Here is a 288,358-nt window from a genome sequence, read left to right on the forward strand (position 1 = left end):
AGCAAACACGAAATGCCCTAGGGTTTTGTGACACTGCCACGCTGGTCTCAGAGCAGGCCAGGTCCAAAAGTAATTACAGCAGGATATTTCACAGGCCTTGCTGGGGTTTTGGGCCCTGTGAGTGTCTTTAGCAGAGACTAAATTCATTCAAGGGGGAAGTTCTGCCAGGGTCAGAGGATGAATTTCTTTGCAACAGGGATCAGATAGGGGCATTTTCTTGCACAACTTCAGGTTGAAAAACGTCAGGGTCTTTGGAGTTACAGAAAAGAAATTAAAATCATTAATCCTTCTGGTGTCTGATACCCTTCCACCATATGGGACTCCAGCCTCAGTTATTCTTGCTCCATATTCCATACAGTTCAATAGATCTTTAAATCACTCTGCATTAATTTACAATCAGCTGCCTACAATCTGTATATTGTGACTGGCACATTATCTTCTGTGATGTTCATTGTAGTGATTCATTTAGCTCCACCATTAATTTAATTTAGATGACAACAATATTAAATACTGAATCTGGGGACCTAGCACGGTAATTTTTATGTTACAGATTTGCTGAATAATGTTAGACATACAGCAATGTAAACTAGTCTGACTCTGGTGCAAACCCCAGCCCCCTAAGAAAGTTAATGCAGAGGAGTTGAGGCAAGGAGGAGAAAAACAAGTGCATGTTTACAGTTCTGTACCCAGCCCAACCCCATCTCACTTTTGCATTGTAAGGTGAATTTTCTTGTGCAGACTGCAATGAAAAGATGTGGCCCGCAGGGCTGTTGCACGTCCCGTAAATTGAAAGGCAGTCTCAAATGGGCCATTAGAGCTGGGAATAAACAGTTGGATCCAATCTAGTCAATCTCCCTGCCACTTCAGGGCTGTTCCCTACCATACTTTCTGTAGTGCTTAGTCCAGTCTGCCATGCTGTGATCCAAATAATGGGGCTTCTATTACTTCCTTTGGGAAGCTGTTCCACAGTTCAGGAGACTTTTATGCATCAATTTGAAGTCTGTTGGAATTTTAGGATTTTTGTGATGAAAGGGTTGTTGCTGTATGGCCTTTGGAGACTAGTACAGTTTACATATAAAGTGAGTTATGTATCCTGATCAAAGAAAGAAAAGGATAGTTTATAAAAAGTAGTTTTCAGATTTTTCACATTAAAGTCTGCATTTAACTGCTCTTATACAATGTCTTTCAGCTGAAGATCTAAAAAGACCTTATGACCATCACTATAAGCTTCAACCCACAGAGAGAGTTTGATATCCCCCTTTAATCAAATAATAAAAATGAAGTATAGAGAGGCTACACAGCATTTCTCAAACTTTTTGCATTGGTGACCTCTTTCACACAGCAAGCCTCTGACTGTGACCCCCTTATAAATTAAAAATGGGAGTAATTTAATGGAGACTCAGGGATGTCAGCCCCATGGAGCTGAAAGCTCACAACCCCCTTAACCACCTTGTGACCCCCTGAGGGATTACAACCCCCAGTTTGAGAACCACTGGGCTAATGGGTATTAGCATACACAAGTCCAACTCAAGTCAATGGAGCTGTTGAGACAGCAGTTTTATCACTTCTGAAAATCATGTCTCTAATAAGCGACCTGTCTAAAGGTTGCACCAGGTGAGTAGTGGCGGATTGGGAATGGAAAGCAGAATGTTTGACTCCCAGGTCTAAGCACTAGAGTCTGAACTTTATAGAGCCATGCATTCACCCACTGTAATCTGTTATGTTCTGCATTGCTTGTTTGAAAATTTACAAAGGTTTGATCCATTGGACTGAGTATAAGCCTGGGGAAAATAAATTCTTAAATTCTGATCTTGGCTCTGGCACTAGCTTGTGTGGAATAAAGACAGTCATTTAACCTTTCTGTGTCTTAGTTTCCCAACCAGTAAAATGTAATACAAGTGTAAAAACTATTGAGGTTGTTGGCTGTTAGAATCCAGGGCAGCTGGATAGCTCATATTGTATGTGGCTATTAAATCTTACAAAAATTCCAAAAAAAACACACATGCCCGGGATTGGGTCATTAAGGGTGTCTGGAGTGTGGAGTACATCTGCTTACACCCTAACAGAACTTGACTGATTTACTTTTCTTCATTCCTGTCTCATTCCACACATGTTCCATAACCTTGCCTTTTCCCCCTTATTTGTTACACAGATTGTCACCACTACTTACAATTGTAAGTGGTCAGGCAGTTGCACCTCTCCAAGTTACAGTACACATTGAGGATATAGCACACATTTCTCTCTTGTATAAGTGAAAGATATTAATTCTACTACCGCTGTTGACCAAATCACTTAATGGCTAGTGGTCAGTTAAAGATTAATTCATTTATATTAAGAAAAAATTTAAACTTGCAGATTATGCCCATAACACTCACTGCATTTCCTCAGGTTCCTGTCATTGTTACTTTGATTTGCCCTCTTAAAGAACATCAAGAGGTACTTACTAAGACAAGAAAATGGAAGGGATGTAAACTCATGCTTCAGAGTATACGCCAATCTCTAACCGAGGAAGTTAAAAAAAAACACCTTTCCATATGGACAGATTATTCCATAACTGTTTCTTGCACCTTCCTCTGAAGCAGCTGATACTAGCCAGTGTCAGACTGCATACATGAGCCGGCAGTATGGTAAACAAATGGCTATTCTTACGTTTCCTTAATTTGTGCGCCACCCATCTGTTACACCTTGTCCATATGCAGATTAGAAGTTCCTTAGATAAGGACCATCTTTTTTACTCTGTGTACATACAGCACCCTGCACAATGACGCCTCAGTGCTGTAGGCGGGGGTGGGGGGAGCACTAGGCACTTCTGTAATGCAAACAACAAGTAAGAACAACTACTTAAGAGCTGAATGGGAGATGTGTGATATAACTAGAGCCCTTCCAAATTCATGGCCGTGAAAAACACGTCAGGGACTGTGAAATCTGGTCCTTTGTGTGCTTTTACCTGCTGGAGAGCAGTGGATGCTGGCTGGGAGCCTAGCTCTGAAGGAAGCGCTGCAGCCAGCAGCAGCACAAAAGTAAAGGTGGCAATATCGTGGCTGGTGGCACTGCCTTCAGAGCTGGGCTCCCAGCCAGCAGCTGCAGAGCTTCCTGCAGCCCGGATAGGTTCCGAGAGGTGGCAGTGGCCCCTGCAGAAGAAGGGGAAGTCCCAACCCTCACCAGCCTGGCCAGGACCAGCAGTGGAGCCCCGCATATGGTAGGAGCCCTCAACCAGGGTGCCCCTGGCCCTACCCCTCCCTGGCTCTGGGCCCAGCAGTCAGGATTTAAAAGGGCCTTGGGCTGGGGTGTGTGCGCGTGTGCGTGCTGGGATGACCACGGAAACCTCCTCCCCCCACACACAAACACAGCACCCTGAGGCGGTCATCTACGTTGCCCACCCTGAAGGCCAGCCCTTCCCCCCCAAAAAAGTGAGGACCTCCCCATACCATACCATTCTCTCTGCTGTGCTGCTGCTGGCAGTGATGCTACCTTCAGAGCTGGGTGCCTGGTCAGCAGCCGCTACTCTCCAGCTGCCCAACCCTGAGGGCAGCACTGTCGCCAGCAGCAGCACAGAAGTAAGGGTGGCAATACCACAACCCCCCTACGATAGCCTTGCACCGCCACAATCCCCATCACCCCCCTTTTGGGTTGGGATCCACACTGTGAAATTTCAGATTTAAGTATCTGAAACTGTGAAATTCACTATTTTTAAAATCCTATGACCGTGAAGTTGACCAAAATCAACCGTGAATTTGATAGGGCCCTAGTTATAACTAAAGAAAAGCAGGGGTATCTGCTTATAGATTCCAAGACCAGAAGGGACCATTGTGATCATCTGGTTTGACCTACTATTAACACAAATACTAGAACTTCCCCAAAATAATTCCTTTTGAATTAGAGGTAAAGCATGCAATCATGATTTAAAAGTTGCCAGTGAAGGAGAATCTACCTTGACACTTCATAAATTATTCCAATGGTTAATTACTCTCACTTAAAATGTACACCTTATTTCTCAACTGAATTTCCCTACCTCCAGCTTCCAGTCATTGGAACTTAGCATCTCTTTGTCTGGTAAACTGAAGAGACGGTTATCAAATGTTTGTCCCCTGTTACGAGAGAACTGGATTTGATCTAATTCACAGCTATCTTGTGCACTTAGTCCCCATGAACTGGAAGTGAGGACATCACAGCATCTGGAAAATCTGGCCTTGCTTAGGCAGACAAAAACAACTACACAGTTGCAATATGTTACTAGCAAGGACAGATTCATGAGAAGGGGGAGGTATGTGAATTCTGGGTGCCTGTATTTGTAAGCTTGATTCTGGGTGCCTGTGTTTGTAAATTTCTTACTGGAAACTGCTTTTCTTATAAGTAGAAAATCTGAGTTTTTATGCTGTTGTTAGGGATATCCCAGCCTATTAGTTGTTGTTATGCTTCGTTCTGAGTTACATATAAAATAGTTTAGTTACAGTGTGCTCTGGAGAAGCTTGGGAGAGAAGTTTGAGAGGATTTCTACAAGCCAGGAAACTGGCATCAAACTCCCCAATAGCTAAAAGAAAGGCTGGCCCCCAGAATTCTGCTGCTGAATTTATTGATACCACCTTAGACTTTGGGTAAATATATTTGGGGTGCTTCTAGACTATTGCTACTTTTGATATGTGCTTTGTACTCAATAAAATAAGGATTTTTGAGTGAAAGCATTCTGGCATTCTCATTTATCAGACAGAGGTGCTGTGTTCCCCTCTGATTTATTTCCTGACACTGCCTGGAAAACACAGATTAGTTACCACAGCTTTGAGTTCAGAGAGCAACGAGGAACACCCCCTGTAGGTACTGTGATCAATTCATCCCTTAACTTCTCTTTTTAAACATAAATAGAGTCTCTTGCTATAAGCCACGTTTTCTAGTCCTTTCATCATTCTCATGACTTGTGCATACCAGAAGTGGATACGGTATTCCACCAGCAGTCACACCGGTACCAAATACAGAGGTAAATAAACCTCTCTACGCCTACCCAAGATTCCCATCTTTATACATCCAAGGACTGCATTAGCCATTTTGGCCACAGCGTTGCACTAGGAACACATGTTCAGCTAATTATCCACCATGACTCCCTATTCTTTTTCAGTGTCACTGCTTCCCAGCATAGAGTTCCCCATCCTGGAAGTATGGCCTACATATTTGTTCCTAGGTGTATACATTTACATGTACCCATATTAAAACACATAGTGTTTGCTTGCACCCAGATTACCAAGTGATCCACATTACTCAATATCAGTGACCTGTCCTCTTCATTACTTACCACTCCCCCAATCTTTGGCTCATCTGCAAACTTTCTCAAGGATGATTTTATGTTTTCTTCCAGATTATTGATAAAAATGTTAAATAGAGTAGAGCCTCAAATGAATACCTATGGGACCACACTAGGAACACACCCGTTTGATGATGATGCCCCATTTACAACTACATTTTGAGACCTCTCAGTTAACCAGTTTTTAGTCCATTTAATATGTGCCATATTAATTTTATGTTTGCAGTGTTTGTATAGCTGTATTGGTCTCACGATACAATAGAGACAAGGTAGGGTAGGTAATGTCTTATATTGGACCAACTACTGTTGGTGGAAGAGACAGGCTTTTGAGCTTCACAGAGCTCTTCCTGAGGTGTGGAGAAGGTAACCAGAATGTCCAAGCTAAATACAAGGTGGAACAGATAGTTAAGCACAAGGGGTTCACACATGTTGTGGGAGACCACTTAAAATGAAGTGGGGAGTTAATAACACTGTAGTCGTGGGACAATGAAGGGTTAACATTCTGTCACCGATGGTCAAACACTGTTCACAAAGCACTCATTCCATATCTCACCACTCAGTCCTCACCTTCAGGGAAACGTGCACACACTTTCAAAAGACAAGCCTGGAAGTTTAAATTTATAACTCTGCTGGACACTAAAAACCATGGACTTAAAAGAGACAATGGTTTTATGGCTCATTACAACAATTTGTAACAAACCCTACTGCCTGCTAACCCTCCTATGCCTGCAGAGTTATTAAGTGCAATATGTGCAAATCCTTTATGCTTAACTATCTGTCTCACTTTGTATTTATCTGGGGCATTCTGGTTACCACAGCGGAAGAGCTCTGTGAAGCTCAAAGCTTGTCCCTTCCACCAACAGCAGTTGGGTCAATAAAAGATATTACTTATGCTACCCTGTCTTTCTCATGTTAAACTTATATCATTCTAGTTTTTTAATCAAAATGTCATGTAGTACCAAGTCAGATGCCTTACAGAAGTCTAAGTCTATTACATCAACATTATTACCTTTATAAAAAGTTTGCCAGGCTCTACAAACCCATATTGCTTGGCATTAATTGTATTACCTTCCTTTATTCTTTATTAATTGAGTCCTGTATCAGTCACTCCATTATCTTGCCTGGGATTGATGTCCTACAGGATCAAGCTCCTGTGTCTACAACTATATTTATCTGTTTTATGCATGCTGGCACTAGGGCAACCTAGAAGAACTGGAAAATCCATATAAATACTTATTGAAAAATGATTTTGGTAACAATTGAATAATGTTGAAATGATATTTTCCACACAGTATTTTAACCATGTTTTAATCCCCATAATTCTAATTTACATTTCCTTTCCATATAAATAGATTGCTTTTGCAGTATTGAAAGTGCTGCATGTTAAAAGTGTTAGGTGAATATTTTATGGATTTTTCACACCATATTTCAAATTAGCTACTTTTTATAAGGTAGCAAGGGGCTCTATAATTTTCCCTCAATGATTTTCAGATCAAATGTGCTCAGTTTACAAGTAAGAAGATTTTTTTCTAATTGCCAGCTCAGCAGATACAGCCTGGCCTCAAAGTCGAGCTGCATCCTTTCCTTTCATACTTCACAGATCATAAAAGGAATACTGGCCAACTGATGTCATTGACATCTGGGCAACCTCAAGACCTCCAGTGGGGTTGCAAAGGTGTAAGTGGTTAGTAAACAATTCTGTGGATGGTGCACAAGATGGACAAAAATCCAGCTCCTTCACAAAGAAGGCCTTCAAGGCCAACAAAATTAAAAACTAGCAAAAAAAAAATTTTTTTCTCCCACCAAAATCAGCAGAAGTTACTTGGATTAGAGTCACTTTTCAGAGTAGAGTTGCTCTTTTGGTGTGAAAAGTATAGTAATTCAAACTAGTATCTGCATCACAAGAACCACAATCACAGTTGGACTCCTTGGTATTTCTCTCAGTTGACCATCAGGCCACAGCAACTGAGGCCAAGATTTTCAAGCTTGTCATTTTGGGTGCTTTAATTTTCAGCTGCCCAATTTGTGATGCTTTAAACGTGCTCAATTTTCAGAAAAGTCTGAGCACCTATTCACTGAAATTGAGACATCTGAAATTGCTAGTCACTTTTGAAAATTTTATCTTAAATTACTCTTGTTCCTTGAAGATGTTCTTACTAGGCCAGGGTTGAGACACATTGTCACAGCAGCATAAGTGAGTTTACACTGCTTCTGCCTGTACTGTTTTTTGAGAAATAGAGCTCCCTCCCCAGCACCCTTCCCAAGTAATAAATTCTCTCTCTCTCTCTCTTATACACACAGAGCAAAATGAATATATTAATTAAATTACTGCAGATGGTTCTGTTATTCCTGATTTGACATATGAAACCAGTGACATCTTGCTTTACATAATATTTCTCCTTTCCATTCATTGCCATCCCACACCCAGTAAATTTCCATATGGAATGTATACAAAATGCTGCAGAATTAATCTCAATTAGTTTAATCTTTCAAGATTTCCCTCCTTGTTTTACACATCTTTTCTTAATTTGATTGACGATACCTTAACAACTGCTTCCTATAAGTTTATTGCTGGAGAATTAACATTGGTTTTGCTATCCATAAACAATATTTCAAACTGAGCTGCAAGCAGCATAGTTAACATCTAAAAGGCACCAATTTCCTGTCTGTGCATGAAGTTTAAAAAAATTCCCACGAGGAGCCATAAGGTTTTGCAAATCTTCAGTCAATTAATAAATGTTCAGTTGAGTAACTCATTCACAGTTGTCCTTTGGGCAAATCCCAGCTACAGCGGAGTCATTTAAAAAAATGCCTTTATAAGTAAGAAAAATCAAGAGGGGTAAGTGCCTGCCAGTCACATATTTTCATACGTCCTTCATCTGCGCAGGCACGATAAAAGGCTGAAAAGCAACCAGCATTCCTGCATAATTTTCTTTGCTGCAAAGGTCCCAGCTACTAAGTATCTGTATTCATTTTCCATTAATATGTCCATTTAACATGTTCTTGGTATTTAACATAACCTGGAATCAAGCACTATCAGATTGATATGCTGAGGCAAGGATGAACACTACTCCCCCAAGCATACAAAGTCTCAGTTTTGCTGGGTAACTACTAATAGTGTCAGTAAGGTGCAATTCTGCTACTTCATGTTTGTTGTTGTTGTGTTGTGAGATCAGCAGTGTCCAGAAAACAAACAGACCAGCACAATCACATTCTTCAGTCTCCTCTCCTAAGCAAACTGTTGGTTTGGTGTTGGCACAGTGACACTCCACAGTATCATAGAGGATCCATGAGGGTACTACCCTGTCAGGAATCTACCTATGATGATCTGTACCATTCATTGGTGGTGAGGGGTATTTGCCCAGGAATATATTGTGGGTACATATCAACACTGTGAAGTATAATGGGGCCCATTGGTAAGTGAGAGGTTGAGAAGAAGTGCAGGGGGTCTTGGAATGGGGAGAGAGAGAGAGTTTAAAGAAAGAAGGAGAGAGCTTGGAGGTGCAAGGAAGGTAAGATGCCTTGACGGAGAAGAAATTTTTGAGTCTTTACATTTTCTCCCTTTCATATTCTTCTATTCTGAGTTAAGTCAAAGATTAGTACTAGACAACTGCTCATTAGGTTCAAGAGCTCTTGTGGGATCTTTTACTGTATCTCCCTTTCTCTTGACTGAATACAGGCAGAAAAACAGGGTGCCCAACTCCCAAAAAATGGAATGGAATTTTTGCCATTGACTTCAGAGTATTGGACCACTGTGAACTTTCAAAAGAATTACATTCAAAATAAACAGTGTGTTTGAAGATCAAAATAGGCACCAATGATGTCAAAATAAAAATGGACTTTTAGACTTATTCCTTTCATTCATAAAGATTAGTTTGGTGAGATTTTGATTGTTTGTTTAGAAATGGATCCAGAATATTAACAGTCTAGTTCTACCTAACAGATTTCTCCCCCTTTGGGTTCACCCATGATTCTTTACAAAGCTAAGTCAAGTTTTGATAAAAGAAAAGAGAAGGTGCATGCTTAATAAATTGTCAGCATTTGGAGAAACTAATAATAATGATTATATTATATATATATATAAACTTGGAGATGATTTTAGCTGACCACGTGCACTCAAATTGATTAAGTGATGTGGAACACTTATTGGAGATAAGCTATTCAGTATTTACATTTCAATTGCTCCCTTGGAATGTTTGATAAGCAGCAAAACACAAGAGGTATTCAGATAGAAAAACTTTACTTGCATTCTCTCATCAGTACAATATCAGCAGTGTAATCAGACTGTGTAAAGTTCAGTATTCTAAATGTTTAATGCTGCAACTCGTATTGATAAACTTGATGACAATGGGTTAAAAATTGACAGATTGGTAGCCCTGTGCCTTAGAGATTAACAGCAATAATAAACTAATGTTGGAAAACTTGTCAATTTGCACTTCTTGTAATTGCTCTGTATAATGGACTCCACCAAAATTTTAAATATAAAATGAACATTTTCTTCTATCACTGAGCAAGGAACTTTATTAGAATAAGGAAAATGATATTATCTGTAATGATACAATGTCTGTGGTTCACAGCTGAGTTCTTGACTGGCCCAGGCCCTCATGCCAGACTTCTTACTACAGATTTAATGAAACAATACACATTCTCTCCATTATTTAGTTTATTAGACATTTATAAAACATGTACCTGTGTCAGCTTGCAAGAGTTGTGCTGATGCACGATTATCATTGATCAAGAAAGCTGCACTGCAACAGACAGATCTTGAAAGGATCATTTCAAACTTTTATGTGGTATTAAAATTTATGGGAGGGTCAATAAAGAGAAAAATCCAAGTAGGAGACAGTTCCATTATTTAATTAAATTTTTAAGCAATTTTCTCAGCTTAAAAAAGCATGTTATAACATGCTAGACAGAAGTAAATCCTGCTGAACTTTTTTTGAAATCACTTTATCCAACTTAATGACATGAAATTAAAAAGGAGGGCTTTCTTTCCTGCCAAAAAGGAAATGGTGCAAAGCACAGGAAATCTTCCCTGCAGATGATCTAGAGTTGTGGTAACGGTTTCAGAGGTTAAAGATACAAGTTGGATCTCTTCTGAAACATGATAAATACTGGTATTAAATTGTCACTGAGTTTTTGCCAGCTGGGTTACAAAGAAAATACTGACCTTCTCTATGGGATGAATAGATTCTTAACCATAGGTTTGATTCTAGCAAAAGAATGGCAGTTATTTGAAAGCTCAAAACTACCCCATAAGGAATAAGTGCTATATTTAAACAGATATTCTCAAACAGAAACATCATCTGTTCATTAACCCATCAATATATTTGGCAACCTGTTCTGACTGATGTGAAATGCATGGGCTGTGACAACTGTTCGTTCTGTCACAACAGTTTATACTTTTACATATGTGAAGATGAAGGAATCTGGATCTGCACAATCTAGATAATTAAATACTTGTAAACTGGTTGGAATAGTAATGGGATATACAACAATACTCAAAACCACCTTCACCAAGCAGGGACACTCCACCAGAGAAGTAGATCACATAATGGAATGGACCATCCAAATACCCCCCCAAAACTGCTTCAATACAGAAATAAAACCTGATCCAACACATCCTTAGTTGTCACCTACAACTCCACACTGCAACCCGTTGGGGTATCATCTCCAACTACAACCAGTTCTCGATGGGGGACCCTATCCTGAAAGAAATCTTTCCTGAACCTCCTCTTCTGGCCTTCAAACAACCCTCCACCTCTCCAAGCTCATAATCAGGAGCAAGTTCCTCATAGACCAGGACACATCAACTCAAAGTGGTACCAGACCCTGCCAGAACAACAGATGCAAAACCTCCAGACAGATCTCCACCGCTACAAGGAACAACACCCCCACCCCCTACGTCTTTCAAGATCCAGGGATCCTACACATGCCTATCACCATATGTGATGTACCTTATCCAGTGAACTAAATGCCCACATAACAACTATGTGGGTGATACCAGACAATCACTATGCTCTCTAATTAACTGACAGAGGAAAATGATAAAGGACAAAACACCCTATCACTCGTGGGTAAACACTTTTCACAAGTGAGCACGCTATATCTCACCTATCAGTCCTCATCCTTAAAGGAAACCTGCACTACACTTTCAAAAGATGAGCCTGAGAGCTTATATTCATAACTTTGCTAGACACTAAAAATCATGGATTTATGGCTTATTACAACAATCTATAACCCACTAATCACACACCCCCCACACACTTCCCCTGCCTTTCCTTTGATTGGAGGAAGTGTTAATGGGCCACTTCACCTTGAATGATCCTTTGAAATGTGTGTTAACTACTTATGCTCAACAATCTGTTTCACCTAGTACTTATCTGTGACACTCTGAGTACATTTCCAAGACCTGAAGAAGAGCTCTGTCTAAGGCCTTGTCTACACTGGCAAATTTCTGCACAGTAAAGCAGCTTTCTGCAGTGTAACTCCTGAGGTGTACACACTGCCAAGTCACCTAGTGTGCAGAAACTGCACAATTGCAGTGCTCTAAAAAAAACTACCTTGACAAGACTTCTGCACCGGGGGCTACAGTGCCATGGTACCAGTGTAGACACACTGGTCGATTACAGCACGATTGGCCTCTGGGAAGTGTCCTACAATGCCTGTTCTCACCTTTCTGGTCATTGGTTTGAGCTCTAGTGCCCTGCCCTCAGGTGACCAACTGTGAGCCCCACCTCTTAAATTCCTTGGGAATTTTGAAAGTCCTCTTCCTGTTTGCTCAGTGACGCATGCAGTGGTCTCAGCACATCTTTCCAGGTGACCATGCCTGCTCCATGCACCATGTCAGGAATCTACCTATGGCGATTCCTCACTTGGAGCAATGTCAAATTACTAGACCTTATCAGCATTTGGGGAGAGGAAGCTGGTCAGTCCCAGCTGCGCTCCAGCCATAGGAATTATGATACCCATGGACAGATTTCACAAAGCATTACAGAAAAGGCCATGACTGAGACACACCACAGTGCAGGGTCAAAGTGAAAGACCTGAAGAACACCTATCACAAGGTGTGGGAGGCAAACCGCCACTCCGGTGCTGTGCCCACGAGCTGGCGGTTCTACAAAGAGCTGGATGAGATACTTGGTGGCGACCCCACCTCCACTGCAAAGGCCACTGTGGATACTTCGGTGGCTTGCGTGCCATTCGAGAGTGGACTTAGGAGGAGGAGGAAATCTTGGACAAGGATGTGGATGGGGAGGGGAACCCAGAGGCAGAGGATGACTCAGTGGTCAGAGATGCATGCAGCCAGGAGCTCTTCTCTATCTCGGAGGAGGCTAGCCAGTCATAGCTGCTGGAGCTTGGTGAAGTGCAAACAGGAGAGGAGGCACTTGGTAAGTGGCTTTGATTTTGGGAATCGCTGAAGCGAGTTGTTGGGGGCAGGATTGCAGAAAGCAGGCTTGTGTCTGTCTGATGTGCATACCACCACATGCCTAGTCTGAGCAGGGGAATGGGGTGTTGACCGACTCTCTCACTTCGTGGGAATCTCCATCAGAGATCTCCAGGAAACCCTCATGGAGATACTGGGCAATCCACTGCTACAGGTTCTTTGGCAGAGCTGCTTTGTTTCTTGCACCGTTAAGGGTAACTTTCCCACGCCACTCTGCCATCACTGGCAGGGGACCATTTCTGCACACAGGCGAGCTGCATAAGGGCCAGGGCAGAAGCCGCAGTCTTGGAGAAGACCCTCCCTTGAGTCCTGGTTCACCCTCAGCCACAAGATATCTTTCATAATGAACACAGCCTGTGGAAAATGTGGGGACAGTAATGATTATAAGGCCCCCCCCACTAGAGAGCTGGCTCTCCCCAAGAGCCACATGCCCAGTGTACAGCATGGTCCTGGAACTCTGATTTCCCCTGCCCCTGTGGCTACTCACCATTTTGGGAATCTTGTGGCTCATGTGTGCTTGCCTGGGGTCAGCCAGTCAATGACAGGTATGTAAATAGTGGCTGTGTTTTAAATCACTGAATCAGTGATCTGTGTGTTGCAAACAATACTGCTTCTGTAAAATGTTGCATTTTGGCTTCACATATATGACCTATGCACGTGTTGCCAAAGTATTATTGAACTGCGTCAAATCTATGATCCATTTTGAAATGCTCTCTTCCAATTTGCAGCACAGAGTAGTTGGGAGGAGACTGCAGCAATGAAACAACAATTCAGCAGAGCATTTGGATAATCCTCAGGGAGAGTGAACAAGGGCAGTGGGTAAGAAACTGATGAGTGCGGGAACTAGCTTATCAAATGAACTTGTCTTATTATCATCGTAAAATAACATCCTGTCTTTAGCACATAGGAAATCATTCCCTGTTTAAGAATAGACCATTTACACAGGTGTGAGTGGCACTTTACAGCTAGAAGGCAAAGTCCCTGGTTTGAGGAGATACAAACTAGTTGAGACAGGAACAGATGTCAAGGAACAAAGGGATGAGGGCATAGTGAGGTGACCAAAAAAATAAAAGTGAAAGGGGAATAACTGTAGGGAGAGCTAGATGACAAACGGCTTGAGCTGTCTTGAGGCATTAATTTATGGATTTTTTTAAAAATGGTTTTTATTTTTCACACATTTATCATCAGACAATGATGCAATGGAATGGAAAATAATGTTGATTTAGATACCAATATGGCTCCGTTAGGCATAGCGTCAGCATCTCAGTGGTAGACTGTTAACTGAGGGCTTCAAGTTTTGAGGAGAAGAGGGAAAATGTGTCTCTTTTCACATCATCCTCTACCCCAGGAAAAGAGTACAGAGAGAGAGGAGAAAAGACCACAAGTAAAGGATCAGTGGACTAGATCTTCTGTATGCTATTATCTTTGTTTTCATAGTGATCCATCATAATTTATATGGAAAGATAGAACTGGGACTTAAGGTCATTAAAACTTGACATGTCCTCAGACTGATCAAACGCCCTAAGAATTCAAGAGTGATTTTAGTTATAACAGGTAGAACTTCTTCCACAAACCAAGGCAAGACGATATTACACCTGTCCCTTCCTGACACAAGCAGCACCTCATCAAACTACATTATTAAGATAATATGTGATAGGATAGAAGGCATCTGCTAAATTTAACTAATCCTGAAGCTACCACTTCCTGAAATAATTCTGAAAACTAATTCTTAAAGGAATACTGGTGTTAAAGAATACAATAATAACTGTTTATGTTAGGATACTTCCAAGCAGGGGCGGCTCTAGGTATTTTGCCTCCCCAAGCACGGCAGGCAGGCTGCCCTCGGCAGCTTGCCTGCGGGAGGTCCCCGGTCCCGCGGATTTGGTGATACACCTGCGCGAGGTCTGCCGAAGCCGTGGGACCAGCAGACCCTCCTCAGGCATGCTGCCGAAGGCAATCTGCCTGCCACCCTCACGGCTACTCCATGGCTTGTCACCACCAGGCATGCGCTTGGCGTGCTGGTGCCTGGAGCTGCCCCTGCTTCCAAGATGTGTTAAAAGGGATACTATATAGTGTGAAAGGATACAGATAATACTATCATCACATTTCTCCTGAATAACGTACCACTATTCACATCTAATGTATACTTTAGAGACTCTCAAAGACTTCACAATATTTCAGGAATTAACCTTCAATATCCTTGTTAAGCAGGTGTTATAACCATATTACAGATAGATACATTTAGGCAGAGAGTGAGGTTAAGTGACTTACAGAAGGTCATGCAAGGAGTAGGTGGCAGAGTGGGGGAATTTATGTGTTCTGACTCCTAGTCCCTAGCTACAGTGCCTCTCAGCAATGGTCCTTTACCCACAAATTGAGATTAGCAATCCTACTCCTGCAACTGGCATAATCTTAATTTGAACTCATTTTTTGATATAAGCAGTAAATGGCCTCTTCCCTCTTCAAAGGGGTAAAGCATGAATACTTTTCTCCAGTATGCAGTGCTTTGCGTCAGTAATTCAGCATCTAGACATTCAGAAGTTCTTGGGGACTGAGATCTAGAAGACTACCTCAGTTAATAGGACCCCAAAGGATAAAGATTTCGAAGGTTTTCTGTTCCCAAGAGCAGGATCAACCTTTCTGCAAGAAAAAAGATATTAAGATATCAAAAGACAAACTACCTTTTTTGCACCACCTAATTACTTTCATCAATGCAAAAAAAGAGATCCATGTATTTTTAAAGTAAATATCAGGAGGTGAGATATTTCAAGCAGAACATTCTACTTTGTGATCAAACAGTGTTCTGGGGATGTGCACGTCTGACTGGGAATGACTATGCAATAGCCTCTGACAAAGGGATCAGTCCTGCAAGGCACTGAGTACTCAACATAAGATGATATAGTTTGAAACACCCTTCTATTCTAAACAAGAAGATGGCAGAGCTTTTCGAGTAGTTGAAAACAAGACAAGGTAAATGTATGGCGGTAGTGTACGAACTTCATGGTTGATACAGGAGAATGATCTAGATAATGACAAAAAAACAGCCACCCCAAACCTTCTCGCACCTTAAAGTTATATAAAAGGTTCTATCTTTGGGTCTGCCACCAGTTCCTTACGTGATCTTGGGTAAGTCACTGATACCCCGTGAGCCAGAGATACCCTATCAGGACAAATGAGTATAATGAGTAGTTACTTACCTCACAACGGTTTGGAGAAGATAAAGCACTTGGGAAATCAGAGGGAAGGCACTATACTCAGAGCCCTTGACTTCCCTCCCCTTCCTCCAGAAAAAATATTCATAATTAGCTATAGGCACAAATTATATTTCTCTTTCCAAGAAAAGAAGCATATTGTATTTTTACAAATCACATTTAACACTACATATTTTCTATACATCTGTGGGTTCAATGAACAAGACTGAATAAAACCTAGAACATCTCCACAAATCTTATTGAGGTGACATCCTCGAGTGTATTTTTCATAGTTAATTTCTTGCTATGTAATGGTTCAAACTGGATTATTTGAGCAGTTCTTCATATTAACCAGCAGATGGCACGATAGGAAAACCAGTGGCATGTGTAGTAAGAGACTATTTCTTTTACAAAAAATTGCAATTGGTATTGTATTTTCTCTCTTCAGTACATTCTGATAGTTCCCCTCCCTGTTAACGACTTACATGCACCCCCACTGGAGGAGAGACCTAAGACGTTAAGAAAAATGGCATTAGAAACTAACTAGCATTTCATCATGATGAATTAGGCTAAGTGTCCGTGTTTTATTTTATTCTGTTTCCTTAAGGAAAATTTATCCACATTACCTGAACATTTCTGTTCTTTGAGTAATAAGGTCCACAGATCTGTTACAATGAGTACATCAGTCTGCTTGCAGCTTGGGAGCAGAACCAGACCTGCCAGCCACTGGCAGAAGGGGAATGCCCTGCCTCTTGTAATTCCCTCCTTAGGGTTGCCAGGTGTCCAGTTTTTGACCGGAATGTCCAGGCTGGTCAGTAGTTACCTGCAATAACCGGCCTCCACCACAGAGTGGGTGGGAAGAGCAGCAGCTGCTGCTAGAGCCTGGAGGAGCGGTTCTGCTTAGCAGCTGCTGCTCTTCCCACCTCCCCCTCACCTGATGGAGAGAACTGGCTGGCTCCCGCACCAGGCTCCAAAGTAGGTACTGGTGCTGCCCGGAGGGCGGGGGGTAACCTGTCTGCCCTCCCACCCTATTTGCCCCGATTTACTCAGCCCATCACTCCGGGGACCCCACGCCCTGCTGTGCCTCAATTTCCACACCCAGCCCCTCACTCCAGGGACTGACCCCTACTGTGTCGTGATTGGGCAGACGGGCAGGTTCCACACCAGCTCCTCCCAGCCTGGCTCTGAAGGTGAGCCCCGGGGAATGGGAGAGCAAGTGTGTGTGTGTGGGGGGGAGACAGGTGGGGCAGGAGGCACGGTCTCAGAGGAAAAGGTGGGGCATGAGGTGGGACCCCGGGGAAGGGGTGTTCGGTTTTCAGGGATTAGAAATGTATTTCCTTTCTTTTTGGATTTAATAAAATTTACCTTTTTTAAGAACTGGATTGGATTTTTGTGTCCCTAAGAGGTTTGTGCCTATGTTGTGTAATTAGCTGGTGGCAACAACCGATTTCCTTGGTTTTTTTCTCAGCTCTTCCAGGGAAGGCGGGTGAAAGGGCTTGAGGATACCCCCCACAGGAAGGAATTCCCAAACGTTCCTTCCTGGGTTCTCAAAAGGGGGGTGGTGGTTGCAGTTGGGTGGTGACAGCATCTACTCATCCAAGGTCAGAGAGAAGCTGTGACCTTGGGAGTTTAATACCAGCCTGGAGTGGCCAGTATTAATTTTTAAAATCCTTGTGAGTCCCCACCTTCTGCACTCGAAGTGCCAGAGTGGCGAATCAGCCTTGACATAGGTAAATTCAAAGTGAGGCAGACTGTATATAGAATTTCTCTTCTATCAAGTGTGAAGAAGACTTAAGAAAGAAAGAAAGAAAGAAAGAAAGAAAGAGGCATTGGCTGAGACTGGATGACCAGTATGCAGAACTTTGTGACCTATTAGCCTTCTATAAGATCTTAATGCTGGAGACATGACTATACCCTGAAATTGTCAGTGCTCCTAAGAACTAGACTCTGATGCTTATCTGAAGGGGAAATATTTCTTGAATTTATTAAGGGATTGAATGCTATGACAAGGGTGAGGACTGCCTATGTGACAAGAGATTTTGCCACAGTTGCATGAAAAGCCTTGTATCACTTTAAACTGAAGGTTTGCACAAACACCTCAGAAGGGGTTTAAATTCTGGAAAAATTACAACTTGCTTAATTGGACATAAAAAGGGTGGTGGTAGAGTCAGGACCCTTTGGCATGCTTAGACTAGTAATTAGTTTTAAGAATAGGGTTTTAATTAAATAGAAATTAATAGTAGTTTAATTTAAGAAAATCCTGTAATGGCAGCTATAGGGTGATGCAGTGAAAGACTTCATAGGTACACACAGAGGCCCATAAGAATGTATAGGGATGATGCAGTCAGGAGACGGTATTGTATCATCCTCTTGTGGGGAATGACTCAGCAAAAGCCTCTAGAGATACTTGTAGCCCATAGGAATACATGGGACTTTAGCCAGGGTTCATCCAAAGGTCAGTTAAGAAAAGCCCCACAGGAATACATAGGAGCCAAAAGGGATATATAGAGATAATGCAATTAGGAGGTAGGATTGCACCATTACCGGGTGATACAACAGAGGCACGGCGTTGCATCAGCAAAGTGCCACAAAGATACATTGTAGTCCCATAGAAGTCACGGAGGAGGAGGAGCTACCTATCAAGAACAGAGCTAAGAAAAGTTGGAAGCTGATTGGCTGAGCTTGGGAGAACAAACAGTAAGTAAGATCGACAGCCAACAGGCCAAATGTTGTAGTGGGATCAGGGATCTAGAAGAGAGGAGAAGATACAAGGCACCTGCAAGGAAGAACACACTTGCGCAGGAGAAACCACCTGAGAAACATCAGCGGAACCCTGTAAAGCAGAAATCTGCTTGAAAAGCAGCTATTGCAGCAGCAATATTAGCAGCCCACTTGTTATCCAGCCAGCAGGAGGCCACCACAGCAGCTACCAAGCAGGCTTCTGTCTCTGCCACCACACAGGGCTTTTTTACCTAGAAGCAGCGGCAGCAGCTACTCAACGGCCATTCACCGACAATAGATGATAATGCTCCCGAATTAGAGACAGAGCAGAAGGACGTTTTGAGATGGTCTCCGAGGGAATTGAAAGAAGCTTTTTGTCAGTGTAATTTCCTTTTGCTTGATGTCCTAGAGCATATGGGTTTCGATTGTAAATAAAGCTGAGTGAGTGAGGTCTGAGTGCGTCTTCCTCTATCCATCTAGAAAGCGCTTGGCCAGCACTTACTGGATGTTTAAAGTATTTAGTACTGAAGGATTAACTGATATATTGTTATACGCTTAATTGTTAAAATTGTTATACGGTATAGAGTATTAAGTGAATGATTACATTGCTATATTGTTATGTGTTATGATAATTGACAGTGTTATTGTAGTGTTGTCTTTATTTGCGGCACCGCTTCAGTCCTGTAACTGTAACTTTTATTGTATTTGGTCCTACTTATATCTCTCTCTATTCTTTTACTGTAACCACTCATTCCTAAATAAATATTTTTGTTTTTGAAGATTTACTGCTTACTTGTCTATTCTTGATCAGAGGGCTGTATCAGTGTCCTTTCAAGAGAAAGCAAGCTAGTGCAGCTTTCCCTGGCAATTCTTTTAGGGCGGTACACAAACTTGGTTACCGGTTTAGATAGTTAAAAAGAAAAGGTTTAAAATTAAAGGCATTATTTTAGATAACATCATTGATTTAAAATAATTCAATTCAAATATTTCGGTAATAACTGTCTGAATTCAAAATACAATATTGGGTTTCTTTGGAGAGAGCTCCCAATTTCAAATAAAATCTCAGCCGATTAGTGAAAGTAGTCATCAGGAGGTCTAATCTGTAACACCTCCTGCAGGGGTTCAATCTGGGTAGTGCTGTAAGGAGCAGAATGAGACCTTATGGGGTTGAAATAAGGATGGTGCCCCAAGGAAGCATTTGATATTTGGATTTGTACAAATGTTCTTTCCTTGAACATGCTGAGAATATATACTGTGGAAACTTGACCTTTTTGCTTGGACACCCTTACTCACCCTCAATAAAGATCTCCTGAAGGAAAGGTTATATTTCACTTGTTTTAACATGGTTATGGACTTTGCACCAGCCAGTAGAATAAGTCCTGTTTGTTGACTTCTCTTTTGGGGTCCATGGGAGCAATGACTACTTCATCCAAGTATTCGTTTTAAATCTGTCTGGGCCAATGAATGACTGGTCTTGCGATAGCAGACCACCTCTGTGAAAGAGACATATCTGAAGATGCAATGCTACGTTAACCAGGCCTGAGAGCCCTTGCTTCTTCAGTCAGCAAGGTATAAACACTATCACTGCCAATGTCTCATTCCTATCTTTTGTATGACCCTAGGGAGCAGCAGAAATGGTGGGATGACATATAGCAGAGACCCTGCCCAGCTTTGCAAGAGGTCATTCACCACCTCACATCCCAGGTCCTGACAAAGCAACAGGCTGCAGGGCACTTTATTTAGTGTTTCCCGATGCAAAATGTTTCCATCACCAAATTGATTTAGGATGAGCAAAATATTTCTAGGTGCAGCAACCACTCTGCTAAACCCACTTCTGCCATAAGTCTTGGTGTTCAGCTCCCCCTTGGTGGAGAGTGCACACAGATAGGAAATTTGCTCTGCCCAGAACAGGATAATTTATCTCAGGAGTAGAGCTGATCACATTTTTTCCATTTATTATGAAAACTTCACCAGACATGGTGACTCTCATGACCAAAAAAATTACTTCTTGTAACTGCTGTTCTTCAAGATGTGTTGAATAAGTCTATTACACTAGATGTGTGCATGTCTTGTGCACCAGGGCTAGAGAGTTTTCCCTAGCAGTACCCAGGGGGTGGCCAGACCTCAGTCCTGGCATCTCTGATGCTCCAAGTCAAGGGTGTAATGGGCAGAGCCCACCCCATCCATCCTTCACTTTTTTTGTACTGAAATCTTAAAATGATAGACTCCAATGCACTGGGGAAGGAGGCTGGGTCATGTAATGGGCATATACAACTCATCTTGAAGAACAACAGTTATGAGAAGCAAATAACCGTTTCTTCTTCTTAAAGTGATTGCATACATCTATTACGCTAGGTGAGTCCCAAGCTGTTTTTGATGGAGTGGGTCTAGGAGTCTCATTGGAAGAGGGACTGTAGGATCACTTTCCCCACATTTGCATCTTCCCTTCATACAGTAGTAATTGTGTAATGTCTAGCAAATGTGTGGACTGAAGACTATATTGCTGCTCTGCAGCTGTCCACAATAGAGATGTTTCCTACAAACACCATGAAGGCTGAGTGTGCTATGGCTGAATGCGCAGACAGCTTCCTTGGGGTCATGATGCCCTTGGCCTTGTAGCATATGACAATGTAGCTGGTGATCTATTTGGAAAGCCATCGCACTGTGGCAGGAGGTACGCATTCGTTCTGCATAGGAGTCAAACAGTTGGGAAGAAACCCCAAAGGGTTCTGTTCCATCCAGGAAAAAGCCAGGGCTCGGCAAACATCCTAAGTATGCAGCTAACCAGAGTGGTTAACCTCTGCACTGAGGAGTACTGTACTGAGGACTTTGAGGAAGTTGAAACCATCCTCTTCTTAGGCTTTGGAGACCGAGGGTGCTCCCAGTGCTTATGCTTCTTTGAGGATTGCCCCAGTGAGGGGAGATATTCTTCTGCTTCTGTCTGCAGGTAAGCTCGGCGGAAGAACTCCCAGAAGAAGTCATTGAGGAGCTCCCTCAACCCAACTGAGCCAGTTCTGATGCCAGTTAAAGAACTGCCTCCATGAGGATGTATCTGAGATGCTCTTCTATTTGCTTGTTTGTTCTAGTTTTGAAGCTCTGGAAGATCGGATACTTGTCCCAGATGTGACCCTCAACCACGCACTTCTACAGTGAGACTCCCTCATGGGCATCTGTTTGTGACACTGGGAGCATGGCTTGAAATCAGGGAACTTTGACATAGATTCCACCAGTACCAGGCAGAGCCTGGAGTGTACTGACTATTGACAATAAAAGAAAGAAAAAGGGGTCCAAGGGACCAAAACTAATACTACTAACTACAACAAAGCTAACAACTAGCTTTAAAGGCACATTCACAAGAGGAATGATCTCACACACAGTATACTTTGACCACTGGCAATGGATGGTAAGAAGAGCTGAAGAATGGGTAGGATGGCTTTGCCTTTTATGCCCTCAGCTTGGAGCATGAGGGTCACCAGTAACTTGTTCTTTGAGATGTGTTGCACATGTCCATTGCAATGTAGTTGTGTGCTCGCCCTGAGCACAGCCACTGGAAAATTTTCCCTCAGTGGTATCCACTGGGTTGGCTCTAGTGCCCCCTGGAGTTGTGTGCTCATAGCCCCCTCAGTTCCTTCTTGCCAGCAAACTCTGACAGAGGAGTAGAAGGGAGGGTCTTGGAATGGACATGTGCAACACGTCTTTAAGAACAACAGTTACGGAGACATTATTAACCATTTCTTCCTCTTCTTCGAGTGCTTGCTCACGTCCATTCCAATATAGGTGACTCTCAAGCAGTTGTGCAGGAGGAGGGTTCGGAGTTTATTGACATGCTGATTGGAACACCGCTCAGCTAAATCCAGTATCGTGTCTAGCCTGTTGGATGATAGTGTAATAAGACACAAAAGTGTAAACTGACAGCCACGTTGTTGCTCTATAATGTCCTGGATAGCAGCTTGTGCTATGAATGCTGCTAACAATACTTGGGCCCTTGTGAAATGTGCTGTCAGGGCAGGTGGGGCATGAACCTTTGCCAGGTCGTAGCATGTGTGGATGCAGGATATGATCCACGATGAAATTCTCTGGGATGAAACGGGAAGATCTTTCATCCTGTGTTCTATGGCTATGAATAGCTGAGTAATTTTAGGAAACAGCTTAGTCCTTTCTATGTAGAAAGCCCGTGCACATCTGATGTCTAGCGAGTGAAGCCTCTGCTCTTCCTTGTTGGTATGTAGTTTGGGATAGAACACCGGCAGGAAGATATGCTGGTGACTATGCAACTATGAAACCATCTTTGGAAGGAAATCTGGATGAGGACACAATTGGACCTTGTGCTTGAAAAATACCATCTATGGTGGTTCTGAAGTGAGGGCACAGATCTCTGAGACCCTTCTGACAGAAGTAATGGCCACTAAGAAGATCACCTTTCAGGACAGGTAGAGCAGAGAGCAGCTCAAATGGGGGTCCTGTCAGTTTTGATAATACCAGGTTGAAGTCCCAGGGAGGAATTGGTTGACATACCTGATGGTACAATCTCTCAAGGTTATTAAGAACTTGATTACAGATGCTGTTTGAAAACATGGGACAGCCATTCACCTATGAGTGAAAAGCTGAGATTGTGACTAGATAGACCCTAGTAGATGACATGGTTAGACCTTGTTGTTTCAAATGTAGTAAGTAGTTCAGAATGAATGGTATTGATGATTGCGTAGGTGAGACACCCTTCTGTATAGACCAGATCAAGAACCTCTTCCACTTTGCCAGGTAATTAGCACTGGTTGACAGCCTCCTGCTCCCTAATAGGACCTCATGGACCTGCCTTGAGCATGCTAGGTCTGAGGAGTTCAGTCATGGAGCTTCAAGGCTGTCAGATGAAGGTACTCAAGGTTCAGGTGATGTAGGCAGCTGTGGTCCTGAGAGATCAGGTCTGATGCTCAGCAAGACCTTGTGTATGAGAAGAATGAAAGGAAATGTATAGAAGAGATGACCTATCCAAGGGAGGAGGAAGGTGTCTGCAAGAGATCCAGGGCTGTGACCCAGGAGGGAGCAGAGCTGGAGACACTTCCTGTTGTGCCTTGTTGTGAACAGATCTCTCTGGGGAGATCCACACCTCTGGAAAATGGGGTTCATGACATCTGGACAAATGGACCATTCATGGTGGTTGGAGAAGGATCTGCTGAAGTGATCTGCTAGCTCGTTCTGTGATCCCAGAAGACAGGAGGCCTCGAGATGGACTGAGTGGGCTATGCAAAACTCCCACAAGCCAAGTGCTTTCTGGCACAGGTGAGAGGAATGCACTCCTCCCTGCCTGTTATAAAACATCACTGAACATTATCAATGAGAACTGACACGTTCTTGCTGTCACATGGGGCTGGAATGTTTGGCAAGCCAAGTGAACTGCCCTAAACTCCCTGACGTTGATGTGCAGTTAGAGTTCTTCCAGAGACCAGACCCTGAGTTCTGAGGAAACCCAAGTGAGCATGCCAGCCCATCGCTGAAGCACCTGTAATGAGACACTCTGATGGTTGGGGTCTTGAGAACAGGATTCCCATGTGAACCGCTAGTGGGTCTAGCCAACAGTTGAGGGAGGTGATCACTGATGGGAAACTGTGATAACTGTGTCCAAATGGTGTTGTTTTGGCGAGTATACAGATGCCAGCCATGCCAGGAGAGGTCTAAGTTTTGCATACTGCACCACAGAGGTGCAGAAGGCCAGGGGGCCCAGCAGCTTCAAGCAGTTCCTCACTGTTATGATGGGGTGATCTTTGCGGCTCTCTGTAAGCATCACTATTGCTTGGAACTGTGCTTCTTGGAGGAAGGCTCTGGCTTGGACAGAGTCAAGGATTGCCCCAATAACTCTATCCTTTGAACTGGGGAGAGTGTAGACTTCTGTGCATTTATCAGCAGATCTAAATCCTGGAATGTTGACTGGATTAACTTTATATCTGACTCCCCCTGGTCCTTTTGACCAGCCAGTCGACGTAAGGATAGATCTGAACCCCTCATCTCCTCAGGAAGGCTGTGACAACCACATGCACTTTGTGAACACTTGAGCTGTTGACAGGCCAAACGAGAAAACGGCAAATTGGTAGGCACATGGTTCACGATGAACCTGAGGAACCTTCTGTGTCCCTGAAAAATCAAGTAAGCATCCTCCAAGGGCAAGGTCCATCAGATCCAGGGAGGGGATGATGGAAGCGAAGGAGACCATGCAGAACTTTAGCTTCTTCATGTATCTGTTGAGCTTTCACAGGTCCAGAATCAGTCTGAAACTGCTATTAGCTTTCGGGAACAGGAAATATCCGGAGCAGAACCCTCAGTCCCTAAACTCTGGAGGAATCTCTTCCAGAGCTTCCACCCTTAGGAAAGACTGCCCCTCTTGGGCTAGAACTTGCTCCTGAGAAGGGTCCATGAAGAGAGATAGGGAGGGGAGGTGTGAGGGGGGAAAAACTGAATTGAAGAGTATATCCCACTACTATCATGCTTAGCATCCATCGGTCTGTTGTAATATGGGCCCATGCCTGACAGAAATGGGATAAACGGTCTGCAAATATTGGGGACGTTAAATCCAATTTCCATACCGGTACATCTTCCCCAAGCGTCCCTCAAAAGGCCTGCTTAGACACACCAGAGTGTCTGTGGGAAGCAGGCATAGACATGGACGAAGATTGGGAAGGAGGTCTTCTCGTAAAGCCCCTGCTTCTCTTCCTGTGATCGTCCTGCCAGGCAGGTGACGGGAAGAATTGAGAGGCCAGTTTAGGCTTATAATGTTTCCTAGTGGGTGCTGGTGTATAAAGTCCTTAGGACTTTAAGGTAGCCCTGGAATCCTTTAGGCCAATGGTTCTCAACCAGAGGTACGGGATCCCCTGGTGGGGCTGCAAGCAGGTTCCAGGGGCCCTGCCAAGCAGGGCCGGCATTAGACTTGCTGAGGCCCAGGGCAGAAGCCAAAGCCACACCACATAGAGCTGAAGCCCCAGGCCCTGAGCCCTGCTAACCAGGCCGAAGCCTTAGCTTTGTGGGCCCCCCCATGGTGTGGTCTTAATGCTGCCTCCATGAAGATAAGTTTCAGTCTAGTGTATCTATCCTGAGAGGGAGTGAGCATAAGATAGTCGAGTTCAGAAGAGCAGCAGAATACGGACCCTGGACTTCAGAAAAGCAGACTTTGACTCCCTCAGGGAACTGATGGGCAGAATTCCCTGGGAGAATAACGTGAGGGGCAAAGGAGTCCAGGAGAGCTGGCTGTATTTTAAAGAATCCTTATTGAGGTTGCAGGAACAAACCATCCCGATGTGTAGAAAGAATAGTAAATATGGCAGGCGACCAGTTTGGCTTAACAGTAAAATCCTTGCTGATCTTAAACACAAAAAAGAAGCTTCCAAGAAGTGGAGGATTGGACAAATGACCAGGGAGGAGTATAAAAATATTGCTCAGGCATGCAGGAGTGAAATCGGGAAGGCCAAATAAACTTGGAGTTGCAGCTAGCAAGAGATGTTAAGAGTAACAAGAAGGGTTTCTTCAGGTATGTTAGCAACAAGGTGGTGGTCAAGGAAAGTGTGGGCCCCTTACTGAATGAGAGAGGCAACCTAGTGACAGAGGATGTGGAAAAAGTAATGTACTCAATGCTTATTTTGCCCATCTTAAACAAGGTCAGCTCCCAGACTTCTGCACTGGGCAGCACAGCATGGGGAGGAGATGACCAGCCCTCTGTGGAGAAAGAAATGGTTCAGGACTATTTAGAAAACCTGGATGAGCACAAGTCCATGGGGCCGGATGCACTGCATCCAAGGGTATTAAAGGAGTTAGTGGAGGTGACTGCAGAGCCATTGGCCATTATCTTTGAAAATTCATGGTGAGTGGGGGAGGTCTCAGATGACTGGAAAAAGGCTAATGTAGTGCCCATCTTTTAAAAAAAAAAAAATAAAGGGAAGGAGGAGGATCTGGGGAACTATAGGCCAGTCAGCCTCACTTCAGTCCCTGGAAAAATCATGGAGCAGATCCTCAAGGAATCAATTCTGAAGCTCTTGGAGGAGAGGAAAGTGATCAGGAACAGTTAGCATGGATTCACCAAGGGCAAGTCATGCCTGACTAACCTAATTGCCTTGTATGATGAGATAACTGGCTCTGTGGATGAGGGGAAAACAGTGGATATGTTATTCCTTGACTTTAGCAAAGCTTTTGATATGGTCTCCCACAGTATTTTTGCCAGCAAATTAAAGTAGTATGGGTTGGATGGACTATAAGGTGGATAGAAAGCTGCCTAGATTGTCAGGCTCAAAAGATAGTGATCAACAGCTCCATGTCTAGTTGGTAACCGGTTTCAAGTGGAGTGCCCCAAGGGTCAGTCCTGGGGCTGGTTTTGCTCAATATCTTCATTAATGATCTGGAGGATCACGTGGACTGCACCCTCAGCAAGTTTGCAGATGACACTAAACTGGGATGAGAGTAGACACACTGGAGGATAGGGATAGGATACAGAGGGACCTAGACAAATTAGAGGATTGGGCCAAAAGAAACCTGATGAGGTTCAATAAGGACAAATGCAAGCGTCCTGCACTTAGGATGGAAGAATCCCATGCACTGCTACAGACTAAGGACTGAATGGCTAGGCAGCAGTGGTGTAAACATCTACTTTTTGAGGTCAACTCAAGCTTTATAGATAGGTCACATTGTCAAATAGTGCAGCTGTAGTATCTCTTATTTTCAGTGTTTACAATGGAGCAAAATATTGGTATTTACATTTCCCAAAATTGTTTCTGTAGTGGAGAAAAGCTTTTGCCTTAATGAGTTTTGATTTCAATTTAGCTAGCAGGTGGAGAGTATTTCTTTCATTTGGACTAGTTTATTCAAGGTTGACAAACCAACGGGGAATTGAAAGAGGTAGGAAAGCTTGTGTTCATGCTTCCAGTGTATGAATAAGAACCAGGTTGGGAAAGGATGGGATCTAAATCTAAAAACTTGAAGGATGTGAGGCCTGAGTCTCAAACTTTTAAGTGCCTAAATATGTAGATAGGTACTTTTGAAAATCCCACTAGGCAGCTGAGCAGGTTAAGTGCCTAATTTCCATTTCAATGTACACACTTTGCAGTTTTTTGCATTTATTTATTTGGGGAGGGAGGAGTCTGAAATTGCTTTGGACTCATTTAAAAAAAAAACAAAACACCTTTCCTCCTCCACACTCACCTATAGTAGCATACAGCAGTAATCAGTCAAAGATAACAGAACACTGTTCCATTTAGATCTCAGCAATACTGCTCTTCAGAGAGAACTTTTAGTGAGTAATATGCTAATGCTCCAAAGGGCAGAAAGCACTGAGCTCAATGTTTCAATTCCTGCTTCAACAGGTTTCCACCTGGCTGTTTTTTGACAAGCCTGGCTGGTTTTTCTACTACCTTGCCGGTTGCCAGTCATAAGTAATGTGCTGGTTATTTTGCTGAGCTATGCCTGGCACAATCTCAACTACCAGCTACACATGTTCTACTCTGTATGGGCAGCTTGCATGAGGCAGACACCAGCCACTGGGAGAACTAGCACCCTTGTCCCGCCCCCAAATGCCTCCAAATCTCAAGTAGCTTTCCAAGAGCTCAATCCCTTCCCATCGTTTCCCCCAGCCTTGGGGCCTGGCCCCACCCAGAGAGCAGCTGGTTTTCCTGTGCCTCAGAGTTGGCAACCCTAGGCTCACACTAACATTAGGGCTGTCACGTGATTAAAAAAATTAATTGCGATTAATTTCACTGTTAATTGCACTGTTAAATAATGAGAATGCCATTTATTTAAGTATTTTTGGATGTTTTCTACATTTTCAAATGTATTGATTTCAATTACAACACAGAATACAAAGTGCACAGTGCTCACTTTATTTTTTATTACAAATATTTGCACTGTGAAAAACAAATAGTATTTTTCTATTCACCTAATACAAGTACTGTACTGCACTCTATTATGAAAGTTGAACTTACAAATATAGAATTATATGCAAAAAAAACCCCTGCATTCAAAAATAAAACAAGGTAAAACTTTGGAGCCTACAAATCCAATCAGTCCTACTTTTTCTTCAGCCAATCGCTCAAACAAACAAGTTTGTTTACATTTGCAGGAAATAATGCTGCCTGCATCTTATTTACAATGTCACCTGAAAATGAGAACAGGCATTTGCTTGGCACTGTTGTAGCCAGCATCGCAAGATATTTAATTTTACACTGTTTTGGTTTTGAGTGCTATGTAAAAAAACCCAAAACGTACATTTGTAAGTTGCACTTTCATGATAAAGAGATTGCATTACAGTACTTGTATGAGATAAATTGAAAATTACTATTTCTTTTATCATTTTTACAGTGCAAATATTTGTAATAAAAATATCAAGTGAGTACTGTACACTTTGTATACCGTGTTGTAATTGAAATGGATATACATTTGAAAATGTAGAAAAACTTCCAAAAATATTTAATAAATTTCAATTAGCATTCCAATGTTAAACAAAGCAATTAATCGCGATTAATTTTTTAATCAGAATAAATTTGAGTTAATCGTGTAAATTAACTGCGATTAATCAACAGCCCTAACAAACACATAGTGATACTTATATGTATCTATGAATTACCCATAAAGCACCTTCTTTGTCCGTTTCCCTCTGCCTCCCACAGGAGTGCATCTCTCTGCTACTTCCAGAAATACTTCCTCCGCAGAAACTGAATGAAACTGAAAAGATTTCCAAGAGGGCAAGAAAATAGGAGTCACTGCCAAATTTACACCCATGCGATACAATAACTGCACTAGCTCATGTGCATCAATAATGTGTGTGTTTAAACACTTCATTTTCAGCACCTCTCTAGAGGTTCCCTCTTTATCTACCCACTTCCACAGACTGGCTGCCACATACGAATTAGAATCCGTAACTGTGAAACACTGCAGATGCCACACAACTGCATGTTCTTGGAAGGAGGTTCTGTTCAGAAGTGCTTACGGAACTATTGTGTTGATATATCCTCTAAAACCATTTTAGCAGACCACCAGAATATCAGATAACCCTATTGGAGGAAATGCTGAATGGTGTTTGATAAGGCTGTGAACTGTAATACTTTTATCATCATATACAGAGTGATAATTTTAAACTAATGGTGGTGATCTGGTCAGATTGCTCAGTTCTAGAAGCTTGAAGAAAATTTGTTATGACCAAAGATTTTCCTTTATTTTTTTTCCACAAGATGACTGCTAAAGAAGGGGAACTTCCATTTTCAGACATGTACTTATATAACTGGAAAGAAACTTGTTTGCATTATAAATACAAAGCAGCTTTCTAATTTTGTATCATTAAGAAATGGAAAACAATTTTTATTAACAGGTTTTACATGTACAATCTTTTATTAGCTAATCAACATCAACATGCAAAAATAAGCGCTAAATACAAACCTCTACAATATGGTTTTGTTTAAACTACAATGGTTTATTCTCTTGAAAAAAGTCATAAGGATGTGTTCTGTAGTAATTAAAACTGAACTATTAGTTTCAGTAATTAATACTATTTAGACCCTAAAATTATGTAATCATCCTGCAAGGCATCTTCCAAAACTTTGCCCAACACTTAAGGATACCAGTTGATTTTCATGTGAGTACATTCTCAAAGCAAGAAATAAGGCAGTAGCACTAATGATTTGATATTGAACCCTATGCACATAACTAATAACTTTAGAAGGACTTTAACACTATGGTAAACTGGAAAAAGAACATCCAAACAAGTGGTGTATTTTGCCTGAAATGTTCTCCATTCCTCTTGATATTTATGCAACCTCCTTAAAATATTTGGGTTTGGGGAAAAAAAGATTTCATACTCCTTCAAACCAGTCTCTCATTGATCCTCCAGTGAAGCCAGTCTTGCATCAATGACATCAGTGTCTTCCCATGGAACTAATTACAATGACCCAATTCAGGATTATTACTTCACAAGAGGATCAGAAAAGAAGGCAAAGAGCAGCTTAAAGGAGAACACACTTGTATTAACTGAAATCTTCATTAACAAAAGGGCCTTGGACAATTGTGAAAAATGGAGGGAAGAAAAATGGATTTAGTTTCAAATCTATTGTAACGTTTTCCCCAGTGCAAATGTCCATCTTCAAAGAAAATTCTCCTTTGAAAGATGAAAGTATTTTTGAGATGAATCCAATTTTTTACCTTGTGTTACAAAACAATAACAATCAAAATTTGTGTGGTTCCCCCCCCCCCCCCGCCCCAAGTACAAACTTAAGTCATATTTCCTCTCTTTTTAAGAGTGTGTACTGTTGCTCATTGATCTTTGGTCGCAAGAAACAATAATGCCACCGACAGGTCTGATCCCCAAGGTGGCAGATTTTGCTTCTTTGCCACACATAAGGCCCTGTTCTCCAGGGCATGCCAATAAATCCTGTGTCAAAATTCCAGCGGCACTTCATCATATATTTTATGGACCTACATGATATAGACTTTCTCAGCCTGTGAGAAGTTGAAGACTTCTTTGGTTCTTGGGCAAATTACTTTGTCATCTTGACGAATAGAAAGCAAGGACTGAAAAAAGAGCCATGAAAAGAGTGATTAGATTTTGAACAGTAAATATAACTAGTCAATACATTAATTTTCAACAGTTAGTGAACAAAATGTATGTTTGTAGTAGCTACTTTGCAGCATAAAGATCTTTCACAAAAACCTTGCTGAGTAACTTTTAGTGTTTAAGATTTAAAGATTCATCTCAATCCCATTTGGTTTCATTTAAATTCATATTTAATAATTTGCTGATCAAATATTAAAAATAAAGTCTCTTAAAACAATGTTATGAGAATCAATAGTTCACTCCATCCTTTAAACATACAAGATGCCTCAAGTTTGCCTTCAAACAAATTCAAGAGCTCTCATACGCTACAGGAAGTATACCCACCTGCAGCTCAGACCTCCAGGAGTCCCTACATGAAACACTTACATTGTATCCATAGACATATCCGTTTGGCAACATCATGGGAGGATTATTTTCATTCATTACATCCCCTGAAATCTTGCAGACTAGTCGGGAGTTGGCACAATGTGCCATAGGCAGAGGCTGAGCCAGCTTGTTCAGAGATTTGCTACACACGGGGCAGTCTGGGTTTTTTGAACTGCCATCCTCTTTATAACACTGTCTGTATAACAGCAAGTCAAAGAACAATAGTCATTGAATGAGTCAAGAGTTAATTTGTTATGGCACAGAGTGAAAATGGCTGATAATTTCTCTGCTGTACAAGTGAGGTACATATTCTTAAGCAATTTACAGAACTTCAGTGACCAATGAGTTTCTTTGTTTCAACTTCACAAGCACATAAAGGGTAGCTGATTTTGTACATTTCAAAACAAACAAAAAAACCACCAAGAGTGAGCAGCAAGTGTCTGGCATTTAGTAGGGGTAGAGCTTCTGATGTAGGAGAGGAATCTTCAAGAATCTTGTCTATTGTGAGTATGAACACTATGGTCAAAATTCCCATTTTAAACGTTCTGCGGGAATGCTTGGTTAAGAAATTCAAAGACTTAGCACACTTTCTTGTATATTCACATACGATGCATTAGGGTAGAGAGCATTTTATGATGATAAAGGAATTTTTAAAATTCTGATTCTAATCAACATCCACCGCAAATGTATTATTCCTAGGTCAAATAACCAGACCGCAGGCCAAGTTTAACGTGTATACATTGTATGTAGTATCTATTGTATTTAGGGGTTGGGGGTTTTTTGGCACGTTTTGTTTAATTGTCTCCATTTGTTTTTACTAACATTTTTGTTTTAGCAGAGATATGGCCATTTAAACTCACATTTTACAAATGAAAAGTGAAAGTATTCAAATTTCACACATATTCCTCAAAGAATTTTTCTACAAGACAATTTTTTTTTAATGCTTTTCACATTGCTTTTCTGCATTAAAGGATACGGTGTTTTTATAGCTGAAAGGCCTGCCTGAAGTGTTATAGTAAAAACAGAATTGTTCCCCAGCTGATGTAGTCTGTAATTATCATATCTAAACTGCTGAATCAGCATTCTCCATCGTGCAGGGTCCAAGAGATCCTGGTAGAAAAAACACAGTAGTAAGTATTTTCAATATAGTTCTTGCAGAAAACTGTTTCAAAAGTAGCAAATTACATACCACACTCCCATGACTGAAATTAACATAAAATGAAGAGATAGCATCTTATAGTGCTGGTGTATTAGGAAAAAGTAAAAATGTTTTACAAAAAAAATCTCAGTTTTAAAACATGCTTTCCACTTTATACATATAAATATAGTTGTATAAATATGACACCATGGCTCAAAGAAAATGCTATAGTTTATATGGAACACACAATAGAATCAATTTATAGAAAAAGTTTAAGTAAATGATTGTTCTCAAAGATGCTTTGTATTTGTGCACACGGTATATAAGCTCATCCTTGCCCCCACCAAAACCAGTGATCTTTGGGTGGTTCTAGATATTTTCGACTCCTTTTCTATTAAAGGAGATTATACAAACCCACGAGTTTTTGCAGGCTCTTTAATGCCTGCTACCATTGTTAGTATTTAATTTTCTGGAACGTTGGCCCATTTATGAAACAAAATTAATGCTCTGGAATGTCTATTTTAAAGCCACTGAACAAATGTCTGTTGAAAAGGCATGAACTTTTCCATTTCAAGTCAGACTAACCCTGCTGATACTTGTTTGCAAGACAGGACTACATGGATGGTAATAAACGGTCTAATGCAGGCCATACAGCTCAGTCTTTTTTTAAGCATTAAAATTCAACAGAAAGGATGATTAGTTTCAGAAAAAAGCCTTTGTTAATTTGAAAGCTTAGCATAATTTTGGTTTAGAGAAAATGTATGGTATGAGTTTGTTTCTGTTAAAGAATTCCCTCCCCTGGCCCCGGCATCCTTACAAGTACATTGTAACCCTGTGGAGTACATTAAAAATTAAAAAAAGAATGGTAATTACAAAGTCATTCATTTTCACAAAAAGAAGATAGGGATGCTACACTTTGTAACTGGAGTTCTTTGAGATGTGTGGTCCCTATCCATATTCTGCTGTGGGTATTCATCTGCTCCATGTGCCTGAGACCAGAGAATTCTAGCAAATAGTGTCTGTTGGAGTGAGCCCTTGTTCTCCTCAAGCTCCATTCTGAGGGTATATAAAGGAGCAGTGTGGACCGATGCCTCTCCATTTCTTCCTCTTATTGCAAATCAGAGATGATTTGAAGCAGAGGGGAGGGAGGGCAGGTAGTGGAATACAGACAAGGCCCACGCATCCTGAAGAACTCCAGTTACAAAGGTTAAGTAACTTCACTTTCGTCTTTGAACGCTGGTCCTTGTGTGTGTTCCACTCTGAGTGAATGACAAGCAGGTGGTACAGAATCACAGAAATGCAGGGCTGGAAGAAACCTCAAGAGGTTAAGTCCAGCCCCCTGTGCTGAGACATGACCAAGTAAACCTAGACCATCCCTTGGAAGTCTGTTCCAGAGTTTAACTACCTTTGTAGTTAGAAAATTTTTTCTCATATCTAACCTAAATCTCCCCTGGCTCAGATTAAGCACATTATTTCTTGTCCTGCCTTCAGTGGACATGGTTGCTTGTAGAACCACTGTCCTAAAGGATGAGACAGTGGAAGAGGCTTGGTCCAAGGCATGATGCCTCATGAATGTGTGAATGAAAATCTACCCTGCTGCCTTGCAGATATCAAGCAGCTGTATTTCTGGAAGTGATGTTACTGAGGCTGCCTGTGCTCTTGCAGAGAAAGCCTGTACTCTCCGTGGGGGAGGAAGGTGTGGCAGCTGATAAAACAGGATATAACCAGGGATGCACTTGGATATCCTCTGGGAGGAAACAGCTTGTCATCTGGCTTGTTCCACTATGGCAAAAAACAGTCTAGGTGACTTTCTGATCTATTTTATTCTCTGAAGGTAAAATGCCAATTTCATTGCCCAGTACTGTGTCTTAGTTGGTGCCATGGTTGGTGCTTGATGACGATGCAGTGAATGATATTAAAGGAGCTTTTGTCCTATATGCCTTCTGATCACAGCCACATGGCTCAGGAGGACTTAAGTCCTTGTGTCCCGTGTGCGAGGACTTGCCCGACTTGCATGAGGTTGGGAATGGATCCCTTCTCCTAGTAAATCTAGGAGGGGATCTATTTTTATGATTAGGAGAGTGCCCTTACCCTCACAAGAAGGCTGAGACAAATGGTCCTTCAATCCAGTCATTCCCACTGCTCAGTCAGACACCAAGCTAAGAGGTGCACTTCTGTGTGTGTCAGACTGAAGTACAGGGAGGTCTATCCAGCCTGGAGCCTCATGGTGAGTTCCATTAGATGCTTCTGAAACGAGAGTTTTCCTGCCTACCATGTTAGACTGGGAAAGAAGTGTCAGATACCGCACTTAGCGGAGATACAAGTTTCTCTGAGGCAGTAGAGGCAGTACTGTTGATCATCGCTGACTGAAAATATGCAGGGGCAGGAGACACAAAGATTATGCCCAGGCTTTAAGACAAGTCCCATTCTGGATTTCCCAAAGTAGGAATTGTAACTAAATTATTAATCAAACTTACAAAAAAAACCTATAAAAACTTTGACAATTTTTTCATGCACATTTTTCAAAGTGTCAATTCTGGACACTGGAGATTCCAAGCCAGGTGACACAGCAGTAAGAAGGAACCAGAGAGGTGTTGGTCCACACCATCCCTTGTACCTTTGGCACAGAGCACAAGGAAAACAAGAGAACAGGTGCAGACCAGGGGACACTACTTGCTAGAATTCTCCTTTCTCAGGTGCATGAAGTGCATGTGTACCCATAGTGGAATACACATAAATGACCAGCATTTGCAGAACTGTAGATTGCTCACAAAAATAAAGTTTATTTTGTACTCCAAAATTCTGGCTAGAAAAGTTCTGCAGCAAAATGAAAACATATTGCTTATTAGTTTCTCTCCACGAGTTTATGTATGTCACACAAAGCTAAGGAGTTCATCTTCTATGGTCTTTTTAAACACACCTTCCCTCTCTTTGTAGGTGTATGTGTAACCAAAGTTATCACATGAAGTCTCTTCTACAGTGGTCACATTTTAGAAATCAACTAAGCACAAAGAATATCACACCTGTATACACTACTTCATTTCTAAATGATGCAAAATTTGGTATCAATGGAAATGGATCACCAGCTAGAAGACACTACTGCAGCTAGAAGACACTGCGGCTAGACAGTCTACTGCTTAAGCAATAGATTGTGACTACCTCACCATTTTAATAGTTCACAAAAAACTTCTCACTAAAGATTATTAGCTCCATTACCAGGAAAAAAGGAAAAACAAGATCTGTCTCCAACTTTATTAAATGGTCTCTGAACAAGTTTTGCTATATGCAACTTGAAGGATATGTAATGACAATAATTGCTGGGCAACAATGCTTACATATCAAAAACTGCTTCCTTTGTATTATAGCCAGCCAATGTAAAGTTAAAGTTAATCTTTCTACAGTTTTTCTGCCAAGAACAGAGACTCAGGATGATACTGACAGATGATGAAATACTCAGTACTCTGCCAAATAGTTTAGCAGACTTGATGCCCAAACTAAATTGCAGTAGATTATCAACTTGTAGATCTCCCTTGAAATTGGGAAAGCTATGGAAGGCTACAGTTTGCTGCCAAAGTAAGGACAAGGAAGGAGGGCAGACAGAGGCTTGCCCTTTATTTATGTTGTACCCTGATATCCTTTTGTAGTGCCTGAATACAGAATTCCACACCTAAACTAGAAGACACTCTTGGGAGCCCTTTAGCCCAGTGATAAGATTCTGCCATCTTATAGTAGGAACGTTTGGGCTGAGTTCTCTACTTCTGATAACTTTATCCCCTCTGGAAATTCAAAAAATCATCTCTCCAAGAAGTTACTTGTTTCTGGGGCTCAAATATACCTCTGAAGAGTTTAAAAAAAAAGTTGCTTTTGGAAGATGCGTGAGATTGTGTTAGGCATTCAATATTTTAAAAAATATATCCTTATTTCTGTACCAAATTGATGACTGAGTTACAAAGCAACATAGGGAGATTTTCAAAAAGTCAGTGGGAGCCTAATTTCTTTGTGCCTTTGAAAATCATCTCTGCATATATTTAGGCAGGAAGATCAAACATTTCTAGCAAACTGCATGCCCAGTGATTTTGTCCTCTTCCTTGGTTATTGCTGTGAGAAAACATTTTTGTTTAAATAGCTTTCCCCAGTTCCTCCTTCTCTGAGAGTACATGAACCTTACTACATTGCTTATTACTGGTTAAAAAGGGGGAAATTATTCTTTTTACTCCTTGTTAACATAGTCAACAAATCAGTGTTGAAGACTTGAAACTTCTGATGTGTTGTTACCAGGGGACTGTGAAGCTTTTCTGTGGTTGGCAGTGTCACCTCTAAATAATGTCTGAGACCATTTCCAAAGCAATCTGCTACTTAGGGAAAACAATATATAAAAATGGTCTCCTACTCCCTGCCTCAATTTGATGTCCCTTGCCCCACTTTATATTTAATGATTGATATACATTTTGATAGTGGATTCAGTAAGCGTCCACAGATTTTCTAGATTATTTAACTATCCTTTATAGTCTGCATCAATGTGACTATAATCTAGAAAAGCATTTTAAGATGTCAAAAGGCTAAAGAAAAAAGTCTTACTGAGTTAAAAGATGATCTGAATATTATTTCTTGGATACAAGTCAAATTCCAAAGATGTTTAATCAAGATTAATTCTAGGCACTTATAAAGTCAACAACAATGAAAAACCATCAAAAGAGGCCCCAATGTAGGCAGCAGCCACTGAGATCTATACCAAAAGCCAAAAAACAACCCAACATTCTTGTCAATATCTTGGTGGGGAGGTTGCCCCACACAGATAGATGGAGGGTTAAAACAGCTCTCAGGAATGCTGCGCAAAACCCAACCAATGAGAGGAGGGCTTGTAGAGAGCCAATCAGGAGAAGGCTTGTTGGAACAGCCAATCAGGGCCAGGGAGGGCTGTATAAGAAGGGCAGTCTCTCCCTGGAGTGCAAGGGAGAAGGACTGGTTGCCTTAGAGGAGTATCCTGGATAGAGCAGTGCTGGGCAGGGTCAGGGGAACAATATGGAGCTCCAGTTTGAGGACTGCGAGACTGAGGCCCCTGATACAAAGGGCCAGGAAGGGGCTAGGGCTACGTGGAAGTGGCCCAGGGAAATAGGTAGTGGGAGTTGGAGGAGCAGCAGCACATGGCCGCTGGCTATGGGGTCCGTAAGTCGGGGCCCGGAGTAGAGGGTGGGCCTGGACTCCCCCACACACACACCCACACCTTTCCCGCCCCAATTGCCACAGGGGAGGTGGCCAGTATTCAGACTGCAGTTTACCCCTTGAGGTGAGGGGCTAGACTGAAGGCTGCAGTAGGCCACAGTGACAAGTTGATGGACTACAGACAGCTGGTTCCCCCAGAAGGGGGGAGAAAGCAGAGTGGAGCACAGGGCTGTGTCCAGAAGAGGACGCCGCGATCCAGGGAGCCATGCTGGTCTTAGAGGTGGAGCAGAAGTCACAGCGGTGAGACACCACTTGAGGAAGGTGCATTGGCAACCAAGAGTTAATTCCCAGCACGGCCAGCAGGAGGCACTGAGGTAGTGATTCCCGCCCCATCACAACTTAATGTAGATTTTTATATAAAAATAATCCTTGTAATAGTGTTTGTTCAGTACAACAATCTGGCTGAACACACACTTAGATCTAAGAGCATCTATTACATAAATCAGGAATGTAAGCGCTGGTTAGAGTCAGTGTGGACAAAAGCAGATTTAATTTTTTTTGGATTTTTATTTAAAACAGCTTTTTAAAAAATAAATCTATTTAAAATTAAATTTGAAATAATGACAACCTGTGTTAAGCCCTAAACAAAGTATTATTTGAACTGAATTTAAATAATAATTATAATAAGCACTACGTGGGTGATGTCAAGTTTCAAAGAAAGTCAAACAACTGAACTGGTAGAATCACTGGCTAAGCACCTGGAACCAGAGTTTGTTAAAGTGCTAAACCAACTTTTGTCAGCAGTAGCCTCTTCTGCCGTTAGAGAGAGTATTTTCATCAGTTCAGTTTATTCAACCACTTCAAGTCAGTCACTATTCACTCGAAGTTGAGAAACTAGGAGTTGAATTTCAGTTTCCATCCAAATGCAGCTCAACTCAAATTACAAAGTAAAAAGTGAATTTAGTACGTAAGAAATGTCATTCACCATTTTCTAATTAAAAATGTAAAACTTAAGCATCAGAGGGGTAGCCGTGTTAGTCTGGATCTGTAAAAACAGCAAAGAATCCTGTGGCACCTTATAGACGAACAGACGTTTTGGAGCATGAGCTCATGCTCCAAAACGTCTGTTCGTCTATAAGGTGCCACAGGATTCTTTGCTGTTTTTACAAACTTAAGCATGTATGTTAATCTATATAATTGCTTAAATATGTATAGTTATTGTCTATCCTCCTGGTTAGCAAAAAGGAAGCACTAAATTTAGTGTAAAAGTTATATTTAGTTGCAAATCAATGAGTTTTAACGGTCACCATCTAATGAGTATCAGCTTTTCTTTAGAAAAATAAAAGTACAAAAGCCAAACAAGATTAAAATCGGTGAATTAAATCAAGTCAGAAACCTAGTTTTAAATCATGGATTTTAATCATTATGTAAATCACTTTGAGTTAAAACAATCTAACTCTGGGGTTAGACTATTTCTGTAAGGCCCACAAGATATTAGAAAGCAAGCTGAGATTTGGCTAATAAAGAGATCCTTAATAAAACAGACCTATTTTCCTGTAATATCGGTAAGAGCAGCAAGGATATAGGAAATTGATTTCACTGAAAGAGGAAAAAAAGATTGATCTACTTAGCATTTAGTTTAGTAGACCTTCCAAAATGGCATGTTAAGAGGCCTATGAAATGAATCTTAAATCCTTCATCACACTTGGTTTTCAGTATATACCCTTTAGCACTGGAATGTTCTTCCTCAATGAATCACTGGAAGACTTGTATGATAGCCTAAGTCTTAAAATACTGAGGGCTAAACTAGGGTGAATTTTTGTTACGTGTGGAGTTTCAGTGCATGTCTGCTCTTCCTGGCTCTCAATTTATGAAAATGATCATTAACGAACTAGCACATAAAAACTTTTTATAATTTCCAGGAAAAAAGCCTGTACCATAACGTTTGCAGTGTCTTTTGTTCTGATAGCATCATATGACCCTATATAAATCATAGTAGTTTCTTTTCTTGTACCATCTCATTCAAATTCTGCATTTCTCCAAACTGAGATTTGCAGCAAAACACAGGCTCCACGAAGGTCTAAACTCTCTGCATGTTCAGCTAAGCAGAGTTTCATAATGACGCACATGCATTCTCCTTCTGGTAAATAAAAAATAAGTGCTTTACACTTTCTACCCTGTAGTATGGTTCAAGAGACACTTTTGGAATATGATCCAATCTATTTTCACTCAGGCCTTTGAAATTAACAAGAGGTTTTTTTAAAAAAACTGTTACCAACACCGTAAATTTTATTAGTAAATAAATGCATTCAATTAGTAACTAAAATATTACCAAGTGTTTTACTTTGTCTGTTCAGCTAAGATTTATACAAAATGTCCAACGGTACACCTATATTTACTTATGTAAAATAAATTGTTTTATCGTTTTCTATTTTCTTGTCTCTAATGTTGAGAAATATTATTTAGCATGTTTTCCTTTCTGCATGCAAAGGAGATAATCAAACTTCTTTATAAATAGCAATGTAATGTAAAAAGTATTTATGATTTGCAGGAAGTTTGTTGGTCATTGTCAATTCAAATCTGGGTGTGATCACTACCAGTAATTACTATATCTATACACCCAGTTTTAATACTAGACAAATATTGTGTGTTTAGATACTTCCTGTCATTATCACCTTTCCACCAACAAAGTAATGGATTTAAAAATGCAATTAATAAACTAACTTAGTTGGATTGATTTTTACGAGCAAAAATTATTAAAATTAAGGACTATAGTGGATATTTAATAGGATGGATACTAAGCAGTGAAATTTAAACACAAAAGAATATTTCACATACAATTTATCAATACATTGTCCCAATGCTTACCTTGGAATTTTCAGCCTGTATATATATCCATATATATAGAAAAATTACCTTATAGGGGGAAATATGAGTGTCTGAAGGAAAGGCCAACATTCCCATCACTTGTCGGACCTCATCCAGCTGACTTCCTTCAGCCTGACTGAAATGCTTTCTTGCATGTCTGAAATATCAAATTTAGAACACTTGGATAAATATAAACTCACTTGAATTGATTTCTTATTGAAAGATAAATGCACTTACGTAATCTGTATGAAGGCTCTCCACAAAAAATAAAGAGGGTTTAACTGTAGATTATGCACTCAGTACACAAAATCCGAAGATGACAATCTGTTTAAAGTGCTTGAAAATACATCCCGCAGATTTGAATGCAAGAATGATTTTAATCTCCAAGAATTTATCCCTTAACTTTCTAGGCCCCCCATGAATTTATTTCATTGCAGCATGTATTCTATTACAGTAATACTTACCACACTTTATAAATATCAGTTATACAAAACTCAGGAATTCCTTATATTGCTCTTGATTCTATCAGAGTCTAGATATATGGGTAATGGTTTGTACACACAGTGTGCATGAGAGGAATGAGGGGAGAAAAGTATGAACTAAGCATTTCATGTTATAAAAATGTTTAAAAAAACAAATTGGTAATACCAGCATGTGGCTTGCTGTGACAATACCATTACAAAAGCCATCAAGAGAACAAAGCACCCATAACATGAGAGCATTTATTTAGTTATGAACTACAGTGTCTTCAGAAAAAAAATCACTTCCCATGAGGACTATTACAAATCACGTTAATATATAATACTGTAAAATTAGTAAACCTTCAATGGGAACAGTTGTTCCATGCAGATATATGTAAGTAAACATTTTAAAACACAGAACTTCATACAGGGGATTAATTATAAACACACATGTCTAAGTGTCTGAGTATTTGGAGGAGCAAAACAAAGTCTGAGCTACTGCATGCCTAAACAAAATTATGTTTGCAGTGTTGTTGTAGCCATGTTGGTCTCAGGATAAGAGAGAGTGAAGCAATATCTTTTATTAGACCAACTTCTCTTGGCGAAAGAGAGAAGTTTTCGAGCTACACAGAACCTTCTTTCAGTTTGGGAAAGGTAACCAGAGCTTTATCGATTCGGACAAACATTAAGCGATGCCCTGCATGACCAAATGTGTCTTTGGATTACACAATGACCAGATCCGGAAAAAGTTACTGATTGTATCAGCGCTTACATTCAAGAAGGCTGTTTAAGCAGCTATCATCATGGAAAGCACATGGAAGCATTCTCTAACAATTTAGTGTGAACTGCAAAGATGACCACCTGAATAGGCAGATAGAATAATGCAGGGAATTTCCATGCAGCCAGTGTTTACAAACTATGCATGCGAGAAGGACTGCACACTAGGTCATTTGCAGGAAGTGCAAGGAAGAAAGGACACATTGCCATGACCTGTTGCACAGCTCAATAATCAGCTAGTAACTGTCCATTCAAGAAGACACGAATGTTCACTGAACCCAAGAACGAATGAAAGTTGGAGATTCATAGTATGGAAAAAGGGCAAAAGCTCTAGTGACACTAACCAAGACCTAGCACTGCACGTGTTATCAGAAGTTGGCATAAGGATGGCATCTGCATCACACCCTCGATCGAAGGAGTTCCTACAAGAATGGAGCTTGATATGGAAGCTGCCGTTTCACAGACTTCTGCATCTACCTATCACCAGACTTTGTTATAAGTTCCTTTGGAAGAAACCTCCACATTTTGAAAAACGTATACCACAGAAAAGTTAGTCTCAAAACAGATACTCCAGGTGAAAGTTCAACTAGATCAGTTGTTTTACCTTTGTATGTGGTTGAAAAGTATCCACCATTATTTGGCAGAACTTGGCCCGAGAAGCACAAGGTGAATTGGACCAAGATCAAGGCAATCACAAAAACACTTCAAAACCTTCAAGAAACACTAGACAAACATGCCAAAAAAATTTAAAAATACTTGGACAGATGTGCAATGTGGCTGTGAAGCTCATTGCTATGTCTGACAGCCAGCAAAATTTTTGCAAAATATTGCAATACTGCTGAATCCACTGGACATGTAATTGATACCATGGGCTTAAGGAAATCACCAGAGAAAGAGAAGGGATTCTTCAAGCACTTCCACCAGAGAATGTGTCACAGTTATATTCATTCTTAGGACTGATTAACTACTACAGTAAACTTCTGACTAATTTGGCGACAGTATTGGCACTTTCACATGAATTGTTACATGCCTAAATAAATAAATAAATAAAAAGGGAAAGGGACTAAAGAATGTGAATGTGCATTTAAGGAAGCAAAAGAACTGACATCAGCCAAAGTTCTTATGTACTTTGATGCCTTGCTACCATTGCAATTAGCTTACGATGCTTCACCATATGAATTGGGTGCATTTCTTTCTCACATTTTTCCTGATGGCAGAGAGAAAGTAATTGCCTTCTTCACAAAGACTCACTGCACCTGAAGAACTATACACAAACCCAGCAAGAACTGTCCATCCATAATGTTCTTGGCATTATCTTCAAAATTTGTGAGTTCCATATCTATCTGTATGGCAGACATTTTACCTTGCTGATGGATCACTGCTCATTAACTTCAATTTTTGGACCAAAACATGGAATTCTGTCATTAGCTGCTGCTTGCATGCAATGCTGGGCATTGCTATTTTTAGCTCATTCCTAGACTATTCAGTTCCATAAAAAGGACTCAACACAGCAGTGCCAATGGGCTGTTACACCTACTATATCCAAGTATCTGACTACCCAAAGGAAGTTCCTCACAACTTCTTGTCAACTGTTGCAAATGGACCATTTTGATTACCACTACAAAAAGGTTTTTCCTCTCCTGCTGGTAATAGCTCAACTTAACTGATCACTCTCATTAGAGTGTGTATGGTAACACTCATTGGGGTGTGTGTGTGTGTGTGTGTGTGTGTGTGTGTGTGTGTGTGTGTGTGTGTGTGTGTGTGTGTGTGTGTGTGTGTGTGTGTGTGTGTGTGTATCTCTACTGTATTTTCCATTGCATGCATCTGATGAAGTGTGCTGTAGTCCACAAAAGCTTATGTTCAAATAAATTTGTTAGTCTCAAAGATGCCACAAGTACTCCTGTTCTTCTTGCAGATACAGACTAACACGGCTGCTACTCTGAAACCTGTCATTATGCAAGGCACTGAATTTAGCTGTATGGAGTGGAAATCCATCAACTTCATGAAAAAACTCGTACAGAAACACAGACATCATCTTCCTTTCCAAATGAAAACAAACAGATGGACATCGTACCAAAAAAGACTGAAGGTAAAAAATCATTACAATCTACATACCACACAGACTATGCTGACAGATTGTGCCACACACTCTCAAAGAAACTGCGGAACCACCTGATCAAGAAGGCTAACGTCATTTTGAGCTGTATAAGTAGGGGCATTGCCAGCAGATCGAGTCTGTCTGGGCAAAAATCACACTGGGAAAGAAAGCTATTAGAGCCTCCCCTGAGATACTGCTTGAGGTGTGCTACAGGCCGCTGGGATCTGATTTGGATATGGATAGAGACCTCTTTAATGTTTTTAATGAAGTAAACACTAATGGGAATTGTGTGATCATGGGAGACTTTAACTTCCCAGATATAGACTGGAGGACAAGTGCTAGTAATAATAATAGGGCTCAGACTTTTCTGGATGTGATAGCTGATGGATTTCTTCACCAAGTAGCTGAAGAACCAACAAGAGGGGATGCCATTTTAGATTTGGTTTTGGTGAGTAGTGAGGACCTCATAGAAGAAACGATTGTAGGGGACAACCTTGGTTCGAGTGATCATGAGCTAATTCAGTTCAAACTAGATGGAAGGATAAACAAAAATAGATCTGGGACTAGGGTTTTTGACTTCAAAAGGGCTAACTGTAAAGAATTAAGGAAATTAGTTAGGGAAGTGGATTGGACTGAAGAACTTGTGGATCTAAATGTGGAGGAGGCCGGGAATTACTTTAAGTCGAAGCTGCAGAAACTATCAGAAGCCTGCATCCCAAGAAAGGGGAAAAAAAAACATAGGCAGGAGTTGTAGACCAAGCTGGATGAGTAAACATCTCAGAGAGGTGATTAAGAAAAAGCAGAAAGCCTACAAGGACTGGAAGATGGGCGGGATTAGCAAGGAAAGCTACCTTAGTGAGGTCAGAACATGCAGGGATAAAGTGAGAAAGGCTAAAAGCCATGTAGAGTTGACCTTGCAAAAGGAATTAAAACCAATAGTAAAAGGTTCTATAGCCATATAAATAAGAAGAAAACAAAGAAAGAAGAAGTGGGACCACTAAACACTGAGGATGGAAAGGAGGTTAAGGATAACCTAGGCATGGCCCAATATCTGAATAAGTACTTTGCCTCAGTTTTTAATAAGGCTAATGAGGAGCTTAGGGATAATGGAAGGATGACAAATGGGAATGAGGCTATGGAGGTAGATATTACCACATCTGAGGTACAAGCCAAACTTGAACAGCTTAATGGGACGAAATCAGAGGGCCCAGATAATCTTCATCCAAGAGTATTAAAGGAACTGGCACATGAAATTGCAAGCCCATTAGCAAGAATTTTTAATGAATCGGTAAACTCAGGGGTTGTACCGTACGACTGGAGAATTGCTAACATAGTTCCTATCTTTAAGAAAGGGAAAAAAAGTGATCCGAGTAACTACAGGCCTGTTAGTCTGACATCTGTAGTATGTAAGGTCTTGGAAAAAATTTTGAAGGAGAAAGTAGTTAAGGACATTGAGGTCAATGGTAATTGGGACAAATTACAACATGGTTTTACAAAAGGTAGATCATGCCAAACCAACCTGATCTCCTTCTTTGAGAAGGTGACAGATTATTTAGACAAAGGAAATGCAGTAGATCTAATTTACCTTGATTTCAGTAAGGCATTTGACATGGTTCCACATGGGGAATTATTAGTTTAATTGGAAAAGATGGGGATCAATATGAAAATTGAAAGGTGGATAAGGAACTGGTTAAAGGGGAGACTCCAATGGGTCATACTGAAGGGTGAACTGTCAGGCTGGAAGGAGGTTACTAGTGGAGTTCCTCAAGGATCAGTTTTGGGACCAATCTTAATTAACCTTTTTATTACTGACCTTGGCACAAAAAGCGAGAATGTGCTAATAAAGTTTGCGGATGACACAAAGCTGGGAGGTGTTGCTAACACAGAGAAGGACTGGGATATCATACAGGAAGATCTGGATGACCTTGTAAACTGGCGTAATAGTAATAGGATGAAATTTAATAGTGAAAAGTGCAAGGTCATGCACTTAGGGATTAATAATAAGAATTTTAGTTATAAATTGGGGACACATCAGTTGGAAGCAACAGAGGAGGAGAAGGACCTCGGAGTATTGGTTGATCACAGGATGACTATGAGCCGCCAATGTGATATGGCCGTTAAAAAAGCTAATGCAGTTTTAGGATGCATCAGGCGAGGTATTTCCAGCAAAGATAAGGAGGTGTTAGTACTGTTATATAAGGCACTGGTGAGACCTCATCTGGAATACTGTGTGCAGTTCTGGTCTCCCATGTTTAAGAAGGATGAATTCAAACAGGAACAGGTTCAGAGATGGGCTACTAGGATAATCCAAGGAATGGAAAACCTCTCATATGAAAGGAGACTCAAAGAGCTTGGCTTGTTTAGCCTAACCAAAGGAAGGTTAAGGGGGGATATGCTTGCTCTTTATCAATATATAAGAGGGATTAATATTAGGGAGGGAAAGGAATTATTTAAGCTTAGTACCAATGTAGACACAAGAACAAATGGGTATAAACTGGACACTAAGAAGTTTAGACTTGAAATTAGATGAAGGTTTCTAACCATTAGAGGAGTGAAGTTCTGGAACAGCCTTCCAAGGGGAGTAGTGGGGGCAAAAGACATATCTGGCTTTAAGACTAAGCTTGATAAGATTATGGAAGGGATGGTATGATAGGATAGCCTAATTTTGGCAATTGATCTTTGATTACACTGCTCTACAGCCAAAATGCTTCTGAAATAAATGTAGTCCAACTTTACTAATTCTAGGTCACTGAGAACAAAAATGATGCTTAAAATTGTTGATTGGCTCTAGTTTTCAAGATATGCTATTGGGTCGGTATATACCACCCTTGACTTGGGAATGGCGGAGGATAAGTGAACTATAAAGGGAAGGGATCTCAAATTAAACCAGAAATGACTAAAATACATCTTTGACTGGATCTATGAATAAATCTATGACTGGGTTTGGACAGTACTTGCTTTTTAGGCAAAACAATGAATGATGCAATCTGAAGCTGGTATTGTGTCATACATGATATGAATTGCATCATGTTATTCCTAGAAGTCATGGATGATGCAATCATAACGAAGCTTACATCACTCTGCTGAATAAATTGCCCTATATCAGCTCTAGAAAACATACAGTGTCATGCTCTCCTATTTGTCAGTGTTTGATTTTGCAAAGGGACACGTTTCTGTTTAGCCAAAGTGAGCAGAGATGCCTCGTACTTGTGTGAACAGTGCAGATAACTTCTGCTATGTTTGTGGTGAAGTGACTTTTGCATCACAAAAGGGCAGTATTACCACTATGGTTAAGAAAGCCTATCACCTTTATTTTGGCTGCAAAACTGGAGATCAGGACAAGAGGTAGGCCTCATACATATGCTGCAACACTTTTGCAATAAATCTTGGCCAGTGGTTGAACAGGAAAAGGAAATCTATGCCTTTTGCAGTGCCAATGATTTGGAGAGAGCCAACAGATCATACCAGCAATTGTTACTTCTGCATGGTGCCTGCAGTTGGGAAAGGTGTGTCAAAGGAGAAAAAGTGGACTGTGCATTATCCAAACATTCCATCAGCTATACACCCAGTACCCCACGGAGAAGGACTGCCGGTTCCTGATGCACCAGAATCATTCTCACTTGAGTCAGACGAGGAAGAGGAAGAGGATGAAACTTCTGGTCCTGAACCATCAATATCACAGGACCCACATTTTCTCCCATCCTCCTCCTCTGAACCACACCTCCTAACACAAGGTGAACTGAATGACCTTGTCAGGGATTTGGAACTACTCAAGAGTAAGGCAGAGCTGTTGGGCTCCAGACTACAGCAGTGGAATCTCCTGGCAGGCTATCAGGGCAAATGGAGCCCATCAATGCTTGCAGACTATTGCTGGACAGTGACAAGAGATGCTCCATTTAATGAATATAAGAGACAAGCCAAGAAGCGCCGAGTAGACACTGAATAGGACTAAACTATGTACATAATAGTTTTTTGCCTTTTGTTTCATAATAAATTTTATTCATATAACCCTTTTGCTGATTTTTAAAGTGTTACATAAACAGGACAGGTGAAATATCATGGAAAGCAACCATAAACACATGAAAAGACCTAGGTTTACAATTTATGATTAAAACTCTACTATCTACACAATATACATAGACATAAAATGTAAAAACTTAAGTATCTTAGAAACAACAGCCAATCAGTTGTCTTAATTGTCATATTTGAATTCAGCACATCAAAATAGATAATAAATAGCACATTTTATCTCTGAAGCAGATGACTTCTCAAAAATTGTAGACCAGTGTTATCAGCAGGTAAGTATGCCCAGTGGTCTGTGATGGGATGTTAGATGGGATGGGATCTGAGTTACTGCAGAGAATTCTTTCCTGAGTGCTGGCTGGTGAGTCTTGCCCACATGCTCAAGGTTTAGCTGATCGCCATATTTGGGGTTGGGAAGGAATTTTCCTCCGGGGCAGATTGGCAGAGGCCCTGGAGGTTTTTCGCCTTCCTCTGCAGCGTGGGGCATGAGTCACTTGCCGGTGGATTCTCTGCAGCTTGAGGTCTTCAAACCACAATTTGAAGACTTCAGTAACTCAGACATAGGTTAGGAGTTTGTTATAGAAGTGGATGGGTAGGATTCTGTGGCCTGCTTTGTGCAGGAGGTCAGACTAGATGATCATATTGGTCCCTTCTGACCATAACGTCTATGAGTCTATCATTCCCCTCTATTCAACATTGGTGAGGCGTCATCTGGAGTACTGTGTCCAGTTTTGGGCTCCACACTACAAGAAGGATGTGGAGAAATTGAGAAGAGCCCAGCAGAGGGCAACAAAAATGATTAGGGGGCTGGAGAAGCTGAGGGAAATGGGATTGTTTAGTCTGCAGAAGAGAAGAATGAGGGGGATTTGACAGCCGCTTTCAACTACCTGAAAGAGAGTTCCAAAGAGGATGGGTCTAGACTGTTCTCAGTGGTAGCAGATGACAGAACAAGGAGTAATGGTCTCAAGTTGCAGTGGGGGAGGTTTAGGTTGGATATTAGGAAAAACTTTTTCACTAAGAGGGTGGTTAAGCACTGGAATGGGTTATCTAGGGAGGTGGTGGAATCTCCTTCCTTAGAAGTTTTTAAGGAGAGGTTTGACAAAACCCTGGCTGGAATGATTTAGTTGGGATTTGGTCCTGCTTTGGTTGGACTAGACGACCTCCTGAGATCTCTTCCAATCCTGATATTCTATGATCAACATCCTATACAGCAAACAGGGAAAGATTAAGAATGAACTCTCAAAACTGGATACTCTCATTAAAAAAACAGCCTTCCACACAAACTTCCTCGTGGCTGGACTTTACAAAAACTAGACAAGCCATTTACAACACACACTTTGCTTCTCTACAAAGGAAAAAGGACACTAAACTAGCTAAACTACTACATGTCACAAAGGGCCACAACAGTGGTTCCCTTAACTCACCCAGCAATATTGTTAATCTTTCCAGCTATTCTCTTAGCCCAGCAGAAGAGTCTGTCCTATCTCGGGGCCTTTCCTTCTGCTCCACCCCCACAAACATGATAGAGTTCTGCAGTGACCTAGAATCCTATTTTCGATGTCTCTGACTCAAGGAATATTTCCAACACACCTCTGAACAACATATTAAGAGAGAGATCTTCCTACCAACACTACAAAAAGAAGGATTCTGGGTGGACTCCTCTCGAAGGTCAAAACAACCGACTGCACTTCTACATTGAGTGCTTCCGCCGGTGTGCACAGGCTGACATTGTGGAAAAGCAGCATCACTTGCCCCATAACCTCAGCCGTGCAGAACACAGTGCCATCCACAGCCTCAGAAACAATTCTAACATCATAATCGAAGAGGCTGACAAAGGAGGTGCTGTCATCATTCCAGGTCGGAATATGAACAAGAGGCTGCTAGGCAGCTCTCAAACACCACATTCTACAAGCCATTACCCTCTGATCCCACTGAGGTTACCAAAAGAAACTATACCATCGGCTCAAGAAACTTCCTGAAAAAACACAAGAGCAAATCCGCACAGACAGACCCCTAGAACACCAAGCAGGGGTATTCTATCTGCTACCCAAGATCCATAAACCTGGAAATCCCAGACGCCTCATCATCTCAGGCATTGGCACCCTGACAGCAGGATTGTCTGGCTATGTAGACTCCCTCCTCAGGCCCTACGCTACCAGCACTCCTAGTTATCTTTGAGACACCACTGACTTCCTGAGGAAACTACAATCCATTGGTGATCTTCCTAAAAAACACTAACCTAGCCACTATGGATGTAGAAGCCCTCTACACCAACATTCCACACAAAGGTGGATTACAAGCCATCAGGAACAGTTATCTCCAATAATGTCACGGCAAACCTGGTGGCAGAACTTTGTGACTTCGTCCTCACCCATAACTATTTCACATTTGGGGACATCATATACCTTCAAATCAGCGGCACTGCTTTGGGTACCCACATGGCCCCACAGTATGCCAACATTTTTATGGCTGATTTAGAACAACGCTTCCTCAGCTCTCGTCCCCTAACACCCCCACTCTACTTGCGCTACATTGATGACATCATCATCTGGACCCACGGAAAAGAAGCCCTTGAGGAATTCCATCATGATTTCAACAATTTCCACCCCACCATCAACCTCAGCCTGGACCAGGCCACACAAGAGATCCACTTCCTGGACACTACAGTGCTAATAAGCGATGGTCACATAAACATCACCCTATATCGGAAACCTATTACCGCTATACTTACCTACATGCCTCCAGCTTTCATCCAGACAACACCACACGATCCACTGCCTACAGCCAAGCTCTACAATACAGTCGCATTTGCTCCAGCCCCTCAGACAGAGACAAACACCTACAAGATCTATATCAAGCGTTCTTACAACTACAATACTCACCTGCTGAAGTGAAAACACAGATTGACAGAGCCAGGAGAGTACACAGAAGTCACCTACTACAGGACAGGCCCAACAAAGAAAATAAGATAACGCTGCTAGCTGTCTCCTTCAGCCCCCAACTAAAACTTCTCCAGTGCATCATCAAGGATCCACAACCTATCCTGAAGGACGATCTGTCACTCTCACAAATCTTGGAAGACAGGCCAGTCCTTGCTTACAGACAGCCCCCCAACCTGAAGGAAATACTTACCAGCAACTACACATCACATAACAAAAACACCCAGGAACCTATCCTTGCAACAAAGCCCCGTTGCCAGCTCTGTCCATATATCTATTAAGGGGACAGCACCATAGAACCTAGTCACATCAGCCACACTATCAAAGGCTCGTTCACCTGCACATCTACCAATGTGATATATGCCATCATGTGCCAGCAATGTCTCTCTGCCACGTACACTGGCCAAACCGGACAGTCTCTATGTAAAAGAATAAATGGACACATCAGTTGTCAAGAATTGTAACATTCAAAAACCAGTTGGAGAACACTTCAATCTCCCTGGTCATTCGATTCCAGACCCAAAAGTCACAATATTACAACAAAAAAAACTTCAAAAACAGACTCCAAAGAGAGACTGATGAATTGGAATTAATTTGCCAAATGGACACCATTACATTAGGCTTGAATAAAAACTGGGAGTGGATAGGTCATTATACAAAGTAAAACTATTTCCCCATGTTTATTCCCCCCACACACTGTTCCTCACACCTGCTTGTCAACTGCTGCAAATGGACTGTTTTGATTACCACTACAAAAAGTTTTTTCTTCTCTCCTGCTGGTAATAGCTCACCTTAACTGATCACTCTCCTTATAGTGTGTATGGTAACACCCATTGTTTCATGTTGTGTGTGTGTATATATGTACATACATACATAATTTTGCTACTGTATTTTCTACTGCATGCATCCGATGAAGTGGGCTGTAGCCCACGAAAGCTTATGCTCAAATAAATTTTAGTCTTTAAGGTGCCACAAGTACTCCTGTTCTTTTTGCGGATAGAGACTAAGATGGCTGCTACTCTGAAACCTCAGATAAAGTGTTTTATCTCAGTGTGATTTCTTTTATGAAAGAAATGGTACTACAGGGTACAGTGATGATCATAAAAATCCCCAGTTTACACAATTCACATAGTCATGTGAATCATCTGTGAATCACGGTTGCATTTATAGGACTTAAGAATGATCATTCTGAAATCACTTATGTATGGATGAAAGCCAAAGCCTAGAGTCATGTGGCCAGAGATGGACGAAGACATTGAGAGGAAGGCAAAATGCTGTTCTGTGTGTCAGCAAAGTCAGCATGATCCTGGCTCAGCTTGTCTACACCTTTGGTCGTGGCCTGAGACTCCTTGATCACATATTCAGGTGGACTTTGCTGAACCATTCGAAGCTTGTATGTTTTTGGTCGTAGTGATACCCATTTACTACAGCTACCAAGATCGCTGCACAGCTTTGTATCTTGTTTAGCCTATATGGTCGACTGTTACAGTTGGTGAGTGACAACGGACCTCAATTCTGTTCAGAATAATTCCATTCAAAGGGAATTCAGCACATTGTATACTGTTCTGCTACACAAAGACTAGTGGAACACTTTGTCCAGAGACACTTAAGCATGTCTTAAGAGCCAACAAATCTATTTTGAATCATCAGCAGAGACTGGACAATTTCTTGCCTGTCTACAGGAATGCACCACATGTGCTACCCAGGAATCACCTGCAACTCTTTTTTGAAGCAATCTTTGTGTACCTGTTTGGACCGGCTACATCCTGATGTTACCAGATCCCGAGCTAGGCAAAGTGATCGATGATGTGAGACCTGCCACTGTTCTTTTTAAGTGGGAGACTTAATGTGGACTCTCAACTATGGTTGTAGAGTGAAATGGATACCTAGAGAACTTTTAAAATGTACAGGACATTTGTTGTTTGTGGTAAAACTATCCAATAGTACTTTAAAGGAAACGACATATGGGCTACTTGCAGCCTTGACAAGTACCAGAGTCCAGGGATGTTCCAGTAGGATTTTCTGTTCCTGCAATTGAATCTTCTCCTGTTACAACTCCTAATGTCAATGATTTGTTGGACAGAACTCTGGTATCAGAGCCAGTTGATTCTTTACCACCAACTATTCCTTTTGTATAGAACAATACCATACCACCACCACATCACCAAGAGTGCGTGAAAATCAGTGATGTGCCTGAATTTATAAGTTGTTTAGCAAGTGAACTGCAAGTCCAGGGCAGAATAATCCCTTGCAATTTGAAAGTCTGTGGTAGTCCACTCACAACTTTTAGTTAGGTTATATAGTGTTTTGTTACCACATAAATGACAATGTATATATAGTTGGGAAGTATTTTAAAATAGGGTGGAGGAATGTCATGTCCTGCTCTTTTAAATGCTTGTGAAGCTCTGTTCTGAGTACAGAGTGCCTATCTCTTTGTTGTCAGACAATACAGTCACCACAGCAGATATCTGTGTTTAAATCAGCTTCCCTGTGTCTGTCTCCTTCACTGCTTGGTCCAAATGTAATAATTGCCTCACCCGCCTTGTGTCTCAAACAAATTTTGTTTACTAAGACTGAGAACACACCAAAATAACTTATTGAAATAAAGTAAAGTAAAGTAATCATCTTATGAATGCCCAGTTTTTTCCAAGAGCTGAAATTTTAAAAACCAATCAATTAAGAAACGAAGCAGTACATTTGTGATAGTATCTGCTAACCTTAACAGAGGCTAGTTCAGCACTTCCACTGTACACCCTCAGTAGGGTCCTGACTGGTCTAGTGGACTGACGGCCATGTGACAGAATCAGGAGATCTGTGGTTAAGGGGTGACCTGATTACAGTCTATAAGTACCTATGTGAGGAATAAATATTTAATAATGAGCTCCTGAATCTAGGAGAGAAAGGCATAACATGATCCAATGGCTACAAGCTGAATCTAAACAAATTCAGACTGGAAATAAGGTATAAACTTTCAAACAGAGTAATTAATTATTGGAACAATTTTCCAAGTGTTGTCATAGATTCTCCATTGCTGACAATTTTTAAACAGAAGCTGGATGTTTTCCCGAAAGATATGCCCTAGGAATTATTTTGGGTAAGTTTTATGGCCTGTGTTCTATAGGAGGTGAAACTAGATGATCACAATGGTTCTTTCTGGCCTTGGAATCGACTCCTGTCATCTCACATTGACTATGGGCAAGGAACTTCTGTGCCTTGGTTTTGCCATCTGTAACATGGACAGGATAAACAAACATCTTTGTAAAGTGTTTTGAGGTCTTTTGCTCAGAAATGTTATGTTAGTGCAAGGTATTATGTTTGCTCTAGGCTGCAATAATTCTGTCCATTTTATACTCCTGGGGAAATTCTAGACCACTGCAGCGCAGCAGAAAAATGCCCCTCCCTCCCCCGCCCCAAATTTTCTTTGCTTCCTTGCAGAAAATGATTTATGTGGGAAAGCAAAGAGAAGCTGCACTAGTGCTCGCTCACCCCACCCCGGCAGCTGGAGGACAGGTAAATCACTGGAGGGATGGGGGTCTGGGGATGCCTGGGCCACCCAGGGACGTTAGTCCCAACTAGGTGGGCGTAGAAGGAGGACGGAGATGGAGTTTCCCCTTCCCTGCACAGAGCAACCGGTGTCGAAGCTCTGCACCACGGGGTGGGGCTTGGTGGTGGTGGTGGGTCTGGGTGTGAGGGAGTGAGGCTCGGGGTGAGGGTTCTGGGTGTGTGGGGGTGGTGGTAAGGCTAAATGGGAGGGGTTGGGGGGTTTGGATGCTTGGGGGTTTGGCTGGACAGGGGATCAACTCCCCATACAGTGATCCCTTCCCCCACCCATGCACCTGGAACCTCCCAACTGAGCCCCTCCCACATCAGGAGCACCCAACTCCCCCACCAAGCCCCCAATCCCCCACCTGTCCAAGTCTCACCCCTTGCATCAGGAGCCCCCCACACCTGGACCTCCATTCCACTAAGCCCCAACCAGCTGTACCCTGAACCCCTACCCCCTGACCCCTAATCACCTTAACCTGGACTCCCCTGCACAGTCCCATTCCTCCTGCACCCAGAACCCTGCACCAACCCCCTGTGCCTTCAGATTCCCCCCTGCACCCTGTCATGGTATAATTCCCCACTCTGAACCTTAGCGTCCAAAAGATGGGGTACCAGCATGAATTCTTCTAAGCTTAATTACCAGCTTAGAACCTGTAGCGCTGCCACCAACCAGGAATTCCAGTGCCTGGTACACTCTGGTCCCCCCAAAACCTTGCCCGGGGACCACCAAGACCCAGACCCTCTGGATCTTAACACAAGGAAAGTAAACCCTTTCCCTCACCATTGCATCTCCCAGGCTTCCCCTCCCTGGGTTACCCTGGAAGATTACTGTGATTCAAACTCCTTGAATCTTAAAACAGAGAGGAAAATTCACCTTCCCCCCTCCTTCTCTCTTCCCCTCCCAGATTCTCCCTGAGAGAGACAGTAATCCTAACACAGAGAGAAATTAGCCTCTCTCTCCCCCTTCCCTCCTTTCTCCCCACCAGTTCCCTGGTGAATCCAGACCCAGTCCCCTGGGGTCTCACCAGAATAAAAAACAATCAGGTTCTTAAACAAGAAAAGTTTTTAATTAAAGAAAGAGAAACAGTAAAAATTATCTTTGTAAATTTAAAATGGAATATGTTACAGGGTCTTTCAGCTATAGACACTGGGAACACCCTCCCAACCTAAGTATTCAAGTACAAATTAAAATCCTTTCAGCAAAATATAAATCTGAACTCCTTCCAGCCAAATACACATTTGCAAATAAAGAAAACAAGCATAAGCCTAACTTGCTTTATCTACCTAGTACTCACTATTTTGAATCTATAAGAACCTGTATCAGGGAGATTGGAGAGAAACCTGGTCGCACATCTGGTCCCTCTGAGCCCCCAGAGTGAACAACCACCAAACACTAACAGCACACACAAAAACTTCCCTCCCTCAAGATTTGAAAGTATCCTGTCCTCTGATTGGTCCTCTGGTCAGGTGACAGCCAGGCTCACTGTTCTTGTTAACCCTTTCCAGGCAAAAGAGATATAAAGCACTTTTGTTCTATTAACTCTTACTTATCTGTTTATGACACACCCAGACCCCACCACCAAGCTGCCTGCACTCAGAACCCTGGTACTCTTGAGGGAATTCTGTACTAAAAATTAAATTCTGCAAAGTTATGAATATTTTAATTGTCAAAATAACACAATATAATCACACCATTTTTAGTTATTTTGGTCATTTATTTCAAAATACTTGTCAGAAAATAATTGAAAATTGAGTGATTATATTGTGTTATGACAAATAAAATGTGCAGAATTTTAAAATATTGTGTACAGAATTTTTAATTTTTTGGCACAGAATTCCCTCAGGAGTAAAGTTTTTTAAAAATGCAAAAAGAAAAAAGCTAACTAGTTTCAAAATACTACTGTAAATTGAAAGCATTCTGCCACTGCCCATCTTTTGGCTGAATTCAAACCGAGGTTTGGAAAGTTATATTCAAAAAGAATTTTATAAGACTCTACACATTACCCTGGTTTTGGCTGGGTCATAAACACCATGAGAACACTCTTTAGCAATATTTCAGTATACCCACTACCTCTTCTGGCCCAAACCACAATGTAATGGAAATCTTATAGAACAGACTGTTCCTACTCTACACAGCTCTCTATTTTAGGTGAGTAATTTCAAGAAGGCAAATATTGTTCTCCGAGTACTGACTATTATGGTAGCAGCAATATACTTTGATTAACTTGGAAGAGGGGACAAGCCTCAATATATTAAAAGAAAACTAGCAGGCTAAGAGTACGCAGCTGCACCAAAGTAGTAACTTTTTAAAGGGACTGATTATACAAAGCATAAAAATCAAACTCACCATACACCTTATAGAAAATAAAAAGGATTTTGGGGAGAGGAGACAGAGCGGGCTGCTTTTTAAAATAAGCTATTAATAAAAAAAGAAGGGTTACCTACTTTCTGTAAGCGGAGCTCTTTGAGATGTGTGACCCTTATCTGTATTCCACAGTGGGCACACATGCACTCTCTGTGGCCAAGCACAGAAGATTCTTGCCAGTATTGTCCACTGGTCCACCCCTCTGCTCTCTTTCTCCTCATGCTCTGATCAGAGAATATAAGGGTTGGTGTGGACTGATAGTTGGCTATACAGAATTGGCTGCTGGTAGATATGAATGCTTTCCTCCCTAGGAGGTCCAAGCATTTGGCTTTCTGGTCTATAGGGACAGATTTGACAGATGGTTTTCTACTTCTCTCTGGGCTTGTCTACATCACAAAGTTGCAGCGCTGGTGAGGGGGTTGCAGCGCTGCAACTTAGGAGGTGTACACATCTGCAGGGCATCACCAGCGCTGCAACTCCCTGTTTGCAGCGCTGGCCGTACTCCCGTTTTGTCTCGGGTGTAGAGGATCCAGCGCTAGTGATCCAGCGCTGGTAATCAAGTGTAGACACTTACCAGCGCTTTTCTTGACCTCTGTGGAATAAGCAGGTATCCCAGCATACCTGAGGAAGCCTCTCTGGTAATCAAGCAGGTCTCCTTCCCCGGTTTGCTCTCGCGTTCCCCGAACCCCCGAGCAAGCAGGTCTCCTTCCCTGCGGTTTGCAGGGGGGTTCGGGGAACGCGAGAGCAAACCGCGGGGAAGCTGGTCTCCTTCCCCGGTTTGCTCTCGCGTTCCCCAAACCCCCGAGCAAGCAGGTCTCCTTCCCTGCGGTTTGCTCTCGCATTCCCCGAACCCCCCTTGAAGTCGCCCAACAGCGCTGCAGTGTGGCCACATCTAACACCACTTGCAGCGCTGGTTGCTGTAAGTGTGGCCACTCTGCAGCGCTGGCCCTATACAGCTGTACTAATACAGCTGTAATAACCAGCGCTGCAAAATTGTAGATGTAGACATACCCTCTGTATCAGCCTGAATCACCAGGGAGTTTTGGGCAGGATGAGTCAAGAGAAATTCTGGTCCCAGGGGAGAAACAAAGTATCTCTCCTCTGTCCTATCAAATATGGGTGCACATGTTGCTGGGGTATCCCATGGATCTTTGGCCAGGTGTAGGATAGGGTTGCACTCCCAGTCAGGAAGACTAGTACATTCTGTACTTTGCAAAATGTCCATGAATTTGTGGGATGACTGACTTCTTCCAAGGAGATCTGGAGGACATCATCAATCCTTCCTAAGAACTCCTGAAAGTGCTTGCGATTGTCTGGTGAAGACTGATGAGGAAGAGGAAGACTATGTACCTGACTGTAACACTGGGTCTGGTTCTTCTTTCTCCATGGGTTCCGGGGATAGTTCAGGCTGGTTACTCAGAGGAGAGGGATGTTATGGTCTTTGTGGGACCAGACGGATTCAGGATAATGCATGTACAGGTTCTGCAGTCCCTGCTAAGGCCAAGGAGAAGGATCTATCATGGGTGGGAGTGGACCTAAAGGCATAAGGTACCACAAGTCCCAGAGGTGTTTGTGTGTGTCGGGGGGGCAATCCCATTTTGTGTGTTCATGATGGGCCCCCAGAGATTCTGGCGCCTCTATTCAGGCTCACATCCCTTGGAGGAAGTGTCGAGATTCTTTCTCCCATGCCAGATTCACCTGATGAAGAAACGGTGGGTTCCATCTCCAAGTCCATTGCTGTCAGAACTGTTTGAAGAATGATACTAGTTGGTAGAGGAAATAGAAGAACAGTCTCTTCCATAATATTTGTGGCTAGATAGTGTCAGAATCTTCTTTGGAAGAATCAGTTCAGATAAGAGGGGAGGATTCCAGGTCTGGCAGAATGGTGATGTCCTGCAAAGTTGTACATTCTGTCTCTATGAACCTTTGGAATTGGCACCGATGATGTATGGGGTAATCCTTTGTCCATCAGTACCAAAGACTGTACTGACTGATCCTGAGTCCTGCTCCTGTAGTAAGAGGAGGCCCTGAGACATAAACATTGGTATCAGAGGCCCGGTATGAGGCCTGAGGCCTGAACTAAAGTAATGGTCAAGACTTTGCTAACATAAAGCAAAGTTAAGCTGTGAGCCAGAGGCAGGCCCTGCTCACAGAAGCTGGCAAGGAAAGGGCTGATGCTGCAAGAAGATACGTACCTAAAAGGTACTGAACACTAGAGATCAGAACATTCACATACTTGTACATTCCACACAGATAACTAGGAACAGACTGACCCATCCCAATGACAGGGGCAAAAGGGTAATATGATGGATAGAATTGTTTTGTTCAAACCAACATGTACAAGGCGAGAGGCGGCACCTTACTACGTAGAGGGTTTGTACCTTTCTACGTAGAGGGGTTGCACCTCAATATGTTAGGAGTGATGTGTAACTTGTTTGTACCTGTGTATAAGAATGCATCCCTGGGGCGATGTCTTTGTCCGGCCTAGGGGGCAGTGGAAAGTCCCGCCACTGACTGAGCTGAGTCCATTGACCGGGGGCACATACTCGTAGTATGTCCTGTAGAGTAACAATCTGGAGGGAACTATTATTGTGTCCAATACGGCAATAAACCTGGCCGACGTGCCTTCGTATATTACTAGACTTTGTGGTCATTGGGGGTTCTCTTCGGGTCTGCTGTGTCAGCCATCTGCGCAGAGCTGGGGCAGCACACAGAGGGAACACACGCACGCAGCCGAGTGACACCAACAAGGAGAGAGCAGAGCAGAGCACCATACCGGTAGCGCTTCTGACAACAGCTCCTACTGATGGTGCTGAAGCGGAGATGTTTAATCACTGAAGCCTGCCATTTGGAACATCTCAGCCCACAATACAGATGAGACTGCACAGCTCAGATATGACTAAAGCCTGACAGCCTGCTCCATAAGTTGCTTCCTAAACTCCCACACTTGATGGGTTTGGGAAGGAGTGGTGGATCCTGCACTTAGTGGAGATATGAGCTTCTCTAACACAGAAGAGGCACCTCTGGTGGTCATCACTGACTGGGAAAGAACAGGAGCAGGAGATGTGAATCCCAGGCCTAATCAGTGTACCATGCCAGGAAGGGGGAGAGGGTGGTGCTCCCCCAAAAAACCTAAAATTAACAAAACTGAGAAGAGTTTACAATAGTTACTGTTTAATATTTATAGGAATGACTCTGAAGGGTCAGACCATGGACACTGGAGTATTCTGTCTCAGACCATGCGGTGGTAAGAAGGAAATGGAGAGGTGGAATCTGTCCACACCATGTCTTATACCCTGGGATCACAGCACAAGGAGAGAGTGCACAGAGAACCAACAAACACTACTAGCAAGAGTCTTCTGGTGTCAGGCACATGAATTGCATGCACAGCCAGTGGTACACACATAGGGACCAGCACTCCAAGAGCTGAGAATTATTGTTATTAGTTATAGATCCAAATGGCAAATGGCACCTCAGTTCAGCAGCAGTCTATAAAACTGGCCATTATGACTTTTTCTTCTTGATAGTTCATTTTTAGTGGGAGCATTCCAATCAAATATCCCTCATTATTACACGTACCAGGAAAACTGATAGAGATATCAAGTACTGTCCGAAGTTCACTGCACATGCAAAGACAAGCCAGAATTAATGCTGAGTACGCAGGGTCTTTTTCAGGGAACCATGAATGAAGTAGTGTTCCCAATTCAGTACATCTGCAAAGCTTATTTATTTCTTATATTTATATATTTAAATGTGACTACTCCATATTGCAGAAGACTGGAGCAAGTAAACAGAAACCAATACAAAAATCTCAATCATTTCCTCACACTGGGATAAGACGAAGGCTGTCCTGTTTCTGTACTTGCCAGCTGGTAAGTTTCTTCTCAAATTCCCCACTGCTCTCTTTTTAAAACTTTCCTTTCCTAGAGCCTCCTCTCCTATTAGCCCCCACCTCCAATTAAAGGGCTGAACTCATTACTCAGCCAGGCAAAAAGGAAGACTAAAAATAGATGCAAAATAGCTCTTGAGAAAAGGGAGGTGAGAGTTTGTTGTCCAATGACTCTCCAAAGCCCCTGCTGTGAAGTAAGGGGCAGTCCTCCCATACAAGGATATAACACCATTAGATAAACCAGAGGGACAAACAGCATGCAGACTATCTCCTCCATCTCTCTGTCAACTTTGTCTATCCTCTTCCATTGGTGTCTTACTTCGTCTCTTATGCTCCTATACATACCATGCCATGAAAAGATAAAGTATGAGATCTGATTACCTGAATTTCTGCAACTGTTATTGGAGCAGAAGACAAACATGATGGATTCTCATATAGAGATGATTTAATAGTGTGGATGGTGGAAGAGTGTTGTACAATATTTAAACTTCTATCCAAAAGAAAGTAATTTTGATTAGTCAGGTCTATTGTCAGCAGCCTGACCAAGTACCATCAATAAATTACCACTCAAGGAAAGGCCATATCCTATCACACCATGCTGACAACAATTCCTCCAGCTACAGAAGACAATTACAGTAAGCAAGTGAAATTCTGGCCTCACTGAAATCAGTGGTGGTTTTGCCACTGATTTCAATGAGACCAGAGCTTCACCGAGCATCTATACTATTAAAGTAAAAACCTTAAAGATTATATACTGGCTACTCCTTTAAATTCTTAAAGTGACACTGCTGGCAGATAAGAATACTGAACTCACGCATCACATGAAAGCTCAGATTCCTAACTGAACCTAGCCAAGTGAAACTCCTTCCTTTCCCAAGAACTCAGTGAAGACATCATCTTGAAATGTTTATAGTATCTCTTAGGGCTATACTGGTGAGTTTAAATTTTTAAAGGGCTGCTACAGTCAAGAAAGTAACTGTAAAAACGGCACAATGTGGCTTGAACACCGCATTCTTTTACTCTTCTGATAGACCAAATTTTTACTATCATTCACACAGGTGAATCAATACAACTATGATAGAATGCACTATAAATTTATTCTGCCCAATACATCACCAAAATTGCTAGCTAAATTCTCATTGCAGATCATGGTGTTATAGGCAGAAAGAGCAGTTTGCTCAAATCCCAGGAGGAGTTTGTCAGCTTTGAGGGCAAGGACCTTGGTATTTTATTTGATTTGTCTGTGAAGCTGACATATCTATCATGGCATAGAAGTAATTATATATAATAACTTCTATGCCATGATAGCATGCACGAGTGCGTACTTTGACACAAAACCAGAAACCACAGCAAATTTGACTGAGAAAATCAAAGAGAAAATGAAAACTCATGTTTCAGTCAATACTCCAACTACAGCTGAAGTACACTCAGTTACAAGATATACAAGGCACATGGATCTCTACGCACTACATGACTGAATATATTAATCGGGCAGTGGCAATAACTGAACACAGACTGTAAAGTGTTATCAGGGAGGACATGTTCTTTATTCTGCTCAATGGACCATGTTAGAACAGCTTTCTTATCTCAAACCCCTTTACTAGCAGTCAAATAAGTTTGTACTGAAGAAGCACCATGAAGTTATTCCACTTATCCACCTGATAACAAAAACAGAATAAGGAAAACCAAGACTTTGGACAACCCTAGTCTCATCGCAAAAATGGCTCCCCCTTTTCTCCTTGTGTATACAGCACTATTTCCCCCTGCCCCCAGCTAAGATCTAGTTGAGTTACAAAAAGCCTTTATCAGCATCTGAATAAAGCTCTCATGATTACCCATCACTAGTGACTACATTATATCTCTTTCGCATCCTGACAGTGTTGAAAATCCCTGGAATGGAAATTTTGCATGTTTAATTAAGTATAGGTGTAGAAGTCTGCCAACAGCCAGAAAGAGTGAAGTTAGCATCAATATATCCCTAACATGTTTTGTAAAAGGTTTTGCCTTTTTTTTTTTTTTTTTTTTAAGAAAGGCTGCATGAATTAAGCGCAGAGTATTAACCTGAACTTTGAATTTTCTACCTTCGTGTCTCAGCCTTAGCATTAAACAGTTTTTGTATATTCTTGAAACTTGTTCTTTCAAGAGCACTCTGACGAACAACCTTGGAGCAACTCAATGTGCACATATTATATTCTAAAAGGTTTAGAAATTCAAACATTGTTATTAAATAAGATATATATATTTTAAAGCTCACATCAATTGTATCCTAGAAGCAATGTGTCACTTTAGAGGTTCTCAGCAGGCAGTAAGCAAAGCTTTCAAACTTATTTAAACACCAGCTGCGTTTCAACAAAATGTCAGCTCTCCGAGTTCCACTCATACAGGAAATTACTTGGTAAACAACCTCTTTCTCTGCTTTCTAATGGATGCCTGACCTATTTATTGCATCATGGACACAATACTGAAAGAATTCTGCTGCAGGCACTTAACAGAAGCAAGCTAATAAAAACAAAAAAGTGGCAGTGATTTGCTAAAAGCAATCAGAATTTTTATGCTCCACTTTCCAAAATAAGTTAGTTTTCAAATTTTCTTTGTTATTCATGAAAATATATTTGTTTTAAAGTTAACAAATCAGACAGGAAATGTTCAAAATATCCACTAGTTAACAGTATTTTCTAAAGCAAGTTTCTTTAGAGCTTTCAGTGAGATGTTGAACACAGAACGCACAGTGCTAGGAGTGAATCAGTGCTATCAAAAGCATTGAATTAGACAAAGATATTCTGCAGTTCCCCTTTTTCTTATGTCTGAATAAAAAAAACAAAACAATTCAGACAGAATTATTACAACTGGAAAAGTTTTAATTGCCAGTTGCATCTGTTGCAATTCAGGATCAATTAAATATCTTTATATAGAATACATATATACTTTGCCCTTAAAAATCCAGCATAATAATTTAAAATATGGATTTACAGAACAAGTTAAGGTGATAATTCGATTTATAGGCTTACTATACAACTTAGGAAATATTAATTCAAATACAAACTTCCAATGAAGGACAGAACCTCTTCCCACCCCACACAAGTAGTATTTCGAATAAGTGAAAATTCATAAACTGACTTTGTAGTGTAGGCGTGGGCAATTGTTGGGCAATTAGAAAAAAAAAGGGGGAACAATTCCCTTTATTATATTGGACATTTCCTTTTCCAATATAGGACATTCTTCTGAAAGACTAGTGAAAATCTTATGTGCTCATTGTAAGACAGGTGGATATCTAAATAGCTCCCTGATTTGTACATGAAGCTGTTTTAATTATTAGATACTATTCATACTGGTGTGGTGCCCACAGTATGCTGTGTGCACACACACACACACACACACACACTTTGTATCTTTTTCTTGATTGTGAGTGCTTTGTGGCAGGGCACAAAATGAGGAAAGAGGGGAAAAGCACACAATAGACAAGCAAAAGCTCTGATCCTTTAAAATTATTCCATGCCTGCTTGGAGTCTGAATGAAGAACAGAGCACATTGCAGATCGGGACCCAAAATGATTAGGGTAACAACTGTCAAGTGTCTTATTAGTTCTATGGAAGAAGGAAGGTTTGTTATACAATTCCTTGCCACTGCCCATTTCCCACTATACACAGTTACTGTTTCGAGCCTTAGCAGTTTAGTTGTATGCTCATGGTCATTTGCCTTTGACAGTTTGCTTTCCAGTAACCTTTAGCTTTTATTTTATTCATTTATTTTTTTTTACTTATTTTATCTAATTAATTTCCCGCTCCCTAACACACACTCCTCTTATTTTCCATTTGTTTAGAATTTTGGGGGGCCTATTTTTAAGATTTTCAATGTATGTTCTAATCATTTAGATTTATTCTATAGGAGTTTTACAAAAGGGCACTGTTACAAATGCTTTAGGCTCCCTCAATATAGCTTAGTAATATAGCTACAGAAATTTCAAGATAACTCACCACATACATTTTTTGCGACTTGCACACAGTACGTACTCTTTATAGTGTTAGTGTATTGTATTTTTATTGAATTGTTTCATTATAATCAGTTCCTGTTTAACTCCATTTTTCCCTGACCAATTACTACCACCCTCCCCACCATCACAAACAGTCAAGAACCCTTTTAGCAAGAGAGGCCCAAAGAACAGTTTGCGATGTCAATGTGGTTCCCTGCTGTCACTCTTCTCCTGCCAGAGAGAGAGATGCAACACAAGTCTTTCACTGGTCACTAGCTAAAGATGTATGGGTGGCTGATTTTGCACACCCCCATGACGGGGTTGACCCAGCACACACTTAAACTTCCTCTCTGCTAGAAAGTGTGGGAAGGGACGCACTAGCAAGTTGCACAGAATTTTAGCCATTGGTGCTAACATTTATTTTCTTTGTTCTACACAACAGCACACACAAACAGGGAGTTTTTAGAAAAGGTCTAGCCCTGACCTCCATGAAATATTCTGCTGAAATTGCAACCAAATCAAAACCAACTTAATGCAGTTTAAAGACACAGCTACATTTAGTTTGTTTGGTTTAGCAGTACAGCAACTCATGAATTACGGGCTTGTGTACACTTAAAATGCTATAGCAGCTGAGCTGTGCCACTGTAGCGCTTCAGTGTAGACACTAACTTAGAATCATAGAATATTAGGGTTGGAAGGGACCTCAGGAGATCATCTAGTCCTAAGACGAGGAAGGGATCTCCCATCAGTGCAGGTAATCCACCGCCCCAAGAAGCAGCAGCTAGGTCAGAGGAACAATTTTTCTGTCGACCTAGTGCTGTCTACATGGAAACTTTGGTCAGCTTAATACTGCTTACAAGTGTGGATTTTTTTTTTTTTTTTTTTTTAAAAACACCCCTGGCGAATGTAGTTAAACCAACCTAATTTTCTAGTGCACACCAGCTTAGATTATTTAGCGTTGACAATATATTGTGCTGTCACACAAGAGATCAGTTTATGTTCCAAACTTGCACCATTGCTCTGATAACAACAGAGAATACAGCTTATATATCTCAGTCAACCTCCTTCCACCAACCCTGGGGTAGCCTTACAAAGCTTTTCTAAGGGCTGGTCTACATTAAAGCGCTGAGTAGACCTAAGTTATGCTACTTCAGTTATGTGAGTTAAGTAACTGAAGTTGACATGACTTAGGTCAACTTCCATCTGTGTCTATACTGCGCTGTGTCAGCAGGACACACTCTCCCGCCGACTTACCTTCCATCGGGGAGGTGGTGTACATGGGTTGATGGGAGAGCACTCTGCCATCGACTTAGTTTGTCTTCATCAGACCCGCTATATTGACACCACTGCATTGATCACAGCCATGCTGATTTAGCCATGAGTACTAGCCCTAATGCAGTGCCAGGAAAAAGACATTTTCACAGACCTACAATAAAAACACCTTCTCCATTTTGCCCCTGTTCTTGTCCCATCACCACTTTATCTATGCTTACACCAATGCCATGTCTGGTTTCTGTGTAACATAAGGAAGCTGCACTCCCAACAATGAAAATAGTGCTTTTAGAGCATGACTATCCATTGTCAGGGTGCAGGACAGCCAGCTTGGCATAGAAGCAATTCAGAAGTAGGCAATAAAGCCATACAGCACAAAGATACCACTATACTCAATAGATCTGGAGGGCATGTGCTTCAGAAGAAAAGATCAAGACTATCTCAGAGCCCTTCATGTTTCCCCACAAAGGTTGTACATTATTTCTTACATTTGAGAGCTATATCAAAGCACCTTGTAGGTGCTGGTGTCTAAATGACAGCACATGGAGTATCCATGCTTGTAAAGACTGGCATCATTTTCTAAAAAAACTGTTTAAAAAGACAAAAACATTCTACAAATTACATAAAGCTGCTTTTTAGGAAGTTGAGCAGTGATATTGGGTTGAGTGGGAAGAAGAGAGATGAAGATTTTGGCAGAGAGAGGACTGAGCAGGAAAGAAATGATATGGAAGCTTAAAATAAGCAGCATATTTGAATGGAATTAGAACTACGCCTGGGAAATGTAAGAACAGAGCTTTAATACTGAAGTTTACCCCAAAGAGATTTTCATTGAGAAGAGGAGGCCTACCAATACTGCAGTAATTTTTTACATACCCATACAGTGCCATTTTCTTTCATAGGCTCCCCTTCATTATGTCCACCTGTAACTTAAAAAGTCTGTCTAAATTTCTGCAGGTCTTTGATTTCTGAACAGCTTTCTTGTACGCAAGTGGCAGACAGAATGACCTTGGTCCTGTTGGAAACAACCTGAGACTAAAATTAAGACTAAATTAGCTTCAACCCTTCTCAAAGAATTAAACCAACCTCTCTCACCCACACTGTACGACTTATGGGTGGGTGAAGGGGAGCTTCTACTTGCCTTCGATCACAAGATCTGTTGCTGGGTACCTGGAATGAAGCAGGTATCTACTTGTGACCTCAAGTCCACATTGCTTCTTCATCCAAGGTCTCTTCCTTCATCTTTGCCGCACTCAAGAGCTCTTAAAGTCCCAATACAGACCAACTCTCCTCTCCCCAATGGGCTCTTCCTACTGGTTGCCCAATTCCTTACAAGGCTTCTTTTGCAGTCCTTTGGTGGAGCAGTTCCTTCTCCCCACAGGTCTCAGCTTTATAAAAGGGATGACACTGCCTATATACTCATAATGCTTTGAGGTGAAGTCTGCAGCTCCCATGTACCCTGGGAACTAGCCACCTGCTGAGCCTGGCTGAAAACAGAAGGTAGACAGGACTTAAAGAGGCCAGCACAAACTTACTAAGGGCTAATTTAACTTTTTCTTGCATTCTTCACATGCAATTTACAACAGCAGACACACCCTTACTTGTCAGTAGAATGGTTGTAAATAGATTAAGTCACACTACATCTCAAACAACTTTTGAATTTGAAACCCTATCCCCAGGGCTCCATAAAAATCTTCTAGAAAATGAAATCCTAGTCAGGTCCTAATTAAGTCACAAACACCATAGGCTCATCCCTAGAGCTCCAGCTCCTAGAGTAATGTGCTTATATTAGAACCTCAGCTTTTATACATATATAAAAAAATGAATAAATAAAATAAAATCGAGGCATTCTTTGGAAACCCCAATCTAAGGGAATTAAGTGCTCACTCCTCTTCAGTCATTTTTGAAAGATCTACACCCGTAGCTCTGAAAGATGTAAAAGTGACCCAAGCATAAGTGAGGCTTGTCTACACAGGGAAATTTAGGGGGATAATTATACTGGTAAATTTCTCTACACAGATAAGCCCTGAAGCAGTGATGTCTGTCAGAGTGCAGATAGCTTGAAAAAAAGAACTCAAAGATGTCAAGTGCCTCATGCATCTCAATGGGGTACTGACTCACCCATTGGTCCAGAGGCCCTACCAACACCACCACCAGAGTGACGTGTGAGACAGGTGAAGAATGTAGCAGCTATGGCCTATCTACAAAAGTAGATACCCCAAATGCTGAAGCCAACACTGGGCCCCTGAACTCCCACCCCTCCTGGCTGACAAAGGAGAAGGAAAGGAGACCTATGACCTTCCCCCTTCAGACAGGGGTCCCCTTCAAGCATCACTCCAGTGACAGGCCATGGTTGGAGAGCCCCAGATTGTCTCAATAGGCCCCCAATTCCTCACAAGTCTCTCAGCTGCCATCTCAAAGAGATGGGTGACTAGCAGCGTTGCCAACTCTCACTAGTTTATCATAAGTCTGATGTTATTTGGTATGTATGTTTTGTTTTTTTTTTTTAAAGGCCCAGCTCCTGGAATCCAGTGATTGTGAGAATCTTCGTTTTCATGAAAAGAAAAAAAAAAGTTTAGCCCTCATAGTTGGAGAAATACTTGAAAGCATGACCCAATTATACCCAAAAGCTTAAAGATCAAAACAATGTTTATTTTTTAATAAGAGAGAAGGAGCTGCTCCACCAAAGGCATGATTTTTGAACATTTGGTGTTTGCAATACTAAACAAGCGAAAGCACAGTAGGAACTAGAGGACAAGGCATGTTGAGAAATACTCTGCGCTCAGTGCACATACGCTGTTCTCTCCAGTACACACAGCTGTAGATGAAAAGCTATGATGGTATTCATATGGTATATTTCACTGGAATATTGCTATGGTATTCTTAATAAAACGCATTCCAAAATTGCTTTGTTTGCTCTCTTCCAGTGCTTGCTGCACATTGATACAGGAAGCTGGCGGTTATGCAAAAAGCAAGTTGACTATGCAACAACTGGCTAATGCAGAAAGCATAATTTCTCACATTTCAGACATTAACACAGGACAAAATAGCAATAGCAGCATCACAATGTTACCATAGGGCATTAGTCTAGAACAGGGGTCCCCTAACCCTAAATGCACCCACATCCTCGCCGGCGGTCGAGCATCCGCCACAGTCCTTCGTCTGGCGCGTGTCAGATGAAAAGGTTGGGACTCACTAGTCTAGAATATCACAGTGAGACACAGCTAGCCCAGAATTAAGAATCCACTTTGCTTTTCCCTCCCTTCTGAAGACAATACAATATTCCATTTGGATCTAATAAAAAAAAGTGTTCTGTATCTAAAAACTGAGGTTCTGATTAAAAACGCTGAGAATTTTTATTTGTTTCTATGATGCATCATGTATACAGTATGACTGCACTATCCCTACCACAAAAAACTTTATGGCAGCAAATGATGCAAGTATCCTGCAAATATCCTGTTGGTTTCAACAAGATTTTATAAAGCAATAGTAGGTAAACAAAATGCAGTAGAAGCGGTCATGTAATTATAACTGTACCACTCTAAACTCATCAGAAACACACTCTCTGTTATTGTGCAGTAACTTATTCATAGAATACTACAAAATATTATCACATATTTTCTGCATACCACGAGGTCCCAGCACAGGCATCCCATTGATTTTAACAGAATCAGTTTCATGTTCTGAAACATTATTCCAACACCTTAGATTGAGACCACTGACCCAAAAGCTTATTCGTTTCAAATTACTTCCTGACCCAATAAAATAAGAAGTATTTACCCAGAAACAAGAAAGTTGCATTGTGGTTAGAATAGTGGACAGCAAGTCATGAATTCTCAGTTTTATTTCCAGCTTGGTCACTGACTCATAAGATCTTGGACAAGCATGAACTGTCTTTTTCTACATAAAATACATATGACATTTATATACCTCACAGAAGTGAGGAGAGTCTTATTTTTTGTAACATAGTAGAGACCCTCAGATAACAGGCACTGTAGAGCTGCAAAGTATTAATATAATCTATTTAATAAGAAAATAAAATACTTCAAATAAATCCTAAAGTTTAGTGGGGCTTAATAAAGATTGCATAATGAAAAAAGCTTAAGAGCTGAAACAGTCTATATCCAGTTTTAGACATGTGAACATTTATGGTAAAAAATGTTCACGTTAAATCAGATTCCGACCAGTCCACATAAGAAGAGAAACGTCTTTCCTTGAGACACAAAAAGTTTGGCTGTGTGAGCCAATCCCATCTACCCTCTGAGTTTGCACTCGAGATTACTATAGTAACTGCAAACTGAACTGTGCGTTATAAGAAGCATTTGTCTACACCAGGAGTAGGCAACCTATGGCACGTGTGCCAAAGGCGACACGCGAGCGGATTTTCAGTGGCACTCGCACTGCCCAGGTCCTGGCCACTAGTCCAGGGGGCTCTGCATTTTAATTTAATTTTAAATTAAGCTTCTTAAACATTTTTCAAAACTTATTTACTTATATACAACAATAGTTTAGTTATATATTATAGACGTATAGAAAAAGAACTTCTAAAAACATTAAAATGTATTACTGACACGTGAAAACTTAAATTAGAGTGAATAAATGAAGACTCGGCACACCACTTTTGAAAGATTGCCGACCCCTGGTCTACACCAAGAAACCAACAGTGTAAAAGAGTATTCTTTTGATAATTGCTTCTGAATTTTGAAGTTTTGCAAAGCCAGAAAGTTCTCTTTTCAGTAACTATTTTAAAGTTTTTAATTGTGCATCTAGAATGATAGCTTGTGCTTAAAACACCACATAATCCAATATGAACCTCAGTCTATTAAATCCCAAGAGAGTGTTTGATAACAACAATGCTGAGTATCAGAAGGGTAGCCGTTTTAGTCTGGATCTGTAGAAAGTGACAAAGAGTCCTGTGGCACCTTATAGACTAACAGTAGTAGTCTATAATACCCACTTCATCAGACGCAATACCGAGAAGACCATTTGTTGCAATGGAGCTTCTGGGTGTGCAATAATTGTCACATGTTTCTTATGAAGTATAATACGTTCTTATTAAGAAAATCGTTTGGTAAACATCCTAATTTCATACCTCACAGCATCCAGTCTCTTGTTCTGTCGAATGAGTTCAATGAACTCCTGAATCCTTAAGCTGAACTCCAGACAGCTCTGAGATTAAAGACAAGACAAGGTTTAAGATGGGGCCAAAGCAGCATTGCACAAAGTACTCCGTATGCCACAAAATAATGTTAATGACATGCAACTTTGCTTGCTTTTAGGTATTCATGCAGGTAAAATAGTTTAATGCTGGCATATAATTCCCTAAAAGCAAACAAAAGCCTCCTACTCCCCGCCCTCTTCCAAAATAAATTATTGTAACTGGGACCAGTTGTGTCCTGATGACTGAAGGATGCCACAATCCTCATGGATGTGAATGGACCAGTGGTGTTGATTTGTACTACATTCTAACTGTAAGACAGCAGATACTGCAGAAATTTCTGAGATGAAGCAATAATTAAGGCAGAGGAACCCTCTTAGTTATGAGAGGCAATGGAATTGTGCAAGATTGTTGGGGCAAAGGGGGTCTCTAAATGTTTACTTGAAAGTTCATGTTAGCATGAAAACAGCACATTATTTTAGCTCACTGAGGACCCTTTTTTCCTGTCCCAAAAGAACCCAGAACAGTGTTTTTAAAAGCCATACTAAAGACCATCTTAGTCGCACTAAAATCAAGTTGCATTTACCTGCTTTTGGAAAAGGCAAGTAAGCTGACCGTGTCCCTTTAAATCAAATTCAGCACAGGTTCACAAATATCTATAGGAAAACTTTGAACATGTAGAATTTAAAAAAAAAGTGTCTCTCTCTGAAAAGAACAATTCACTATGTTTTGTTATAGGGACACAGTCAACTACTTTATTATCTGTAAACACACACACACACTCAATGACATCAGCAGCGATTTGACCTGCTCCAAATTTGGGTCAGTTCGCAGTGCAGCACACATTTATGGTAGCCCTTTTTTTTTTTAAACCATTAGAAACTTATAAAGAAATTTAAACTCAAACATCACATTGATGGAATACATAGTTTTGAAGTGTAATTGTTGAAAACTCATTGTTTGAAAATAGGTTCTTTTTAAACTCTCGAGCCTGACTGTCCAGAGAGAAGCAAGGACTCCACAAGATTTTAAGAGCTACATTGTCCTGTACTCTTAACCTTTGCTAGAGGCAAAACTCTTCAAATTTGAATCGGCAGACAAAACAGAGGAGCTGATTTTCAGATGTTGTTTTAAAATAGCCAGTTACTTAACTCTGCACATCATCACTCATTCAGGACTTTAGACGAGTTTATTTTTTCTATCTTTAAAAAAAATCCACTCTTTAGTAATCATCCCCATAGATAATATATTCTAGACCTATAATTCCTCCCTTTAAGATACATGGGAAAAAATAGTCTTCAGAAGTGTAGATGTCCTCCAGTGAACTGCAAGCCAATAGCTAAATTGGATTTTATAGACTGTCAGAACTTAAAAAGCCCCATGTAGTCAGTAGATTTCAGACTCATTACAATATAGCACAAATTTTGGTATAATCTTACAGTCTTACTCCCAAGAGTGGTAACTCAATGAGACTGCAGGACTTCTTCCCCACCCCTACTCTTTCTTCTCCAGTTTAGCTTTTGGTTAGACTTGCAGGAAGGTGGGCAAGGATTTAACAAGTTAACACTAATAATCAGCTAAACTACCTTACACTGGACAGAAATTTATTCCTGTGTGTTTCAAAAAGAAGCATAGTCATTTCCTCCAACTCTGATCTCTCACAGCCTTAGCTTTTAAGTAAAGTAGGGCTTGCAGAAATAGATTTTTGGGGGGAATGTGGAAGTTGTTTTATTCAGTTTTTATTTTTACATTGAATATTGCTGATGAAAAAAATTAAGAGTACTTCGGATTTAATTTCTTACATTACTTAACATATTAACATTACACAAGGTTTTCTTGAGCAGTATAATTATGCAACAGTGTTTACATACCAATTCTGGTTTTCCTTTAATGGTTTCCATAACAAGATCATCATTTTCTTTAGAGTAATCACAGGCCGATTTACTTTTGCGTCCCATCTTCGGTTCGTTCTCATTTTGGCGCCCCTGAGTGACAGAGAATGTCACTCTTTGCTTGTCATTAAATGCACTCAGACATTTTTGGTTAAAGAAAGCGCTTAGTTTAAAAAAAAAAACAAAACAAAAGACACAAAACACCTTTCTGAGGGAGGCAGGGGTTTTGGTTAATATCAGTTAAAACAGATTTCTGCAAGCCCTATAAAAGATTACAGCATACTTTTAAAAGCAACTTTAAAGACACGGGAATTTAAACTAACTATATATGGATAAACACAGAGTGACTCCTTATCTTCAGTTCATGTTGTACAAGGGCTGGAAAGTAATGTCCTTTGCTCATTACTAGATTACATGCAGCTTTTTTGAGAAAACTACATTCTAACTTAGCATTATTGCATCTTATATTTCACATTAGCTCTCTTTTCTTTAAGTCATCATAGCTGGATAAAACTTTTTTTAATAAAGTAAATTTCTCCCACTGTGTTAAGCTTGAGGATATATGTTTAGCATTTCAATTGCTCGCCACACTTTTTAAAGACAACTTCATATACACCCTGTGAAGTATGTTCTCACCAGGATGCAAAGGAGTTATGCACATAAGTCCTCATGCATCGAGATGAGACTATACTCCTTTGCATTTAAGTTTCTGTAAATCACATTAAAAAATAAGGTCATATTGTTATTTCACTGTAATCTGACAAGCAAAATCTTGCATCTAAAAAGGACCTAGGTTAAGGGTTAAAATTTAACCTTGGTGTAAGCGGGGACAACTGCCCTGATTTAGGCATACTAAAGAGATTTATTCTGTACTTAGGATCTTTAGTTTAGTACATGCTAAGTCATCATTCAGACCCAACATTTAAATTCAACTGGCTAAATCAAATATTCAAGGAGTTCATACAACCATGACAATGTACATTAAGTTAAAGCTTTGTGCATTACGTTTCCATACCTTCATTTTCCTGAGCCTGGATTTGTTATCATGACACCAAGCCAAGCAAGTCATAGTTTCTTGCCTTTCCAAAGATTCTTCCACTTCTTTAGCCGTCAAGAACATCTCAATATTTACCAAGTCCTTAAGGAAAAAAAGAGCAAGACCAGTTGAGCTTTCTTTACAAAATGAGGTTGCTCCATAAAATCTCATTCTTCACAGCTACAGCTAGGAGCTAATTTGTGACATGCATGTTAAAAATGTACATAAATTTTAAAAACATCTTGCCCTTCGAAGCATTTTCCTCTACAAAGAAAGTAGTTGTGTCTTCTCAAAAACTGTGATCCCCTACTCAGTGATGTACGACTGTCAAAGTAGATAGCAAATTTTAAAACTGTCTAAAGTTTGATACCTTCCTGCTCTGTAAATAGTGTTAATACTCCTTACAGATTAACACGTTTGCCAACAATCCTTCTCTCCCCCGATTTCTTTTCATGTACCTTTGTCCCCTCAACCCTACTCTCCCTGCATCCTTTTCTACACAGGCTCCTGACTGGTCCCTTTTGTCTGATTCAGAGAAAAAGAAAGCCACACCAAGGAGATCTACTAGGCCTAACAGAAAGAATGGAAAAATACGATGGGCCCAAACTTGTCTGGTGGAGGGAAGAGAGGGAGATCGGTTTCAGAATTCAAGCCAGTGTTGAATTTTATAGAAAACCCCTCAAAACTCTGGGGCTGAGGCCTGTATCTGGAACTAACAAAGTTTGAATTTTGCACTAGATCCATATTGCACACCTCCTTAAGGAGAAGGCATGTACATATGTACGCACTTGCATGTGCAAAACAACCACAGAAAGCTAGGAGGCAAAAGGTCTCTGTCATTCTTTAGGTGAAAGGAACAGATGAGACTATAATAGCAGCAAAATTTAACCCCTTAAAATTATTTTCTACACCATCCTCAACAAATCTATAGCAGACAGAAGCTTTCAGCCTTTACACTTAAGTCAGTCATATTTTCCAGTTAGCTAGTTTTTAAACTTAAGCTTTACTTAAACTGAGAACTGTCAGGAAAAGCTTCCTTAAAACCCATGTCTGGGGGTTGCGGTGGGGGCGCACAGAAGAGAGGGGCAAGAGAGGGGAAAGGACAGTTTCAAAGTCATATTGCAACCTACATTTAGCAGTATGTGTGCTACAAATTTGGCGGATATAGACCGTTTTCCACTGATGCCCATATCTCAAGAACTAGCATCACAACTGGCTCCCATTTTGGCAGCCTCAGTGAAGTTGTGAGTAGGACAGTGTGAGATGGGATGTTTGTAATGAAGTTTCCGTATTTGTACCTATATTGTGGATAGAGGTCTGCAGATTCCAGTATTATTAAACCATCACTTTTTATAAGCATTAAAGTCACATTTTTTTAAGTCACTCCAACCTTCCACTGATATATATATACTTGGTGATTCTAGTTTAAGCATTAATTCTCTGTAAACCATCCATGTACTTACAAAGACCAGGGAGTTTTCAGGTTGCAGACATAGCAAATACACAAAAATCTAGACTAGAACATGCTGCAGGAAGTGACACTACAGTTTTGCTGAATAAAAGACCCTGCTGATAAGAAGTGGAGTTAATCCACAGTAAAGTGTTACGACTTCTAGGAGTATTCCTTTTCCTTCAGTTAATTTTTCAAAATATTAAGTTGCTCAGTTGTATACAATCACTTTCAATGTGATTCAGCTTTGCAATGTGCCATTAAAATTATGTGAACAATTAGAACAGATGTTTGTATTAATATTTTCTCATCTGATTCCCACTCTTTAATTAGCAGAATTACATACAAGGAAGAAACTCTGGGCCTTTCTAGTTCCAAACAGCTACCTACAACTAGTGGAATTTCTATCTAAAGTTTTGATACTTCTGTATGCTTCTTTTAGTTCCTTAACATTTAGAAACTTTGTCTTCCAATTGCATTGGCACAACAATTATTTGGGCTGCAACATCCTACTGATCCCAGTGACTAAACAACAAGTATGAGTTACAATATTAAAATTCCATTTTGTTGAGTGACATGAGACATCTCACAGGAAGTGGGAAAAAAACACTGCTTGTGGTTAGCACAACCTATTATTAACCTGCATAGGGCAGACAATGTACAGCTGTACAGTAATAGTTAAATATCAGCTTTATCACTCAAACAGACCTAATCAAATGCAACTGAACGTTTTTTTTTGTTTGTTTTTTTAAGACATATGCCATTAAAGGATTTTTTTTAATGCATCTGTAGTAAAAGGATTTAGGAGGGTATTTTCAAACTAGGATGAACTGAGTCTATTTTGAATTTGCATTCTCGGAGATTATTCTGAGCTGCACAAATATGTCATGCTGTGACAGCTCATACTTAGAGGAAGAAAACACTCTGTAGGGAACTGTACAATTCTGTGTATTGCTAACACAATAATCCAGTGCTAGGAATGTTTGTATTAACATAAAATGAACTTGTTCCACCAAATTTAAGTGTATGTACTTTCCAAAGCAATGTGCTGCAAACCGTACAATTGAAATATGCTGAATATGACAGATATTCAGAATAGCTCGAGTGAATAAAGACACTGTCAGAGTAGAAGATGGCATTTTCACCTGTTAAAACATAACAGCTGAAAGTATGTGAGCTCAGTCTTCCTGGTGGGAACATTCTGAGATTTTATACAAATGATACAGCTATCCGGCTTGTGTTTATAACCTATATTTCATTTATCATGTAAGTTTTTTCTTGTAGATTTATGATATTTTAAAAACTGACACTAACTAAGAAAAAAAGAACCAGAACTGCAGTGGAGGTTGTCATGGCCACGGGTCTGTTTACACAGTTGCATATAATTTGCTTAGAAATAGTAAGTATAACCTTTTTCTAAAACTTTCCCCATTCCTGCACAATGTCTACAAATTAAGCCAAGACTTGGTAAAACACCCACAGAAAAAGTTTTCAATACAACTACATAATTTAAAGTTTCAACTATCATTTATCAAATTAATTACGGTATAATGGAATAAATTAAAGGGCCAGATTCTGCTCCGACACTAGTTTACCCTCATGTGATGTCTGTGGACATACAGTAGTTATTCCTGATCTACACCAGGGGTGAAATCAGAATCAGGTGTAGCATGAGACTTTTGTTGACCTCTCCCTGCATATAAAACAAAATTATCCCCTTTGCCACTGCACTGATGAAAGCTGAAGTGATGCCAAATTAGGATGTCACTGAAGACTACTACTACTATTCATGAGATGAAGTTTTGTAGGTGTGGTCAGCATTCCTGCTGGTAATTCTAAGTGACCTTGACAGAAGCCTCAAAAAGGACTGTGTGGCAGACCCTTCTGTTAACAGAGTACTAGGGTAAGATTGGGAAAAACTGACTGGCCCAAAATAAAACCAGACCCATGATCTTACATTCAAGTATTTTTTCCATATAAATCAACAATGAGTTTCATCAAGGGAAATCTATTCACTTCATAATGTTGTCACCAAGAGCACCCCTGCAATCAAACGCTACACAGCATTGTAATAATCTCTGTGCAAAATACGCCTTGTGAGGTGCTATTTAAAAACTAATGGAACAAATCAATAGTCTTATGTAATGGCTGTATGAAATATGTATTAAAGTTATGAACATGAACTGAAATTATTACTACAATGTGTTTTACCAGACAAATTTGGAAAATAGGTAAACCAGTTTCTCAAAAGACAAAGGACAAGCTGATAGCTCTAGACAGATGTCATCAATGTTGATGACTGCCAATCACCTCTCAAGTCGCCATGCTTTGATCATGAAGGGGGACAGGAACAGATCGATCTATACTTTAACAAGAACAGGGTATCTCTTTCACCATGAGACTCCAGGTCTTTGTCCTCACAGCTGGAATGAACATTATCTAGGGGTAACCCTCAGGCAAATGCATTTCAAAGGGTGACTGGACTATAAAAGTGAGGGAAAAAAACTACTAAGTTTTGTCTCCTGATCTCTCTCTTTCAGCTAAGATAACAAAGGGAACCAGCTCTTTGATTCTGGGGGGAATCCTGTCCTGAGAATTTGGGCTGCAATATCACTAGGAACACGTGGTAAGGCTTTTATCTTGAACCAAATTTAACTTGCTAAATTTGCCCTACTAGAAAGCATTTTCTCTTGTAACTATTTCTGATTTTAATACCTTGTACTTGTACTCACTTAAAATCTCTCTCTTTGTAGTTAAATAAACTTGTTGTTTTTTTTTTAATATAAACTGAACTGCTTGGTAACTCCGTTTAAAGTAGTGTGACAAAGTTCCTCCTCTACCTTGGTGGGTCCTGCTCTTATTGGCGGATTTGCTTGCCTCAGAGATTCACCATGCGGGTCAGGAAACAGCCCAGAGACCTTCCCCTCTGGTAGAAACAACAGTCCAGGTCAATTTCTCCTGTGTCTGATCAGGGGTAGGGAGGTTTGAGGGGAACCCGGGCCGCCTTCTACTCCGGGTTCCAGCCCAGGGCCCTGTGGACTGCAGCTGTCTAGAGTGCCTCCTGGTACAGCTGCACGACAGCTACAACTCCCTGGGCTACTTCCCCATGGCTTCTTCCCAACACATTCTTTGTCCTCACCACAGGATCTTTCTCCTGGTGTCTGATAATGCTTGTACTTCTCAGTCCTCCAGCAATGTGTCTTCTCACTCTCAGCTCCTCGTGCCTCTTGCTCCCAGCTCCTTGCATGCACGCTACAAACTGAAGTGAGGTCCTTTTTAACTCAGGTGCCCTGATTAGCCAGCCTATCCTAATTGATTCTAGCAATTTCTTCTTAATTGGCTCCAAGTGTCCTAATTAGCCTGCCTACCTTAGTTGGTTCCTGCTTGTTCTGGAACTTCCCCTGGTACCTTACCCAGGAAAAAGGGATCTACTTAATTTGGGACTAACATATCCGCCTTCTAACACCCTCCTGTAGCCATCTGGCCTGACCCTGTCACAGTAGCAAACTGTTGAATACTGATCCCTTGTGGAGCAATGGAGCTTCAATATCAGAACTGCCCAGGAAAGGGCTCAACAGCGAAGAACACACACTTTTTGGTAAAATTTTGGACTGGGAGCATGTTGGGGTCACCCTGCATGCAGTAACCAAGGCTGCTGGAAGTCAGAGTGTGACTGAAGTCTTGCTGACAGGCTGCTGGGCCCAGATCTGCTGGGCCAGGGCTGTAAGTATACACAAACTCAGGGAGTGACCCGCATTACTTCTGGCTGTTTGTGAGCAGCTCAGGTTGGGAGTTACAACAGCAAAGCATTGTGAGGCACCCAAGATTGCAGGGCAGGTGGTGAGAAACTCTCACTGGTCTGGATTGCACCCTGGAATGTGACAGTTGCCATCAGCATTTAGCAATAAAATGTACTGCATGTGCGTAATTGGATTATAAATAAATTGGGTGACAAATTCTCCTTTTGATTTCTGTTATGATTGTATCTGTACTTTTACTAATGCTCAGTAAACACGTCAGACTGAAAACACATGATATTTCATTATAGGATACGATATATATTTGTACTAATTATGTTTATTCCATACATATTTTAAAAGCAATAAATATTCAACAGCCAAAGAGATCCTAGTCAACAATTACCGAATTACAGTTTCAATGTTATCCACTGTTACCATTATAACCACCCCCTGCAACTTAGATACCGTAACTAGCCTTTTCCCTTAGCCAATCACTAACAAAGTGCAACCAATGATGTTTAGACATAGACCACCATGAAGCAAGAACTAGTCAATGAATGCAGAAATAAAACCGGCTTATTCTGCTATGAGGTTTTGCTATTGGTCATGTTAAAAGAATAGCTAAAAATCTGGCACATATAGTATATCTTAAAATATGTAATGATGACATGATTCAAATATGCTTGCTATTTTCTTAATGTTCACCATTTGCTCTCGGTACAGTACAAACAGTAGCTTCTTTCTCTGTATGTTTAAAGAGCTCTGTGGTATGCTAAGCAGAAAAGAAATCACTTTGTTTTATCTTGACCTTCAACTTATTAGCCAATAATTAAGCCTCAGCATAAAATTAAGTTAAGCTTCCTTAAAGTAATATAAGATTAGTGTTTGAGATTTAAATCGCTTTGCTGATGAAAAAATATCTTGTATTATACGTATTATCAGGAAAGCAGTAGTTTAGCAGACTTCAACTGCTATCAAATATGATTATAGATGCCTTTTATTAAACCAACCAACCATCCATCCATATTTTAGGCAGAAAATGGCACAAATGAGTGTTGAAAGTTACCAAGGCCAGACAATACCTGCAGGTACCACAACCAGAAAATATATTGCTTATGTCAGTTCGGCAACTGTTCCTTGTTATTACTATCCTAGAGTTTTCTTCCAAAGAAATGGTCTCTTCTCAAGTTAAGAGTGGTGGCCATTGTCCATGGAAGAATTTGCAGATAAGGCTCTTTGTTTACCCAGGTGGAATACATACATATCTCCCCTTCTGTAAAACTAAAGTAAAGTAGTGTCAGGCCAAAGTATCTTAATTTTTAAATTTCTAAAAAAAAGTTTGAAGGCTGGATTTGGTGAAGTGATAATAAAGCTTCACTACAACTTATCCAGTTAGAATGCAATACATGTGCATTTATAAACTGCATCAGATTGTATACTTCAATGTCAAAAAAACCCAACAAATGCTTACTTTAATTACTATTAAGAATGCAGAAGCAAATCTACAATTTCAAAGCACTGAATTCTTTTTCTCTCTTTAAAAAAAAATGTGAAAAATGAGTTTCATGCCTGCAGCTGCCCTACCCGATTGGGTAGTTTGGTTCACTGCTTTTCCGGACAAAAGAACCCTCACAAAATCAGAAGCTATTCCAATACTTAAAACAGATCTTACCACAGCTTGGGGCCTGCTTGACCTCCACATTCCCCTATCTCTATGAAATATAGAGTATTTAAGTCAGTTTTGAAATACGTCTCAAATTTGTAGTACTCTCCAATTTATACATCACCATGGATGAATTTCAAGTTGAGATGGCATTACAAAAGAAGATTCAGTTTTCCAAACATTTTATTCCTAATTGTAACAAGCAGTTGATTTTCAAAATGTGATCATTCATTATCATCAATGGTGGCTTAAAGTTCCATGGATATGGACTACAATAAATTGTGTCCATTCTAAAAAAAAAACAAAAAACAAAAAAAAAAAAACCACCACCACAATCACCCACAACTCTGAAAGAAATGTCAAGGGGTAAAAGGAGTTGCAGACATAGAATGTGTAACATTTCATTTTTCTAAAGCTCGTTTAACAAAAAATGGATTTAAAGTTACTCAGCAACAATCTCTGTTTACACTGCTTCAGTTTACATGAATCAAAGTATTACATACAAATACTATGTTCTTGTTGAAAAGTACATTTCCAGTAAAAAGCTCATAATAAACACATAATTGTTTCTCCTATTGAACATGGTCTTTTAAAGGAAAAAGATTTCGTAAATTTTTCCCTTCTTTTTGCACAAGAATGAGCAACCTCTATGAGAGGAAACACATCCAGGACTGAAGTGGCATCTAATTAAACAGGATTATTTAATTTTAATCAATAAATGTAAGTCTGTCTTGCTCAGTGACTGGGTTAAATGCTAGGGAACAAGATACTACAGCAGTAAAAGGTCAATTTCCAAAGAAAAGAACTGTACAATTTCTGTACTAGATGTCATGTAAATTAAATTACCAGGTAAAACTTCTAAATTATAGAAGATGACGACGACGACGACGACGACATCTAATTAAGCAGTAAACCATAAGAAAAGATGCATTCCTGGGTCACTGGTGGACATCTTAGGCGTAGTGCTAAGGATAAAACCTACAACAGATGATTTACTTTGATCACTCTATGTCAATAGATAGAAAATAATACCAGCTACCTCTTATATAACAACATCTATCAGTAGATCTCAAAGTGCTTCACAGTCTTTAATATATATGTCTGCTTACAATACAGTGGGGAAGTGGTATACCCATTTTACAAATGGGAAACTGAAGCAGAGAGTGGACATCCAGCTCTGAAACTCCTTGTTTCTCTAAACACACAAACATAACCTATGCAGACGTATTATAAAAAAGTATGTAGTTTGTATTGTATTTTTTATTTTAGGGCTAAGGATAAGGAGAGAGAAAAAAGGCATCTTCCTTAGTGCCACTCTACAGCTCAATGCAGTAGATGACCATGTCCCTAACAACAGTTTATAAAATGCAACACTGAAGGAGCTGGCCAACTATGCTAATGAAATTAACAGGGACTCTAGATGTGTCCCCACATGAGGAAAAGAGGTGTTTGCTTATCACTGTTGTCTTCACTAGAATTTTATCGCATCTTAATTATTATTATATTAACTAACTCATAGTACGAACACTAGGAAAAAAAGGTGTAAAGACCAGGCCAATGCTTCTGTCTTGAGGTGCAAATATTGTATAGTTTTCCAATTGTGTTTAAGCTAACCCAACGGAAAGAATCTCCCACCCCTTTGGCCTGTCAATAGAGGAAGTAATTTGCCTTCAACCAGGTTTGAGAGCTCCCAGTGAACCCTGCCCCTTACCTCTCCTATCATGCATATTCATTTACCAGCTGTCAAAACCCTCCCACACACACTTGCGTGATATTCTTCAAAACCATCCCATATTATTCTTCCTCACATCTCATTCAGAGCTGTCCTGAGTGCTCCATTTTCAGGAATTTTTCTTTGTTTTGATTTTTTTTAGTCCTTAAAGTGAACAGATTGTCAAACAAAATGATAGGATTAAAGGCCAACGTTTTACCTAATCAAGAATATAAACGAAAAAGACTTCTTGAAAATATTTACAAGTTCATTTGTCCAGCACATTAACTTCATATTTTATGTAGAAAACAAATGCAAACTTGCACATTGGGGTCAGGTCCACACTAGAAACTTTTGCCTGTGTAGCATTTTTTTTTTTTTTAAACACACAACATTTCTAAGCTAACACTTCTTCAAAATCTTTTTCTCATTTGCAAACCTTATCAGTAACACTTTTATATTTTCCTCCAAGTCACTGATTAAAAACAACAACAAAACATGTTAAATAGTGCAGGGCCACGAACCAGTCCCCATGGGACACAACTAGAAACTTGGGAAATCATCATCAATTGGTATTTACAAAAGCATTTTGTGACCTGCCCATTTTTAATCCATTTAGTGTTTTCCATGTTTGTTTTGTTATGTTCTAATTTATCTAGTTTTTTTAAATCTAAATATTGCAAGGTAACAAGTCATATACCTTAAAGAAGTACATTACACCAATATTACCACCTTTATCACATAGACTAATCATTTCATCAAAAAAAAATTAAGTTTGGCAAGAGCTATTTTCCATAAAATTGTGTTGACTGGTATTAATTACATCACCCTCCTTTAATTCTTTACTAATTCAGTCCCTATATCAGCTGTTCCATTATTTTGCCTGGGGGTTGACATCAGGCTGCAAGCCTATAATTAATTACCCAAGTAGTCCCATTTAGTCATTTTAAATATTAGCACAACATTAGCTTTCTTCCAGAACTTCCCCAGTGTTCCAAGAGTTATTGAAGATCAACATGAATGGTCCAGCACGCTTCTCAGCAGCTTTTTAAAATTCCTGGAGGCAATTTATCCAAACCATCTGATTTAAGAATGTCTAACTTTAGTAATTGTTGTTTAACATACTCCTGAGTTACAATTAGAATGGAAAGCGATTAACCACCATATAAGACTACCCTATGTTTTTCCCCAAACAAATATTTATTGACTACTTCTGCCTTGTCTACATTATTATTGACAGTTTTACCATTTCCATCTACTAATGGTCTAATACCATTGTTAGAATTCTTTTTGTTCACAATATATTTTAAGAACTCTTTCTTATCCTTAACTCTGATGGCCATAAATTTCCCCATTAGCTTTTCTTGTCTCTTTTTTTAAACAATTCCTAACTTATACTTTATATTCCTCAATTTCCCCTTTTATTAATTAAGTAGAACTAAAGGGGGAATCTGCTCAAGATCTTTGATGTCTATACACAAATGCAAGGAGTGTGGGGTATAAACAGGAAGAACTAGAAGTATTATTACTTAAGTTAAATTATGACTTAATTGGCATCACGGAGACTTGGATGGATAAGCCTCATGACTGGAATATTGGTATAGAGGGGTATCGCTTGTTTAGGAAGGAAAGGCAGGGTAAAAGGGAGGTGTTGCATTATACATCAAGAATATATACACTTGTTCTGAGGCCCACAAGGAGGTAAGAGGCAGACCAATTGAAAGTCTCTGGGTAAAGATAAACAGGGTAAAAATAGGGATGATGTCAGGATGTCTGCTATAGGCCACCAAATCAGGAAGAAGAGATGGATGAGGCATTTCTAGAACAAAAACAGAAAAATCCAAAACACAAGCTCTGGTACTAATGGGAGACTATACAGACATCTGTTAGAAAAGGAATAGGGCAGAACACACAATTCGATAAGTTTGTGGAATATACTGGGGACTTTTTGTTCCAGACAGTGGAGGAAGTAGCCAGGGAGACAGCCTCTTTGGACTTTGATTCTGACTAGCAGGGAAGAATTGGTAGAGAATCTGAAGACTGATGGCAATTTGGATGAAAGTGATCATGAAAATGATAGATTTAATAATATGAAGGAGTGAAAGCAGCAGAATAAGGACAATGGACCTCAAAAAAAGCAGACTTTAAACAGACTCAGAAAAATGGTACGATCCCATGGGAAGAAAACCCAAGGGAAAAATGAGTTCATTAGAGCTGGAAGTTTCTCAGGGAGACAAGACTAAAGGCACAACTGACTACAAACATTCCTGATGCAAAGGAAAGATAGGAAGAGGCCAATACAGTTCTATCGGGAGCTCTTTAGTGACCTGATCAAAAAGGAATTGCACAAAAAAGGAAACATGGATAATTGCTAAGGAGGAGTACAAACGATAGAAGCATGTAGGATAAAAATCAGAAAGGATAAGGCACAAAATACGTTACATCTAGCAAGGGATATAAAAGGCAATAAGATGTTCTATAAATATATTAGGACCCAGAGAAAGATGCAGAGGAGTGTAGATCTCCTCTTAGTGGGGAAGGAGAGCGAATAATTGATAATATTAAGGGGGCTGAGATGTCACATGCCTATTTTGCTTCAGACTTCACTGAAAAGATTAACGGCTACCAGATACTGGACACAATTAACATTAAACAACAAGGGGAAGGAACGTAAGCCAAAATAAGGAAGAACAGGTTAAAGCAGGGGTTCTCAAGGTGGTTACATGGGGGTTGCAAGCCCTGAGTTCCCATTTAATTAAACGGACACCCCCCCACACACACATTTTTAATTTGGGGTGGGGGGCGGGGTGTCAGACTCAGAGGCTTGCTGTGTGAAAGGGGTCACTGTAATAACCTTAGTCCCAGATTTGGACCTTAGCGTCCAAAATATGGGGGTTAGCATGAAAACCTCCAAGCTTAGTTACCAGCTTGGACCTGGTACCTGCTGCCACCACCCAAAAAATTAGAGTGTTTTGGGGCACTCTGGTCCCCCTGAAAAACCTTCCCTGGGGACCCCAAGACCCAAATCCCTTGAGTCTCACAACAAAGGGAAATAATCCTTTTTCCCTTCCCCCCTCCAGGTGCTCCTGGAGAGATACACAGACACAAGCTCTGTGAATCCAAACAGAGTGAATCTCCCTCTCTGTTCCCAATCCTGGAAACAAAAAGTACTTTCCTATTCCCCCAGAGGGAATGCAAAAATCAGGCTAGCAATCCAACACACAGATTTCCCCGATTCCTTCCTCCCACCAATTCCCTGGTGAGTACAGACTCAATTTCCCTGAAGTAAAGAAAACTCCAACAGGTCTTAAAAGAAAGCTTTATATAAAAAGAAAGAAAAATAAGTACAAATGTTCTCTCTGTATTAGATGATACAACACAGGGTCAATTGCTTAAAAGAATATTGAATAAACAGCCTTATTCAAAAAGAATACAAATCAAAGCACTCCAGCACTTATATTCATGCAAATACCAAAGAAAAGAAACCATAGAACTTACTATCTGATCTCTTTGTCCTTACACTTAGAAACAGAAGACTAGAAAGTAGAAAGTACTTCTCCAAAGCTCAGAGAAAGCAGGCAGACAGACAAAAGACAAAAGACTCAGACACAAACTTCCCTCCACCCAAAGTTGAAAAAATCCGGTTTCCTGATTGGTCCTCTGGTCAGGTGCTTCAGGTGAAAGAGACATTAACCCTTAGCTATCTGTTTATGACAGTCACCAATACAAAAAGTTTGAAAACCACTCGATTAAAGAATATTTAGGTAAGTTAGCTGTATTCAGATCTGCAAGGCCTGATGAAATTCATCCTAAAGTACATAAGGAACTAACTGAATCCATCTCAGAACCTTCAGCAATTATCTTTGAGAATTCCTGGAGGATGGGTGAGGACTCAGAGGACTGGAAAAGGATAAACATAGTATCTATCTTTAAACAATCAGTTTGTAAGCACCTGGAGGACAATAGGGTTATATGGAATAGCAAGCATAGATTTGTCAAGAAGAAATAATGTCAAATGAACCTAATTTGGTTATTGGCCTAGTGGAGGGGGAAACACTAGATATGATGTATCTTGATTTTGGTAAGGGGTTTTGGACATTGTATTACATGACATTCTCATAAGCAAACCAGGGAAATGTAGTCTATATGAAATTACTGTAAGGCGGGTGCACATCTGGTTGAAAACCCATACTCAGAGTAGCTTTCAATGGTTTGCTGTTAAACTGGGGGGACATATCTAATGGGGTCCTGCAGGGGTAAGTCCTGGGTCTGGTGTGATTCAGTATTTTCTTTAGTAATTTGGATAACGGAGTGAAGAGTATGCTTATAAAATTTGCAGATGACATCAAACTGGGAGGGGTAGCAAGCACTTTTAGGAACAGGATTAGAATTCAAAAGGAGCTTGACAAATCTGAGAATCTGAAATCAACAACATGAAGTTAAAGACTAATGCAAAGCACTTCACTTAAGAAAAAAAATCAAATGCATAACTACAAAATGGGGAACTGCTGCCTAAGTGAAAGTACCGCTGAAACAGATCTGGAGGGTTATAGCGGATCACCATATTGAATATGAGTCAATAATGTGATGCAGCTGCAAAAAAAGGCTAATGTCATATTGCGTTGTATTAACGTGATCATCATATGCAGTGGCTCTCAACCTATTTACCACGGCGGGCTGCATATGCAGCTATGTGTTATGTGGGCTGCATCCAAACTGTATACATACCACTTGTATAGCCCTGAGCACATCACATGGGCCGCAGCTGTGTGCTGACCGGGCCACAAGCGGCCCGCAGGCTGTGGGTTGAGAACGATTGGTCATATGTAAGACATGGGAGGTAACTGTCCAGCTCTAGCTGGCACTGGCGAGGCCTCAGCTGGAGTATTATGTCCAATTCTGGGTGTCACATATTAGCAAAGTACTGCTTACTGTATTTTTCACTCTATGCATCTGATGAAGTGGGTTTTAGCCCACGGAAGCTTATGCTCAAATAAATTTGTTAGTCTCTAAGGTGCCACAAGGACTCCTTGTTGTTTTTGCTGATACAGACTAACACAGTTACCGCTCTGAACTCAAAGGCCAAATGTTTTTCTGCATTATCATAGAATCATAGTAATGTACGGCTGTAAGAGACCTTAAAGTCAACATGTCCAGCTCCCTGAACTGTGGCAGGACTAAGTGAACCTAGACCATTCCTGACTGGTGTTTGTCCAACCTGTTTTAAAAAACTTCTAATGATGAACACAATCAGTAGTCATATATCCAACCAAAAGTACTTGTATTTATAGGTGTTTTTTTTCCTGAAGTTTCTTAAATGTGCTTTACATTATTCAAGAGATATAAAGTATATACACTTCACTTGCTACTGAGATGCAGCCTCTTTGTAGGGTAAAACAGCAGTTTAACATAACTCAGTAACATTACTCAAGAGATGTCAATCTTAGGTCTCTATGGTTTTTACCCGTCAATAATTTGTATTTAAAAAAAAGCCATCTTTTTAGTATGACAGTATCATCAATATCACTGTGATTCACTCCAGGGGTTCTCACTTTTGCATTTACTGATAGAAATTTCACGTGAGTGTACCTTGTGTTTTTCCATTTTGGAGTTTCAGCTAGTATTTTTTTTTTTTAAATGACAAAAATGTCTCTAGTGTGAAACTACCTGTCAAGCAAGTTGGTCTAGCAAGTTAATGCTTTCAGCATTAACTGTGAACTGTATTATAATTATAATAAGGTAGCACACAAAATATGCCAATGTATACATACAACTTCTGCCCTTGTCCTGAAACAGTTAAAATCCTTAAAAAGCCGACACCACTAAGAAACCCCATCACTGACTAAATGGCTCACTTTAAAGATAGATTTTTTTTTTAAAGTTTCTTCTTGCTCTACGGCAGAGGTTGGCAACCTTTCAGAAGTGGTGTGCCGAGTCTTAATTTATTCACTCTAATTTAAAGTTTTGCGTGCCAGTAATACAATTTAATGTTTTTATTAGGTCTCTCTCTCTAAATCTAAACTATTGTTGTATGTAAAGTAAACAAGTTTTTTAAAATCTTTAAGAAGGTTCAATTAAATTAAAATGCAGATCTTATCAGTTTAGTGCAGTGATTCTTAACCTGGGGTGCACACATCTCCTGGGGCAGGGCCGGTGCAAGGATATTTTGCGCTCTAGGCGAAACTTCAACTTTGCACATCAGTTCATTGAGGGGCAAATCCCCAATGAGCCTTTAAAGACCCCAGGGGCCAGCCTGCCATGGGGCTGCTCCCCAGACCAGGTTCCCCCCCTCCGCCTGAACTCTCCTGGAGGGTGCACAGCCCCCCTGCGAGCCCTCCCAACCCAACCCAGGTGGCCCCTGCCCCAAGTCCACTCACTGGCTTCGCCGGGCTTGGGCCGCTGCAGCAACTTGGCAGGGAAGAGCCACCTTCCGGGGGCAGCAGCAAGCCCCAGCCATGGAGAAGCCAGCACGGTGCAGGTGGGCGGCAGCAGCACCGCTAGCGGGGAGCGGCTGAGCCCCCCCAACCCCTCTGCAGGCTGCAGTGGATGTATGTAGGTGCCAGCCCCCATGTGCTCCCTGCCTCCCTCCCCATTCTAGGGTTACCATATTTCAACCATAAAAAAGAGGCGAGAGCCCTGCCCTAGCCCCCATCCACTCTCTCCCACTTCCCACCCTGACTGCCCCAGTCAGAAGCTCCAACTCCAACCCCCACTCCTTGTCCCCTGACTGACCCCTCCTGGAACCCCTGCCCCTAACTGCCCCCCCAGAACCCCACCCCCTACCTAAGCCTCCCTGCTCCTTGTTGCCTGACTGCCCCCTCCTGAGACTCTCCAACTCTAACTGCCCCCATAGGACCCTACCCATCCCCTGACCACCCCAACCCTTATGAACACCCCTGCCGCCAGACAGACCCCCGGGGGACTCCCACGCCCTATCCAGCCGCTCCCCGCCACGACAGGACCCCCAGAACTCCCAACCCATCCAACCCTCCCCCTACCGTGCCCATGCCAGTAAGACGCTGGCTCCACATGGAGTTTTGCTCCACATGGAGTGCTGAGGCAGCAGGATGGGGGAGGGGCCGTGGGAGGGACAGTGGCAACGGCTCAAACTTCCAGGAGCCGCAGAACCCGAGTGTGGTGAGGGGGGAGCCGGGGCGCACACCTACCCAGGCTGTGGCCCGGTGCCCCCACCAGGGGAGCTCCTGAAGTGGATGCATGCTGGCAGTGGGCCCCGTGTGCCCCCCAGCTCCTCCCTCGCCACGCTCAGGCTTTGCAGCCCCCGGGAGCGTGAGCTGCTGCCGCCCCTCCCCATCAGGCTCAGGGCCCTGTGCCCCAGCGGTTCACACTCCCGGGAGCTGCAGAACGAGCATGGTGATAGGGCAGCTGAGGGGCGCGCCTGCCACTGGTCTGGGGCCCTGGCCACCGGTCCCGCTTCACTCAGCCGGCTGTGTGTGCTGAGCGGGGCCAGCGGCTGGTACCCCGGCTGGCAGCCGTGTGCCAGGCAAAAATCGGCTCGCATGCCAAAGGTGGCACGTGTGCCGTAGGTTGCCGACCACTGCTCTGTGGTGTCACTGTCTGCAACAAGTAGTCGTGTTTCGGTGACTAAAGAAGATTACTGTGCTCCTGAATTATTAATATAAAAAATATCATTTTGCAATTTTAGGCCTAGTAAAAGCACTTTAATCAGAAATACCTAATTTACTGGCGAATTCAAAAGATAAACACTGTCAGCCAACCTTTTGAATACCAAATGCCTTTTAATGGCAAGATCTTATTTGTGATTATGTCAGAAATAGGACACACACTACTTGGATAAAACAGGGACAGTGTGTTCAGAATGACCGAAAATGGTTTTAGACTACTCTAACCAGCAGAAGATGCATTTCCTCCATAAGAGAAAGCAAGAACAGACTTTTGATTTTTAGTTTTTGTAGGGTCCACATGATTTAAGAGTTTTTAGTTTAAAACTAAAGGAAATAGAGAGATTTAATTTGAGATGTATTTTAAGAGTTGGAGGGATAGGGTCAAATAATCTCCCCAAAGTATCCTGCTTCAACTGGACTACATTTCCCTCAAGTTTGAAAAAGCCAGGAAAAACCCTGGTGCTGAAAACTCCTAAAATAATTTGACTGAGTATTTACTTGTACGAGACAAAAGTCAGTATATATTTCATATTTCAAGTACTAATCCTTACGGAGGCTCTTGAAACCAAATTCAATTTTATTGAACATATTTATTTTACAGGCAACATTTACTGTGATATGTTCTGTTTAACTGGTGGTTTGTAGGATTAATTGCAACAGTGCAGCTTCTGCACCACAGCCTTTCATAAAACAAGATGCTTCATCTCAAAAGATCATGCTTAGTGCAAAATTAAAAAGATTTTTCACAGCAAAACAAAGCTGTAATATCTAGTTCAAATAGAAAGAGGTAACAGATTTTGTAAACAGATAAACAAGAGACTCCTGTCCAGTTTATAAAATAACTTTCTATAGAAGAGACCCACTAATTGTTGTGAAACAGCTCATTTGTGGCATGTTAGCATATTCAGAAAGGATTAAGAATTCCATTTATCAAAATCATACTTACATAGTAATTTATGTTATTGTGACTCTTAATACATTCAGCATGTAGCACAGTAAGCATGGATTGCTGGCACTGTAAAAGTGCTGAAAATATGCCAGTAAACACTGAGTTGTGTGTAGTAAATCACCAGGAGCGTGAATTTCAAGTCTGATTATATTTAACATGCATATAAAGGTACATATGTAAATGTACCATGGTACCATATGTACTGTCGGTTTAAAACAAAAAAACAACAAAACAAACCAAACTCTATGAAGATAGTACAAAAGCTTTTCCCGTGCTCTACAAATAAGGACCAAAATCAAGTGTTCACCTATCTCTAGCTAATATACACAGTATGTATACAATGTAGGAGTCTAATACCATGTTGTGATATCATAACAGTTTAAATCAAAGATTAATGGACTTCTTACCATATGTATTTTAGATCTTATTTTTAAGCTTGAAGTCATCAGCCACATCCTATACAACTACTGTTTAATTAGCAACCTAACATTAGGTGCAATTTGGGGGATGAGGCAGCAAACTACAACGTTAGGCTAAGTATCAGAGGGGTAGCCATATTAGTCTGGATCTGTAAAAGCAGCAAAGAGTCCTGTGCTACCTTATAGACTAACAGACGTATTGGAGCATGAGCTTCCGTGCATCCGACAAAGTGGGTATTCAACCATGAAAGCTCATGTTCCAATATGTCTGTCAGTCTATAAGGTACCACAGGACTCTTTGCTACTTTTAAAGTTAGGCTAAGTTTGTCATTGAACCCTGCTTGTAAATATTCACTATTATTACTCTTTTACACTTAAACATATCACAGATTAAGTTTACTGTGTACTTTTCAGGTGGGAAGAGTCAAGGACTCTCTAGCATACCCTGACTAATGCTACACTACTACAAGTTGCTACACGTTGTAGGAGGGAAATGGATGAAAGGAGCCAGGGAGTTACATACATTCCCACATGGAGGGAAACAATAAAATGGAATTGGCCAGCAGAGGCAGGAAAAACAAACATGTGCCAAAAAAGTATTGCCCATGGGGATAGGGCTGGGAGAAAGAAGAGGGGCTGAGAGAGAAGAATGTCATCACAGAGGGGAAGGCAGACATTTCAACGGGAGCTCCTATGCCTACTGACCCAACTGAGAGGAGTGGATAGAATCCTGCTGGTAAAGAATCACTCCCTTGAGCTGGTTTCATAGTGTTCATATAGAACAATGAGCATAATTCATCTCAACATAGATGGAGTGTAAGGGGAAGTACAAGATATCAAGAGAACTATGGCAAAGAAGAGTTCACAGTCGAGGCAGAAATGGTTGGGGAACATCAAGGTATGATTGGGCCACAAAAAGAAGGATAGTCAAAACGAAACACAAATTGAACAATAGATGACCTCCCTCCTCTCATTCACTTTATGCTCATGAAACAATGGCGTTCAGAAAGCTATTACACTGCATATTAAAAGGACTATATAGAAAAATATAAACTCAATGAACATCCTGCTCCAAAGCCATTTGTACAGTAAGTTATTGAAAGCAAACATATAGAATAGCCAAACCATAGACTGGTCAAGAGACCAGAACAATTTTTGTTTAAAACTCTACAGTACTGCAACGTGCACGTCGGCACTTTTGTACATAGAAGGTATAGATTTCCTTGTCAGCAAATAGTCTTGATGAAAAATTAAAACATTTGCTTGATGCCCTAATAATTTGCGAGTAATCATTTAAATTTTTTGCCTCTGTTTAAATTGCAAATACACACAGAAAATTCATATTTTTAGGATAAAATAATTTCAAATAGATTATGCATACTATTAGTTTTGGGCTGTGCAACTATTATTTGTTCATTAGCAAATAATTAATACATGAGATTCATAGATTTTTAAAGCCAGAATTATCTAGTCTGACCTCTTGTATGACTTGGCCATTATATATCACTTAGTTACCACTGTATTGAGCTTAATAACTTGTGTCTGACTAAAGCAAGTCTTCCAGAAAAAAATGTAGTCTTTATTTGAATACATCAAGAGATGGAGAACCCCCTACCTCCCCTGGTAGTTTGTTCCAAATGTTAAATCACTTTCATTGTTTAAAATGTGTGATATATTTCTCACTTGATTTTGTCTGGTGACAGCTTCCAGGCATCGGATCTTGTTATACATTTTTCCACTAGACCGAAGAACCCTTTTAGAGTACATGGTATTTTCTCCCTGGGAAAGTACTAACAACAGTAATCAAGTCACCTCTTAATCTTTTTTGCTAAATTAAGAGACTGAAGTATTTAAGTCCCACTGTAAGGCATTTTCTCCAGACCGTGAATTATTTTCTGGCTCTTTTCTGCATCCTCTCCAATTTTGCAATATTCTTTATAAAATTCAGATATCAGAACCGTGTCCTGTATTCCAGTATTCATCTCATCAATGCCACATACAGATGGAAAATCACCTCACTACTCCTACTTCTCTGTTTATATGTCCAAAGATCGCATTAGCCCTTTTTTGCCAGTCTTGCTCAGGGAACTCATGGTGAATCTGGACATTAGCAGTAGTCTTATCAAAATCGCCCTCTTCTTGATTCAGCTACTGCTACAGATCAGTAACTGGCCACACCCCACACAGTAGCATGTAACATGTAGACACACAAAAGCAAACAGCTAAGGGTACATCTACACTAACCGCCAGATCGGCAGGTAGCGATCGATCTATCGAGATCGATTTATTGCGTGTAGTGTAGACACGATAAATCGATCCCCGCCGACCGCTGAACTCTAGCTCGGTGAGAGGCGGAAGCAAAGTTGAAGGGGGAGCTGCAGCATGCCGCGAGGACACAAAAGTAATTTTAATTCGATCTAAATATGTCGACTTCAGCTACGCTATTCTCGTAGCTGAAGCTGCGTATCTTAGATCGATCCTGCCCCCAGTGTAGACCAAGCCTAACTGTCAAGCAAGCACAGTGTGATGAAGCCTCTGGGGCTCATAAGAGGGCTTCAAGAGGGGGAAAAAAGCTTATTCCTATTTTCCAGTTTTCAGCTTCCCCCTCTCACCTCTGCATTGGCTACTTTCTTTAGTGGTCTTCTCCCTGCTACCAGAGGAAGATATGCCCCTGCTGGCTGGGCAGGAGCTCAGCAACTGGAACCCTTCTCTCACCACCTTTGCCAGCTGCTTGCCAAGGCTTTGTGCCAACAACTAAACCCTGACAGCAGAATGACTAACCAGGCTAGGGGGAGAACTTGGGGAAAATGGCTGATAGAGAAGACATTAATATATTTAGACTTTAAGCTCTTTGGGGCATGGGCCATCTCTTCAATATTATTAATTATTTTGCAGTGCTTAGAAGAACAGGGCATCTAGTAACAAATTTAAATGCCAATCCACTTTTGGCAGCCAATCAAGTCCAACTCATCCACCCCACTGTGAGGCAGGTCTGTTGAGGACAAGGGGGAAACAGGAAGATTCTTATGAAGTGGTGTGTGGATAAAGACAGAAACCTCACAGAAGCATAACTGACAAAACTTCTTGGTCAAACTTGTAGGCCAAGTGTTCTTGTTTCCCCACTTCCACAGTTACATTCAAACCACACATCCTGTTCAATAGCTGGATATTTCCTCATTTTAAATAGTAAACATCCAAATGGCAAGATCTACCAAAAATACAATATTTCTAGCAAGTGTCCCTGACTATTACTTATGGTCCTCTTTCCCTCTTATTATGCCTGAAGAAAAAAAACAAAATTCTAAGCCAGGTTGATTCACCAGGGCTTGATTAGAAGCAGAGAGAATATGTTCAGTCAGGAAGTGCTGCAATCAAAATTATGAACTAGTTTGAAAGTTTTGTGCACTTTCTGCTACTATATACCACTCACAGTCAGGTGACCCATTTTGTCTCCCCAAGTTATTTTATAAAGAATGAAGCTAACCAGTCCAATACCAAAATATGGCTTTACGTTCTGATAATAGCTACACAAAATGGATAATTTCGTAAAACAGTTCTGTATAAATCTTGATTAGTTCACTCATCTACTGTACAGCTTCTAGTCAGTCATTGCATAGGAAGCTGCAACATGCTGGTAAGGACAGCAAAACACAAGATCAACAATAATTTTTCCTTCAGTTAATCAAAAAGTCCTGCTTTCTTGCCCCCACAGAGACATTTTTCACAGAAGCTGTTATTGTAATATCAGACACAGAAATAAAGAAAACCAATCTCAATAAATTGACACCACATAGCTCGTGCAGTGTCCTAACCTATTTCCACATTTTTCCTCTTGGAACTTTTCCCTTTTTTACAAAAATTAAAAGAATGACTCCCTCACACTAGGTAGCCGTCTCTCATGACAATTTATCTGAAGACAGACAAAAATCAGCCGGCCCACCCCCAAACACTGGATGAAGAAAGAAGCTTACTAATTAAAATAGGATGTTCATAAAAAATAAAAATACTGAATTAGTAGACTACATGTAACTACTACGGATGCCAGACTGGTCCTCTCTTGCACATCAGCCTTTGTGCAAGGACATGCCATTTCAAGGTTCCCGCTTACCCTCTCCCTTGGTTTCTATTTAATATGTTGGCAAAAGTGGACTTCTGAGTCTTGTGACACTTAAATTATCTTCTTTATTCAGTATACATTATTAATTCACATCACACAGACTATTCAGCAAGAAGAGATCAGTGGAGGTTTCCTACAGAGAACAGAATTGTGGGTGGAGTCTTCATTAAGTTAAGAATAATACACATAATACAGTAATTTCATGAAGGGGTTCTAAAGGTAAAAAACCTCACAAAGGCAATGCTAAAGTCTTCATTTCTGCATGTTATTGGAAAGATGCAAGACAGCTCTGCACTTGTCTATTCGGCATAATATATATATTAAATAGGCTTCAAGAAAAGTTTCAGCACTGAATATGAACTTCACACCTATTGTCTTCATGTACGTTTACCACATTACCTTTTGGTTTAAGAAAATATACCTGTGTGAGACGTTAAGCGTTGGTACATCTTCATATCTAAATTTGTGTATGTATATATTCTGTGACAAAGCTCTGAGCCTGTACTGGTGGGTCCTTCGCTTCCTGGCGGATTCAGTGGCCTCAGAAGCTCACTAAGGCCCTCAATATGACCTCCCTTTCCCAGTATGGCAGCAAAGGTTACAACTTATTGAGTTACTTTCATCACAGACCAGTATGGGAGGTGGAATACCCACAGTTAGTTTGGTCTCCTGCCTGGACCAAAGTCTGTTTCCCCTCTCAAAGGGATCTCTGTACATCATGGGGGAGAAAGGAAGGAACCCGGGCCCGCCCTCTACTCCGGGTTCCAGCCCAGAGACCCTAATGGTAGCAACTGTTGGTGGCTTCCCTCCTCCACTGATGCTGCTTTGATTCCCTGGGCCACTTCCCCGTAGTCCCCTTTTCCAAGCTTCAGCCTTACCTCAGGGATCAGTAATACTTCCTCTCCTCCAGCTCCCTTTCATCTGGGCTCCTCTCGAGAGAACTGGAAAGGAGAGCTTTTAAAGCAGTATAAGTGGGACCTTAATTGGTTCCAGCTGTCTCCATTAGCCTAACAGCCTTAACTGACCCTTTGTCAGTTAATTGAGGTCAGATGTCCGCATCAGCCTAGTGACCTTAACTGGTTAAATTGGTGTCAGGTGTCTTGACTGGCCTGGAATAGCCTTCTTTGGCTATCCAGGGAACAGGGACCTCCTCATTCTGAAGCTGATATACCTGCCTTCCACTACCCTCTTATACCCTTCTGGCCTGAGTCCGTTACAATACACAAAATATTTACAGATATATACTTCTGAATGTTACATGTTTGTTATACTTCCCCTACCACCACCATCACTGAAATGTGAGGTACTTTTTCAAGTTTACACTTAGGTAAGTTTTCCTAATTATTCTGTACTTACATCCTACTGAAGCAATCATTTAATATGAATTTTACATCTAGTCATGTATTACAATATCTTCCTTCCTCACAGAGTACTATTCCTGATTCACCAGAGAGCCCCCTCCCCATAAATTCTGTTGTGTGGCTGCAGATTTTAAATTTCATTCAACTCAAAGATTAAAATGCCTGCTTCACCTTAGGCATGCAGAGTAAGTATGAATTGCCAGTTCACCCTTTGTGCGAGGAGTTTTAGCAGACCGAGGAGCGCTCAAACTTGGGGCACATACATGTTTCTGGACATGCCGGTACTGCTGTCGATCTGTTATGGATGAGCAGAGTGCCACTATAACGTGGTATACCATATTTAGCAGGGAGCGATGCCAAAAGAAGAAGACGACATCCTTTAGAAAATAGAAGTGACATCTTATCTGCAAGATCTTCCTGCTGGCAAACAATGGCAAATTAAGGTCACAAGGTTCATTACAAGGGATCACATCCATTTGCAATTGTAAGCATTAAGCCATCAGCAAACGCCTTTATCCTGAATATGCGCCTCAATAGTGTGAATTACGCTTTTACGGGGAAAATGTACCTTCAGCTCAGTCAGTGGGGAAACCCAGAGAATCCATTAGCTTCACTGAGTACTGAGCTGTTCTTAAAAGAAACCAGAGATAAAATTCATGAATGTTACAAACCGGGGAGCTTTCATCAATACCATACTTTGAAGGACAGGATAAATACTGTTCAGTCTTAACTCAAGAAATCAGCTGGGCACTCAAGTGTGGCTTTAAGTCAACTTCAAGACCTGTCTCAAGTCTGCCATTTGAGAGGAAAACCACAATAAGATTGGAGCAAGGCAACCCAGGCAAAGGCTAACTTTCAAAAGTGGTGAACACAAAAAAGGTCTTACATGTGATTCATGCAAAGTGACTATTTAGTTCTTCTCCATTTTGTCTTCAATTGACAAAACAGCCTTCAGTTTTGGGGAATCATATTTAATAAGAAAGAATAAAGGAGCTCAGAACAAGGAAACAAATAGGGTAATATATGGAAAAAATAAGAGACATGAAAAGTTGACCACAAGGATGTTCTTTCTAAAGAAAGAAAGTGGTCTAGGAAAGACCTGGCAATTGACCAAAAGTAGGTAAAATTAAGTTAAGACAAATCAACAGCATTCAAAAACCAGGAGCAAGTAAAGAGTTACAACAGTTGAATGAAAATTTAATTAAAATTAGACAGTGGAACAGACTGTCACAAGTGTTTGCAGAAGGTATCTTTTGAGATATTCAAGGTCAGACCATTGTATACTTTTCCATTAGGAATGGTTTCTGAATAAGGGAATCAATATTGCCATGATGCAAAAGGGAAGGGGGGACAAGATGAACTAGATGGGGGACTTCAAACCTTTTCATACAGTGACTCCCATTTTCAGTCTCTTGCTACAGCAGCTTCTCATAACAGTTTCCATGGTGCTTTGAAAGGTATCCATTCTGAAAATATTTCAACAGGAGACACAATCTTGTGCAAAGGTTTGAGATGGGGGAAGGGACGGCCAGGGGGAGCAGAATCAGTAAGGTGCACTGAAATGGATTTGAGTAGATCCCTGTGCAGATACAAAATTTGCATCCACATCTGATCCACAAAAATGGTCCATGGATACAAAGTGGATATCCGCTGATTTGCAGGGCTCTGGATTTGAGCCTAACTTTAGGTTCTATTTTTGGCAAACAAATCCCATCTGTTGTACATTTTACATAGTAAGGGCATAAGGGGAAAACAAACACTAATTCGCACTCCACAAGAGATTAAACCAAAATGAAAAGAAAGATCAGAATAGGATGAAAAATTTGAGTGCCTCTAGAATCAGCAGCATTAATCTTAACATAGAATGAAAGATGAAACACCAAGTCATATGGTCAACACTCTCAGAAATCTCACTGCTGAATAGCATACTATGTTACATATTGCACATTTGTACTCACTAGTATGGTAAATCCAAAAATAAGGGACCATTTCATCATTTAAAAATTCTTGACATATTATACAAAAATTTTATTTAAAACAAAAGACGAAGGATCACATTCCTCTGAAAGTGACTGCTACTGATTGTTCTACAGATTACTTACTAGAAGACGGTTTCACTAAAATTGGATTTTACTGTTGATGAATGACAAAAATGTAATTATAATACGTAATGTTGCAGAACATGGAAATACAACGCCTAAATTAACAGACACCTCTGCCAGCAAGTTCAATCTGTATATGAATGTGCAAATAAAACTATGCATTTCTGATGGTGGCTTTGCAGTCCAAGGTCATAACAGAATCACAATAGGATTATTACTCAGTCTAACAAACTAATACTGATGAGCTTCATTTATATGCCATTATATAAAAAAAAATTCTTAACTATCTAGCTTTTATTCCTCCACCCGAACTATTTATCAGCTCATTAGGGAGCCAGAAAAAAAAATACAATGATCTCTATAAAATGAACAAATGTGAGCAGCCCATATTTTTCCAACAACATTATTTGGGGACACAGACATTTTCAGTCCTCAACTGTATTTTGATATCACTTGGGAAAGTCAACTAAAAATGATAGGGTTTAATTTTTTTTAAAAAGGGAAAGGTATCTAGTTGCTATGCATTAAATGTTCAGTGTTATTTTATTTCCCATTTTCAAGATAATCTGTATTTAAACATTTTGCATGCCAGAAGAATATTATTTTTATTTTTTCCCTTAAATTGAGCTTCTGCATAGCTCTGAAGTCTTTAAGGTTTTCTAGGTTCTTTACATCCAGCACCCTTCTCCACAACACTTAAGGTTGCCAACTTTCTGCCTGCAGAAAACCAAACACCCTTGCCCTGCCCCCACCCACTCCACCCCCCACAATCACTCACTCTTCCCCACCCTCGCTCATTTTCACTGAGCTGGGACAAGGGACTGAGGTGTGAGAGGGGGTGAGGGTTCCAGCTGGGAGTGCAGGCTCTGGGCTGGTGCCAAAAAAATGAGGGATTCAGGGTGCAGGAAGGGGTTCTGGGCTGGAGCAGGGGGTAGGGGCATGGGCTCCAGCTGAGGGTGTGGGCCTGGGGATGAGGGGTTTGGGGTGCAGGAGGAGGCTCTGGGCTGGGGCCAAGGGGTTCAGAGTGTGGGAGGGGGTGCAAGCTCTGGGAGTGAGTGTGCATGGGAGGGGGCTCAGGGCTGGGGCAGGGGTGTGGCAGGGCATGCGGGCTCTGGGAAGGACCTTAGGTGTGGGAGGGGGCTCAGGGTTGGGGCAAGGGGTTTAGGCGCAGGAGTGGGTTTGGGATGTGGACTCCTGGAAGTGCTTATCTCAGGCGGCTCTTGGAAGTGGCTGGCAATTCCCTCCGGCTCCTAGGCGGAGCCTGGCTGGGCAGCTCTATGCGCTGCCCCCGGCCACAGGCACTGCCCCCGCAGCTCCCAAGGCCACGCGTCCACATAGGAGCCAGAGGGAAAAGCCAGCTGCTTCCTGGAGCCGTGCAGAGCCAGCGCAGGAAGGGAGTCTGCCTTAGCCCTGCAGGAACTGTTTGCCCAAGACTGGTCTAACTGCTTTTAAAAGATGGGTAAACATGGAATTCACAAACTGCATCATGATACAGACTCAGGCATCCAGAGAAGTTGAGTGAGTTAGGGAATAGGCAAAAGGGATATGGGACTCTCACCGTTCTGACAGGAGAAACTGCAGAACTGGAATTAATTTGCAAACTGGACACCATCAGATTAGGCCTGAATAAAGACAGGGAGTGGTTACTACACTCCCATCAGCATAATAAAACCACCTCTGTGAATGGCAGAAACTATGTCAGCTGGAGAAGCTCTCCCACCAGCATAGCACTATGCACGTGAGTGCTTATGTCGGTGTAACTTATGTCACTGAGGGGTGTGAATAACCCACCCCCCAAGTGACATATGTTCTGCCAACAAGGGTTAGCATAGACATAGTCTGTGAATAATCCTGGTGGGAGACAAGGTAGTGGCAGCCTACTACAGAATTAACCATGCCTATCCCACAGCAGCTGCTTCTTGAAGATTACAGCAATGTGGTAGTGACAAAGACACTTACGGAGCCACAAGGTAGAGGCTAGAGATAGAATAGGGCTGCTTTGGAGAGAAGAGAGACAAGGTGGGTGAGGTAATATCTTTTATTGGACCAACTTCCGTTGGTGAGAGACAAGCTTTCAAGCCACAGAGCTCTTCTTCAGGTCTGGGAAAGGTACTCCTAGCATCACAGCTAAATGCAAGGTGGAACAGATTATTTAGCACGAGTATTTAGCACATATTGTAAGGGACCATTGGAGGAAGAGTCTGCAGTCATAGGACAAAAGAGGTGGTTACTGAAAAGAAGGAATACACAAAATCTAGCAACTACTTTCTACATGCTACTGTAACTAGACAATGGGGGACATGTCCACATTAGTGGGCTCTCTAGCAGAAAGGAAAACACCATGAAGCGGGAACACACATTTTTAGCTTCCAAAGGTTTGTCAGGGAAAATAGGCCAAAGCAGGAGGCAGCACAAGTCAAATACATTAGATTCATGTCTTACAATTAAGACATGCTAATGTATTGTTTCTGAGAAAGGGGGTTACTAAGTCCACTGTATCAACAAAATTCCAAAGAAAGTATTAATTTCCCCCCAAAGCTTTAGGTATGTCATCAGGATTTCCCCAAGATTTTAAGAAAAGGTGTGAGCAAGATATCAAAAACAGTCCATGTGTGGGAAGCTTGGAAAGTTAATGTACGAGTTTATCCTGCTTTTCAGCTTATTTTAAAAAGGCAAAGGGAAACCTTCCAGAGAAAAGAATATGTGGTAGAGTCTCTCATTAATTAGGCCTTTATTGAAAACCCTGCTACTGTTGAATCAAGCTTTGAAATTTTATTCTTTACAAGTTCACTACTATAGTCTAGTCATCACTGGAGTTATTCTAATATATTTCATTTGTGAAGGGCTTCATAATCCATCCATTAAAATTTACTCCACTGATTTTTGGTCTAGAAAAATGTATGATTGGGAAAGTGGCGGGGGGAGAGAGGAGAGGGAGAGCTATATCTATCTATACATCTCTGTAGGGTCAAGGAAGTCGATCTGCCTACTCTTTGGCAGGTGAATACTATTTATATAAATTTGCAGTTCAGGGACATTTTACTGAAAGTAGTTAATTTATTTGGTTCAAATTAGCTCAGTTTTCTCTTGCCTTTGTACTATTTCCCCCCTCCCCCCAAATCTTCAGCTAGATTCCCATTAGGATCACTTCTACAGAACCAGGCACCACTTTGTTCTGTGCGCCACTAGCCTCTGTTCTGCTACAGAAAATAAAACTATCTGCTTGGTAAATCAGGAAATTCTGAGCAACAACTGAATATTAACATTCCCTTAGTCTGCACCACAACATGAAAGACCTCAATAAAAGGTTTCAGAGTATTTCTGCTGAGCAACAGTTTGCTTTGATTATAATTAAATTCTGGTTCACTTAATGCACTGGTCTTATGTTTCAGTAAGAAGTTAGTTTGTTCAAAACTCTTAAAATTATAAACAGCAGTAGATCTACTTCAAAAGATGTACAGATACTCTTTGTATTAGTGTTTTCACTTTTCTCTAACGAGAGGCTGTCTACATGGGAAACTTGGTCCCATTTTGTCAAAATTTAGCTTCCATGCAATTCAGTCTTAACATTTAACATATAAAGTCTGGCCAGACAAAAGCCAATAAAAAGGACTGTGCAATGCTTCCTGAGGCCACTCAGGACTGAGTCTCCATGTTACTCACCTGACTCACAGAGAGAGATTTGATAGTGCTAAACTGAATGTCCGCTCCCTGTCATGCCAATCTGTTACCCACCCAAACAATCTGCTCAGAAGCTCTGCCGGCCTTTACTGGGGCTTGCAGGTAAAGTTTAGGTGCATCCAATCCCTGAGTCTCCTTGACGAGCATTATCCTGTAATATCCAGCCCATCAGAGGACACTCACAGACATTAAACAAGTTCACTATCTCCAAAAGGGATAGTATACACACCAACCTGTTTGGTGCAGCTGAGGATTCACATTTAATATTACTGCACTGAGATGAACTTATAATAAAACTAAGAATAAGTATTAATAAAGAACAGATTTAAGTGATTCTGAGAAAGGATAGTGGAAAGAGAATTGGTTACAAATAAAACAAAAGTATAACATGCTAAGACTAAACGTAAGAAATAGTTACCTACTGTAACTTTCATTCTTTGAGATGTGATGCAGATCTGTATTCACTTTGGTGTGTGTGCACCCAGAACACTGGAGCTGGAGAAATTTGTCTAGTAGGACTCTTAAGAGGGGCAGTGCTCGTGCCTCATGGCTGTAGCCCCTCCCCTGGCTACATGAGGTGGCGCTGCCCCAACCCTCTCCCAATTCCTTTACACTGAATGCCTTGAAGTGAAATTCCAATGCAGAGAGGACAGAGGGTGGGTCATGGAATACAGGCCTGCATCACATCTCAAAGAACCACCATTATAGTAAGTAACAATTTCTTCTTCAGCCATGTATTCCACTTAGGTAACTCATAAGCAGTACCTCCCAGCACCAAGGCGGCAGGGCTTGGAATCCACCTAAACGAGGACAGCAGGACTGCTCTACCAAAGCTTGCATCCGCTCTAGAAGATGCTGTTATGGCATAATGGTTTGTGAACGTATGTATTGACAACCACATAAGCAGACCTGCAAATGTTCAATACGGAAATTGGAATGAGAAATGCTATGAACATTGCTTGTGCTCGCACAGAATGAGCCTGCACATACTGACGGGGCCTAGCCAAGGCTATTTCATATGTAGTCTTTATGCAGGATGTTACTCATTTGGAGATTGTCTGCAAAGAGACTGCCTGACCCTTCATGTAGTCTGCATGCGACACAACCAAACAGCAATGCACAGAATGGTTTAGTCCTGTTCAGATAAAATGCTAGACATCCTCTGCCTTCTAAGGAATGGAGAGATGGATCCTCCAGAGAAGAATGCAACTTAGAAAAAGCACAGGTAAATATACCACCTGGTTCAAATGAAACAACAGACCACTTTAGACAAAAATTTTGGGTGGGTCACAGAGTCACCTTGTCTCTGGAGAACTGTGTATAAGGAGGCTCTTCCATCAGAACCTGCACTAACACTCTCCTTGCAGATGTTATCACTACCAGGAAAGCAGTTTTCTGACAAGAGCGGAAAGGGATAAGATGCTAGAATCTCGAACAGAGGACACATCAGAGCCAGTAGGGCTGTATTTAGGTCTCACCGGGAAACCGGCTCTCGGACCAAAGGACGTAGAAGTAGTAGCACTTGTTACCAGAGCATAGGGGAGACTAATCTTCTCTGAAGAGGGGGAATGAAATGCCAATAATGCTGCAATTAGCTAAGTGCAAGCCCTAACAATTGAAGGTGTAGCAGATATTCCAAGATGTCCTGAATAGAAGCCAGCATCGGTTGGATTCTGAAGGCTAATGACAAACACCAAAAACCACTTCCATTTTACTGAATGGGAGATTCTGGTACAGGACTTTCTAATGTTGAGAGGACTTGTTCGACAGCTGCCGAACACTGCTCTTCCTCCTCATTCAACCATACGGCAGCCACGCTGTAAGATGCAGGGAACTGAGCCTAGGATGCAAGGTGCAGCCATGATTCTGAGCGAGTAGGTTGGAATGGAGCAGCAGCAGTATGGGAACCTGAACAGAGAGAGCAAGAAGGTTGGAAAACCAACACTGTCTCACCCATGAGAATGAACTTGGCCTGACCTGCCTTGATCTTCAGAATGACCTGAGTGTCATAAACAGATAGCTAAGGGTTAATGTCTCTTTCACCTGAAGCACCTGACCAGAGGACCAATCAAAAAACCGGATTTTTTCAACTTTGGGTGGAGGGAATTTTGTGTCTGAGGTCTTTGTCTTTTGGCTGCCTGCCTGCCTGCTTTCTCTGAGCTTTGGAGAAGTAGCTCTACTTTCTTATTTTCTGTTTCTAAGTGTAAGGACAAAGAGATCAGATAGTAAGTTCTATGGTTTCTTTTCTTTGGTATTTGCATGAATATAAGTGCTGGAGTGCTTTGATTTGTATTCTTTTTGAATAAGGCTGTTTATTCAATATTCTTTTAAGCAATTGACCCTGTGTTGTATCATCCTAATACAGAGAGAACATTTGTACTTATTTTTCTTTCTTTTTATATAAAGCTTTCTTTTAAGACCTGTTGGAGTTTTTCTTTACTTCAGGGAAATTGAGTCTGTACTCACCAGGGAATTGGTGGGAGGAAGAAATCAGGGGAGATCTGTGTGTTGGATTGCTAGCTTGATTTCGCATTCCCTCTGGGGGAAATAGGAAAGTACTTTTGTTTCCAGGATTGGGAACGGAGAGGGGGAGTCCCTCTGTGTAGTTTCACAGAGCTTGTGTCTGTGTATCTCTCCAGGAGCACCTGGAGGGGGGAAGGGAAAAAGGATTATTTCCCTTGGTTGTGAGACTCAAGGGATTTGGGTCTTGGGGTCCCCAGGGAAGGTTTTTCAGAGGGACCAGAGTGCCCCAAAACACTCTAATTTTTTGGGTGGTGGCAGCAGGTACCAGGTCCAAGCTGGTAACTAAGCTTGGAGGTTTTCATGCTAACCCCCATATTTTGGACGCTAAGGTCCAAATCTGGGACTAAGGTTATTACATGGTGGCAGCGGTGGGATATAGACAGAATCCAGAAGCCAGTAGAAATATTATATTTTTCTTTTCTCTGCTAAGGGCTTTTTAGCAGAGAGAAACAGTTGGTTTTCAAAGGGAACCAGAGAGAAATTTTTTTTTTCTGCTCTCTCTGGCAGTTTGTGGCTTGCATGTTAAGCGAGAAGCCATTAAGAACCTGTTAAGGGTCTTTTGTCATGCAATAGCCCTCCCATTAGGAGGCAAGTACCAGCACTTATAGGCATGCAAAAAAAGTGGTTTTTCTGGTTTCCCTTCATTGAACATTAGCTAGAGAGAGAAAAGGACAAAAAACACTGTTGCTAGGCAGACTTCAGGAGGCAACAGAGAACCTGCAGTTCAGAAGATAAACACCGGAGGGCACCCCAACACAAGAAAACAGGAATCATGACTTCTAAGGCAAAAATTGAGGCCCAAGAGCAAGTCAGAGAAGCTGAACACAGGCGACAACTGGAAATAAAACAAACAGAGATGGAAATAAGAGAAAGAGAAAGAGAGGCGGCCCACCGCCGAGAAATGGAAAAACAACAAAAAGAAAATGAAGAGAAGGAAAAACAGAGAAAACATGAACTGGAGTTGGCAAAAGCTGGGCTGCATGTGCCAGCCAACCCTAACAACCCGGCGCCAAATATTGCTCCACAGCACAGGAAATTTCCCACCTACAAGGCAGGTGATGACACCGAGGCCTTCTTGGAAAATTTTGAAAGAGCCTGTCTTGGGTACAGCATTCCCGAAGACCAGTACATGGTAGAATTGAGGTCACAGCTCAGTGGACCTTTAGCAGAGGTGGCAGCTGAAATGCCTAAGCACCAAATGAATGACTATAAACTTTTTCAAACCAAGGCCAGATACAGGATGGGGATAACCCCAGATCATGCCCGTCGGCGCTTCAGAACCCAAAAGTGGAAACCAGAGATGTCATTTCCCAAACACGCCTACTACATTGCAAAAAACTATGAGGCCTGGATAACAGGAAACAACATTCAAACCTTGGAAGAACTGAACCTCCTCATACAAATGGAGCAGTTCTTGGATGGTGTTCCTGAAGACATCACACGGTACATACAAGATGGAAAACCCAAAGATGTCGCTGAGGCGGGGGAGATTGGAGCCAAATGGATGGAACTGGCAGAAAGCAAGAAAGCTACTGTCAAGGGGAACGATTACCCCAGGGGGCACACAGACCATAAACCCTACAACCGAGGACAGCCAAAGACCCCACATACCACCCAAGTAAAGCCACAGATACCCTACCCTTCAACCTCACCAGTCTCCAGTAACTCACCTCGGCCCAGTGACCCATCAGATGGAAGATGCTTTACGTGTAATGAACTGGGACATATCAAGGCCAAGTGTCCCAAGAACACTATGCGAGTGCAATTCATTACACCACCATCACACCAAAGATCCCCAGGCCCGGATGCCTCTCAAATACCCTTGGAGCGAAGGGAAAATTTGAGAGTGGGCGGAAAGAAGGTTACTGCGTGGAGAGACACAGGGGCACAAGTGTCAGCTATCCACCAATCCTTCGTTGACCCCAAATTCATCAACCCAAAGGCCAAAGTTACAATTTACCCCTTCATGTCACAAGCTGTAGACTTGCCTACAGCTCAACTGCCAGTCCAGTACAAAGGCTGGTCAGGAATGTGGACTTTTGCAGTCTATGACAATTATCCTATCCCCATGCTACTGGGGGAAGACTTGGCCAACCAGGTGAGGCGGGCCAAGAGAGTGGGAATGGTTACACGTAGCCAAACCAGGCAAGCTTCCAGACCCATTCCTGTTCCTGAGCCGTCCACAGAGGCCCCATCTGTGTTACCAGAGACCCAGACAGAGGTAGTGGACCCGGATTCCATGCCTACCACTGAAACAGCCACAGCATCTCCAGTCCCAGGCCCGGAACTGGAACAGCAACCAGCACCAGCAAGTGCAACTACATCTTCAAACTCAACGCCAGAGGGCGCCAGCGAGCCAAAACTGGCAGAAGCGACAGACAGCCATACCCAAAAGGCTCAGCCAGAGCCTGAAATACCCTCAGGTGCACCAGCGGAGAGCGGTTCACCAACAACGGAAACAACCCCATCACCTACATTGCTTCCAGAGGGACCAAGCCCAAGTCCACAGTCTGAGGAAGAACTGGTGACCCCAGCCTCAAGGGAACAGTTCCAGGCTGAGCAGGAAGCAGATGACAGCCTTCAGAAAGCGTGGGCGGCGGCACGGAGCACCCCACCGCCTCTCAGCTCTTCTAATCGATCCCGGTTTGTTATAGACCAAGGACTTTTATACAAGGAAATTCTTTCTGGTGGACACCGGGAAGAATGGCAGCCGCAAAAACAGTTGGTGGTTCCAACTAAGTACCGGGGGAAGCTCTTAAGCTTAGCCCATGATCATCCCAGTGGCCATGCTGGGGTGAACCGAACCAAGGACCGGTTGGGGAAGTCCTTCCACTGGGAGGGGATGGGCAAGGATGTTGCCAAGTATGTCCGGTCTTGTGAGGTATGCCAAAGAGTGGGAAAGCCTCAAGACCAGGTCAAGGCCCCTCTCCAGCCACTTCCCATAATTGAGGTCCCATTTCAGCGAGTAGCTGTGGATATTCTGGGTCCTTTCCCAAAAAAGACACCCAGAGGAAAGCAGTACGTACTGACTTTAGTGGACTTTGCTACTCGATGGCCAGAAGCAGTAGCTCTAGGCAACACCAGGGCTAACACTGTGTGCCTGGCCCTAACAGACATCTTTGCCAGGGTAGGTTGGCCCTCTGACATCCTTACAGATTCAGGGTCTAATTTCCTGGCAGGGACCATGGAAAAACTGTGGGAAACTCATGGGGTGAATCACTTGGTTGCCACCCCATACCACCATCAAACCAATGGCCTGGTGGAAAGGTTCAATGGAACTTTGGGGGCCATGATACGAAAATTCATCAACGAATTCTCCAATAATTGGGACCTAGTGTTGCAGCAGTTGCTGTTTGCCTACAGGGCTGTACCACATCCCAGTTTAGGGTTTTCACCATTTGAACTTGTGTATGGTCACGAGGTTAAGGGGCCATTACACTTGGTGAAGCAGCAATGGGAGGGGTTTACGCCTTCTCCAGGAACTAACATTCTGGACTTTGTAAGCAACCTACAAAGCACCCTCCGACACTCTTTAGCCCTTGCTAGAGAGAACCTACAGAATGCTCAGGAAGAGCAAAAGGCCTGGTATGACAGACATGCCAGAGAACGTTCCTTCAAGGTAGGAGACCAGGTTATGGTCTTGAAGGCGCAACAGGCCCATAAGATGGAAGCATCATGGGAAGGGCCATTCACGGTCCAAGAGCGCCTGGGAGCTGTAAACTACCTCATAGCATTTCCCAATTCCTCACTAAAGCCTAAAGTGTACCATGTTAATTCTCTCAAGCCTTTCTATTCCAGAGACTTACAGGTTTGTCAGTTTACAGTCCAGGGAGAGGATGCTGAGTGGCCTGACGGTGTCTACTACGACGGGAAAAAAGACGGTGGCGTGGAAGAGGTGAACCTCTCAACCACCCTGGAACGTCTGCAGCGGCAACAAATCAAGGAGCTGTGCACTAGCTTCGCCCCATTGTTCTCAGCCACCCCAGGACGGACTGAACGGGCATACCACTCCATTGATACAGGTAATGCTCACCCAATCAGAACCCCACCCTACCGAGTGTCTCCTCATGCCCAAGCTGCTATAGAACGGGAGATCCAGAACATGCTACAGATGGGTATAATCCGCTCATCTACCAGTGCATGGGCATCTCCAGTGGTTCTGGTACCCAAACCAGATGGGGAAATACGCTTTTGCGTGGACTACCGTAAGCTAAATGCTGTAACTCGTCCGGACAACTATCCAATGCCACGTACCGATGAGCTATTGGAGAAGTTGGGACGTGCCCAGTTCATCTCTACAATAGACTTAACCAAGGGGTACTGGCAAGTACCGCTAGATGAACCTGCCAAGGAGAGGTCAGCATTCGTCACCCATGCGGGGGTGTATGAATTCAATGTCCTTCCTTTCGGCCTTCGAAATGCACCCGCCACCTTCCAGAGGCTGGTAGATGGTCTACTAGCTGGACTGGGAGAATTTGCAGTTGCCTACCTCGATGATGTGGCCATTTTTTCAGACTCCTGGCCCGAACACCTACTACACCTGGAAAAGGTCTTTGAGCGCATCAGGCAGGCTGGACTAACTGTTAAGGCCAAAAAGTGTCAAATAGGCCAAAACAGAGTGACTTACCTGGGGCACCAGGTGGGTCGAGGAACCATAAACCCCCTACAGGCCAAGGTGGATGCTATCCAAAAGTGGCCTGTCCCAAAGTCAAAGAAGCAGGTCCAATCCTTCTTAGGCTTGGCCGGATACTACAGGTGATTTGTACCACACTACAGCCAAATCGCTGCCCCATTGACCGACCTGACCAAAAAGACCCAGCCAAATGCCGTTAAGTGGACTGATGAGTGTCAAAAGGCCTTTACCCAGCTTAAGGCGATGCTCATGTCTGACCCTGTGCTCAGGGCCCCGGACTTTGACAAGCCATTCCTAGTAACCACAGATGCATCTGAGCGTGGTATAGGAGCAGTGCTCATGCAGGAAGCAACAGATCACAACTTCCATCCTGTCGTGTTTCTCAGCAAGAAACTGTCTGAGAGGGAAAGTCACTGGTCAGTCAGTGAAAAGGAATGCTATGCCATTGTGTACGCCCTGGAAAAGCTACGCCCATATGTTTGGGGACGGCGGTTCCAACTACAAACTGACCATGCTGCACTAAAGTGGCTTCATACTGCCAAGGGGAACAACAAGAAACTTCTTCGTTGGAGTTTAGCTCTCCAAGATTTTGATTTTGAAATTCAACACATCACAGGAGCTTCTAACAAAGTAGCTGATGCACTCTCCCGTGAGAGTTTCCCAGAATTCAGTAGTTAAAAAGTGTTCTTAAAATGTAGAAGTCTGTTAGTTATATACTTAGGAGTATATGTAAAGGTGTATCTGTTGTATTAATCTGTTTATTTTCAAGTTCTAGAAGGAAATCGCCGCCAGTGAGCTTCCCCACTGTCTGCAATTTGGGGGGCGTGTCATAAACAGATAGCTAAGGGTTAATGTCTCTTTCACCTGAAGCACCTGACCAGAGGACCAATCAAAAAACCGGATTTTTTCAACTTTGGGTGGAGGGAATTTTGTGTCTGAGGTCTTTGTCTTTTGTCTGCCTGCCTGCCTGCTTTCTCTGAGCTTTGGAGAAGTAGCTCTACTTTCTTATTTTCTGTTTCTAAGTGTAAGGACAAAGAGATCAGATAGTAAGTTCTATGGTTTCTTTTCTTTGGTATTTGCATGAATATAAGTGCTGGAGTGCTTTGATTTGTATTCTTTTTGAATAAGGCTGTTTATTCAATATTCTTTTAAGCAATTGACCCTGTGTTGTATCATCCTAATACAGAGAGAACATTTGTACTTATTTTTCTTTCTTTTTATATAAAGCTTTCTTTTAAGACCTGTTGGAGTTTTTCTTTACTTCAGGGAAATTGAGTCTGTACTCACCAGGGAATTGGTGGGAGGAAGAAATCAGGGGAGATCTGTGTGTTGGATTGCTAGCTTGATTTCGCATTCCCTCTGGGGGAAATAGGAAAGTACTTTTGTTTCCAGGATTGGGAACGGAGAGGGGGAGTCCCTCTGTGTAGTTTCACAGAGCTTGTGTCTGTGTATCTCTCCAGGAGCACCTGGAGGGGGGAAGGGAAAAAGGATTATTTCCCTTGGTTGTGAGACTCAAGGGATTTGGGTCTTGGGGTCCCCAGGGAAGGTTTTTCAGAGGGACCAGAGTGCCCCAAAACACTCTAATTTTTTGGGTGGTGGCAGCAGGTACCAGGTCCAAGCTGGTAACTAAGCTTGGAGGTTTTCATGCTAACCCCCATATTTTGGACGCTAAGGTCCAAATCTGGGACTAAGGTTATTACACTGAGGAATGACTGGGACCACAGGAAAGGCATATAGGAAGCTGACTACCAGCTGAGGTAGAAAGCATCAGACAAGGAGTCTGTATTGAGGCCCCACTGAGAACAGAACACACATTTGTTGTTGGTCACTGTAATGGGGATGTCCCAAGAAGTGAAGATGACCCAGCGGACACTTGTCTTCAGGAAACATTTGTGACTTACGGAAAATTACTGCTGAGATGATTCTGAATCTCGGGCAAGTGAATGGCTATTGGCGCAAGGTTTTCCTCAACGCAGAACTACTACGCCCTAATCTCCTCAAAACAGAGCAACCTAGCATGTGCTTCCCCTTGTTTGTTCACATAATACATTGCAGTGGTATTGTCGGTAAGTATGTGAATCGCTGAGTCACTGATATGGTGCTGAAAAGCATGACATGCACTGTAGATGGCGTGAAGCTCCAGCAAGTCAATATGGTGTGAGTCTTCCCACTGTAAGTGCAGTCCCAGTACTTTCAGCAACCCCAAGTATGACCCCCCAACCCATCTGTGAGGCATTGGTAACAACTGCCTTGGTTGGTGAGGGCTGGACAAAAGGGAAAGTGTTTGCAAATGTTCTCTGGATGCATCCATCATTGCAAGGAGTCCAGGACCAGTGGAGGGAGATGAACAAGTCTGTCTAGAGAATGACAAGCAGGACAGTAGACCATCCTGAGCCACATCTAAAGTGGGCAAAGGCAAAACCTTGAAAATTGGACTACTTGCATGCAAGTGGACATGTGGCCCAAGGGCCTCAGATGCCTGAACAGTCGTGGAATGCTGAGACTGCAGACAGAGGGAAAAGTGGCTAATTGTCTAAAGACAGTCATCAGCAGAAACTCTCTCAATATTGTGGAATCTAACAGAGCCCCAATTACCTTGATTTTTTGAGTAGGAGCCAAGGTTGACTTTCTGGTGTTTAGGATAAGACCCAGATGGTCAAGCAAGCGCAGAGTGGTGCTGACATGAGCAAGAGCTTCCTTTCTGGATCTGCCCCTCAGTACCAGTCATCCTGATATGAGAAAATATAAATTCCCTCCTTTCTGAGATACACCATAACAACGACCACACATTTGATAAAAACCTAGAGGGCAGAGGAGGGGCTGAATGGAAGCACTGCATGTTGAAAGTGGCGTTCTGCTACGATGAACCGAAGGAACTTTCCTGTGGCGATTTTGCCAAGTCACAGAAAGCAAGCATCCTGAATGTCCAAAGCAGCAAACCAGTCAGTCATTCTCAGACAATGTGGGGAGGATAGTAAATAGAGTGACCATTCAGAACTTCATGTTCCTGATATATTTGTAGAGTCCGCTAAGGTTAAGAATGGGTCGCGGAGTCATAGACTTTAAGGTTAGAAGGGACCATTACTATCGTCTAGTCTGACCTCCTGCACAACGCAGACCACATAACCTCACCCACCCACTCCCGCAACAAACCCCTAACCTATGTCTGAGCCACTCAAGTCCTCAAATCATGGTTTAAAGACCTCAAGGTGCAGAGAAACCTCCAGCAAATGACCCGTACCCCATGACGCAGAAGGCGAAACCCCCCCCCCCCCCCCGGACCTCTGCCAATCTGCCCTGGAGGAAAATTCCTTCCCGACCCCAGACATGGCCATCAGCTAAACCCTGAGCATGTGGGCAAGACTCACCAGCCAGACACCCAGGAAAGAATTCTCTGTAGTAACTCAGATCCCACCCTACCTAACGTCCCATCACAGGCCATTGGGCATATTTACTGCTAATAGTCCAAGATCAATTAATTGCCAAAATTAGGCTATCCCATCATACCATTCCCTCCATAAATTTATTAAGCTTAGTCTTGAAGCCAGATATGTCTTTTGCCCCCACTGCTCCTCTTGGAAGTCTGTTCCAGAACTTCACTCCTCTAATAGTTAGAAACCTTTTCAAGTCTAAACTTCCTGATGGCCAGTTTATATCCATTTGTTTTTGTCCACACATTGGTACTGAGCTTAAATAATTCCTCTCCCTCTCTGGTATTTATCCCTCTGATATATTTATGGAGAGCAATCATATCTCCCCTCAGCATTCTTTTGGTTAGGCTAAACAAGCCGAGCTCTTTCAGTCTCCTTTCATAAGACAGGTTTTCCATTCCTCGGATCATCCTAGTAGCCCTTCTCTGTACCTGTTCCAGTTTGAATTCATCCTTCTTAAACATGGGAGACCAGAACTGCACACAATATTCCAGATGAAGTCACACCAGTGCCTTATATAACGGTACTAACACCTCCTTATCTTTACTGGATATACCTCGTCTGATGCATCCCAAGACCGCATTAGCTTTTTTAACGGCCATATCACATTGGCGGCTCATAGTCATCCTGTGATCAAACAATACTCCAAGGTCCTTCTCCTCCTCCATTACTTCCAACTGATGTGTCCCCAATTTATAACTAAAATTCTTGTTATTAATCCCTTAATGCATGACCTTGCACTTTTCACTATTACATTTCATCCTATTACTATTCGTTCAGTTTACAAGGTCATCCAAATCTTCCTGTAGGATATCTCGGTCCTCTGTATTGGCAATACCTTCCAGCTTTGTGTCATCCACAAGCTTTATTGGCACATTCCCAGAAGAGAAGATGAGGAGGGAAGAGCAATGACTAGAACAGTGCTCTGGACAAAGGAGTCAAAACAGGCGCTTGGAAAACACTGGGGCAGGAAGTATTGAAAGGTCGAACCCCAAGCCCATCTATTTTCTCTCTCTCTGGGATGCTGCTTCCGGTGAAGGTTCTGAGCCACTTGAGTCTGTTTCTTAAATGGTCTGCAAATTGCACGATGCTCCTTGATGTGGGCCTCGCCAAGACAGAACAAGCACTGTGAGTGGGGATTGTTGTTGGGGATCACTTCCCCACATGAAGAACAGTGTTTAAACCCCAGTGAGAGTTTTCCCAACGAGGGAAAAACTTTACTACAACTGACACTACTCTAACACCAAGGTTACTAAAACTATACACAACAAAAGAAAAACTAAACTAGCTGAGAGGTTGAGAACACACAGAGCTCCCACTCCAGTTATGGGTGGTGAGAAGGAACTGAGGGAGAGTCAGGGTGTGCTCTCTCATGTAGTCAGGGAAGAGCTGCAGAAGTGGAGGCGAGGGAGGGGGCTATAGCCATGATATGCGAGCACCGTCCCTCTATGGGTAGTACTAAGCAAATTTCCCTGGCTCTGGTCTGCTGGGCATGCACAACCATAAATGGAATACGTGGCTGCAACTACTTGAGGAAGGACTTGAGCAGCCGGCACTTCTTTGTCTAAAATGGTTTCTCATCCTCAGAAGACTTTCTGAGGAGCCTGCCGATTTTCAGTCAAAGCGTGATCCAGATTTCTTCATGAATCATCCCCATCTGCCAAGGGTGTTCCTCAGTGAAGTAGATAACAAAAAGTCCTTTTGCTTTTACTTATATTTTCTTCAAACTCATTGTTTTGATCCTAGACACAAAAAAGAACTCACCCTGTGGTTTTAGTCTCCAGAGTCTTCCCACGCTGATCTCACATCCCTCTGTCAACCAGGCTTTTCCTGTTGACTTACATGAAAATGCAGCTCACATTGTGTTTTGGATTTTTCAAAGCTTGATTTACATCAGAGACCTAGACAGACAGGTAAATCAACATTCCTTTGTCTAAGACAAACTTGTTGATCAACTCTGCCTTGTTATAGGATTTAAAACATCATGCATACAACTTCTTAATTAATCATTCATACACACATCACAGAAGATTTACAATAACCAGTGAAATATACGCTATCATTTGACACCTCATACAACCTTCTTTACAGACAAATACAACAACAGCAGCAATATGTTAGGTCTGATAGGAGTTGCTGATGAAGGCAACGAACCCTTTGCCAGCTGGCACAGAGCAAGTCTTAGGGTCACAAACTTTCTTTGTTCACTCTACTCAAACTATTAAGCTTTTCTTCAATAGTTAAATGATTCAGACATTAGGCAATTGAGAGTGTTAGACCTGAAGGCAGCAGTCAGGTGCTGATGAACTCAAATATTTTAGTCCAAAAATAACTATTAGCAAATGTGAAAACTATCTATGCAGCAGATGGAAGTGGAAAGTCATGAGGCATCACAAAAAAGTATTCTGCTTAGTCCTGCAATGCATTAGAGAACAGTCCCACTCTAGCCATCCTCACTTCAAAACCAGTGTTATGCCTTTTCAGTTTAATTAATGCTCAACAGGAGCTGCTACAGAAGGGAAGTGAGCTGCTACAGAGAGGAAGTAATCTCCTTAACCTCTTTATTGCTGTGTAGATATATCTGGTACATATAGAGGCCTGATCATGCAGCAGAAGACTTACAGCTCCTGTTCCAATGGAGGAAAACCTCCTGTCAGCAGAGGACCAACGGAATTGCAGATCATGCAGTTGCAGCTACATGATACAAGAATAATAGTACTTTATTTTTGAGGCTTCTTCTTGTTACATTGCCCTTCTTAACCAAGGACAATGACCTCATGAGCAAAGAGATGCCTATGAACACGATTTGATGCTCTTCTATTAGAAAAGATTCTTCTACTCATTTTTCACTTCCTTATTTCTCCTCCTCCCCATCTTTCATTTTCATATTTATTGAAGACATTGCTGGCCGAACAAGATCAGATTGATTGAAACAGCCATGGAATTACGAAATAGGTTGGAAGCAAACAATTAGATTAATGCTGTAGCTTTTGGTATGGCTAGCAAATAAGTTCCCCCTTTTTGAACTGTGTCCAGTTTAAAGATATTCCCTCCCCTCAAAAATAAAACAAAACCAGAAAACCACACATGCTGCTAAAACTACTACCACCACCTTCTTCCTCAGAAATATGTTTTGAACAGTAACAGTTGTTGTCAGTAGCTACCGGTGTGGTGCTCTGCTCTTGTTTGATGATAACAGTCGGCTGCAGGCGTGTTCCCTCTGTGTGCTGCTTCAGTTCTGCACAGAGAGACCCCGAGAGAAACCCCAAGACAACAGACTCTAGTAAGGTATGAAGGAACCCGAGCCAGGTTTATTGTCAAACGAAGCACAGTAATAGTTTCCCGTAGACTCTATATGACATACTACGAATTTGTGCCCCCTGGCAATGGACCGGCTCAGCCAGTGCTGGGACTTTCCACTGCTTCCTAGGCCAGACAAAGATGTGCACTCCGGGACCTACTTTTATACAGTTACAGAACAGATTACTCATCCCTACTGACGTATTGAAGTACAGCCCCTTGACTCATTAGGGTGCTGTCTCCTCCTTTGATTATGTTATTTCAAACAGATGTATCCATCATGCTGTTCTTTTGACCCAGTCTTTAAGATGCACCTGTCTGTTCCTTTTTATTTCCGTGGAGTGTTCTGATGCCATCTTGGAGCAAGTTCCTCTTATTAGCACTTACGTGTGGATGCTTCTAGCAGCCCTCTTCTCGCCAACTTCTGTGAGTGGGGCCTGCCTCTGGCTCACAGCCCAGCTTTTGCTTAGCAATGGCTGGAAGCACTTTGGTTCAGGTTTCAGGCCTCAGACTGGGCCTCTGATACAAGAGTTTATGTTTCAGGGACTCATCTTACTACAACAGTCACTGTCCTTCTAGTGTCAGAAGTGCCAATATAGCTTACAGTACTGAGCCGGGGCACTTTTGAGTCCCAATGGCACTTACCCCCAACAGCTCAGAAAGACAAAAATAAGTCAGTTTCTAAGGAGAAAGACTCCTAGATTCTCATAGCAACCAGCTTTTTCCTAAAACATTAATTTCATTTTCCTCTGAGCTGCAGTTGCTGGTGGAGCACAAAAGCCTTCCAGGATCCAGGATAGCTCAGCACCTTGCATACATAAGCCATGCAAAAGAACACGAAGCATAGAAGCCCTGAAGTGTTGTCAGGCAACATGATTCAGCAACTTTATGAAAACTTGTAAGTAGGAGGAAGGTAACATAAAATAAAGTGAAAGATGACCAGAAAATATAAATAAAATGCACAAAATTGCTGCTTTGGAGAAAAACCATAAATGGGAGGAGGGAGGGAAGACACTGACTACAAAACCTTGAGACAACTATTAAATGAATTATTCCAAAGTATTTTATTATAAAAAGTGCCCCAAAAGATGTTTAATAATAGTATAGTACAATAGAACTCTAGATAGCCTATGTTACTGTGATCAGCCTGATCATCTCACAAATCGTTAAAGTATTGCTGGACAGATGGGAAGCTCCACTAACTGATTAGTCAGCAGTCTGACATTCTTTAATAAAAATGTAACAGTACATTTGAAGACATTGGGTGGTGGGGGAGCCTTGGCCTAGGAATTAATTTAATTTTATAACGTCAACACTATGACTCCAATTCTAATTTCTATTTAACACACAAACATGCAAACATATACTGAGAGAACAGACTCTAGAGAATTGGTTTGGAGAATAATTTAACTGAAATAGTAAGAATTCAGGCATACTCTAGTACACAAAATAGCTAGCATATCACTGATCAACTGCTGTGTTTCTCCTAATCTCTCTTTAATACAAACTGACACTCAGATACCATAATGATTAGCACAGTATTAAAGAATCTATATAGAACAGAAGTTGGTACCAACCTCAATACCACTCTGCCTGGCTAGTTTTACAGCTGTATTGTAGTAGCCACAGCGCAAGAGATGTTCCACCATCATGCGATCCATACGTTTTTTCTTCCACATGTTTGCAGCAGCTGGCTGGTCACTACTATGTTCTTTAAGGTGCTCAATCCTGCGTTTACAAAGTTTTGCGCTCTCATCTTCAGCTTGGATCGATTCAACTGCCTAAATTTAAGAAAAAGAGTTATCCAATTAAAAATTAAAGCAAATTTCAGCTTCAGTGATTAGTTTCTTTTAAAGCAATATAACACCTTTACTGTACAATATGTAGAATGTGTACGAATCCAACAAACAAGATTACACATTGCCCAGAACAAACAAAAAATCCATATAGTAGCCTCTGAGTTACAAAAAGTTATTTTACTAAGTTAATTTTCCCAGTTCAGTTCCATTTTTCTACTTATATACAGGAAATTTCAAAGTATGGCCCAGCCTCACTGAGACTTTTAGATGCTACTGCCATGTAAATCTTTCTAAATTGTTGACCTGAATTTATAGGGCTAATTTATTATGGCTTGCCAATGATCTGACAAGAAGATACTTAGGTTCTTGTCCCAAATTCAGGCTACAGAATTAGAGAACATGGGGAGTTCAATGTCTTGTATGGACCCTTGTGATGTGGGGCAAGGTCACTCACACTGAGAACAAAACCAAATTTTCAAGTTCTTTATTAAAATAAATGAGAGAGTAATCAAAGCTATAAACCACAAAGCCCCAAAGAAGTAATACAGTCCCTGGTGGTAACATCTCTTTTCTAAAAGGCTACTTAAACTAGTATACTCATACCCTTCCTTGGAAATCTGATAGTGGGAGACAGAGGATGAGCCTTGTTTCTGGCATGCCTAATGAGTTCAATGGTCCAGGCTCCTAATCCCAAGCTGGCAGAGATCATGTTCGAGTGTTGAATAGTTGAACTGTATTGCAGAAGCTGAGCGGATAGCTTAACAGAAGATAAAGAAGGGGCAACCCCTCCGCATGGTGGTTTGCCCTCTTATATAGTCCTGGCACTGTCCTGAATTTTCATATTAATGCCCAACCCTCCATGCCCAAATCTTATTTCCCCACCCAAATAAATCTTCAAGTACACTTATGCTATAGGCTAGCATATTCTGACATGTTAATATCATATTCATACATATTAATATTCATTATCTCATCCTCAAACCACAAGGTAGACCGCAGAACATGGAAATAAAGATGTAGGCCAAAGGTATGTTCCAGAATTTTGCTAAACACATTCAGTTCTCCATTCAGTTCCCCAAAGTCAAAAGGGGTAACTGGTAGGCCAGTGGTTCTCAAACTGTGGGTCAAGACCCCAAAGTTGGTCACAACCCCATTTAGGGCTGGCTTAGACTTGCAGGAGCTCAGGGCCGAAGCCCAAGCCTGAGGGAGTCAGCCCGGGGTGGTGGGGCTCAGGTTACAGGCCCCCCCTGGCTGGGGCTGAAGCCTTTGGACTTCAGCTTGATCCCTTCCCTGCCTGAGGCAGTGGGACTCAGGCTTTGGCTCCCCCACCCAGGGCAGTGGCACTTGGGTGGGCTCAGGCGTCAGTCCCCCCTCCTGGTGCTGTGTAGTAATTTTTGTTGTCAGAAGGGGGTCGTGGTACAATGAAGTTTGAGAACCCCTGCGGTAGGCCATTTATCTATGCCAAAGGTTACAAACACTTATGCTACTTTGCTCCAGCTAATCATATAGGATACAGGCCTACAGGTTCCTTGCATTACAGCCAAGTATAATGAAGTAATGTGTACTGGAATTATTCAATACACAACATAAACCAAGAAAATAATATAATCAAACCAATAACGAAAAACAGATTCTATACTACAGCAAGCTAGCCCCATGGGCTACAAAATGGAAAAAACATAAATGTGACCACTTTAGCAGCAGTTGCCACCATGTCTTACTATGCATACCACCCCAACCCATAAGTCCCATACAAGTTTGTTGCCAATGCATCCCAACAGCTGAAACCCACTGGTCTTGCACCTATACTCTGCCCTCATTTCCCCCTCCCCATGGAGCTATGCTACTCTTCAGGGGGCTACTGCAGAGCAACCTGTACAGCCTCTCCATTTTTGCTTTCTTTTGTCCTCTTACAGCACTGGAGCTATATATTGGGACCTGCACTAATGGACTTAGAGATGATTTGGCCCTCACAGCATCTTTCAATAAAGGATCTCAAATCAGTTTACGGTCAAGTCTCAGCATCTTTGTTAAATCAGTAGAAATTATCTTTATTCTACAACACTTGTGAAGGATTTCTGCAGATTGTGTCCTGCCTCCAGTGCTCCTGGCAACATGGGTCTAATGCTGGAACCTTTACTTACTAGTTTTACCTTAAGCAACCAGGATGACAAGTTTTTCCCAGCCACTCTTACAGAGTGTCTAGCTCAGAGAGTCAGCACAATGAAAGCCTCTTTCCACAACAATACTATTTTTACCACATAATCACACTCTTTTCTCCCCCACCCTATCAAATTAGATGGCTGATTAATCATGCTGCATGTTTCACTTAGCAATTAATTACATCCACATTTGCAACTTGAGGCTAGGTATTTATGACTGCTGCACATTACACCAGTAGCCAATTTAGATTCCACAAAATAAGTCAACGTGCACAACCTACTGAAAGCAGTCAACGGCAGTTTTATTTACTATTATATGTTATAATTAAATATCTCATTACTAAAAATGGGAAAGAGGCAGATGCACTGGTTTAAACTCTCCAGTCTCTCTCTCCTAAAGGCCCCTGTTAAAGAGAGAAGTTTCATGCTCTCAAATGGAAATCCACCAGAATTCACAGACTATTCATGGGAAGGTTAGTTTTCCAATACCTGGTCTTGGGCCCCAATTGCAGTGCATTAACAGAGCCACTAAAAAAATTTCCCTAGTTCTTGTCCACACTAAGCCTGGCTCTAGTTCAAACTGTTATATCAATCCAAAACTTTAACAATCTTCATTACTCCTTAAGAGAAAATGGTTCACTGTAACGGAGGTAACTACAACTCACTAGAGTGTTTCAATTTTACTACAGAATTTTTCAGTGTAGGGTCCAAGACAATTTAAAAAACAACAAAAAACCCAAACAGACTCTTCGTAAAAAAGTTGTGAGCATTTCCTATTTTTAATGACTAACATCCTCCTTTGCTAAATAAAACAAAAAAAATACAAACAAAAAGTTTTGGCTTGACATTAAATTTCTGAAAACGAAATGGATCCGAAAAAAACAAGATTATTTCAAGGCAAACAACATGAAGGCTGAACTCTATACAACTCCCCTGAAAAGATGCATGCAACATTTTGGTTGAATTTACTTTGGAACCAGAGCTGCTGCCACTTTGATCCCCTTGTCAGGACTGTTAGGAGAGGACACAGATACTTTCCTGGGCCTCTCTGCTACAAATCTGTTGATGAGATGAGTTTAGCGAGTCACTGATGGGAAGCGTGGTCAGCTGGTTAAAGGGGTAGGCATGGGAGAAATGCAGGACTGGGGCTTCCTCAACAGAACCAGTGACATGAACACCAGAGACGTCCCCATAGACACATCAAAAATGTGGACTGTTGAGAGCTAAGGAAATCAGGCTAGAGGGTCCCTTAACACCATCTCAGTAGTTTACTGGGTCTTTGCCTGAACATGTTCTTCGTCCATGGCCTTGCATTGAAAGACCAAAAGGGACCATTGTTAGAAATGCAAGTAGCAACAAGTGACAGGCTACTGCTTGCCTTGACCTTCACCATGAGTAAGTGTAGGGAAAGAAAAAGCTGGAAGGTACCATTTGTCAATTCTCTGCTAGTGCTCTCTAGCTCTTGTGATGGGTTGGATCACAGAAACCCCCTTGGGGCTGCCAACTGCTGTGCCAAGACTACTTCTGCCCCTGTTTTCCCTGCCAGCCTGGGACTCCAGCACCTGGTCTTGCTGAGCCAGACAAACTCATCTGCTCCAACACAGACCAGGGTCTGAACCACATGCCCCAAAGCTGCAGACTTAACAGAAAGCAACTTACAGAAGTGTTGCTGTCTTTAACACTCAGATGCCCAACTCTCAATGGGGTCTAAAGCCCAGATAAATCTGTTTTACCCTGTATAAGCTTTATACAGGGTAAACTCAAATTTTTCACCCTCTATAACACTGATAGAGAGATATGCACAGCTGTTTGCTTCCCCCACCCGCAGGTATTAATGCATACTCTGAGTTAATAAGTAAAAAGTGATTAAGAACAGAAAGTAGGATTTAAGTGGTTCCAAGTAATAACAGACAGAATAAAGTTAATTACCAAGCAAAATAAAATAGAACACGCAAGTCTATGTCTAAGAAAACTGAATACAGATCAAAACCTCACCCAGTAAGCTTCCTTTTACAGACTAGTCTCCTTCTAGTTTGGGTACAGCAATCACTCACACTCCCTGTAGTTACTGTTCTTTGTTCCAGTTTCTTTCAGGAATCCTTGGGGATGGAGAGACTCTCTCTTGAGTCAGCTGAAGACAAAATGGAGGGGTCTCCCAGAGGTTTAAGTAGACTCTCTCTCTTGTGGGTGGAGACTCCCTCCTCTCTTTTATCCAAAGTCCAGCTCCAAGATGGAGTTGTAACTTGCCCATGTGACTCCAGATGTCCACGCATGACTCAGTTTTTACAGGCAGCAGCCACTGTTTCCCTGCTACCTTGAATGTCCTCATGTAGACTTCTTATGCGGATTGGAGCCTCTCAAGATCCATTGTCCCTTAAGTGCTTCTTGACTGGGCACTTAATTTGCCCATTCCTTTCTCAAGAAGCCGACCAAATGCTTTACAAAGGCTGCTTAGAAATCAAGCAAGTATACAGCCAATATTCCTAACTTCAAGTACAAAACTGATACATGCATACAAATAGGAGAAATGTATTCAGTAGATTATAACCTTTACATAGATATGCCATGTAACATATTCCAGTTATATTCCACTTATAATTCACACACACACACACACACACACACACACACACACACACACACACACACACACAGAGAATATTCCCATGAAGCCTTATGGGGTACACCGTCACAGCTCTACACAGGTTTCTGCTAACCAGAGCAAAGGAAGTCTAGCTAGCCCTTCTCCAAGCAGGTCTGAAGTGTGAGAGAGGCCTTCCCCCCTCCAACCACAAAAATATAACAGAACACACTGTCCAGGAAGCAGTGCAGGTTTTCCCCCATATGCTTTGTCTGTCACACTGGGATCAAGCCAGGGATGCAAGAGGAAGTATCTGGCAGTAGTGCAGGTAGCCAGGAATTAAGTGGATTAGCCCAAAAACCTGCTCAAAAGTTGGACACAGATCAAGCCTAACGTCCAATCACATCAGAAAGTTAACTTCCATGGTTTCAGTTCTGAAGAGTTTTATATCCAAGGATCTGCAGCTCCAAGGTATCTGAAGAGGCAGAACCAAACTGGCAGGCTCATAAGCAAACAGGATGTATCCTTGACCTAATAACTGATATCTGAGCTCTGCCTGCAAAATAAATACTGAGCTCTCATCCACAGATGTCAAAGCACATTATGAAGAAAGTAACTATCATTACCCCATTTTACAAACAGATAAACAGAGCCACAGGGAGGTCAAGTGAAAGCTGCAAACTAGCTGTAGATCCATTTTAGGATCCGAGAACCTTTCTTCAATGAAGAAAGAAGAGTTTACGTGTCATGCACACATTCCTCCACCCTATACCAAGGCTCAGCCCTTAAAACTAGGGGGAGTGAGTTCAGGGAGCACATGATGTGGTTCATCTCACTGCAGGTTGCAAATAGCAGCTGCAGACCCTTAGCAGTTAGACCACCAGGGAAGGACCCAGGAAGGGGCTCTTGACAGTAGTCAGAAAGTGCAGTGTTCTCCCCCTTCCTAGATGTGTAAAGTGCGAAAAGGCCCTGTTAAGTGTTCTTTATTATTTTGAACCTTTCGTGTATTCTCTTGGTTAATAAACCTGCCCTGAGGATGTGCAATGTGACTAGAGCTCTTTGGTGTTATTCAGACTGTCCTGTCCACTGACTTATAGCAATCTTTAGCCCACCTCAATAAGCGCTGAAGCCAGCAGTGCTATTGTTACCGAAGATAGTCAATACTTACATAGTCTTTGGGCCAGAGCCTCAGCTGCCGTAGAGTTGATGAAGTTACACTGGTTTACAGCAGCTGAGAATCTGGCCCTTTATGTCCACATTATGCCACAGTTCGTTGGATGTTTTTGTTCAGGATAAAGTGAGAGACTAAATCCTGTCAGACCTTGAGTCAATGTCTGAAGTTTGAGGTGGTTTTCATTTCACCATCAGCACACAGTGACCCTCCTGGTTCTGACAGTTCCTGCTATTGAAATAAACAAGGCCAGGAAAGAAGATCTTCAGTATCAAGTACAGGTTTGACAGCAGATCTATACTTAAAATGCTGCACCGGTGCAGCTGCACCACCGTGGCGCTTCAGTGAAGATGTTACTATGCCAATGGGGAAGCGACTCCTGTTAAAGTGTAGTTAATCCACCTTTGCAAGAAGGCCAAATCTGAGCTAGTCTTTAGTCCAGGGGCTGCTGCGGATGCCTGGCAGGACCCCCCGTTTCCTTTTATGAGGAAACTGCAGCATCTCTGTTGGTTGCAACTGTGACAGAATGACCAGATGAGAAAGGTGATGTATCTTGGCATCTGCCTTCCTGAGACATGTTGCTATTCCTCAGTGAAACGCCAGCCTGGCTACTGTCTATCATATAAAAGAGAATAGTGGTCGCATTGTAATTCTTTGTAGAATGAGATATTGGGCTCTTGTCTAGCTTTGCTACTTATTCAAATTACATTCCAGATTCTTGTGTCTATTTTGTAATTAGATTTTTTTGGGAAGAATGTGCTGTAAAGTTATCAGAATAAATTTACAGACAGAAAAGGTCATAGTACGCATCTTTTCTTAGTGCTTTAGTCAAGGATAAAGTGTGTTCTTTTTGCAGCCTCTACTACAGCTTCATCAATAGATATATACATTCCAAGACCAGAAAGGACCATTGTGATTCATCAAGTTCAGGGGTTCTCAAACTTCATCACACCATGACCCCCTTTCTGACCAAAAAAGGCTACATGACCCTAGGAGAGCAGACTGAAGCCTCAGCCCACCCAAACTCTGCCGCCCCAAGGGACGCGGGCAGGGGGGAGTGCAGAGGCATCATAGTCCTTGCTCTTCAGCCCTGGGCATTGGGGCCTGGGCCCCAAGCAAGTCTAATAGCAGCCCTGGCGACCCCATGCTACACTCTTTGGGGTCCTGAGCCACAGTTTGAGAACCGCTGATCTAGTCTGACTTCCTACGTAACACAGGCCATAGAGCTTCCCCAAACTAATTCCTAGAGCAGGTCAGTTATAAAAATATCCAGTCTTGATTTTAAAATTGCCAGCGCACCATTTGCAAACTGAAAAACAGATGTGCAGCTGGCGCTGATAGTATCCTGCTGGAGCTGCTAAAATGCGCTTTTGGCCCTGTAGCGGAATCACTTGTGGCCATCATCCACCTGATGCAAAGAACTGGAACCTTTCCAACCGCCTGAAAGGACAGTATTGTAATCTCACTTTATAAGGGCAAGAGATTGTGCAGTGAACGTTAGAGATAAAGAACAATCATTTTGTTGTCCATGCTGGGGAAGCTGTTTGTGCAAGTTCTGCTGGCGCATTTAGAGCCCCTGCTACATTGAAAGCGTCACCTCCAACAGTCAGGTTTTACAAAGAACAGGTTCATATTAGATGCCATTTTGGCCCTCTGCCTGTTGTCACAGCTGCATCGTGAGTTCAAGAAATGTGTAGCGTATATTGATCTTAAGGCTGCGTTGGATTCAGTTGACCGAGTCATGCTATGGAAAGCCTTAAAGGGTATAGGTGTCTCAACCACTCTGCCGGACTTGATTAGTGAGCTGCATAATGGAACCACTGCCTGTGTACATCTGGATAATCAGATGTCAGCACATTTAAAATCAGTATCTGGTGTCAGGCAGGGCTGAGTCTTGGTCCCTGCACTCTTTTGTTGGGCAAAGGATTTCATAACGCAACATTCTGTCAGATCCATTGATTAAGTTCAGTGATCTCTTGCTCTCAGACCTTGACTACGCAGATGTTGTTCTTCTAGTACAAAGCACAAACAGGTTTCACGTAGCACTCCACCAAATAGGAGAGCTGGCCAAGGTTAACCTCCATGTTTCATAGTCAGAGACAAAGCTTCAAAAGCTAGGATCAGGTCCACCTTAGACTCCAATCCCTTTGAATAAGGAAACAGACAAAGCATTTTTCAGCTTTTGCTATTTGGGTTCTATACTCACTAGTTCCTTCAACTCTCACACAAAGGTTCTCCATCAGATTGTCATTGAAGTGTCTGCCATGGGTCATTTACAAGAAATATAGACTCAACATCATCTCAGCACAACTGCCAAGTTCAGGATCTATTCGAGCTGTAACCTCTCTGCACTGCTGTACAGTTGCAAAACATGGCCACTATGTTGCTCAGATTAGGCAAAGATGGAGGCTTTCCACACAAAATACCAGTGTTATATACTGGACGTTAATAATGCAGACATTTATGGTTGCTCTAGTTTACAGACTAATGGGGCTACTGTCTGCAGCTGGCCTTACGCTTTTTGGACATGTCGCCAGAATGCCACAATTTTAGTGGTGATGTGATGGAGATACCTCTCTGCTGGGAAGTGAAGTGATGCAACCAACTCACTTAACTGCTGCTACCTCTTCTGTGGCTAAAAAACTTCAGTCTCCAGGACTGTCAGATAGAGAAGCCTCATCTACTGGTTTAGATAGATAAAACAAGAGAAAATCCAGTCATCACGATGGCTCTGATGTCATGCAATACTTCTGTATTGGCTATTCAAAAAATATGCATTTAATATACATATTTCTACTTTAAGAGATTTAGTGATACACCTCTACCCCACTATAATGCGACCTGATATAACATGGGTTTGCATATAGCGCAGTAGCAGTGGGGCTCCGGCTGCTGCGGGGATCCCCGGGCCCTTTAAATCACCACTGGAACCCTGCTGTTGCTACTCCGAGGCTGCGGCAGCAGGGCTCTGCCGGTGATTTAAAGGGCCTGGGGCTCCCCGCGGCCGGGCTCTTTAAATCACCGCCGCAGCCCTGCCACCTCTACCCCGATATAAAGGCATTTCACCTATAACATGGTAGGCATTTTTGGCCCCCCATGACTGTGTTATATCGGGGTAGAGGTGTACTAAATCATGAGACATAAAGCCAAATTTCATAGGCATTGTGAAGCAAGATACAATCGATCACTTTCTGGTATTCGCTTTACAATATAGCCTTAAAGGCTCTCTCTAGTGCCATCAATATTTATTTCTGAACCACAAGAATAAAAGCGCGGAGTAACTTAACACAATGACCGAGGTAATCCTCTGAAATGAGAAATGAAGATCTAACAAACAGTAGAAATATCAGTTACCTTTCTTTTCAGAACACTGAGCTTTTCAACTACTCCATCAAGGAGACTAACAACTGAATCCACAGCAGGACAGCTACTCAAGGTCTTCTCCAGCTCTGCAACAACCATAGTAACGTGGCTCGTCTCTCGATCAATATTTTTCTGTGCAGCTCGAAACCGTTTGTTCAGTGTTTCATAAGGTACCTAAAATAAAAATTGTTAAGGCTTTAGAATTAAATGTACTTAAATAGACATCTCTGCTAGAGAATTTCTGTGCAATAGTGGACAAGCCGAGTCAAAATTGTTAAAAAAACAACAAACAACAAACAATTGATGTGGTGTGCCTCCCTTTTTGTGCCCAACTTGAGACACCTTTGAGGGCCTATGTTTTCAGGAAGCGCTGAGCATCCACCCTCTGAAAACCAGACCCCCTTCTAGCTGTCTCAAGATGCACACCCAAATTCACTAGTGAGTTTGAAAATTTTGGTCTTAATCTCTTCTTAGTTCCTATTCATAGAATGGCAGTTACAGTTCCTTTCCCCCACTCTGTCTCTCTTTTTTCAGTATAGCATGTAAGCTTTTTGGAGGAAGGATTGTGTACATTGAGCACTTAGCACAATGCCATTCCCCCCAGTTTCAACTGGTGTAGCCACTATACAAAATATGACAGTCTATTGGATATTTTTCAACTAATGGATAAGAGTGAGGAGAGACCGGTTTGTGAATTATCCAAGCAGAAAAGAAGCTAGATGCCAAATAAAAGTTATTATTTCACTTAGTATAGAAATTAGCACATATAATGAGCAAATGATTAGATTAAATGTAATTGTTAGGTTGCTTTCCCTATTTCCTTAACAAAACAAAACAAAAAAAAGGAAACTACTGTTAATCTAAAACAAGCTTGTTTCCTTCCCAAAGTTTCTCTACAATTTTCTGTGCACATTGAGTTCTTGTTGCAAGGTTGGTATGACACTTACTGGGGGACACCCAGAGTTGCGAGGCACCTCTATACTACCTGCCCTTAGCACGAGAGAGTCTTGTCTGTGCCTGCTGAGGATCAGCTTCTGGACTCCACCAGCCTTTGGCAACACAGGCCTCTTAGACCTCGCTGTCTCTGTACAAGTTAGTAATAGGCACACATCAATCTAAGTCCCCTCAGCATTCTTCTGGAGGACCCACAGAACTCTCAGATTCTCTATTCCAGGGGTTCTCAAAATGTGGGTCATGACTCCAAAGTGGGTCATGACCCCATTTTAATGGGATCACCAAGGCTTGTGTTGGTCCCGGGCCCAGCAAGTCTGAACCCCAAGCCCCACCACCCAGAGCCCAAGACCCACCGCCCAAGGCTAAGGTTACATGCTCCCCTTTGGGCTTCAGCTTTGGCCTCCCCCCACCCAGGGCAGTGGGGCTCAGGCAGGTTCAGTCTTCGATCCCCTCGTGTAGGAATTTTTGTTGTCAAAAGAGGATCATGATGCAATTAAATTTGAGAACCACTGCTTTATTCCATAAGGAACAGTGCATAGTTTCAACTGAGGATTACCACTCTGCTTAACACACAGCATTTAGATATATTTATAGTGAAAACAAAAATATGTTTATTATCAAAAGAACAGAGAATCAAGTGATAAAAAGTAAGACTATCAGAAACAAATGGCTACATATAAAACAAAATTATGGAACAATAATAAATATATAAACAAAATATGTTTTCTAGAGTCTAAATTTAAATTCATAAGACATTTTCATTTCCTACAGAACAGCTTACCTCGTGCTTTTCCCCCCACCAGCATTTTCAGTCAGGATGACTAAGATCAGTTTTTCATGAGATCACATCCAGTGGCAGCTTTTCCTCACCAGCTAAGGGATACCAGTGGATCTCTCTGCACCCCCAGATATATCAGACCAGACCTTTTGAGCTTCACTTGAAAACAGGATTCCCCCTCCACCTGCTGTTTATCTGTTCCTATTAATTTCCTTCTGAAGTCTCAGAATACACTACTAAACTTCTACTGTGAGACACACAATACACAACGGTCCACCAAGGAGATAAATGTCTCCCACCTCTGGTCTGGAGAAGTTTGTCGCAAGGCATGTTACCTTTTGAGTTACCTGCCTTTAAACTACAAAGCCTAGAGAACATAATTTTTAGCATATATACACATAACTCCTTACATATTTTCCATACATACATTTTGCAATGATTATGATAACCCGTGTGGTACAGGGCTTCCTTAGAGACCTTACGTAACCCTTTTGTGTAAACCCATGGAACCTCTGTACCCCTGCCACTAGGCATCAGGAGGTCCTTGGGTCACAGTTCTCAATCCGTTTTAGAAGAAGTGACAATTTTAATGCATATTTATAAACTTCATCCATGCAGAGCCTTATATGGACTTTGCAAATAAGGCTCTGATCCTGTAAATGCCTATGTGCACAAATCTCAACTCCTCCAATGGAAGTTGCACATGTGGAGCACTTCTAGTTTGGATTCAAGGGTGAGTGAGTTTGGACCAGGTGGAAAGTGTGCAAGATCTTGTGTCTGGCATTCTTTAGATAGCATCCAGAAGAAATCAGGTTCCTGGTACTAGTTTTACTTTACAGAAAGTATTTTAATAATTAAATAGGAAGTCAAAACGAAGTCCAACTAATAATTAGGCAGCAAAGGAGTTAACTACAGTTATGGTAGTAAGTTTGACTCTTAATATCACAGAAAAGTCACTGAGGAACTGCTGGAATGAGAAAACAAAGCAACAGCAGCATATTGGACAACACAGCACTACTGAGAAGGCAGATGCTGTAATAAGGATTTAGAAGATTTGATGAGTGCCCTGAAATCCAGGGAAAATTAGAGAATCATTACAGTCTAAGATGGTGTCACACTGGGCTGTAAACAGACTTAAAGATGAAATAGCTGCAGTTAAGTAGCTCCTGTTAAAGGGAGTCGCATAAGTGAACTGAGGGATTGTTAGATTCTTAGGAGTGGAGATGAGTTAAGAAATAAAGCGTCAATGGAATAGGACTGAGTATGTGTTTATCCTGAAAACACAAACATAAAATAGTTACACAAAGCAGCTTGTTGACAAGAGAATTATCACTATAAAAGTAGGGGACATATTCTGCACCACAAAGCAGGCTTCAAGCCCATATAGTGAGAGGATCACTCCAATATAAGTAATGAAGGGCTCGTGAGGCAGTTTCCCTATACCACTCCAGCACAAATGGCAGAGGTAAATCTAGAACAATCACTAGATTCTGTAGAATTTTTTTGTACTTGAGAAGATGTGCATTAAAATTAGTTTTTTTTGTTTGTTTTTTAATATACCATATAGTCCAGCTGCAGCTAAGAAGAGCACAGGATAATTTAGGGCAGGGGTTCTCCACTTTTTCCTTGCTGAGGCCCCCCTCACATGCTATAAAAACTCCAGGGCCTGGTGGGGCGGACTCGGGGCCGGGGGGTGGGAAGACGCCCCTTGGGCATAGGCATAGTTTGACTTGTGGGGGGGGAGGGGGCAAGGGCTGGAAGGGCAAGGGCCAGCTCTGCACAGCGGGGTCCAGGAAGAGAGCACCACCTCCACGACCTGACTCAACTCAGCAGGCCACCCGGCCTGTCTGGGCTGTGGGGGATGCAACCAAATATACAACTCAAAAGGGTGGGGGGGAACTCAGCTCAAAAAATTGGGTGCAGACAGGGGGTAGCTAGGGGCTGCGTACAGCAAGGAATGTAGCTTGGGGTGCAGGCAAGGGGTAGCGAGGGACTGTGTGCAGGGACGGGGGGGGTAGGTCAAGTTGCAGGGAGGATAGCTAGGGGCTGTATGCCAGGAGGGCTCCCCCTGCCGTGGCTGCTCCCAGAGAGCTTTGCCAGCCCCCGAGCCAGGTCCTCTCACCTGGGTGACTCTTACCAGCTGCGTGAGTAGTCAAAGGAGGCCAGGAGCTGAGGAGCAGGCACCAGCAGGAGACGGGAAGTGCTACGGCTGCATGCTCCATGGCATCACCAGCCAGAGAAGCAGCTGCCCCACACTGCCTGGCTCTGGCTTCCCATCTACAACCTGGCCAGAGAGCTGAGCATCAGCGGGACAAGAGGAAAGGAGGAGCTGCCCCAGACTGCCACGCTCTGGGTAAGGCACTGGGGGGGGGATAACGGGGGAACACTTGCACACCCCAACTCTACCCATAGGCTCAGGGCTTCTGCCCGCAGAACGCTGGGGGGCTCCAGTCCCATGAGGCTCCCAGCCCCGCACCAGACTTCAGATGGGGGGGCAGCTTCAGGCTTGGGGCACGAGGTTTCAGGCATGGGGCCCCATGCCCCTCCCCCCAATGGATCACAGACCCCCGGTTGAGCCCCACTGACTTAGGGGTGTGGTTGAAAAGGCAGCTAGTTGCTCTGTGCTGGGCGCAGGGAAGCCAGGTCCCAGGGCTTCCCAGCACACTGATTATGGTTTCAGCCCCTTTGGGCTGCTGGCAGCCTGTGCAAATTAAAGCAATCCTCAGGGTTCAGAGCTGGATCTGGATTGAGAGAGTGCATTAAGCATCCTTTGCAAGGATCCCTCCCCCAATTCTACTCTAAATCATGCTGTGCATTCAGCTGCAGCTGATCTATACATACCACATCAAAAACTCATGTTATTTTTAAAAGTCCAAAACAATTCTGCAGAACTGTTTTTGATTTACTTGCACCCTGTCCGTACAAAATGCTGTCTGGGAGATTTTTGCAGCACAATCTTTTAGAGGCAAGTACTGTTGCCAAACCTAACCATTCAAAAATCATGAGTGAAATCAAAAGAAAAAAAAAATCTTTCTAAAACAATAAATTGTAAGCTCATTAGTTCCTTTCTGGTTTCTGAGCTATGGAGAACGTCAGTCACATTTTCAAACTTTTCTCTGTAAATATGAGGGCTGGAACTTTTGTATTAAAAAAGCTGAGATTCTCACTTGACTCCAGGAATAATGCTTCAAGAAGACATCAAATATGAATTCTGAGATAAAATAGTGAATCTGAATTAAGAAAAACACCCACACTACTTTAGTAGCAATTTGTCCTGCTGGTTGACTTTTACAAATCTGCATCTTATTTCTTTTTCATTTCAAGAATATATGGAAGGGTATGAAGTTTAGAAGAAAAATCTTGCAGAACCTGTTAATGGGGCATGCAAGGTTTTATTGTTATTAATTGTACAAACACCCTACCACCAGTAACAATAAGGAGAAATTCTACTTCTCTCTCATCATGTTGAGATCAGCACCTCCACATTTTAGATATTCAGTCTAGTTGAGAAATAATATATTTACAACTGAAAGTTAAGTTGTTTTGAGTTTATTTGTCAGTCCTAATTTCTACAGCCACCCTTCACAGCCATTTGTAGGAGTACAAGGCCCAAGCCCATTTTTCTCTTTTCTGACTTTTTAAAATACATCTATAGGCACCCAATTCACTGCTCTAGCATATATCCCATAAATTAAAACACACACAAAATTAACAGACTGCCAGTAAATATATCCATCTCAGCCCACGCTCTCCCCAGAAGCCTTGGAGGAGAAAAAGGGACGGGCTTTACAGCATGCCTTAGGAGATTAAAAATCAGAGCTCTAGGGCAGTGTTTCCCAAACTTGGGACAAAAGCCCCTGGCGGGCCGGGATGGTTTGTTTACATGCCACATCTGCAAGTCCATCCGATTGCAGCTCCCGATGGCCACGGTTCGCTGCTCCAGGCCAAGGGGAGCTGCTGGAAGAGACGGCCAGTATGTCTTTCGGCCCGCACTGCTTCCTGTCACCCCCATTCGCCTGGACCAGGAAACCATGGCCAGTGGGAGCTGTGATTGGCCGGACCTGCGGACACGGCAGGTAAACAAACTGTCCTGACTCGCCAGGGGCTTTCCCTACATAAGCAGTGTCCCAAGTTTGGGAAACACTGCTCTAGGGGAATATGACAGAGTGCTGTGAACCAAGAGCTGAGCCACCACTCAGGTCACTTAAACACCAATTAATTTCCCCCAGGGTGGACTGGATAGGATTAGATTCGAATGGTCTGGAAAAGGACTAACAAGCAAATTGGCCCAGGAATAAGGAGGTATAAGACAGCACAGAAAGGAAGTGCAGGGAAGAGAGAGGCAGGATGGCAGAGCAAGAACCAGGAAAAGGATCTCTAGGTAGAGATCTCTTCCCTCTCCTCAGCAGAGAACTGAGGTGAAACTGAAAGCCTAAGTAATTATGGTGTATGGATCTGCCAGGTGGCGGGAAGAACAAATGTAAATAAATCGCATGGAGGTGTTTGACAACTGAAGGTCTCCAAGGCTGCATAGAGAGAGCAGAGGACAGGAATGGGCTGTCACCCTGCCACACCCAGTAAGGAAACCAAGTTCCACAATACAGTACACACTCAAAGAGAACACCATGCCAGCAGCTTCCTTATTTATAATGAGGGGAAATCTAGCTCAGATGCTTCTACTGATCTGAACTCTGGCAGTATGCTATGGGAGCGATGATCTCAAGGTGTAACCACATGAACAGCATATTACAACAGTCTATTCTGGAGATGAGAAAGGCATGGATAATTGAAATGAACCTCATTGGCACTCTCACTGAAGGACTGTCTGGATACGTGGACTCTCTACTCAGACCCTATGCCACCAGCACTCCCAGCTATCTCCGTGACACCACTGATTTCCTGAGAAAACTACAATGCATTGGTGACCTTCCAGAAAACACTATCCTAGCCACCATGGATGTAGAGGCTCTCTACACAAACATCCCACACACAGATGGAATACAAGCTGTCAGGAACAGTATCCCAGATGATGTCACAGCACAACTGGCTGCTGAGCTCTGTGCCTTTATCCTCACACACAACTATTTCAAATTTGATGACAATATATCTCTCCAGATCAGTGGCACCGCTATGGGCATTCGCATGGCCCCACAATATGCCAATATTTTTATGGCCGACCTGGAACAACGCTTCCTCGGCTCTCGTCCACTCACGCCCCTTCTCTACCTACGCTACATTGATGACATCTTCATCATCTGGACCCATGGGAAGGAGACTCTGGAAAAATTCCACCGCGATTTCAACAGCTTCCACCCCACCATCAACCTCAGCCTGGACCAATCTACATGGGAGGTCCACTTCCTAGACACCACAGTGCAAATAAGTGATGGTCACATTAACACCACCCTATACTGAAAATCTACTGACCGCTATGCCTACCTTCATGCCTCCAACTTCCATCCCGGGCACACCACACGATCCATTGTCTACAGCCAAGCGCTGAGGTACAATCGCATCTTCTCTAACCCCTCAGACAGAGACCAACACCTACAAAATCTCCACCAAGCATTCTCAAAACTACAATATCCGCACGAGGAAATAAGGAAACAGATCAACAGAGCCAGATGTGTACCCAGAAGCCTCCTACTGCAAGACAAACCCAAGAAAGAAACCAACAGGACTCCACTGGCCATCACATACAGTCCCCAGCTAAAACCCCTCCAACGCATCATCAGGGATCTACAACCCATCCTGGACAATGATCCCACACTTTCACAAGCCTTGGGTGGCAGGCCAGTCCTCTCCCACAGGCAACCTGCCAACCTGAAACATATTCTCACCAGTAACTGCACACTGCACCACAGTAACTCTAGCTCAGGGACCAATGCATGCAACAAACCTCGATGCCAACTCTGCTCACATATCTACATCAGCGACACCATCACAAGACCTAACCAGATCAGCCATACCATCACCGGTTCATTCACCTGCATGTCCACCAATGTAATATATGCCATCATATGCCAGCAATGCCCCTCTGCTATGTTCATCGGCCAAATTGGACAGTCGCTACGGAAAAGGATAAATGGACACAAATCAGATATTAGGAATGGCAATATACAAAAACCTGTAGGAGAACACTGCAACTTCCGTGGCCACACAATAGCAGACATTAAGGTGGCCATCCTGCAGCAAAAAAACTTCAGGACCAGCCTTCAAAGAGAAACTGCTGAGCTTCAGTTCATCTGCAAATTTGACACCATCAGCTCAGGATTAAACAAAGACTGTGAATGGCTTGTCAACTACAAAACCAGTTTCTCCTCCCTTGGTTTTCACACCTCAACTGCTAGAACAGGGCCTCATCCTCCCTGATTGAACTAACCTCATTATCTCTAGCTTGCCTGCATATATATACCTGCCCCCGGAAATTTCCACTACATGCATCTGACGAAGTGGGTATTCACTCACGAAAGCTCATGCTCCAAAATGTCTGTTAGTTTATAAGGTGCCACAGGATTCTCTGCTTCTTTTACAGATCCACACTAACACGGCTACCCCTCTGATACTTGAGGTGAACCTTGCCATACAGAGAAAGGTCACAACCATCTTGCCAGGCCTAAATGGAAAAAAGTGCTTGGCCACAGCTGCTACCCAAGCACCTAGTATCAGTCTAGGACCTACCACTACCCTCAAACTGTGTGTCTGTTTTACAGATGGTGCTCTTACATTCTGGCAGGCATGCAGATATACCGTTCAGCCAAATTTTCCAGTTTCTTCCCCCACTCCTCATGTCTGGATTGAGTCACAGTCATAAAACATTCTCCACCCAATCCATCAGGGAAATTAACACACCATAGAAACATGTCTTAGAGGGCTCTTAAAAAAAACAACCCAGCCTTAAAGGGGGAGGGGGAGGAGGAAAATCACCAAAGCACCACCCTCCTACCCCCATTTGTGAAGCTGTCCTGGAGCACATAAGAAGGGCTTTAAAAAATCCACTCACAAGTAGCAAGGAGAAAGTTTTCTGGCATGTGGAGGGGAGTTGTGTCTGCGGCATTTAAACTTATTTTATTTAGGTTTAGTAAGCGCTACATTTCTAGCCCTTTATTGTTGAAGGCAGCATTACAAATGTTAATTGATGCATTGTTATCTGTCTGAAACAGCAGTTAAAACAGTTCAGCGTCTCTGTTGTTGCTCATAGCTTTCCCAGACAGCATGTAACAAAAATGACATGTAATTGTGCCCATTTATCTCAAAATGACCCTTAGAGAAAGCTAGGAGCTGCAGTAGAGACATGCCCCCACTCTCTTACAACACACGAAACAGGTATGAAAGTATTTATACGATTATACATTAATACTAGTCCTCCAGTACAGCAGTTCCCAAACTGATCCTGTGGAGTACAAATTGTCTGGGGTAAGCAGGCTAATCATATAAGACGGTGCTGTCTCCTTTCCTATGACTCATTAGCTTCTACGTCTGTAGAATCCCATTGTAGGGTTTGGCTACACTTGCAGCTGTACGGCGCTGGGAGTTAAACCTGTCTTCGTACAGCTGAGTAGGGAAAGCGCTGCAGTGTGGCCACACTGACAGTTACCAGCGCTGCACTGTGGCTGCATTTGCAGCAGTGTTGGGAGTGGTGCATTATGGGCAGCTATCTCAGTGTTCAAGTGGCTGTAACGTGCTTTTCAAAAGAGGAGGGGTGGGGTGGAGTGTGACAGGGAGCGTGGGGGAGAGAGAGAGTGGATTTTTGGAGCAGACACTGTCAGCTCCCTGCCTTGCAAATTCCAACCACTTTCCCCATCCCTCTGTCATTCACTCTTAAATGCAAATAGCCTTCAGACCAGATAAGCAGCTGCTTCAACGGACTCCATCCCCCACCGTGCTGTTTTTCTCCTCAAGCAAACACTAGCTGTGGACATTCCCTGCCTGCCTCTGCTGGAGCAAACAATTGCTGTGTTTGTTTTTTAGATAAGCAGCTCCGAGTTGACAACAAAACAAAGAGAGGCATCATAACAAAACAGAGTTCTTTAGTTAAAAGCATTATGGGAAAATTCCAGAGGTCAGTTACAGCATAGTAAGATTAATCGCTGTATACACTGCCACTCCAGCGCTGCAGCACCAGCGTTGTTCTCTTTATTCCTCTCGTGCATGTGGAGTACAACCAGCGCTGTGGCCAGGGAGATACAGTGTGGACGGGGAGTAAGTTGCAGCACTGTAAAGCCACTACCAGTGCTGCAACTCTCCAGTGTAGCCAAGGCCTTACTCTACTCGGTAAGAGAAGAGGAAATACGAGTCAATGGGACGGGAGCTGCAGAGGGGAAGAATGACCAGAGAAGCACGTGAAGGAGAGGAATAAAACGGGACCAGAAGAAAAAGCAGCATTTTTTTTTGAGGGGTGGAGAAGATAAACAAACGGGGGAGGACAAGACAGGGCAATTAAATACAGTAACTCCTCGCTTAACGTTGTAGTAATGTTCCTGAAAAATGCTACTTTAAGCAAAATGATGTTAAGCAAATCCAATTTCCCCATAAGAATTAATGTAAATTGATTGCCTGCTGGGTGGCTGCCGCACTTACGGGAATAGAGAGCTGATAAGGGGGCTGCGGGTCTACCCTGGTTCCAAGCCCCTACTAGCTAGCTCCAATGGGCTGCTCTTTCTGCAAACAGTGGACAAAGCTGTCTCTTTTCAGCTGCCAAAGAACATTGTAAGGGAGCATTGCGCAACTTTAAACAAGCTCGTTCTCTAAATGATCAGCAATGTAACAACAAAACCACGTTAATCGGGATGACTTTATGTGAGGAGTTACTGTATCAGATAGCTAAACATTCTGAATGTTTACTCTTCCACATACATGAAAGTAGTAATCACAGGACTGTTTTGCAGTTATAAAGGGAGGGCGTGTGCTCCATTCAATCACAAATCAGAGGACATGGAACAATCTCTCTGTCATAGTTAGCTCTTTTTAACAGAACCTTTTCAACGTGTGCGTGTGCGTGTGCGTTAACTAATCTCTAGTTTTGGCCTAACATCAAGACATGTAGTTGAAGCAACCACTCTTCACTTACATTTGTAGTTTTGTAAGAGATATCTGAACTTTCCCACCCTTGTTAGTAAAGCTGCCTAACATGACTTCCTGATTCTGCAACTTCTAGCGTGGCAATGTCAAAACCATAACAAAGTCTCAGGAGAATTTTTTTCCCCCTTCTTTAAACAAAAAAAAAGTACCAGAATGAGTTCATACACGTGCAATATCCAGCTTCTTGCCTTATTTTTTTGTATCTAGGGCAACCGTTATGTGAACACAATACCTTTAATCATGGTAAGCATGACTTTTGCTGATGTCTCCATGTGTGCTCTCTCTCTAACATTAATAGGGTTACTAATAAAAAACAGAACAAGATTCTCGGTATGGGAGAGGTCCAAATGCTAATTAATATAAAAGTACACATGTACAGACAAGTGTATGTAAGTGAGACATATACACATGGGTAAGTTTATGGGGCAGTTTCTTAACACAATATTAGCAAGGGAGAAGAATCTGGGGAGAGAATCGGGAAAAGTAGGTTAAAATACTTAGATAAGTTAGATTTACTAAAGCCAGCAGTGTATGAAGAAACATCCTAGCATACTTAAGGAACTAGCCAAGGCAATCTCTGAACCAGCAGTGATCATGAGTTCTCAAAGATAGAGGATGGGTGGGATTTTAGAAGACTGGAGAAAAGTAAAAATAGTACCCATCTTCCAAAAAAAAAAAAAAAAAAAAAAAAAAAAAAAAAAAAAAAAGAAAGGAGGGGGGAAGGAAGACATTGAGAATGAAACTAGTCATCTTAACTTCCAGTATTTTGGAGTATTGAACAAATTATTAAACATTCAATTTGTATCCACCTAGCAGATAATAGGGTGATACGTTACAGCCAACATGGATTTGTCAAGAACAAGTCATGCCAAACCAAACCAACGTCCTTCTTTGACAGGTTTACTGGCTTAATGGAAAGGGGAAAATTTGTAGACATGATGTATCTGGACGTAACTAAGGCTTTTGATACTGTCCTACATGACACTCTCATAAGTGAACTACAGAAATAGGATCTAGATGAAATATTAGATGGATGCAAAACTGATTTAAAGATCATACTCAAAGTGTAATTATCAATGATTTGCTGTCAAACTGGGGGGGCACATGTAGTGGGGTCGACAAGAGTCTGCCTTGCCTCACTATTATCCAATGTTTTCACCAATAACCTGAATCAAGAAGAGGACAGTATGTTTGTAAAAACTTGCACATGACACCAATCTGGGTGGGGTTGCAAGCACTTCGATGGACAAGATTAGAATTCGAAAGTGATCTTGATAATTTGGAGAACTGGTGTGAAATCAGCAAGATGAAGTGCACAGTGCTACAATTAGAAAGCGGGAAAAAAATCAAATGCACAAACACAAAACCAGGAATAACTGGCTAGGCAGCAGTACTGCAGAAGAGGATCTGGGGAGATTATAATGGATGACAAGTTGAATATGACTTAACAGTGTGATAGTGCGAGAAAAAAGGCAAGCGTAATTCTGGGATGTATTAACAGGAGTGTCTTAAGACATGGGAGGTACTGCCTGTTCAATTTAGCACTGGCGAGACAGTGGCTGGAATATTGCACCCAGTTTTGGCACCACATTTCAATAAAACATGTGAACAAATTGGAGAGAGTCCAGAGGAGAGCTACAAAAATTGTAAGACTTCTAGAAAACATAACCTATGAAGAAAAAATGAAAGAATTGGGCATGTTTAGTATAGAGAAGAGAAGACTGTCTGAGGACATAACAGTCATCAAATATGTAAAAGGTTGTTACAAAGAAGCTAACAATCAACTGTTCTGCAAATCCACCACGGGCAGGTAAAGAAGCAATCAGCTTAGTTTGCAGCAAGGGAGATTCAGGTTAGAAATTAGTTTTTTCCTAACAACAAGAATAGTTAAGCACTTGAACAGGTTGCCTAAGGAGGTTGTGGAATCCCCATCTTGGAGATCTTTAAGAACAGGTTACACAAACACTTGTCAGGGATGGTCTAGGACCCTCGGTATACTTACTCCTGCCTCTGCACAGGGAGGATTAACTAGATGACCTCTTGTGGTCCCTTCCAGCCCTACTTGTCTATGATTCTATGACTGTTGGACAAAATATAGAGAGAAACAAAAATTGGACTGGTAGGTTGCAGTCTCACATGCTCCCTTACTAAATGTGGGTCAGAGAAGATTAGCGCGGCCATTTTATCCAGTGATTAAAGAATTAGCATAAAAAGGATCCTGGATACATTTTAATTTCTTTCAGCCTGGCGTCATGCCTTCTTGTGCTTCCTAACAAAAAAGTTCTCGATCCCAATTTGGGTCTTTGGGTGCTAGTGCAGTACAAATACTATTTATATTAGTAGTAGTATCAAAGTTAAGAGAATCCACAAACTGCGACCACTGCAGTCACATGATCACAAACCAGTCAGGTGGTGAACACAAAGGGGATAAGAAAAGGAAAGAACGTTGTGTCTAAGACCCTGTTTTGACAGGAAAAACAAAGGTTTTTTTTTTCCAATTATGTTATCTTAACATACATTAAAAGCACTGTAAACACACAGGCTAGCATGCCTGAAGCTGTGTTAGCTGGCCATGTTTTGGCCTATGCGTCTGTGTTAGCCTGCATCTTTATAGGCTTTTCATTCAAGACAAGCTAAATTCAACAAAATAAAATAAATAAAATTAATTAATTAAAAAAAAATTAGAGCCATGCACACAACCACACCCTTTTGTTCTATTAAGACAGAGGTTAAATTTTCCAGAGAAAAACAAAGTCGAACAGTGGCTGTAATGAGACAGTCCCCAAAAGCAGAAATGTGAAAGAGTCAACTAGGACTGTTGTGTGCAAGAGGAAAGGTACAGTAGCAGGGAAGCAGAGGCAGAATGCAATGCCTCCTAAATACTTTAATTATAAACAAGAAAAAAATAATCCCTAAATCAAAATAGAAGTCAACCCATCCAGGACAAACCTTTGAGCAGCAAGCTCTCTTTTTTATACCAAATAAGGTCCACACACTTGGACAGAATATGTAAAATAGTACTGCACTGCTCATCTATCATTCTTCAGATAGAGTAACTTACTCTGCACATGAGACTAGATTCCTTTGTGGACCAACAATAGGTAAAGCATTTTTTTGTAGGAATAATGCAATAAATTTATCCCTTGTATACTACAGATCTTCATCTGTCAATCTCAGATTATTTCACAGAGTTGAGCTGGCATTATCTCTATTTTACATATGGGTTAGAAAATAAATTGATATTGCCACTAATTTGCAGAACCATTAACAGAACCAATTCTTCCAATTCCAAGCCCTGTCATCAGCCCAATAACCATGACCCATTGTTTTCCTCTGCGGCAGTAATAATTTTTCTTGGAGTTGCTGGCCTACCATTAACCAAAGGCTGATTAGATGATAGATGGATAAGAGACCTTGGACAAGTGGTTAGGTTTAAATTTTTATTTCTCACAAACGTTCATATCAAGAATTAAGAGCCAAAGTTCAACTGTGGACTAAGTTTTCCTATGCAGTAATTTTAATTTTCTAAGTCTGTGTAGTAGGTGTGAGATTTTCCAAAAATTATGACCCTTAGCAAAATTTAGAATTTGCATTTTTCAGTGGGAAAAAAAATGTTGTACAAAAACATGAACTTCCCTCAGTTACAAACATGTCAGTTTCATAACATTAGAAAGATAATACTATTTCACTTTAATACCATTTTAAGTCAAGGGTTTTAGCTGCTCTAAACTTGACACTGAAAGATATTTATCTCTATATATAAAAAATAAAAGACCACCACACAATACTGCTCAGAATTTTGTCTGCTATTTCAACACAAGAGAATGAACTGATAGTGTCTAGCATAACAAATTGACACAGTTCAACTAATATACAAACTTGTACAAAAGAAGCAAATCAAATATAGACGTTTTTGAGGATTAAACTTTTCCATAGGACCAATTCTACAAGAAAATTTAATTAATTTCCTTTAGTCACCTATGTCGTTCCATGCAAGTTTCTCATTTACAAAATTCAGCCAACATCTTGCTAGATCATTTTTCTGTTGTACAATGATCTCTTGCATCCTTTTGAAAGCCAACTGTCATCCATCTTACGGTTTGTGTGGTGGCATACATTAGAAATGTGGTGGAAACTGTCACTCCCACCACACTTTTTTGTAGCTCCCATCTTTGACTCTCCTTCCAAAACCAAAGTTCCACTAGATACTTTATAAAGCTTTGTCCTTCTTTTAAGAGAAGTATTTGAACACAAAAGTAATTATAAAGATATCTTGCTGTCAAGAGTCAACTAGAATGCCTGGCTCTAACACAATCCTCCTGTGCGACCTTAAGAAAGTCACAGAATCATAGAAATGTAGGGCTGGAAGGAACCTCAAGAGGTCATCAAATCCAGTCCCTTGCACTGAAGCAAGACCAGGTATATCTACACCATCCTTGATAGGTGTTTGTCTAAACTGTTCTTAAAAACCTGAAATGAAGAAGATTCCACAACCTGCCCTGGAAGCCCATTCCAGTCCTTAAATATCCCTTGCGGCAGGTTACGCCGATCACTTCTTGTCCTATCTTCAGTGGACATGGAAAACAACTGATCAGCCCTTAACACATTTGAAGACTGATGGGGGACCTGATAACACGTGCCCATTTTTTTTAAAACCTTTCCTGATGGATAAAGTTTTCTAAACTTTTTATCAATTTTGTTGCTCTCCTCTGGACTCTCTCTGATTTGTCCACATCCTTCCTAAAGCATGGTGCCCAGAATGGGACACAATATTCCAAGTGAGGCCTCAATAGTGCTGAACAGAAGAGGACAATTACCTGTCGGGTCTTACACCCTGGGATAACAGCCTTTTTAGCAACTGCTTTATGTTAACTCTCATTGAATTTGTGAACCACTGTAACCTCCAGATCCTTTTCTGCAGTACTACTGCCTAGCCAGTTATTCCCATTTTGTAGCTGTGCATTGGATTTCTCCTTCCTAAGTGTAGTATTTTGCACTCATCTTTTATTGAATTTCATCTTGTTGATTTCAGACCAATTCTCCAATTTGCCAAGCTTGTTTAAAATTCTAATCCTGTCTTTCAAAGTGCTCACAACCACTCCTACCTTGATGTTATCCATAAGTTTTATAAGCAATCTCTCTCAACTCCATTATCCAAGTTATTAATTAAAATATTGAATAGTATTGAGCCTAGGACTGACCCTTACAGGATCTTACTAGTTAGGCCCTCCTAATTTGACAGCAAATCATTGATAACTACTCTGAGTATGGTCTTTCATCCAATTCTGTGTACTCACCTTATAGCAGTTTCATCTAGACCAGGGGTGGTCAACCTGTAGCTCCGAAGCCACATGCAGCTTTTCAGAAGTTAATATGCGGCTCCTTGTATAGGCAGACTCCCGTGGCTGGAGCTACAGGTGTCAGCTTTCCAGTGTGCTGGAGGGTACTCACTGCTCAATCCCTGGCTCTGCCACAGGCTTGCCCCCACTCCACCCCTTCCCATCCCCCTCTCCCGAACCTGCCATGCCCTCGCTTCTCCCCCTAGAGCCTGCTGCATGCCACGAAACAGCTGATCGGGAGGCGCAGGGAGGGAGGGAGAGGCGCTGATCAGCAGGGCTGCCAGTGAGTGGGAGGCACTGGGAGCAGGGGGTGGAGCTGATGGAGGGACTGCTGATATATTACTGTGGCTCTTTGGCAATGTACATTGGTAAATCCTGGCTCTCTCTCAGGCTCAGGTTGGCCACCCCGGTCTAGACCATATTTCCCTAGTTTGCTTATGAGAATGTCACACGGGATTGTCAAAAACCTTACTCAAAAAATTAAAATTATCACATCTACTGCTTTCCTCCTAGTCATCAGACAAATGCCCCTGTCAAAGAAGGATAGTAGGTTGGTTTGGTATGATTTATTCTTGACAAATCCATGTTGGCTGTAACATATCACCCTACTATCCTAGGTGCTTACAAATTAGTTATTTAATAATTTGATTCAGTATATTTCCAGGTGTCAAGATAGGACTGATTGGTCTAATTCCCAGGGTCCTCTTTGTTCCCCTTTTTAAAGATAGACAAACATAGTAGCTTTCTCCAGTCCTCACGGACCTCACCAATCCTCCATAAGTTCTCATAGATAATTGCTAACTGTTCAGAGATTGTTTCCTTAAATACTCTAGGATGAATTTTGTCAGGCCCTCCACCAACTTAATACACATAAGTTATCTAAAGATTTTTAAACCTGTTTTTTCCATATTCTGGCTTATGCTCCTTCCCCCTTTTTAATATTTATTATGCTAATCATCTGAATATAATTAACCTTTTTAGTGAAGACAAACAAAAATAGGCAAACACCTCAGACTTCTTGGTGTTATCCATTATTAGCTCTCTTTTCCTGCTAGGTAAGTAGACTTAGACTTTTCTTTGTCTTTCTCTTGATCTCAATACATTTATAGGACCTCTTCTTCTTGCCTTTAATTCCCTTGCCAGATGTAACTCATTCGGTGCATTATCCATTCTGATTTTGTCCCTACATGCTTGAATGGATTATTTATATTCATCCTTAGCAATTTGTCCATGCTTCCACTTTTTATGATTTGTGGCGAGTAGGGGGTCCTTAAACAGCTCCTGATACAGCGATATTGGCCTTTTACTATTCTATTCTTTCTTCAACCAGAATAGTTTGCTGTTATGCCTTTAATGTTGTCTATGAAAATTGCCAGCTCTCCACAACCTTTTTTTTTTCCTTAGATTTTCTTCCCAAGGGACCTTACCTACCAGTTTCTCTGTTTGTTAAAAAAAAGTCTGCTTTTTTGAGGTCCATTGTCCTTATTCTGCTACTTTCACTTACTTTTCGTAGAATCAAAATCTGTTATTTCATGATCACTTTCTCCCAAATTACCTTCAGTCTTCAGATTCACAAAAAATTCCTCCCCGTTGGTCAGAATCAGGGCTAAAATGGCTGTCACTCTGTTACTTCCTCTACTTTCTGGGGGAAAGAGTTGTCTCCAGGATAGTCCAAGACCATACTGGAGATTTTGTGTTTTGCTATATAACTTTTCCAGCAGATGTCTGAGTATTCCACCACCCTCATTATTACCAGGTCTTGTGTTTTGGATATTTCTGTTATTTGTTTCAGAAATGCCTCATCAACTGCCCCCTGATTTGGTGGACTAGAGTACATTTACCATGATACCCTGTTTCCCCCCCCTTTTTCCTTCACCCAGAGACTTTCAACTTCTCTCTCACCTAAGAACAAGTGTATATATTCTTGATGTATAATGCAACACCTTCCTTTTTTCCTGAAAAAGCATTACCTCTCTATATCAATATTCCAGTCATGATATCTATCCCATCAGTTCTCAGTGATGTCAATTCTACAGGATCTGTACTATGCTCCATCTTTTAAACAATTCCTTGGAGGGACTTCTTCAGTATGCCAGATCCCCAAGGGTCCCACTCTCCTAAAAGTGGGTCACACAGCCTCAATCTCTCTTAGATTGAGCCTCTAGCCTCCAGCACTTCAGTTTCACAAAGTGAGCTCTGCCCAGTAAGTCCAACTGAGATTGATTCCTCAAGAGGGCAAAAAGTCTGAGTGGGAAGCTGACCTCCACATCTATTTTTAGTGACACCAGGTAGCCTTTTCAGAACAGAGTAAGGTTTATTAGTCAACTGGAATACAGAACCGGGAAGTCCTTAGGTTAGCAAGGAGAATCAAAAGGTGAAGAAAGAGTTCAGGCCGACTAAAGCCAGCGCTTCACCCTGTCACGCTACTGCAGCATCCATTTTTTCTCTGTCTCCTTCTCCTTCTCTCCCTCTTGCTCTTTGTCAGTCTCAGGTGACAGCTGCTATGTCTTTCAAAGGCCAGCTCTTATCCCAGTCTCTGATCACTTTGTGGTCCATTATGTTCCTCCTGCACACCCAGGCAAAGTTCACATGCTCTGCTTGCCTGAGTTTCTCACAGATAAGTATCAATGCTCAGTCCTTGGGGTTCCTATTGTCTTTCCAAATCCTCCATTGATATTGACCAGTTTCAGCCAATCCCTAATGACCCATTCAGAGCACCCCATACACTTACTTGATACGAACATCTTCACTGCCACAAGGGCATTACAATGCTTCTGCACCCACTAGTTAACAACCTCAAGTCAAGTAAGTCACTTCATGCACATGATTCATAAAAATATTACAGAAAGTTCCCACTTTTTCACATCAAGTCATAATTCAGCTCATGTACTAATTAGGACGGTCAATTAATTGCAAGAGTTAACTCACATGATTACCTCAAAAAATTAATCACAATTTGAACTACAGGGTTTTTTTTAATCACAGTTTTAAACAGAATACCAATTGCAATGTATTAAATATTTTTGGATGTTTTTCTTCATTTTCAAATATATCGATTTCAGTTAGAAAGAATACAAAAGGTACAGTGCACACTTAATATTATTTTTATTACAAGTGTTTGTACAGTATTTTTCAGTTCACCTCATACAAGTACTGTAGTGCAATCTCTTTATTGTTAAAGTGCAACTTACAAATGTAGGGTTTTTTAATTACATAACTGCACTCAAAAAACAAAGTAAAATTTTAGATCCTACAAGTCCACTCAGTCCTACTTCTTGTTCAGTCAATCACTAAGACAAACAAGCTTGTTTACATTTACAGGAGATAATGCTGTCCACTTCTTAATTACAATATCACCTGAAAGTGAGAACAGGCATTCGCACCGCACTGTTGTAGCTGGCATCACAAGTTATTTATGTGCCAGATGTACTAAAGATTCATATGCCTCTTTATGCTTCGGCCTTCATTCCAGAGGACATGCTTCCATGCTGATGACGCTAGTTAAAAAAATATGTTAATTAAATCTGTGACTGAACTCTCTGGGGGAGAATTCTATGTTTCCTGCTCTGTTTTACCTGCACACTGCCATATATTTCATGTTATAAGAGTTTTGGATGACAACCCAGCACGTTCTTTTTAAGAACATTTTCACTGCAAATTTAGCAAAATGCAAAGATGATACCAATGTGAAATTTCTAAAGATAGCTAAAGCACTCGACCCAAGATTTAAGAATCTGAAGTGGCTTTCAAAATCTGAGAGAGATGAGGTCTGAAAGCACGCTTTCAGAAGTCTTAAAGAGCAACTCTCTGATACAGAAACTACAGAACCCAAACCACCAAAAAAGAAAAATCAACCTTCTGCTGGTGGCATCTGACTCAGATAATGAAAATGAACATGCATCGGTCCACTCTTCTTTGGATCATTATCGAGCAGAACCCGTCATCAGCATGGACGCACATCCTCTGGAATGGTGGCTGAAGTATGAAGGGACATATGAATATTTAGCGCATCTGGCATGTAAATATCTTGTGATGCCAGCTACAACAGTGCCATGCAAATGCATCTTCTCATTTTCAGGTGACACTGTAAACAGGAAGCAGGCAGCATTATCTTCTGCAAATGTAAACATACTTGTTTCTCTTACTGATTGACTTAACAAGAAGTAGGACTGATTGGATATGTAGGCTCAAAGTTTTACATTGTTTTATTTCTGAAGGCAGGGTTTTTTTGTACATAAATGTACATTTGTAAGTTCAACTTTCATGATAAAGAAACTGCACTACAGTACTCGTATTAGGTGAATTGAAAAATACTATTTCTTTTGTTTTTTACAGTGTAAATATTTGTAATAAAAAATAAATATAAAGTGAGCACTGTACACTTTGTATTCTGTGTTGCAATTGAAATCAATACATTTTCAAATGTAGAAAACATCCAAAAATATTTAAATTAATGGTATTCCATTGTTTAACAGCACAATTGATCAGGATTAATTTTTTTTAATTGCTTGACAACCCTAGTACTAATATTTCCAGTTCTTCCTCTTTATTTGCCATGCCCCTTATATTTGTGAACAAATATCTAAGGTGTTATATAAATTCCATCACTGTTCTCCCTAATTAATCCTATGACCCAATTGTCATTTTTCATTTCCCACCCTTCCGCAACATCTAATTTTTAAATTTTTTTAAAGGCAATTTAAAAAAAAACCTACCTATGGGCTTTTGTCACTTGCCCCCTTTTTACCTAGTTTAAAGCCCTCCTCATTAGGTTGGTGAGTGTATCCAAAGAGGGTCTTCTCCTTCTTGGTCACATGGACCACATCTATTCCCAGCAGTCCTCCTTCCCAGAGCTGCATCTCATGGCTGAGAAAGCCAAAGTTGCTTCATCTGTTTCTCTGTTCCCTCTCCAATCTTTTGCCTGTCTTGTTTAGTTTGTAATCAAACTCCTCCAGGAAAGAGACAGTCTTCAATATGTGTTTGGACAGTGCCTAACACAATAGAGTCAGTCTTGGTTAGGGCCTCATAGGTACTACTGTAATACAAATAAATAATGCCACAACTCCTACTGGATCATACAATATCCTTCAACTCTATCATAGTTCAAGTGACAGCACTTCACACAAGATGATTATACTGGTTTGAGAAGGAAATTTGTATTGAGATATGTGAAAAACTAAAGTTAGCTCATTTGTACAGTGTATGTTTATGAAAGTTAAGAAGATAATTAAAATAGAGAGGTTATGCAGCAGTTAACTCATGGTGTTTGGGCCAGTTAAAGCCATCTGGCCTCAGAGTGGCACTTAGGTGTCCTAGCATCTGCCTGCATCTTGCTTTATTAACGCAAGAAGGCATGACAATTTCACAATTTGTGAAATACGCCACACTAATTTATATGTAAATCCTTGCATATGAGCATACAGTATTTCTACCTAGTATATTTTCAGGCCCTGGGCTAAGAAAGGCCAAGTATATCATGAAGGCGACATCTTATGTTTACATGCACCGAATGATTTTGTTATCATGCCCTGCCAGCAAATATATATGTGTGCCAAAACAGTTGTTTGCCAAATGTATAGGCCTAGAGATAACGTGTCATACTGATTAATACATAGATTACTATAACAAAGGATCATGGGGAGGGGTTTAAAAGAAAGTGAGATACACTGAGGAAGCAAGAACTGATTAGAGAATGCAGGACAAAGAAAGCTTGAATGTATTTTTATACTAAATTTCATGACGCTTAAACTCTGAAATGCTCTTCATTCATGATTTAGCAAGAACGAAGAGGAGAATTTGATAAGTTTCCTTTACTTCTGTTTTCTAGCAGCTTTCACTAATTTGGTTAATTTCACAATTATATAATAGTATTACAGTAGTGCCTGGAGATGCCAAATATGTTAGGTACTGTACAAACATAGGAAGCCAATGCCAGACAGTTAATAATCTGGAAACAAAAGTGATACAAAGTGTTGTTAAGGAGAGAAGAGGACTACAAGCAAATATAACAGATAATGTTTTCACCCTCTTACAAGTGTAACTTAATTATTAGTGTCCTGTTTTGAAGCAAATGCTAATAAGATCCCTTCTCCACAAAGTACTAAGGAAATTCCATACTTAAAATGATTTTCTGCAGCTGCAACAGCTTACCAGAAGTCAGAAAATGAAATATACAGTCCATAGCCACTCTAACACTTGTTTATAAAATTATGCATGTCTCTGCTCATAAGTATATTTTCTTACTTTGGTTATACTAAACAAATATACTTTATTGCCAGGGAAAAGGAGTGGGTCCCATTAGATCCAAAGCCTGATGGTTCTTCAACATCAAAGTTACTTCAAAAGGTTGCTATAGGAAAATTTAGAGAATGCTTGCACAGAGCCCAACTGCAGAGAAACAGCAATAGTATGTCAGACGATCCACGTCTCTGTGAATATTTTATTTAGCAAAATGGATGGGGTTGCTTGCAGGTAACTGCAAGATCATACTCCTATTCTGCAAATCCCTTTTTTTTTTTTCTTTTGGGTGGTATCATTTATGCTTATCAAGCAGGACTTTGGAGCTGTGCTCCGGCTCCGCTCCAGCTCCAGGCAAAAACCTGCAGCTCCACTGCTCCGTGCTCCAGCTCCAGGCTCTGCGCCAAAGCCCTGGTATCAAGTACATATAAAAGAGTATGAAGTCTTGTCTCTTCTGTCCTCCTTCTCTTCTCTCCAAATCCCACCCACCAAAATAATAATGCAGCTATTCCCTCAAAGGTTTCTGATGATATTGTAAGTCACCTGAATATTGCTCTTGGACATTTCAGCAAATTCAAGACCTAATTAGAACCTTAATTTATTTACAGAATTTTGTTTGACAGTCAAAGTTGGCCTGAGTGCAGGCTGGGAACAACATACAATATATCTATTCATCTTCTCCCACTGTCCAATTTAAGGTGTACTGGTAAACTACTCTGCACAGCTCAGAAGAACTCGCTACCTTCCAGCAGAGAATGCTACACTGAGTCTAGCTCCGCTACTTTAAGAACAGAAGAACGGCCATACTGGGTGAGACCAATGGTCCATCTAGCCCAGTATGCTGTCTTCCAACATTGGATGATGCCAGGTGCTTCAGAGGGAATGAACAGAACAGATAATCAAGTGATCCATCCTCTGTTGCCCATTCCCAGCTTCCGGCAAACAGAGCCTAGGAACACTTCAGAGCAGATTTTACCTCTTTGCCCACCCTAGCTAATAACCATTGATGGATCTGTCCTCTATGAACGTATCTACCATATATACTCATTCATAAGCTGCATTTTTTTTTTTAGTACAAAAGGGAAGCACCAGAGAAGGGGGTCAGCTTATGAACTGGTATAGACAGGACGAGGTGGGACACAGCCCCTCCCACAACAGAGGGGGCAAGGAGAGGCAGCACCACCAACAAAGACAAAAGGAAAGAGGCGGGGCCAGTCTCTCCACTTTTGGCCATGCTGCTCTCCCTCCAGCCTCCGAAGCAGCTGCAGCTCCAGGGCTGGCAGGCTGCAGCCGTGCCATTCAGCACTGTCCCCCAGAGCAGACTATGACCACACACCCCAGCCCGCCGGAACATGCTGCAGCCGTCCCGCCCAGCGGAGCAGGCTCTGGCCGGGCCACTCAGCCTGCCAGAGCAGGTCCAGCCAGGTCAGAGACATCCTTCCCTGGCCCTCCCCAGATAAGGTGGGAAGGGATGAGATGGGGAGAGTGTGGGAGTCCTGGGCTAGGGGTGTGGTCATGTGGGAGGTGGTCACAGGCGTTACTCCCCTGACTCCCAGCTTATCCCCTGAAAAAAAAATTCCCCACCAGTTGCTGTCCCGGCCCATCAGGGGAAGCAGCTGGTGCACCAGGACACTTTGTTTACTTAGGTTTACCTCTGTGCCTGCAGATGCTCGAAGTAAACAAACCATCTCAGCCCACCAGCAGCTTATCCTCATGGCCCGGGAGCCAAGGTTTGCTGACCCCTGAATTATGGGGTCAGCTTATGAACGGGTTATAAAAATTTTCCATTTTTACTTATCCATCTTGGCAGGGGAGGGGGTTCGGCTTCTAAACAAACAAGCTTATGATCAAGTATATACAGTAATTCTTTTTTTAATCTTATTATAGTCTTGGCCTTCACAACATCCTCTGGCAAAGAATTCCACAGGTTGACTGTGCATTGTGTGAAGAAGTACTTCCTTTTGTCTTTTTTAAACCTGCTATTAGTTACATTTGGTAACACCTAGTTCTAGTGTTACAAGGAGTAACTAACATTTCCTTATTCACTTTTTCCACACCGGTCAAGATTTTATAGACCTCTAACATATCCCCCCTAAGTCATCTCTTTTCCAAGCTGGAAAGTCCCAGTCTTATTAATTTCTCCTCATATGGAAGCTGTTCCATACCCTTAATCATTTTTGTTGCCCTTCTTTGTACCTTTTCCAATTCCAAAATATCTTTTTGGAGGTGGGGCGACCAGATCTGCATACAGTATTCAAGATATGAGAGTACCATGAATTTATATAGAGGCAATATATTTTCTGTATTATTGTCTACCTCTCGCCTAAAGATTCCCAACAATCTGTTTGCTTTTTTGACTGCTGCTGCACATTGAGTGGATGATTTCAGAGCATTATCCACAATGATGCCAAGATCTCTTTCTTGAATGGTAACAGCTAATTTAGACCCTATCATTGTATATGTACAGTTGGGATTATGTTTTCCAATATAGATTACTTTGCATTTATCAATACTGAATTTCATCTGCCATTTTGTTGCCCAGTCACCCAGTTTTGTGAGATTCCTTTGTAATACTTCACAGTCTGCTTTGAACTTCACTATCTTAAGTAGTTTTGTATCATCTGCAAGTTTTGCCACCACACTGTTTATCCCTTTTTCCAGATCATTTATGAATATGTAGAACAAGAACAGTTCCAGTACAGACCCCTGGGGGACACCACTATTTACCTCTCTCCATTCTGAAAACTGACCATTTATTCCTACCCTTCATTTCCTATCTTTTAACCAGCTACTCATCCATGAGCAGACTTTTCCTCTTATCCCATGACAGCTTACTTTGGTGAGGGACCTTATCAAAGGCTTTCTGAAAATCTAGGTACATGATATCCACTGGATCCCTCTCGTCCACATGCTTGCGGACCCCCTCAATGGCTTTTCAACAGTTGCTTATGCCAAAGTTGACCAATGGCCTTCAAAAGGGGCTAAAACCTCCCAACACTGCTCCCACCTCCCCTTCAGACTAAACAAAGCTACTTTCATTGATACCTGGCTAACACCTGCAGCCCAGAGTCCCAACTTGCCATCACTGAGCAGCTCAGGTAAAAATATTTTGACTTCATCACACTTCTCTCTACCAGTTTCATACATTCACTTCTCGTTTCATCCATCTTGATAATTCAGCTTTTTAATATTTATTTATATTTCCAAAAAGATACAAATGAACTACATTATTTTCTGATGTCACTTGTTTATTTGAACACCAGCTCTGAACCATGCTCAGAGTGTTGACACCCTTTAATTTCCTTTTATCAGTGGATATTGGAGGCTTCCTGTGTTATGCTTTCAGATGAGATGTAAAGCAAAATTCCTTATCAGTGGGGTTTATTAGAGATCAGTGGAACTTTTTGGGAAAGATAGCAAGTAACCCTCATGTCCTGAAGAGGAAGACAGCATAAGTAGTTAAATTCTGTACACTTAAATTACTTCTGTGGATTCAGCTGAGTAAGTCACTTTACTTTCCCTTGAAAAATAATACCGTGCAGAATTGCTGAAGCAGAACGTTGATGCACTTTCACTCCAGAAATGACCACAATTTAGCAATAAGAGGGATTTTCCCTATATAGAGAGCCGTAAGCACTCCTTCCCATGAAAGGCACTCTTATGGAACATACTGTAATGTAGAGCTATTACACAACTACTATTATCTAGTGATTTGGACATGAGCAAGTTAAAGGGAGGAAACAGGAAGGATATAAATGTAGTTCTGACCTCCTTTATAGTTTACTTGCAGCAATTAGAGAAAATTGCCAGTGTCCACAGATGGGTAACAAAATATTATAGCTGCCACCACAGTTACCATAATAAGTTTATATGCATGTGTTTTATAGACTGTTTTAAATTCTTAAGAACCAACTAGAGATGAAAAGGACAGAGAGAATTTTCATCTCTACCAAAAGATTGTTTTCTCTAGCATGGATAACGGTTTGAAAACTCCACAGTCAAGGAAACGTAGGGGGATAAATGCAAGTGGTAACTAAATAGAGACCGCTTCAAGAGGGTTTTTTTGTTTTGTTTTGTTTTGGTAATAAGAACCAATATTAAACAGAAAGGAAGCTTCTGGAACACTGAGGGGTGGGGGCAGACAAAACACAAAAAGAATTAATTGCCATCTAAACATCACCCTTGTGACATTTAATACTGTTAATACAAGGCTATTTACTCAAGCTGTTTAGTTTGAATATTTCATGACAATACAAGGAATATTTCATTCTCATTAAAATGCTGCAAAAATCCCTCATTAAGAGTAAATAGTAGACTTGAAAAAAATGCCTTAAACCTAATTTAAAATGACTACCTTCTTCTCCAAATGGGCGACACTTAGTAGATAGCCTTAAATGTTACAAAGAGAGGGGAAAAAAGCAAACCATTGACTCTCACTACACTTCTACCTCGATATAATGCTGTCCTTGGGAGCCAAAAATCTTACCACGTTATAGGTCAAACCGTGTTATATCGAACTTGATTTGATCCATCGGAGTGCACAGTCCCACTCCTCTCAGAGCATTGCTTTACCACATTATATCTGAATTCGTGTTATATAAGGTGGCGTTATAATGGGGTAGAGATGTATATGTAGATATTGAAGAATATGAAAGATTGTCTAAACACAATATGAACGTATCAATAAAGAAACCATTGAAACAGGCTTCTTTGTCTATGAATTTCTTAACATTGTTGCTGGCTGTGGAAAGTACCAACAGGGCCTTTTTAAGGGGACTTAAAATTTAACCCATATCTGTCAAGCCTTAAGTACTTCAGGATGACAGGGAAAATAAATCTTCAGATATAAAATGGGAACCAAGATAGTCCCAAGGATGAAAGGGAAATGAGGAGGTAAAACAGGAGGAAGAAGGGAAGAGCAAGAGACAAATAGGAAGAACATGGGCAAAAACCTGCAACACAAAAACAAAAAAACCAACCACAACACACTATATGAAAGTAAAACATGACTTAAGCCCAAAAGTTTACTTTGTATAACATTTTTGATACACATTATATGAAAAAATATATTCTAGTTAAATCAGATATAAGGGATGGAAAAGGTCTATTAAGCAGACCAGTTCATCTCTCCTCACTCCCATTTAGCCAGTGCAGGATTAGTTCCCTACAGTAAATTCAGCTGCAGGTGAATTGGTTGATCTAATACATATAAAAAATATTCTAAATGATCAATCCACCACTTCCTCTGGGAGACTATTCCCCAGTTCAACAGATCTTATTGTCAGCAATATTTACCCTTAATGGTCAGTTTAAAGATTTTCCTTTGCTCATTTTATGATATCAGGCCAGCCTATGCAATTCACCTCCCACCTGGGGAGTTAACACCCTTCAGATACCCTCAGTTACTACATCAGCCACCCCAACCCTTTAGTAGTATCCAGCCAAGCTATAGATATTTAACTCTTTCTTCCTTATAAGCTCTCCAGTCCCTTTAATCATTTTTATCTCCTGACACCCGCAGTTCATCTCCATATTTGGGAAATCAAAATGCCAAGGAACCATATTAACACAAACACATGTCCGCCTCTTAACAATGATACATAGCTCTAACTCCTTTAAACATTCCTTCTAAATAATCAATGCTCCCCCTTAAATCATTTTCACTGCTCTGCACCCTCCAGTTTGTCCCAGTCACACCCCTCTCCACACAGCACCCTTCTGCCACATCTTAGCCATGACATATTCAGTTCTTTCCTTCTCCTAAGTCAGCCCCTCCAGTCCTTCAATCGTTTTCATTTTTGTTGCTGCTCTGGGGACTCCACCCCACCTACATCTTCAGGGTACGGAACTGCCCAGGGAGGGCATCGTATTCCAGGCACGTTCCCCAACATCAAAGAAAGAAAATAGCCCTTATTAGTATAGGGCAAGGCAGATGGGGGAGGGAGGTGTCTGAAAGGGGTCCGGTGAACTGGGGTCTCCCCACATTACACACCTTGGGGGGCCGGAGGGTTCATAACACAGGAGGTGGGGGACCACAGCTTGCCAAGCCCCCAGATCCCTTACGCCCTGCCCAGCAGGGCCATTAACCACCTCGCCCAACCCCTGCCTGGCCCTCCCCTCCTCACAGGCACGCAGGGTGCCTAGCACCCACCTTGAGAGTGGGATACTCCTGCACCTTCAAAGTCATTGAGAGCTGAGCAGCTGATTCCTGCACCGCCATCTTGGACTGGGCACCAATCTCCTCCCGCCCCCTCCCAGCGCAGAGCCCAAAAGAGCTACCTACAGTGCGCGTTGCATGCTGGGCAATAAAGAACTTCCTCCTCCTTCCTTTCCCCCGCCCCTCTCGTCCCTGATGGAGACGGGCTGAACCAACAGATTACCTCTCCCCCTCTCACAGCCGGGTGGTATGAGCCACTGGACAGTAGCGGTGGAAGAGAAAGGGAGAGAGAATTCATCCAATCAGTGCATCCCTTTCGCATCTATCACTTCATAGGCTTTGTCCCGCCTTCTAACTTGTGAAAGCGTGTTTGATTGGATGATAAATGGGAATGGACGACTAGCTATAGAGACATATCAGGGAGAGCTACGTTTTCCCGTAGGCGGGAATTACATCTACGATTGACAGTATTATTTTCCAATCAAGCTATCCAGACTTTCATTCGGTCCAATCAGTATCTCCTTTCTGTGTCGGTGGGCGGGACGTAAAACTCCATGTTTATGGTGAGTTAAAGAGGAGGTTTTAACTACCCCCAAGGTGTCCAGAAGGGCGGGATGCACCGCGAGCGAAGCCTGGAGGGGTTCTCTAGCTGTGTGCACTTCGATTGGCAGGCAGAGGGGCCAATGCACGCAGCAGACACGAGGACGGACAAAGCGATGAGCGAATGGGAAGCCAAGGTGGCTGGGAAGGGCGGGTCGTTGTGAGCCGCCTCGATTGTTGCCGGAGTTTGTGTGTGGGGAGGGGAGGGGATGATCCCTAGTAAGTCGCGTAGGGAGGAGCGGAGTGAGGCGGAGGCGGCGGGAAGAGGTTTAAATAGCGGAGACAGCGTGAGTCCTCTTCCCCTCAGCTCATCCCAGAGCGGAGACTCCCTCCTTCCCTCTCACCTCGTCCCCTTCCTGGGGGACACCACTCTCCTCTCCCCTACCGCGACCCGGTCCCTTCGGCGGGGTAGCCACAGCCGCTGGCGGGCGTTTGTCCGGGGCGTGTGGGTGCCCAGGTGGTTCTCGCTGCCCCCTCTCTCCCCGCGGGTTCCAGTCCGGCTGGGCCGCTGGTGGTACCTGCTGCCCCCGAGCTGCGAAAGTTTCCTTGCCTGAGCGGCAGGAGGGGAGAGCGGGGCTCCCTCGGGAGGCCGCCTTCGCCCCCACCCTGCCCCGCTGCTGGAAGGGGCGGGCAGGGCTGCCCTCGCTCCCTCCCGCTGCTGGGACAGCGCCAGGGGAGCCGCTCGCCTCCGTCGGCCGTGCGCTGCCGGGGGTTGCGGATGGTGCCCCCTGGCCTCAGACACGGCCCGGCGCTGGTTCACTTTCCGTCGACAGCCTGGCTGAGTCCTGTGCGCAGCCAGCAGGGTCCCCCGGCCGCCTGGCGGGGAGAGACGCCCCCTTCCGAGCTGCCTGGAGCACTAACCCCGGAGAGAGGGAGAGTCTGCCACCCTCCCCTCCTCCTGCCCCAGCTGTGACGGGAAATGGTGCTTGTTCCCTGTCCCGCTCCGCTCCACTCCTCTCCTGTCTGTTAGTGGGTTGCCAATGTAGATCGGACATATTCCCATAGGTTTCATCACATGACATAATCTTTAATTAAAGATTAATCTTTTTAATTCCTGGAGACTCCAGAATAATCCTGGAGACTTGGCAACCCTAGTGTGTTACCATGTAAGAAGGGCTGAAACCTGCGGTTTTACTCCCCTTGATTTCCTGTGGGAGTAGATAATCACATGAGAATTTTAGCAGAATCAGGACCTGAACCAGCGGCTCTCCAGTAGTGATCTGAGGACTAGCAGACTTTATGGTCTGCAGAATGAAACATTTTGAGGCTACCTTTTTAGGATTTTACATAACACTCATAACTGGTTTCTGAGCACTTTGGTGGGTTGGTATTAGAGATGCCCCTTGAGACCTTGAGAAAATCTTCCTCTGAGGAATTAGCCTGCAGAATGAAAAAAAGATGGAGAACCACTGATCCAAAAGATGGATGTGATGGGAAAGGTTATTATAAGCTGTTTTTACTCCATTGAAGTCTATGGCAAAACTCCTATTGACTTCAGTGGTGCAGGAAGCTGTCTTGTATGACCCTTACATTTTTGAGAAGTGCACCTTATTGATTAACATCATGGTCCAAGGTTTAAAAGTGCATGTATATGAAACATTCATGGATAGTAACAGTGACTTTGCTGCCCTTCCTGGTTAAAGTTTGGTTGCATTATTTCTGTTAACCTTTAGAGGATTGTATTTAATGAAAACCACAAATACTGCCAAGAAAAAGAGCACAGTTTACTTTCATAGTGTTAAAATTTCAAGATATACTTCAATGAAGGCTAGAAAATACAGCATGTTCTAAAACATGTTACTTAATAAATTATAACAAACATGATTTTAAACAGGACTTTGTACCTTGCGTAGACAAGGCAAGTGATGATTAAAAATGTGTGACTGATTGTAGTTAAACTTACCATGGTACTTAGCACTGACCACTACCAACAGGATTTTAAACATGATTTGCCCTATCTCCCTCCATTAGGTGCAAAGTCCTGTTTATAATCATGTTAATTTAAAAAAAAATGTACAGTTGTATTTTGATCCCTCTGGCCCCTGCTGCCTCCTCTGCTCCCCCCACATCACCTTTAGCCACTGCTGCCTCCCCTGGCTCCTCACTGCCCCCCTTGGGACTCCCCATTGACCTCAGGGCCCTGATCTTCCCTTCCCCCGGCCCCATTACCCTGAGCTTCCTTGCGCAGCCTCCCACCTCAGGCTCACCCCAGTTCTTGCCTCTTGACCACAGCGCCCAGTAAGGCCAGCCCTGCTGAAACCGCGCCACCCTGGGTTGAAGCCTTCCCCCAAAGCCCCTTGGCTGAATTGGTGGGGAAAGGGGGGCTGAAGCCCACCCCTAGAGTCCCATGGCTGAAGTGGGGGGTTGGCTGGAGCCCCTTGGCACTGTTGGGAGGGGCCAGTGCTTTGCCCTCTCCCCCATCTCTGTCCAGGAGGGTATCCTGGCTGCAGGAAAACCCCTTGGTGGCCACATTTGAGAAACACTGCCCTAGAGGCCTGATCCTGCAACTGGATCTGCATGGCTGGACCTCAATTGACTTTACTGAGGCTTCGCAGGTACAGGGGTTTCAGTGGGTCAAGCTGAAAGATTGGAGCCGTAGGTAGGTAGATAGTGTGTGTACACACCTTTACATAGCACTATCATGTTCTTCCTATCTTCTTCATGTAGATATGAAATATATACACATTTTTTAAAGATTCTCTAAGAGAAATTTTTATGCTAGACTATATGAGTTCAGTAGTTAATTAGCACTAAGAACATGGAAAGAAAAATTAGCAAATTGGATATTTTGTTGTAAATTAGGCTAATGTGTGAAATATGTAGCTACTGAACATTTTATATATATATATGTATATATATATATATGTATATATATGTGTATATATATATACATGTAATTTATTTTGCTATGTATATTTAGTTATGTCTACGAATCTTAATTGTACCATATTTTTGAGATGTGATTTTATGCTTAATGGTGATCTTCAACAATATGCAAAATGACAATATTTCACAAATATAAAGTGATCGTATGCATATGTGGGCAAAGTGAGTCAACCTTTGTCCTATAGAACTATTGGTGAATGTTTGTTGAAATTAGTAGTCAAAATTGAAGAGGTTTGCTCAATGGAAACAGATGGCTGCGCCACCATCATGTCACAGAAAACAGCATGCATTCTTAGTTTAACACAAGAGGGAGCATGTCTAATCTTTAACCTTTAAATATTGCAGCTTCACAGAGAGAGCTTTAATTGTTGAATGTCAACTAATTTATGTTCTAGGTGGCATGGTTAAATATTTATACAGCCTATATGTGCATTGTTGGCATGTTTTCAATTTAAGGTTGTTGCAGCTATTAGTTCATCATGCACATAGTGGCATAGAGGGTGTGTGGACTAGAACTAAACTAATATCTCAAATATTTAAACTTATGTTAAAGAAAATGGAGTGGTCAGTAAGTTCCTGCTGAAATTAAAATCAATGAATTATGTTGTTATAAACATTCATATACAGAAATGGATCTTTGATTTTAATGATAAAATAATACTTTGTTTTCAAGTTTCCTTTGATTACCCCCTGTTCCAAAATTATGGAGCCCAAGTTTAATTTTAATAGAGTTGTGATTAATGCAAAACAAGTCTGTGTATACAGTGGTTAGCTCTTAAATAGTATCATTGTGTAATTCTTACAAAAGCCAGGGAGTGTACATTTGGGGTATATTAAGAAGGATGTGTATGTCCATAACTTGTTTCTTTCTCTCTGTCTTATAGCTAGATGATATAAAAAAGAAATATTAGATTCATTATTTTATTTTGAATTTGTATTTCCAGGTTTTGATGATCATTCTTTTCAAATAGTTTATTAATAGAAATGAACAGTTAGTTGTAATAAGTACTGTAGTGCAATCTCTTTATAATGAAAGTTGAACTTACAAGTGTAGAATTATGTACAAAAAATACTGCATTCAAAAATAAAACAATGTAAAACTTTAGAGCCTACAAGTCCACTCAGTCCTACTTCTTGTTCAGCCAGTTGCTCAGATAAACAAGTTTGTTTACATTTGCAAGAGATAATGCTACCTGCTTCTTGTTTACAATATCACCTGAAAGTGAGAACAGGCATTCACATTGCACAGTCATAGCTGGTGTTGCAAGATATTTATGTGCCAGATGCACTAAGGATTCATATGTGCCCTCATGCTTCAACCAGCACTCCAGCGGACATGCGTCCATGCTGATAACAGGTTCTGCTGGATAACCATCTAAAGCAGTGCGGACTGACACATGTTCATTTTCATCATCTGAGTCAGATGCCACCAGCATGTGGTTTGGGTTCTGTAGTTTCCTCATCAGAGTGTTGCTCTTTTAAGACTTCTGAAAGCATGCTCTATACCTCATCCCCCTCTCAGATTTTGGAAGGCACTTCAGATTCTGAAACCTTGAGTCGAGTGATTTAGCTGTCTTTAGAAATCTCACATTAGTACCTTCTTTGTTTTGTCAAATCTGCAGTAAAAGTGTTCTTAAAATGAACAACATGTGCCGGATAATCATCCAAGACTGCTATAATATGAAATATATGGCAGAATGCAGGTAAAACAGAGTAGGAGACATACAATTCTCCCCCAAGGAGTTCAGTCACAAATTTAATTAATGCATTTTTTTTTTTAATGAACATCATCAGCATGGAAGCATGTCCTCTGGAATGGTGGTCGAAGCATGAAGGGGCATACGGATGATTAGCATAACTGGCATGTAAATACTTTGCAGTGCCAGCTACAAAAGTGCCATGTGAATGCCTATTCTCACTTTCATGTGACGTAAATAAGAAGCAGGCAGCATTGTCTCCCGTAAATGTAAACAAACTTGTTTGTCTTACTGATTGGCTGAAAAAATAGGACTGAGTGGACTTATAGGCTCTAAAGCTTTATATTGTTTTGTTTTTGAGTGTAGTTATGTAACAAAAAAAAAATCTACATTTGTAAATTGCACTTACATGATAAAGAGATTGCACTACAGTACTTGTTTGAGTTGAATTGAAAAATACTATTTCTTTTGTTTGCCATTTTACAGTGCAAATATTTGTAATAAAAATTAATATAAAGTGACCACTGTCAACTTTGTATACTGTGTTGTAATTGAAATCAATATATTTAAAAATGTAGAAAAACATCCAAAAATATTTAATACATTTCAATTGGTATTCTGTTGTTTAACGGTGTGATTAAAACTGTGATTAATTGACAGTCCTACTAAAAATGTTAAATACTCTACATACTACGTAGTAGACTAAAACAGAAGCCTCCCTTTTACTCTATTGGCAAGTAACTATATTGTTAATTATGTATATAATGTGTATATTACGACCATCCAGTTGGCTTAATCTGAGCTATATGGGAGGATGGGAGATCTAACTTTTTCTAGGGTGGAAATTGTGAACAAATAATATTATTAATAGTGTGCACAATGTTATATATAACGTGGAGACATGGTGCGTACTAGAGTGACTTGCCATATACACCTCTACCCCGATATAATGCGATCCGATATAACATGAATTAGGATATAACACGGTAAAGCAGCGCTCCAGGGGGGCTGGGCTGCGCACTTCTGCAGATCAAAGTAAGTTTGATATAACACGGTTTCACCTATAATGCAGTAAGATTTTTTGGCTCCTGAGGACAGCGTTATATCGGGGTAGAGGTGTACAATGATTTGGTAGTGACAGAGTGTTTGTATGTGACAGAGAAGAAGCAGAATGGACTATATGGATCTCAAATACTTCTTGGTGGATGTTCAAGCAACCATTTTGTTTTTGGGAAGTTGGGAGGAATAGTGTTTTGGAGAAATAATGACCCACACTCCTTCTTGGACTGCTAACAAGGAGCGTTTGCGTAGATATGAATCCACTAACACTGCCTATTGATAGCAGAATATAGCCCCAAGAAATGGATTGTCATAGCCTTTGGCCACGTGTTTATTTTTGTAATGTATCTTTTGATTTGAAGGAGATTTTAAAATGAAAAGTAATGCTTCAGAATAAGGGACTGGTAGAAAGCAAAATGACAGAATTTGAATGACTTAATGGTGGTATTCTGAGTTTCTGCATTAGTGAGATGAGGGTTATATTGGCTTATACGCATTCCATTGAACTGAGGAATGACTGAATGTACACTTTAGTTTCTTTATCTGAGATGGTGTTTTACTTTGCCCTGTCAATCCATGTATGTTTACATTTTACAAAAAAAAAAAGTACTAGTATTTGAATAGAATTCAGTGCTTGTTTTGCAGTTGTGACAATTGACTTGTAATTATGAAAGGACTGTTGTTCCTTGGTTATGGGTATATAGGATGAACAATCCTAATAAAGATGTGCATTAAAAGCAAAAGCTAAGAAGTTGCAACTGTGTCCTGGCTATTTAGTCATCTATATGAAATAAGTTGTTCATCTTAGTCAAGTTTCCATGGGTCAATTATCCATGCCATAAAACCATCACCAGTTCAGTCGTTGACTCCAACTGGTCAAAGATTGAATAAGAGTACAGATTGGCTTGCCTTGTCACCCCTTAGAGCAGCATTGTAAAGTAGCCATTGCAGAGCAAACAAAAATTATGTTCAGCCACCTTACCATGATGATGAGGACATTTTACTTGCCTGTCAGAAAAAGTATTTGCTTCCAAAAGTGGTGTGAGTAGAATTTTACAAAGCTGCCTTAGAGAATTAGCGATGACACACGTTGTCAAGGGCCACTGTCTGTGCTGACCAGCTCTTTGAATAGACAACTTAATATCTCCAGGACTAGCTGATACATTCACTTAAAAGTTCTTTAAAAGTTATTGTGTATTCCAGGGGTAGGCAACCTATGGCACGTGTGCCGAAGGTGGCACTCGAGCTGATTTTCAGTGACACTCACAGTGCCTGGGTCGTGGCCACCAGTCCAGGCGACTCTGCATTTTAATTTAATTTTAAATTAAGCTTCTTAAACATTTTAAAAACCTTATTTACTTTACATACAACAATAGTTTAGTTATATATCATAGACTTATAGAAAGAGACCTTCTAAAAATGTTAAATTGTATTACTGGCACGCAAAACCTTAAGTTAGAGTGAATAAATGAAGACTCAGCACACCACTTCTGAAAGGTTGCCAACCCCTGATGTATTCAGACTACCCAGTTTTCAAATATTAATATTTATTAATGTGTTTTTTGTAAAAAGTAAAGCCCCAGATTCACATTGTAGATCAAAGGTCTGTGAAATTTTATTTTTAAAAATGAATGTTGAAAAAGTGCAAATAAGGCTTCTAGAGCTGATAAAATGGGTGTACTTTTGTGCCCCTAAAACTTTTTGAATAGTCTAAATGGATGTTTTAAAAATATAAAAAAGAAAAATATCACTCTTTTTCGCTAAGAGCAATTTTTTGCTGGTTTGCGTTATAACCCCCTGGAAATAGGGGTTTAGAATGGAAGTGCTGACACAGCCTGAACTATAGAGCATTGTCCTTCGTGCTGCTGTAATAATTGCCCGGACAGTGTTTTCTGCTTTCCTATTACTGTGCTCTGTTTCTCTCTAATTCACTATTTTTTAAACTTTTTGAGAAGTTTGATATTATTTAGAGCACACAAAGTGCGTGGAATAACCTGAGGAGTAAGATTGTTCGGTAGCATGGACTTGTTAATCTCAGCCTGATCTTGTCAGTAACAGCAGAGCAGAGGGAGAGGGAGAGGAACTCCGCCTGGGGCAGCGCTCCAAAGGTTTGTCTGTTATTTTATGGCTAAATTACGTCTCGGCACCAAACTATTAAGTATGCGGAGTATTGTTTGTAATCTTTAGATTCCGCAGTTGCGAAAATGTGAGTGTTTAGCTGTATTGTTCGTTTGCAACGGGGAAGATTTGCCTGTGTGTGTATGGAAGAGAGCGAGTGTGTGTTACGATCTGGGAAACGCTGAGGAAGAAGAAACCCTGTTGGTTCTCCATGCAAATGACCGCTTTGGTTGTAACAAAAGCCTTGATGTTGGGCTTGGAAAAATGATCTGACAGTGTAACAACCCCAGGCCACTTTCGCCATGTTTTTGTTTATTCATGTTTCATTCCGTTTTCCGTAGCCATGCCACAGATGTTTCCAGTTTCACTGTTTTTTACACCGTCGATCCTCCTTTTTTGGAGTTAGCAGTAAAATGTGTGAAAGAATGTTAACAAAACAGAGAGGTGTTGCAGATGTTTATACTTTAGTTCTTGCGTTGCGCTTGACGGTATTGGCAGAGGGAAACAGTACATATGAAGGAACGTCAGAAGCATCGGTTTTAACTATCGAGCTTGTAATTTCTAAATGTGCTCATTGTAACTTGAATTTTAACATAAGCAGATGAAGTGAACACATTCCTGATACAATATGTCCAGTTAGTATCTTTTTTGGTTGTTACTATTTCTGGGGGGAAAGATAAAAATAAGAGCGAGGAAAGGAATATATGTGACACAACATGTATGCTCCTAGATAAACTCCTGCCATCTCGGAGTGCCTTTAAATATTTGAACAGCTTCTGTTAAGTCAAATAAAATTGGTTACCATGAGAAACAAAAAAGTATAATAGAATAGTTTAAGCAGACAAATGAAAACGTTAACAAAGAATTGCTTTAGAAATATTAATAGAATGGTAGTAGTGGGAAAAATCGTTTACACAGAATTAGTAGTAACACATTTAAACCTTTTAGCCACTGATGAACCTGGAAAACGCTCGCTCTCTGCCCCCTCCCCCCCAGCAATAACCTGCAGAGATGAATGATGAATCTTAACGTCATATATATTGATATATTGAAATGTAATTTGTCTATTAACCACATACAATTTGCTTATAAAATTGCATGCTTGTTGAACATATCAAGACATACAAATATAAAACCTTTAAATCTTAAAGGATAAAATGATTCAATGTCCAGCGCTACTGTTTACATCAAATGTGTTACCGATGATGAGATGGAAAGTTACTTAAATCCTAACTCGCTATGCATATGTGGCTCTCATCATTTCTCTTCATAGATTGGAGATTAAAGAGAAAAGGATTACAGACTCTAGAGAATTTTTTTTAGCAGAAGACCTGTAGCCTTGCCCTGGGAATTAACACTGAAGAAGCTTTTAAGGAGGGGCAGGACTGAGGTAAACATTTTGTTGTAGTGTATAGTTGTAATAATTCTAGAAATGGATCTTTTTTGTTGGTTCTAAATGGTCACCAGCCAATTTTATAAGTGTTCACATAAGAGAATGGAATCAATCTTTTTATATGTTTAATAATGATAAAGAACCTTCCTGCCCCAACAAAAGCAAAACAAGAAGCTTTGCATAGATTTTTATGTCACCAAGTAACAATATGGATAAAGCCTGTTATTCTATGCATTGTATTAGCTTTTTTTTGGTTTTTCTTAAAATAAAGCATTTTTGTTTATTGTCTGAAAATAAAATTTTGAATGGCTTCTGTATTTTAAAACATTAATATGATTCCTGTATAAATACTTTTGATTGCTTTCTAAAATATTGACAGTATGTAATGGAAAATGGCCTATGAGGTGAAAGAAGTTTAAATAAAACCAGAAGTTTGATTTATGGCCAGTCTTTATTGTGGGAATTAAGAATACAGCCTAACAGACTTTGACCATGTTCCTACTCCTGCTTCAGCTGAGAAGTAGTTAAGGTGCTATGTTACACTTTTGCAAAAGTGTTTCAGCTGATGAAGCAGATCATTTCATAGGGTGGTATGGACAGGAATGTTATGCTTATTTGTTTGGAGAAAAGTTGCTGATCATACTGACTCTTGAAGGAATGGGACAAAGAAGAGACGCTAAGTGGAGATAATAATTACTGATTAGCTGTGTGGAATATGGAAAGAATATGGAAAATTTTCTTTTAATGGTTAATCTATTGTGATAAAGTTTGGGGAAAACGTTGTTATTATTACAAATAAAAATATTTTTTGTAAAAATAAAAAGATATACACTTTTAATGTACTGGTGGAAGATTTGACTTTTTAAAGTACACAGTAGAACTAGTATCAGAGGGGTAGCCGTGTTAGTCTGGATCTGTAAAAGCAGCAAAGAATCCTTATAGACTAACAGACGTTTTGGAGCATGAGCTTTCATAGGTGAATACCTACTTCGTCAGATGCATCTGACGAAGTAGGTATTCACCTACGAAAGGTCATGCTCCAAAACCTCTGTTAGTCTATAAAGTGCCACAGGATTCTTTGCTGCTTTTACAATAGAACTAGTAGGTCAGCGTAGTCCCTCCTGGACTTTATCAGTAGCAAACCTTATAAGCATCTTAAATGTTTTATTGGGACTCTTTCTCAGCCTCCTGTGTCAGGACGTAATCCCACTTTTTCTCTTCCCAACTCCTGGTATCTGTTATGATACCTGTGATTAGAAAGTCCTGAATTATCTCGATGAAACAGCATTCAGTGAAAACACATGAAATTGAACTGCTTAGATTGGAAGGTTGTTCAGAGTAATGCTCAGAATTATTAAATATATATTTACAAATTAGTGTGAGTCACATTGCTGAAACTGTATTACAATACAAAAATATTTTTAACACAATTATTGCAGTTCCACGAAAGCATTTAAGAAATACCACTAGTTGTGTTATGCGCTACATGCTTTATTTGCATGGTGTGGGTGTGTACATGGGGGGAGTTTGTTTTTTTCTTTATTTGAGGAATGGGAATTAAAAAAACCAAACAAACCTAAGGTGGTATAGTGCAATAGTAATGATCAGTTATTTTTAGTTTTGCATCCTATTTATTTATTTTAGACATGTATTTTTATTTTATATAAAAGTTGCTAATTTTATGTAGAAGTTGATTATTTCTTTCAGGAGTAAAAAATTAATTTCAAATACGTCATATACTCAAATGAATTGAAATACATAATCACTTATACCTTCAATTCACATTTCATTATGTTGCTTTGTTCAGAGTTTACACTATCTTTTTTTTTTTTAAACAACACTGTATATATATTTGACATACGTCAGGAATGGGATGCAGTACGGCCTAGTAAACAGAGCAATAGACAGGGATTCAGGAGACAAGAATTCTTTTCCTGGCTCTGTCATTAGCTTGTTGAGTGACTTGGGCAAATCTCGTCACTTATCTGTACATCAGTTTTGGTTTCTGTAAAATGGGGATAGTGGTACTTTGTAATGTGTATTTGAAATCTACTGATGAAAAATGCAATATAAGAGCTAGGTATTATTTATTGACAACATGGGATGGGAAGCTCTGGTGGCTTCTCATTAGTATGCGCTCATCATTGGCAATGCGTGAACCGCCATCCCTTTAGGGAGGCTAGTCCCTCTGGCCATGCCTCTTCACCCGAGGTCCTGCCTGCCAGAGCCCCAAGACCCTCCACCCCTGTGGCAAGAGGAACCCAGCCAAACTGTCCCAAATCCCGGTCAAGTCTGAGCCCCAGCCTGAGCCCTGGGTCAACCCGAGCCACCCTGGGCCACAGGCCAGCCTGAGCACCAGCCCAGGCCACCAACTGAGCTCCAAACTCCAGGCCACCAGTCCAAGCTCAGCCCCCACTGGCTTAGACAGTGGGAGCTAGGGTGGGGTCTTGGGGTAGAGCATGGGTGGGGCCACAGGCTAGGTTAGATGAGGTTTAACCTCCCCGTGCCTATTATACTTGCCGCCCATGGAGGTCATGTGACTTCTTGGTGGTGATTCATCTCAAGGTTTTTTATTTACAACTGGACTGGCATCCAAAATTTAAAATTTCCAGTCACTGGTGGTTTGATGACACACTTGCAAACAGGCCAGGTAAAATGATGGTGTGTGTGCAATTAGGATTTTTAATCCTAATTTAGACACTTTGATTTAAGGGAGAAATTGTGAGGGTGGGATTTGGAAATTGAGGGGGGTTATCTCTAAAAGTCCAATAAGTACTTTTAAAATAAAGTAACACGCACAAATGGCATATTTCCTCAATCTCAAATAGCTCTGCAATAACACAGCCTTATTTTGTTTTAAAATTTAAAACTTGTGTATTTTTTAGTTGACTTGTTCTGGTTGGCTGGCTGAAACTCTTTGCTAGAAAAGTAAATTTAACTATAAATTTGTTGTAGGCTAAAGGATGTTTAAAAAAGAACAATAACAAAAAACCCAATCCCTCATTCCTTTGTCCCCCTTGCTCCACCACACCACAACTTCTGACCTTCTCAGTTTCTGCTCTCTGACTGTATTGGATTACTGAATCTTTTTGGTCTTGATTTTGCAAATCAAGTTATGCATGTACTTAAAATCTTAAATAGTCAACACTGAAGTCAATGTGTCTGCTCAAATGCTTATAGTAAGAACATGATTAAGTTTTGCAAGTCTGTAGTATCTTCTACTGTAACTTGATCATATAGAACGAATATGGCAGTCAAACTGAACTGACATTCTAAAGTGTTATAAGCTGTCCCTTAGGCTAGGTGCACTTTAAATACATGATCTAAGACAATAAGGAAAGGAGGAGGAATGGTGCTCATCCACATTTATTTGTACATCATAGAGTTCTGTGTAAATTGATCTTAGACTGGATATGAAAGTATACAGGATAATTTTATTTTGAAAAAGTATGCAGGAAAAAAATTAAAAAGCATTAGACTGATTTCTCAGCCTGTACAGTTTTAACCTAATATATGGTCACTTGCCGTAGTTTACAATAGTATTAATTGTTTATGACTTGCTTAGGACTGATCAGTTTAATCAGTATGCCCTCTTGCCAGATTGAAGCAGTTGAACATCAGAACTAAATGGTAAAATGTTAAGAAATCATGGTTTGAAAGACTCCCTACATTTTAAGAAGATTCCATAGTTTCCTTCCTTTTGTGTCACCCTACTTCAAATATCTGTCAAAACTATCTTGATCTTTGTTGGTAAAATCAGTCTGTGGTCCCTGGTTGAAACTGCTATAATTGCAACACTGTTAGTTTGTAACAACTGGAAATAATTTAAATGGAGACTCTGACTTGTTTGTTTTGTTATATGTTTATAAAAACCTTTAGAAGTTTGAAAATAATTTTCTCCCACTAATTTTCCATTTGACAGGCTTCTTTTCCTTATGGCAAGCAAGCCAACATGGCTAAATTTTGTAAATTCATTTGTACAACGATATTAGCCATGTCTGCACAACTCCTGAAATATGAGTTCAGTAGCAATATGACAAGCATTATTTGTCCTATATAAATAGTGGCTGCTGCTTAGATTTCTGAGTAAGAAAATGATGTTCTTTTAGCTTTAAAAATTAGAATCCAGATCACACTTTGGACGTAGTAAATTATAACATTTATTACATGCGTAAAACTCAGAGCCTAAATTACTCGACAATAACTTTTATCTTAATTTTCTTGCAAGCAGAGAATCCTTGCAACTTCTGCTGCATTCTTAATACATTTGTTTGCCTTTCTAAGATGGCCCTTTCTAGTGCCTTCTTGTCAGACAAGAAACCCATTTCCCTTTTATTCTTCACTGACATAATGGAGTCATAATAAATTACTATGTTGTGATTTGACTGTTGCTATTGCAGGCTGAAATGTGTTCCTCCTTTCTGGTATTGTCAAAAGGTGGCAAAATAAATAACTTATTTAAAAAAAACGAGTACTTGTGGCACCTTAGAGACTAACAAAATTATTTGGGCACAAGCTTTCGTGGGCTAAAACCCACTCGGAGAACACTTCAACCTCCCTGGTCACTCAATTACAGACCTAAAAGTCACAATACTCCAACCAAAAAACTTCAAAACCAGACTCCAGTGAAAAACTGCTGAATTGGAATTAATTTGCGAACTGGACACCATTAAATTAGGCTTGAATAAAGACTGGGAGTGGATGGGTCATTACACAAAGTAAAACTATTTCCCCTTGGTATTTTTACCCTACTGTTACTCGCACCTTCTTGTCAACTGCTGGAAATGGGCGATCCTGATTATCACTACAAAAGGTTTTTTTTTCTCCTGCTGATAATAGCCCACCTTAATTAATTACTTTCGTTAGAGTTGGTATGACAACACCCATTTTTTCATGTTCTCTGTGTATATATATCTTCCTACTGTATTTTCCACTGCATGCATACGATGAAGTGGGTTTTAGCCCAGGAAAGCTTATGCCAAAATAAATGTGTTAGTCTCTAAAATGCCACAAGTACTCCTCATTCTTTTTGTGGATTCAACTAACACAGCTACCACTCTGGAATCTTATTTTAGAAAAGAAAGCTAATGACTTTTTGGATGCCATTTTGTTAGAACCTTTCCTTTTTTCATCATTTCACTAGTTTTCTTACTGCTTGCATTCAAGAAACCATATGGCATGAAAGTTTCTTGTATGTGACTTTTATATTGCATGGATATATACTTGTTGCTGCTTTATATTATACTTATACTGCAGTGGGGCAGAAAAACAGAGAAGGAAGCTGACAGTACAATACATTACTTTAATCTTTTTCAATTCCTGATCCTTTTCTGAATAACCACTCTTCCTGCTCTTCCCACTGCTTGAATGAGGAAAGGAGGGATTGGCAGTTATATCAGTCATATAGACAGTTGATTGTCCATATCTTGAACCTAAGTGAGATGGGTTTAAACTTCTGCAGTTAGTTTCTCATTTATCAGGCCTCTACAAGACAGAGAAGTGGAGTGTAAGAACAAAGATATCTCTTAAGGTGAAGTAAAAAAGGAACGAGGCTAGAGGAATTTCTGATCAGTGAAAAGTGATCACATGGCTTAGAGTGCACCGCTCAAAGCATTCCCCCAAAAGAAATCATGTTGTCAAAAACAAATTCTAAGGAAAAATCCATCTAGTCTTCCTCCAGTGCTAGAGCATCTGTTAAAATTTGTCTCAAGAACCTTTTTTTTTTTTTTTTCATCCTTACCACTCCCTTTAATAATGGGAAAAAGTTTGATTTGGCAGACTATTTAATCCTTTAGGCAGTTACATTGCAGAAATTAAAGATTGTTTTAGAATCAGAATCTCAAAAGTTAATCTAGTGAGTTTCTCTACAACCTTTTTCATCTCCTCAAATTACCATAACCTCTCCAGTCCAGCCCCAAAAAGGCATAAAGGAAGGATAGTTTCCCTTTTCCTTTAGGAAATAGAACAAAAATAGTACAAAAGTATAATGGAATTGGTGTGCAAGATTTCACACTCAATTGTGAGACTTTTTTCTTCTCTCCTTACACAGACCCAATATTAAGAGTGTATTTAAAGTTCAGACTACATTAGACTTTGTTTTGTGATATTTTAGATAGAAATAATCAACTGGAAAAATTGTGAGTTTTCTTAGTACAACATATTTTGACATCTCATATATATACTAACTCTTCAGATGCATCGCCCACGAAAGCTCATGCTCCAAAACGTCTGTTAGTCTATAAGGTGCCACAGGATTCTTTGCTGCTTTTACAGATCCAGACTAACACGGCTACCCCTCTGATACTTGACATACTAACTCTTGTTCATATGAGTCTCTTGCTGTCATCGAATGCATGACACACATTCAAAGAGATAGAAATTTGTGAAGAAAACACCTACATCTAAAGTAAGCTATAAATATAATTCCCCCCACCCTTTCGTAATTTAAGTAATAGGGATCAGGAATACCTCAATCTTAGTGACTATTTTGGAGAAGTTCTGACCCAGTCTGTTTGGCTTTGTGGCTCTGACCACGGATACATTTGCAGTAGGATGATATTGGTAGTATTTTTCATTTAAATTAAGAATAATGGTTCTTCCCTTTATGGTATCCAGATGTTTGGATGGTATGTTGGACTATGCCCTCAAGAATTCGAGGCTATTTATCTCTGCACCAGACGTACAGGTGAAGTGGTCAAAATTTTGCTCCTGCAATAAGACTCACAAACCTATTTTTTCTATCAAATTGCCTGAACCTCTCAATTTTGCAGTATAGAATTAGAAGTACAGATCTTATCAGTTTGCAGAGAAGTCAGGAAGGGGATGCAATCAGTTTTAGCTGTCTCTTCCTGGTTAAAGAATCCCCTTCTGGAAGTCTTATATCCAAGACGAGACCTAAACATTTCACAAATGATCCTTAGTGTGTATCAGATGGTGGGGGGGCTACTTAAAATGAACAGCACTAAGTGCCCTTTCTACATCCTTTCCTCCTGGCTGGTGGGGCAGCCAAAAGAAATGTAGTGAGCCTGCAGGAACTTTGTTTGTAAATAAGATGGCTTCACCCCTAACATCAGAAACCTATTTACTAGGGCTGTCAAGTGATTAAAATTTTGATTAATTGCACAATTAAAAAATTAATTGTGATTAACCGCATTGTTAAACAACAAGAGAATACCATTTATTTTAAATATTTTTGAATGTTTACTACATTTTCAAATATATTAATTTCAATTACAACACAGAATACAAAGTGTACAGTGCTCACTTTATATTTATTTTTGATTACAAATATTTACACTGTAAAAAACAAATTTTCAATTCACCTCCTACAAGTACTGTGGTGCAGTCTCTTTATCATGAAAGTTGAACTTACAAATGTAGAATTATGTGAAAAACAAACAAACTCTACATTCAAAAATAAAACAATATAAAACTTTAGATCCTACAGACCCGCTCAGTCCTACTTCTTGGTCAGCCAGTCACTCAGACAAACAAGGTTACTTACAATTTACAGAAGATAATGCTGCCTGCTTCTTGTTTACATCACCTGAAAGTGAAAACAGGCATTCGCATTGCACAGTCATAGCTGGTGTTGCAAGATATTTATGTGCCAGATGCACTAAAGATTCATACGTCCCCTCATGCTTCTGATGGGTTCTGCCTGATAATGATTTAGTGCAATGTGGACTGACTCGTTCATTTTCATCATCTGAGTCAGATGCCGTGAGCAGAAGGTTGAGTTTTGGTGGTTTGTGTTCTGTAGTTTCCTCATCAGAGTGTTGCTCTTTTAAGACTTCTGAAAGCATGCTCCACACCTTGTCCCTCTCTGATTTTGGACGGCACTTCAGATTCTTAACCTTGGGTCGAGTCCTGTAGCTGTTTTTAGAAATCTCACATCAGTACCTTCTTTGCATTTTGTTAAATCTGTTGTGAAAGTGTTCTTAAAACGAATGTGCTGGGTCATCATCCGAGACTGCTATAACATGAAATATATGTAGAATGTGGGTAAAACAGAGCAGGAGACATATAATTCTCCCTGCAAGGAGTACAGTCACAAATTTAATTGGCACATTATTTTTTTAATGATCATCAGTATGGAACCATGTCCTCTGGAATGGTGGCCGAAGCATTAAGTGGCATACGAATGTTTAGCATAACTGGGATGTAAATACCTTGTAGTGCCAGTATAATGAGTTTGACAGGAGTTGCTTGTAAAGAACAGTGAACCCTTTGCCAATTGGCTCTAATGGTTTGTGCCACAATGTCACCAGTGGAGCCGGTAGCGGGAGTTAAGGGTCTTGTGGAAAAAATAGTGTGATCATTTAAAGCAGTGTTTCTCAACCCCTGGGTCACGACTCAACAGTGGGTTGCAAGAATGTATGAAAGGATCACGAATAAACTTGAAAAAATCAGATTTTGCATATAAATTTTTAAACAGATGTTGCTTGTGCTTCACCATATGTTAACACTGTGCATACCAATAAAGTTGTTTGAACATGCAGATCCCACAGATAAGCCAATCAAACGCAATGCATAAAGAGTTATGGGAAATACTATGCTGCAGAGTAAGGGTCTCGCCTCCCAGTCTCCACCCCCAATTTGACTGCCTTGGGAAGGGATGCGGCAAGAACTGTTGGTCCACCCACCTATACTGCCATGTGCATGGCAGCATCTGCTGGTACCCAGCTTCCTCACAAGCGGCCTACCATGCGGCTTGAAAGACATGTGGTACCTCCAGGGAGGAGGCAGATTAGAGAGCAGGAGATGGCGATTTGCAGGCAAGAAAAACAAGTCCAGCCCAGCAGGAAGGCTAAACAGTGATTTTGTTCAGCAGACGCTTCTTTGTATTTGAGTACTACTTTAGATGTTTGTCACATTTCTCAGGGCATCCAGGGCTGTGAGTCATCTTGTTGCCACCTGTCTCCAGCATGAGGAAGTTGTGCATGTGCCAGCTAGGTGTTAGCTCTGTACCAGCCCTGGTTTGGCCTGGTTATACCGCCCCCCCCTTAAATCCCTGGAAACAATCTCCCTGTGGTATCCAGCCCCTGACCATTGGATACCCACAGAAATTCCAGATCCACTGCTTCCAAAGTTTACCTGTTTTACCTTACCGCCATTCTTGTATCACACACAGCACTTGAGCTCACTTATAGAAAAACAAAAGGAAATTTATTTAAGAAAGAATAGAGATTAAATAGAAGCACATGTGACTAATAGATACCAATGGTTACATATAAAACGAAATCATAAAACATGAACAAGGGCCTACACTTATGGACAATTACCTTTCCTATCTAATAATGTGGATTCTGATCCTAAAGTTAAGTCTTTCACAGCACTTACTAGTCCTAGAGAGCTATGACTGAGACTTTCATGAAGCATACCTGTTCATCAAGGTACCTCCTCAGTGAATGGATCCAGAGTGTCTTTCTCTACCCTGTAATATGTGAATCAGTCTTTTCATGCACAGGGCAATTACCTCTCAGTCATATATTCCATTTCACTTCCAAGTGGTTTCAATGTTTATAGTTTGTCTTTTATGGTTTTCCATTGACTTTTCTGGGTTGGTGCAAAGGTAGACAATTGAGCAATATATTACATAATCAGCTAGCTGCAGAGGACTCCCTTCAGCTTGAATGGACCATCACTGAGACATATTATTCACTGGTGACTCTCACTCACTCCAAGACCACCAGTTACATTATTCCTTACATATCAACTCTACACACACCTGGCAGTGATTGAGTATTGATAAGTTACAAACTTTCAGTAGAGACCTCACATGATATGCTTTATGGATAAATACCATTGGAGATTTTTAAGAGCGGGTTAGACAAACACCTGTTAGGAATGGTCTAGGTCAGTGGTTCTTAACTGGGGGTGCATGCACCCCTGGGGCTGTGAGACATACTAGATTTTTTTATAAGATAAATCTTCAAAAACCCAAATTAAGCACAGGCATGTAAGTACAACTACTTTGCTTCATCGAACCTGTGTATTTATTAACATCATACTTTTTTTAATGATTACTGTAATATACAAACAAAATATATCTAGGTTTAAGGAGTGCGAGAACATTTTTTAGGTTTAAGGGGTGCAAGAACATATTTTGATTTTTGATAAGGGGTGCAAGAACATATTTTGATAACCAAAGGGGAGCAGGCTGCATTAAAGGTTAAGAACCACTGGTCTAGATCAGTGGTCCCCAACTTTTCAGTGTGGCGGGCGCCGTACGACCAGCTGCCGAAATGCCACCAAGGAGCACAGCCGCCTGACAAGCAGCTGCCGAAATGCCACCGAGAAGCGGCAATGCCAAGAAGCATCACCACCAAAATGCTGAGGAGCAGCGGCGTTTAGGCAGTGACTCTTCTTGACATTGTCGCTTGTCTGGCGGCTGCGCTTCTCGGCAGCGGGGTGCTCCCTTGTCAGTAGGTGGGTGCACATAAATGCCCCGGCAGATGCCATGGTGACCCCAGGCACCGCGCTGGGGACCACTGGTCTAGATAATACTTAGCCCTGCCATGAGTGCAGGGGACTGGACTAGATGACTTCTCAAGGTCCCTTCCAGTCCTGTGATTCTATGATTTCTTAGGGCTTGGCTACACTGGAGAGTTGCAGCGCTGGTGGTGGGTTTACAGCGCTGCAACTTACTCACCGTCCACACTTGCAAGGCACATACAGCGCTGCATCTCTCTGGCTGCAGCACTGGCTGTACTCCTGCTCTGCCTGGGGTATAACGATTGCAGCGCTGGTGATGCAGCGCTGCTCCGCCAGTGTGGCCACCAAAAGTGCTGTAATTGGCCTCCAGAGGTATTCGGAGGTATCCCAGAATGCCTGTTCAGCCACTCTGCTCATCAGTTCGCACTCTACTGCCCTGGCCTCAGGTGACTCGCCCTTTAAATGCCCCGAGAATTTTAAAAATCCCCTTCCTGTTTGCTCAACCAGGTGTGGAGTGCAATTAGTGAATCTTTCCAGGTGACCATGCCTCCACGCACCAAACGAGCCCCAGCATGGAGCAATGGCGAGTTGCTGGATGTCATCAGTGTTTGGGGTGAGGAAGCTGTGCAGTCACAGCTGCGCTCCAGCCGTAGGAATTATGATACCTATGGGCAGATCTCAAGGGCCATGCTGGAAAGGGGCCATGACCGGGACGCGGTGCAGTGCAGGGTTAAAGTGAAGGAGATGCGGAGTGCCTATTGCAAAGCCCATGAGGGAAACCACCACTCCAGCGCTGCCCCTACGACCTGCCGTTTTTACAAGGAGCTGGACACGATACTTGGGGGTGACCCCACTGTCAATCGACGATCACGATGGACATTTCAGAGCCGGGAGGGAAAGGGGGGAGGGGGGAGGAAACCAAGACTGAGGGTACTGGGGTGGGGGGAGACACCCCGGAGTCCCAGGAGGCATGCAGCCAGGAGCTCTTCTCAAACCAGGAGGAAGGTAGCCAGTCGCAGCAGCCGGTACTTGGTGAAGGACAAGCAGAGGAGCGGGTTACCGGTAAGTGGCTTTTATTTTCAGGATGGAAATGTTTCAGGAGAGGAGGGGGGGTTAGGGCTGCATGCATGCATGCCTAGATGTGGAATAGCCCATTGATGTGGTTTATCACGTTGCGGTAATCGGCCTCGGTAATCTTGAAAAGTTTCAGCCAGAGCGTGGGCAATGCGCTTGCGCAAGTTTATAGGGAGAGCCACTGTGGTCCTTGTCCCAGTCAGGCTAATGCGTCCACGCCACTGTGCCGCGAGGGGTGCGGGCACCATTGCTGCACACAGGCAAGCTGCATAGGGGCCAGGGCAGAATCTGCATTGTTGTAGAAGACCCTCCCACTCTTCCCAGGTGACCCGCAGCAGCGAGATATCTTTGAGGATTAACTCCTGTGGAAAATGTTGGGAGACTTCAGTGTAGATGCCCCCTGCAGCAGTTTGCTTTCCCCAACGCACAGAAACCCCTGCACATCCCTGAAGCAATCAGTCCCCCTTACTCACCATTTTGTGGCTCCTTGGGTTATGTGTGCTTTGTTTGGTATGGGAAAAGTATGCTAAAATGAAGACTGTAAACTCCTTCACTGTGTGGGAATAACTGTCTGGGTGAGATTATAAACAATGCTGCCTCTGTTAACTGTTGCCATTTTTGCCTTTCGAAAAGTGTCCTTGACTACTCGACTGCCCATATCATCAACTGCTCAGAGGCTGCAAAACATCAGGAAGAAGCCACGAAAAGGCAGAGAAGACATGCTGAAAGCAGTTATGGATCACTCTGCCAGAGAGAGTAAAAAACTGCAGGACTGGGGGAAAAAACTGCAGGACTGGAGGGAAAGGGAAAGCAGGATCTGCCAGAGAAACGCAGCGGCTAAGAAGAAAAGCACAAAGCAGCTGATAAGCATCCTGACGCGCCAAGCGGGCTCTATCCAGTCACTCATAGCCATGCAGGCAGAGCACTACTGTGCCAGCATCCCCCCATCCCAAAGCTCTTTCCCTTGTGCCCCAGTGTCAGTTCCAAACCCCCTTCCCCAGCATCCAGGTTCTTACCACTACCAGCTGCCCCCAACACCTGTACGTTCACCAACCAGCCCTGAGAACTACGACCTTTACCCTTTGCACTCAACCCCCATCACCATGCAGTATTTTCATCCTGAAGTGCAGCAGTCATTGCACAGCACTCCAGACAGGACATATTCAAACCTGTGACTGTACAGTTCCCCACCACACCCCCCTGCCCTTTTAGGTTCCCAAAATGTTGTGTGTCTGTCAATAAAGTTATTTTCTTTTCAATAAATGAATTCTTGGCTTTGAAAACAGTCTTTATTATTGCAGAAATTCAAAGATACCTTAGCCCAGGAAAGAAACAGGCACTGCAAATCAGCTTAGGAAAAACAGATTCCTACTAACTTTATAACCACTGCACTTCATTTCCGTGCAAGGCACCAAACATTACTGTTGGTTTTCAGCCTCAAATTCCTCCCTCAAGGTATCCCTATCCTTGTAGCCCTGTGCTGGGCCTCTGTAGTAGTCCTGCTCTCTGGCTGTGCAAATTCAGCCTCCAGGCGTTGAACCTCGGAGGTCCATTCCTGACTGAATGTTTCACCCTTCCCTTCACAAATATTATGGAGGGTACAGCACGCAGATATAACCGCAGGGATGCTGCTTTCCCCCAAGTCTAGCTTCCCATACAGAGATCTCCAGCGCCCTTTTAAACGACCAAAAGCACATTCCACAGTCATTCGGCACCGGCTCAGCCTGTAGTTGAACCGGTCCTTGCTGCTGTCAAGCTTCCCTGTATACGGTTTCATGAGCCAAGGCATTAACGGGTAAGCGGGGTCTCCAAGGATCACAATGGGCATTTCAACATCCCCTACTGTGATCTTCCAGTCTGGGAAAAAAGTCCCGGCCTGCATCTTCCTGAACAGGCACTGTTCCGAAAGATGCATGCATCATGCACCTTTCCAGGCCAGCCTGTGTTAATGTCAATGAAACGCTCATGGTGATCCACAAGCACCTGGAGAACCATAGAGAAATACCCCTTCCAATTAATGTACTCGGATGCTAGGTGGGGTGGTGCTAGAATAGGAATATGCGTCCCATCTATCGCCCCTCCACAGTTAGGGTAACCCATTTGTGCAAAGCCATCCACAATGTCCTGCACGTTCCCGAGAGTCACGGTTCTTCTTAGCAGGATGCGATTAATGGCCCTTCAAACTTGCATCAACACGATTCCAACGGTCGACCTTCCCACTCCAAACTGGTTCGTGACTGATCGGTAGCTGTCTGGGGTTGCCAGCTTCCAGATTGCAATAGCCACCCGCTTCTCCACTGTCAGGGCAGCTCTCAATCTCGTGTCCTTGCACCGCAGGGTGGGGGCGAGCTCAGCAAACAGTCTCATGAAAGTGACTTTTCTCATCTGAAAGTTCTGCAGCCACTGCTTGTCATCCCAGACTTCCATGACAATGTGATCCCACCACTCAGTGCTTGTTTCCCGAGCCCAAAAGCGGTGTTCCACGGTGCTGAGCATTTCCGTGAATGCCACAAGCAATTTAGTGTCATACGCGTCAGGTGACTCGATATCATCGTCGGACTCCTAACTGTCACTTTGGAGCTGAAGGAATAGCTCAACTGCCAAATGTGATGTGCTGGCGAGACTCATCAGCATACTCCTCAGCAGCTCGGGCTCCATTTCCCACAGAAATCGCGCTGCACAGAAACCATTGGGAGAGTCACAATGGCGCCAAACGTGGACGGAAAAAAAGTGACTGCTGGGATGTGAAGCGATGCATCACGGGACATTGGGACAGAAAGCGGAATGACCCACACCCTTCCATCCCCTTCCCACAACCCACGGCGCCAAAATGGGACGAGGTGCTCTGTGGGATAGCTGCCCATAATGCACCACTCCCAACACCGCTGCAAATGCTGCAAATGTGGCCACACTGCAGCGCTGGTAGCTGTCAGTGTGGCCACACTGCAGCACTTTCCCTACACAGCTGTACGAAGACAGCTGTAACTCCCAGCGCTGTACAGCTACAAGTGTAGCCATACCCTTACAAAGGATGTGACACTGAACAGCACTCGCTGAAGTGAGAATCTCACAGCTTCATGTAAGTCCAGCTGTCATTATGGAAAATATCCTTAGGAGTGGAGTGCAAGGGGTACTGCCACAGGTCGGGAACGTGAGAGGAACATGTGTGGGGAGTTTGGGAGGGGCTAGGAATGCAGTTCTGTATGGGCTTTAGGGGGAGTCAAACATGCATATGTTCTGCCTACAGCTCAATCAGGGACCTTAGCATCTCTATTTGATCTTCCATGAACTTTATTATCCGCTCCTGACCCTGTCTCCTCTATTGTCTGTCCATTTGTAGTTTCTCGTTAATTGTCTCTCTCCACACTCTGTGCTCACTATCGGCCTGATCTGACAATTGCAGCAATTCCTGAAACGTGTCCTCCTTACTCCTCTTCATTTTCCTCCGTATGTGGTGGAGGCACTCCGCGAGCATGTAGAATCTGGCCTTCAAGAGCACAATCTGCAAAAGCAAAAGAAACTATACACAGAGTCAGTATTGTGTGCGCACTCACAGTCTTAAATCATAAAAGTTACATACATTTCTTTCTCACTTTCATTTGGCAAGCATGCAGCATGGCCTGAGTACTAAACATGGTGAGTTCTGCCTGGGTTGGGGTAGCAGGTACAAGACACAACAGGATCTAGGTGATTTCAGAAGGGGATCAGTACAGCACATGAGGACAGTATTCTGAATACTGGCACAATTTTCCACAGGCAGGGGGCGATTGAACCTGAAATCACACTACTGAAGGTTACTGAAGAGGCAAGGGTGCATTTCCTTCATGCATGCAGCTTCAGACGGTCCGTATGCTGCGTGCGTCTGTGCTGCGTAGGTTCCTACAGAAGTAATTGCTGATTTGTGTGGCAAAGTTTTCTACAATGGAGCAAGAAACAAAGCAGCTCTGCCAAGGAACCTTCGGCAGAGGATTGCAGAGTATCTGCAGGAAAGTTTCCTAGGGATCTCTATGGAGGATTCCCAGGAGATCTCAGTTTGCATTAACAAACTTTTCTGCATGGCTCCACTGCATAGCTGCGCTGGGAATGCAAAGCAGAGGCTAACAATACCTAGTGTTCTTAATTTCTATCCCTTCTGCCACATGTGCCATGTGACACCTCTACCTCATGTAACCATGCACTATCAAAGAAAAAGTACTTACCGGAGTTCCCCTTTCCTGCTTCAGGCATGCCAGACCTGGACTGCTGCGACTGGCTAGACCTCATCAGAATCAAAAAGAGATCCTGTCTCCCCACACCATTGGATGAGCCTGTCATCTGTCCCACATCCTCTTCCAACTCAACCTCCTCGTCCACCACTTTGTCCTCAGAGTTGACTCTCCTGGCTGCTGCCTCCAGCCCTCCCGAAGTATCCATGGGGCTCGTAGAGGTGGGGTTGCTGCTGAAGATGGTGTTCAACTCCTTGTAGAAACAGCATGATTTCGATGCAACATCACAGCAACAGTTGACCTTCTTTGCCTTCTGGTACACCTTTCTCAGCTCCTTTATCTTAGCACTGCATTGCTGCATATCCCTTTCATAGCCCTTCTCATCCATGCCACAAGCAATCTGCTTGTAGGTGTCAAAGTTCCTATGGGTAGATTAGAGCTGTGACTGCACAGCCTCCTCTCCCCAGAGACCCAACAGATCCAGCCACTCCACTTTACTTCATATGGGAGCCCATTTGCATGGTCAGCTGGGAAGATCTGATGTGAGCTGTCCACACCGAGCAAACAGGAAATGGAATTTCAAAAATTCCTGGGGCTTTAAAGTGGGAGGGATGCATGCCTGTGTAACTAGCTGCAGGGCAGCTGAATAGAAATTGCTTACCACAGCGGTCATGATGGGCATTTTGGGACACCTCCTGGAGGCCACTTAGCACAGTGTCTACACTGACATGGCATCACTCTAATTTTGTTGCAAAAAGCTCTGCACTGCTCATTGAGGTGGTTTTATTATGTCATCATAGCAGGAGAGTTAAATTGACGGGAGGAGCATTGTTGTGTATATACCTGCACTGTTTTGTCGATGAAACCTGACTTTTGTCAACGTCTAGTGTAGATGAGGCGTGTTAATGCTGATCTCACAGTGAATCATCTGGTCTAGGGAAACAACTGTTGGGTAATCATGACCACAGTCACTACCAAAACAGCCATTAATAGAGATGTGGCACGCTCCAGGCTCCTTCTCTAAGATACTGTGTCACAGCCCCAATTTGCTGGTTCTGTGATGACTACAGGCAGCCATCTTACAGAGGGGAATTTTTGACCTCTAGCTATTAGGTTTTTATGTGACAGTCTCCCTGCTTTCTCTATTTTTATGGTTACTTTTGACCCAGGTACCTTTGAAATCTGTGGAAGTGAAGTTGCGAAGTCATTGATAGTCTGCCAACATAAGTAAGCTCTCCATATTCACGGACACGAAGGCGAGTTCATCATTATAGTCAGGAGCAAAACCATACGTTTTCATGTGAGACCTAATCTTTCTAGCTCCTCATCCCTTGATTTAATCTCCTTGCTTAATAATCTTTTATTTCAGCAGAATATTAATTTCCTTAATTTTCCAGGAGCACTTACACTTAAAAGATTCTCCTTGAAACGGAATAAGCTTCTAAGATGTTGTACTGCTTCCTATGCCTCATCAGCTTATAGTTACTTCTTTCCGTCCCTAAGAATGGATGCATTGTGTTTGATTGATGAGATCTTCTCCTTCTGATAGCTCATTCATGCTTCTGCATTTCTGCCTGGAGATTCACTCTGATTTTTAGGCTTCAATTTTATTCTTCAATTGCAGAATCAGGTTAACTAGCCAATGCATATTTACAGAGTTCAAATGTTTTCATGTAGCCCTTCCATGTCTGAACTATTCAGCCTGTCATATAGTCAGATGCTCAGAACCTTTTATCCACTCTACTAGTATAGTAGGAGACATTTCAGGTGGTGGCCTGGGATGCAGATGACATCTCCAGGAGTTTCTGGTACTAGGCAGTATTTGAAGACCAAGTCTTCTAAACAAGTTCCTGGACGCAAGTCAAAGAGTACTTCGGTTCCTAGTAAATCACCTATGCCCTCAGAATGAGAAGGCAAAACACTTCTGCCCTGGGGACAAAATTTTTAAGGGCTCAGGAAAGGCACACTCTTTTTTTCTGTTATTACATCAGATTTAAATGTTTTTTAATAGATGCTTCCATTCCAGGGGCTAAGAGGTAAATCAGACTTTCTGTAGTCCCAAATACAATAGCTCCAAGAGTGCTCATTAATGAAAGGGATCACCATGTGCTGCCACATCAAAGCAGTTGTTTTCCAGCCGTAACTATGAGTCTAGCTATAGTATCTTAACACACAAGCTGATTGGTTGAGCAGGTGCATTTGGTCCTCAGGATAACAGAAAACAGCAAAGTGTCACAGTTAAGGACAACTCCGCCTGTATTCCCCTTCCATGGTCTAGCGAGGGCACCCATTCTTAGGCTTCTGGCTCTCCAGCTGTCACCTCCTAATCAGGGTTTTTCCAGGTTGCACGTTTCCTTGTCCCCAACACAGCAGACTTCTTAAACAGATTTGTTTCTGTACTTTGCTTTTCTCCTCAGAGGCTATAAACAGTATAATTACCCAAAGTTAAGTTACCGCACGGCTCTTTCTAAGCAAGCACATTTATTCTTAAGATAGAAGTGCTACAGAGAAAACATATTAAAATAATAAAAGAACCTATGTGCATGCTAATAAACTTACCAGAGTTAACCTCCAGCAAGGGCTCTATCTCATGAGCAGTTCTTCAAAGCCATTGAGGTTTTTTTCTGTGGTTGCAAGTGTTCATAACAGTGTTAACTCAGAACAAGTACCTCCATGAATCTGATTTCACTCTTTTATCCAGTTTGGGCCTCTGGTCTGATCTTCATGTAACAGGTGATCAACAGTCAAAGGCTTTCTCCTCGGGATGCAGCTTCAAAAGAATGTCTCTGGAGGTGAGAAGTTGTCTTCCCCTCCACCCAAGTATTTCCTAGGAATCCCATTTAACTTTGTGTAGCACATTGTTTCAAAGAGTGCTTCAAAGCCCATAACATTTCCCAAGGTTTACATTAGTTGGGTGTTTCTCCTTGGAGACATTTACATACTATTCAACAATAATAAACAATTGCATTTTTAATACAATGAACTCCTAAAATACTTAATCTTAATTCAATAAAGTTTAACTTAATTCAGTAAGGTTTGTCCAAGATATTTTAGGAAATTGTGATATGTGTCGCCCAAGATTCCTCCTCGTTATCACTTTCTAAATAGACGTGCTTATCTTAAGAAAACAATATTTTTGCACTGGGAGAAAGGCTTTTCCATTATAGGTTGTCATGGATCCCCAGGTCAAGTACTCTGGAACAGTACCTGGGAGGACCACTTCAGTGTGCCAGACACTCCCCCCCTCAGAATCTTGCTCTTTCACCAGAATAAGTCAGTTGGCTTCACCACCTCCTCAGACTGAACCTCGTAGCTTTCAGCACCCCTACTTCATATTGTGAGCTCTTTTCAGTGAATCAACTTGAGCTGGACTCCTGAGAGAGACTTGTACACCCAAAGGGAGAAATACACCCTCACCTTCAGCATCTGCAGTGACTCTCAGCCAGCGTTGTAAAAGCAGTAAGGTTTATTAGATGTCTGGAACACAGTGTAGAAAGTCCTTGGTTAGCATAGAGACCAGAAAAATGTAACATGGTCTATCTTGGTCAACCCAGAGCCCTATGACTCCTTTGTTCGAGTTCAGGAGAATCTCAAACTTCCAGTAGCCCACTCCTAACAACCCGCCACCCGGTGCTTCCTCAGTCCTTTGTTCTTGCACTTAAACATGTAGTCATTGTTTCCTTTTAGGAACCAGTGCTAAAAGAAAAAAGCTTGTGTTGGTTTTGAAGTTGGGGGTTATGCCAGATAGATAACACAAAAGCATCCAATAAATTAAAACGTCAATTCCTTGTCTAGATTTACAAATATGGCTATTGTAGGCGTTATAACTCTTCAGGTGATCTGGTAGAGATGTGGGAAAAGTGCTTTTAGTATGAAATCTCAATCCTGGAAAGTCTCAGAATTTGGTTTAAGTCAGGGATTTTAAAGCAGAATAATCTTTGTTTTAAGAGGAATCTGGGTAATATTTTTGGATATTTGAGAAATTAAAAATCCTCTTTAAAGGACTGTAGAGCTATAGTTAGCGTGGCCACTATTTCATGAATCCAGATTTCTAGGGTTTAAGTTCGCCTTACAAAAACATGGCAAAAATCCAACTGACAGATTTTCATTTTGGTTGCAGTTTGTTTTATTAAAAATAATTGTAATGCTTAAGTGCTGTGGATTTCTCTGACATAGAGCCACATTCATATGTGAATGCATAGGCACAATATAGCCATGTATGACAGTTTTATCTCTGAATTATCTTGATTTTGTGGGTTGCATAGTTGTTGGACTAGAAAGAGGCCATAGATATGGAATGTTTAGATACTAAGTTCTACCTCTATCCTACCTATTATGAAGCTTTGTAGCGGAGAAGGGAAAAACACTGTCTTGCAATAAAAACCATTGTTAACATCTGTTTTGTATTATGACATATCACTAGTACAATAATTGCTCAGTATCAGTAAACCTGAACATTGTCTCTTCCTCTTAGTGCTTCAGTTGAAATCAGTAAGAATTAGTCTCTGTGATCAAGCAATGCATCATATCATAGATATAGTTTCTTTTTTATAGCCAATTGGTCACTAGGGTGAAATTAAGATAGTGTTTTTAGGACTTGTATATTGGTTCTGAATTTCATTTTCCCTTATAATTCTGTTTAGGATTTTTACTAGGAAGTTTTTAACGGCAATCAGAAATGACTTCTGCAGTTTGACCTATAATACATTTTTAGTAATGGTCTTCATTGGTATCCCAAGCTATTATGAATTATATGATCACTGTACTATAGAGTTTTTTTCTCATAGACAAAAAGTAATTTGTTGTTTAGAATGTTTGTGATGCACAGTATATATGTTTGAGGTGTGGAAAGGCCCAAAGACAACAGCTTACTTCAGCAGTAACTGGGGGCAGTGGGACTTTATGTTGACACATGCTGAGAATCATTTAACTTGACCAATCCAGATTTAGAAACTACCTGTAATTTTTTTTGTTTTTGTTTTAATTTAAATTAAACTTGTGCTTATTTCTTTGTCCATAATGGATAAGTACCAAAAGGTTTCTTTTTAAAAATTTTTTATTTGATTGGGACTCCTGAGTCCTACTGTAAAATAAATAATTATTAATAATAAATGTGGACCTAAGAGAAATTAAATAAAGATTAATTAAGTCTATATTGGAAAAATTTCTTTCTATTAAGTGCTTGTGGTTAATATGTTCAGTAAAAATGAAATGTGAACTCCTAGATATCTGGTTAGCAAAATTATTAAGTTTAAGTACTGAATCTTCTTCCCCTTTTAACTGACTATTCATAGTTCATATGCAGTGTAGTTGCAGCTGTGTTGTTCCTAGGATATTAGAGAGACAAAGTGGGTGAGGTAATATCTTTTATTGGATCAATTACTGTTGGTGAGAGAAACAAGCTTTCCAGCCACACACAGCTTTTCTTCAGATCTGGAAAAGGAACTCTGAGCATCACAGCTACATATAAGGTGGAACAGATTGTTTAGCATAAGTATTTAATACATAATATAAGGGGCCTGTGACAGAGTGTACTAGGCCCAAAGGTCCCCTGCTGGAGGACTCACAGTTCTACCACGTCACACCCCAAGGAAAGAGCAGAAGAGGTGAGTTCTCCAAGCTGCTGAGAGAGGCTATGTGGGAAGCAGCCAATTAGAGTAGAGAGGCTTCAGGGAAGCTGCCAATAAGAGCACAGCAAGCTCATATAAAAGGAGCTGCTGGGCCTGAACAGATTCAGTTGCTGGCTGGAGCCAGAGAAGGAAGGATGGACAGTGATCTTGGCTGGTTGCAGTAGTTACAGTGTCTGGACAGAGCAGTTGCTGGCACAGACCCAGAGAGCAAGGAAGGTTCTCCTGGCTGGCTGCTGGGACTCAAGCACAACTTTAGTTTGAGGTAAGAGTGAAGCTGAATGTGCTAGGGCCCCAGGGAAGTGACCCAGAGAACAGTAGCAGCAACAAGTTAGTTAAAGGGATGCAGCAAGTGGCTGGTGTTTCTAGGGTCCCTGGACTGGGACCCTTTGTAGTGAGTGAGCCCCAGACCAGCTGTAGGTGAAGTGGATAAGTGCCCTGAGAAGGGAGTTTACATAGGTCCAGAGAAGGGGCTGAAGACCCCAAAGGGGTCAATATATATTGAACTTTAAGGTGCTGAAGACCCCAAAAGGAAGATGAACTGAACAGAAAGACTGACTCAGCTGGAGAGCTGAGGTCAGTTGAGGCTCGCTACAGAGCGACGAGTTTCCAGGGAGGAAGTCCTGGGGTCACTGCTCCATGCCAGAGCAGGGACTATTTGAGAATTAGCCCAGGGAGTGCTGCAGAAGACCAGCGAGGGTACTGGGATAGGCCCTGTTGGACTGATTACCCTGGAAGGAGTCTGTTTTATTTCACCCATGAATTGTGTATGACTTGGCCAGACGGCTGGTTCACCAGAAACCCACCTGAAAAAGAGGACATTACTGGTAGAGAGCACTGTAAAAGCTGAAAGAGCAGGTACACAAACACCCAATAGGAGGTGCTCACGTGAGCTGAGTGGACTCCATCACTTACCATTCAAGATTGAGTGGCCCATTAACACTTCTACAGTCATAGGACAAAAAAGGGATTTGTGGGTTATAGATTGTTGTAATAAACCATAAATCCAGTGTCTCTGTTTAGTCCATGATTTTTCATGCCCAGCAGAGTTATGAATTTTAGCTCCCAGGCTCATCTTTTGAAAGTGTTGTGCAGGTTTCTTTGAGGATGAGGGCTGATGTCTCAGATATAGAGTGATCATTTTGTGCAGGTGACAGGGTAGGGTTTTTTTTTTGGTTGGTTTGTTTGTTTTTTTGTTTTTGGTCTTTTATTATCTTCCTGTGAGTTCACTTCATAGCTTAAATTCATAACTCTGCTAGACACTAAAAATCATGAACCAAACAAATCCACTGGATTTATGGCTTATTACAATAGTCTGCAAGCCACTAACCACCTCTTTTTTGTCCTATGATTGCAGAGGTGTTAGATGGCCACCCTACCTTAAGTGGTCCCTTAGAATATGGGCTAACTTCTTATGCAAAACAATGTGTTCCAACTTGCAGTTAGCTGTAATGCTTAGAGTACCTTTCCCAGACCTGAAGAAGAGCTCTGTGTGGCTTGAAAGTTTGTCTCTCTTCCCAACAGGAGTTGGCCTAATAACATATTATCTCACCCACCTTGTCTCTCTATTCATAGTTTGTCTATTATTATGACTATTTTAGGATTGGGAATGGTGCACAAAGAAATAATTTATGATGGAGTTTGCCTGGGTTATTGGAATAATTATAGGGAGAAAAAAGTATCTAGTTTATCTATGGCTCTCCTAGATGAAAATCATTAGCAAAGCCATTGCTGATCTCATCCAGGTAAATCATTCCTTCACTCTTTAGGATAATACTGTAACTAAAACAAAGAGAAGTCCTTGTGGCATCTTAGAGACTAACAAATTTATTTGGGCATAAGCTTTTGTGGGCTATAACCCACTTTCATCGGATGCATGGAGTAAAAAAAAAGTAGGCAGGTATAAATATACAGCATGTGAAAAGTTGTGAGTTGCCTTACGAAGCAGGGGTCAGTGCTAATGAGGCCAATGCAATTAGGGTGGATGTGGCCCATTTCCAACAATTGACAAGAAGGGGTGCTAATATTTTCATACATGCATTTTAATTTGAGATCGAAGCTTCTTACCTAAATAACAGTGTTTCAACCAGTCCCCCAATTTTGTTTAATAATAAGTTTATAAGACTATTGTTCTGTGCTTTTATCTTTATCATATGTCCTGGTTACATTATTTTGGTTTTTGGTCACTTTTCCCTAGATTTCCATCTTCATTGCAAATAGAACGGTATAAGATGTCCCAAGTTGCGTAGTGTAGACCAGGTGTGTGGGTTGCTTTTTGTTTTTAAAGTCCAGTCTCTTGGTGATCCGCATTGTGATCTGTGATGACAGAGATCAGTTTTAGCCAAAGTTATTCTTTCTCGGTACTTATATGTTGTATTTTTGGGCAGTTACCATACCAACAATAATTTGCATATTCTACCACTTTATAGTCATGAAGTTGTAAATTGTCAAGTTGACTATCAGTTCATTTGCTAAGAATCAAATAGTTTTCATGCTCCCTTCAGCTTATCCTCTGCTTTCTAAATCTGTGCATGGATATTTGTGTACCTCTAGAGGGGGAGAAAGTCCTAAAAGTACCTAAGTGATTTAGGAGCATCATTTGATAGGTCAGTGTGATTTGTGCTCTTAAATCCCTTATGTGCCATACAAAATCTCCCCCCAGAGCTTGCTAGCTCTTTCTAGAAAACTGTTGCTAGTTTAAAAAAAATGCTTTTAAAGACCAAAACACACAGCTTTTGGGCATACTGAATCTACATATGTGAATTTGTTTCTTATCTTGACTGGCCTGCTGTCTTATCTCTAGAGTTGTGTAGATGTTTCCACAGTCCTCGTGAGTGTACTGTAATTATGAAGTTAAAGAATTTCTTAGATTCCAAGGCCAGAAGAGACTTTTGTGATCATGACCCCCACTAGTGGTTTTCAACTTTTTTTCATTTACACACACTCCCAAAAATTTTTGACCGGAAATCTTAAACATAGTCTGCGGACCCCCAGTGGTCTGTGGATCACAGGTTGAAAATAACTGATCTAGTCTGACTTCCTGTACAATACAGGCCATAGTACTTCCCCAAAACAATTCAGAGAGCAGATCTTTCAGAAAAACAGCCAATCTTGATTTTAAAATTGCCAGTGGTATAGAATTCACCACAACCCATGTTAAATTGTTCCATTGCTTAAATTGTTCAATGTTTAATTACTCTCACTTCTTTTAAAAAGTCTTATTTCCAGTCAAGATTTTTCTAGCTTGAACTTCTAGCCATTGGATCATACCTTTCACTGCTAATACAAAAGCCTATTATCAAATATTTTGTCCCTCCTGTAGGTACTTATAAACTAATCAAGTCATGCCACTCTCCTTCCTACCTATCTTCTTATGTTTCCTCATATATAATAATATGCTTTGTTTTGTCTTTTCAATTTCCATACTGCCCCCTGCCCCAAAGAAAACCTCTCAATACTCCACTTTTCTTTTCTAAAATATCCTCATCAGCCTCTTCCCAATTCACTTTTCTACTAACTCACTCACACATCTGCACTCCCATCAGGGCTTCAAAAATTTACCAGACAGCTGTTAACCAGAAGAAAATTAAAATGAAGAATCCTGTTTTTCTTCTTTGAGTAGTGTCCCTATGGATGGTCCATTTTAGGTGGGTCTCTGATCAACAGCACAGGGACAGAGAAAGTTGGTAGCAGTGTCTGTCCAGCTTGTGCATGTGTAACCCACACACCTCTGGGGTGTGGTGTTCTGTCCCCTCTAGTGGAGATGTGGGAGGAGGAGAGAGATTAATGAGTTTTCTCTACAGCCTTAGATAATAGCCAGTTGGCTTTTAGCTCATGCAGTAGAGGCTCATGCACTAAACTCCAGAGGCCCCAGGTTTGATCCCGCCCACCAGTGTCTAGGGTCTGTCAGTGTTACACATGCGCTGCTCCTCGCCTGCCACGAGGCTAGCCAGCATGCACGGGTGATCCCTCAGTTCCTTCTCAACTAGCCCCTGGCTAGACATGGAGCCTCTCAGTGCTGACAGCCACTGGATCTTTCAGCGTCTGATGCTCTGAGTTCTCCTTGGCTCAGTACCGGGGTCCTAGTACTGAGTTCACCCAGAGCCCTGGACTCACTGACTTCCTGGCATGCATCATTCTTTACTTTGTCAGAGTCAGAAAGTGAGTGAGAGGACCATGTTTTCCACTGCTCTTCTCACCTACCATAAAGAGCCCAGTTCCACTATGGACATCTGGCATATTTCACCTCTGATCCCTAGCCTCCTTGTTTTTGACAACTGTGCACTCTTTCCCATCACAATGGCCATCCTGGGACCCTTGACAGGCCCAGAAGCAACAGGCCTCATCACCTCTAGTGTGGCCTACAAGCAGCTGAGGAAGTACTCTCCTTCAGTTGCTACCTCAAGGGCCTCAGAACCCCCTGAGTAGGGAAGGGAGGAACTGGAGTTGAGGAAGAGGTCAAGCTCACTTCTTGTCGTCGTCATCAGACGAGACGGTGATGCCCTTTCCACCATCTATGGCAGATTATTTTAAATTGCTCCAAGACTTGGCACAGAGGGTGGCAGAGGCACAATAAATACCTCTACAAGAGGTGACTGAGTCACATCCAAGCTGGGGGACATTCTACATCCTCCACCTCTTCCAGAGTGCCCTTCCCTGTTAATGAGACTCTCCTAGACCCTGCTAAGGTGATATGGCAGACCCCTGCATCCATCCCTCCAACTTGCAAATGGATGGACAAGCAATATTAAGTGCCAGAATTTCTATTTTCACACTCACCTCTCAATTCAACCATTGTGGACACAGTTAATTCTAATGGTTGCCAATACCAATTTAAATCCACTCCTTATGACTAGAACTGGAAACACCTGAATCTTTTTGGCAGGAAGGCTTTCTCCTTGGCCATCTTCCAGTTCAGAGTGGTGAACAATTTCCTGATGTAGCAGGCTCTCATGAGAAGGGTCCCTGAAGAGGGATGGGGAAGAGTGTTTGGGAGGGGGAAGGATCTTTCCTGGATGATCTCCAGCATCCATTTGTCAGGATTGTCTCCTCAGACTAGGAGCCATGGAGCCAGTGCCCACACATCTAAGGGGCAAAGGCTTCTAGTCTTGTTACTTCCTGATACTGAAGAAAAATGGAGGTTGGAGACCCTCAGAAGATCAAGATGGCCATGTTATCAATGATCATTCCAGCATTAGAAAAAAGAGAGTGGTTCTCTGCCCTCATCCTCCAAGATGCATACTTTCCACATTTTGATCATACTGATCCACAGATATTACCTCAGGTTCAGACTAGGCCAAGACCACTACTGATAGAGAGTACTCCCTTTCGGCCTCTCATCAGTCCCCAGAGTTTTCTCCAAGACCTCTCTGTCGCCTTCTCCAAGGCTATCCCTATATCAGAAATCTGCAGAACAGCTACCTGGGCATCTGCATATACTTTTCCAGACCACTATGCCATCCTGGGGGATTTGACTGCAGATGCCAAATTCAGTGCCACAATACTATCTTCCGTATCAGACCCCACTCAGAAGTTCCAGCCTCCAGTGATGGGCACTGCTCAGGAATCACCTATAGTGGAGCACCCATACAGACACTCCTTGAAGAAGAAATTACTCATTGTGTACAGTAAAGATGGTTCTTCAAGATGATGTGTGCCCCTATGGATGCCCCATGACCCACCCTCCTCCCCTCTACTTTCAGAGTTCTAGTAAAAGACTCTGAGGTAGAGAAGGAGCTGAGGAGGGATTGCCCATGCATGCCAGCTAACCTTGTGGCAGGCAAGGAGTAGCACATGCTTGGACTGGACAGACACTGCTACCAAAGTTTTCCGATCAGCAGTGCAGGCATGCAGACACATTTACAGTGGATCACCAATAGGGACCCGCATCTCAAAGAACCATAATTACTCTACAAGGTGACTGACTTTTCACCTGGCTGCTGCACTTAAGAAGCCAAGTTCCCAGTAGCTGGTACTTGAATTCCCAGCAGTGTACTTCCCCAATACCATGCTCAAAGGCTTAATCTTTTGTAGCCTCTGGATAGTGGATGTCTAAATGTAGAGCTCGTGCTTTCATGTGAATGAAGTTGAAATTTCTGTTCTGAAACTATACAGTGCTTTTTCTGTTTTAGATTTATTTCGTTTTTATATTTCACTAGTAATTTTCAAACCTGGCTGGATATCAAACTTGCATTATTGGGTAATTTTAAATAATTCTGGGTTGGCTGTGTCTTGCTTCAGCATCATACACCATTCTTCTTTGAATGATCTTGTGTGCTCACAGTGCACTGTTGTGGGAAATATTTCCCTCAGTGGTACCAGTCAGGACAGCACATGCACCCTCTGCTGTCTCGTGCTGTTATGCAATGGTATAAAAGGCCGAGATGCCCTCAACAACCTTCAGTTCCTTCTTACTACCTGAGACAGTTGTTGAAGCGTATTATCTTGCTATCACAAGTTTTCCACACTCTATTTGTATTTAGTTGTTACTCATTTTCTCTGAGTCACAGTTTTAGTGTTACGCAGGTTTAGTAATAAGTGTCTGTGTGGGGTTTTTTTAAAACAGTGTTTTTTATATATATATACTTAAATTTCCATTGTTAGGTACTGTACTATTGTTGGGGCTTGCCTCAGTCACTAGGTTTAAAGCCCTGCCATTCTTGCAAAACCAAGCCATTGAGTAACCCATGCTCCAATTGCCTGAAGTGTCTCGAGGAGACTCACATTAGGAATCAGTGCCAGATTTGTAGGGATATTGATCCAAGGACCAAAAAAGACAGGGAAGCCAAAATTTAATTTGTTCTGATGGAGGCAGCCCTGAACATACCCTTGGAGTCTCCCTTTGGAGAGAGTACTGAGCACATCTGCTTCCATGAGGAGCACTCCCCTGTTTTGGCTGCATCCTGAGGAAGAGGCAACAGTAGATGGCTCTGAAGTATCCAGGAAAGGGAGGTTCCTGGCACCAAATTCCACCAAACATGCTGAGAAAGAGGAGTGCACTTGAGGCAGAGGCACTTCCCAAGGTGTCATCTACTCAGACATGGCCATCAATGCTGGCTCTGGTACCAGGGGCTGGTCTTAGTGGAGCCAAAGTGGCACCATCTAGTTCTGCAGTGCTGTTCCTTGTCTCAGTAACAAAAGGCTGAGGAAGTGCTGTCAGAGGATTCCTCACCTCTGCCTCATGATTATAAAGCCTTCAGGACCTTTTAAAGAGGATAGCTTCCACCTTGGATGTTTGGGTGGAAGAGGTTCAAGAGACTGACTGTCATTTTTAATTTTTTGTTGGACCTTCTTGAGTGGTGCTCCCAATGAATGATGCTATCATTGAGCCCACCAAGGTGCTGTGGTAAACTCCCTCTTCACTTCTTCCTATAGTAAAAAGGTCTGAGTGCAGATATTACATTCCCTCTCAGGGGTTTGAACACTTTTACATGCACTCTCTTCTGGGGTTGTTGGTGTTATGAGCTGACAATGATGGAGAATGCCAGTGTCAGCAGGCACCTATCCAAAAGCAAAAGAAGCAAAGAAGCTTGATCTCTTTGACAGATAATTTATTCAACAGTTGGGCAGCAGCTCAGACTCAACCAGCAGGCATTTCTGGAATGCTATGACTTTAACCTCTGGGCCAATATCTTAAACTTTAAGAGTTTGTTGCTGTGGTTGATAGGGGACTTGATTGATAAAGAATCAGAAAAAGGTAATTGGCATTAATCAAGAAGGATTTATGGACAATAGGTCCTGTCAAATTAATCTGATACTGTTTTTGATGAGATGATCAGTTTTGCTAATAAAGGTAATGTTGATTTCTCTAAGATATTTGACTTGGTACCACAAACATTTTGCTTAAAAAAACTAAAATATATAAAATTGCCGTAGTCCACATTAAATGGATTAAAAGCTGGCTAATTTTTAGATCTCAAAATGTAATTGTAAATGGGGAATCATCATTGAGTGGGTGTGCTTCTCATAGTGTCCTGCAAGGATAGGTTGTCGCTCTTGTACTATTTAACATTTTTATCAATGACCTGGAAGACAACATAAAATCATCACTGATAAAGTTTGCAGATGACCCAAAAATTGGGGGAGTGGTAAATAAAGAAGTCAGTCATGGATACAGAGCAATCTGGATAGGTTGGTAAATTGAACACAAGCAAACAATGTGGTTTTTTTTTGTTTTTTTTTTTTTTAATATGGCTAAATGTATGCATCCAGGATCAAAGAATATACCCCATACTTCCAGAATGGGGACCTCTATCCTGGGAAACAGTGACTCTGAAAAAGATTTGGAGGTCTGTGTGGATAGTCAGCTGAACATGAACTCCCAAAAAGATGCTGTGGCCAAAAGGGGCAAATGCAATCCTTCATTAGATAACCTGTCTACTTCTACTTGAGAGTCCCCTGGTTATTTTACCTCTGTATTTGGCACTAATGCGGTGGTGCGGGAACTTTTTTTTTTATAGTGTGGGGGGGGGGGGCGGGGGGTGCTGAAAGCCACAGAACAAAACTGTAAACCCTGTATATGATAACCATTTCAAGCCAAGGGGTGCTTGCACACCTATGCACTAGTATGACTGCTTCTGGAATATTGTGTCCAGTTCAAGTGTCCAAAATTCAAGAAGAATGCTGATAAATTGTAGAGCATTCAGAACAGAACCATGAGAATGATTAAAGGATTAGAAAACTTGCCTTGTATTGAGAGACAGTCAAGAAATTCAATCTATTTAGCTCAAACAAGAGACTGCTAAGGGGTGGCTTGATTACAGCCTATAAGTACTTACATGGGAACCAAATATTTGATAATGGGCTCTTTAGTCTAGCAAAAGATGTAACATGATCCAATGAATGGAAGTTGAAGCTAGCCAGATTCAGACTGGAAATAAGGCATAATTTTTGAACAGTGAGAATAATTGACCACTGGAACAATTTACCAGGGGTTGTGGCAGATTCTCCATCATTGGACATTTTAAAATCAAGATTAGGTATTTTTCTAAAAAATGTGCTGTAGCAATTATTTTGGGGAAGTTCTATAGCCTGTGTTTTACAGGAGGTGAGAGTAGGTATTCACATTGGGATAAGACTCTGATACCATACACGAGGCTGAATTGCTCTCTTACTTGGCCCAGAAAATAGTTCAGTTTAGCACTTGCAGAGATTGTAGTGTTCATTAACAAATTAATATATTGAGTAATGCCTGAAGAAGTTGACTGGAGACAACCTTACACAGTAACAACTAGTGCTACTTTGCCTGGTCACCAACAGTCACAACTCTTCCTGCAGATAGATGAAGCAAGGGCAGGGGCGGCTCCAGGCACCAGCTCAGCAAGTAGGTGCTTGGGGCGGCACCTCAGGCTCTTCCACGGCAATTCAGCGCCGGGTCCCTCGGTCCCTCTTGGAGGGAAGGACCTGCCACCGAATTGCCGCCGAAGAAGAAAGCAGCGTGGTGGAGCGCTGATCGCGATAGCGGCTTTTTATTTTTTTTTCCTCACCGCTTGGGGAGGCAAAAATCCTGGAGCCAGCCCTAAGCAAGGAGATGCCAGACAGCACATTTGTCCACACTGACATCAAGTGAATTCAAACAAAATAAAATTACAAGTAGGAAAATCTCATTGTTTTCCCTTCCCTAGCATTTTTGTTACCATTCTTGTGTTGGAACTGAAACATGTTACAGTGTATAAAAACACCTGCATACACAGTTACTTAATGAGTCTTAAATTACAGCTTATGTTGTCTTGCCAGTGCCCTGTACCAAATGTTTTAAGGAAGCTGGAATAGAGAATTTTCTTGGACTGTGGCTTTCTTCCCTAAAATGTCTTCACATGTTGTACTTGAGGATGTTGTAAACCTCATTGTAGTACTTGAATTACTCATGAATTTGATTCCTACCAGGTTTTTATCCTGAGTGTGGAAATGGCTACAGGGAAACTACAGAAACAAATACCTTAAATCTCAAATATATTTATTTGTTTTTCTTTTCTACAGCTAAAATCTGTCTCCCTCCTAAATAATTTTGAATTCAGTTTAAGTGCTTAACGTGCTTACTAGAACAGAGCTTTTTCTTGTAAAGTAAAAGATAAAAAATCCTGGGCTTGATGTTCTATTCTTTTAGTATTCTGTTATTGCATGGATTATAAGCTTATGTATGGACTTTTAAAAAATTACAATGGCACTTAAAACTTCATACAGGGTTGTAAAAAAACAAGTGTGGTGATACTGGCTTGTGATGGTTTTTTTGGTTTATATTTTAATACTTTATTTTGTAAATGGGGGGGAACAATTAAATGGGAGTTTCATTTCTGTACTTTTGTCACTTTGAAGTATTTACATGAATATGGTATATTTGAAAGGGTTTTTTAAATATTAGAAACACAATTTTAGTTTCTGAAAGAACAGTTATAACCATTGTAAAATATTACTATGGAAGTAATCAGTTATGCCTTTTAGGAGACCATAAAATTATAAAACTGTCTAGAAGCCTATAGAGGAAAAGAGTGGGTGAAACCAGTGATTGGAGAGGAGGTTTGTCTATTAGGCAGATTCCAGTGTTCAGTGCTGAAGAGGTGAGCGGGTGAAGTTGTGTATTATTCAAGGCTTGGTTTGCTGGAATCTAGATACTTCTTGAAAGTGTGTAAGGGCATCCAGTAATATGGTTCTGTATAAAACTTAACAATTCATCTTACATTTGTCTTCACGGGGTTTAATTCACTAGGTGATTGTTTCTCATTCTAAATAGTAAATGTGAAAACTGCTTATTGATACTGTGAACTTGTAAATAGTATTTACTGATTGCCAAGCACTAGGGTATGAATTCATATGACTCAACATGCCAAAAGTTGAAGTGGTAGGAAACAAGTGACTGAATGCACTGAAGTAATGAAAATAGATAATTCATCTAAAGAAAAATGTAAACCTTGTCAGGAGTTAAGTGACAAGATAGAAAAGAAACTTGCTCATCTCAGTAAGTGCAGAAAATTGATTTATTTTCATTCTTCAAGCTTAAGTATGCCATTGAATGAAACTTTGTCTATTAAAGTGGAAGAACAGAACATTAGTGAGTTTGATAGTGCAAATGAAACATTTTCAAAATGTAGCCATGATGATAACTTAAGTCCCTTTTTGATGCCTTCCTGTTTCTCTTCAACATTTACTTTATTCCTGAGGTGGTCTCTCTTCTTTTCCAACACCCCAAAATAGCAAATATCAGTCAGCAATTTTGCCAGTTTAAAAAAACCTTAAAGGCAAAAACTTCAACTTGAAAAGAAAGTTGTAACCTCTTTTATATTAACATTATGTAAAAGGTTGCACAGAATGAGCAATTCAAAGAAATTACAGAAGCACTTTGTCCTGGATATACCCCATAGATGGATTTAAACTCACAGGTTGACTGAGTTGAAGAAATGGAAGATAATTAAAGGAAGAACCAACAAATTGAAATTAAAGCAAGATTGTTGGTGAAATTTGAGGAATGACTCTCAAAAGTCTGCAAGCATCCCTATGGGGGAAAAGGTGCCTCTACTTAACGCTAGTGATTCTACACTGAAAGAAAAGTGCAGAATATTATATCCAAACTACTGAAGGTGCCATATAAGAATCCAGAGAACAGTATGACACACATTCTCAGGTGAAGTCATCCTAAACTTCTAAAGTATGGATGCTGAGCACGCTATTAAAAGCTCACTGAAAAAGAAGTAATATGAAACAGAATCCTAAAACCTATTGTGGAAGTTCAAAAATGCCTCTGCAACTGCCATAAATAAAGATATGTCTATATCTCACAGAGCTGGAAGAGACCTTGAAAGGTCATTGAGTCCAGTCCCTTGCCTTCCCTAGTAGGACCAACTATTGATTTTTGCCCCAGATCCCTAAGTGGCCCCCTCAAGAATTGAACTCGCAACCCTGAGTTTAATAGGCTAATGCTCAAACCACTGAGCTATCCCTCTCCTGGTCAGCCTTGTGGTTGGTTGACTGACTGAAAAAGGAGGATTGATTTCCCAATTGCACTTGGAGAAGCTTGCAAGATGAGTGTCTCTCTCTCTCTCTCTCATGAATATATGTAGTTACAAGAAGTTTGATATTTTTGCTGTTCACAAAGAGGACTTTGATCAAAAACATAAGAAGTATTAAATTTACCGAAAACCTCCTCCTCAAATGGCTTTTTTTTATCTTGATCGATTACAAATTGGTAATGCTACTGTTGAAGTGGCAATGTAAATCTGTGTTCTAACTGACAACAAAGAATTGGAACCACATAAACGCAAACTGAAACTGTGGGACCTTCCCATTACTTAGCCAGCTTAACTAAGTTGAAATACATAGGCAATATCTTGAGCCCAGAACAGGAGAAACAGGCTGAGATATGGCTTGGTGAAACATAATCCTGAGTTCCTTTTTCTCTTTTAGCATTTAAAATTAAAGATCCTGATTTCCACCCCAAATTTTATATATATATATATATATATATATATATATATATATATATATATATATATATATATATATATATAAACCTCTCCAGCTTGCTCAGTGTTTATCCAGGATATCCGTTTTTGTTATCTCCCCATTTGGGGGAAAAAAATCTTTTCAGACTGGGGAATATCACAACTTTGACCTTATATCCCATTTTTTTTCCAATAATTTGATCATCCTCCTCCTCTTCTTGCCTTAGTCCCATCTGTATGGGGTCAGCTCTTTGCATTCTTCTGCATTCCAGTCTGTCTTGAAGCAGTTCCTCAAACTTCAGTTAATCACATTATTTAGTATGACCTCCATCTATCCATCTAGTTTTGGTTCTTCCAACCCTTCTCTTACCTTCCACTTCTTCATTTAGCACTCTGTTTCCTATACATTCTTCCAATCTTCTTTTCTCATTTCCAAACCATCCAAGATGATTCCCTCAGCTTTTTCAGGAACCAGCTTTGTGGCATTACTATTCAAAACCAGATTCAGAGAGTTAAATTCTGACCTCTGCTGCTTTAATACACTCTGCCTCTGCTAACACTGCATGGGTTGCACACATATATTCAAGAGCCACAGTGTCCACAGGGATCTAGAACCATAATGCCTTCTCTGCCTTAAAACACACCCATTTTCTGGATTAAATAATATCTAGTTCTACATAGCTGTGGTACAACTGCATTTCAGAAATGGCTTGTATATTACATCTGTTTTCTAACAGAACTCTATCATTCCTCATATTGAAAGCCTGTTTGTTTTACATTTCATTCCTACTGATGGAGATTGCCTTACATTCTCATTTTTTTCTCAGATAGACACAAAGAGAATTAACTGTTTTTAACAACAGGTCTCTCCTGTCAGATTACCTATACCATCATATATAGTCAATGCCTGCATCACTAACCTTTCTTTGTTATTTTAGTTATAACATCCTGTCTTATTTAGAATAATCTTTGGTAAAGTCTTTGTTTCACTCTCTGACTTTTTGATTTTTTTTTTTTTTTATGGACTGATTTTGCAGCCCTTTCTTGGGTAAAAATCTCATTTGAAGTATTTGGGTATCACACAAGAACTTCTTGATGCCTACTGGCAAGGAGATGCAGAGGGATTCAGGAATCTCCTGATTCTGGTATGTGTCTACCATTTCACCAAAGAATGTCATGTGAGGCCTCAAATGAAAGCCAGTGTCACACCAGTCCATCAGTATCATTGTGAAATGTATGTACAGACGCTATGTAAAGAGTTATGTATGTATACTGAAAATATGTTTTTAAAGTCTAAGTATGGGGGCTGGTGACAAGCCCTGGTGAAAAACTGGTTTTCTGTAAGACCAGAGATGTTTAGACATCTGTTTACATGTAAATTAAGTATTGTCTCATTCACAGTGTGCCTCCTATCACTAGTCTGAAATGAATGTAAAATGAAGGACTGTAAGAAGGAACTTCAGTGAGTAACAGGGGAAGAGAACCTTATCTTGAGGTGCACTTACGAGGTTTGTTTTACTACATTGGGAGGGGGGGAGCAGAGAAGACACTCTGGCACCCTTCACTGAGGAAGTAAAAGGGGAGCAATTTTTGCTTAATTGAAAAAGGGATTTCCATAGATTGATAGATTGATAGACTCTAGGACTGGAAGGGACATCTCCACCTCAGTCCAAGTGTATTTTTAATATATAAGGCAACACCTCCCTTTTTCCCCTGTCTATCCTTCCTGAGCAAGCTGTACACATCCACACCAACATTCCAATCATGTGTATTATCCCACCAAGTTTCAGTGATGCCAACAATGTCATAGTTGTATCTATTTATTAGTACTTCCAGTTCTTCCTGCTTATTACCCATACTTCTCGCATTTGTATATAGGCATCTAAGATACTGGTTTGATCTTGCCTCCCAGTTTTGCCTTGACCCTCCTTTCTCTCTGCCATTGTAGCCCACGCTCCTTCTTGTTTCTGACCCATCTCCCAGGTTTCCGTGTTCCCCACTTACCTGTGGGCTTTGCTCACCCGTCCCTGTCGAACCTAGTTTAAAGCCCTCCCTACTAGGTTAGCCAGTCTATGTGCAAATAGGGCCTTTCCCCTCCTCGAAAGGTGAATGCCATCTCTGCCTAGCAGTCCTTCCTCAAATAGCATCCCGTGGTCAAGGAAGCCAAAGCCCTCCTGGCAACACCATCTTTGCAGCCAGGCATTCACCTCCATGATGCATCTGTCTCTGCCTAGGCCCCTACCTTTGACAGGAAGAATCGAAGAGAATACCACCTGTGCTCCAAACTCCTTCACCCATGCTCCCAGAACCCTGTAGTCACTCTTGATCCGCTCAGCGTCACACCTCGCAGTATCATTTGTGCCCACATGGATGAGTAGCATGGGGTAGTAGTCAGAGTGCTGGATAATCCTTGACAATGCCTCTGTAACATCTTGGATACGGGCCCCTGGCAGGCAGCATACCTCCCGAGATGAAATGTCAGGGTGACAGATGGGCGCCTCCGTCCCCCTCAGCAGAGAGTCTCCGATCACCGCTACCTTACGTTTCCTATTTGCAGTGGTGGCAGCAGACCTCCCAGCCTTAGGGGTACGAGGCTTCTCCTCCTTTACTGTAGGGGGTGATTCCTTCTCTCCTGTATCAAGAAGAGCATAACGGTTACCTATTATCATGGCAGGAGAGTTCGGAGCAGGGGTGGAGCACTGCCTGCTGCTAAAAGTAACCAGCTGCCAGTGTCCACCCTGAGCCATCTCCTTCTCCACCAGTAGTGTGTCAGCAGTCCTGTGTACTGGGACAGTTACCTCAGCTGTCTCCACATGGACACTGTCCAGGAATTGCTTGTGGATTTGGATGCTCCTCAACCTAGCCACTGCTGCCTAAGAGATTCCACCAGTAGGCACCTTTCACATTGGATGCGCCCCCTAGCCTGGATATCAGTAAGTGGAAATTGCAAGTTACAGTCCCTGCAAAACCACACCAGGATCTGGGTAGAAGCATCCATGGCCAGGTGCTCTGTCTGGCTACAGGCACAGGTGGAGGAGACAGAAGCAGTGCTGGCACAGGTGTTGCGGGTCTTCCTAACCATCGTAAGCCTCCCTCTGTCAAACTCCCTCTCAGACTCCCCTGTCTGCAGCTCCCTGTCCGCTCTGCCATAGCATGCGTGAAAATGCCATAAAGAGCTAAGCTAAGCAAACAATTAAGAGAGAGCTCCTCTCAACCAGAGTAGCTTGTTCAAGTTTAGTCTGTAGAAAGCTTGTTATGATTTTATTTTACATATAACAATTTGTTTTTAATATTGTTACTCACTATAAGTTGAATCTCTGTTCTTTGATAATAAACTTATTTTTGTTTTCACTATAAATAGATCTCAGTGCTGTGGTGTTGAGCAAAGTGATGGAATTTAATTTTACAAGCTGGTGTATATTGTTCCCTTGGGAATCACAGGCCTGGTAATTTTGTGAGTGTTCAGTTGAAAAGGGGCTGGACATTACAGGGAATGCTTGGTGTGTGCCTTTCACTACCTGTGCAGAGAGAGAGTGAGGCCTGTGGGCACCTGGAAAATAGTACTTGTGCTGCCAGAGGCTGGTGGCTTCAGGGAGCTGATCCACAGCAGGCACAGACAAGACTGCTGCACACTAATGGCAGGCAGTAGTGAGTGAGGTGTCTCTCAACCTTGGGTACCTCTGTGGAGCATGACATTGGGAATTCCTTATAAGAAGTATCAGCACAATTGCCCTCTTTCATTTTTATACTGCCCATATTCTTTAATCTGTCTTGTTCTTCTTTCTATTAAATGTTGTTTTTAACTTACATGTACCTTTTTACTATTGAATACTTTAAAAAAATGTTTTTTTTGTATACAATTCCTAGTTTGACTGGGTCAGCACCTGTTTATTCTTGAAGTATATTTTATTTTGGTATGCATAAATTTATTTCTGTTTGCTTTCAATCCTTTCTTTACTCTTCAATTACTTAGTCTGCAATTTTCTTTCTTTCAAGAGTAACTTTTTTTGAATTAGTGCTTATTTTCCGTCAGAATGAGGAAAACAAATGTTTGTCTCCCACCCTTACTGCCCATTGGTGATGAGTTGTTAAGTTCTAAACTAATAACCAATGAGTTATTAGTTTCTAAACTCTCTCTCCTTCTCTTTTTGAATTGTTCTTTTAAATTGACTGGCAGCTGCACAATACATTGATTGGTGTGAAATGCCTGAGTACAAGTACTTTCCCACTGACTCTGCTTGCTGAGTTAAAATCCTTTCATTCCCCTGTATGTGGCACCACTTGGAGACCACTTGTGATAACTTTTAAGTGTCTTCTTAGATACTAGAGTTTATAGGCATCAGTTGCTGAAAAAAGGTAATTTGCAGTCATGGATAGAGTCTGCTAGTCTGTTTACTCTGTTCCCTTTTTAAAAATTTCCTTCTGTCAGCACGCAAACATAAAATTTCTTGACACCATAAATGACTGCTTCTTGGAGCAGCTAGTCCTAGAACCCACAAGAGGAGAAGCAATTCTTGAGTTAATCCTAAATGGAGCACAGGATCAGGTCCAAGAAGTAAATATAGCTGAACTGCTTGATAATAGCAACCATAATATAATTAAATTTAACATCCCTGTGAGGGAGGACTGGGAAGACTAAAGAAGCCCACCACAGCATTAAACTTCAGAAAGGGGAACTACACAAAAATGAGGAAGCTAGTTAAACAGAAATTAAAAGGTACAGTCCCAAAAGTGAAATGCCTGCATGCTGCATGGAAACTTCTAAAAACACCATAATAGAGGCTCAAATTAAATGTATCCCCCAAAATGTGTAAACATAGTAAGAGGACCAAAAAAATGCCACCATGGCTAAACAACAAAGTAAAAGAAGCGGTTAGAGACAAAAAAGTGTACTTTAAAAATTGAAAGTTAAATACTACTAAGCAAAATAGAAAGGAGCATAAACTCTTGCAAGTCAAGTGTAAAAGTATAATTAGGCAGGCCAAAAAAAAATGTGAAGAGCTATTAGCCAAAGAGTCAAAGTAACAGCAAACTTTTTTAAGGACATTAGAAGTAGGAAGTCTGCCAAACTATCAGTGGGGCCATTGGACAATCAAGGTACTAAAGGAACAATGAGGGAAGATAAGGCCATTGCAGAGAAACTAAATGGATTCTGTGACTGTCAGAGTTCCTTCCCCACTCTGAACTTTAGGGTACAGATGTGGGAACCTGCAGGGACACTTCTAAGCTTAATTACCAGCTTAGATCTGGTATCATGGCCACCACTTACAAGCACTACTTTTCTTCCCTGGGTAGTCTTGAGAGACTTCACCAATTTCCTGGTGAACACAGATCCAAACCCCTTGGATCTTAAAACATGGAGAAATTAACTATTCCCCTTCCTTTCTCCCACCAACTCCTGGTGGATCCAGATCCAAGCCCGTTGGATCTAAAAACAAGGAAAAAATCAATCGGGTATTAAGAAAGGCTTTTCATTAAAGAAAAGAAAGGTAAACAAAAATTCTCTGGGAGAGATTAGCATACCAGCTACTCTCACAGACAACAGATTCAAAATACAGAGGATGTTCCCCTGGGCAAAAATCTTAATACACACAAGAATACCCAAATTTGATAATTCCCTTAATGGTACCAAGACAAGTTACAAAATAAACAAACCTATTTATCCCTTTCTAAAACTTACTACTCTGATAGGAGGCTGGTTCCTTGATCTTTTTCACTCCCGCAAAAACTGAAACTGACTAAACAAAGGAAAACTTCCCTCCTTCCTTTTGAAACATCTTGTTCCCCCATTGGTTCCTCTGGTCAGGTGTCAGCTAGGCTAGGTGAACTTCTTAACCCTTTACAGGTAAAAGAGGCATTAACCCGTAACTATCTGTTTATGACAGTGACAGACCCACGCCAGTGGGGTACAGGAGTCTGGTCCTATTAGTGTCCAGGAGGTAGGCGGGCGAAGCCCACCCACTTCTAAAAGAACCTCCCCCCAGCCTAAGGGGAGGATCCACAGGTCTGTGACACCAACTAATTCCGTGGGACAACTAATGAAAAAAACAGGATCGGGAGTGAGGTGTCATGGCTAAACGAAGGGAACCTGATTGGGACACCGAGCAGAGAACCCCCGACAACGCCCACTGCTCCTCGAAGGCATCAATGGAGCCAGCGGACGCCGCCCAGAGGAACTCTGCCCGGATGCGTGAATGGACGGAGGAGCAGAAATAGGCCCTACAGTCACAGGAAATCCTGTTGGCCAACCTCCTCTCCTTGGTTTTGTAGATGGCTAGCTTGGCCAGGGCCAAGAGGAGGTTGACAAGGAGATCCCGTGACTTGGTGGGGCCACAAACGGGGAGTGCATAGATAAACAGGTGAGGGGAAAAGTGCAACCAAAAACGCAACATAAGATTCAGGAGGAGCCAGAACAGGGGCTGCAATCTGATGCACTCTAAATAAATGTGCGCCAGGGTGTGTCTCATGCCACAAAAAGGGCAGGTGTTGGGGACGGGTAAACCGCGCCAAATACACGCCCATGCTCACGGCCTCATGAAGGAGCCGCCAACTAACATCCCTGGTGGGCCTCGGGACCAGGGCAGAGTATAAGCTGGCCCACTGGGGCCTCTCACCCTCGAGAGGTGGCAGGAGGTCCCTCCATTTGGTATCGGGGCAGGACAGGAGAGTGAGGTAGCGGAGAGTGTGGAGCACGAGCGTGTACAGATGTTTCCTTGGCACGGCCTGGAACAAAACCAGCGGAAGACATGGACCTGAGTGTGTAGGCACTTCAGGCCCTACCCCCGCTCCTCCAGGGGCAGGTGGAGGACCCCTGCAGAGACCCAGTGCATCCCTGGCGAAAAGAACTCCAGAATTGTTGTCTGGGGCCGGGACCAGGGTGTTGAGCCGGTGCCAGAGCATGGACAGGACTAGCTGATTGAGCACCAGTGCCCTCCCTCAAAGGGAGAGGCACCGGAGTAGTCCCGTCCATTTCCGAAGCCGCTCCGTCACCTTGCTCTCTAAATCATGCCAGTTCTCCGGCAGAGACGGATGCGTGGCAGAAAGGTAAACACCTAGATACAGCAGCGGACCCGAGCTCCACCGAATGGCCTGAAGCGCGGGTGGGAGGGAGCTTGCCTGCCACCCATCTCTGACCACCAGGCCAGAGCTCTTGACCCAGTTGACCCGGGTGGAGGAGGCTGCAGAGCAGATGGCCTGGCAAGCCTCCACCCACACCAAATTGCCTGGGTCCTGGACCACAAGAAGCACATCGTCGGCATACGCCGACAGGACCAGCCACAGCTCTGGCTCCCAAAGCACCAAACCCATCGGCCTCCGACGGAGGAGACAGAGGAAGGGTTCAATTGCCAGAGCATACAACTGACCTGAGAGCGGACACCCCTGCCGCACTCCTCGCCCAAAGCTGACTGGCTTGGTCAGGGTCCCGTTGAGCCTGACCAGACACTCCGCAGAAGTGTACAGCACCAGGAGAAAACCCACAAACCGGGGTCCGAAGCCGAATGCTCGCAGAGTGCTCAGGAGATACCCGTGGTCCACCCTGTCGAACACATTCTCCTGATCCAGGGACAAGAGGGCGAACGACAGACCATCCGTACACCCTAGCCGCATTGAGATGGCCTTCGCAATGATTTTGTAGTCTGTGCTGAGGAGCGAGACGGGACACCAATTCCGTAAATCGCAGAGGTCCCCCCTCTTCGGCAATAAGGCGAGCATGGCTCGCCTGCACGAGAGAGGGAGGACCCCGCCCTGCAAAGACTCGGCCCAGACGGTGACCAGGTCTGGGCCGAGGATGTCCCAGAACACGTGGTAGAACTCCACGGTCATCCCGTCCATGCCTGGAGATTTATTGGTGGGCATGCGACGGAGGGCTTCCGAGAACTCGGCCAGAGTGAGAGGCAGCTCTAGCTGGTCCCGGTCGCCCTTGCTGACTATCAGGAGTCCGTCCCAGAGCACTCTGCAAGCATTAGGATCAGTCGGATCCGGGGAGAAAAGAGTCGTGTAGAAGGCCCTGGCCCTCTTGCACATCTCCGCCGGATCCGTGAGGGGGGTGCCGTCCTCTGCCAGGAGGCAGGTGACGTGCTTCTTGGCCCCCCTCCTTTTCTCCAGGGCGTAGAAGAAGCGGGAGCCGCGATCCATCTCCCGAAGGAGGCAAATGCGGGATCGAACAAAGGCACCCCGGGCCTGATTGTCTTCGAGGGCCTGGAGCTCCTCTTGCTTCTCCCAGCACGCTCCTCAGAGGGATGGATCCTCAGGGCTGGCGGCCAGACGCCTCTCCAGCTTCAAGACCTCCCGTTCCAACTGCCCTATAGCCACACCCCTCCGTTGGCTGGTGCCCCGGGTGTACTACACAGCAGGCGGCCCGGCACAGCCTCAGCAATCCCCAGCATCTCGGGCTGTAGGTCGGGGGAGAACATGGTCGCCACTCCAGCCATGCGGACCGAGAGGTGGCTAAAGTAGACCCCGTCCCCACACTCCAGCCGCCAGCTAGCTTCAGCAGCTGGATCCGTATGGGTCTCCTGCAGGAAAACCACAGAGTACCCCCCTCCCAAAGGAAGGTGAGCACCTGGCTCCTGTGGAGACCCATCCTACAGCCCTGGGTGTTCAATGTGGCAAAGATGATCGGTGCCATGAGGAGGGTTGGGGGGGATCCTCGCCAGCAGACACGCCCACGGCCTCCTTCGGGCCGCGCAGCAATCCGTGACCTGTCCTGTAGGTGAGTAAAGAATCGCGGAAGAGGCGGACCCGGTGGTAGGCCGTGGTGGCCTGCTTCCCTGTCCTCTTATCCTCCCCCATAAGGGTCCTTGTGGCCTGGAGGACCTGATGGAAATCCCCCCACTGCTGGAGCGCAAGCTGGACTTTGTTACGGGAGCCACAGACGTCCTCAAGGAACTTCCACAGCTCCTCCTTCAGCGCACGGGGGGACAGGGTCACTGATTTACAACTGTCCCCCAGTGGGGCCCCGTCACAGCCCCGTGGCCCACCGAGGCGGGCAGGCAGGGGGAAGACCCCCGACGTGGCATCCGATGGGCTGACGCCACACGACCTGCCCCACTCCCCAGTTCAACGGGGGCAGCGTAAGGAAAACAGCAGCCCCTGATGGGTCGGGATGGGGAAAAACAACTAAAGCCGCTCCCTGGGGGGTATCAGGAATAGGGCAGGGGACAGGAGTAGGGCAGGGATCAGGAAGGGAACCGGGGAGGTGGGCAGAAGTAGGATCCTGAGCCTCAATAGTCAGGCCGCTGGAAGGTGGCCCCTCCTGGTTAGGCTCAGAGACCTGGGGAGTGGGAAGGAGACCCCAAACGATGCCAGGCTCAGCCACTACGGTTTGGGTGGTGGTCCTGGCATCATGAGATGGATGGTTGTCAATGGGGCCCTGGCCGGGAAGGAGGTTGGGTGCTCCACACCCAAGAGGGACACCCCCTGGGAACCAGGTCCCGGCAGCGGGGCACCAGCCGTTGCCTCAATGGGCTCGGCGGCCGTCAGCAGGGTGCCACCTACAGCCGGGCTGATGGAAGATTCCAGGGGGTGAGGTCGCCCAGACCGAGGCCTGCTGGCAGAGGGTCGTCCTCCCCCTGCGTGACTGAGGTCAGACCCAGGGCCTCGATCTCCTCATAGTTGGAAGGGAGATCACCGTCTGCCACCCCAGGGCCCTCCCCGCCAGCACCCGAGGCGACGCTCACCTCGCTGCTCGCAGAGGCCTCAGATGGAAAGGGGGCGAGAGGGGCTCCCTCGGGGGCTATCACAGGAAGGGACCCTGGAGGAGGGGTGGTGTCACCTTCTGGTGCTGCCACAGCGTCCCCAGCTGGTACCAGACAACGGGAGTCGTCAGGGGGCAAGGCGGAAGGCTCGCCATCGGTGCCCCCCTCCTACACTTCTGGGGGGTCTCCGAAGCCGAAGGATGTAACAGGGCTCGAGCCTTCCGCTTGCCCCGCTTCCCCTGCAGTAAGGACCAGCTCTCCATGGCATCATCTGGGGGCTGGCTAACAGGGGTCAGGTCGGGGGGCAAGGGCGATGGCTCAGGAACACAGAGAGGCAATGGTGGGGTAGCAGGAATGAGGGAGGAGTCTCTCTGGGGCGAGCCCTCTCCCCTGCCCGGCGGTATCTCTGCCGCACCCTCCTCCACAGCGATTGACTGAGAAGGAGGAAGGGCAGCTTCAGGTGCCAGGCGGCCAGGGTCATTGGTGATGACAGGGCCAGAGCCTTGTCGGAGCTCGGGGGTCCCGGACGCTCCTCCGTGCCGGGCCAAGGGGCAGTCCCTCCAGACGTGCCCCATCACCTGGCAGAGGTAGCAGCAGGCCTCCTCCGTCGAGTAATGCACCCGGTAGTGGGCTCCCTGATAGGGGACCAGAAAGGACCCCTCGACCACCTCTCCGCCACACACTGCCAGCAGCAATTGAAGCTGCACTTGCCAGCGGAACGAGAGGACGTGACGGAGGGCGGGGCCCTTGCATCCCAACGGGAGAGGGCTGATGATGGAGATAGGGTGTCCCAGGGCAGAAAGAGTGGGCAGCTGGGCGGCATTGGGCAGGAAGGAACGGAGGTCAGGACCAGGTCTTCCAACGGCTCCAGGGGGACAAATGCCCCCCCACCGCCAGGCCCATCTCTACCGCCTCCTGGGCGGCGGCCTCCAATGCCAGGAAGAAGACTACCCTCTCGTACATTTTGGATGCCGCCACGATGGCCGTGGGCCCCACTACCCTTGCCAACACCCACACGTAGGTCTCCACGTGGGGTGAGGCAGGCACTAGGAGGCAACAGACGTCGTGCTTCCTGGTCAAGGTGGGGAAGGGGCCTCGGCTGCTATAGATGGTAGCGGAAGCGGCAGTCGGAGGAGCAGCGGCAGGCAGAGGGGCCGCCGCCACCTGGGCGTACACCTTGGGGGCCGGAGGAGGGACACCCACGGAGCTGGTGGAGGGAGCAGCAGGGAGGGGTGCCGTGGCTGGTAGCAGGGCTGTGGTAGCAGGGGCAGTCTCTGCCATGGAAAACCTGGCCTTTTTAGCTGGGCCCTTACCCTCTTTCCCACGCCAACCTTTCCTGCCGGCTGGGGGGGCTCCCCCTGAATCGGAAGGGGTGAGGGACGTGGCAGCAGCGGAGGTCTCCCCGGTTCTCACCGCCGCCAGTGCCCCAGCGGGGGCGATGGAAGATGGATCGGCAATGGCAGTCGAGGTAGAGGCTTGGGGAGTGGACACGGGGGCAGGTGGAGAAGGGGCAGTGGGAGCATCGCGAGGGGTCTCCCCCGCCGCATCTGCCGCCATAACGAAAGCAGGGAGGGGGACAAACGGGGAGGGGATGGAGAGGAGGCGACCACCCCTCCCCGCTAGGCTGAAGGCAGGGGAGGAGGGTGCCAAAAAGGGAAGGCTAAAGGGGTGTGGGGAGCAACCAAGGACTTAGGGGTGGGAGGGTGTCAGGTCACTGATTCAGAGGGGATTCCAGCTCCTCCAGTTGCACTAGGGGATATGGGGGGCCAACGGCATAGGGGAGTGCAGTGAACAAGGGCAAACTCAAATGGGGGAAGGGCACAAGCGCACGGGAGGGAGCATGGGCGCACGAGGGAAGGGACCAATCAGGGCCAGGGGATCACAGGGTGGGGCGAGGGAAGGGTGAACTGGGAATTGGATGCAGGGACCATGAGGCTAGCTGCAGGGCTGGGGCAGGACTATCAGGGCTGCAGAGGGAAACAGGTGGGGCGGACAAATGTGGCAAAGGAAAGGGGGTCAGTCCAGGGGGCAGGGGGAGGGGGTGCGCCCACAGGCACTTGTGCAAAAGTCAATGCTTGGCGGCTGCTGCAGGCCCAAATGATGGAAGCGGGCATGGTGAGCCAGGCGAGCAGCTCAGTCCCAGAGGCAGGAGTCCGAAGCAGAAGGAAAATAGCCAGCGGGGATGGTGGAGGGGGCAACAATGGTGGTGGGGGCGAAGGAGAACACGGATGGACCGGAGGCAGGCTCCACGCCACACCCCCGGTGTCGCAACAGACACAGTCCAACCCCCACCACAAGAGCACAGTTCGTAAAAGACTCAGTCCAGTAAAGCCTCCTCCACAGCGGTCCTCACGTGGTCTTTCAGCAGCAGGTGGTCCTCTTCTCCTCCTCCTCCAAGCTCCAACAGCTCCCCAGCAACAGCAACAGTAGTCCCAGCAGCTCCAGGTGCTGGTGGTCTGGTGTCCAGGCAGGAGGGACCCCGCTCAGATGGTGACCTCAGCAACAAGAGCTAGGGCCACTCACTCCCCTTCTCTGGGAAGCAGGCCAACAGCCTTCCTCCCGCCCCCCCACCCCGGGGCTGTAGGAGGAGCAACAGCAGCAGTTGAGGGTGGGGGGCGGTGAGGGGATCAGCAGCCAGCCAACTAGAGAGTAGCAGAGAAGGGGGGAGGCGGGGTGTCTGGCCCAGCCAAGGGAGCAGCAGGAAGAGGAGGAGCAGCAACGAGGGCCCAGCTCAGGAGGAACAGCAGCATCAGCAGCAGCCCTCTTCCTCCTTCCCTCTACAGCAGAGGAATAGAAGGGAGATCTACTGGCCACTGAAGAAGCAGGTTTCTGTTCCCTGAGTGACCAGAGCAGGGGCTGCACTAGAGTAATCAGGAACCTGCTAGAACCAATTAAGGCAGACAGGCTGATTAGAACACCTGCAGCCAATCAAGGCAGGCTAATCAAGGCACCTGGATTTAAAAAGGAGCTCACTCCAGTCAGAGGAGAGGAGAGGAAGTGAAGTGTTTGTGTGTGAGTGAGAGAGAGGAGCTGGGAGCAAGAGGCACAAGGAGCTGAGAGTGAGAGTGAGAGTGAGAGGCTGTGCTGCTGGAGGACTAAGGAGTACAAGCGTTATCAGACACCAGGAGGAAGGCCCTGTGGTGAGGATAAAGAAGGTGTTTGGAGGAGGCCATGGGGAACTAGCTCAGGGAGTTGTAGCTGTTATACAGCTGTTACAGGAGGCACTGTAGACAGCTGCAATCCACAGGGCCCTGGGCCGGAATCCAGAGTAGAGGGTGGGCCTGGGTCCCCCCCCAAACCTCCCAACTCCTGATCAGACACAGGAGGAGGAGTTGATCCAGACTGTGGGGAAGATCACTGAGGTGAGCAAATCTGCCAATAAGCACAGGACCCACCAAGGCAGAGGAGGAACTTTCACAATTCTTTATCGGCCTTCATGGCTGATGATGTGATTCCCACTCCTGAGCCAGTCTTTTTAGGTGAGCCATCTGAGGAACTGTCCCAGACTGAGGTGTTACTAGGGGAGGTTTTGGACCAATTTGATAAATTAAACAGTAATAAGTCATCCTAACCAGATGTTATTCACCCAAGAATTCTGAAGGAGCTCAAATATGAAATTGCAGAACTACTAACTGTTGTATGTGGTCCTAGTAACTGTGGGGAACAAAAATGGCAGACAATTCAATATTTATAAATGCAAAGTAATGCACATTGGAAAACATAATCTTAACTATACATGCAATATGATGGGGTCTAAATTAGCTGTTACCACTCAAGAAAGATCTTGCAGTCATTGTGGGTAATTATCTGAAAACTTTTGCTCCATTTACAGTGGCAGTCAAAAAAAGCTAACTGTGCTGGGAACCATTAGAAAAGGGATAGATAATAAGACAAAATATCAATGTCTCTATATAAATCCATGGTATGCCCATGCAATTGAAGGTACAGAGAAGGACAACAAAAACGATCCGGGGTATGGAACAGAGGATGATGTTGTTGTTGTGAAGGCCAAGACTATAACAGAGTTCAAAAAAGGGCTAGATAAGTTCATGGAGGATAGGTCCATCAATGGCTGTTAGCCAGGATGGCCAGGGATGCAACACCATGCTCTGAATGTCCCTAGCTTCTGTTTTCCAGGAGCTTGGACTGGACAACAGGATGGATCACTCAATGATTATTTGTTCCCTCTGAAGCATCTGGCACTGGCCACTGTCAGAAAACAGCATACGGGGCTAGATGGACCATTGGTCTGACCCAGTATGGCCTTTCTTATGTAAAAGAGCTAAGCAATGTAAAATAAGGGTTTAATATGTAGTGTAAAATATATGTCATGACTGCTGGCAAGTTGATATAAGTAATTTAAGTTTTTCCTAACATGAAACTCTTTCTTTGACTTTTTAAGAAGGTTTAAAATATTGTTTGTGGGTTTGATAACATAAATGTGGAATCAAATAGAAATATGTAGGAAAAAATAGTAAATTTAAATCTAAATGGAAAACATATATTAGTACTGCCTAGGGGAAATATTTTTTCATAGTTGTCATTTAGATAGTTTTTCCTGTTTCTTTTTGTGTATGTGCATTTTTTTGTTTGACAGACGTCCGTTTCAAAATGTAAACATAAGCAGTCTGATTACTAGTTGGCAATTCTACTACTTGCTCTGCAAGGATTAGAAGCACAGCTCTTTTATTAGGGCTTGTCTAAACAGTCAGTGTGCAGCAAGCAAGGTTGTAAATCTATAGTACTCCAGCCTGCTGTGCACTAAATGGCCGCGTGGACTCTGCTATCGCACATTAAAAGTTCGCTTGTGTGCAGTAGTAAGGTCCACATTGTGACTTATTATATGGTAGGTTAGAGTGATGTACACTCACACTCTGGCTTGCTGCACACTAAGTCTCTGTGTGGACCTTGGTGATGGCATTATTGATAGTGTACTATAAGTGTACACATTTCTTTAAAAAATACATAAGGGCTTTTGAACAATCAGGCATTAAACTTCTTTCCATTATGACAGTATAAATGATCAGATTTATACTGTCATAATGGAAAGAAGTTTAATACCTGATTGTTCAAAAGCCCTTATGTATTTTGTAAAGAAATGTGTACACTTATAGTACACTATCAGCAGTCCTGTATCCCAAGGCACATCTTTAAAGGGGTAATGCACCCTAGAAGTTAGTCTGCAGCTCACTTGTTCTCCAGGTTTTACCTTAGCATAGCTTGACTTTTCTTCAAAAGACGCTTTCAAAATAGCTAACACGTCAACTGGTGGGAGGACCTATAGTAAGGACTTCCAGGAAGATTCTAGGACTTAAAGTATGTGACACAGAAGATCATAGACCCAGTGCACTTATTTATTTTTGGGAGATTAGGTCTCTGTCTCAGGTTAAACCAAAATTGAGTGAATCTGTCCTCCCTACATTTTCTGAAGGATACTTTCTTCTCTTGCTTAAAGAAGACCAATCTGAGTTTAGAGCCTGTTTTACATAGTGGTCATTTTGGTGTGATGAGTGGCAGTAGTGGAGTGCAGAAGTGGCAGAGATTTTGCAATCCCAGTGTCCACACCATGACAAGTAATATTTAAGTGAACCTTACTATCCAGACAGGGTAAAGGGTTGAAAAAGAAGGATCTGAGATTGAAAACTTTTGGGGGGGGTAAAATTTGTAACTGTTTAAATGACTAGAAAATATTTAGCATGTTCTCAGGGCCATGAAATATTAAATTATTTTAATATAATTGAAACATTATTTTGAGGAGACAGGACTACTTGAAAAGGGGATGAGCCTGACTATAAGAATGTTAATCATGGACTTATGGTGGTCTTCAAGCAGCTTGCCTTAATTATGGATTTAGTATGAAACAAGACTATCACATTCTTCAATGTAATTCAATTCTTGTGGGTTCTACTTCACAAACTGGTATTTCTCTGCCACTTCCTTTTGGTGTCTTCAGGATGTAGTCAGTCTAGCTTTACATACCCATTTATGAAAATCTTGGTGTAAGTATCTAAAATATTTTAGTTTTTCAACCAACTCTTTAAATCTGAAACCCCACAATTTTTTTTGCTTAAAACCTAAAAAGAGGTTTTAAGTAGTCTGTGGAACATCTAGGAAAAATCAAATTGGAATAAACTGTCCATTTTTGCCACTTTCTAATCCATTGTCATTTGAGAGACAAGTTATGGGCCCTTGAAATAGGAGTTTATAAAGGAAATATCAACGTAAACTTTCACCATTAGCAACACTTTTGCAAAGTTTTAACAGCCTTTTCTGGATTCTAGTGTAACATAACTTTTTCCCTTTTCTTCCCACAATGAGTCTAATTTTTTTTCATAGTGTGGCTCTGATTTTGCTGCTTTAGTGAACAGTGCCTGCAGTTCATTCATGCTTTTTCCTGACAATTCATTGCCTGCAAAAATGGAAATCCAGTTTTGAAAATCAAGCCCTATATATCTGTATTCAGCAGTTTTATAAAGACCTGAAAAGATTAAAAACAGGACCACAACTAGGAAGGGGGCTCAGCAGAACAAACAACAGGACTCCAATGAGTGAAACTCAAATAGGCCAATCAAGACTAAGAAGTTCTAAAAATGCTCTGGAAATTTCCACCACATGCGTCTGACGAAGTGGGTATTCACCCACGAAAGCTTATGCTCCAATACGTCTGTTAGTCTATAAGGTGCCACAGGACTCTTCGTTGCTTTTTACAGATCCAGACTAACACAGCTACCCCTCCAATACTAAAAATTCAGGGTAACACTTGAAACCTTTGATGTAAAAGCTCAACAGGACAGTTTGTGTTTGCCTCCAATGAGAGTTGTAGCGTGGCAGAAATACTATACTCCAGTTTCTAAATCCAAACAAGCTCTGGCATTTGATTCTAAAGCTCATTATACCTTTGGAATTGCTGAGGCTCTAATGTGAAAAAGACCCCAAATGAGGAATTAGAATATTGCTGAAATCCTTAATTATATGGGATTAATATCTTGAGCAAGCTCAGACCAAATTTAAAAGTTATTTGGTCTTCCTGGTGTGTGTGTGTGTGTGTGTGTGTGTGTGTGTGTGTGTGTGTGTGTGTGTGTGTGTGTGTGTGTGTGTGTGTGTGTGTGTGTGTGTGTGTGTGTGTGTGTGTGTGTGTGTGTGTGTGTGTGAAAATAATCTATCCTTCATGCTTAGTATTCATCTGAACATGTCTTCTGCTACAGGTGATATAAAATTCAGAGAAAAATTCTCAGGCCCAACTTGACCTCTTGTGGTGTGTGCAGTGCCATTTTTGGTTACCAAGAAACATTGTGATAAAGAGAACTTATTATAATCAGTCAAATGAATTATTTAGGTTCTAGAACGTTACTTTGTGTGTCAATTTTCACAAAAGCTCTGAGAACAGAAAATCTCCATTTTCTACATCCACTAATATGTTAACTCTGAAAATGTTGTTGTTCATTCTGAGAGGTTAAAAGAAATCTTTGTCTTGATAGTCACAGAGGCCCAATAGAGAGGCTGAAGTTCATGTCCAAGACACTTATAAATTATCCAAGAAAGCTTTTGATATTGTAACACAGAGAAAGATTGATATAGCAATTCAGATGGAAGAGCTTCAGGAATGGAATGTAAACTAAAAGAGGATAATATCTTGGAGAAAGCACACTAGAATAGTGTCAGTTGAGGGATAAAATAGGAAAAGGTGCTGCAAGGATCAGTATTGGTCACATCTCTTAGCTGTTGGCTTTTCAAAACCCTTTATATTCATTTGAGGACTATTTTACAATGTGTGCTGGGTATGGAACCTGTCATCTTGTGCTCTGATCCTGTCAGACCTCCAAAGAACATGCAGGTGTTGCAGGAAGTAGGTAGCAATTTTGCTCTGTCCGTACTTGTTCCCAAGTATGGGCACTGGACTGTGTTTGAAGTGATGTCTTTTGGTTTCTACTTGAAAATAGGGTCCTGACTAGGACTGAGAATTAAGTTGTGTCCACTGCCCAGAGTAGGGGGGAAATAATTTAAGTTCAGGCTGAGGCATGTTTTTGTTTTGTTTGTCTAGATGAAACAACTTAAAAGATCATTGTGGGTCAAAAAAATGTAATTTGACCTGAAATTAAATGTTTGATTTCGATGTGGGGCATTTTAACTATTTTGCTATAAAAAGGTAATTTGGAAACACTAGAGGTGGTAGTGGTATTGTCCCCATGGTTTGGGTATTCAGCTAGGATGTGGGAGATCTACATTCAAGTCCCCATGCTGCCTGATTTGGAGTAGGGATCTAAGTGTGGATTTCCCCCATTGCAGGTGAGTGCCTTAACCACTGGACTACAGAGTATGCTGGGGTGGATCGCTCTCAATTTCTCCTGATGAAGGTGTTTCACTTTGTGTAAATATTCATTGGAGCAGGGAATGGAATGAAATCTGGGTGTGCCCCCCTCCCTCACAAATAAATTACCTGATTATGCAAATAATATTTAACTATTTCCATACTGTTGTACAGTGTGCTGGGCTGCTCAATTCACCACATAAGTGATTGCATTTCAGTTGTTGTTCAGTTGATCTCTCCAATCTTACTTAACTCAACTCATATGGTTGTAAGGGCTTAATTCATGTGTAAAGCATTTTGAGATACCCCAATGAAAGACCACTGTAGAAGAAAAATATAATAGTCATAGCAATCAGTGTTTTATGCCTTGTGTTCCTTTTCATTTTGTTCTATGTAGTTTTGTCAGTGCTGAAATTGGGGGCACTCATAAGGTAAGGGTAGTTGTGAAAAGAGGAATCGATTGGTATTTGGGAAAGGAGGACAGACCACTGTAGAACTGGGTCAGGCAAGCTCTTAACTTCTCTATCATTCAGCTTTTGTTACATAGTTTTATTGTTCAAGTGAAATAATATAACTGCTTCTACGTTTAAAAAAATATTCAGGAGAAATGTGTAGACTCAGATCCTGCTCGGGAGGGAATATGAGGAGGCTCAGCTTCTCAAACCAAAATACATTGGGCCCCCAAGGCATACCCTAAACCTGAGCCAGGACCACCAGTCTTCTGCTAGTCAGGTACTCCCCACTACTTGGATCCTAAAACCTATGTCTACCAGTGGTTGGACTCTTACTCCCCAATTAATTCCCCCTTTCATCCCCCCCCATTCTTTCTCAATAACTTAATGCTGCCCATTCCATCAATAACTAATGCGGGGCTGTCCCTATCCCCTTAAATCAATGTATGCAAGGCTACCAGAGTCCAATTAATTCTGCACCACTCCTATCAAATAATACTGAACATCCTCTCCCTAATAAATCAATTTATACTGGCCTCACAAACTGAGCCCTCTGCTGGGGAGGAAGAAAGGGGCAGACTGAGGATTGCCTCCTCCAGGAGCTTGTGGGCTGCCTTTGACACGTGTGCCATAGGTTGCCCAACCCCTGCTGTACAGGTTATTTTTGGTTCACATTTGAAAGATATTTTTCTCAACCATAGAGCTCAACCTTTTTTGTTTTGTTGTTTTTTAAATTAAAAACTTAGATTCAGCAAAACATAAAGAAGCACTGACCTATGGAAGATTTCTACTTCCACTGGGCAAGTGGATTTTTCAAGGCCTGCTTATACTACTTATTGATATGAAATTTCACTTGTCTTGGCTGATTTAGGGAAACTTGGCAAAGGGTAACATCTTACCTGTTATATCTATATCTATCTGTCTATCTACCTAATCTATATTTTTTCAGGCCAAAATTCCACTTCTGTTTTGTTTGAGTTTTATGTCCAGTTAATATTAGACGATTAGACATTGTCTTACCGTTTGTTTTTTATCATTTACCAATATAAGGCTGTTGAATTAAATACCTTATTGTATCAGCCCACACATATTAGTACAAGGAAGTAACTCTCTTGTCTGGATTTGTGCAGGAGGATTTGGAAGAAACAACTAAATGGGTAAGGAATACCCATTTTTGTATTTTTTTTTAAAATAAAATTAGGGCTGTTGAACTATTAAAAAATTAATCGTGATTAATTGCGTGATTAACCATGCTGTTAATAATAGAATGCCGTTTATTTAAATATTTTGGATGTTTTCTACATTTTCAAATATATTGATTTCAATTACAACACAGAATACCAAGTGTACAATGCTCACTTTATGTTTTTATTACAAATAGGAGCACTGTAAAAAAACAAGAGAAATATTTTTCAATTCATCTAATACAAGTACTGTAGTGCAATCTCTTTATCATGAAAGTGCAACTTACAAATATTGCTGCTGTTTTTGTTGTTTTTGTTTTTGTTACAAAGCTGCACACAAAAACAAAACAATGTTAAACTTTAGAGCCTATAGGACCACCCAGTCCTCCTCCTTGTTCAGCCAATCATTAAGACAAACAGGTTAGTTCCCATTTATGGGAGATAGTGCTGATAGCTTCTTATTTATAATGTCACCTGAAAGTGACACACATTATAAGTGTGATCAAGTCATGATCACTTGCACCTAAGCTACCACTAATTTCTGTGATCAGTTAAGACAAGGTCTAATGCACAATTCCCATTTATTGGATTCAACACATTTTGAGATAGGAAATTGTCATGTGTAATATTTAGAAATTCCAAGGATTTTGACTACTGGCAGCATGAGACCTCCAGAATGTGTCACTCTTACTGAAGTCTGACATGATCACACAGCTTTTTCTCACCTACACATTATAGATGGGCGCTTAAGACACCAGTCATTCTATTCCCTAGTGTGACTTGGTGGTCTGTGGCAGACCCCTACAAATACCCCATCTTGTGCTTTATTTGTTAGGACAGTGATCAATAAGCATTCAAGGTCATTTTCTTCTGAGTTATCAATGACTCAGAAACAGTTAATGCCCTTTTTAGCATAGACTGCTACTCTTCCTCTCCTTGTGCGCACTCAATCCTTCCAGCCTGCCTCTGGCCAAGGCTACTGCTGCTTCTGTTTTCTGACTGGTCGGCAGGGAGAGCAGGGAAATACTGCAGGAGTTGAGACTAGGATCTGCCAGTTTGAACGCAAGCAGGTGTGTGAGGTGGCTCTGCCACCAACAGAGGGATAGAGGAGAGACCACGAACAATGAAGTTCTTCCTCCTTCATACCTCTCACCTGATTCCCTTCACCATGGTAGGGCCCCATCTCAAACTTGCTCATGCTCCAGGTGGCAGATCTTGGTCTTAGCTCCTGCAGTCCTTCATCTGGGCCTGCCAGGGACTGCTGTGGGGTTGGGAGGGCTGGGTTGGGGCTCCTAATTGCCACATGTTGTCAGTGCTACCCCTTCTGCACTCACCAGACAAGAGGCAACAGAGTTAGCTGGGTCCTGATCCCTGCCCCAGGCTGATCTAGACAGCTGGTGCCATGTGGTAAGACACATTTCCTGCCTGCCGCAGAGCAGCTGAATTAGCCCAGTACAGTGATTTAGCATCTGGATAAGTGCAATTCTGCCTCCCTACTGTTGGAAGAAAATCACAGTATCAGGCTAATTTCACGATTTTCATGTAGTGTGCGAAACTGATTTACACAGGGTCTTTATTAGGAATGAGACAATTGGCATCTGCTTGGAAAACTGAGAGAGAAACAATAATTTTGTGAGGGGTCAAAATTTGTGGCTTATCAGGTGTCTGCAATAAAAGCCAGTTCTAAAGGTGAACTGTGGCAAATTTGTAGAATAAAATAAGAACATAAGAATGGCTGTACTGAGTCAGACCAATGGTCCATCTAGCCCAGTATCCTGTCTACCAACAGTGGCCAATGCCAGGTGCCCCAGAGGGAGTGAACTTAAGAGGTAATGATCAACAGATGGCTCAGGCAGTGGTGCTATAAGGAAGGCTTTGGGATGTACGGCCACTGGGAAGCATTCATGGACAGAGGACTGTTCTCTCGGAACAGACTTCACCTGAGTAAGGAGGGAATTAGACTTCTAGGATGGCGGCTTGCACAACTGATTAAGAGAGCTTTAAACTAGGAACTTGGGGGAGATGGTTGGGAGATGTCCAGGTAATCTCCACGCTGGAATTCAACGTTGAGAGGGAAGAAAACAAACTAAGAGAGGATGCAACCATGGGCAGGAGAATGGACATAAGGAGGAAGGGTAGTATAGATACCAGTCTAATTGGTGATACTGGTGGTAGAATGTCTGTGCCTGACCAGGTAAAGAATGTCAGTGAAACCAAACAGCAAAAATTAAGATGTTTGTACACTAATGCAAGGAGCCTAGGTAACAAAATGGAGGAACTAGAGCTCCTTGTGCAGGATATTATAGGGATAACAGAAACATGGTGGAATAGTAGTCATGACTGGAGAACAGGTATTGAAAGTTATGTGCTATTTAGGAAAGACAGAAATAAAGGCAAAGGTGGTGGAGCAGCATTGTACATCAAAGATGAGGTTAACTGTAAAAAAATAAGAAATGATGGAATGAATGGATAAGACAGAGTCTGGGCAAAAATCACACTGGGAAAGAAAGCTACTAGAGCCTCTCCTGAGATAGTGCTTGAGGTGTGCTACAGGCCGCTGGGATCTGATTTGCATATGGATAGAGATCTCTTTAATGTTTTTAATGAAGTAAACACTAATGGGAATTGTGTGATCATGGGAGACTTTAACTTCCCAGATATAGATTGGAGGACAAGTGCTAGTAATAATAATAGGGCTCAGATTTTTCTGGATGCAATAGCTGATGGATTTCTTCACCAAGTAGTTGAAGAACCAACAAGAGGGGATGCCATTTTAGATTTGATTTTGGTGAGTAGTGAGGATCTCATAGAAGAAATGGTTGTAGGGGACAACATTGGTTCGAGTGAACATGAGCTAATTCAGTTCAAACTAGATGGAAGGATAAACAAAAATAGATCTGGGACTATGGTTTTTGACTTCAAAAGGGCTAACTGTAAAGAATTAAGGAAATTTAGGGAAGTGGATTGGACTGAAGAAGTTGAGGACCTAAAGGCAGAGGAGGCCTGGAATTACTTCAAGTCAAAGTTGCAGAAACTATCAGAAGCCTGCATCCCAAGAAAGGAAAAATCGTAGGCAGGAGTTGTAGACCAAGCTGGATGAGCAAGCATCCTAGAGAGGTGATTCAGAAAAAGCAGAAAGCCTATAAGGAGTGGAAGATGGGAGGGGTTAGCAAGGAAAGCTACCTTAGTGAGGTCAGAACATGTAGGGATAAAGTGAGAAAGGCCAAAAGCCATGTAGAGTTGGACCTTGCAAAGGGAATTAAAACCAATAGTAAAAGGTTCTATAGCCATATAAATAAGAAGAAAACAAAGAAAGAAGAAGCTAAACACTGAGGATGGAGTGGAGGTTAAGGATAATCTAGACATGGCCCAATATCTAAACAAATACTTTGCCTCAATCATTAATGAGGATCTTGGGGATAATGGTAGGATGACAAATGGGAATGAGGCTATGGAGGTAGATATTACCACATCCGAGGTAGAAGCCAAACTCGAACAGCTTAATGGGTCATGCATTTAGGGATTAATAACAAAAACTTTGGTTATAAATTGGGGACGCATCAGTTGGAAGTAACAGGAGGAGAAGGACCTCGGAGTATTGGTTGATCACAGGATGACTATGAGCTGCCAATGTGATATGGCCGTTAAAAAAGCTAATGCTGTTTTAGGCTGCATCAGGCGAGGTATTTCCAGCAAAGATAAGGAGGTGTTAGTACCATTGTACAAGGCACTGGTGAGACCTCATCTGGAATACTGTGTGTAGTTCTGGTCTCCCATGTTTAGGAAGGATGAATTCAAACTGGAACAGGTACAGAGAAGGGCTACTACAATGATCCAAGGAATGGAAAACCTGTCTTATGAAAGGAGACTGAAAGAGCTTGGCTTCTTTAACCTAACCAAAAGAAGGCTGAGGGGAGATATGATTGCTCTTTATAAATATATCAGAGGGATAAATATCAGGGAGGGAGAGGAATTATTTAAGCTTAGTACCAATGTGGACACACGAACAAATGGATATAAACTGGACACTAGGAAGTTTAGACTTGATATTAGACGAAGGTTTTTAACCATTAGAGGAGTGAAGTTGTGGAACAGCCTTCCAGGGGGAGTAGTAGGGGCAAAAGACATATCTGGCTTCAAGACTAAGCTTGATAAGTTTGTGGAGGGGATGGTATGATGGGATAGCCTAATTTTGGCAATTAATTTGGCAACTGATCTTTGATTATCAGCAGGTAAGTATGCCCAGTGGTCTGTGATGGGATGGTTAGGTAGGGTGGGATCTGAGTTACCACAGAGAATTCTTTCCTGGGTGCTGGCTGGTGAGTCTTGCCCACATGCTCAGGGTTTAACTGATCACCATATTTGGGGTCAGGAAGGAATTTTCCTCCAGGGCAGATTGGCGGAGGCCTTGGAGGTTTTTCGCCTTTCTCTGCAGCATGGGGCACAGGTCACTTGCTGGAGGATTCTCTGTAGCTTGAGGTCTTAAAACCACAATTTGAGAACTTCAGTAACTCAGACATAGGTTAGGGGTTTGTTACAGGAGTGGGTGGGTGAGATTCTATGACCTGCATTGTGCAAGAGGTCAGACTAGATGATCAAAATGGTCCCTTCTGACCTTAAAGTCTGAATCTATAAGTGATCTCTCTCCTGCCATCCATCCCCACCCTGTGACAAACAGAGGCTAGGGACACCATTCCTTATCCATCCTGGCTAATAGCCATTAATGCACTTAACCTCCATGAATTTATCCAGTTCTCTCTTAAACACTGTTATAGTCCTAGCCTTCACAACCTCCTCAGGCAAGGAGTTCCACAAGTTGAGTGTGCTCTGTGTGAAGAAGAACTTCCTTTTATTTGTTTTAAACCGGCTGCCCGTTAATTTCATTTGGAGGTCCCTAGTTCTTGTATTAGAGGAATAAAATAAATAACTTTTCCTTAACTACTTTCTCCACATCACTCATGATTTTATACACCTCTGCCATATCCCCCCTTAGTCTCCTCTCTTCCAAGCTGAAAAGTCCTAGCCTCTTTAATCTCTCCTCATATGGCACCTGTTCCAAACCCCTAATCATTTTAGTTGTCCATCTCTGAACCTTTTTCTAGTCCCAGTATATCTTCTTTGAGATGAGACCACATCTGTACGCAGTATTCAAGGTATGGGTGTACCATTGATTTATATAAGGGCAATAAGATGGAGAATATATTATTCTCTATCCCCTTTTTAATTATTAACATCCTGTTTGCTTTTTTGACTGCCTCTGCACACTGCAGATAGTTCTTCAGAGAACTATCCATGATAACACCAAGCTCTTTTTTCCTGATTCATTGTCGCTAAATTAGCCCCCATCATAGTGTATATATAGCTGGGGTTATTTTTTCCAGTGTGCATTCCTTTACATTTATCCACATTAAATTTCATTTGCCATTTTGTTGCCCAGTCACTTAGTTTTGTGAGATCTTTTTGAAGTTTTTTAGTCTGCTTTGGTCCTAACTATCTTGAGCAGTTTAGTATCATCTGCAAACTTTGCCACCTCACTGTTTACCCCTTTCTCCAGATCATTTATGAATAAGTTGAATAGGATTGGTCCTAGGACAGACCCTCAGGGAACACCACTAGTTACCCCTCTCCATTCTGAGACTTCACCATTAATTCCTACCCTTTGTTCCCTGTCTTTTAACCAGTTCTCAATTCATGAAAGGATCTTCCTTTTTAATCCCATGACAACTTAATTTATCTAAGAACCTTTGGTGAGGGACCTTGTCAAAGGCTTTCTGGAAATTTAAGTACACTATGTCCACTGGATCCCCCTTGTCCATATGTTTGTTTGACCCCTTCAAAGAACTCTAATAGATTAGTAAGACACGATTTCCCTTTACAGAAACAATGCTGACTTTTTTGCTCAACGATTTGTGTTCTTCTAGGTATCAGACAATTTTATTCTTTACTATTGTTTCAACTAATTTGTCCAGTACTGAGGTTAGACTTACCAGTCTGTAATTGCTGGGATCATCTCTAGAGCCCTTTTTAAATATTGGCGTTACATTAGCTATCTTCAGTCATTGGGTACAGAAGCCCATTTAAAGGACAGGTTACAAACCCTACTTAATAGTTCCGCAACTTCACATTTGAATTCTGAAAGAACTCTTGGGTGAATGCCATCTGGTCCCAGTGACTTGTTAATGTTAAGTTTTATCAATTAATTCCAAAACCACCTCCAGTGACACTTCAATCTGTGACAGTTCCACAGATTTGTCACCTACAAAAGCCGGCTCAGGTTTGGGAATCTCCCTAACATCCTCAGCCATGAAGACTGAAGCAAAGAATTCATTTAGTTTCTTCACAATGACTTTATCGTCTCTAAGCACTCCTTTTGTATCTCAATCATCCAGGGACCGCACTGGTTGTTTAGCAGGCTTCCTGCTTCTGATGTACTTAAAAAACATTTTGTTATTACCTTTTGAGTTTTTGGCTAGCCCTTCTTCAAACTCCTCTTTGGCTTTTCTTATTACAATTTTACACTTTTAAGTGTATCTTTTAGCGGTGTTAGTAGGGATAATCAGCCGCCTTGGGCAAATATGCTGAAATGCAGTATTGCCCGCTTGCATTAAAACTGCTATATTTTTCAGACTCCAAGTTTTCAAATATTATATGTAAGTATATGCAGTCTTGTTGTAGCTATATTGGTCCCAGGATATTAAAGAGACAAAGTGGATGAGATAATATCTTTTACTGGACCTGTTGGTGAAAGACGGTCTTCTTCAGACCTTCTTCAGAGCTACATGTAAGCTCAAAAGCTTCTCTCTTTCACCAATGGAAGTTGGTCCAGTAAAAGATATTACTTCACCCACCGTATCTCTCTTTAATATGTATGTATAGACATAATAGAATCAATTTTAAATGTCTACATTTGCTAACTATTGCTATAATTGTCACATATATATAAATATTTTTCTTTTTAAGTATAGGGGAAAACTTTGGTAATCTCAGATACCACTGTGTGGTAACCATTGGCATGTAACTACTTTTCAATGGCAACTCTTGCTTGTTTCAGGTTGTTTTTCTTCTTTTTTTCATCATTGTAATGTACTTTATGGTTGTCTCGTAGAGGCTGCAGACATACTAACAAGAATACCAGGACAAATATTGCCATAGAGCATGATCCAAAGCACATTGAAGTCATGCTCCTAATGTTAATATGTTAACTGATTTCTTGCTGAATGATCCATCCACCTATGCTAGTCTAGTGGAAATAACACTAGTAGCAGAAATAGTTAACAACAAACTAGGATGACCTGTTTATTTTGCGTTTTTCTGTAGTGCCCAGAAATGTAATGTCTCAGCATGATTGGGGTTAATATAATTACAGCTGAGAACCAATATAGAGAAACAAAATGTGTACAAAAAGTAAATAGGGCCAGCAGTATGAACTCAAAAAACGTTTAACTATCATTTCTAACCTTTTATCTAAACTTTATTATTTAAACACCTAATGATGCCTCGTGGGCAACTTATTAAATATGTGGAAATAGATCTGCTTATATATCTTCTGCATTTTTCTTCCCATTTTTTTCATTACTAGTAATATGTTCATGGAAGCAGAATCGTCTTGTTTCTTATATTCATTTTTTCCCTGCTATATTATGTTCCACTTTAAGTTACAGGTTTTTGTGATGACATAATATAATGTCCCTAGCAATAAACAATGAGGAAATAAAAAAACGAAAATAATATAACAGCACAATAGCTTCTTAATGTTTGTTTTTCAAATGTGCAGTTTTGCCATTTTACAGCAAATGAAATTGATGATGATAAAGCAGCATAAAATATACCTTGTGTTTCTGTTTACCACCCGTAAGAGTAAAATTGTGGACCCAGTGAATAGTGCTAACCATTGAATGTGCAGGAAGTTTATCTTATGGTTATAAAAGTTCTTACTGACTTTATTTAGGTAATCCTAAGTACATTTAGTGATAACTGAAGTTATATTGGGACTCGGAGATATTGAAAAGCAGAGAAATGTAAACCCTGTTCTTGGTTACACTCTCATGCTATATTTTTACAGATGGGCATTAATTGTCCATTACTATGGTTTATTGTGCTCCCCTGTGTTCTGTGCTTTTTTGACAAATATAGTTATTTATTTAGTTTAGTAACTTAATAGAGGGAGAAGGGAGAAATGTATGAGAGTGCCTTCACTTTGGATGTAGCTATTGATTAAAATGTGTACTACTAATATAACTTTAGATGAGAATTTCAAAAGCATTTAAGAGAATAAGGTGCTAGAGTCCCATTGACTTTCAGTGAGAGTTGAGCGCTTAACTTCCTTAAACACATTGAAAAATCTCACCATTAGAGTATAAGAGCAGCATTTTCTGGGTATGGTTGTTCCTAAAGAAGAAACTTTGACAAATGTTAATTTTTTTACAGAAAATAACTGTAAATTTTATGAACCTGACGTTTCTAGAAACACCTGTTATACATTGCTATAGACACTAATTTCTCCTTAGAAATACCAGAATATTTTTATCTATAGATATGGACAAGTTACTTATTATTATTGATATAACTGCAGATGAGTGCTAGGTGCTGCACTTGTGTGTGTGCATATGTAATTTAATGTTTTATATATGAGGTCAGAAACCAAAACTTAAGCACATGAATTATAAATTAAATAGACATTATTACACTATTATTATTTATTACACTTTAGACTGTGGTAATCCACATATAAAATTTAAATAAGAATTGAGTTCAGTGGAAGACAAACATGATCCTGAGGTGCAACTCTGGAGTACCAAATATAAAGCTATATGCTGGAAATAAATCTAACATTTAATCTGCAAATACTTCTTCAAGAAAGATAATATGGGAAAAGATATACAATAGAGATTAAAAGTAAATATACAGGATTTTGCTCCATTTTATGTTGCATTTTGGTTGTGGTACTGCACTGCTTAACATTTTGGTCCAATAATTCCAAAATGTGTATCATATGCTATATTGCACATTTGCAGCTTGTATTTACAAGCCTTTTATTACATCCAGACACAAGAGGCAATGGAATGAATCACAATTGAATACACCCTGGGGAATAGTCCTGTATTAGGATGACTTAATAGGTCTTTTCTACCTCTGACATCTATGATAAGGACTAGCCTAAAATCAGAAAGAATTTATCAACCCAAATGTTGTTTGAAGTATCTTGGGTAGTTTTTTTTCCCCTTCTTTTAACGTAAATAATATAGTGCAAAATAATTTGTAACAGGGAGATGGAAATATATTTAGAAAGATTTAAGTAAACACTGATGTAACTGGTGCCAGTAAGATAAATGTATCAGTAAAATGGGCCGAATCTTCATAATTGTTTGCACGTTTTTATATGCATATACACAGACTACCAAACCTATTTCATGTTCATGTGAGTCAACGGTTGTGTCCATTTTAGCCATACGCTCTTTTGAAGAATTGGGGCATAATTTTTGGCCATTATGTTTTTTCCAACTGCCTGAAGCTACAATTAAAACATGCAGGTCTCTTGTGTGTTGAATTCTAATTACATCATTCCACAGATTTTGAATTTATTCTCAAACCTTGTGCAAAATATTATATATAAACTATAGCCCTGGTTTTGCAACATTTAGTTAGATGTGTGAACATTATTTATGTATATAGTTTTGTTGATGTTAATGGAACTAACCATAGTTACTCTTGGAGTCCTCTATGTATTGGACACTTCTAAACTGGCCTTGCAAAATTCTGCTTGCTTGGGGTGAATGAGGGAGAATAAATTATCATTTTATTTTTTCTTCATGGTAGGGGAGGGCAAGTAGATTTTATGCTCTAGCTAATAAAATTTCATGACTCATTTCTCTGGATGGATATTTAGTTCAACCTTGCAAAATAATCACTTTGCCAGAATTTAAGTACAGGCATTTCTGAAGTGAAATGCAATTGTTGTTTAACAGTGCCCAGCAATGCTACACAATAGTTTGACAGGAAGAAGTGGAAAAACACCATATCACAGCTATTTCCAACTGGTCTGCAGAGAGCTGGCTGATCACATAGTGCTGAATCTCTACTTTGTTTCCACCTGGTAAAAACAGAATAGATGGGACAGGGAGATATAATGAAAAGCAAAGCAATAGTGTGGTTAACTGTTTACTCATTTCTGGTAAAAGTTCTCTCTAAAGTTATAAACGTACTTTCCTCCTATTTCTTTTCCATGTAAGAAACTGCTGTAGCTAACGTAAGGAGGTTACTTGATTGCCATTGGGAGAGGAGATGGTTTGCATGATTGCCAATAGGAAGGGAGGTATCCATGAGACAATATCTCTATTAAATACTATATCTCTAGGAACCAGCAGAATCTTGGGAACAAATTGTTAGAGAATTTTTATCCAATAATAAGGCCCAAATCTGCCACTCTTACTCACATCAAGTACCTTTCTCCATTGAAAGTTCAGTTGAAATATGTGTATCTACTCATGGAATAAGGTACTAGTCAATGTAAGTGTGGCAAACTTGAGCCCCAAATGATCAGATGAAGGATCTGATCATGAGATTTTACTTAATTAGAACTTCCCTTATCTTCAGTGTGAGTTGTGCAAGACTAAAGACTACAAGATCTGACCATATTTCATTTTTGTTAAGGATGTTTTTATACTCGCCAACTGCAGAAAAGCACACTTTTTTAAAAATATATTGTGGTGAAATTTAAGTTTGTTTAAAATACATTTTAAACATATATCAATTTCTTCACTTTTGTGAAAACATTAGTGAAAAAGGGGGTGGAAATGTCTTGAGGTGAATGTTTGGCATAAGTTTGTTTTGGTGTATGCACATGGAAACAAGTCTATCCCACTAGAAATTCATTCAGTATATTTTCATTTGATCATGTATGATTGACTTAACATACTCTTAATCCTTTTAAGAAGGGCTAGATTTTGTCCAGGGCTACAAGAGCTTCTGCAGTGCCCTCAATGTGGAAAGTTCACTGGGCAAGATTATGGCTGCTGTGGGATGCAAAGGTCCATCACAGTCCTAAAAGTGGCCAAGCCAGTCAGGAGATATACTGGTTCAGCATATCACCTGAGCAGCCTCTCTGAATGGCACTTCTGGGAAGTCCCTAGAAGAACATAAAGGTGTTCCTCTGGACCCTATTTAAGCCTTCAGAGAGCAGCAACATCATTTACTTTCTGCTCTCCTAGGGGAAACACCTCTCTTTCTGGGACAGCTTGAGTCAGTCTCACCCAAGGGTGGATATTCCAGTTTTAATTAACTGCAGCTGGACAACAGAAATTTATGTGTAGATGTAAAAGTGAGATAGGGTACAGTACTATGCCATTAAAGTTGAGAAGAGCAGAACTGGGCTGTGTAAGAAGCATCTCAGAATTTTTTTCTATTGTTACCAAGTTAGGTGGTAAGGAGAGAGTAAACATCTTAAAAATCATAAGTTGGGAGATTAACCTAGGCAAATCATGTCTGAAATTTTGAGAGGTAAAAGAGACCCTTTTTTCCCAATAATTTTAATTTATATGGTTCCTTATTTTCTCAGATTCCAAAAATGCTCTACAATCTGCATTTTGTATTGGACCTTCAATTAAAATTATTTATATTTCAGTGGAGGGAAGATTAGTGAACAGCTTGGTAGGCAGAGAGAAGAGGGCTAGGTGTTATGGGACAGGAGGAGGTAATAGCAAATAGCCAATCAGTGAACAGAAAATAGAGTCCACGACTGAAATTTAACAAGTCAGAATCTGACAATATCATTCATTTCCAGGAGACCGTGAAGGTATGCTACTATTGATGTGGCTGTTGCTTTTCTATTCCTGGTTCCTGGGACTTGCTTCATTTGGTTTTTGGTTCTTAGATACCACAGTGATAGTTGCTTCAAGTGCACAGACTTGAAGTACTGCAGCTTCCTCTGGAGCAGAGGGTTCTAGTCACAACATACTGCATTCAATGTAGGAGGAGGGATAGAAAAATTTGGTCAAGGAAATCAAGAGTTAGGCCAGGTCTACACTACAAAATTATCTCGACATAAGGCAGCTTACATTGACTGACTTAATTCTGTAAGTGTCTACACTGCTTTACTCCCGCCAATGTAAATCACCAACCACACCAACTTAACTCCATCTCCACCAGAGGTATAATGCTTAGGTTGGTGTAGTTAGGTCAATGCAGTGTCAGTGTGGACACTGCATTGAGTGTTCCAACTATCAGCCCCTGGACTGCCACCTAGTGGGGCTGGCAGCTGCAGTCCCACCACCCCACCCAGCTCTGGCTGTCAACCCCACCTGGTGGCGCTCCAGAGACAGGATTTGTTGTGTCTAAACCATCCAAGACAGATGACTATCCAGTTTTCTTTTGAAAACCTCCAGTGAAGAAGCTTCCACGTGTAGTATAGACGTGCCTTAACCTGTCTAATAAAGAGTACTATGGGATCTTTAATGTTCAGTCAATAGTAATGCATATTTATATTGTCATAGTGCAAAGGCCGTAATTGGGAGTGGTGCCTTTGACAAGAAGATCTAAGGATTGTCAATTTACATTTTATGGTAAGGTAAATTAATAAACTTTGAAGTGACCCTTTTAAAAATTCGTTTATCTCTGTTCAGCAGAGATGGAGACCGAGAGTATTCAGCCTGAGTGTGTGAGCAAACTCCTATAGAAAAGAACAATGGTACAGATCAAAAGTTGATCACCATACTTAATCAGAACAAATGGAAATCACTAGGTCTTTCGACATCGGAGACAGAAAGGTGGGGGAAACTCCCAGAGGTTATTAGGAGGCACTAATCATGTCGCTTTTCTCCTAAACAGGAAAAGATCCTGTGTGTAAATTTTAATCAAACTTCATCCTGATTTGTTAATGGATTATATCACATGAGGCATGCATGAGTGGCCAGGAATTGTATGTCTGAACATGCGAGATGTCCCAGTCACAGGGACTTGAAAATTGGGTACAGGACACAGCAGGAGAGTTGCTCTCTGGACAGAGTGATGCTGACAGCCTGAAAAAAGAGTAGTCAGAGGGGATTGCTTGCAAGGGATGTTATCTAGTTATATTTCTTTTTTGCCTCTGCAACTCAGTTAAGAAGAATGCTTTATCTAGTTTAGCTTATGAGAAGTATAAGTCTAGATATGTTAAGCAAACTATTTCTTTTCTTGTAATTCTGTTTTCTTTGTTTTTAGTAAATCTGTTTTTGTTAAGATTATGGCTGTATGAGTAATTTTTATATAGACATCCCTGAGGGGAGGAGAGCCCCATAACCTCTAAGGAGACTTGGTGAGGTATAAAGTTTCTAGAAGTTACACCTCTCCTTCTCCCCTAGAGTGTTGGTCACAGGGCATGGGGAAAGGTGTTTTCTCTCCCCAGTGGGTTGTATTACCACAAGTCTGTAGCCAATGGACTCAAGGGGAGAAGTCAAAAAATTAAAGAGGAAATGAGAGTTGGTGGTTGATTGGTCACTGGTCCCATTGTGCTGGGTGATCTGCAAACACAGAAAGTAGAGTGGTCTCAGTCTTGCAGGGTTTACAGTCTAAGTAGGTAGAACCCTAGAGTTTATTGTATGTGGAATGTGTGTCAGTTTCTTCTCTAATTTTACATATTGTCTTCATATTAAACTGTAAAAAATTTACATAATTTATAATAGTTTATCTGCAAGTACATGCTCTAAGAACTGATTTTTACATAATGACTGATGGTTCTTTGAGAGTTGTTTTGACTTTGAGATGAGTTTTATGTTTTTACTAGCTTTGGTTCTCAAAGCCATAGGTATCATCAATGTTAATAGATTGTAACTTTGAAGACAGGGATAAGTATTTTTAGGTGCTGAAAGCATCGGTTACCAAATGAGATCACTCTCTCTGTCCTCTCAATCTACAACAAATTTCTCCAATGGGATCTGTTTGTTTGTCTTATAAATTGGTGGTGATTCTGCTACTTTGTTCTGTACTTTAGAGTATTATTGCTACATTTGCTAAATTGATCTTTATAAACATTGACATTTAATGTCTTAAAGTGCTCAACACATTTTGTGGCATTGAGTGTGTGGTATACAATATTTGAAGGATACTTTAGATCAGAATAGCAAATTAATATTTACTAAGTTTAAGGTGGCAAGAAAATATATTAACCAGATCTCCAACTTGGATTTGCGTCTTTCCTTTTTTTTATTAAAGTTATTTTATTATTTTGGGCAGGAGTTTGTTCAGATTTGTAATCTTTCTAATATTTTATATCCTTCATTAGGCTTGGTCTTTCTACTTTCACTCTCTAAGTACAGCACCTCTGAACCTGAATCTCTATTTATTAGTATAATGTCACTGTGTATCTTGCCTGAATAAGAATGGAGACTGGGCCCTGAGCTAGCTTGATGTAACTTTTTTTTATCCAGCATTACCTGTAATATGTGTGATCATTTTAAAACACATTTGAAGACTTTCTTCTTCTTTAATACTTAGTTCTAGAATTAATTTGGTTTGTTTTATTGCTCTCTTGTGCTAATTATGTCAGTTTGATGTTTTTGATTAGTACTACATTATATAAACCAGCATATATAGCAATCACACTAAATGATAGACTACACAGTAGATATTCTCATGTTTTACTTTTTGGGGTTTTAATTTGGTGTTTCCTTGTGTGTGGTTTGTTTGTTTGGTTTTTAAAAACATGTGGAGTTTCATGTTACTCTTTTCTCTTCCAGCATTCTTGATCTGCTTCATACAAACCACATAAAATTACTACACAACTATTCTCTCAATCACTCCTTTTGTCCTTGAGGAGTGCTTTTTTAGCCTTTGAGTACCAAACAATACTTTACCCTGAGATCCATTTACTTACTTTTTAGTGCACCTGATCTTCCATTACACTATCCTCCTCCCTTATTTTTATTTTCCCATTTTCTTTCTTTAATCACTTTCTTCCTTTGTACCAAACTTTTCTTTTCTAAAGCTATTCTTGAAATTTTTCCCATTGAACTAAAATTTTATGGATGAAACAATCTTTCAATTCATTTCTTATAATATTGGTTTTAACAATGTTTAGTTTTGAATTTTCTATTTTATTGTGGGAGCCTATATGCTGACCCAGAACTAGCCTTATTCCTGAGGCTTAAAAGATTGGCTTTACACAAAGGCTAATGATGTAAATACATTAACATCATTTCTGTATAATCATACTATTAATTAATAGATAAAACTCCCTTTGCAGGGATACAGCCAGATAGCTTGTCATTTCTGAAGTGAAATGGCAGGATGGGTATAATAACCCTGTAGATGTGTGGACTCAACCCTGTGGCACCTCCTGCTGGTAACTCCTTGGAATTAGCTCACTTCCAGCCAGGAGCGCCCTCTGCAGGCCAGTGATCCACCTGTCCTCTGGGCCCCCTGTGTCCCTCCCTGGACCCCAGTGCCCTTTTAACTGGGGTGCTGCTCCCTGGTAATACCCCACCAATCAGAGTCTCCCCTCCCTGGGGAACCCCCAACCCACTATCCCCACTTCGCCTCAGTTTTGGCTACAGCCCAGTCTCCATCTAGCCCCCATTCATTAAGGCAGACTGCAGTATCAACCACTCATCACTGGCAAGGTTGGGTTTGGACCTGCTGCCTTTGCCTATCCCTGGGCTACCCCCTGCAACCCTCAGTGCCTCTCGGTCTTATGCTAGGCTGCAGGCAGGAGCTCCTCTGCCCTTCCCCAGCCCTGCTTCACTCAGGTACCCTGTGTCTAGCTCCCTGCAGCCAAGCCCTTCTCCCTCTATAGCTAGAGAGAAACTATTTCGGCTTCTGGCTCACAGCCTGTTATGGGGCCAGCTGGGCCTGATTGGAGCATGGCCACAGCTGAACCTGCTTTCCCCAATCAGCCCAGGCTTCTTACCCCAGCCACAGCCCTCTCCTGGGCTGTTTTAAGCCCTGAAGGGCAGGAGCAGGTAACCACTCTGTTACAGATCTCTTGAAGAGTTACAAATTATTTTGTATGGTGTGTATATATACACAATACAGTATATACTGTAGTGTATTTAGCAACTCTTGAATATAAACTATTCAGAATTAAAAAAACACTACTTGGATGGACGGGAATACAGGTGTCCATTATTTTATTTATTTTTGAAAAATACTCTCATACAAATGTAATTACTGGGGCTCATGAATTAAGAGCTATGGTTGTACTTCCTGCTCCCCACCCCCTTGTCCTCTGCACAAAGAAGTACATATGTATTTAGTTGGTTTAAATGAAATTCTTCAATGTGTGAAGAGGACAAAATTAAATATGACTGTCAGATGATTCCTTTTTGGGAAATGTACAGTGGAGGTAATGTAACAAGGATAAATCTTCTCTGTGCTAGAAAATTAAATATTAAACATGTAACTTTAAAATGTAAGTCTTCATTCTGGTTTAAAAACTTCTTATACCATATAAAAGCAGTGCTGTTTGACAGTTAGTAATGAAGTTGATTGGCTGATCTTCATCTGATAGTGATCTTAATTATTTAATAATCTTCTGCAACCATCATGCCAAATGCATGTGTAACCCATGCTCCTCACATATGCAAATGAAAGACCACAATAAATCCATTATATAAATTTCCTTAGTAAAACTGCTCTAGTGTAACCATAGGAAATTGTTTAGGTGTGTGTATTTGTATGCTAGCTAAAGTAAAGAGTGATTGGTTTTTAGAGCCCTTTGCAAAGCCTGTTTGCTTCCACAATCACATGTCTCTGAAGAAGTTAACTGTAAACCCACAGTGCTCAGCGGGGATGTACTTAAGCTACTGGGGAGTGTGACTGGGGAAGACTCAGCACTGGACCTGGGTGCCTAAGGAAGCTGGGCCACAGGATTCCATTTCCATGAAGGAAAACAGACAGAGCATATGCTCAGGAAGTGTGCTAGAGAGACCAAGGAAAGAGACAGTGCTACAGCCTACTCAGATGATGTAAAGCATAAGAACACATAGGACAATGTGGTGGGACCCAAACCACAGTTGCCTGGTAGCGTCCAGCTGTGGGAGCTCTAGTAAGGCTGTGGCACCTTCTATTTTCAAATTGCTGTTCCATATGTAGGTTCTTACAGACTACTCATTAATCTTCTCTTTAAGCTACATAGGTGGACCTCCTGGAGTCTCACTATAAGGCATGTTTTTCTAAGGGTTTGGCTACACTTGCAGCTGTACAGTGCTGGGAGTTAAACCTATCTTCATACAGCTATGTAGGGAAAGCGCTGCGGTGTGGCCACACTGACAGCTACCAGCACTGCGGTGTGCCTCCATTTGGAGCTGTGTTGGGAGTGGTGCATTATGAGCAGCTATCCCAGGGTTCAAGTGGCTGCAAAGTGCTTTTCAAAAGAGGGGGGTGAGGTGGAGTGTGACAGGGAGCATGGGGGAGAGAGAGTGGATTTTTTGGAGCTGACACTGTGTCAGCTCCCTGCCTTGCAAGTTCTGACCCCTTCCCCCACCCCTCTCTCATTCACTAAATGCAAATAGTCTTTTGTTTTTTTCCTCACAGACCAGATAAACAGCTGCTCCGAAATGGAACCCTCCTCCCCCTGCAAGCTGTGCTGCGTCTCTCCTCAAGCAAACACTAGCTGTGGACATTCATCCCCCTGCCTGCCTCTGCTTGAGCAAACAGTAGCTGTTTGTTTTTTAGATAAGCAGCTCCGGGAGCCCCGAGTTGACAACAAAACAAAGAGAGACATCATAACAAAACAGTGTTATCTTTACTTAAAAGCATTATGGGAAAATTCCGGAGGTCAGATACAGTGTAGTAAGATTAATCACTGTTTACACTGGCACTGCAGCGCCAGTGCTGTTCTCTTTATTCCCTTTGTCAAGGTGGAGTACAACCAGCGCTGTAGCCAGGGACATACAGCGCTGTATGTGCCTTGCCAGTGTGGACGGGGGGTAAGTTACAGCACTGTAAAGCCACCACCAGCGCTGTAACTCTCCAGTGTAGCCAAGCCCTAACCTTCTATTCATTCTTGTGGTTCATGTCTGAATCTTCTCCAAGGTATTCACATCCTTTTTGAATTGTGAAAACCAGAACTGGACACACTATCCCAATAGTGGTTGCATCAGTGCTACTTACAGAGGTAAAATAACTTTTTCACTCTTGCATGATACTCTCCTGTTTATGCATCTGAAGATATATTTAGCCCTTTTGGTCAGAGTATTGCACTGGGAGCTTGTGTTCAGCTGATTATTCACTAAAACTCCCAAATATTTTTAATGTCACTGCTTCCTTGATTAGTCCCCTCCATCTTGTAAGTATGGCCTACATTCTTTGTTTCTAGAAGTGTATGGCCTTAACGTTTGGACATATTGAAAAGTATGTTGTTTCCTTATGCCAGTTTACCAAGCAATCCAGATTGCTCGTAGTATTGGCCTTTATCCTTTACTATTTACCACTCCCCCAGTCTTTGTCATCTGCAAATTCTATCAATAATTTTGTTTTCTTTCAGGTTATTTGATAAAAATGTTAAATAGTGTAGATTCAAGAACCAATTTCTGTGAGAACCCATTAGAAACACACCTACGTGGTGGTGATTCACCTTTATAACTACATTTTATGACTATCAATTTGTCTGTAATGTTCATAGGACTCATCCAATCCAGTACTTGCTAGCATTTTTGCACATTTTTGGAGTAGAAGTTTCCTTGATGTGTCGAAGACTACTGCTGTCTGAGTGGTTCTGAACTACCTGTATAGTTGACAGTTTGAAACTATGATGATGGGCAACCTAAAAATAATGGAGACAGTTTCCAGTAGCCTAATTATGGCAGTTCCTGCTAGCATTCCCTAGGTAGATTCTATTCTCAGCTGCATCTATGTAACTGTTACCTACTGGCTTCAGATATGTAATTAAGGACAGAATATGGCCAACTGTTTAAGAACTGCTGACATTTCACAGATGTTTATAGAAAACTTTTGATTAGAGCAGAGATCCTGAAACTGTGATTATTTTAAAGCATTTTCTGAGTGTCTGCAAAGAACTAGATGGTAACATGCAGGGCCGGCGCAACCCATTAGGTGACCTAGGCAGTCACCTAGGGCACTAACATTTGGGGGGCGGCGACTGCGGCAGCCGGATTTTCCGCTGCCTCAGTCGGGGGCGGCATTTCAGGGCCGGGACCTTCCACCGCCTAGGGTGGCAAAAAAGCTGGCGGCGCTCCTGGTAACATGTTGTTGGCTTACCTTATTCGGAGCACAGAGAAGGAAGATAGATGGGAGGAAGAGGAGAAAGGGACAAAACTAGACAGTGTGATTAACTATTTCAAAAAGATCAAAACACTTATCACATTAAAAGCAGCAAATATATGTATACACACAGTTTCTTAATATAACTTTTCCAAGTAAACAATTGCTATCTGTCATAGGGATGTCATGCATTGTGAAAAAGAGCGCAAGTATTTCATTTGTTTTTCTTTGACTGATGCCCAAGATAAGATTTTTTTGAATAGCAGTGTCTGTTGGGGCTATGATTGTTCCCTGGCTACACTCTTATTTCCCATAGACGAGTGTATGAGTAATGGGGAGGCTGCAACCCACACTCATTTTCCTTTTTACCACTCCTGTCTGCAAAATGGAACTCTGTAGCATCCACATCCTTTGCTCTGAATGAGTTGGGGCAGTGGCTCTCAAATTTTCCAGATTACTGTACCCCTTTCAGGAGTCTGATTTGTGTACCCGATGTTTCACCTCACTTAAAAACTACTTGCTTACAAAATGAGACCTAAAAATACAGAAGTGTCACAGCACAATGTTACTGGAAAATTGCTTACTTTCTCATTTTTACCATATAATTATAAAATAAATTAATTGGAATATAAATACTGTACTTACATTTCAGTGTACAGTATATAGAGCAGAAAAACAAGTCATTGTCCGTATGAAATTTTAGTTTGTACTGACTTTGCTAGTGTTTTTTATGTAGCCTGTTGTAAAACTGGGCAAACATCTAGATGAGTTGATGTACCCCCTGAAGACTTCTGTGTACCCCTGGTTGAGAACCACAGAACTAGGTCTTGACTGCCATGCTGCTGTAGGGTAGTCAAGACCTATGGTGCTGCAACTGAGCTGCTGTAGTGCCATAGTGCAGATGCTTCCTGCATTGATGGAATGGGGGTTTCCATCATCATAGTTAATTCATCCCTCCAAGAGGCAGTAGCTAGGCTGCCAGAAGAATTCTTCCATCAGCCTAGCCACATCTACATGGGAGGGGTTAGGTTGATGCCCAGAGTGTGAAATTTTTCACAGCCTTCAGCAATGTAGCTTAGTCAATCTAGCTGTAAGTGTAGACTAGGCCTTAGCTGATGCAGTTCTATAGTTGCTATTAAATATAACTAATCCTAATCTTAGTTAGGTAAATTTTCATTGCCTATTGGCATATAAAAAATCCTCTAAACTTAGAGTAGTCAGAGGTTTTCCTTATTCCTGTATGTGCCCCCTGTACAAGGGCTGCTCCTCTACAAGAACTTAAAATGGCCTAAATAGCTGGGATTTGAGATTTGTCCCTCTTCCAACACAGTGATGCTAGTGAATGATAGCCAGACCCTATGCCTGGGAGAGGGCCATGCCTCAGAGCAGTATTTGATTTGCAAGTGCTTCTCCAGAAGAACTGAAAAAGAAAGGTAGAAAAACTTGACACTGTTTCTCTGGAAGAGGTCCACGCATGCCTAATCAGATCCTCTGAGACACTCCAGGTACCGGACCCATCCCACACATTGAGAGCCTTGGTGAACTGAGATACCACCCAAACTCTGGGGTAACCTCTAAAAAGCCCAGTCATCAGCCATCTTGCTGACATCTTTAAAAAGGGGCTGCAAGGAACACTGCTCCAGGTACCAGGACAGGCACTGTTCCCTCTCTCATCACAAGGGACAGAAAGCTTCCTCAAGGCTCATGCTTCGAGAAGCCTGAAAGTAGAATCTGCGCTGGTACACGTGCACCAAAAACCAAACTATCACTGACAGTCTCTTCTTACACCAAGGACCGCTCTGCTTCTGGTGCAAACAGCTAAGCACTGTTGCTGTGGTCACCAGAGCTGACTCCAGGTTTTTTGCCACCCCGAAGAGCCAGAATGCCACCCCTTGAAAAGTGCCACCTCAAGCACATGCTTGGAATACTGGTGCCTAGAGCTGGCCCTGATTGTCACCATCCCTGTGATATTTGGAGCTCTGAAATTGAGTACTTCATTACCAAGAACTAGCACTTTAGTACCAAAAAGCTCATCTGTACTGATTTGAGATCTTGCCCTAGGTAGTTTGAGGGCTCTGTACATTAGCATCTCTGCATTTCAGGGTGTCCAGACACCTTTCAGTGGGGCCAATACCAGAGCAGCTACAGGAGGTCATTACCAAAGCCCTGCTACTGGTGCCATGACAAGGTATGCCTGACAGAACTGCCTGTCTGCTGGAAGAGGTGCTTTCATTTTCTTCCTTCTCTTTCAGAAGGACAGAGCAGAACTTCCTTCCTGGAATGTACCCATTCACCCCCATGGATGGAACAGTGGAAGTCTGGCAGAGTTGATGGGGGAATCCTTGAGGAATAAATTGGGAGTCATAGGGAACCTGCCCCCTCCTACTGCCTACCTCTATGTTCTCTGTCTTGCTGCCTACCTATGTCCTCTGCCCCACTACCTCTATCAACCACAGCTTTACTATTTCCCCCCGCCCAAGTGGTGAATATTTATGGCCCTGTGAGCGTTTACCAAAATTTTGGCAGTGGTGGGTGCCCACCTGAGGAGGCTAGGAATCCGGGTGCATCTCGGTGTTGATGACAAGATGGTATGGAGAAAATCCTGCCAGCAAATCTCTAACTCCCCTCAAAAGACACAAAAGCGTCTCTACCACACTGGGTCTCAGAGTCAGCAGAGAAAAATCTACATTGACTCCAACTCAGAGTATACAGTTAATTGGAACTATATTAGATTACAAGTCAGCAAAAGCATACGTCCTCAACAGAGGTTCCTGACTATGATGGACTTCATTAGGCTATTCCAGGCTCATCCCACCACACTAGTAAGGACTTACCTCAGAGTCATGGTGCATATAGTGACATGCACTTATGTCATGTAACATGTCAGACTTCACCTTTGACCTTTGCAAGAACAGCAGAAATCATTGTATCTGCCCAACAGGGGGTACAGCATGGACCCTTAATCACAATTCCTCAAGAAGTCCTATTCCTCATTTAATTGGCAGGTGGATCCAACCCGGGAATGCAGCGAAGTGCCCTTCTCAGTATCACTACTGACATGATGTCACAGTTTTCAGGTTTTTGACAGGCACCTCCTGCTGGCTGGCCCTGCAAAACCCATAGGGTACCTCCATCCTCATAAACTGGAGGCTCAGTTATACTAAATTGTTGGAATGGGAGGAGCTTCTGGCTTCCTGTCACAAAGTCCTTTCAGTATAGTCTCAGATTCCCTAACCACGGGAGATGTTGAGGATAGTGGTACTGACAACATAACAGCTCGTATTGGAGGTTGCTGAACCTAACTGACCCAGCTAGTGTACCAGAGGCTGCTGTCTCATTGTAGGATCAGTGTGTGACTTTTGTGAAGGCAGTTTCTCTGAAGCTTTCCAGAAGTTCCTCTTGGAAATCATAGAGCTGCTATATTCTCTCTCTCTCAGAACTGCCCAGCAACTGTCTGGAACTTCCTGTCTTGCTCCATCCCTGGCATGATTGACAGAGCTGGAGGGGAAGAGCCAGCCCTGTCTGCAGCAGCTCTTTAACTTTTTTGTCACCGCCGTGGGGTTTATACAACCCATCATGCACCCTCCCCATCCAGATCGGGGAAACAGAGTCACATGAAGCGTGTCCCCTGTTGCAGAAGAAGAAAAATCTGTATACTGATGGGTTTGGCTGGGTTATACACCTAGAACTTGTAGGGTTGTAGTGACAGACACCAATGAATTATCTGAAGGTTGTCTCCTTCATTGCTTTCAACCATCGGAGTGTTGCATGGTCAGTTATTAATGAAAAGGGATTTCCCTATAAGTAGTAGTAGAAGGAGTCCATTTGCCCGCAGCTAGAACCTCTTTTTCTATGACTGAGTATGTTTTCTCTCTGGAAAAATAGCTTCTTACTGATATATAGTATTGGATATTCTTCCCTATTGAACTTTTGAGAGACTGTGTCATCCCCCAGGGTGAAACCTGAACTGTTGTATTACTGTGTCCCCTTTAGCTCTCTAGCCTAGGTTGTCTTTTAGAATGCTTTGCTAGTGAACAGCAAATCCCTCCAGTCTCTGTTCACTCTCAGCCACCAGCATGCAATCAGTCCCAGCTGCATACATGAATGCTATGCCCAGCCATTCATAAAAAGACACAGGTGGATGCACACATGTCCCTTGATCCCAGGCTTGCATCCCAGAAATGTGCATCTTGCAGCATCCAGCACACTGTTGCACAGAGCAAGTTGATTAGTCTGTCATTTTATCACAGAAAACTATTGTTACAGCCTTGGTTAACCTGAGTGGAGATTCCCCGGATGCTTCAACCAAAAACAAATTGGTTTAGGTAAACATTAAAACAATTTTATTAAGTAGAGAAAGAATCACTTTAAATTACTAAGTAATATAAGCCTAAAAGTCAAAATTGATTACAAAAGAAAATAAAAGGATAAAACAGCAATCTAATTCCTAAACATTGCCAAGTTGAATATGATTTGAAAGCAAAAAGGTGTGTCTCACCCAAAAACTTTCAGCAGTCCACGCTAATGGGAAAGTATTCCATTTTGGAACACCCACCCCAGTTCAATGCGTAGAGATGGGGAGAGAGATCATGGGGAAGCCATTGTCTCTTATTTTATACCCTCCTCCTCCTCTTTGAGGATTTACCCCCCCTGCTGTGGTGCAGACAAATCAGTCTGTGGTGTACGTGAGATTCAAAGTGTCTTCCAGGTGAATTGTATATTTCTTGTTCACACCTTCTACGTATGTGATGTTTGAGATGTTTTGAGGATAAAATGCAAATTTTTTTGGTTTTACAGTTCTCCTTGATGGCAAATGGTTACTTCAGTAGCTAATAGTTTTCTAACATCTGTGGTCAGTCCTTTGTTGACAATGAGGAGTGAGGTTGTGGGCATTCCCCAGAATTACTACATGTTTCAGTAACAAACATATAGCAAAATCTCATAACTTCATATACAATGTTAAAACACACATTTAAACAAGACCATGATGTTCAGCAGACTGACTTTTTGAATGATACCTCACAAGGCATACTTTTGTGCAAAATAGGCCATTAACTATATACAAGTTGTGAATATGGGGGTACAGGTTATTACATGGGGTACAGTGTGTCACAGAAAGCACTTCTTCTCTCAGGTCACTATCTGAGGCGCCAGTTTGTAGCAGGAACTCCTTAAAAAAATCTATATTAAAAAGGATCAGTTCTCTGCATCGGCACTCTGTGTCTTAAAGGCCCTGTCACATGTTTCCATCTACTGAATTTTCCTAGGGTGTCCATCTTTTATGAACTCCATCAAGAGGGATCCAATGGTGGCAAATCCTGGTAAAAAACATCAGTAGAACTTCGCTAATCCCAGGAATTGTGCATTTTTTTTTGGTCAAAGGAGTAGGGAAGTTCATCAAACTGTGGATCTTGTCGACCAGGGTCACAGCTGGCTCCCTCCTACTATTTACCCAGAGTATGTAGTTTCACAGTTTCCATTTTGCATTTGATGAGATTGGCTGTTCGGCATTCATGAGGGATTGAACTACTGCCACCACACGTTTCAAGTGTTCCTCCCAACTTTGGCTATAGATGACAATATCATCCAGATAGGCTGTGGCATATTGCCCATTGGGTTGCAAGTTTTTTTATCCTTCCAGAGCTTGATGGTTGCAGTTGTACCATGCAGCCTGAACAGCATGGTATGGAACTGGTACAATCTGAATGGTATAGAAAAACTGTCTTTTCCCTGGAGTCTGGCATCAGGAGGATCCTCCAGTACCCTGTGTTAAGACTGAGGGCAGATATGTACCCAGCCACCCCACCTGCTCCAGCAACTCATCCACCCTGGGCAGCGGGTAGGTATCAAATTTTAGATACCACATTGACTTGGCAGAAATTGATACAGAAGTGCACTATCCTGTCTGGCTTAGAGATGAGGATAGTGGGGCTCCTTCACTCATTGTAGGACATCTTTATGACTCCCAGAGCTAACATTGCTTGAAGTTCCTGATGGACAACATCCCACATTTTCCGGGTAAAGGGTGATGGTTTTCCCTCGCCTTTTGTCCTAGTTCTGTTCCAATGTGATGGGGATCAAGTGGAACTTTTCTGGACCAGACAAGAGTGTTGTAGGGAACAATTCCACAAGTTGTTGTACTTGTGCCCTTTGATCGGGTTGTAAAGTTTTCTTATCTTTACAGACTTGTATGATTTTCCTATCAGGGCCCAGCGTTTTAATTTTTTTTCTAGGGGACCATGCTGAACTGGTGTGTCTCTGCTAATAGTGCCACGTTCTGTTTGATCAGGTCATCTAGTTTTTAATTTATTGCTGCAGGATGCTGCCTGTAGGGCATCTGTAGCTATATAATTTTCCATGAGATGGACCCCCTCCGCTAACATCTCTGGGCAATGTTTTAACACCTAGGCCTTTCCCCTAGCAGTAGGATGTGCGTCAACTATTCTACAAACACATGTGTCATGATGTCTGGAGTGGCTCATGACCATGAGTGCTTACCCCAGGTCAGACTGTCAGAAGCAGGGCAGACATCCTAAATTGTGTTCTATAATTGAATTTCAGTAAGCTAGTACCAAATGTGAACTCCTGGATCATAACAGTCTTACCAGGTAGTCGCAGACAGTCCCCTTAGACTCTCTATTGCAAGGGTGGCCAACCTGAGCCTGAGAAGAAGCCAGAATTTACCAACGTACATTGCCAAAGAGCCACAGTAATACGTCAGCAGCTCCCTCCTCTGCCCCGCTCCCAGCGCCTACTGTCAGCCCTGCCAATCAGCACCTCACCCTCCCTCACTGCACCTCCTAATCAGCTGTTTCATGGCGTGCAGGAGGCTCTGGGGAGGGAGAGGGAGGAGCAGGGCATGGCAGGCTCAGGGGAGGGGGCGGGAAGGAGTGGAATGGGGACAGGGTCTGCCGCAGAGCCAGGGGTTGAGCAGTGAGCACCCCCTAGCACACTGGAAAGTTGGCACCTGTAGCTCTAGTCTCAGAGTTGGTGCCTATACAAGGAGCCACATATTAACTTCTGAAGGCTCCAGAGCCACAGGTTGGCCACCCCTTCTCTAGTCTAGCTTGTTACCAAGACAAATTGGACTTGGTGATAAATGGTCATTTATACCAAAAATCAACAAATATTCCAGGTTACTCCCAGTCACAAGAAACCAGTCACTTACCCAGGTTGAGTTGCATTCTAGATCTCACACCAAAGACAACATTAGTAGCCAATTCTGTAGTAAACTAACTATCGGTTTATTAGCTAAGAAAAGTAAACGAGTTATTAAGAGGTTAAAGCAGGTAAAATATATGTACTGGTGAATCACACTCTATAATTCCAGATGGTGGAAGAGATGTAATAAACTCCCAGTTTCCCTAAAGTCTCCTCACTGTACCCAAATTGTCTTCGGAGATCTCTGCTTTGGATCCAGTACCCTTCCCAATGAGAGTCCAAACCGTCCAGAAATGCAAGATCTTTCCCTGAACCAGGGACGGCTCCCGGTCGCAGCATGCCAAGCGCATGCTTGGGGAGGCAAGCTGCGGGGGGCGCTCTGCCAGTTCCCGTGAGGGCGGCAGGCAGGCTGCCTTCAACGGCTTGCCTGCAGAGGGTCCGCTGGTCCCACGGCTTCGGAGGACCCTCTGCAGGCAAGCCGCCGAAGGCAGCCTGCCTACCGTGCTTGGGGCGGCAAAATGCCTAGAGCCACCCCTGCCCTGAACCTATATTTATAGCTTCTTCTCACAGAAAACAGACTAACAGGATCACCACCCATGGGGCTCTTTCTTTGATTTTGAGGAGAGAGGAGTGCATTTAGAGTCTTTGATCTCTGATCATCACACACAATAACCATTTACCTTCAAATGTGCATGAATTAGTACTTTCTTGCTGAAGTTCTTCATTTGAGTCTTCTTTCTATCAGCCATTTCAGTAGCTTGTCCAAGTCCATCTTGCATAGGCCACCTATGAGCGTAACTGAAAAAACCCTTCCCCTTATCTCAGGGGTGATCCCTTGCCTGCGTTCATTTGTCACAGTTCTTGGGTTACAGATGGATGTCTCCTGCTTCTGAGTGCTGCAAAACCCACGGGGTGCCTCAGTCTGTATAAACAAGAGTTTCAGTGATACTAAATTGAGCAGAATAGTCTTGACTGTGTTTGAAGGGGATGTTGCTCCTCGCTGTCACTCTAAGTCCTTTCAATCTGGATTCCCTGTCTCTGGGATGGGTTGAGGATAGCAGTACTGACCACTTAACGGCTTGCACTGGGGCTTGACAAACCTACTAACCAGTATACTGGAGTCTGCTGTCTCCCTGTTGGATCAGTAGGACTTTGAGGGTAGTTTTCTTGGAGTCTCTCTTGGGAGCTGTAGAACTGCTGTCCACTTTCTCCCAGATCTGCCCAGCAACTCTGTGGAACTTCCTGCTTTTACACCCTTACTCCACCCCTGACATGATTGACAGGTCCGGAGGGGCGGGGCCAGCCCACAGAAACTCTTTAACTCCTTTGCAAGTGGTGGAGGGTTTATACATCACACAAGGACTCTAGTGGTGGACACTTCTATGCAATGCTAGGGAGTGCATTTTGACTACTTGGGAATTCAAGGAAAATGGTTCCCTCCGGAGGCTATACTATTCATAAATGTGCTGGAACTCAGAGCTGTTTGGCTTGTGTTTGGGACTTTTCTGCCCTTCATTCAGGGTCTGACAATAAAAGTGCTTGCAGACGGCGCCCCAATGATGCACTGTTGAGCAGGTGAGGGGGATCCAGGTTCTCTCCATTCTGCCAGGAAGCCATACATCTTTGTGGTTGGTTTATATGTTATCAATATAATCCAGTCACGATGAGGATGATTCTGGCTCTGCAGCCTCTTAATCCAAGTCTTGTGGTAATAGGGGACAGGAAGAGGTTGCTACTGGAAGTCCTTAGAATCTGCATGGCAGCAGCCTTGGAATGATGGTGATTCATAGTAGGCTGGAGCAGAGGCCATGTTTGTATCCTTTGTAGGTGTAGGACAGCACTGCTTTCATCAAACTGGGAATGGGGTGGAAAAAGATCCCCAAAATAAAGCTTGCTTCACCCAAACCTGTCTGAGTGCTGCACATGAATGATCATCCAGCTTTTTCTGTGGTCTAAATATAAAGAAGATCCAAATAAATTTTGCAATTTGGAATGTTTGCACACTCCTTGGTACAAGTGATGGACCTGAGTGTAGAACTGCTATATTCGGTAGAGTATTGGCATGGTACAGTGTAGACATTGCTGCACTCTGTGAGACAAGATTTGCTGGCTAGTCACAGCAAGAAAAAGTGGGTGCTGGTTACACCTTTTACTGAACTGGCAAACCTGAGGATGAACACTGATGCTCTGGTGTGGAGTTTTCCATCCGCTCTTCAATTGCCTTCAAACTTGAATCACTTATGACAGGCTTATGCTTCTCCACACCAGCCTTGTTAAAGGTTCTTTTGCTTCTGTCATCTGCGCATGTGCAGAATGATCCATCCAGATGAAGATAAGGAGGACTTCCATCAAACCCTTTTGATAGCATTATCAGATCAGTCTTATGTAATGATAAGCTGATCACTTTAGGTGATTTCAAAGCCAGGATTGGTTGTGACTGTGCATCATGGGGCAATGTGATAAGTTGTCACAAAGTTGGTAATGCAAACTCAAATGGCTTGCTACTACTTTCCAAATGCACTGTGTACAGCCTAGTCCCCACCAACACGTTTCAACAGTCCAGCTGATATAACACAACCTGTTTATACCTTTGTTAAAAATACTGGCAGATGACTGATTATTAGTGGATGGCAAAGAAATCTCAAGGATGTCAGGCTCATTCGCATCATGAGAGGCCTGACTGCTTGTCGGACCAAAGCTCTGTGATAAGTCAGATGTCCATCTGTATTGCTCTCAAACAACATAGACAGCAGCTTAAGCCAGTGAAGAAAATCAATATTTCAAGCATGAAAACTGTGACAAACAGTCTGAATTACAACAAAACTCATGGAAGAATTCCCCCCCAGTTACAGAAGCCTCATTGGATGCTGAGACAGCTTGGAAGCATTTTTCGGACACGACATATAATATGGCTATTAAAGTTCTTGGCTTGGTTAAGAGGAAACATCAGGACTGGTTTGATGAGAATGTTCCCAAAATATGTCAGCTGTAGAACTCACTGTGTGCTATTCATCGAGCCTACAGAGTGGACAAGGCTTCTAGGAGGGCTGCATATCATCAAGCAAATATGATGGCTCAGACCAGACTTTGGTAAATGAAAAACCAGTGGAAGGAAAGAAAAGCAGGGGAGTTAATACTGGCAGCAGACCACAAAGCAGTAAAAAATTTTTTGCTCGCCTCTGTGCTATGTATGGCCCCAGATGCAGCAGTATAAGCCCTAATGCACACTCAGCTCTGACAAAAAAAAAAAATAGTTGACTGATGGGTGGAACGTTTCAGTTTGCTTTCTAATCCCCCTTCTGAGGAAGCAATTAAAGCTCTTCCACAACACCCATTTAAAAAAAGAACTTTCAGTAGCCCTCACCTTTATATGAGACTGTAACAGCAATAAAGCAGATGTCATAAGAGACAGCACTTGGACCAGATGGCATTCCAACAGAGGTTTCTACCACGCTGCAGGGCACCTTACATGGCTCTTCCTCATTATCTGGGAGCAAGAGTTATTGCCACAGGATTTCAAGAATACCAACATTGTCCCCCTTTTATAAACATAAAAGTAATAGGGGAAACTCTGATAATCACTGTGGCATTTCCCTACTCTCTGTGACTGGGAAAATCCTTGCACAGACCATACTGAGTACACTTTCCACTTATCTTGTGGAAACTATTCTCCTTGAGCCTCAATGTGGATTTTGTTCTGCATGGAGCACTATAGACTTTATCTTCACAGCATGTCAGCTTCAGGAAAAGTACTGGGAGCAAAGGTGTGATCTTTATATGGTGTTCATTGACTTAGCTAAAGCTTTTGATTCTGTAAATCAGACTCTGGAAACTTTTGTTCATTTTGGATGCTCTGCAAAACTTTTCTGTCACTTGTTCCTTCCAGATTGGTGAAAAATGGTGAGATGTGTCTCCTTTCTGGTCACCATGGCACCAAACAAAGTTGCACGCTGGCTCCTATACTCTTTTCCATCTTTTTTTCAGCTGTACTTATGGATGCATTTCATGACATTGACCTAGTAGTATTTATCCAGTGATGTACTGATGAGAAGTTATTCCATCTGCAATTCTTCTGCGCTCATATGAATGTGGCAGATGTACTTATTGAAGAACTTTTATTTGGTGATGAATGTCCACTGGTTGCTCACTCAATTGATGACATTTAATTTATTGTGACTTGTGTAGTCAGTCATTTTTGGTTTCACAATTATTCTAAAGAAAATTCAAGTACTGTATCAACCTGTATTGGGGGATGTGGAAGTCTGCCCAATTATTAAGATCAACAACGCTCCTCAAATCCATGGAGAAGTTTTGCTACCTAGGGAGTATGCTGTTACAGAATGCCATAACTGATGGTGAGATTACTCATCACATAGCCAAGGCCTGCTCTGCATTTGAAGTTCCGTCATACATCCCGTGGAATGATAGGGAATCAAAATAAGCACTATGCTAAATGTCTGTTGGGCAGTCATGCTTACAGTGCTTCTATGTGAGATATGGACAACATATCTCTGCCACATTAGGAAATCTGATCAGTTCTGTGCACGGTCTTCAGTGTGTTTGCAGGCTCAAGTGATGGAACAAGATTCCCAATATGAAAATCCTTAATTCTTGTCAGATGTCTGGCATTCAAATCATTCTTGTAAAAGCTCAGTTGCATTGGTGTGGGCGTCTTATTCATATGGCTGACTTGAGGCATCCCAAGGTCATATTTTATGGTCAGCTAAAGCCAGGCACTCATTCTTATGGTGGCCAGTATGAACATTAAAGACATGCTGAAGTCAAACTTGAAAGCATGTCAGGTTGACCCTAGCAACTGGGAAGCGACAGCCCATGGTGGTAGCAGATTTGTCTTGTCGCCTTTAACTGCTTTGAGGCAAGGTACATTAACAACTCAAGTGAAAAACCTCAACAACACCAAGCAAGGATACAACAGCCTGCAATCTTGTAACCATGTTTGCAGTTTTCAAATTTGGTCTGATCTTGCACATATGTCACATACATTGACATCAACATGAGCCATTGTTGTCTTCGTCTGTCAGGTCACACTAGTGGTCCTTCACCTTCTCGGGCTACAGAATACCTTCATGGACTGACTCATCAGATATTTATCTAAGAATCATGAATGGTCCCTGAAGACCAGTCCTCTATAGCATCTTTTCCAGATGTAGGTTTCCACAAGTGGACCTGTTTCTGACATGTTACTACAAAAAATGTCAGAGGTTTTGCTCTGGAAGAAGCTAAACGTTCATCATTCCATGGACTCCCAGTCTGATGTGTGCCTTTCCACTTATCTTCAGAGTGGTGAGGAAACTGAGACAAGATGCCATCTACATCATCATGATAGTCCCAGCATGGGCCAGACCATTCTGGTGTTTGGATCTACTGAATCTGTTGGTAAGGAGGCCAAACATCTTTCCCATTTGCCAGAAGCTGGGAATGGGTGACGGGATGAATCACTTGATTACCTGTTCTATTCATTCCCTCTGATGCACTTGGCATTGGCCATTGTTGGAAGACAGGATACTGGGCTGGATGGATCATTGGTCTGACCCAGTGTGGTCATTTTTATGTTCCCATCCTGCTTGACCTGGTCTCACAGACTGGTGGCTGAATCCTGCACTCGACACCCTGGATGTTGACTGGATGACAGGTACATGAAGGAGTTGTTTGGCTGCAGTTCAAGACATCTTGCTGCAAAACAGAAAACTTTTGACCAGATATACAAGGCCAAATATCCTTCCAAATAATATTCTTTGTTCCAGCTTTTCTGAGAGGCTCTGGAGGCTGTGTGTAGGTGGTTGGGTTGGATGGTTGGGGTGGCTCTTTTATCCTTGGCAGGCAATTCCTTTATAAGCTGCTAGTTATAGGTGTTTATAACTTGCTTCAATTGTTCTTTGACTGCAGCTTCTCATGCTTATTATCTGTCAAAAAGATGAAGTTTCTTTTTCTTTGGTAAAATTCCATTGAGTATTTTCTCATTGAGCTATGTATAGGGAAAATAGTGTTTTTCTTAAAATGATTGCACATGTCCATACCACTGTAGATGCATGCATGCCTCCATGCACAGCTGTTGCAGAACTTTTTCCCTCATTGGTCCCCATTGGAATGGCTTGAACACCCTCTATCACAGTGCACTCTTACATGCCAGTATAACAGGATGGAGCTGCCCCCAACCCCTCTCAGTTCCTTTTTGCTGCCAGTGATGGTTGAACACTTCCACTTATTGTGTTGCAAGGGTATCTCCCTCATCCTTTGTATATAGTCTGTTTCTTGTTTAGTACTTTGTCAGATTTAGTATATCCTTATTGTTAAGTTTTTAGCTGTTAGGTCCATTTTGGACCAAATTAGATTTTTGGTACCAGCACTGGTACATCTGTGATCACCCGGGGTTCAAGTCCAGCAGGTCATGTGCTAGACTGATGCCAGTCTGTGATCCACATACCAGCTGCCTAAAATATTTGAGGGAGTCCCACATCAGTGGTAAGTATCACATTAGTATAGGATTTAAGCCATGCTCCAAAAAAGGTATAAGGGTTATCCATTGGAGCTGTCGGATTCAGAGCACACACTGAATGAGGCATCATCAGAGCAGAGTGTTTCTCCTGAAATGTCTTCGGCTCCATGTTTGTCTCTGGTACCAAAGAAGAGACACAGGTGTCCCAAAGGCATGATACCTCACCCAGCAAGATGTTCGGTACTGAGGCCACCTAAAAGCAAGGCCTCTGCAAGGGACTCGGAGGGAAAGCATTCCCTGGAGCTCTGCAGCAAAGGGGGTTCATTGACTCCAGAATGTCTGCCAGGTATGTGGAGGCCAAATATATATATAATTTTCTGAGCATCAACACCAAAATATTACATATATACATGAGCCCACTGTCCAGTTGTATAGGAGTCATGAATTAAAATTTCTGTAAATGAATGTGTGTTTAGAATATTACCTATACCTTATGCAATGAATATATATAAAATATGCTGTACATATTTTAATAAGTACCAAATATATTCTATATACCATGTATATTTTAAATATTTTTTCTGATGTTTTTATAACAAGGGAAAGTTTGCATGAAAATGGTTTCACCCTTTAAGGGTTCATCTGCTGCTAATTCTTATGCTAAACTTGATGCCAAAATGTTCAGTGTGTAACTTCACAATTAGCTGCTCCACAGGTTATTTTGAAGTCACAAACTGCATTATAATTTCAGGTTTGGAATAAACAGAAATGATGATCTTGGAATCAATAGAGGGCTTTTTTTCATGCAAGTATTATTTTTTGAAAGGGAAAGCTGTCCTCTCATTCACCTGAAATTATAAATATGCAGGATCTTTTCCAATAGACTTTTTCAGATTTTCAGTGAGGTATCAGTAAAAGCAGCAAAGAGTCCTGTGGCACCTTATAGACTAACAGATGTTTTGGAGCATGAGCTTTCATGGGTGAATACCCACTTCGTCAGATGCATGTAGTGGAAATTTCCAGGGGCAGGTATATATATGCAGGCAAGCTAGAGATAACGAGGTTAGTTCAATCAGGGAGGATGAGGCCCTGTTCTAGCAGTTGAGGTGTGAAAACCAAGGGAGGAGAAACTGGTTGTGTAGTTGGCAAGCCATTCACAGTCTTTGTTTAATCCTGAGGGCCTCATCCTCCCTGATTGAACTAACCTCATTATCTCTAGCTTGCCTGCATATATATACCTGCTCCTGGAAACTTCCACTACATGCATCTGACGAAGTGGGTATTCACCCACGAAAGCTCATGCTCCAAAACGTCTGTTAGTCTATAAGGTGCCACAGGATTCTTTGCTGCTTTTACAGATCCAGACTAACACGGCTACCCCTCTGATAAGTGAGGTATCAGTGTCTCTTTAAGGTGCTGTAACTATATTTTCATTGTTAACTCTTATTTTCAGTAATAAATGTTATTTCTAACCTCTTCCAAATGTGGAATTTACCTTTAATATTTCTTTACCAAGTTTATCATGTTTAATGTTAATAAAATTTATCTGAACGTTTTACTTAGACTCTTAGAGCATGATTAAAGTCCCTTTCCCCTATAAGCTGAAAAGGTTACCTCAGGTCAACTCAGTGACATGTGAGTCCTAATAAAGGCTTCCTGAGACCTTAAAAACCCTCCTCTGGTGCGAGAAGAGGAAGAGAGACAAGTTGCTGCAGGGCTAGCAGAGAGGCTTCTTCAGGGCCGGGGGGATGCTACCTGACTGCCTGTTCAGGGGAAAGACTACCACCCTGGGGCTAACATAGCTACCATTGCCGCCTGCCCCCCCACCTCCCAGGGGGTAAGAAAAGGTTTTCCTCTTTGATTTGTATTGTGAATTTGTTTCTTTTGTTTGACGGAGGAGTACTCCTTGGGCCTGCCCTGAGGTGTACCTGGAATATATTGACAAATAAATCCCAAGTGGGAAAATGAACACTTTCTGGAGCAGGGCTGATTTACTCCAGACACCCCACCACCAGATGGGGAAGCACTGAGCCCGAGATGAAGGAGACTCTCCCTAGATTAATCACATAGTTTGCCTCTGATGTTATAAGGGCTCTCTGCTTCCCCTGCAATTATAGTGTATATTGATGCTTTTCCTACTTTGCACTGTTTTACAGAACTCTCTCTAATGCAGTTTACGGTATTATTGAAATAGGCCAGTAGACCCCAAACTGTGGGGTGTGCCCCCTAATGTTTGAGGGGGACAGAAAGGCCCGAGCCAGACTCCACAGGGGGGTGGGGAGAGAGTACCAGCTCCACTCTGTCCCAGCTCCTCTCTGCCATCAGCCCAAGCTCCTCTGCTGAGCCATCTGAGCGGTAAGGGGGTGGGGAGAGAGGGACAGATTTCTTTACTGGTAAGAGGTGGTGGTGGGTGACAGGAAAAGTTGGGCACCACTGAAAGAAGGCCCTTGCTCTTCTCAAACTCATAGTTGTGCTAAGTATCAGAGGGGTAGCCATGTTAGTCTGGATCTGTAAAAGCAGCAAAGAGTCCTGTGGCACCTTATAGACTAACAGTCGTATTGGGGCATGAGCTTTCGTGGGTGAATACCGACTTCGTCAGATGCATATAGTGGAAATTTCCAGGGCCAGGTATATATATCTGCAAGCAAGAAGCAAGCTAGAGATAATGAAGTTAGTTCAATCAGGGACTAATTTGATTGATTGAACTAACTTCATTATCTCTAGCCTGCTTCTTGCTTGCAGATATATATACCTGCCCCTGGAAATTTCCACTGTATGCATCTGACGAAGTGGGTATTCACCCACGAAAGCTCATGCCCCAATACGACTGTTAGTCTATAAGGTGCCACAGGACTCTTTGCTGCTTTCATAATTGTACCTTTGTTTTAAATTTTACTTTATTATCCAATAGAAATGGAGGAACTTTTTCCCCATTTAATTCTTCATTCATTGTTTTGGCTTTTTATTCTGGTATGATGTATTGCGTAATATGTTTACACATTTCCCTAACTGTTGGCCAGATGTATTCATAAATTAAAGTCTGAGGCCTGGTCTACACTACGTGTTTAAACCGATTTTAGCAGCGTTAAACCGATTTAACGCTGCACCTGTCCACACAACGAGGCCCTTTATATCGATATAACGGGCCCTTTAAACCGGTTTCTGTACTCCTCCCCGACGAGAGGAGTAGTGCTGAAACCGGTATTACCATATCGGATTAGGATTAGTGTGGCCGCAAATCGACGGTATTGGCCTCCGGGCGGTATCCTACAGTGCACCGTTGTGACCGCTCTGGAAAGCAATCTGAACTCGGATGCACTGGCCAGGTAGACAGAAAAGCCCCGCAAACTTTTGAATTTCATTTCCTGTTTGCCCAGTGTGGAGCTCCAATCAGCATGGGTGGCTATGCAGTCTCAAATCCAAAAAGAGCTCCAGCATGGACCGTGCAGGAGATACTGGATCTGACCACTGTATGGGGAGACAAATCTGTTCTATCACACCTCCGTTACAGAAGACTAAATGCCAAAGCATTTGAAAAAAATCTCCAGGCTATGATACAGAGTCCACAGCACAGTGCTGTGTGACAAGTGTAACGGAAAGCCAAAGAATGAAATGGACGCTCATGGAGGAAGGGAGGGGGTACTGAGGACTCCAGCTATCTCACAGTCCCCAGCAGTCTCCGAAAAGTATTCGCATTCTTGGCTGAGCTCCCAATGCCTGTAGGGTCAAACACATTGTCCGGGGTGGTTCAGGGTATAGCTCGTTAATTTACCCCCCTCCTGCCCCCGTGAAAGAAAAGGGAAAAAAACCCTTTCTTGACTTTTTTCAATGTCACCCTATGTCTACTGCATGCTGCTGGTAGACGCAATGCTGCAGCAGTGAACAGCAGTATCCTCTCCTCTCCCCTCCCCGGTGGCAGACAATACAATATGACTGCTATCCATCGTCGTCATCAGCCCGTGAGTGCTCCTGGCTGGCCTCAGGTGAGGTCGGCCGGGGGCGCCTGGGTAAAAATAGGAATGACTCCCGGTCATTCCCAGTAGATGGTACAGAATGGCTGGTAACCGTCTTCATAATAGCAACTAGGGGCTGAGCTCCATCAGCCCCCTTCCTTTCATGTGTAAAGAAAAGATTCTGTACTGCCTGGACTATCATAGCAGCAGGATGCTGGGCTCCTCTCCCTCACACCATTTAATGTCCTGCCTGGATTATCATAGCAGCTGGAGGTTGCCTCCCCCTCATTTTATCTCACTAACAAGTCAGTGTTTCTTATTCCTGCATTCTTTATTACTTCATCACACAAATGGGGGGACACTGCAACGGTAGCCCAGGAGGGTTGGGGGAGCAAGGAAGCAACGGGTGGGGTTGTTGCCGGGGCACCCCCTAGAATGGCATATAGCTCATCATTTCTGCGGGATCTGACACGGAGCGGCTGTGCTCTCTGGTACACTGGTTCTCTAGTACACTTGCACCATATTCTAGGCAGGACTGACTATTTTTAGATACCATAAAGGAGGGATTGACTCGGGGACTCATTCCCATTTTTGTCTTTGCGCCCTTGGCCGACCTCAGCCAGGGGCACCCATGACAGCAGCAGACGGTAGAGAACGACTGATAACCGTCATCTCATCGCCAATTTACAATGGCATGGCAGACGGTACAGAACAACTGATAACCGTCTCTGCTATCTTGCAAAGGCAAATGAATGCTGCTGTGTAGCGCTGCAGTACCGCCTCTGTTAGCAACATCTAGTAGACATATGGTGACAGTAAAAAAAAGCTGAACGGGCTCCATGGTTGCCGTGCTATGGCATCTGCCAGGGCAATCAGGGAAAAAGGGAGCGAAATGATTGTCTGCCGTTGCTTTCATGGAGGAAGGAATGAGTGACGACATTTATCCAGAATCACCCGCGATGCTGTTTTTGCACCATCGTGCATTGGGGGTCTTAACCCAGAATTCCAATGGGTGGGGGAAACTGCGGGAACTATGGGATAGCTACGGGATAGCTACCCACAATGCAACGCTCCAGAAATTGATGCTAGCCTCGGACCATGGATGCACACCACCAAATTAATGTGCTTAGTGTGGCCGCGTGCACTCGACTTTATACAATCTGTTTTACAAAACCGGTTTATGTAAAATCGGAATAATCCCGTAGTGTAGACATACCCTTAGTTTGAGTTTGCATACTTTAGTACTAAAAAGACTAAAAATTGTTCTTGAAAGCATTTCTTTAAGCTAAAAATCTTAATTTTATCAAAGCAAACTCATTAACAGAATAGTTTGAGAAATAGTTGCTCACAGAAAGGAAATATGAGGCTGGATAGTGCTAATTCAGCACTGATACCAAAATAGCCTAATTAACACTTTTTTGCCTTTTGGTTGGTGACAGTTTGGTTACTGGGCAGTGTTTGAGAGGCAGATGACTATGCTGGAACAATGGTATATGTGCTCATGTAAAGCAAATGGTGTAATAATGTCAGATTCAAATAATGTTCGTGCATTTAAATAATATAAATTATAGAAGACAAAATTTTCAAAAGTGCCTAAGTCTAATTGACTGTGTATGAGACTGACACTTGGGTGCCTAAGTAGCTTTTGAAAATGATACTTAGACTTTTTTAGGTGTTTTAAAAAATTTTACCCAGAGTTTTAAAATTTATATTAAGAGTTTACAGTTTTTTAACATTTAGACTTATCTATCGTTTAATTGGAATACATTTAATTTCTTTCGACTTGTTCCTGATGATGCAGCCTGTTGTTTCTACATTGTTGTAATTGATTTTCTGTTCAACACTCTATTAAACTATTTAAATGGCACACTTGATTTTCCAAGAACTGTTATGTGGCATATTCATTCACAGTAGATATTCATTAATTCTAGTTTGATAAGTTGATTATATTGGCATAAATTATTTTCACTATTTTTAAATTGTAGTACTTTTTTCTGTTTTCTCTTTATAATATCATATGCTGCAAATTTTTATATCGTGATAAATTTTTTTCCTTGCAAGTGTAACTTGTGTAAGTTCAACAAAGAAAAACTAATTTCCCTTGTCCACCTCACACACCTTAATTTTGATCTCTCATTTTCTTTCATTCCATTAAAAGTGATATTGCACAAAATAATCCTCCAGTTCAGGGAGTTGTGTTAAAACTGATTACTAATCTTCTAGTTTCAGTTAGTTTCAATTAGTGCTTTTAAAAATATGCATGTCAGATTTCCACGTTAATCAGCATGAATCCAAGTCATCCTGTTTTTCCAAGTTTGTGGATTTTGATCTGATAATCAGCAAGTCTCACACTCTCTCAGAACACCTTAAAATTCAGTGTTCCCCAGGACTGAACTTACATATTCTTGGGTTACAGTGCAGTTCTGTCTATCCATAAATCTAGTTTCAATGTACTAATTATTTTACTGTGTACTAGTTTTTATTTGAGATTCACATAAGCAAGATACAAAATTTAACATGCACATTTGAAATAAAGTTTGTAGAGTGGGTGCAAAACAAGAAAGTTTAGACCCAAAATTTGTGAAATCCAAATGTTAAAATACTGGGAGGGAAGACGGTGTTGTCAAATTCCACAGCTAAACTAGATCTAGGTCTGCACATGAAAAATATTCCACACACAGGACCTAATTATCTGATCAAATGACAAGGAAGGCGTAGACATGTCATTTAAATAGAATGTTTCTGGTAGCTGTGCTACTCCCATAAAGGAGCCGACAACTTTTCTAATGAGAGGTCCTCTCTGTTGATGTGAGCACAGTGCTGGAATGCAGGAACTCCCTAAATTCTAATCCCTGCTCTGGTATTCCAACAGTGACTCTTCTACAGCACTGGTAATTGCCTAATCTCTCTTCATCCATTTCCTCGTCGGTGAAAAATGGGTAATAATACTTACCTGCTTCACAAGGGTTTTATGAGGATTAATTAATATTTATAAAGTGCTTTGAGGATTAAATGTGTGATATAAGGGTTAGTTTTTATTATTAAATGTAAAAATCTTAGAACAATATTTTTTTAAAATATTATCCACCTAAATCAGAAACTGATTCTTAAAGTTATTTTGTAAATTTACTTATTTAGTTGCAGAAATATAAATTTAGGATCCAAAATTTAGGCACCAGTTTTTCAACATATGCACCCTGTATTCAATTGGCATTTTTTAAGTAATCGGAAGTCAGGAAAGAAAAAAATAAAGGTTGAAAATATCTTAACTTTGTCCCTAGAGTATACTTATGCATTGTGCTGTAGGTTTCAATTTTGTGATCAAACTATTTCTCAAGAAATAATGGCAATACAATATATATATTGTATGACATTAGATTCATACATGCATTGAATGTAAACCGTAAACATGTAACTAGCACAAAGTGTATGTCCAAAAGGGGAAAACCAAGATACGATCAACCTTAATTTTCACATTTTCAGACTTTTGGCGTTTAACTGTGGAACATTAATATCATATTAATCGTTTTTTTGCATAGAATTTCCTGGATGGTGTGGGTGGGTGGGGAGGGAGGAGGTCCTCCACTTCATTGAAAATCTGTGGGAAGAGACTGCTCTTCTGGCTGTCAGATGGCTGTCTCCAGACTTTACTTTTAAAGTGAGAAGGTGGTCTTCTGCAAAGAGTGACTCCACACAAAAGTAAATACAGCTTAGGGCTCCATTACCATTTCTCCATGTTCCCCACAAGTTTCTGAGATAATGATGCTCAGCCCTGCAGCCCTGCCCTCATTCCTCTTCATATGCAGATGTGGGGTACTCAAGAATGAAACTGGCCAAACCCCCTTCTGTGTAAGCTAAAGGATGGCAGTGTACTGAGCATGCCCTTTTATTTACAGATTGGAATTACCAATTCTGATGTTAAAAATACTGGTGATAAGGTTCGAAATGGCCTCTTGGGTCATCTGGCACATCATCCTTCATTATGTAGCAGTGTTCTATACTAAACCCTGATATGTCTGTCTAGTCTACTTTTATGTCCTCTAGTGATGCTGCCTTACTTCCTTTGGCAAACCATTATATTGTTTGTTTGACTTTACTAATAAAATTATTCCCTTGATGTATTAACTTAATTTTTCCTCTCCTGTAATTAAGACCAAGATTTTCAAATGTGAGTGACTAGTGATTTCATTGGATCCTCCGTATTTGGGTACCCAATTTAAGATCTGCCAAGTGAGCATGGTTTTCAGAAAGTGCTGAACACACCCATTTTCTGATTATCAGGTCCCTTTAAGTTGTCACATGTTGGGCACCCAAAAATCAATCATCGTTTTGGAAATCTTGGCCAGAGTGCTGGTCTGTTAACCATTGTAAATAAAGCCTTTAATTTTTTGTTACTTTTCAAGCATGTGAATGTGGTTATTTTATCCTCATCTTCTTTTCTCTGAACTTGCATATTAAGTTCATTTCATATCTCTTCAGATATCATACCCTACAGTTCGTTTATCTTTGTAGCCAGTAGTTGACAGCCATGTAATTTATCATTGTTCTTCTTGTGACGTTGCCCTCTGATTTTATAAAAATATGCTAATGTAACTGGAATATGCTTCATGCAAAAGGTCTCTTGTAAGGTATCATTACAAAGGTTATAGTCTACTTTTTGTATAAATGTACCACTCTTGTATCTGAAACTAGAAATATGAAGTATAACTCTGAAGGCCTATTGTAATTATGCAAAATGTGGGCCATTAATGGTGGTTTGGAATCTTGAGGACTCCCATTAACCAGACAATTGAATGCAGATGGCTCTGTTTTATCTCTATGTCTTCCTGTATATGTGTGTGCTGGCAAGTGGGTAATGAAGTCTTACAGTGACATGTGATCATGTCACCTGAACTGGAATCCATCTTTAACCTGGTGTCTTACCATTGAGAAGGAGGGGACGGGAACCCAGAGAGAGACAAAGGATTCCCGCCTTATGCAAAAGCTATATAAATGGGTGGAACAGAACAAGGGATGAGCCATCATGAAGAATCCCCTAGCTACCACCTGAGCTGGGACAAGGGCTGTATCAGGGGAAAGGATTGTGCCCAGACTAAGAAGGCATTCTATCTGTGAAAGAAATGTATTAAAACATCTTTCAGGGTGAGATATTATCTGTACTCAATTGTATTACTGTATTAGGCTTAGATTTGTGTGTTTTATTTTATTTTGCTTGGTAAGTCACTTTATTCTGTCTGTTACTACTTAGAACCACTTAAATCCTACTTTCTGTATTTAATAAAACCACTTTTTACTTATTAATTAACTCAGAGTATGTGTTAATACCTGGGGGGGGAGACAAACAGCTGTGCATATCTCTCTCTTATATAGGGCGAACAATTTATGAGTTTACCCTGTATAAGCTTTATACAGGGTAAAACAGATTTATTTGGGTTTTAGACCCCATTGGGAGCTGGGCATCTGAGTGTTAAAGATAAGAACAGTACTATTGGCTGCTTTCAGTCAAGTCTGCAGCTTTGAGGCAAGTAATTCAGACCCTGGGTCTGTGTTGGAGCAGACAGGCGTGTCTGGCTCAGCAAAACAGGGTGCTGGGGTCCCGAGCTGGCAGGGAAAGCCAGGGGCAGAAGTAGTCTTGGCACATCAGTTGGCAGCTGCCAAGGAGGGTTCTGTGGTTCAACCCATCATATTTCTATTTTGAGCTTGTCCCTAATATTGTTCCACGTGTGAAAGTCCCAGTAAAGTCCTTGGGAGTTTTGTGACTAGATCAATGGTAGGATTAGGGCAATAGTTGTTCCCTGTTTTATGCCATTATCCCCAGCTTTACCTCCAAATTGAGTTTTATCAGATTACTGCATAGAGGGATATTATTATTATCTTTCTTGCCTTATACAGGTCTCTTTCAATTATGTATATCTTTCAATTATGCTATTTGGGTGAGAGGTGGTGGTTCCCGCCCCCTGTAGCCTATAGGGCTAGCCTGCTTGCTTATCTATATATCTTTTCTTATAAGTTTCTTATTTTCTTATGAGTTTGATTGTTAGTTTTATTATAATAGGTTTATATTAAAGTAGTTTGGCTGTAACACAAGCAACCTATAGGCTACATCCTGTATGTTAAGCTAAGGCAAAGTTAGCATACATATGTCAGGGACCTTTTACCCACATAGCAAAGTTAGCATACATATATTTAGGACCTTTTACTTAAATAGGTGGTGATGAGCTAAAGCATAAGGTCCATATGTGGCTGCAACCTTTAACAGAAATAAATAAAGGATGCGTTGAAGCAGGTTGGCATAGGGTGCTTCCTAAGTTCATACCCTCTGTAAACTTAACAGGTACACCATAAAGAAAGAATAGAAAGAACTGGTTAGGACGAAAATAACAGATGTAAAAATAAGCTAATATTACTGATGTGTACGTATATGTCATCAATATGTACAAACATACCAGCCTATGGAGTAAGTGTACCCTAACATTTTGTGGGTGAGAAAACTAAGTTTGACATTGAAGGAAGGCTCGGGTACTCAAGTTCTATAAGAGGGGCAACCCACCATGCCAAGGAGGCTTCTAAGTTCCAGTTTTGCTAAGCTTCTGAGTTCTAAAGCTTCTAAGTTTCAAGGCTTCTTTATTTATTAGTCTATTAGTTCTTAATTGTAAGTTTGTCAGTTAGTTAAGTGAAATTCTTAAGCCCTCGTCCAGACTAACCCGCGGCATCGGCGGGTTAAAATCGATTGCTCGGGGCTCGATATATCGCGTCTAGTCTGGACGCGGTGTATCGATCCCCGAGCGCGCTTACATCGATTCCGGAACTCCATCAATCCGAACGGAGTTCCGGAATCGACACGGAGAGCCGCGGACATCGATGCCGCGCCGTCCAGACTGGTGAGTACCTCGATTTTAGAAATTGGACTTCAGCTACGTTATTCCCGTAGCTGAAGTTGCGTATCTAAAATCGATTTTAATTCCTAGTCTGGACGTGGCCTAAGTTAGCTTCAATAGCTCTTAGCTCTGTAGCTTCTCCTACGCTTTGCACCTCCCATTCAAGAATTGAGGAACCTGAACTAAAACTCTCGTGGCATGCCAGAGGTGAGGCTGGTCCTTTGGCTCCTACCAGCAGGTTATCAAGAAAGGGTGTAAGTATATTAATCAAAAGCTTTATAGTAGATAATATCACATGTATCTTTAGAATAATAGTACTGCATTTATAACTCTAATTATTTTACCATTTGTTTACTATTTGAGTACTATTCCATAAGCCTTCAAGGCTACATTTGTCTCAGTGTAAGTGTCCTTGTCAGACCCTCACGGGTCCTTGCAAACTCTGTGTAGTCTGATTCTGGAACAAAAACCTTATTATTTTCTAATCAAATTAATTGGCGAGCCTATAACCCATACTATCCAAATTAATAATATTAGTCTCCTAAAATCAGGCAACACCCCTGTCAGAGCATCTTACTACAAGCTTGAATCTATCATATCAGATCTTTCACTGTATTAGTTCCTTAGCCGATAATATATCCTGTTTCCTGGTATTACTAGTCCCTATGTGCATTTATCTAAATTGAATTTTGTCTAATTAACATTTTCTTGATCCTTTAAATGCTATAGATAATTCTATAGTATTCTACTGTTCACCACTGTTTACAGTAACTCCTAATTTGGCATAATCTGATAGTTAAAGTAATATATAATTTACATCTTCCTGTAGTTTGTTTGAGAATTAGTAGTACTAGTAATCAGGACTAGACAAAGGCAATCTGGAGTCTAAATACACCCCAAATGGGATCCCCTCATGGCCCTGTCACTGCATGATGGCTCACTCCTCACATTGTGGGTCCACCCCTACTTGTAGTGATAGTTTATGTGGGTGACCCCATGTCATAAACAGATAGCTAAGGGTTAATGTCTCTTTCACCTGAAGCACCTGACCAGAGGACCAATCAGGAAACCGGATTTTTTCAACTTTGGGTGGAGGGAAGTTTGTGTCTGAGTCTTTTGTCTTTTGTCTGTCTGCCTGCTTTCTCTGAGCTTTGGAGAAGTACTTTCTACTTTCTAGTCTTCTGTTTCTAAGTGTAAGGACAAAGAGATCAGATAGTAAGTTCTATGGTTTCTTTTCTTTGGTATTTGCATGAATATAAGTGCTGGAGTGCTTTGATTTGTATTCTTTTTGAATAAGGCTGTTTATTCAATATTCTTTTAAGCAATTGACCCTGTGTTGTATCATCTAAATACAGAGAGAACATTTGTATGTATTTTTCTTTCTTTTTATATAAAGCTTTCTTTTAAGACCTGTTGGAGTTTTTCTTTACTTCAGGGAAATTGAGTCTGTACTCACCAGGGAATTGGTGGGAGGAAGAAATCGGGGAGATCTGTGTGTTGGATTGCTAGCCTGATTTTGCATTCCCTCTGGGGGAATAGGAAAGTACTTTTTTGTTTCCAGGATTGGGAACAGAGAAGGGGAGTCTCTCTGTGTAGTTTCACAGAGCTTGTGTCTGTGTATCTCTCCAGGAGCACCTGGAGGGGGGAAGGGAAAAAGGATTATTTCCCTTTGTTGTGAGACTCAAGGGATTTGGGTCTTGGGGTCCCCAGGGAAGGTTTTTCAGAGGGACTAGAGTGCCCCAAAACACTCTAATTTTTTGGGTGGTGGCAGCAGGTACCAGGTCCAAGCTGGTAACTAAGCTTGGAGGTTTTCATGCTAACCCCCATATTTTGGACGCTAAGGTCCAAATCTGGGACTAAGGTTATGTCATGAGTGGCAGTGGTGGGAGGATCTAGACAGAAGCCAGAAGCCAGTAGGAATATTATATTTTTCTTTTCTCTGCTAAGGGCTTTTTAGCAGAGAGAAACAGTTGGTTTTAAAAGGGAACCAGACAGAATTTTTTTTTCTGCTCTCTCTGGCAGTTTGTGGCTTGCATGTTAAGCGAGAAGCCATTACCAAACTGTTGAGGGTCTTTTGTCATGCAATAGCCCTCCCATTAGGAGGCAAGTACCAGCACTTATATGCATGCAAATAAAGTGGTTTTTCTGGTTTCCCTTCATTGAACATTAGCTAGAGAGAGAAAAGGAAAAAAGCACTGTTGCTAGGCAGACTTCAGGAGGCAACAGAGAACCTGCAGTTCAGAAGATAAACACCGGAGGGCACCCCAACACAAGAAAACAGGAACCATGACTTCTAAGGCAAAAATTGAGGCCGAAAAACAAATCAAAGAAGCTGAACACAGGCGAAAGATGGAAAAACACAAACAGGAACTGGAAATAAAACAAAAAGAGATGGAGATGAAGGAAAAGGAAGAAAGCATGAAATTGGCAGCCTTCCAAAGAGAACAGGCAGCCCAAGAGGCAGCACACAAAAGAAAACTAGCAGAAGAAGAGTTGGCCCACTGCCGAGAAATGAAAAAACAACAAAAAGAAATGGAAAAACAACAAAAAAAGAATGAAGAGAAGGAAAAACAGAGAAAACATGAACTGGAGTTGGCAAAAGCTGGGCTGCATGTGCCAGCCAACCCTAACAACCCGGCGCCAATTATTGCTCCACAGCACAGGAAATTTCCCACCTACAAGGCAGGTGATGACACCGAGGCCTTCTTGGAAAATTTTGAAAGAGCCTGTCTTGGGTACAACATCCCCGAAGACCAGTACATGGTAGAATTAAGGTCACAGCTCAGTGGACCTTTAGCAGAGGTGGCAGCTGAAATGCCTAAGCTGCAAATGAATGACTATAAACTTTTTCAAACCAAGGCCAGATACCGAATGGGGATAACCCCAGATCATGCCCGTCGGCGCTTCAGAACCCAAAAGTGGAAACCCGAGGTGTCATTTCCCAAACACGCCTACTACATTGCAAAAAACTATGAGGCCTGGATAACAGGAAACAACATTCAAACCTTGGAAGAACTAAACCTCCTCATACAAATGGAGCAGTTCTTGGATGGTGTTCCTGAAGACATCACACGGTACATACAAGATGGAAATCCCAAAAATATCGCTGAGGCGGGGGAGATTGGAGCCAAATGGATGGAACTGGCAGAAAGCAAAAAAGCTACTGTCAAGGGGAACGATTACCCCAGGGGGCACACAGACCATAAACCCTACAACCGAGGACAGCCAAAGACCCCACATACCACCCAAGTAAAGCCACAGATACCCTACCCTTCAACCTCACCAGTCTCCAGTAACTCACCTCGGCCCAGTGACCCATCAGATGGAAGATGCTTTAAGTGTAATAAACTGGGACATATCAAGGCCAAGTGTCCCAAGAACACCATGCGAGTGCAATTCATTACACCACCATCACACCAAAGATCCCCAGGCCCGGATGCCACTCAAATACCCTTGGAGCGAAGGGAAAATTTGAGAGTGGGCGGAAAGAAGGTTACTGCGTGGAGAGACACGGGGGCACAAGTGTCAGCTATCCACCAATCCTTCGTTGACCCCAAATTCATCAACCCAAAGGCCAAAGTTACAATTTACCCCTTCATGTCACAAGCTGTAGACTTGCCTACAGCTCAACTGCCTGTCCAGTACAAAGGCTGGTCAGGAATGTGGACTTTTGCAGTCTATGACAATTATCCTATCCCCATGCTACTGGGGGAAGACTTGGCCAACCAGGTGAGGCGGGCCAAGAGAGTGGGAATGGTTACACGTAGCCAAACCAGGCAAGCTTCCAGACCCATTCCTGTTCCTGAGCCGTCCACAGAGGCCCCGTCTGTGTTACCGGAGACCCAGACAGAGGTTGTGGACCCGGATTCCATGCCTACCACTGAAACAGCCACAGCATCTCCAGTCCCAGGCCTGGAACTGGAACAGCAACCAGCACCAGCAAGTGCAACCACATCTTCAAACTCAACGCCAGAGGGCGCCAGCGAGCCAGAACTGGCAAAAGCAACAGACAGCCATACCCAAAAGGCTCAGCCAGAGCCTGAAATACCCTCAGGTGCACCAGCGGAGAGCGGTTCACCAGCAACGGAAACAACCCCATCACCTACATCGCTTCCAGAGGGACCAAGCCCAAGTCCACAGTCTGAGGAAGAACTGGTGACCCCAGCCTCAAGGGAACAGTTCCAGACTAAGCAGGAAGCAGATGACAGCCTTCAGAAAGCGTGGGCGGCGGCACGGAGCACCCCACCGCCTCTCAGCTCTTCTAATCGATCCCGGTTTGTTATAGACCAAGGACTTTTATACAAGGAAATTCTTTCTGGTGGACACCGGGAAGAATGGCAGCCGCAAAAACAGTTGGTGGTTCCAACTAAGTACCGGGGGAAGCTCTTAAGCTTAGCCCATGATCATCCCAGTGGCCATGCTGGGGTGAACAGAACCAAGGACCGGTTGGGGAAGTCCTTCCACTGGGAGGGGATGGGCAAGGACGTTGCCAAGTATGTCCGGTCTTGTGAGGTATGCCAAAGAGTGGGAAAGCCTCAAGACCAGGTCAAGGCCCCTCTCCAGCCACTCCCCATAATTGAGGTCCCATTTCAGCGAGTAGCTGTGGATATTCTGGGCCCTTTCCCAAAAAAGACGCCCAGAGGAAAGCAGTACGTACTGACTTTAGTGGACTTTGCTACCCGATGGCCAGAAGCAGTAGCTCTAGGCAACACCAGGGCTAACACTGTGTGCCTGGCCTTAACAGACATCTTTGCCAGGGTAGGTTGGCCCTCTGACATCCTTACAGATTCAGGGTCTAATTTCCTGGCAGGGACCATGGAAAAACTGTGGGAAACTCATGGGGTGAATCACTTGGTTGCCACCCCGTACCACCATCAAACCAATGGCCTGGTGGAAAGGTTCAATGGAACTTTGGGGGCCATGATACGAAAATTCATCAACGAATTCTCCAATAATTGGGACCTAGTGTTGCAGCAGTTGCTGTTTGCCTACAGGGCTGTACCACATCCCAGTTTAGGGTTTTCACCATTTGAACTTGTGTATGGTCACGAGGTTAAGGGGCCATTACAGTTGGTGAAGCAGCAATGGGAGGGGTTTACGCCTTCTCCAGGAACTAACATTCTGGACTTTGTAAGCAACCTACAAAGCACCCTCCGACACTCTTTAGCCCTTGCTAGAGAGAACCTAAAGGATGCTCAAGAAGAGCAAAAGGCCTGGTATGACAAACATACCAGAGATCGGTCCTTCAAGGTAGGAGACCAGGTTATGGTCTTGAAGGCGCAACAGGCCCATAAGATGGAAGCATCATGGGAAGGGCCATTCACGGTCCAAGAGCGCCTGGGAGCTGTAAACTACCTCATAGCATTTCCCAATTCCTCACTAAAGCCTAAAGTGTACCATGTTAATTCTCTCAAGCCTTTCTATTCCAAAGATTTACAGGTTTGTCAGTTTACAGTCCAGGGAGAGGATGCTGAGTGGCCTGACGGTGTCTACTACGACGGGAAAAAAGACGGTGGCGTGGAAGAGGTGAACCTCTCAACCACCCTGGAACGTCTGCAGCGGCAACAAATCAAGGAGCTGTGCACTAGCTTCGCCCCATTGTTCTCAGCCACCCCAGGACGGACTGAACGGGCATACCACTCCATTGATACAGGTAATGCTCACCCAATCAGAACCCCACCCTACCGAGTGTCTCCTCATGCCCAATCTGCTATAGAACGGGAGATCCAGAACATGCTACAGATGGGTATAATCCGCTCATCTACCAGTGCATGGGCATCTCCAGTGGTTCTGGTACCCAAACCCGATGGGGAAATACGCTTTTGCGTGGACTACCGTAAGCTAAATGCTGTAACTCGTCCGGACAACTATCCAATGCCACGTACCGATGAGCTATTGGAAAAGTTGGGACGTGCCCAGTTCATCTCTACAATAGACTTAACCAAGGGGTACTGGCAAGTACCGCTAGATGAACCTGCCAAGGAGAGGTCAGCATTCGTCACCCATGCGGGGGTGTATGAATTCAATGTCCTTCCTTTCGGCCTTCGAAATGCACCCGCCACCTTCCAGAGGCTGGTAGATGGTCTACTAGCTGGACTGGGAGAATTTGCAGTTGCCTACCTCGATGATGTAGCCATTTTTTCAGACTCCTGGCCCGAACACCTACTACACCTGGAAAAGGTCTTTGAGCGCATCAGGCAGGCCGGACTAACTGTTAAGGCCAAAAAGTGTCAAATAGGCCAAAACAGAGTGACTTACCTGGGGCACCAGGTGGGTCGAGGAACCATAAACCCCCTACAGGCCAAGGTGGATGCTATCCAAAAGTGGCCTGTCCCAAAGTCAAAGAAGCAGGTCCAATCCTTCTTAGGCTTGGCCGGATACTACAGGCGATTTGTACCACACTACAGCCAAATCGCTGCCCCATTGACTGACCTGACCAAAAAGACCCAGCCAAATGCCGTTAAGTGGACTGATGAGTGTCAAAAGGCCTTTACCCAGCTTAAGGCGATGCTCATGTCTGACCCTGTGCTCAGGGCCCCGGACTTTGACAAGCCATTCCTAGTAACCACGGATGCATCTAAGCGTGGTATAGGAGCAGTGCTCATGCAGGAAGCAACAGATCACAACTTCCATCCTGTCGTGTTTCTCAGCAAGAAACTGTCTGAGAGGGAAAGTCACTGGTCAGTCAGTGAAAAGGAATGCTATGCCATTGTGTACGCCCTGGAAAAGCTACGCCCATATGTTTGGGGACGGCGGTTCCAACTACAAACTGACCATGCTGCACTAAAGTGGCTTCATACTGCCAAGGGGAACAACAAGAAACTTCTTCGTTGGAGTTTAGCTCTCCAAAATTTTGATTTTAAAATTCAGCACATCACAGGAGCTTCTAACAAAGTAACTAATGCACTCTCCCGTGAGAGTTTCTCAGAATTCAGTAGTTAAAAAGTGTTCTTAAAATGTAGAAATCTGTTAGTTATATACTTAGGAGTATATGTAAAGGTGCATGTGTTGTATTAATCTGTTTATTTTAATGTTCTAAAAGGAAATCGCCGCCAGTGAGCTTCCCCACTGTCTGCAATTTGGGGGGCGTGTCATAAACAGATAGCTAAGGGTTAATGTCTCTTTCACCTGAAGCACCTGACCAGAGGACCAATCAGGAAACCGGATTTTTTCAACTTTGGGTGGAGGGAAGTTTGTGTCTAAGTCTTTTGTCTTTTGTCTGTCTGCCTGCTTTCTCTGAGCTTTGGAGAAGTACTTTCTACTTTCTAGTCTTCTGTTTCTAAGTGTAAGGACAAAGAGATCAGATAGTAAGTTCTATGGTTTCTTTTCTTTGGTATTTGCATGAATATAAGTGCTGGAGTGCTTTAATTTGTATTCTTTTTGAATAAGGCTGTTTATTCAATATTCTTTTAAGCAATTGACCCTGTGTTGTATCATCTAAATACAGAGAGAACATTTGTATGTATTTTTCTTTCTTTTTATATAAAGTTTTCTTTTAAGACCTGTTGAAGTTTTTCTTTACTTCAGGGAAATTGAGTCTGTACTCACCAGGGAATTGGTGGGAGGAAGAAATCGGGGAGATCTGTGTGTTGGATTGCTAGCCTGATTTTGCATTCCCTCTGGGGGAATAGGAAAGTACTTTTTTGTTTCCAGGATTGGGAACAGAGAAGGGGAGTCTCTCTGTGTAGTTTCACAGAGCTTGTGTCTGTGTATCTCTCCAGGAGCACCTGGAGGGGGGAAGGGAAAAAGGATTATTTCCCTTTGTTGTGAGACTCAAGGGATTTGGGTCTTGGGGTCCCCAGGGAAGGTTTTTCAGAGGGACCAGAGTGCCCCAAAACACTCTAATTTTTTGGGTGGTGGCAGCAGGTACCAGGTCCAAGCTGGTAACTAAGCTTGAAGGTTTTCATGCTAACCCCCATATTTTGGACGCTAAGGTCCAAATCTGGGACTAAGGTTAGTGATAGTTTATGTGGGTGACCCCATCACTATCTTCTGCATTTTAGGGGCCAATCAGCACTCCTCTCTGGGCAGAGTGGGCCTGTCCCCTCCCTGGGCCACTGCTCTCTGTCTTCAAGTAGACTGGGTTCTGTCTCACCCTCACATAAATGATAAAATTGTTTTCACTCACCCAGTTATGACCAGGTTTCAGAAAGGTCTTGATAGATTATTTCTGCCTGACAATATGGCATTGTCTGCTCTTATGGCCCCTCCTTTTGAGCCTTTGCATTGTTCTCATTTCTATACTTGTCAGTGAAAGAACATAAGAATGGCCCTACTGGGTCAGACCAAGGGTACATTTAGCCCAGTATCCTGTCTTCCGACAGTAGCCAGTGCCAAGTGCCCCAGATGGAATGAACAGAACAGGTAATCATCAAGTGATCCATCCCCTGCCACTCATGGCAAACAGAGGCTAGGGATACCATTCCTGCCTATCCTGGCTAATAGCCATTGGTGGACCAATCATCCATGAATTTATCTAGTTCTTTTTTTGAACCCTATTATGGTCTTGGCCTTCACAACATCCTCTGGCAAGGAGTTCCACAAGTTGACTGTGTGTGTGAAGGAATACTTCCTTTTATTTGTTTTAAACCTGCTACCTATTAATTTCATTTGGTGGTCCCTAGTTTTTGTGTTAAGAGAAGTAGTAAACAACATTTCCTTATCTACTTTCTCTACACCAGTCATAATTTTATAGATGTCAATCATATCTCTCCTTATCCATCTCTTTTCCAAGATGAAAAGTCCCAGTCTTATTAATCTCTCCTCATATGGAAGCCATCCCTAATCATTTTTGTTGCCCTTTTCTGAACCTTTTCCAGTTCCAGTACAACTTTTTTGAGATGAGGTGACCACATCTGAACACAGTATTCAAGATGTAGCCTACCATGGATTTATATAGAGACAACATGATATTTTCTGTCCTATTATCTACCCCTTTCATAATTATTCCCAGCATTCTTTTAGCTTTTTTGACTGCTGCTGCACATTGGGTGGATGTTTTCAGAGAACTATCCACAATAACTCCAAGATCTTTCTTGAGTGGTAACAGCTAATTTAAACCCCATCATTTTATATGTATAGTTGTGATTATGCTTTCCAATGTGCATTTGCATTTATCAACATGAAATTTCATCTTACATTTTTTTGTCCAGTCACCCACTTTTGAGAGATGCTTTTGTAGCTCTTTGCAGTCTGCCTGGGTCTTAACTATCTTCAGTAATTTTATAGTCGTCTTAGTGAACATCACCTGCTCCAGGAGGGTGGGAGAACTGAATGCATCGGATACTAATCCACCATTCAGAGTTTTCTACAAGGATGAGGTTCAGCTGAGACCACACCCCAAATTCCTCTCAAAGGTGGTTTCTGATTTCCACTTGAATCAGTCTATCTACCTACCATTTTTCTTCCCAAAACTGCATGTGCGCAAGCAGAGGCTCCACATCTTAGACATTCATCGAGCATTAGCTTTTTATCTGGATAAGACAAAGCCTTTTTGGGTGGCTTTCAGGCTCTTTGTTTCTTATGCAGAACGTATGAGAGGCCATCCAATCACAATGCAGAGGGTCTTAAAATTGAACACCATCTGCATTGCAATGTGTTATGCTGACAAAGGAGTAACAGCTCCTGACAAACTCACATTCAACATCAGCAGCATTTGTGGCACGTGTCCCAGTTATGGCCATCTGTAGATTCATACATTCACTAGGTATTACATACTGTCACTGCATAGAAAGAGGATATAGGGAAGGTAGCCGTACAGTCACTCTTCTGATGAGACTCTGTGCCACCTTCTAGAGTAACAGTTTGGGTGTCACCTACAATGTATTGGACATATGTAAGCACTTGAAGAAGAAAAATGGTTACTTACCTTCTTGTAACTACTCTTCAAGATGTATTGCATATGTACATTGCATGACTCACCCTTTTCCCCTGATGCATTGGAGTCTATTATTGGTTCTTGTACAAAAGAATTGAAGAAGAGGTGGGCTGACTCTGACCTTTCTACCCTCAGTGAGCAGAAGGAGCTTGGCAGGGGGCACCTCTGTGACTACCACTAGGGAAACTGGCACTCGCATACATGGCACACATACACCTACAGCATAATGGACATACACCATACATCTCAAAGAATAATGGTTATGAGAAGGTGAGTAACACTTTCCTCCTTTTCTTTCATTGTTTTGTTTGTTGATTGAAGTGGTGCCATTGTACCAAGCTCTTCCAATCTTGTTGGTGAATGTGTGGTTAGAGTCATTTCTTACATGGAAATCAGATTTTTGTGACACACATTACCCACTCCATGGACCCACCTAATTACCTCTGTAGTTCTGCAGTTGAGATAGGATTGGTTTGTTCCCCTGTTCCTTCCTTTTCAAGTTATAACTCCTTGTTTCTTCAAGAATTTTGGAGGAATATAGGTTTAATGGAAGTGCTAGATTATTACTCCTGTTAGTGTTGCTGTTTGAGAGAAAAGGGTGGGGAGTTAGACCACTAGTTTAAAACCATTATCTTTTATCACTGAGTATTCTAGATTATTAGTATTGCAATGTATAAATGGAATTAGATGGAGTTTACATTTTGAAAGGGGGAGGTGCTTGCTCTTTTGTAAGTACCTGTCTTGGGGCTGGTCTACACTACGAGGGAAAATCGATCTCAGATACACAACTTCAGCTACGTGAATAATGTAGCTGAAGTTGAAGTATCTAAGATCGAATTACTCACCGTCCTCACGTCACGGGATCGATGTTCGCGGCTCCCCATGTCGACTCCGCAACTCCGTTGGGGTTGGTGGAGTTCCGGAATTGATATAAGCGCTTTCGGGGATCGATATATCGCGTCTAGATGAGATGCGATATATCAATCCCCGAGCAATTGATTGCTACCCGCCGATATGGCGGGTAGTGAAGACGTAGCCTTGGAAAGAAATTATATGTCTTCATGGCATTCTTTGTTGAATTATCAGATTTATTGTAAAGGAAATAGCATATTGTTAGTGAATACTCGTGCTCATTGAATTATTTTTAAGGCAAAGTTCCATGTGGAAAAAGATTCTAACAGAGAAAGTCTTGTCATCTTCTCCATCATCCAAAAAGTCAAACACTAAAGATTTGCTGTTGATTTAAACAACATTAAATATCAACAGTTGTAAGGCTCTTGGGAGGCAGAAAGAATAAACTTTTTTACATTATTTATTTAATTGTTATTGAGTGACAATTTAGGAGGAAGTATCTTGGTAATGGAGACTCCCAACAATGGTTCTTATAATTGGTTTTAGGCATGGCTTTTAGTCTATAATAGGGGTCAGATATTGATCTCGGTACAATAAAACTTTCTATGTAGATCATTAAATCACTTATTCTGTGCTAGCAGCAGTGTAAGTTATTACTTAACTTGTCATTGTTATAGCCAAAATTTCCTGTGAAATCATTTACTGCTCAATGGGATTTTTAACTGTGCTAATTAATATGATTATTGGTAATTGGAGTTACTTCCTTTGTAATTAAATATCTAAAAAAGACTTTGGGGATCTCATGCCTTTTTCCATTAATCTGTCATTTATAGTAGTAATAGCCAGATGTCAGTATCAATTCAACCTTTATAGACTCCTATTATTAATTTGTGCCAGAGCTATTTTAGTCATTAGGATATGCAGTGAAAAGTATGTCCTAGCTTACATAATTCAGAATTGCATATAAGGTTTATATGCATCCATTTGTTAGCACCTCTACTATCTACCCTATTCTTATTCTTTTGTTCTTTACTTCAAAATTGTGAAACTTGCTAGCTATTTTGTTTGCAAAGGTGTGTATTTTTTTTATAAGATTTTGTTAAAGAGAAGCCAAACATGTTTAATTCTGGTAGTTTTATCTTCATGATTATTACTCTTCTGTATATGTGTTATGATGCAGTATTTAATTACAAGGACCAAATACTGTTTCTCAAATAACAGTGCCACAGCATTTTTCTTAATCTCAAAACCTTATCTCTCTCACCATCAGAAATTGGTCCAATTAAAAATATACCTTATTTACCTTGTCTCTCTCATATCCTGGGACCAAGATGACTACAACAACACTGTATATAGCGTTTATCTACAATCTTGTGCATGGATTTGCCTATGTTGTACTATGATCTACCCTGTGTAGACCAGACAGAATCCATCACATTAATTTATATGAAAAATGCATAGTAAATTGTAAGTAATCACCATACTCCTGTTTTTATATAACAATATACAAGAATACTGATGATAATTTGATGCTGTATATATACATGTGGGTTTGCAGTTGCGTTCCCTTCATTGTAAACTGCTTCCTTGCTTGAAATACACCTAAGCAAGACTGATTGAATATAGAAGGGTATAGTATATGCTGCATACTAAATTATTTAAATACATTGAAGAGAAAAGAACTTATTATAAAAAGTCTAAGTCACTAAAGGTACAGGATCATTAGGAGAATGAAAAATAATGTTTTCAAAACTAATAATAAAAATCAAAGCTGTGTAGGGTTACCAGGGCTTGAGAGGTCATCAAGTCCAGCCCCTTCCACTGAGGCAGGACCAAATAAACCTAGACCATCCCTGACAGATGTTTGTTTAACCTGTTCTTAAAAACCTCCAATGACAGGGATTCCACAACCTGCCCTGTTGTAGAGCTTAACTACCCTTATAGTTAGAAAAAACTTTCTATGTAACCTAAATCTCCCTTTTTGCAGATTAAGCCCATTACTACTTTTCCTACTTCCAGTGGACATGGAGAACAATTGATCACTATCTTCTTTATCATAGTCTTTAGCATATTAGAAGACTGTTATCAGGTCCCCACTAAAACTTCTTTTTTCAAGATTAAACACGCCCAATTTTTTTTCACCTTTCTTCATAGGTCAGGTTTTCTAAATCTTTAATAATTTTTGTTGTTCTCCTCTGGACTCTTTCCAATTTGTTCATATATTTTCTAAGATGTGGTGCCCAGAATTGGACACAGTATTCCACCTGGGACCTCACCAATGCCAACTAGAGTGGGACAGTTACGTCCCATGTCTTACACTCCTTTTAATGCACCTTTGAATGCTATTAGCCTTTTTTTGCAACTGCATCAATCACTGACTCATATTCAGTTTTGGTCCACTATAATTCTCATTTCCTTTTCAGCAGTACTACCAGTCTAGCCAGTTATTCTCCACTTTGTAGTTGTGCATTTGTTTTTTCCTTCCTATATGTAGTACTTTACACTTGCCTTTATTGAATTTCATCTTGTTGCTGTCAGAGAAATTCTGTAATTTGTCACGGTCATTTTGAATTGTAGTCCCCCAAAGTATTTGCAACCTCTCCCAGGGTTTCAGGGTCATATTCTCCACTCCATTATCCAAGTCATTAATGAAAGAATTGAATAGTACCAGACCCATTTTGACAGCGAACCATTGATAACTACTCTTTGAGTATGGTCTTTCAACCACTCGTGCATCCACATTTTAGTAATTTAATCTGATCGAGACCATATTTTCCTAGTTTGATTATGAGAACATAATGTGGGACTGTCAAAAGCCTTACTAAAATCAAGATATATCACATCTACTGCTTTCCCCCATTCACTAGGCTAGCAGCCCGGTCAAAGAAAAAACAATCTTCAGACCCCCAGGCATATGGCACCTCAGGGACTTGAATTCAGGAACTGTGGCCCCATAGGTAAGAGCCATATGCCATCCAGCAGCTTGATGATGATAAAAAAGATATTCTCAATATATCTCAGATTGTAAGAAAAATATTATTTAGATTGTATATTTGAAAAATATATGCTCATGCAATTAAAGACTATATCATAATGCATATGTCCAGAGGGTCAGAGTTAAAGTCTATAAAAATGGAAAAATAAATTGCATAATCTGGAACTATTTGGTAGCACATCAGTGGAAAGCCCTTGGATACCTTGTCAGGTTTGCAGTGACTTTTACAATGGCTTCTTCAGTCATTTTCCATGTTCTCTGTTTTCAGTGTACAGTTAAATAATCTATGCATATAGATATAGTTTGGTTCTCTTCAGCTATGTGCTTTGCAAACTTAGTGAGAAATCCTCATTTAAAGTAAACTGTTTATCAACAAAGTATGATTTTTGAACATGTTAGTTAAATTAAATTCAATAAAAAAGGTTGCAAAAACACTTACAATGAGAAAAGTGCATATTTCTTTCTCCCTTTCCTTGTTGCTCAGACCTTTCAAAATATACATTTTGTGGTAGACATCAATTACCTACGTTTTCAAAAGTGATCCATGATATGCCCAACTTGAGACACCAAGGTAAGATTTTGAGAGGATGGGTACTTGGTGTGTTCTGAAAATCAGGTGCCTGCAATTGTCTTTAATTGGGAACCTAATAAAAGAATTGTAAAAAATCAGTGGTCACTTTCAATAAGTTATGAATAAATTCTAACCTTTTTTTCATGGGAATGATTATGCGGCTTTAAAAACAATAGCAATTGCTCCACTATAATATGGTTATCATTTGTATTGTCACAGGAATAACAGCCTCTAAAATGCTGACTAGGGCAAAAAGTGGCAGAGTTATTTTACACAACAGTTTGGGAGAAGAAATGAAGGAAAACTAGTTTATATTACCATGAGTCTGACCGATATATTTCTTGATTAGCTTACATAACATATCAGTGATGGTTCTCTGTTGCAGAATTAGAAATCAAATAGAAACATTAACAAAAACGTTTCTTTAAAAAGCATTAATTCTAAAAAAGGTTGATTTTCTGTCTCACACAGAATACATGTGTAGACTTAAATTGCCAATACATACCTTGATAGATTAATTGAAAGACTTTCCAAGAGTTATTTTTAGGCCTTCAGGGTGCTGTGTGTCCCCTGACAGAGTTGATGACATAAATAACATCTAAAGCAGAGCACAGCTGTGTTGTTTACACTGCTTGGTGTTAGTAATGTCATCAGCTGTAGCGAGGGAAATAAAAAACCTTGAAAGTTTTATATTAAGATTTGGCAAATTTTTCAGTTAACTGTTCAGATGTATTTCCTGGCAATTTTTAAGTTTACATGGGTATTGTATTAGTGATTTGAAATCTCATACCCATTTTAAAAAATTAAAAATCATTGGAACTCTCCTTTAAAGAGACATTGTCAAGTTTGCCCAAAACATAACTGAATTTTTCATTTCTCTTCACATTATACATACTTAAATTCATGTACTGTTTTTTTTGCTTGTGTACTTTTAAATAAATCTAAAGCATCAGATTACAAATTGGATATTAGATTGAAGGTGTTTGAGGAATTATTCTAAATAGTATTTCTTTATTAAGTATATGCATTGTCAGTGTCATTTGATAAGAGATTACAAGAATTGACTATCTTCTAGCATTCTTTTACAGAACAGCACCTTTTGAGAAGATGTGTTTGGATGGGAGGAGAGGGAGGAGGAAATAAAAAACTCTTGTCATAGTTCTAACTGCTGTTTTCCAGTTGACTTTCTAGCTTTTAGGGTAGCCTTGGATATTATTTATACAGATTCAACATAAAATGCTATTAAAATTACACCAAAACGAGCTAATTCTCAGTCTCCCCCCCTTAGATTTATTGCAGATTTATCCCAATCTGCTGGCAAGTATCCTAATCAGATCCCATATGTCTTTTGAGGTCTTAGCCTGTTAACTTTTTCAACTCCCTAGCATACCACCATTAAGTACTTGCGTAATAAAGGCCTCATCCTATATCTGTTGAAATCAGTGGAATTAAGATTGGGGCCTAAGGGAATATGGCAAACACTCTCAGACTGGAGTCTCTTCTCAAAGTCTTACATAGATAAATAGTGAGTATGACATTATATAAAACCCTTTCTATCCATGCATTTTCTAATTCCTGCACCAATAGGACCCTATAATTTTTTAAAGAAAATTAATTAATTAAATCAGAATTAAAAGTCCATAATAAGCAAAGAACTGACCAAATGCCAACATCTAATATCTGAATCACTAATATTTTGTGCCATCTGTTGTTGAATTTTCAATTATCTGAGAATTCTGCATTTTACTCCCTGTTTAAGGCTAATTCTTTGGAACTTTAAACAGACTTCTAAAAATACCTCAAACCAGGTAGAACTTCAGCAGATGTTTTAATCTGTTTATATTTGTATACTTCGTATATCCTGAGCACCATTTTTCCTTTGTTTTAGAATGATAAAGGTATCAATGGGACTACACCAGTCTCAGAACACAAAACTCCTCATCTTGTTTATTTCAAAATTTATTCTATATAGAGAAGGCTGTGCTCAAACAATATTAGAAGTATCTGGAGAAAGGTTTTAGAGTTTTTATTCTTTGTGGGCACTCTCTTAGCTACTACTGGAGAAATAAAATCATCAGGCAAAAACAGCCCAATAATTACCAATTAGTATAAACATCCATTAATGTCTTAATTTCCATACTTTCTGGGATACCCAGTTTTTATAACTTTTTTATTAATTTTTTTTCAAGTTAGCTTATTCTCGTATGTAATACTCAGAATTTATATCTTTAAAGTGCAGATTGTTGTCAATTTTTCAATATAGGACAGTAATGTATACACGTTCTCTCCCTCAAGTCTTGATTCTTTTGACGTATATGTAACTCCTACAATGTGACTGACTGTAGATGCCAGTTAACTTTGGTTTTTGAACTGTATAGTCAAAAAACATTTTGCAGCCATAGAATTATTTTTTGGCTTCTTTCATACTAGGCAAGACAACAAACAAACTAATAGTAATTGATGAAAGCCAGACTCTTGATCGTATGGATTGGAAATGCAGGTTAGAACTGCTTCAGAATGTAAGTGTGATAATTATCCTTATGATATCAATTGAATTAACACATGTGAAATGCAATTTGATTAAACCGATTTTAGAGTGTATAGAATTTCAGCTAGAAATAGTGTCAGAGCAAATTCATAATCCCAGGATTAAAGCCAATAGAGACTAGCTGACTGACACATATATACTCATTTTTTTTGTAGGGCAAAACTGGTGTTGCATTAGTTTTCAGCAATTTGGCTAACTACTCAACTACTGAAAAAGCTTTTATGTTGGTCAGAGTTGTATGCCTATTATCTAGTGTGTAAAGTTAAGGGTGCAATGTTACCTTTCAATGCCAGTGAAGGAGAAAGTGTGAACATTAGAAGAGAAAGTTTCTTCAAGTCTCATTATGCTAGCCCGGACAAATTGGTTTGAGCTTCTCTTGCAGCAGATAGAAAAAGGAATACAAAATAAAATGTTAATGCCATTGCTCTCAACAGCTTACTGACTGTTACTGATCAGTTGTTTCCTGTCTGCCACAGGAGAAATAGTTCCTTCTTGCTGGCTGCAACGATGACAGGTTTTGAGTTCTAAGTTGGACCTTTTTTTCACTCGACACTTCATATGTTCTATTAATTTATTTCACATATTTTTCAGTCAGGAAATCTCTGCAAAGGTGTTTTGGCTTGCTTGTGAGCCTGCACTTCTCACTGCACTCCACACAGAAAATGCAGTGCAGTAAAGCTGCTGCAGCCTTCTTGCAAGCCTCTGGGTTCTGTTATAATGCTGTTAACATTTGGCCCTCTTGACCTTATGCATTCACCGGTCACTCAGGTAACTCTTGATAACACAGTTAGTGAGCGAGACAGTTCATGGAGTTGCGGATGTTAAGTGATCATGACATTTTGAAGAGGGATTGTGGTTCTGGTCTCCTGAACAAAATGACTAAAAAGTTCATTTGAAGTTGAATGTGTTTCCATGGTGTCACAGACTCCTTTTCTCTCTCATGTAGTGTGGTAATGCCTTGCTGTACAAACAGGAAAGTTAAATATGGAGACATTGTTATCTTGTAGCCTGCAGAACTGGGGTCTCTCCAATTCCATTTTTAGTAGGAGTAGTAGGATTGTCTTCCGGGAGAACTACAGTGTTTACACTACGGTTTTGCACTTTTGTGAAAGCTGCATGTATATGGCTGGATAATCTGTGCAAACGGAACAGACTATTGAGCAGCCCTCTACACAACAAGCTTTCAGTCTGAACTCTGATATTGAGATGAGCCATTTCTGGAGGGTCGCCTATGATTTCTGAGGAAGGGAGGAGACTGATTATTCAGGTTCCATTTATGTCAGTCTGTTCAAGACTTATATAGTCTTGGAACAGAGCAGTCTTTATTTTGTTGGAGATATTAATTCAGTGAACAAGTGAAGTGGGAGAGCCATTGAAGGGATTAACTCAAAAGGTTTGTAATTAGGGCTGCGGATTTGTCATAGCATTTTTTTTTATCAACAATCATGGAGCAACCATGGTAAATTTAGTTACTGCTCCACCATTTTTGATTAAAAAAAAAAAGCCCTGGCAAATGAGGTGGCATCAGTCACTCACAGCAGCATCCTCTGTCATAGAATCATAGAATATTAGGGTTGGAAGGGACCTCAGAAGGTTATCTAGTCCAACCCCCTGCTCAAAGCAGGACCAATCCCCAATCCTGGCACTAGGGTGACCAAGTGTCCAGTTTTTGACTGGAACACTGGGTCGAAAAGGGACCTGGAAGCTCCAGTCAACACTGCCAACTGGGCTGTTAAAAGTCCAGTCGGAAGTGCTGCAGAGCTCGGGCAGGCTAGTGCCTACCTGTTCTGGCTCTGTGCTGCACCTCAGAAGCAGCCATCAGGTCAGACTCTAGTCATCTCCTGTTCTGTCTCCTCATCCATTGAATAAGGCTGCAGGCAGGTAACCTCAAATATTGAGTCTAGCCACCGTAACCTAGTCTACATTTAAAATGGGATACAATAAATCATTGTAATGTATATCAGTGGTTCTCAATCTCCAGTCCATAGAGAGCTAGCCAGTCACATGCTGCTAACTTTCTGTTTCCACCTACTTATTCACATTAAAAGAGGCTAAATCATATTTTTAAAAGGCTGCTGTTATTAATTTCCCACATAAGCAATTGTTGTTGTGACAGCGATATTATGCAGCTGTGAAGGGAGTGAAGATGGTCAACACAAACAAGACTAGTAAAGGGGATAATGTGTGTGTGGTCCACAAAACTACTTCTCTGTTAAGGTGTTGGCCACATTATGGAAAGGTTTCAGCTCTTCCAATATGTATAATGGAATAAATCATTTACATAGCTGTGTAAATATCTAGGTAATCTCTTTTAAACAGGTGGAGACATGTAAGTAAGACACTCTAATGTTAATAACAGCTTAAACATAGAAATAGAATCCTGTGAGTTCTCTTAAATGAGAGAAATGTCATTCTTCACTACTATAAGTTGGATTTAGCACACAGAAAAGTTTCCAGTTTAAAGAATAAAACACACGTATTCTAACCTTTTCTTTTAATCAACAGTTTTAGAACAGTAACTTCATTACTTTCATACTATTGATTTTTAAAAAAAATTTACCCTAACAACCAAACAATAATATTTATAAAGATTTTGTACACCGTGGAAACTTTTCATAGGAGTCTAGTTGGGGGTTAAGTTTGGAGAAAATGACTTTTAACATTATATGAAAGGGTAGAATATTTTTTTAATTAAGCATGGAACTCATGACATTTTTCCTTAAAATGTGTGCAGTCGTTTGTGTTGTCTTTTAATTTGTCAACAACTGACCATAGTGCAATAATGGGAGAGAAAAGAAAATTAAAAGCTTGGTGTGTTTGCTAGCAAAGTCCACTGTTAAATTTTTTAAAATTCATATTGACTACTTTTAAATTGACCCATATTTTTTAATATTCATCCTAGTAATGAAATTCAGCTTATTTGGCCCATAAAGCTTCAAAATGGTGTGCTGTTCAAGGAAACTTTGTATACAGCATGTAATCCTAATATAGTTGAGCCTCACTGCACAACATTTGCAAGGATTGTTAAGAACTGGCTGTGATATACCCAGGGTACAATCCAAACTAATGAGTAGCTGTGTCACTCTGCCCTCCACCGTGGGGTGCCCTTTACAGAGCTTTGCTGCTGTAGCTTGCAATCTGGGTTGTTCACAAACAGCCTCCAGCATGCATATCACTCCCAGTTATATCTCTGTGTGTGTACTGCAGCCTGCCAGTCATGCCTAGGCTCTCACCAGCCTGAATTATACCACAGGGTGACCACAACACACTCTAGGCCCCAGATTTCCCCCCCCACCCCCCTGGAACTGTATGTCCTGTATTGCCCAGCCCTTTCCTAGATAATACAAATTTATATAGGTCCTTTATTTCATTAGTGGAAATAATATGCACACATTTTGTTATCCCCAAAGGAGTTTCCCAAACATTTGAATTTAAACGCACGGAATTAGATAAAACAATAAAACACATTTATTAACTAAAAAGAGAGAGATTAAATGATGAGGCATAAAAGTCAGAAATGGTTACAAGAAAAATAAAGATAAAACACAGCTAATGCCTAACTTAACAAACTATGTTAAATTCAAAGCAAAGTTTTTCCTCACCACATGCTCTCAACTGTCTTACTGGCCAGGACCCCTTCTTCTGTTTAATGACTTCTTCCCATTTCCCTTCTCATGCAGTGAATTGATGGACAGAGAAAGAGAGAGAGGAGGGGTACCTTTGGGTGTTTGTCCCTATTTTTATAGTGTCACTCTCCCTCTTGGAAAACATTTTCAGCTGAGATTCAGGAGACAGAGAGTCTAAAGGAAAAGATCTTCCCTGCTGCTCTTCCTCACCTATTGGAACTTCTGTTTCCCTTCTTGTTTGATGACTCTGTTTACTGCTTAAATGCAGATTAAACAGACCACACATTCCTTTGTTTGAGACAGACCTGTTTGCCATCTTCCATTTGGAACACGTGTTAAGATCACCATTCAGTGGAATCCTATAACTTCAGTACAATGTTGCCACACATATTTTATCAGAACAGTATTGACCAGCAAATTATGAGTTTTCAGATCCTTTCTTACAATGCATACTTTATACAAAGATTATTACAATAGGGTGTGGACACAGGTACGTTCTATCACATTGAGGTCATAGAAAAATTATCTGGAAATGCTGTTGCTCAATGTTTCAAGCTGACACTGTAATCAAATTTGCTTGCCACTTTTAATATAACTTTTAATTCTGATGGCTGACAAACGCACAATAAATATCCTTGCAATTAGCTGTGATGTCAGTGTGTGTGTCAGTGACTTATGCCCTTTCAGATCCTACTAAATTTGGGAGAAGGTCCAGCACTTTGAGCAGCGCTTTTTTCATTAAATCTGAGGATTCTCTAGTTTTACTTCCCCTGGAAAGCTCAATATTTTAATATTTCTTCTGGACCTATTTTTTTCTGTTTGTGTGTGAAAGGGCATTCAGATCCTATCTATGCGTTGTGACAGGTAAAGGGCTAACCTCGGTAAAGGCCATTAGCTTAGGGCCACAACTGCTTTCACTGTTTACAAAGACACTGCGTGGGGCTGGGAACAGCTGGGAGGAAGAAGGATGTTTCCCTAGTACATATCTTCTTCCTCTCTCCACTCCTCCCACTTTTTTATTTTTTATTTTTGCAACTGACCTTTTTAGACAGAGTGAAGGTTTCACTCTCTTCTGAGTGTTTATGTCAAAAGTTTAAACATTAACCCTTTCTCTGCTAAAACCAGGGGTGTGGTCTGTGTACTCCAGCCTGCTTACCCAGTGTTTTTTGTTACCATTTATATTTTCTGAATTTTTTTCATCCATTTTTTATATTAGCTTCATGATTCATATCATCCAAGTCTTGCGAATCTACTCTCTCAAGTTTTGAAGGGAAAGTTTAATTTCAATAATATTGTCTGAGATCATCCTTCAGGATTACCAAAATATCAGTTATCAGTATTAGAACATTTACAGAGTTACTGTCTGCCTATATCTAATTCTACAGAGGTGACGGAATATTAATTTTTTCTTCAGCATTTTCAGAAACAATTGAGAGGAGAATGGTCTCATTTCAATTTAATTTTCTTGTATTTCAATCTTTAAAAAATATAGAAGTGATTTATTTAACCCTTTCTCAGCTTTCCTTGCTGCTACTCTTACAATTTACTTGTATCACTTTTTTTATGATTTTCATCTGAGACTCTTCTAGTGCTTTATACAACATTAATTAACCATTAAAATACTGGTCTCTGATAGATCAATATTATACATATTTGGTTATTTTACCAGTGGGTAAAATGAGGAAAGGAGAGATCTTGTCCAAAGTCTAACAGTAAGCGAGTGGCAGAGCTGGGAAAAGAACATTTGGGTTTAGCTTCTTCAATCCAAAAATGTTAGGTTCTCTCCAGTCTGTGTGGCAGTAAGGATGGAACTACTCACCCTGCCATTGCTTGGAAATGGTTGTGCAGGATCTAGTAGGTAATTTATTGAAATACTAATTGAGGGTAAGAATATCTGGAATATTTCTCTGCCATTTATACTTTATTTTTTTAAGTTAAAAATGTATAGGCTGGTCAAATGGACATTTTGCTCAAGTGACATATATATTTCAATTATTGGTATTTCCCTACCTCTTTGTCTGTATGTTGCTTTTATAGCCATAAATTTGCATTAGATGATGAGTGCAGTCCTACAGTCCAGAATTAACACTGCTCTTATCAAAAAGAGCCTTAAGTAAGGCCCACAGGAGTGACAAAAAGATCATGCAAAATCTTCTTCACAACTGCAGGTAATGTTATCATACACTCATGACAAATCTGGACCTAGAAATGCCATTTTACTATTTGTTATAAAAACAAAGGCTTATGGTGACCATAAAAAGGAAGTTTACATTGATCATTATTTTTTTTGCCTTATTGTAGTTGTCCTTTATCCTATCTCATTACAAGGTATAGTCATCTTTTTCCATATATGTGGATATATCTACTTCAGTATGACAGTTCTGCATTTCATTAGTTTTTAGTTTTGTTTATAACTAGTTTATTGATCCTGAGGTTTGCTGAAGCTTCTTGCATAGCTTCTCTTTGGCTATAGTGACATCTAATGGTAAGGGAAAGTTGCTTAACTACAATGTCTTTTGCTGCTTGATACACATACATAAAACACATGTGTGTGTTTTGGCAACAGTATGCTTTTTGGGCAAGGCAGGATTGTGGTCTTTTTGTCCCTTCCAGTTTCTTACAAAAGTCTGGCTTGAACACTTCCTCTTTGGCAGCAGATATCAGTTGCTTATCCTGTTCGATATACCTTGTTTTGCCTTACCGAAAGTTTCATATGAAAAATTTTCAGTACATCATAAGCAATGTGATAAAATCAAATCAAGCCACAGTATAAAATTATGGGAACACATACTGTAGTGTCTTCAAAAGAGACTACAGTAATGAAATGGGCCTTTCTGGAAAATTTAAGAACAAAATATTTAATGTTAAATTGTGTTAGCAGTCTTGAGATCACTACATTTTTGAGAAATACACTAGTAAAATTCTGTTAGCTTTTAAATGGCACAAATACTCTTTTCCTCTATTTTGAGGTGCTTTACTAGATTTTTTAAAAATTGTTTCTTTTGGAACCCCAAATAATAATAATGAATAAACACTATAGTAAAATGCATTAATGTTCAGAATTAAGAAATCAGATTTCAGCCACCAAAATATTAATTTAATTGTAATGTTAATATCAATTTTTAATATTTCAATTTTAAATGCTACATTTAATTTTAGATTGCTATTACATTTGTTGAATGTAATGCATCATGTATAATTTCAGTGAACTATAGAAGGATACCTCTTAACTGTCTTCAATTATGAGAAAGCTTTGCTCATTTCAGACCCAAAATTCTTTTGTTCCATACAAACTTCATATTGTACTACTGTTGTTTTACTGTCCATTATTGACATCAGAAATGCAGAATCTTGAAATTACAGTTGTAGAGCTCTTTTTAATGTAAGCAGACTCAGAATGAGCTCTACCCTGACATCTGGTGGTGAGCTGTGGAAAAGGACTTCAGGGGCTGATCTCATTTGAATGGGCTCACCCACCCTGCTTAGCATGATGGGACTGCTTGCCAAAACAATCGCTTTATCTGCTGTGGGATCCCCAGTCTCTTTGGTTTTGGGGCAGGAGCAATAAAGTGTTGCCATCCTGGTTATGCGAATCAAGGACAGTAGAACTGTACTTGGCATTTTATGACTGAGGGACTCATCCTCAGCTAAGCAGCACTCGCTCGGCAAGGGACATGAGTTCCAAAGCCCAGTGAATTGAGAGAAGCTGGGATAGGTATTTGTAATTGGTAGTGTGGGTCCTTTCTAAGGCCCTAAACCCCACTCTGATCTCTTCTCTCTCCACTGTGTAATAACAGAGCTAAATTTGACTCCATTAGGAGTCTTGTCACATGCTGCAAAGCTGAAATCACTGATACCTAGTCTAAACATTAGACCTACTTTGGGCTAGTGGTTCTGAGTGCACCAGCACTGAGGTTCCCCTACTAACAGTTGAAATCACAGAGAGCTGTGTTAAGTGGATGGGCCCCTGAAGACATATTGGTGAATGGCTAGTAAAGAGGAGTAGCTAGCAGCATGGCTGGCAGAAAGGCACAGTGAGATGGTGGAGAGGTGCAGCTAGTGGTGAAGACTGCAGTAGGACCTCACAGAAAGGTGTGGCAATCGGCCATTGACCTGAGCAGCGGAGAATGTAAGGTGCCCCCATACCTCCCTCCCTTCCACCCAGGCTGGGAGGTAAACTGCAGATGAACTTCTGAACTCTGGGGCTGCACTGACCAAGTACAGAAACTGTGTGTGTGTGTGTGTGTGTGTGTGTGTGTGTGTGTGTGTGTGTGTGTGTGTGTGTGTGTGTGTGTGTGTGTGAGACGGGGGTGGGGGGGTGACTTTTGGGTTGCTGGACTTAAGACCCTGAGGGGAAAAGGACACTGCCAAACTTACTTAGGGGTGGGTCTTTTGCTCATGGTTTGTGTTATGAATCCTGTTTGTGATGTTTCCCCAACATAATGCCCCATTGTTTCCCTCCTTTATTAAAAGGCTTTTGCTACACTCAGACTCTGTGCTTGTGAGAGGAGAAGTATTGCCTCTTAGAGGCGCCCAGGGGCGTGGTATGTA

The 288,358-nt window shown here is 41.9% G+C and overlaps 1 protein-coding gene across 7 annotated transcripts; it reads right to left on the minus strand.

Annotated features, from left to right (window-relative positions):
* Window positions 1-29,953: 29,953 nt before the first annotated feature.
* On the minus strand, window positions 29,954-157,740 carry MAEA (macrophage erythroblast attacher, E3 ubiquitin ligase). 7 transcript variants are annotated; one of them, XM_050947840.1, is made up of 10 exons: window positions 157,471-157,740; window positions 127,972-128,154; window positions 118,482-118,685; window positions 74,161-74,283; window positions 73,125-73,238; window positions 71,188-71,264; window positions 40,807-40,915; window positions 32,566-32,699; window positions 31,590-31,785; window positions 29,954-31,180 (listed from the first exon to the last, which is right to left on the minus strand). In XM_050947840.1, the coding sequence occupies exons 2-10, from the start codon at window positions 128,077-128,079 to the stop codon at window positions 31,085-31,087; spliced, it is 1,161 nt and encodes a 386-aa protein (XP_050803797.1). In that variant the 5' UTR covers window positions 128,080-128,154; window positions 157,471-157,740; the 3' UTR covers window positions 29,954-31,084. The 7 variants fall into 7 exon arrangements, with proteins under 7 accessions (XP_050803797.1, XP_050803791.1, XP_050803795.1 ...); XM_050947834.1 differs by lacking the exon at window positions 157,471-157,740 and adding an exon at window positions 156,750-156,855; XM_050947838.1 differs by lacking the exon at window positions 157,471-157,740 and adding an exon at window positions 156,653-156,743.
* Between the last annotated feature and the right edge of the window lie 130,618 nt (window positions 157,741-288,358).

This window comes from Gopherus flavomarginatus, chromosome 3 (genome assembly GCF_025201925.1).
Source record: "Gopherus flavomarginatus isolate rGopFla2 chromosome 3, rGopFla2.mat.asm, whole genome shotgun sequence".
Taxonomy (NCBI): Eukaryota; Metazoa; Chordata; order Testudines; family Testudinidae; genus Gopherus; species Gopherus flavomarginatus.

Excerpts from the sequence above, each read along its gene's own strand:
- MAEA (XM_050947834.1), bottom strand. The coding sequence starts at position 156,848 with ATGCGAAAGGGATGCACTGATTGGATGAATTCTCTCTCCCTTTCTCTT. Across the intron at positions 73,239-74,160 it reads CCAGGCTCAGGAAAATGAAG|GGGCGCCAAAATGAGAACGA; the intron begins GTATGGAAACGT and ends TCTGTCACTCAG. Across the intron at positions 71,265-73,124 it reads TTAAAGGAAAACCAGAATTG|AGCTGTCTGGAGTTCAGCTT; the intron begins GTATGTAAACAC and ends CTTTAATCTCAG.